General features: G+C 39.0%; 7 protein-coding genes across 14 annotated transcripts; 2 read left to right on the top strand and 5 right to left on the bottom strand.

Annotated features, from left to right (window-relative positions):
- Positions 1–20,116: 20,116 nt before the first annotated feature.
- On the bottom strand, positions 20,117–53,569 carry MTR (5-methyltetrahydrofolate-homocysteine methyltransferase). Its single transcript, XM_042891220.1, has 26 exons — positions 52,217–53,569; positions 51,516–51,616; positions 51,113–51,174; positions 50,168–50,235; positions 48,923–48,999; positions 47,509–47,621; positions 45,984–46,124; positions 45,317–45,502; positions 44,564–44,743; positions 43,579–43,695; positions 43,312–43,452; positions 42,196–42,285; positions 41,357–41,509; positions 40,720–40,827; positions 36,219–36,319; positions 34,772–34,839; positions 33,793–33,913; positions 30,809–30,890; positions 29,927–30,025; positions 28,872–28,947; positions 27,390–27,545; positions 26,466–26,662; positions 23,883–24,083; positions 22,446–22,638; positions 21,584–21,696; positions 20,117–21,452 (listed from the first exon to the last, which is right to left on the bottom strand). The coding sequence occupies exons 1-26, from the start codon at positions 52,219–52,221 to the stop codon at positions 21,366–21,368; spliced, it is 3,036 nt and encodes a 1,011-aa protein (XP_042747154.1). The 5' UTR covers positions 52,222–53,569; the 3' UTR covers positions 20,117–21,365.
- Positions 53,570–76,468: 22,899 nt separating this feature from the next.
- ACTN2 (actinin alpha 2) lies at positions 76,469–140,360 on the bottom strand. The gene is made up of 21 exons (XM_042875905.1): positions 139,917–140,360; positions 117,803–117,917; positions 117,058–117,177; positions 111,007–111,093; positions 110,814–110,901; positions 108,939–109,017; positions 105,602–105,683; positions 101,206–101,291; positions 99,708–99,800; positions 98,347–98,577; positions 97,137–97,284; positions 95,401–95,551; positions 90,377–90,485; positions 89,893–90,033; positions 89,331–89,513; positions 87,512–87,646; positions 86,863–87,042; positions 85,751–85,897; positions 80,198–80,263; positions 79,236–79,394; positions 76,469–77,895 (listed from the first exon to the last, which is right to left on the bottom strand). The coding sequence occupies exons 1-21, from the start codon at positions 140,049–140,051 to the stop codon at positions 77,737–77,739; spliced, it is 2,694 nt and encodes an 897-aa protein (XP_042731839.1). The 5' UTR covers positions 140,052–140,360; the 3' UTR covers positions 76,469–77,736.
- Positions 140,361–151,968: 11,608 nt separating this feature from the next.
- On the top strand, positions 151,969–186,218 carry HEATR1 (HEAT repeat containing 1). Of its 2 annotated transcripts, none has more exons than XM_042888551.1 (45): positions 151,969–152,027; positions 152,390–152,569; positions 154,428–154,644; positions 155,579–155,720; positions 156,255–156,356; positions 156,864–157,004; positions 157,370–157,581; positions 158,130–158,263; positions 159,131–159,239; positions 159,602–159,712; positions 160,130–160,247; positions 161,434–161,541; positions 161,947–162,051; positions 163,128–163,216; positions 163,549–163,760; positions 164,028–164,149; positions 165,125–165,322; positions 166,344–166,527; positions 166,605–166,753; positions 168,264–168,456; positions 168,856–169,028; positions 169,561–169,728; positions 170,611–170,853; positions 171,589–171,720; positions 172,319–172,425; positions 173,215–173,358; positions 174,172–174,290; positions 174,563–174,684; positions 175,477–175,605; positions 175,748–175,978; positions 176,649–176,775; positions 177,501–177,667; positions 178,241–178,287; positions 179,075–179,198; positions 180,029–180,169; positions 180,374–180,663; positions 181,170–181,320; positions 181,842–182,000; positions 182,561–182,695; positions 182,908–183,012; positions 183,102–183,270; positions 183,949–184,103; positions 184,487–184,645; positions 185,465–185,573; positions 185,997–186,218. In XM_042888551.1, exons 2-45 carry the CDS (start codon positions 152,428–152,430, stop codon positions 186,083–186,085), a joined length of 6,483 nt encoding a protein of 2,160 aa, XP_042744485.1. In that variant the 5' UTR covers positions 151,969–152,027; positions 152,390–152,427; the 3' UTR covers positions 186,086–186,218. The 2 variants fall into 2 exon arrangements, with proteins under 2 accessions (XP_042744485.1, XP_042744477.1); XM_042888543.1 differs by having other exon boundaries at positions 182,558–182,695.
- Positions 186,219–186,887: 669 nt separating this feature from the next.
- On the bottom strand, positions 186,888–200,303 carry LGALS8 (galectin 8). Of its 3 annotated transcripts, XM_042893539.1 has the most exons (11): positions 200,239–200,253; positions 199,889–199,979; positions 198,092–198,228; positions 195,116–195,204; positions 194,540–194,750; positions 193,807–193,923; positions 191,776–191,832; positions 191,670–191,696; positions 190,521–190,609; positions 188,500–188,665; positions 186,888–188,106 (listed from the first exon to the last, which is right to left on the bottom strand). In XM_042893539.1, exons 3-11 carry the CDS (start codon positions 198,131–198,133, stop codon positions 187,957–187,959), a joined length of 948 nt encoding a protein of 315 aa, XP_042749473.1. In that variant the 5' UTR covers positions 198,134–198,228; positions 199,889–199,979; positions 200,239–200,253; the 3' UTR covers positions 186,888–187,956. The 3 variants fall into 3 exon arrangements, with proteins under 3 accessions (XP_042749473.1, XP_042749464.1, XP_042749480.1); XM_042893530.1 differs by lacking the exon at positions 199,889–199,979 and having other exon boundaries at positions 200,239–200,303; XM_042893546.1 differs by lacking the exons at positions 191,776–191,832; positions 199,889–199,979 and having other exon boundaries at positions 200,239–200,303.
- Positions 200,304–204,858: 4,555 nt separating this feature from the next.
- EDARADD (EDAR associated death domain) lies at positions 204,859–222,996 on the bottom strand. Of its 3 annotated transcripts, none has more exons than XM_042884554.1 (6): positions 222,928–222,996; positions 219,074–219,135; positions 216,103–216,142; positions 213,218–213,306; positions 210,390–210,435; positions 204,859–207,929 (listed from the first exon to the last, which is right to left on the bottom strand). In XM_042884554.1, exons 1-6 carry the CDS (start codon positions 222,956–222,958, stop codon positions 207,553–207,555), a joined length of 645 nt encoding a protein of 214 aa, XP_042740488.1. In that variant the 5' UTR covers positions 222,959–222,996; the 3' UTR covers positions 204,859–207,552. The 3 variants fall into 3 exon arrangements, with proteins under 3 accessions (XP_042740488.1, XP_042740496.1, XP_042740504.1); XM_042884562.1 differs by having other exon boundaries at positions 219,074–219,132; positions 222,928–222,995; XM_042884570.1 differs by lacking the exon at positions 222,928–222,996 and adding an exon at positions 222,696–222,774 and having other exon boundaries at positions 219,074–219,132.
- An 8,477-nt stretch (positions 222,997–231,473) lies between these two features.
- On the top strand, positions 231,474–257,403 carry ERO1B (endoplasmic reticulum oxidoreductase 1 beta). Of its 2 annotated transcripts, none has more exons than XM_042876561.1 (16): positions 231,474–231,584; positions 236,466–236,585; positions 238,878–238,961; positions 240,094–240,135; positions 243,379–243,461; positions 245,320–245,393; positions 248,161–248,281; positions 248,370–248,416; positions 249,461–249,472; positions 250,691–250,717; positions 252,113–252,205; positions 252,490–252,613; positions 253,397–253,466; positions 254,399–254,485; positions 255,773–255,906; positions 256,778–257,403. In XM_042876561.1, the coding sequence occupies exons 1-16, from the start codon at positions 231,489–231,491 to the stop codon at positions 256,836–256,838; spliced, it is 1,275 nt and encodes a 424-aa protein (XP_042732495.1). In that variant the 5' UTR covers positions 231,474–231,488; the 3' UTR covers positions 256,839–257,403. The 2 variants fall into 2 exon arrangements, with proteins under 2 accessions (XP_042732495.1, XP_042732486.1); XM_042876552.1 differs by having other exon boundaries at positions 252,367–252,613.
- Positions 257,404–261,801: 4,398 nt separating this feature from the next.
- GPR137B (G protein-coupled receptor 137B) lies at positions 261,802–286,964 on the bottom strand. 2 transcript variants are annotated; one of them, XM_042876575.1, is made up of 7 exons: positions 286,466–286,961; positions 278,128–278,177; positions 272,666–272,888; positions 268,831–268,980; positions 266,873–267,001; positions 264,318–264,442; positions 261,802–262,947 (listed from the first exon to the last, which is right to left on the bottom strand). In XM_042876575.1, the coding sequence occupies exons 1-7, from the start codon at positions 286,832–286,834 to the stop codon at positions 262,836–262,838; spliced, it is 1,158 nt and encodes a 385-aa protein (XP_042732509.1). In that variant the 5' UTR covers positions 286,835–286,961; the 3' UTR covers positions 261,802–262,835. The 2 variants fall into 2 exon arrangements, with proteins under 2 accessions (XP_042732509.1, XP_042732518.1); XM_042876584.1 differs by having other exon boundaries at positions 262,780–262,936; positions 286,466–286,964.
- Between the last annotated feature and the right edge of the window lie 1,394 nt (positions 286,965–288,358).

Genomic DNA, 288,358 nt, shown 5'->3' with positions numbered 1-288,358 from the left:
ACACTGCTTTTAGCTGCCCTTTTAGTCATGGGTTCACTGCAATGAAACAAGACATGCCACAGTCTTAAACAGTTAAGTCACACCTCCTAGGAAAACACAGACACACAGAGGTCAGAAAAAGACCTCAAGAAAGAAAGAAGGAAGGAAAATCAACATGAGATAGGAGGTGATGGTGAAAACTGGCTGTTGTGCATTATGTACATTCCAATTGATATCATGGATTTAGCTTAACTCAGAAGGATGATGATACCCTTCTTTCTGTCCTCAGTGGCATCTGTCAGGATCAGATGAGAGCAGTCCATCAGTCTCACCTGTGCTTTTCTTTAGTTTCAGTGTGTGTAGGCCCAAAGAGGCAGCAGAAGGGGGGAAAAAAAGTGTATTTACTCCCTATGTATTACTTTAAACAGAACAGTCATTTTTTTGTTTTGATTTGTTTTCATGGAATGGAATATTTAACACATTCTGCTTCTCCATTATTAGAAAGAAAAAGGTTGGTTCTATTCAAACAAGGGAAAAGCAAGCAGATCATTGGAGTCATACTAGAGGAAATGTTTCAGCACAAGTAGAGATATTTTTTCAACCATATAATTTCCTTAAATCTTGCAAGTCACTGCTTGCATTTCTTCAGAGAGGTAGAAAAGCCTATTTTCCTGTTTTCTTAGACTATCAGATTTGCTCAGTAGCATAAAGAACAGCTGCTAGTTAAAAGTCCAATAGGATTTACCCTTGATTCATTCTTGATTGTACTGAATCTTGACATACTGAAGATTAAATCTAGAGATAGCAAAGATTTCTACCCAATCCAATGTTACTGTCAGTTGCCGTTTCTGCGCTATTTTGTTGAGGTTTATTTGTATCCATACACTTCCTTCAGAGTATTACTTCATCACACAGAAACTAATCATCTATCTTGCAAATTTTTAAAACTAGTTATCAAGCTGAAATGAGTTTGCTTTATTAATTTCATTCTTTGTTAATTCTTCTTAATATGAAGATAATAATTCTCCTTGTAAGTATGCATTATTCAAGATATTATTACCAAGGATTTGGCAGAATGCATATTAGAATTTTGTTTTCATACAGAGGGCCTGCTCCTGCAACTCTTACTCTTCTGAATGCTTTTGAGTAGTGTGTAACTTCTGCAGAATGAGAAACAAAAATTTTCCTCTGCAACTTTTTGACTGCCATGCAACAGACAAAATATATAAGGATCAACAGATGTGCACAGACCATGGCCCAGCAACTGGATGGCCTCACTGAATACATTTTTATTTTCATTTTTAAATCTGTTTACACAGATAAGCTCCATCTTTTTACCATAGTGTGAATCACAGGAGCTACATACTTGTGAAAAAGCCCTATTTCACTACTCAAAATAGATTTTTCAGGAAGATTACACTAGAATCTATAGTGATGTTAGCAGAAAAAAATACCGCTTTCTGTGCTTGTTGCCTGTTTTCTAAATTGACACAAAACTCAGTGCAGCTCAGGAAAAGAAAAGCATGACAGAATAAAAAAGCAATGCCACAGCTACCTGCATGGATGGAGCAGAAAGTCACATCTATGGGGTGAAACGAGTTGATCCACAGGGAAATTTAGCAATTAGCCCTGCACTGGTCCCCTAGGACCAGTGTTCACCAGGTTTATACCTCCTGGAGGGTGCAGCATAGCAGCAATAATTTCATGTAGCAGTGCTTACACACAAGGTCTTGTGTACAGAGAAAAAGTCTGGTATAGGAAAAGTAGTACTGGCTGTGAAAATACCCCCCCACACACTAACCCTGTTGCATAACCTTAAGGGCTCTTTTAGGCTTCTAGTGCAAGATAAGAATTTCAGGCATTGTACTATCATAGGAGAGAAGAGCCAAGAGTCACGAGGGAATATCAGCACTTCAGACTTTCAAGAACAGTAAAAAATAAACATCCCGGTCTCCTTACCAGTCAAGACCTGAGAAAGTGAAAATTTCCTTTCAGTATCAATTCAAACTGCATCTCTCTCATTTATCTAGCAACATAATAATGACACAGATGAAGGAAAGTCCAGAACCAAAGAAAAGGGGAGAGAGGGATTTATTTTCCTGGTTAGAGAAAGAAACCATCAGCACAACATCTAGCAGCGAATATCTAGAAGGTACAAATCCCTAGGTTGGTATTCATTTCCAGTGGGGAGAGAGATCTCCATTCCTTGGGAGCAAGATCAAACACATCCATAGGCATAATTCTGATACAGTAGAAATCTGAGATGCCTCAGTGAAAAATATCTTCCCCATAGTAAGATAGCAATACTTTCCATCATTATTATTTGATGTGGAGCAAACTGCTTATTCTGGCCAATCAACTGGCATCTCACTTCCACTTTCAGTTTAATCTACCTTTAGTTTTCTTTAGAGTGTAGAAAGAATCACAAACTTTCCATTTTTTCTGTTTTGCATTAAAAAAAACCACACAAATATGTTTGTTTCTAAAGGTTTGCATTACTGTTTGCATTACAGGTTATGATTTACTGTTCAGCTTACAGCTTCTAGAGTGTATCTACGCCCTGGAATATAAACAGTAAATCCCTTTGGTGTCAACCATTGCTTTCTCTCATTCCCTAATTTGCCAGAAAAGAAAAATATCTTTTAACTACCTTAGCTTTGTGTATCATAGAATCTATAAGGCCTCATCCTAGAAGGCTATCCCCTGCAATGTTTAGATATGTGAGTGTTGCCGTACAAATTCTGAGCAATCCCTTTTACATAATATTTCCCCTCAACACTGTAGTATCCCAGCATCTGTAAGATGGGTAATAAGCTGTTGATTAATATCTGCAACACTTAGTTCACTTGAGACAGTTAATACTACCTGCTGGAAAAATTGCATGTGCAATTATTCTGAATAAATTTGACATTTTGAAAATAGCACTGAATTAAGAGAGTGAGTGTGCCATGGACTTGGGCTGAGAAATTGCAGCCTTTGTATCAGCTCCTGCCTCCTGGAAAAGTTGGAAGATAAGTGTGACACCCAGATCATCAAAGTGTCTGGAAACAACACAGCTCAGTCAAGATGATAGCCTAGAAAAAAAAAAATCACTGCAAAGAACAAAATATTTTAATGAGTTAACTAAGTAATAGCTTCATTTGATAAGATTTGGAAAGATGAAAAAAAAAGAAAAGGAGAAGAGAAAAACCATAGCAGTTTAACAAACAAGCAAGGAGGAAGTTCCTTGCCACCAACAAACTCTCACATTCTCAGCGTTTGCATCAAAGAAAGCAACACTGAAACTTGATGCTTCAGATATCCTTGAAGCAAAGGACATTTGACAAGCAGGAAGGTGTGATACTGTGCCATGTGACACACTGTGTCCTACATATAACACGTATCAAAACACATACAGAGAAAATAATTTTAAAAAAATAGGAAAAAGAAAAATGCATGGAAGAAGGTTAGATAGTATCAGTAAGCAAAGAAATCCCTGAGATCTGAACCTACATTTTGCTTGCAGAATGGGTCTCATTATTCATGTGCTTACTACTTTTGTGTCTCAAGGACTGTACTTGTTTACCATGCATGATGGTTTCTGCTCTAAATGTTTTGTTTCTGTAGTACCCTCATAGGTAGCTCACTTTTCTTGAAGGTGCATTTTGAGATATTTGAGTTTACCTAGCCCTGTCACAGGTACAGAAACTACAAACAAATTGCAGCTCTTAGCTGTGCTCTGGCCCTCCCCCTAGCTCTGATTAGGTAAGGAGTTATAAAATTTCTTTTAGACTTACCAGAAAGTTTGTATATTTTATGTGCCTCCTAACTCATAATATTTTCCAGATACTCATGCACATACTTAGGGGTAGCCGTAAACATAACACTCATGAGATGAAAGCTACAAGTCTGCTATGCTAACTGGTGGAAAGTTTTCTTCTTGGTCTGAGTCTGTTGGCTTCTCTTTCCATTTCTGTGTTACATAAAACAGCCTTATAGGTCTGATTCCATTTAGTTGTCAGTTAGAGTGGATATTTTTAGTCCATAATTTTCAACACTATCTTGAAACAGCATTAAGCTAAGGACAGCCAAAGATATGAGTGAGTGTAACTTGACCCTGTTTTCTAAACAATGTAGATACTGATACTGTTAATTTCTCATCCTGCACCTAAGGTACCTAACTGAAACTTCGAAGCTGAAAATGATTCTGTAACCACTGTCTTGGAGTAATTACTAGAAACCAGAATCTACTGTAAAGAAAATAAAAGATTTCTTAGACATTTTGAAGAAATACAGACTTGGAAACCACTTATATTAAGCTGTGTCCAGCTCTAGTGCTACTTCTGTCTTTGTCTCAAGTACAATTCTTTTTTCTCAAGTTAGCTTGTGATCATTTAACTTTAATTAAAATAAATACATTATTTCACATCAATTATACAACAATGGAAAAATACATTTGCAAGAACCACAATAAATATGTTATTGGGATATTAAAGTTATTGAGACTTAAGGTTATTTTTATTAAAATGCTTTAACATGGGTGGCAGCTACATTCTGTGTAACAGTGCTATCTACGCAAACACCTGAACTTGTGAAAACATTGAAGTCATGTAAAAAAAGCAAACTTAATTCTGCATCACTTGGAAAACTGGTGCAGTCTACCTGGATTTCTGCGAGGCCTTTAACACGATGCCACACCACATCCTTATCTCTAAACTGGAGAGAGATGGAGTTGAAGGGTAGACTATTTGATGAATAAAGAATTGACTGTCCTGTTTATTTCCTTTTTGGTTTTCTTAATAGTCCCACAATATCTCAGTTCTTCTATCTAGTTAATAAGAGCATTTGAGATCCATTTTCAAAATATACTTCTTAGGGCTGCCACGTTGAAATTCCATATACCTGAATGCAATTCCTGCTTAAAAATGTTTAGTGTTTTACGCCAGTTACTGTTTCAGGTGGCCTACTTTGCTCTCCCACTCAATTTCATCACTGATTTCAGTTTAAATTTTACCAGCAAAGTTTATTGTTAGCTTTTTCCATCTTAAATTTTATTTTCTAGTGGTCAGCCATACGCATTACTGAATACTGGAAAATCCATTGTTGTACTTTGCTTATACTAAGAATTGCTTTTAGTTAGTAGGATATTTTTAGGGACTGGTTTAATGGATTCAAAGTCACATTGGAATAATTTTACTATTAGTAGTCACTCATAATATACTGAATCAACAACCACAACAACCTTCTCTAAAATTGAGAAAGTGTCTATACTCCCAGCTTTCAGAGTACAATTCCTCTAGTTAGCCTTCGTAACCATTTTTCTGTGTTTTTCAAGCAGCTTAGAAGGTGATATTTGGTCAATTTAATAAATCTAATTTGAAGAGATGTGCCAGGGTTTGCAGACAGTGTCTGAATTAAAAATAAAAATAAAAATCAACAACCACCACCAAAAAATGAAGAAAAACCCACTAAACTCAGAAACATCTTGTTGGAACACAAGGAAGTCTCTAATATCCAAATTTTCCAAAACAGCCTGATAGTAGCAATTCTTCAGACTAATAAAAATTTGAAAGAATATGAGAACTTTATTCTGTTCTGGCATACAAAAACAAACTCTAGTAAATTTTACAGGATTATTTTTTTCTACAAAGGAGAGATGGCCAAAGTGAGGACTTAGTGTCACATACACTGTTGTTTGGATTAAATATATAGTACTATAGTGCTCAAGTTTGTATTTAAAAATGCCTGGCCTTCACTATTTACTAAAGAGAACAAATTAATGAAACATATTCACCAAGAATGAACTCTAGATTTGCTTGGACTTCATACCACATCTGTACCTTCCCAACTACTGAATGCTCACAGTGGAAAGCCACTGCAAATGTAAATTCTTATAGAAAAACCTGATTACATCAGTTCCAAAGAATTAATTTCAGAACTTGGAATATGAAGTTTCGTTATATCTGCTTTTTTTTCCTTCTAATATCTTTATAAATCTAATTATTCAGTGGTCTCAGAATGACCCTGAACAGGTTTTGATGACTGAGAAAGTTAATGAGTCACTAGTGTTACTTGCTGGTTCTGCCTTGCTTTCAGAGAACAACTTATAGAAAATAAATTGCAGAAATGGATTGCAAGATTCAGGAAGAGAAAATGTTTAGCTGCAGATTTCAATTGTTTCTCTACCTGCAAGAACAGAAAATCATACTATCTAACTCTCTGTATTCCAGAAAAAAATTATGCACCAACTGAAGACGTATTTTAATCCTATAGCCTACATGACTTTTTAAGAAAGACGTAACTCGAGGAGGAGGTAAAGGTATTATGCAGAAACAACTGATAAGATTCTATAGCCTATAGAAGAGATTAGAGCAGATGGTGATTTTAAGTCTTTTTTCAGCTTAAAAACCATGAAAGCCTTGCTTTTTTTTTTTTTTTTTTTCTCTTCTGAAGTCAATTATCAAGACTGCAGTGCCTTTTGCCTTTTTTGAACAAGGCCAAAGCAAATTCAGAAAGAAGATACATGATTTTTTTTTTTTTAAACGGAACATTTGCTAAAAAATCTGGAAAAAAAAGTGGCCTCATAGTAAGTTTAGGAAAAGGGATGTGTATTTTACCAAGATTTTTCATGCACATAGGCTTGTCTGTTATTTTAGCACTAACTCTTAATGTGCCCATCATGCTGGCACTGCTCACCTAAACATGTTTTGCAGCAGCTTGGTCTTTATCTGATCCTTACAGCTTGAGGGACTGAGAGTGCTTCTCTATTTATTTCTCTGCTACAGAACCACCCTGTCTCTTCCAGCATATAGAAACTATTAAAAAGATGAATTATCCATTCCCTTTGCTCCCTGATATAACCTCTTCAGTTACTCATATGACTAAATATTAGTTGTCATCTAACATTCGTAAGTATTTTACTGTGGCTTAAAGTGGCAAAGCAGCAGCACATAAATCAAAAGCTTTAATTTTCCATTCCATACACCACAGCCTATTAAAAGATTCAAAATAGACTAAAGAAGCTGTAAAGAAACACAGATCTTACAGCTCTGCGCAAATGTAGGTATTTACCAGGCTGCTTAATGCTGTAAAGACCTTTTATAACAATTATTTGAGGTTTGAACTGTGTCATTTTTATTATGCTGAATAGAAGAACAGTTCAGCTGCCACTTTGAATCTCTCTAAGGAAGGTTTTTCTCTCCACAGACAACACAGAGATCCTTACACAGCTATGTTCCTAATTTAGACACCCAAACTTACACGATGTGACTGCTCTCGTGCATATGCTAGCACACATTTACACCCACAGCCAGAACAACCTTTTTGACATTTGAAGCAAATAGAGTGCACTTTCCCAGAGAGTCTTGCTTCACGCACTGACAGTGTTCTGCCTTCAGCTGAAACCTGTGTGAACAACATGGATCTGACAGAAAGAGTTGTGCAGTTATTACCTTACATGGCTGGCTGGGAGGCCAAAAAGTCACACAGGTTCAGAACAGAGTACATCTGGGTTATATCCAGAAGTCAGTGATCTAGACTTGCATAAAGTTTAGTTATTTAAAATTTATTATTTTCTTTCTACTATTTATGTCTCTCTCCCTTCCCTGCTACTCGGCAATTATTTCAATGCCAACTGATGTACAGCCTGCTGCAGGCCAGGCCTTGTTCTGCAAGAGGGCCAGGAGGAGGTGGGCTCCTCACTGACATGGGAGACAAATCCCTGAGCAAAGGCATAGCTGCATCATCATGTGGCACTTGTAGTGTACAGAGCAGTTCCACTATGCTGCTGTGCAAAGCAGAGCCCTCCAGAGCTGAGCAGCAAGGCAGGTGGTTGATAGCTCATAGGAACATGGTGCAGCAGATTAAGACCCGGGCTGTGGAGTGTTGTGCTGAATTCTAAAAGGATGGTTGTTAACTGTCATCATTGAAATCTAACTGGTGTTAACATCCCTGCTGTTGTGAAAATCACTATACTTGTGGAGTCTTCCACATTTTGGTGGGGCTTTGCCTTAGATCTTACCAGAAAATTTTTCTTCTGTGGATTCTAAAGAGTCCTTTCTGCATTTCCTCTTTTAAACAGTTCAACAATTCTGAAGCCTCTAGTTTCCAGTGCTTGGACTAAGCAGATTGTGATAAAGATCTGAGAACCTAAAATACTTGTTTATGCAGTATTTCACAGAATCACACAGGACTGCAGAATTGCAGGGGTTGGAAGGACCTCAAGAAATTATCATGTACAACCACCCTGCTAAGGCAGGTACCCTACAATAGGTCACACTGGTAACATCCAGATGGGTCTTGAATATCTCCACAGCAGACTCCATAACCTCATCTTCCACAGATATTTTTACCGTGCGTTTTAATTCACTGTGATGCCATAACTGGAAGCACAGTCCTTGGATGTCTATATTCAGTACTGAATAAACATCCTCGAGTGATAGTAATTGGTTTAAGTCAAATACACTTTTAGCAAAAAAAAAAAAAAAAAAGTCAGCATTTAAACTGTGGACTTCTCAGCTGGATCTCATAACCACACATTTCAATCAAGCATTTCTAAATAATTTAAAATATCACCAGCAAACAAGGAATACAAACATCTACAAGGAACTTAGGTGTCCTTTCAGTAATGTTCTACCTTCAAGCTTAAAAGACAACTGCTTCTTTACCCATCTCCCTTCTTATCTGTTGTGGAGCCACAACTACCAGTTAGAACCTACCTGAGCTACAAATTAATGTGTATTAAAGCTGACACTCCTACCAAATAAAAACAGTCTTCACACCTACCTACCTTTCTCTCTGCATGCTTAATTCATAGTAAGCAGCCACGTAGTAAAACAAGACAAGGTTGTTTTTCAGCTGCTCTGGCTTCCCAAGCAAGGTGGGCAGATGGTCAGCTTTGCAGTGCTGGGGCACCTTCCATCAGCCACAAGCACTGGTGGCAGTATGAATCAGAGCTGAGGCTGGGGACAGAGCCAAGGAATAAGCACAAGCTTCCAGGCACAAGCAGCACCAATAGGTCACTAGCAAGATTCTGCTTTGCACAACCTACTGTGTATTGGCATAGCCTAAATAAGCATTTGGCAAGTCTCACATCATCTCATGCAAAGCATCTCCCTCCTCAAAGTCATTAATTTTGTGCTAAGCACTTCTCATTTCAAGCAGGAAACAATAAAGAATGCAAAATTCCGGAGGCAATGGTGCAGAGGAGACTTGGGATCTGTGTTGCCAGTGTTTGTACAGTCCTTACCCAATCTATTCTAATGCTTTTATAATTAGTTTATCACCACACAGGGGAAATGAGAAGAATGGGGTTAGAAGTAACCAAAATTAAAAATTTGAACACGACCAGAGCCCACTCAGTACCGTGTTAGGTAATAGAAATCAATTAATTGATTTTGTAGCTCCTATAATTTCTCTTCACTACTGAACAGTAAAACTATAGGACGATATTTCACGTGACTTTGCAGTAAGCTATGGTGGTGCAGCAGACACGTGCACTCTGTTTTAAGAAACTTAAAAAATAAAAGCAGCTTTAAAGTGCAAGATCTTTAGAAATTTCTTATGGTAATAGTACACATAGAAGTTAAATTATGCAATCTCTGTTTCTAAGCATACCTCAAAATGAGAAAGTTTGGCAACACAGAACTCAAAGTGTATTTTTCTGAAATAACCACTATAAAATCTGAAGGTAAAGCTGAGCAGAAAATATTTCATAAGGTACCAATGGAAGAGGGCAATATTAACATTTTCTCAATAGATACATAATAGAAACCTTTGTTTCTAGTCAAATAGAAAAAAAATTCAAACTGTTTATCTGATTACTCATGCAACATTACCTTTGTCTGTTTACCCTCTGATGCCAAGCGATTTCTTAAATGTGTACCTGACTACCCAATATATATTTGCAGTACTTCTTGCAACATCAGGGATGATAAATTAAACAAGAATTGGGGTTTCTATCAATGGAAACTGAGTCTTTTTGGTTGATAGATGGTAGGAATTCTTCTAAGGACCTTGATAATTAAAATGTCAACCAAGTTAGACTGTTCTTTCTCTATGAATGACATCTCTTGTCAATTACCTATTCTTTCGGTGGCACTTGGATTTTTCAGACAACCAAACATTTAAGTTCTTGCTCAGTAAAAAAATAAATATCCTTCATTAACATTTGTTTCAAGAGAGGCTGGTGCTCTATTTCACAAACAACAAAGGATGATTCCCCCGCCCTTCCCCAAAGCATCTGAAAACTTACAAACCATGATTAACTATTCTCTGAGGGCACAGCATATAGAAGTTGTAAACTTTCAAGCTAAATACAGAATTCTCATTCTTTCTAAAGAATGCTCACACTGATCAGCACAAGCATTGATGATTAATTACTCTGTACTCCTCTAGCCCTCCCTTGTGGAGCATAAGGGAGTGCCTTCCTACAGGCACAGCTCCTAAATACATATTTATGAAATAAAATCCAATCTGGTTGTCCAGGTTAAGCAGAAAGGTATTGCTTAAATGATGTTGACAACACTAAGGAGCTGTAATATTTCTGAACCACAAGGCTGCTTTTCTCCAAAGCTGACAGTCCAAAAGCAACTGTTTCCTATGCAGCCTACTCTTTTCACATTGTGCAAACACCGTACTTACCTCATTTGCTCATATAAATGCCTGTCCAATTATCTTTTTGACAGCAGGAAAGATTTTATGCTTACCTATCATTTTTCCATCAGGATGTCACTTCCTAAATTATCACGTCTCTGGAAATATAACACGTTTGGTTGTGCTTTATGTCTGGTAATCTAACATCCTTGGTTCATGAATTTTAGGATTAAAGAACACACAGCAGATTTCAAATTTGGGGTTCAGTATTAATTCTTCTGGACTACAGGACAGTGTATCTGGCTAAAGCAGAGTAATTGAGTGCCTGTCTTAAGCAATGTTTCATCTACTATGAAAGGCCAGCATGGTTACTCTACCAGCAGAATACGTCATAAAGCCAGGTCAATTGTAGTCTAAACCAGATCACATTTTTATCACAAATTAGAGTTCAGCCACTTTTTGGGCTTCAATTAATGAACGAAAAACATTACACAGACTATATTCCCCATGAATGTTTAATGAATGAACTGTATTTATTAGTTTAAAAGGGCTCACCTGGGTGCTCAGGTTGGAACAAAAAATTGGTGGCTGGCAAGATATCTCAAGAGCCCTGGCATGTGGTTATACAGCTGCTGGGTCCCCACTCCTTTTGCTGGTGGTGTTTCTCTACAAACCATACAACACTAGTTGCTTCAGCACACAAAACTTGCACCCTTGCTGTAGTCTGGTAGCAGCCAGTCAGGAATCCTAAAAATCAAGAATTAAAATCATGCAAACTATTAGAAGGAAATCTGCTTCTGTACTGACAGTTTAGGATTCACAGCAAATCAGAAGATAGGTCAATATGGGAACTGGATTTCACTGATTTCTGGCTGTCAGACAGGGGCAGTCTATATTATACATCTGTGCAAAGTTGGCTTTCCACTCCGTAGTCAGGCATACTGCCATAGCAAGTCCGAATGGATAAGGATTTTTTTGCCCTGCAATTGACATTTAGCACATGCTCCCCTGTAGCAGCACCATGAGGCAAACATACAGCAATTCAGTCATGTGTGATATGTAGCTGCAGGTGAAGACCAAAACAGTTCATTAAAATGTTACTTAGACTTAACTATCACAGGCTAGCCTGGAATCTACTATTTAAAGTTATAGGCTCTTTTAAACTCAAGGTTTATAACTTTAAATAAGTAGAAGCATAAAACCTAATGAATTCAGTTTTCCCCAGAATAATTGGAACTCTCCATCACATTGAATTAGAACTGAATCCAGAAGTATTGTGGCTGTGAGGATTCCACTTGAAAGATGGAAATGTATCTGCCACTCACTAATCCAGTTGCAGATTACCATTCTTAATTAGAAATATTTCCATGCTTACAGGGATGTTTCCAGGGTCTGGCGAAGCAGATTACTGACTAGAGAACTAGGAAGACCCAGAATACACAAATCACCAAAATAAACCTGTTTGAATGAAGTGTATGGAAGTTTATTGGCAGTTTTTGGACTATTAATAGTAGTTAATATCAGAGCTGCCTGAAGATGCTGGAATAAACGGGCCTTCCTGCTTTGCTTAGAGCAAATGTAGGGGTGAGAGCTGAGAAAATTCTGCCCCCTGAAGCATCCTCTAGGGAAACAACAGCAAAGGCATGCTGCTTGTCACTAAGGGAAGGGAGTGAGCAAGAAAACAATGAGTATGCAGCAGTCCCTTGACAGCTGTAATTCTAGTATTCACATAGAAATAACCAACATCATTAAATACTGGCTTCTACATAATACCTATCAAGCAATATGCATATACTTTATAGCAAAAAAAAAAAAAAAAAAAAAAAAATTAAAAAGATTGTGATGGCTGCAACAGAAACAGATGCGCAAAGGGCTTAAGTTTCTTCTTCAGAGGAATGGTCATGATGCTGATCCACAAACCATCCTATGTAAGACTTGTTTCCAGGAGAAAAACAAAAGAACATGTGTTTCTTCTTAATAGTTTTGGTTTCTGCATGGCTTCTCAGACTTAATATTGATAAGGGCTGTGTTTAAATTGTATAGCAGTCTCAGATTAGATTTCCTCCAATCCAATTATTATTAGCTTTCTAGTAAAGAACTCTTACATCAGAAAGGGATAGAAAAGCAGTCCAAGCATTTCTAGCAGTCAGTGAACACAATCACTACAAGCTTTTGGAAAAAGGGTCTCTGTAACTCAGTGGAATAAAAGTTTGTATCGTTCATGCACTTTGTCTCCTTTGTTTTTCAGCACCTCCAACTCCTCAGGCAGGGAACGGAGAAGAGGACACCAGCTCTGTATGTAAAGGTCACTTTCCCAGCTGCTTCAGCAAGAGCTCCCTGAGTGCTGCTGCTTCTTGAACAACTGTTCTTCCCAGCGCTTGAACTGCCAAGGCTGCCTTACAATTACCTGGGATGGAGAGGTGTTGTTTTTTATTGTTTGTAGATCTGCACTTGAATTCTGAAAGGAAGCTGTAGGCAGAGAAAGGAAATCCTTTTACCATCCTTTACCGTGGTGCTTCAAGAAGGAAATTAGCAGCTAATAAAGGCCAAGATGTGCAGTAGGTGGATGGATTAGAAAGATTCCCATGAACAATAAAGCCTGAGTGAAAAGTGTGTCCATTTCACAACTGGCAGCATTTCCAACAGAAGCTATCAGGATAACGTCTGACTTCCACTCTACTCAGCAAATGAGCAAGGGTAGCAAAGAAGACTGGTAACAGCCTGGAACCTGAATAAAAACTCTAGTGGCAAGAATAGAATTAGCAGCAGCAAGAAATGAGTAGTGACCTATTTCCAAAGAAGTATATAGCCATTAAAAGTACCATGGGAGAATGAAGGAACTAAGACTCTGCTTATAAGTAAGGCATATTTTACTAATACATGAACAGATAAAATGATATTTCACATGTTGCCAAGAACTTCACATCATTACAGACATCATTTGAGCTACAAAAGCAAGACACTTCATATATTTCATGCAGAGCTTTCTGGAAATAAACTATAGCACATTTCTCAAATTTATTCAGATTGATTAGCAATAGCTATAATGGCAGTTTTTGCCTTGCCATTGCTCAGCATCCTGAAGACATAGATAGCATGAAAAATATGATAGTACTGTGATTTTCTTGATATTTGCAGAATTACATAATATGAAATACACAAGGACAGCTTTGAAAATACGTTGGAAAATAGTTTTGTAGCTGAGAATTTGCTCTATCAAATAGTGCCACAGTGCACTTTGTAGCTGTTGTAGTTTTCATGGAAATAAATAGGAGACATTACTTTCAGAACAACCTACATATACTTAAGGAGGAAATTTAACAAAGATGAGCTCTTTTTCAAAAAACACCAAATGATCTCCAACAGCATCTAGAAAGAACAAGATACTTTTCACGTAAGCATCAAGGACTATGAAGCTCAAAATCTCATTCAACAGTATTAGCTTTAAAATCACAGGAGATTTGTCATCATGAAAATATTTTTGGAGCAAAATGCTAGCTGCCTGCATCTACCAATCTTTGCTGAATCAGGGCACTTCTGCACCTTCAATCAATCAGATTGCAGAACAGAATCAATACCCATGCTGTTGGTTTTGTTCAGCAATCTCCATCAGACGTTCCTGAGATGGATGGTTACAATTGATCATACTGGACCCACAGCTGAAAAGCTTATCTGATCTTGGCCTGACAGGGGACCATTTTCTGTCAGACAAGCATTCCAGAATGAAAGTAAAAATTACTGTCATAGTCCCAGCCATCTATTTCTACTAAAGGAGGATTAAAAGCACATCCTGTTGATCACCTCAAGTGTTTTTGACATGACTTGAACAGTGAATTTTCTTTCCAGATTATTGCATCAGGACTGATCAAAGTTATGTTTGAGATAAGTAGCAATTTTTCCATGGACTTCAGTAGCAGCCGGATCAGACACTAGAACTGCTTCTAAGAGGTGCTCATTTCAGCTCCTAGGCAGCAATTATGACAGCAGACATACGCTAATCAAGAACTGAAAGTAAAACACTACCATGAAAACTCCTTTCTCTATTTACTCCCTCCTCCAACCTACTTGGACATAGAAAGAAATGCAGATTTTGTTCACTAAGTAGTAAAAATGTCAGTGACTGAAGACTTCTGAGGAAGTACAAATATTTTAAAGTTCAAGAACTTGAAATATTCATCTTCAGCATGGCACTATAAAACCTTTCAGAAAAAATAATCCTGAAATTGCACATCAAAATCTTCAACAAAATCCATGTCAAACACTTCTCGTGGAATAACCAGGGATTTGGATACAGCAGCAGGATTCTGTTGTGGAAGAAACTGACAAAAGGTTGAAGCAAAGCATGTAGTAATGCCTAAAATGGCATGAAATGCTGCTGATCCTGTCACCGTAAGCCTAAAATCTTGTTAGCCTTAGCTGACTGCTGCCTCCAGTTTTACAGATTCTTTGCCTAATATTTATCTGAAGAACAAGATACTGTTCAAGTAAGTTTGTGGAATGTGGAACACTTTTACATCATACTAAGTTTTAAGTTTTCTTGTCTCAGTGCTTTTCAACTTGTTTGTATAGACAGTATTGTAACACTGAATTAAGGCTTTTGTTCCTTCAGCTGCCCTGCAATTTGAGGAATAGCATCTGGAATTTAAAATAATAAAATTGCATGCTTACATTTATTTCCTAAGTAAGGTGTGTAAAGATGGTCGCGTTTTCATAAGCAGCAAACTTCTTGACTAATGAGACTGGCCTGCAAACACTTGGCCATGAATAAAATTGTTCAATCAGATATTGATAATCAACTCCCATCTTGTGGGCCTTAGAGAAGCAATGTAATTGCTATATAACAATATTCTAAAGAAAGCAATCTATTTAATTACAAAAGGTTTATAAAAGCCCAAAACACGGCAGCAGTTAGTGAGAAGCCATTCATTATAAACGCCTGATTAAATGAAGAGAACCTTGTGAAGTATTTAGCAAAGCTTGAGGTTTCACAATTACTGATTTCCAGAAATAAAGCAGCTGAGCACAGACAAGATTAAGACAGCAATTGAAAAATGTACCCTGATCAATGACAACAGTTACAGTACACACCAGTTTGCTAAATAAGTCTTCACCATTCAGTGCAGCTTTTTCTTACTTTCTCTATCACAGCTGCCCCAACATGAAAAGATATGAATGTATTTGTTCTCACGAGGTCATAACAGGAACAAAAGTACAGAAAGATCCACCAACCACAGAGAGCTGACACCTTTTTAGACCCTCCGTACTTCACTTGTGAAGCTCAACCTAGATTCCCAAATGATGGCTGGATTAAAAGGGAAAACAGTTATCCATTTTCTGGGAAGAGAACCTTTCTGAAATTTAACAACAAAAAAGTAATATACATTTTCTATTGTTTCAAAAAAATCATATACAGAGACAACACGTGGCACTTGCGGATCATTAGTAGAGCTGAGTTACATCTTCACACCTATATTACGGGAGAGGAAAAGGGCAAAATGATATAGACTAAGTACAGGAAAGTACTAAAGAATAAAACATTCAGTGAAGTTGCACTCTTGCACACATTAAAAAATGACATTTAAAACACCTTGAGTAAGGAAAACAACAACAAAAATTGGATGATCTTTGATCTGAGCTGGGTAGGTAACGTCTCTGCGCAGATACAGAGCTGATGCAAAAGTTTTAACATCTTTGAAAGTCCTGGAAAAAGAAGGATGATTTATTTTTATATAACACAATACTGTCAGACTCAGAACACAAGCATTCTGTCAAGAACTTTCATGTACATAATGATTCCAGCAACTCCCAAGAGGTGGTTTTTGTTGGTAGTGGTGTTGTTTTGTTGGGTTTGTTGTTACTTTTTTCCAACAGCTTGCATGTTTCCCCTAGCAGTAAGCTGGCTACAAGTTAAGTATCGATTCTTCCTTTCTCTCTCCCACATACTAATATGACTATAACTCATTAATGACATCCATAGATTACATAAATGAAAACTCCCTAAGACTTGTTTTCAAATTATATTTCCAATATTTTGATGGTAGACAGAAGATATGGGCTATAGTCTTTATTTTCACTTACTATAAGACAAATCCTCAGAATACCTCTATTTTAAGAAATGCACTTGCTACAACTCTTGCAGTCTTCTATCCCCTATCTACACTCTACTGAAATTAAATTACTTTCTGCGAATCCCACACCTCTAGCTTCCTTTACTACATGTACACATCCTACCAGCATGGAAATTTCCTGAAGATATTGCAAGGCCCCTAAGGGTAGGGCTATTGACTCCAATTGACATTAATGTCTTCCCAGCAAAAAATCCTCTTTCTAGGTCAGATAACTGTTTCGCACTTTGAAATAGACATTTAAAAAACATTTTAAGGTTCAAGTTTGACAGAGTCTACGAAGGGTCCTGAGGAAACTGACATTCAGGTTAAGGGGGCTGCTTGAAGGAATATGGAAAAACAGAAGAGGTTAGCTGGTTTGATAAAAAGGTAGAAAAGATGATGAGCTAAAAACTAAGATGAAGTATATCTGAACTTCTATGTTCCATCCACTTATTTCATGCTCTTTTTGTAGGAAGGAACAGCAGACATTGCCCTAGCATGAGATCAGGATTTTTAGGCAAAGGCCATACTGGTGATACGGCAGTCAGGCAAAAACTCCTGAAAACAAGGTCTTTAACTTCTCAGCCATCATGGCAGATTAGGGCCACACAGGATAATTTCTAGCTTACTTTTAGACATCCCCATTCAAGTTGGATCAAAAATCCAAAACACCAAGTTTGGTAATCTCAGTTGAGCTCTATTTGCACAGCTATTTATATCAGGCATGTTGGCATGGTCAAAAATCTCAAGATATTAAACCACGGTGGTATTAATAGAACAAAAGAACATGGAGGCTTACTGCATTGGTTTTTCAGTTCTGTTTCACTGGACAGTACACAAATTAAGGGGGAAAGTGGGATAAACATATTCCTATTCTGTTCACAGTATATTTTAATTTTCAAAGAGGCACCTACAAAGGCCTGACAATCAAATCAAATGACTTTGTAGGGGATTAGGCCTGACAAACAAATCGAATGACTTTGTAGGGGGCTGAACAGGCTTTGCCATGCCAAGGATATGATAACTGAAAACAAAAGAATAATTTCTCCAGTGACTGAGAACACATACTGCTGCTTCTGTATGGAACTAGTGTGCTGAACTATAAAGCTACTTTTTTTTTGTTCCTCCAGTGCTCCAACAACATAACACCCCGTTTTTTTTCAAGACACGTTCAGGTAAATCAGCCAACATTTGAATCATTTTTTCATGAAACTCAGTCACAGTTATTAGTAAACTAGACTCTTTCTGAAAAACAGAACTTCTAACAATTAATATTCTCGAAGTCACCCTTCTCCCTGTTACTGTTTCTGGACACCACCTGTGTTTCAGAAAAGAAATTAACTGAAAGGGTGAACAAAGATTCATATTGCTTAACAAAGATGCAAATAATTCTCATATTTCATCAGCAAGCAGTGAGATATTTTCAAATACACAATAAATCAGGGAGGTGTGTAGGGAGAAATAGTATCATCTCACCATCAGTATCACTCCCACACAAAATAAACTGATCTACGATCTTCCCAGGAGTAACAGCAGCACTGAAATAGATCTCATAATGAGGATGCAAGTTTAGAGACAGTATTCCTCTCTTCCGTGGAAGCATTCAAGGCGAGGCTGGATGGGGTTTGCAGCAACCTGATCTACTGGGATGTGTCCTTTCCTATAGCAAGGGGGGTTGGAACTGGATGATCTTAAACCCAAACCATTCTATAATTCTATGATTCTCTCTTGATAGTCACCTCCATCATGCTCCATCAAGTTCATTTACTTCAACGAGGTAAAATCTTACTGTAGCTTTTCAGTATAGGTTGATATAAGTGAACATCTCAATTGGTAAAACAATGAGACCACTTTCCTTTATAATTTACCTTCTCTTTGGAAAGAAGAACAAAGATATTCCTTACTCAAGGTAACAACAAACAGTTTGAAACTGTCCCAGCTAAAAACATTTGTATAACAACAAGGGATAACTCTTCCAAACATGTTCTCACAATGACAAGTTTTGCAGGCTAAGATGAAGATCTTTCTCAATGTACGGATAAAGTAAGTGGGATAGCATTTGAAAGCCACTGCTTATAACACAAGGTAACATCTCCATTGGGTTACACAGAAGTAGACCTACTTACTCTGTCAGTATGAATTCACTAAAGCTGTACTCACTCAATGATCTGCTATTGATTTCAGGAAAATAAATAAACTAACAAATTCATACCATTCAAGTCAAACTCTGGCCACATTTTCATGTTCCCAATACGAATTTCAGACTAATAAGACACTCTCCTTCAAACGCTGGAGATACAGAGTGGTAGAGTGGAAACATCCCAAACATTAACTGAGGCAAAGGTGCACGTGTGAACAAGAAACCAAAACAGATTTCAATTCTTATAGGCTACTTCAAGGCCAAATTTTCATTAGTATTGTGACTTTTTTTCCCCCCCAGTATTTTGGCAGTATAAAAGAGCATTCTAGTAAAGTACCACTCCAGCAACAAGAATCGGCTGATCAACGAGGATATTTCTTATGCCTCTTGATACACAAAGAAAGCAAGATATTATTTTTATGAATAATTAAAGGGTGATACATTCCAAAGCATTCAGTTAAGAACACATTTAGTGTTGTGGTTTAACCCTGGCAGCAGCTCAGCATCACAGAACTGTTCGCTCACTCTCCCCAGGTGAGAAAGAGAAGGATTGTAAAGGCTCGTGGGTTGAGATAATAAAGACAGTTTACCAGGTAAAGCAAAAATCACACATGCAAGCAAGAAAAAATAAGGAATTAATTCAATGCTTCGCATGAGCAGGCAGATGAAATGTTCAGACACTCCCAGGAAAGCTGGGCTCAGCACATGCAGTGACTCCTTGGGAATACAATAGCCATCACTCCAAATGTCCCCTCTTCCTCCTCCTCCTTTACCCCAGTTTTTATTGCTGAGCATGAGGCCGTATGACACGGAATGTCCTTTTGGCCAATTCTGGTCAGCTGTCCTGAGTGTGCCTTCTCCCAACTCCTCATGCACCCCAAGCTCCTTGCTGGCAGGGCAATATCAGAAATACAAAGGACCTTGACAGTATGCACAGCTCAGCAACAACTAATATCATCACTGCTATCACCACTATTTTCACCCAATATCCAAATCCCAGCATTAGACAAGCCTCTTCAAAGAAAATTTGCTCTATCCCAGCCAAAACCACGACCCTCAACTTCTTTAAGAACCCAATAGCAGCATTTATTCTTTTAGGTTAATAATACAATGTGTATACTAACTTTGAAATCATTTACTCACATTACAGCAATATTTACTGCCATTGAAAGAATTCTAAAATGATAACAGCATTGACAGCTTAACCTTTATTAAACTGTTAAAGATTATTCTTTTAACATAAAGTCAAACATAAATATTTCAAAAACTGTAACTTAAAAGATCACAGATTGACTACTTAAAAGTAAATTTTCTTCATAAAATGTGTCTTTTCTTTACAGTTAGAGATCAGAAAAATGAGACTTCCCTGCCATAATATTTTATGACATTCACTTTTGAATAATAATTGAGGCACTTTAGGGGATTATTAAGAGCTATGAACAATTAGCTCACTTAACATTAAATCTGAAGAATAATCCTATGGTATTAACTGTTACTTATGATAGTGTTGCTGTTATTTGCTTCTTAAATCAAAGTGCCAGAAGCTTATAAGTTTGTATAACACTGGTCAACTCCAAGATTTCAGAATATGTGATAATAGTAATAATTATGCTTCTCATACTTTTCCACAAACAAAAGATTGTTTGCATATGAATTAATCCTCAGAATCTAACCGTGAGATAGGAAGACAGGAAAGTATCATTACACTTTATACAGAGTAGAAACAGACTGTGGTCAGCTGAAATCAAGCATGAGACAACTGAACAGGCTCAGTCATCTCATTTAATGTTTTATCATAATACTGCATCTCTGATATTGTTCCAGCACATTATATTCTTTTGAAAGTTTTAACTACAGTTGTCATCACAAAGTATTTTTAAAACCTGAGTTAGTATTTAGACAATAAAAAAAAACCTAACCAACAGTACACACAAGACCTAAATTTGGAGCAGATAGATTTGAGAAAAGGAGATCTGTTTGTATGCCAGTTGTTCTTAGTAACTCAGTTTAAAACCTTTGCTGACTTCATAGAAAAAAAAAAATAAAATCACATCATATTTCTGTATGACATTGACCTAATACACATTCAGATAACAGAAATCAAATCCTTTTGAGCATCAGTGCACAGTCAGTGAGACAAATACGTGGCCCTCATTTCAAAGCCTTCCTAAGGACAAGAGGGGAATTAAACTTCCACATACCACCCTGCAACTAGCTGCACACTGCTATGACTAAGATCGCAATACCTTCATGGTCCCATATACCTGGCACATCTGAAATATGAGTTCCTTGATCAAAAATTAGGAAAAATAAGACCAAATACTGAGCTGGATGGAAGGGAACTTCTCAATAGGAAGGATTTTCTTCTCGTATTTGCATTTAAATTCATTTGGTTTGTCAGGGTAGTTGTGGTTCTGGGCTTTTTTTGGACCAGAACAGTGACAAAAACAACAAAACACTTCCAGTGAATACTAAGGGAAGTGATGAAAGAGAATAGATGCCACTTTATTTTTCCTTCTGGCAAATGGACCATCAGAAAGAAATGCCTGCCCACATATCTATCACGGTTACTCCGTATCATATCCCAGAATGGGGCCTAGCCATTTCTCCACTTCTGCCACAGACAATTTTTTTCTTAGTGCATAATCTTCAACCTGCAAAGGGAACACAAAACACAATGAAAACTTGGGAACTCTGGCTTTTTGTGTTGACAAAAACTTTTGAAGCATCTGGACAAAAGCTGTTTTTGAATGCTGTAACAACGCCTCAACAGACTGCAAGTTACCTGATCTTTACATATCTTGCCAACAGCAAAATATTTTGATTTGGGGCTGGAAAAGTAGAGGCCAGAAACTGCAGAAGCAGGTGTCATTGCTAATGATTCAGTTAAACCAATTCCTGAAAAAGAGAATGGAAACATACTTGTTCTCCAGATAATAAGGGTAAGTTCAGAATCTTTTTCTGTCAGACAGCTTCAAGCAAATTCACAATCAAGAAGCTTTCCAATGAGTTAAAAAGATAAAACTACTATCTATTTGTCCATTCCAAAGAAAATACATAAAACTTTAAATACATTGCAGACTTTCATTACAGCATTACTATAGAGTAACTGAATTGTTTGCAGGAAAAAAAAAAAAAGGATATTTTTGAAAATGAAATGGCTAACTAGAGCTTTTGAAACATATGAAGGTATTTTGGAAGTGAATTAACAGTGAAACGTTCAATATGTAAAATATAAGAGGAAAACAAATAGAATTTCTTTTTTTAAATGTTACCATCTCAAGGTTACTGTGGACTAGGAAACACAATGCAGAATTAGCTCTTATTTTGTCTGTACATGGAACGTCTTCTTGTAGCCATAAGGATGCTAGAAATTTTCTCTCTGTATAGCGAAGTCCTTTTTGCACATAATTTACTAATTAAGGACAAAACTCCTTTAGCAAAACCATGGGAAGTATTTTGTATTTTTTTCCTTGCATGAGGAAAATAAAAGCAACAATGGAAGAGGAAATGCAGCCATTTCCAGAACCATGTCAGTTCCATTTTTACATGCAGTTCTTCACACTCTAATTCTTTGTTTTGTTGACATTTCATTCTCTCATTAAACAAAAACATCTGAAAAGTCTTAGTAAGGTTGATGTAGTTACCTGTTGTTTCCTCAATGTTAGCAAGCTTCCACATGGTGAGTTTTTCTGTATGGTCAGGCTGGCTTGGATAACCAGGAGCAGGCCGAATTCCCGCGTATTTAATTTTGCGTAGGTCAGAAAGATCTAGCTGCTCATCACTACAGTAAGCCCAGAATTCCCTTCTAACTCTTTCATGGAGTTCCTCGGCAAATGCCTTGAAATATAGTGAAAAAAAATATATGTAGGTTCCACAAAAAATATATATATATTTTTTTTTTTGTGGAAACAAATGCAGTAGTTATTTGATGAAGGCGTACAATGATAAAGACTTTCTCTTTGTTTCCACTTTGATTTTTTAGGAGAAAGATCTTATAACAGGTGAAAACTTTGATCACAGTAAAAGTCCCATACCATGCTTATTTTTCTAGTTCAGACCTTTTCATTTTTTCTCTTATTGGTAAATAACATGGTTGGGTTTTTTTGTTACCATGCCTTAAAATGCTACACGGTTAAATAAGCATCTAAAGTGGTCACTAAAGAAGATGAAGTTCAGTAGGTAATGGCAGTATTACATCATTATAACACTGAAGACAATAGGTCTATTTTGGATATCTCCTCCTGTGGAATGGCATTCTGGCCATACTGGTTTCAGATGTAAATACTGATTACTGCTCTTTTTCAGCATCGGATCTTTCTTCTGATTGAAAGTGAGTGGCAGTTGTTTTGTATCTGCTCTTACAGATTATACTACTTAGCCAGCATTGGCTGCATTCAGGAGAAATTTCCACTTTGGTAAACATCCTTCAATGGCATCAAATACTGGTTTCTAAAACTCCCTTATAGTTTAAAGTACACAACTACAGCCAATTCTACTTGCCCTGAAGCTCCTATAAATTTTACACTGATTACTCAGGTATAAGCATGAAGACAGAGGTAGAGTTGGAGAGAAGGGCTAGAACTTTCTAAACCACTTCAGTTACAGCTTTAAGAGCATGCCTAAGTCTAAGGTACATTAAGTCAAAAGACTTGTGCCCTGACACATCTCCATAGTTACCATTAAAGCTGAAAGCACATCAGTGCAATGTCAAGCAACTCAAGAATATTGGGGGTTCAATCTGGGTCTGAACACACATTCTCTTGTAAGCAAAGCAATATTTAAAGACAGTTTTGTTTAAGCAGCCTTGTTTAAAAAACGTAGTAAATTCTACCAACTATCAAAACTCTCAAAAAGAACTTGGAGGAGTTTTTGCAGCTGGGAAGTATGGATAGCAGACTCCCTTCTGGCTCAGAAGACTATCTCTCTTAAGAGAAGCTCAAGGGAATCGGTTCACTTCCAGATTCAATACTGGGCATGCACTAACACAACAGTCTGAGTCTATGCTAAAACTTGAAACAGCAGTTTGTCAAATCTAGAACACAGAAAATTTGCACGGAAACATGATAAAACTTTCTTTATACCTCAGCCAGTCGATCTCCAAGTGCCTTTACCATTATGATATTGTACTCATCATCCTGTCTTCTGAAGTCATTGCATAACTCATCCACACCAAAGCAGGCTACAGCAAAAAGGCCTAAGTAGTCACAAATGCCAGAATCCATTGGTGCTATGAAGTCAGAGAGACAGTAATATGGATCTGTACAGGCAGAATCTTTTTCAGCCTAAAGTAAAATAAACAAACAAACAAGCCACAAGATTAAAAGAATATATTATTAGTGCATTATTGATCCAAACACCAGGATTATTAAGACTAAAGGGCTTGGAGAATTTCTGAAAAATACCTAACTAGTCTTTGAGCCACAACAACTTTCCTCCCCTTGAATTAGATGAAAAGCACTTCTACTCTTCTGAGGGTGTTTAGATCATTAAAAAACAAAATGTCAAAGGAAGGAGATGCTGTACTGAACAGGCACAGAGAGATGTTCTGGTTCTATTTACAGCTGGTAAGATTTAACAGCTTATTCTGCAGACAAAGTATTACAAAATAGCAAACACTCTTGTGCCAACCACTGGGGATGAAGAGGAATTTTCCATCTGTAACACTCAGACTCCACATTTGTCAACAAAATGGACAGTTGATAGTTTGCACCTCAGCTATGCAAACTGCAGATTTCTTCAGCAGCTCCCACTATGGAATGCCTGTGAGAGTCTATAAACACTCCTTGTTTCTTATGCCACAAACCACATGCTCAGTAGCATATTAAAAAAACAGTACTCCGGGAATTACATTTGCATGATCCACATACAAACTGAAACAAAATTTGTCTATCACTACTGAAAAGTTGAACCCCAAACAAGGTTCAAGGGGGTTTACACAAAAAAGAAAGACCCACTCACCACATCCTTTCCCAAAAATGGAGAAAAGGGAATAGAAACAGGTGACTGAATGCTGGCAACAGCATTTAACAAGAAGCTGAGGATGAAATCAGTATTTATTGTAGGAACATAACTGCTGTTTAAAAAAAAAAGAAAAAGTGGGACAACTCCTGTATATCTGTGCAACTTACAAAGAAATGAAGTTAATTCATGGTTATCACTTTACTGAAGAGTCCTCTCCAAGTTTTCTTATTCTATAGTATTCCAGTGTTTAATGATGCTTTCAACCCAATCCCAAATTTAGTTTGAAAAACATAAAAAACACCATCACCTCTCACAGTCAAAGATAAATGCTGTGTAAATCCTATATACTACTAAGTTATAACAAGTACCATAAAACAGAAGAATTTTTTGTTTTCCTTCATTTGATCCCTATTTAAATTTAAGGTTCTTTTGTTTTGATCATAGTTACAAGAAAATACTAAACATCTCCTGCTTTTAGATTTCCATCTCACGCTTAATGATGACAACATCATAGAGAGAACTCTGTGTACTGAGAGGAAGATTCTATATACAAAACAGAAGACAATTATTCCTTTCTATTTTACTCTGGTGAAGCCTCTGCTGGATCACTACATACACTAGATTGAAATACGTTCAGCTAAAATGGGTGAGATTCCAGAATAATGGTACCCACAATAATGTAGTTTCATGCTCCTAACCTCTCAGACATCCTCAATAAATTGCAAACGCATGAGATAAAAAGAACAGGAAAAGAAAATGCAGTAAACTTGATTTGGCTATCAAAATGTTTAACTAGGTAGTTAGGCCCTGGAACAGCATCCCCTGAATGTTTCTGAGAACAGTTTACATAAACATCTGCCAAGGACTTGAAGATACACTAAGATCAGTCTCCATGCAACAGATTACCTGTTCCAGGGGTTGGTAGACAAACTTTAAGCTATGTTCTTCTCAGTGCAATTTTGCAATACTGGCACAGAGTAAGAATAATGTATTTCAGAAATTGAAGTTATTTGTAAGATTTGTTTCTGCCATATTTGATGACAAAATATATGAACTATCAAGAAGCCAAAGTGAAATGCAGGGAAGGAAAAGAAGCAGAATATCTTGAAAATGTACAAGTTACAAAAATAAATGCAAATGCCAGTATGATTCGAGCATAAATACTTAAAATAATGATTCTCACAACTGGAATTAGCAGCAAACTAATTATAAACTGTCTCTTAATATAAGAAATTTTATATAAAAAAAAATTAAGATTATCAGAAACATTCACCTCCACTGAGCTTTAGTTTCCAGATATTAATTAAAAATATTTTTCATCTTTAACATACCCAAACAGAAATTTAAGGTAGAATCCAGGGATATTATTAGGTTCTAACTTAGCACATAAGAGTGACATGATGAATATATTCAGCGCAGTGCTTTAGAATGGTTTAAATAATAAAAGGAAGACAAAACAGAGATTTGAAGCTGCCAAGTCTATGAAGCATTCTGTACAACTATTACAATGCAAATTACTACAAATGCTACAATTAGAAATACTTGGGTCATTATTAGCAAGATCTTGTTATTACTGAAAGAAATGGCAAGACAAGCACAGACAGATAATGACAATTATTTACTGCATAGATTTTTATTACAGCATTTCTGCTCTACTCCTACAACTCAGAAAAAAAAAAAATCACTTTATTCTGTTACTTTACCTGTTGCCTCAGGCCACAAAATTTTGCTATTGGTTCTGAAGATCCCACTGCCTCTTCAACAGCATACAAATAGATATCATCTTGAACACTTTGAGCTGGCCAGAACCCAAGCACACCCCTTGCTTGTAATTTCTTTTGATTAATCAATATTTTCAGAAGATTTTGAGCATCGTTAAAAACTTTCTGTGCTTCTTCGCCTATTAAAAAAAAAAAAAGAGAAAACCTTTTGAAAAGACAAGCATTCACAACCAGTTGAACAAGCCCAAAAACTGCTTAAGACTGATTCATTTTCCACGAAATTCTCTACTGCAGCAATCTGTCAGCCAGAGCAAGCAGTGAGCATAGCAGTGTGATAATGTCTGTACAGCTGTAACAGCATGCATCTCAAAACAGATGTTATAGACATCACCATCCTAATTGGGGCAGAGGACTCAGAATGAAGTGAGCAATACGGAAAGCATGCATGCGTCTACATTACCACAATGCAGTAGAATCCTAAACATTTTCTTCAACTTCATCACGTATTCCAAAGCCTACTGAGTAGTATCAAAAAGAGGAAGAGCCCTCTTGACATCTTAGCCCTTAACAGGGACATGTGCTAATTGCTCTGTTGCCATTTTCTGTCGTTAAAATAGCAGCCCATGTTTTAGCAGTGAATTCTAAATGACTAAGCACCTTCCTGCCTCATGTGTCAACATCAGTAAATGTTGTTTTACACAAATTACTTCAGTTAACATTTAAGTGCCAATGAATCATAGAATAGCTTGGGTTGGAAAAGGACCTCAAGGTTCATCAAGCTCCAGTCCCCCTGCCATTGGCAAGGTCACCGGCCTCCAGAATGCAATTTATCATTTCTGTCTATTTCAAAATATTCACAATCTGAATGCTGCACGCACACAAAGTAAATGCAATTTCATTACTTACCTACTGTTTTATCATTAAATACTTTAGGAAAACTCCGGTTGGGATATTTTCCTCTAAGTTGCCAGACATCAAAGAAAGGCTTCCAGTCAATGTACTCTACTAGCCTCTTCAGGTCATAATCTTCAAAGACTTTTGTACCAATGAATTTTGGTTTCACTGTAGGAATTAGAAGTACAATCTGACATGAAGACAATTATTTAATATTGCCCTAATATGCACAGCATAATTGATGCTTCCCAGCCTCCACCACTGCAAATGAACTCTTCTAAAGTAATTTCAAATTCTCACTGCCGCATCCTGCCCAAGTTATACCATACTCTGGGTTTAAAAAAATAATTTAAAAAAAATCATAAAAAGTCAAAATAGAAAATGTAAGGTCTTCTGTAATTTCCTGTAAATCAACTCTTACTTGATGCTTGAATTCTCTACTTATTTCATGGGATAAAATATTCAACCTAAGACCAAAATCGACCTATCCATACCCAAAACATTTCATAGGCCTGCGTCATACGTAATTACAAATGCCACTTTCTATATACAGACATAATGAGCTATGGTATTGTAAAATAGTTCTGACAATTAATATGAATCTTGTAAGAGTTTTTGCTACCATCACACACTGTTGTGTGTATGCATCAGAAGTGAAAGAGAGATACGGACCTTCGATATGATGCAGCCACAAGCTTTGTACTTTTTTAATCTCTGCTGTTCACTACTTTATAACACACAGCTTTTATTAATATGAGCAAGTGAAAATGAGCATTTTCTTGAGACTCTATTTTATCCTTCAGATTCTATTCCCCATCCCACTGGGGTGGTAGTGAATGAGCAGCTTTGTGGAGCTCTGCTGCCTAACAGGAGCTAACTTGCACAGTCTTGTAAATGAAGTGACAAAGCAGTCACCTGTTAATACCACTACAGGAGGCACCTTCTTGTGGAAGGTTGTTTATACTTCTGGTGTTTGGTATTAAAACAACAAAAATGGTACAGAGAGGTAGAAAAAATATCTACCTCTTTCTCCATTAAATTGTAAGGAAGAATTTGAGAAAATGGTGTGTCACAACTACTGTTGCCTAAAAGCAGTTCATAAGCTTTGCAGTATGAACAAGTTCAATATTATTTTGGAAAGGCTGCATTACTCTGATTTTTGATTATAGGGGCATTATGGGTGACTCTGGTTTAGATTTTTTTTCCCCCCGATTTCTTACTAATTTTTGTTTTGAGATGTTTTGCTTTTTTTTTCTTTTAATTACTGTGAAAAATTATAAAGTTGAAACAGATCAGCAAGATGGAACTTAAGCAATAAAAAACAGTCTGCTCATACAGACCTGAGTTTATTCAAGTTGTTACCCTATTTCTAACACAATGCTACTATATCTTGAAGTTTAATGAAGCATCATCCAATTAATTAAGCCAACAGATAAAATGAAACAAAGACACAATAAAATCACCACCTCTACAACCAACAACATATAAACTGACCGGGTTTGTGGTCTGACAACCAGTCATTATGGAAACCTTTTCTTCTAGCTTGCTGTAGAGACAAGTATCTTCTTTCCTGTACGGACACAAAGGTTACTCTTATGAAAACACACATCTTTCTAACAAACTCTAACCATCGCAGTGGTCATACAATTCTAGTCAAAACCTCTTACAGGACAATTGTGAAAAAAAAAAACTAATTTCAATTCCAAAAACTCCTAACTGAATTCACTACAATATTCTCTTTAAATGACTACAATATTCTCTTTAAATGACTACAATATTCTCTTTAAATGACTACAATATTCTCTTTAAATGACAGCCCTGCACTTGGTCATCTCAGTCTGTGGACTGATCTTAAAAAGGATAGTCTTAAACTCGGCTGGATTCATCTTCTGAGTAGGAGGCCTCAACCTTTACCTATGTCTATCAAAAGACCATTCAAGAGTCAGATCACTTTCGGTTTGCTTCTGCTTTTCTCTACAAAAATGATAGAAAAGCCAAACAGATAAACAAAGTCTAGATACACTCTGCCACTCCGCACCTTTTATTTCTCTCTGCTTTCCTTTCACTCTCCTAAAATTGCAGTACAAGTTCTCTACTTTGAAGCTTTGAAGCTGTTCAGATCCCTAACCAAGACAACACAAAGACAACAGGAAAATGCGGTAGCATGAAGGACACAATAGAACACAGTACAGGATCAGCAAAAACAACTGGTGTCATTTTAGTTACCTCAGTGCATTTCCCTGTTTTCAGCTACTGCCATGCGAGAGCACTGACTTCCTGAAGAGTGGTTAAGCTGACATGACTGCCAGCCTCATAGAGCTATCCTAGGTATCAGTGAGTTTTCATTTCAGACAATCAAGACTTTGCCAGCAGTATGTTAGACTCATGTAGAATTACCCCCCACAGGCTAGAATTTTATTTATTTATTTTGTCAAAATCAGCACAAGTATAAATCAAGGTCTTCATAAAGAGCTGAAACTCAGTGTTAGTAATTATATAAGTACCTACCACTTCAAACAAGAGAAAAACTAGATTATTTACATTTGTACCTTAAGAGACTCATAGTGCTCTTGTCTAATTTCTTCATATTCCTCTAATATTTCTTCAAAAAAATCATCCTTTACGCTTTCATCTAAGAGCTGGGAACACTGCAAAAAGGAAAGAACACACTATGAGAACGCAGTATGAATTTCAGACTAAGCTATCTTTCAGACGTTACTTTCAGTGAACTTTATCCAATTACATCTGACAATACTAACTTAAGCCTTACCACTAAATAGCAAACTATATTCAAAACATATTTAAACATAGGATGAGTGAGAATATTGCCCTTCTACACAGGTAATATTAGCAGAGTTCCATCTTGCTCTCAAAAGACCCAAAGAGGGATACTCTATGACTCTAGAGGCTGAATACTCAAACAACAGGCAGCTACTTCTTTCTCTCTCTCTCTTTTTTTTTTTTTTTTTTGCTAAGACGACCTATTTGTCTAACAGAATGAGCTCCTATTCCAAAAATCTTCACTCAGCCACTTCATAGTACTGTTTTCCTGTTGCCGTATCTCTAATCTCACAAATATACTCGAAAGGGAGAACAGCAGATCACACATAATCACATTGCTCCTCATTTTTAAACATCTCAGAACTACAGTCAAGGATTCAGAGTGAATCATGTCACCACCGTTAGATAATTAGACAAACTGACATGTAAATATAGGTATCCAATGACAGTAAGTCAAATTAGCTCAATGAGAAAACTAAGTGGCTATAAAAAAAACTGCTGAAGCAACACTAGTTTAGGAAGTGGTCTCTGTAGTATCTCTTCCATTTTTTTGTGATAATATTAAATCTTAGACAAAAAGATGAGAGGCATAAGAAAGAAAAGCAGGGCATATATATTTGCATAAATGAGAAATTATAGTTAGAACTTACAACCACAACGCTCTTGGATGCATCCAGGACATGAATTACAGGTGCACTATAGCGGGGGGCAATTTTAACAGCTGTGTGTGTTCTTAAATGAAAAAGAAAGTGAGCATTTCAGAACTGAAACAAAGCAGGAAAACAAACAATAGTCCCTGCAAAATACAAAGTACATCCTGACAGTGCACAGACCAGAATTTCAAAACAAGAAACCACTGATGAGTAGCAGATTTTTAATAATAGCTACATAAAAACTTTACTTCAAAGAGTATCAGAATGCTTCATAAGTAATGAGACAGCTTATATTTCCTCAGTGTCTTATCAGCTGACTGAAAGTCAGCAATTCGTTAGTTTAATTCTCAGAAATTTCAGGTTTAGTTTGGAACTTTCTCACTTACAAAAAAAAAAAAAAGAAAAAAATAAGGTAAAATCTTGTTTGCTCATCTTACAGCTTTCCCTCCCACATGTTATCTTCTGGGTGTGTGGATTAATATTAACGTATTCCGGTGATGGTTATTTCAATTTCTATAATGCTCTACTTCAGAGGCAGAAGCTTTCCCTTTACCTGAAAAAGGATTTCTGCCAATGGCAATAAAACAGAACAGACCTGCATCTGCTGTGTCAGCCAAGTCACTAAATTAAGAACTCCCAGTTTATTTAATATATACTCTATTCCAATCAAACACAAGCAGCAGGCCTAACCTCACTTTTCTTCAGGTTCTATCAAAAAGTAAAAACACTTGAACATAAGGTTAATGATGACTGTGCAACAGTTCAGTAACCAGTTGTCTAAGAACGCCTTAATTTGATTCTAGGTGATGCATGTTGATATTAGCAGCTCAGTTTATTAGAAAGAAAGATACTTTATCATCCATTTTGATAGAAACAGACAAAGTAAACAAACAGAGCATAATCCTACAGTGGCACTGTATCATCAGGTACAGGTATTTTTTTAAACAAACATTACCACAATAAAACCACCACCATTAATTTTCAACATCTGAATTTCACAAAGCAGCATAGCAAATAACACAAACATTGCTGCAAGCTGAAGTGAAATTTCATTATGTAGATTCTGTAGTCAGAATCTTGTCTCTCTCTTTCAAACTAACCTCATTTTCTGCCTTTCCAAGTACACATGGTCTACCCATTACAAATCATGATGTCTACCTATTTCAGAGAATAAACGCAGACAGTTCTTCATTAGCAAGCTCTAACGTATACACAACTTTTCAGAGTACATGAGGTTAAACTTAAAGCTGTGCAAGTGAAATTAAATACATACTACTAATCTAATTTCCCATAAAACATACCTTCATCTGACACATTTTAAATAAACTGTGTCTGGTCATATGCAGAATTATATTTATATAGAGTTCATGTGAGTACAATTGTTTACGAATACAAAGCATATTTTACATGTTATTCAATTATTTCTACATTTAAGGACAAAATTCATGCTGCCCATCTGCATTCATCTCTACCTATAAATTTTAGAGATCTGTTTGATGCTGCTTATTTTACATCCATTATAATGCCACAGTGCTCTACAGACACTAAAAAGACAAAAAAAAAAAAAAAAAAAAAAAAAAAAAAAAAAAAGGCAATAAAAGGCTCTTTTTTTAGAAATGCCCTACCCTTTTTTTTTGTTTGTTTGTTTAGGAATAAACTCCTTGTTTGTTCTCAGTGCAGAAGTCATAGCTGAAGAGACTTGTGAAAAAGAAGAAAAAGAATGTAATGAACCATGCATTATAACCATAGGACCAATAAAGATGGGTAGTGATCCTCCTATTTCCTGTTTGCTAAGGCCAGTAATACCAAATACATGGAGCTAATGGTTCTGATGGACTATGTGCTGCTCTGCTAAAGGAAGTAATACTGCTGACAGCTTTTAGTTATGCAAGAAATGACCTCTGCAACCTTCTTAGCTGTCACCTACTGAAGGATACTGTACATAAACCACTTAGCAAAGTATGACAAGGCCACTATGCAATGCCCAAAACACATCTGTGGTAATGCTCATACTAGATGTCAGCAAACTGTCAACACTTTACTTCAGGATATCATAGCAGCTGCATTATTTCATTTGAATGGATCAGAAAGAACAAGGTATCAACAAAAAAAGAAAGTTCAGCCTAACAAATACAAAATGGTAACTACTTAAAGGCAAGCTGTTAGAATGTATCATCTATCACCCTGCTTGAACAGGTTTGGAGGTTAGACCTCCAGCACAGTGTTCAGCACAGTGCTGAACAATGATGCTGGAAACTTCCTGAAAGATAATAGCACCCTGATGTCTGTATGACCATCCCTAGTCTCAAAATCATTCACAATGGGGAATCATTCTGGGGAATCAACTTTTTACAAGGGTAGACAGTAAGAAGACAAGGGGGAATGGTTTTAAGCTCAAGGAGGGGAAGTTTAGATTGGATGTCAGGGGGAAATTCTTCACAGAGAGAGCAGTGAGATCCTGCAACAGGCTGTCCAGAGAGGTTGTGGACACCCCATTCTTGGAAGTGATTGAGATCAGATTGGATGGGGCCATGGGCAGCCTGGTCTTGTACCAGATCTGGAGGTTGATGGCCCTGGCTGTTCCATGCAGGTTGGAATTTGATTATCCTGGGGACCCCTTTCAACCCAAGCCATTCTATGATTTTGTGATATTCCGATTCCCATTCTACCCTTTAGAATAACATAACTGTATTCATATGAATACACATATTAATTTTTAGAAGTTACCACAATAGTATTTCCACATACAAAATACATTTGCAAAAACAAAAAGTTGTCTGCTATTTGTTCTATTCCAAATACATCTTAGTACTGTATTTCAGCACTTGATAAAAGAAATAATAGTCTTAAGTAAATAAATATGAAGCACGTGCGTCTGGAGAAAATAAGGAAAAAGGGAGACAGAAATGGCTACAGAGATTTTCCCCTGGTTGACACTACTATCACACACATTCCCCAACTTCCCAAAGAAGATATCTTACTTAGAAGTAGTTGCTCCTCCAATCAGCAAAGGAATCTTTATTGCCAATCTCTCCATTTCTTTGGCGACAAATATCATTTCATCCAAAGATGGGGTGATGAGACCAGACAGACCAATAATATCTATTTAAAATTTACAAACACATACATATAAAAGGTTTAGGAAATCCCGTAAAAATTCATGCATCATTTTAGAATGGAAGTCTTTAATTCCTAGCTTCATGCATCAGATAGAAAACACTGAGATAGAAACCATGGTAATGTCTTCTACATTAGACAGGTTTACCGAAATCAGAAAGCTTTCCAAGAATGAAAGTGATTCTGAATCCTCAGTTTAAGAGATTTCTCAGTCTTCACAGCTGCTGAATACCCACTGCTCCAGCTTCACAATAAACATACAATACTTCTGATTAGCAAACTTCAAGCCTCAGAGCCTGAGTACTCTGCTCTTAGAAACAGCAAATGCCTTCCAATTTCACCACCTGTGTTCCATGCAAATCATCTTTTACAAGACTGTTTCACAACTGCAACTCAGTTCAGAAAACTCAATTTTTTTTCCTAGAATAATTCATTCTATTCCTTTGCTTTGGGAAGGCCAAATTCTTATACTGATTTAAAACCCAACATAAAGTTAGTCAGCCTTTCCAAATTTCCATTTATCCACGTGTAAAACAAATACTAAACAACAAATACTAAAGCATCTCTACAAGTAGAGTTGTCTTTTTAATGCAGGTTTTCAGTTCCTTGGGCTAAGTTTCATGGAAGAGCCAAATACTAAATAGTTATTACTGTTAACGGAAAAGTTTTGATTTACCTGAAGGTAGTCTGATAAAATAATAGACAGCACAGAAATGCAATGAGCAGGAAAAAAAAAAAAAAAAAAAAAAAAAAAAAAAAAAACAATAACAAAAAACCTGAAAAAAGCAGAGAGCAAGGTTTGAAATTAAATAATTCAGGAGTACTAATGAAATCTCTCTATACCTGCTTTGTTCTCAACAGCAGCTCTCAATATCTTATCACATGGAGTCATGACTCCTAAATCAATAACTCTGTGAAAAGAAGTAAGATGACAAGATTCTTTTAAAGAGTTCTGTTAAAGGTCAAACACATTGCTCTTACTGTGAACAGCTTATTGGAGTTAAAATAAAGATTAATTTGTTTGTTTCTCTCCACACAACTGCTGGGAGTTCTAATATAGAAACACCTATGAGTCTGGAAAAAAATTCAATACACTAAATTTACTAATGACACAGAAGACAGAAACATTGTGGGGTTTTTTGGCGATTAATTTTTTTTATTTGAGGTCATTCAGGCAGTACTAAGCATTTTTGTGGTATCACACCTTATGTCAGGAATATAAACTGACTTACTTTGTTGTTGTTTTTTTGTCATGCATTTTACGAAGTGAGACACTGCTGTTTGTTTGCTAGCACTCTATTCCTATTAGCCCAAGCCATTGTCAAAGTTTCTACCTATTTCCCACTCCCCTGCTTCAAGTGAGCCACACAAGCCCGCTGGCTTCATTCAGTCTCACTCATATTCACGATGACAGAAAACACCACTCCTTTAAGTTTAAAAAATAAAAAAAATAATAAAAAAAAAAAATCAACAAAGTTGGAAAAGAAAAAACGATTTCAAGAAGTAATGAAACAGGGTACATTGCATATACACAATGCTGTTACTTCCCTCAGTGCTTTGTGTTTTAAAATGATGAAATTATCTTTGCTCTCTTTCAAAGAACAAGTCAAAAACAAAACAAAATGAATGAATGACAAGACTGAGTTGCAGAGCATTCAGGTCCGCACAACAATCGACAGAGGGCCCTGACAGAAATATGACCGTTCGTTCCAACACCGCTGTCAACCCTGCTGTATGCACACAGGCTTTGAAAGTACTGACTCTTCTTGAAGTTTCATTTTTTTGAAGCTCAGAATTAAAATCTCATCTCCTATGTAACAAGATATACCACAGTTAGTTTTTAAAACCTTGTAGTTGACAAACAACTTGAAAACCATACCAAGATTTCCTTTTATCCCAGCACACCACAAAACACACAAGCAGTCTCGCCTACTGGAATTGTCCTGCCTGGTTTCTTCAGATAATACACTTCTATGTTTAAGGCTTTATACATACATTTAAATAATATTACATGCAACACTTAATTCTCCCACTTACTTTTCAGTTTAATATTAAACTGTATTCATCTCGGATGGCAATTTTTTAGGAAAAAGGAATTACAGAAAGATGCCCTCTTGCCTCCAGATTTGTAGTAACTGGTACAATCTATGTTCCCTGTCACAGCTATGGGAAGGAAGAACAGTTCCTAATATATGCCCATCTCTAACTATTATCTCCACAGCCTCAGTAGGCCTAGTATACTAACTATTTAGCTTTTTACAGTTATGCTACACAGTTTTAGTCTCTTTACCTGAAGTTGTTGCAGCCCAGAACAACTCCCACAATGTTCTTGCCAATATCATGTACATCACCTTTCACAGTTGCTAGTACTATTGTACCATTATAAGGATCCTGAAAGTTGAACAAATGGCACAAGAATTCAATTACTCATAAGCTTCAGTATTCTCTTATCAGCAGAAGTGACATAATCAATATTAACAACTCCTTCATAAGATGCAGGTAATAAAAACTTGCACAAGACACGTTCATGCAAATTGACTGCATGTTTTTCAAAACTGTTAAGAAAAGTAACACAATGCCACTCACAAGAAAATCAGACTTGGATAGCATTCTGTGTAGTGCAATAACTGGAATCCTATAAAGTACTTCTGTTTCAAGTGAAAAAACTCACCAATAAATATTTTAAATATTTAAAATAATAGGGCATGCAGGTTCATAATCATACATCTGCTCATGCATCAAGGGCAATCTTTCTTCAATGCAATGGTGAGCAGAATGAAAGAAATTCCATGAGAGGAATCAGGAAAAGCAGAAAAGACTCCTGAGCAAGGAGGTCCTCAAGTTCTGGGCACATATCCAAAATGCTTCTTTTTTAAAACTTGATAGAGATCCACAGCCACAGCTATTTATCCTCAAATGTAGCTATCAACTTTTTACGCAACATAAGCAGCAAGAGACATTTCAGTGCAGTGATCAGGCTACTTCAAACTGCCCAGTTTGAACAAAGACTTTGGAAAAAGAATCTCCTTGAAGAAGGGAATGTGCACTGTCAGACTGAGCCTAAGTTAGGTGGCACTCAGCCCTGACAAAGGGTCCTGCCAGAAGTGTAGTAGTGGAATTCCTCTACAATCCTCCAGTAAGACATGAGTCTTTGTGATACATTTTTAGAGGTCTAATTCATATTGTCGTTTGGAGCAGCTCCAGCCATGTTTGCATTGATGCAGGATGAAATGCCAGTAGCAGACTACCTGATTTGCACAGAATTTAAATCAAGTGGAAACCTGAGCACGTTGAATTTGAAAATACCTACCAGCCCAGCCAGAACGTCACCTCCTTTGCAGAGGGCCAAAGCATATTCAATTCCTTGACACTATAAATTAGTTTCATTTTCTGGGGGTTGGGTGGCTTTATATAGAGATAATAGCATTTACCATTTCCCATGGTCCTAACACAATTAGTTGGGACATTGGGAATCCTTATCAATGCTGCTGCTTACTAAAAATCTACCATCTCCTCAGTGCTCCCATTTTACAGAAGAACACAGAACTACAAATGCAAAATGAAGGCAAGTCAGCCATCTCTATACAAAAATGCAAATTTCGCAGCTGAAAATAAGTTGCTGGAATGTAAGAGAAAGGTTGGGAAATAAATTAACCAAACATTGGGAGATCAAAAAATGTTGCTCCCAGGAACTGCTGATGATTTAACTAGTGACTGATATGCAAGTAAAAACATTGCCTATGAGAAGAATGAATACGTGAGCTGAGCAACAAACAACCTGGGCCAGAGCACACAGTATTTCAGCACTTTGAATAAACCCTACTTAGGGCACATTGTGGTTTCAATTGTCTCAAACAAGGAGGTCCTCAAGTTCTGGGCACATATCCAGAATGCTTCTTTTTTAAATCTTGATAGAGATCCACAGCCACAGCTATTTATCCTCAAATGTAGCTATCAACACAATGCATTTCCCGGCAGTGTGAGACTAAAACCATCCTGGAGGTTACAGTAACCTGGGTAACATTAGACAGATCAGCTACCAGAGCCTGTAACTCATTTTTATCCCAGTCCAAATCTAAATTTGGGGATAAATGCAGCTGGTTTTTCTCTCTCCAGTGACAAAAATACTCACAAAGATTAAACCCTCGCCCAGCAGAATGTGGAAGAAGCAAAACGACAGGGGCTCTATATTTTCCCTTCTGTTCCCCCTCAAGCACATACAGTGACTCACAATCTTTTGTGGTATTTTTAAAGGACTTCCTAGATTCCACTTATCACATTTTAGTCAGAGAATTAAGTGCCAGTAGGTCCTAGTCCAGTGCTCAGGGAGGAATACAGTAACAAATTTCACTGATTTCAAATAGCACCAGAACAAACCAGAAGGTACCAAATACCAGCATTGTTATCTGCATTAAATTAAGAAACAGCAGAAGCAGGAAAAAGATGACAAACAGAAAGGTGACTCATGACAAGAGAACAGATCTGCTTGAGACATTAGAGAGAAGACACTGTCTTTACATGCAGAAAAGACTATGGTTCCATTGAGATTAGTGGGATTTGATTTTCAGGTTGTTCTTCTTTCTAAAATATTAGTTGGACTCTTTAGACTTATCACTCAACAGATTCACAGCAAATGGAAAGATATACAGTAAGAACATTCGAGGGGAGGAATTAGAAACCACTCAAAAACCCAGAGAAAAAATGCCAAAGAAAACACACAAATATCACCTTTTCTCTAGACTCAGGCCATTCTTCTTTCTTATTTGTGTCAAACACCAGATTATGATAAAAACTATTGCCTCTAAGAACGCACGAAGACAATGTAATGTTCCACAGGACAAAAGAAAAGTTTCTGCACAACATATAAATTTGACAGTCAAAGGCAAGAGTAGAAGAAAAGTATTTAAATCAATAAAACTGCACCTATAATTAAAGTACAGTAGACATGAGTATTATAAGACTTTGTCTATTTCTTCTGAACTTTTCTGCTGCACAGAATCTTGCTAGTACCGAGAAAGAACAGATGTCCTATGTCCTCATTTTCCAGTGCTCCCATAACACACTCCATTAATCAAATTTGAAAGAAGGTACTTGTAGCATATGCTCAGATAATTAATAAAACTTTTCTCAGAGAGTAATCATCAGTTGTTACCTGTCAAATAGGAAGATGCTATAAAGGAAAGGCCTACAAGAATCAGAAAATAATTTGGTAACCTACATTACCAAAGTTACCAAAATAACTAAGATGATAGATCAAATGCAAGAACAACATTAGGGAGGACGTAAAAGGACAGGAGTAGGATTCAGGATCAACTTGATACACTGAATAAGCTTTCTAAAATCAATAAGATAAAATTCAGTAACAGTACTACAAACATGACACATAGGGTTAAAATAAAAAAGGATAGAAAGAAAATCTAAAACAGACAACAGCTTGCAAAAAATTTAAACATGATACATATTAGAGGGCAAAATTGGTATTCAAAGTCAATACAAGACTACAAAGCCCACTGCCAGATATTTTGTTTGGCACTGGCAAAGCCTCAGGCAAACGCAGAGCTGATTGGGTGTCCTACTAAAGCCTCTCCACATCATAAGTCACATAAGAATAAAAGCTCTTAACTTCTACAGGCAATATACTGTATTGCTTTAGCATCACTAAGGCATTTTGCTCCCTCCACAGACTAACTTAAATATCTTTCCACTGAAATTTAAGATCCATTTACTCTCGGTAGGACACAGAAACTTTATTTCTTTAGTCTCTACAAGTATGTCTAACATGTCAAGACTGCACGGTATTTTGTTGCCTTCAGACTTCATAACAGGTCAATGCCTCCAAACTTTCACTGAAGGTTTCACCGTCTGCATTTCAGAATCATTCTTATTGGTCTCTTTTGAAATGTTTTTACTGGTTAACATATTTTCCTTGAGTACCATCTTGAAAACTTGACGCTGTCCTTGTCCTACCAATGAGCTGAGTAGAGCAGAAAATTCTGTACATTTCACTTTGCTAGTTTTTTTTTGTTTGTTTCCTAGTCATATGAAAATGCTGATTTACCTGCTATTTGTAACAACCACAATCCTTTCTCTGGGAACTCACTACCTACTCAGTTACTACTTATCTTTTATTTGTGTCAGTTGAGTATTTCTGCTTCCATATTATTACTTTGTATATTTGCTGTATTATATTACAAGTAGCCTTCAGAAAGCAGGAGCAGTGATCACATGAAAAGACAACTAACTTTTCATAGAGCACTTGTCACCCACAGCTTGGTCATAGCAACACATACAGTGAGTATACTATTCTATCATAGCAAAAGGTCTTATGTCATATCTTAAAAAAAAAAAAAAAAAAAAAAAAAAAAAAAATGCAGTTTGGTTAGTTTACCTGAGAATGGTCAGAGGGAAGTTCTGAGTAAAGGGAAACATGGGCATGAGCAGTAAAAGCCATTGGAAAAATTTGCCACAATCAATGCTAAAAATAGATGATATAAATAATACTAGAATTAAATGTCTACACAAATGCAAAAAGAAACAACAGAATTAAGGGCCTATAAAAGCTTGTGGCATCCTCCAATACACTCTGACAACAGATTAGGCAAGTACCAAGTAGAGCTTCAGAAAATCTGCACCTCGTGAACTTCAGACCAACTTAAAATTAAGCCAAGATTGTCAGTTTTCATATGGTTGGATCAATTCTACAGCATAAAAACAAATGTTAACAAAAAATAATTTCAGTTTTTGACACTGCGTACTACAAAAGAGTTACTAAACAAAGGACTGTGTCTTGCCTCTTCCTCTGAGCTGCCTTGTTTGGCTCTCCTTTCTTCTCTTTCTTTTTCCATGTAAGGAATAAGGTGGCTAACTGCTTTCTTCATAACTCGAGCAGACTTTATCACCTGCACAGATAAATGGAAGAAAAAAAAAAAAAAAGAGGGAGAAAATTCAATAGCAAAGATGAAATACAGGAATACCCTAAAATCCATTCAGACAACAAAACTTTTTCGCAAACCTAGATTCCATCTTGGCAGAGCATTGTTTGGTAATAGGCTGCTAGCTGTGAAATCTCTTTGATCGCTCACAACAGAATGAGAAGCTACAAACAAGTTCAGATTTAGGTACTAAGCGTGGCAGCCTGCTTGTAATCAAATGATATTTTACTTGGATCTTTTTTCCCCTTTTGCTCTTTATCATGGGCCCAGATTTAAGACTACACTTTAAATAAAGCAAAAAGCCTCAGAGAGAAAGGGAAGAAAAATGCAAAGATATATAAAAAAAAAATCAACTTCCAAAGTACAAAAGAAACAGGGCCACTTTCTGGCAGTATCTGCATTTTCACAATTCAAGTACTATGTCTGAAAAAAGAAACAGCATAGAATGTTTAGTTTTTGCCAAATTTGAAAACACGTTAAATAACATTCTCCTTACCTGAGGCAGAAACATCTTCCCAGCACCAAAAAGATCACCAACAATTTTCATGCCATTCATCAAAGGCCCTTCAATTACATTTAGAGGTCTAGGGTATTTTTCCTGATTTAATCTTGCTTCTTCTGTATCTGCAGTGACATACTTCTCTATGCCCTGAGTAAGAAAAGAAAAGCTTTTATCATTCTAAAATAAAAAACCAAACTTATATTTAGCTGCCATCATACAAAAAAAAAAAAAAAAACAACCACCACCACAAAACCCAAAACAAAACAACCCCACAATGAACACACAAAAAAATAACCTTAGGTATTTCTAGACTTTAAGAGCAACTCAAATGTGTAACTACAGTAAGTTTCCTTACCAAGCAAAAGACTATAGTTCTGGGGAACAAGTTATTCCAAGTAATCATATCCAGCATTAGTGGGTTTAGTTTTCTAAATCATATCGTAACAGAACCATGCATTTACATGAAAAGCTCCCTCAGCACAAGTGCAACTCAGTGCAGTTTTGTTAAACCACACACTCAAAAAAACCTCTACCAGAAACAAACAACAACTAAAAAAAAACAACACCAAACCACCCAAAGCATGTTCTAACACCAGCCAGAATAAGACTTTAAAAGTCATGGGCATCAAGTTCTGAAGTTTAAAGAAAAATCACAGTAATTCTTTGTTCATTACTTTATTTAATTGGTATTTATTCTTAATAATTTTTAAAACAGCAGCAGCTGGGAAGTTTTTAAGACAAGAGTAGTCCTTATAGAATATGAGCTGAAATTATATATCTCTAAAAGCCATGGACCATTCACTTGGGTAGGACAACCTTCTGCACATACTCACTTTTACAAGAGCATATTCCAGTCTTTCCTCCACAGTGCTGTTCCGCCATTCATCAGTTTGTATCACTTTTTTTCCTCCTTGGGCATGATTCTGAACAGAAAAAAAGATTTCCACAGGAGCTTATCAGCACAAAAACTACATTTATGGATTTCACTTTTAAAGAAATAGAGATAACTAAGCATTGACCCACAAAATAATTTCAGATTATTCTAAAATGTTTCTTGTTCATATATACATGCAAACCACACTGCAAACACACATGATGTATTACAAACACTTCGTAGGTTTATATCCCAGAGAGTACTGACCTCAGCAAAGATGTAAACAAAGTGGAAGTGAAGGTGTGGAAAAGGAAGAGTTCTAATAACTTTCACACTCCTAAAAAATGATGGAATTATTAATCCTTTGGGTTTTAATTCTGGGAATGTAATTTACATTGATTTCTGACCCACACATGACACTTCATGTTAAAAACCTAATTAATTTGGCACAATTCAGTTACTGCTGCAATAGGTTATGTTACTCCATATCACAGATACGTTTTTCAATCTGAAGATCTACAAGAACTACTGTTTGTCATCCACATACATAGGTGGGCTCCAATCCTCACATACTCTTTGCCTCATAATCCAGTGGCTTATAAACTGGAAATCTTCATGTCTTTTATTAACATTACCATGACAGGATCTCAAAATTAGCTAACAGCTGATCCTCACTGACATGAGTAACTTGAACTGGAAAGCCAGGATATTGACCTTTTACATATACTCCAAGCAAGCTATCACCACTAGTGAGATAGGTTTACTCTCTGCCTCTCACAGCATGCTTTCCAATTATGCTCCAGCTCCACAATTTGATTTGGCTGTGGGTTGGGCATTCCCGATTTTATTTTCTTGGATCTTTTATGGCAACTTTAAAATCTGATGGGCTCAATCTGTTACAAAGTTTACATTTTATTCTATACTAATAATGCAACTACTTGTAGCAGCAGCAGGAACTTCTAATACTTACCTTTGGATTGACAGACATGTATTTCAAAGGCTCATTTAGCTATCGCCAGCATTAAAGCCCAGGTGTTAAGCTAAAAGCTATCCAAAATTTAAAATTTGAAGTTACCTGAGCATAATGTAGAAGCTTCTCTGTCGCATCGGGATCTTTGTTCCAGATTAGATTCTCACATAGCTGTAGCAATTCCTTGTGGATGTCATCATACACCGGCAGATTCCCAGCATTCACAATTCCCATATCCATGCCATACTAAAAAAAACAAAACAAAACAAAAAAAAACCCCACCATCATACAGGAATTCCCCCCAAACAGAGCTGTCAGATGCAGCATTGCATTTGCCAAGCACAAACATATGGAAGCCAACACATATCATACCCGAATTGCATGGTATAGGAACACCCCATGCATTGCTTCTCGAATGGCATCCATTCCTCGAAAGGAGAAAGACAGATTGGAAAGACCCCCACTTATTCTGACACCTGGCAGTGTTTCCTGTGGGAATTGCACACAGTGTTTTAGAAAAAAGCTTTCCAAAAAAGAAACTTAAGCACAGCATTCAGTCATAAAAGAGCTGGGCACCTCAGTGATGATGCACTGGCTATGCACCCTTTTCCCTGTTCCAGATCCTTCTAATTATTCGAAGTCAAAGAAAGAAGTTAAAATATCTGCAGGAAAAGCTACAAACAAAAAGGAAAGATCTACTCCAGCTACATGTAAATAACTGCCATCATTCTCATTGGTACTATTCTAAATACACAGGTTGTCCCTCAGGAGCATTCCAGATGTCCCCCTTGCTGAATTACTGTGGCTCTCCCATTCCCCTGACAGGACTCTCCTCTTGAAACAGGAGGGGTGACAAAATATCCTGTGAAGGTGTTCAAACCCTAGACTGCTACTGACAGAGCATCTCCAGACTGATCTAGTTGGGTGCTTAGCTGTATTCAGGTGATTTTCTTCATTATTGGTCTTTCTTACACAAATTTTAGCTAAATAAAAGGTCAGGTAATGGCACAAAACTGCACCAGTAACTGAAATTACGTTAAAAGGACAACCTTTGCAAGCCTTCAAAGAAAACCTTTGGCTAGAACAATGACTGCAATTATTACTTTCTTTAATTAATATAGCATATTTACATTAAAGTTTGCAGATTGAAAAATATTAATCAAAGTATTTAAAACTGTTCTGGAAATACAGCAATACTGGGAACTGGCTCCACTCCAGGTGAATAGGCCCCTTGGTACTTTAAAATGGCTGTTATTTGCAGTGATGATTTTTGTTGGTGGTGCTGGTAGTCTTTGGTTGCTTTCCTTTTAAATAACCCCAATAAAATACTTTGAGTTAAAATAAGCTTAAAACTCACTTTTATGGTTTTAGTAGCATTGATAAAATTAATGGCATATAGGTTATGTTCTTCCATTCCAGTCCCTATGGTCAAAATATTAGGGTCAAATATTATATCATTTGGATTGAAGTGTACTTTTTCCACAAGGAGGTGGTATGCTCTGGAGCAGATTGCAATCTTGGTTTCTGTTTCTGTTGCCTGGTGAAGAAAAAGAATTCTGATGTGAGAGTTACACACAGCACAAAATATAAAGCCTGCCAGAAATCATTTACAATTAAACTGGCTCAAGAATACAGAATCCCAGTCTCAATATCATAAGCATTAGAAAACATATACAAGATTTTAATTATTTTTTTTTTTAACTAAAGACATCACTAACACCCCACCTTCATTAGAGTTTTGATTGAACTTACTGAAAATAATTTTGCTCCTATTTCACCATCTGATGTGAAGTTTAATATGCGTTTTTTAAAATGACTAAATGAATCCAGAGATTCCATTCATATTCAAAACTCAGTTTCTGAACTAAAAGAAATATTATCTGAAGGAAGGAAGCGTAGTGGAAGAGCAAGAGACACATCTGTGCTAGCAGAACTACCTCTGAAGCAGAACGAAGTTCCTCAAACATGCAGTCAGTAAAAGAAACACCTACTAAGACTACATATAAATCTCTTTATATCACCAGTGCCAATGAAACAAAACAACCTTGTCTTGCAGAGTAAGGAAGACTTACACTCCAAAAAAAAAAAAAAGCCTTCCTGTAACACTCACCTGACCAACTTCATCAAAAGCCATGACAACCACAGCTGCCCCATACAATTTAATTTTCTTTGCTTTCTCTAGAAAGTCTTCTTCACCTTCCTTCAGACTGATGCTGTTTACAATGCATTTTCCTTGGCAGCATTTCAAGCCAGCTTCAATCACTGAAAAATTTGAAGAATCAATGCATAGTGGCACCTATAAAGAACAGAAAGATGAACAACGGGATACATACAAGTTATGAGTCTAGTGTTTCATATCTTGTTTGCTTTATTTGGACATAAAAACGCACACACATTTACCAGCATTTATGAACAACAAATTTTCAGACGGTGTTTGTAGATACCCTTTTTTTAAACACAAAACTCAGAGCAAGTTTAACTCAAGAATTTCTATGACAATTTCTTTATACTCATAACTGCTGCAAGAGCAACCTATGCTAAGTTGCTCTAACTAATGAAAAAGAATGGCATATACCTAGCTGAAAGTGGATACAGATTGTTAAAATCTCAATTCCCTTCAGACGCCTTCCCTACTAAGATACCTTCCTGACACTGGGTAACATCTGTATCTGAGTGTTAAGCATCTAAACTGGATAATAAACGAAAATTTTCTGAAAGCAAATTCCAACTCAAAGTGATCTCTACTCTAGTGTGCTTTGGAGTGACTCCATTACAACCTTTGCAATATCAGGTTCTGAAGAAATCAAGTTACAAAATCTAGTCATTGCAGAAGGTCCATCCAGCATCCCATCATCCATATTGATGTCAAGAATCTGGGCTCCCATCTCAACTTGGGATTTGGCTACAGTCAGGGCTTCCTAAAGAAGAGATTTTAAACCAAAAAGCAGTCAGCAGAATACAGCCTACTCATTCTCACCATCACATTTAACTTCTCCAAAATAAATGTATAGATCTACAAATTATCAAAATAAAAAAAATAGGAGTTTATAGGACAGTCCAAAAAATAATAAGGAAGTGACTTGTTATATACAGCAGTGTAACAAAAGTTGCTAGCACAGCACAACTGATAACTACTTTGTTCACAAAAACATGACAACGTAAATTTAATGTGGCATTGATTTTAGACAGCTGGTCATACACATAATTGAAAGAGCTAAGATTTGCATGGTAACAAGGACTTCTGATTGCACATGATTACAGGAAAACAGACTCTGTGATAGTATCGAATAAGGGTCTTCGGCATCACAAGCTACACTCTTTTATAACACAGAGTAGTTTATTTTTGGAGGTTGTTTAGCATTTTTTTCCATCTGCAGAATCATCACCAAGCATTGAGAAACTAAAACTTTCCCTTCAGACCAAATATCCAGGACTCTCAGCTTCCTTTCTCTTTTTTTTGTCACTATAACAGGCAAGAAAAAAAAAGTTTTACAGCTGTTCATGGACCCTGACAACCTGTGTTTGAAGTTTTCCATATTAAATAGGTCAAACCTGCTTCATGACTTCTAAGAGCTTAAGAGTCAGACTTTCTAACAAGCAAACTAAGGCTTTAGTTTTGATTGCATCAAGAGCAAAGCATACTTCAGGGCAGAATCTCAGCTGCCAAGAAATGTTACTCTACTGCTTGTTTGAATGTAACAGCAACAACTGACACACTTAAAGAATGAGCCCTCTGGTCTTCACATTCCTGCCCTTCCACTGTTTCAAGATACCAATTACTGTCTAAACATCTTTTTCTGTAACAACTCTCATTTAGCATGGTGGATCAAAGTATATACACATCAGATGCAAACAAAATGCTGACCAGATCGGAGATTAGATGGAAATAAAGAGGGCTGCACAGTACTGCAAACTATTCCAAATCAGACATACTGCACAGGTTGGAGGTAAGAACGATTTCCTCTCCTCTGCAAATCTGCTCCTAGATACAGCACCGTATATCGTGTAGACTGGTCTGCTGAACAATTTAATTCAAAATATAAAGTCATGTTTACTGTAACACTTGTCAAAGCAAACAAACAAAAAAAAGCTTGTAAGGCTGCTCTTGCACAATTAATTAGGAGCCAGTAAGCTCAGAAGCAAAGGATAGTAAGAAAATTCATTCTCCTTATTTTCTTACTTTTGTAGAATGGCACTTTTTGCCAGGAAAACAAACTACTAATAACACAATACAGTGGAATAACGAAAAAGCATAAATAAATTGAGAACAACATCTATTAAAATTATTGTTAAAATTTATACTTCATAGTTGCCTGCCATGATGAGTGTAGCAAACTTCCGTGATCCTGCAACATTGCAGCGTTCGCCAATATTAACAAAGTTGGTGTATGGCCCAATCCTGAATGGCTCCAGACCTTGAAAAGATATTTTTGAACATATTTGTAAAAATATAAAAGAAAACACTGCACGAAAAACAATAGCATTCATCTATGCCATAAATCAGAAGTTTCTATTACTTTAATAGTGATTTCTCAGCACACCAGGGCATGCACAGGTCTACTGAACAACTGGCAATGAGATACAACAAAGCAACTTCCAGCAAACACCAAATGTTTCTGTTCTTCCTCAATGATTCATCCAATCAACAAGACATACGAGGACAAGTGGAAATAGTTTCAAACCAGAACAGGGAAGATTTAGATTAGATATAAGGAAGACATTTAATACAATAAGAGTGGTGAGGCACTGGTACCAGTTACTGGTAGAGGTTGATGCCCTGTCCTTAGAGACACCCAAAATCAGGCTGGATGGGACTCTGAGCACCCAATCTAGCTGTAGATGACCCTATTCATTGCAGGGGAGTTGGACTAGATGGTCTTTAAAGGTCCCTTCCAACTCACAATTCTACGATAATCTGTCCAAAATAAATGTCACAAAGCAATGATTCTCTGGGCTTCTGTGCATATGCAGATACACACACAACTTGTCTCAGTTTCTTACTACATTATCTCATGATAACATGACCAGAGAAAGAGCCCACTGAACTGGCAGAGAAACAAGGACATCTCTTATCCAAAAACCTAAGTTCAGAATAAACCAGCCAAGGAGGAACTTTGCATAGCAGGTAACTCAGAGACAAGCAAACTTTATGGCAGAACAGAGTAGGCTACTAGATGAAATCATGAGCTAATCGTGATTTAATTTATAACAAAGTAATTTACCTATATGGAAGGAACTGTTTAAATTGAAGACTTCAGAGAAAGGCTTATTAACATATAGACTCAGCTCTACCTAAAACAAAAGATGTTCTAGAGCTGTGTTACTGCAACGCTAACAAGTGTCCCCACACCTGAGGCAAAAAAGGGCAGCTGCCTCACAGCAGATGAACAAGGATCTCTTCCCAACTCTCTCACCAGCTACAGTCAGATTACCTGATTTCTCTCAGCTTATCTTTAGTTCGCAGTGCAGGAGAGTTAAAGATACTCAACACTACAAAATATTTGAGATTTTCTGAGTAAAATTTGTTGGCTTGATTATATTATACAATAAATATAAGTTACAATAATGCAATAAGTACGATTTAGATAAACTTGTACATTGTAAGCTTGCTGGATTCGGTTAGAATCAGAAACTCATAGTGCCATTCCGATCAGGAGAAAACAGTTAAATGTATAAAGTAAGGCTGCATGAGTTATAAAGCCACATCCTATTTTACCTGACAGCAGCATATATCCTTGAGAGAGAGAAGGTGGAACACGAGGCTTACATAATTTTACAGCTTCAGCAATTTTCCTGCATTAGAGAGTGGAAAATAAATAGGAAAGTTTTTGATTAAAATTGAACACTAACCAATACTCAACCATAACATGCTAGACATATAATAGCCTGTAGCACACAAGACTACTCAGCATGTTTCACTTTGTGCAGCTAAAGTCAAAAACATACTATTAGAAGATCCTATTACCACTATATGCAAGGAACCTACAAAAATAAAGATCTATCAAATACGGAATGCAAAATATTATGCCAGTGGGAAAATTTATGTAATACCACACCAGCCCTCACTTCAATCATGCTGACTTACTGTATTCCTAATTTACCAAAGCCACATAATTGCCAAGAGAAACAAAGAAAAAACAAGTGGTAAACATTGTTCTTAGCTGAGATTTTTTTCTTGGATGCTGGAATGACTCATGATGATCATGAGTTACCATCTTTCTCTTTGCTCCAGGCAGAAGTGACACACGCTGTCCTCTACATGCCTCTCAGTTTGTTATCAGAATAAAAATAAACCATAAGAGCCCCTTCTCTTTTAAGCCTAGGTGAAAAAAGGGAAGTTTTTCCACTGACCTACTTACAGTAAGAAAGATGAGAAACGATCTTTCTGAGGGGCCAGGACAATCAACAGAGCTGTTATTCAACATTCCCATTCCACATTCCAAGTTCATAAAAACTGCTCAGCTTTCTGAACGATTTCCCAACAGAAAAGTAGCAACGTAGAAGCACAAATGAATAACAAACACAGATGAACAACATTCCCAGGTCTCTTGTTCATACACTCCCCCAGCACCGCTATAATTTCTTCAACTATCAAAGGAAACCTGAAGTTTTATTATGAGTAAGAGTGCCAGAAAGCACTCAAAGGAAGAACACACAGAGTAATGAAGAAAAGATAGGAAGTCTATTCTATCAAATGGTGAACAAGGAAGAATAATTATAGAACAACAATTTCAAGACAATAAAACAGCACAGGTATAATCTCCGTTTGAACCATGTCTCTACTTATTCTTCATGAGACATTACTATGAAAGCCAGGTTCTGCTCCATGTATTGCTTTTTTTTTTTTTTTTAATAGTCATCCATCTTCTCAGAAAACTGTAAGAAGCCGTGGTATATTGCTCCTCAGAAGCAGCATTTAATTTAATTTCTAGTGCACCTTAAGTCACAGCTCATTAGATACCTGATATGTGCTGGTGTAGTACCACAGCAACCTCCAACTATGTTGACCAAACCATCCAATGCAAAATTCTGCAAAAAGGAGGAAAACAGAGAATTTAATTTTAAGTTAATATAGGCATCTTATAAAAATATATACATATTTACATATATATACATATATACATATATATATGTATATGCACACACACACATACACACATATACTGATATATGCTTTTCTTCTTCCCCCTAAACGTTAAGCAATTCTGGGGACCACAAGACAAAAAAAAAAAAAAAAAAAATAGTTGAAGAAACAAACATTATTTCTGCTCTTTAGAATTTGTTCTGAAATGTGGACACCCAGAGCTACCCAGAAATTCCAACACCTAATTTTAGGAAACTAGATCTGAAACTGATCTATTTTATAGTGAAGCCCCAGGTAAAAACTGACATGAATATCAAAGACCACACGTACTACAGCATAAAAGGGAATTAACATGCAACAGATACTGTGTTTTTCCAACACTAGCCACATAGTTCTGTCCTGCACTTATCAAGTAGCACTTGAAAAGACACTTTGCACTGGAACGCCTCAAGCATCAGGTATTCTACCCAAACAACTCTGTAAAACTTCACCAAGTTTATAAAAACTACTCAGCTTTTTGAATGACTCCAAAACAGGAAAGTAACCATGTAGAAGCACAGATGAGTAATATCCACAGATAAAGCTGCAAGAAGGCTACTCAAATCAAAGAGAAAACAGTTTTCAGTTTCTTAAGTAGCTTGTCCGAACCCGGTATCCTGAATGCACTATCATTCAATAAACTGTCTATAAAGAATCAAACTGACATTCAGGGCCAAATGAGGAAAAGAAACAGTACTGTAACAAATAAGCATCCAATATAAGCAAAGAACTGTTGTCTACAAGCAGATTAATTATGACACTTTCACAAGAAATACTGTATACCTTTATGTGCTTTGCAGTCACTTCTGGAGTTTCATCATAACCACCAAAAGTATTCGGAAGACCTTGAAAAATAATTTTCTTTGCATTACAACTTGTTAAATCCCCCAAGAACAGAACTATATTCCATTAAAGACATACTTTAAAAAGCTACACTTATATGAAGACTAGAATTCCTCATCACACTTGGAATCTTACTCACAGGCTATTAATCACACGAGAGAGCATTCTAGATTCACTGTCACAGAACCAACAATAGCTATTTTAAGCAGTTTAGAAAATTGTTAAACTCTTCTTAATGGCAGGAACAGTAATTTCTCAAGGTAGTTCAGCTCTTATATACCATGAGATGCAATTGTTACAGTTCTTCCCCCTCTAAGTATAGCAGCATGCACAAATAACACACCTGCATTGGGGTAACAGATGACATATGCTGCTGTACATTTTCCAATTGTTTCAATGAATGGTCTCATTTCAACCGCTCCTAAAGCACAATTTAAGCCAATGCTGAAAGATAAAATTTTAAATACTGTTGGTTTTTTTTTTTTTTTTAATTAAAATGTCAGATAAAATTACACACAAGATAAATGAATGTTAGTAGTGAAACAACTGATTCACACAGCCATCTTCAAGAAAACCAGTCTGATCTCCCCTTTCTTTAATTAATTTAATTTCCATCTATAAAACAAACCTGTGCAAAAGAAGAATCATAAGAAACAAGAAAAGGGCAAAGGGGAAGGAGACAAGTCTGAATTGAACTGGGAATAGTATATCAAAATTCTGTTTAACAATCAAGGAGTAAAGAGACAACATCCTGAAAGCAACTGCATAGAATGATAGAAGGCTTGAGTTGGAAAGGACCTCAAGTATGGAGTTCTAACAGCTACATCAAATACTACATTAGATTTCCCAGGGCCCTATCCAACCTGCCTTAAATATCTCCAGGGACAGCATATCCACAATCTTTCTGGGAAACCTGTTCCATCACCTCACCACTCTCTCGGTAAAAAAATTTCCCCCGACTTCTAATCTAAAGCTTCCCTCTTTTAGTTTAAAACCACTCTGCCTCATCCTATAAGTATCTACCTGGGTAAAAAGTTGATTTACCTCATGTTTATAAACTTCCTTTAGATATTGGAAGGCCATGATGAGGTCTCCCTGCAGCTTTCTCTTTTTCAGGCTGAACAACTCCAGTTCATTCAGCCTGTCTTTGCAGAAGTGATCCAGTCCCTAGATCATCTTCGTGACCCTCTTCTGGACCCTCTTCAAAATCTCCACACCTTTTCTGTGTTAGGAGCACCAGACTTGGATGCAGTATGCCAGCTGGGGCTTCACAAGGGCAGAGTAGAGAGAGACAATCAACTCCCTACTGGCCATCTCTCTTCTAATGGAACTCAAGGTACCACTGGCCTTCTGGGCTGCTGACTTATATTTAGTTTTTCACTCACAAGGACCTCTAAGTTATATTCAGTAGGGCTACTCTTGAGTTCTTCTCCCAGTCTTCATACATATCTGGGATTATCTTGACCCAAGTGCAAATCCTTGCACTTTGCTTTGTTGAACCTCATTAGGTTCACAAGAGCCCACCTTTTGAATTTATCAAGGTCCCTCTGGATGGCATCTCTTCCTTCTGCTTTATAAACTGTACAGCTCAGCTTAGTGCCACCATTAAACTTGCTGAAAGTGCACTCAATCCCGCCATCTATGTCATTGATAAAGATGTTAAAGGGTAGTGATCCCAAGATGGACCCCTGGGGGACACCGCTCATTAATGGCCTCCACCTGGACACAAATCCACTGACCACAGCCCTCTGATGGCAGCCTTGCAATCCATTCCTTCTCCATCAAATAGCATACCCTTCAAATTCTCCAATTCAGAGGTAAGGATGTGGTGGGGGAACATGTTAAAGGCTTTGTAAAAGTCCTGGTAGATTACATGAGTTGTCTTCTCTTTGTCCACCAGTATTGTCACTCCGCCACAGAAGGCCATCAGATTGGTCCTTCCCTGACCTTCCCTCAGTGAAGCCATGCTGGCTGTCTTGGATCACCCACTTGTTCCTCATGCCTTAACATGTTTTCCAGGAGCGTCTGCTCCATGATCTTCCTGGGCACAGAAGTGAGGCTCACCAGCCTGTAGTTCTCCAGGTCCTCCTTCCTCTCCTTCCTGTAAATGGGAGTGATGCTTTCTTTTTTTCAGTCCCCTGGGACTTTTCAAACATGATGGCAAGTGGCTTGGCAACCACATAAGCCAGCTCCTTTAGGACCCTGGGATGCATGTCATCCAGCTCCATGGAATTGTGCACATCCAGTCTCATGAGTTGGTCACAATCCTTACAGTGGGGAGGTGTTTGCTGCCCCACTTCCCACCTACATGTTCAGGAATGTGGGATTCCTGGCTCCCAGTGAAGACTGAGGCAAATAACTCATTGAGTACCTCAGCCTTATCCGTATCTGTTACAGCCAGTTCTCCTTTCTCATTTAGCAGAGAAGGTATGCTCTCTTTGGCCTGTCTCTTCTGACATATTTACCCGAAGAGTCCCTTCTTATTTTTAACATCCTTTACCAAGTTCAGTTCAAACTGCAGCAACATACCTATTTTCTAAATGCAAAAGAGAACATGTGTAATGAGAACAACAGACTGAAAAAGAGCCTTGTTCTAAGGAATAAAAAAAAAGGTTGGAAGAGCAAGAATTGCTTCAAGCCACGAACTCAATAATTCTGCTTAGAAATTATACATAAATTATGTCAACTTTGGAAGACACTGAGTGCATCCCCCAGGACACCTCAAAGCAGCACTAAGTTTGGGCAACTGAATCTGCTCAGCACATTATTTTACATCTTAGTGACGCAGACAGAACTACAGCTTCTGCTGTAGTCTGCGTGACTAAAGCTCTCACAATTCTACTGACATAAGTGGAACAATCATGTTTTCCTTCATTCAGCCACACATACAAAAATGCAGTTTTTACTCAAAATGTCTGTATTGATATTAGAAGCGAAAATTTATATTTCAGAAAGTACATAAGAGATCTTTTTCATTGTGATCCTGGTTTCTAGAAACCATCCTAAAAGCACAATAAAACCTGAAAGATGTTTACAGTGCTGCTGAAAGGAGTAATAATCATCACAACATCATCCTGAATTTTATCTCCCTTCCTTGCTCATTGCTTCATATAAGTGATACATCAGCTTCTGTGAAAGCTAAGACTGCAGAGTGCCCTTGGGACCAGAACAAACACCACATGAGAGTCCTGAACTCAGGATATATCTTAACAGTAACATAGTAGGAATAACACAAACAAAACTCATTCCACACCTGAGCTTCCTTTGCAGCAAGCATCTGGCAACACATCCTTCAGCACTTATAGTAACAGTTCACGCATTTCTCAGCCGCTATCTTGTCAACTAAACAGAGGACACATGTTTTAGGCAGACCCCAAACCAAACTGACTGAAGGACAACGCATCACCCTGAACAAGAAATACAAAACCAAAAAGGAAATATGTGAACAGGTCCCTACAAACATGAACATGATCCCTAGGATACTATGTCTGATCAGCTTTTTCCTAAACCCTGAAGACACTCAATCTCAATCTGCCAAGATGAACTGTTTAATGCAATCTGCTCCCACAACTAAGAACCTTCTGCCACAGTGCTGTGTAGCAGCCTTTGCACAAATGGGAAACAAGCCCTAAGCATTCAGACATATAAGATAGCTTTATTTAACAAAATTATTTAACAAATCCTTAATTTCTGCTCCAGTGCCCTTCTCTGCCCTTCAGAGAGAAGACAGTTATGAGCAATCTTATCTGAGATAGACATATGCCAAATACATATCACTAAACTGTGATGCTGAGCAAAAGAGTCAACTACTACTCTGTTCCAAGAGGCTCCATATGTTACTTCTGGAGCACCATCTGGTCTGGGAAAGTGAAGCCTCAAGGGCAGTCAGTAAAACTGTGAATGCAGTCTTCTGCTTTTGTATCACTGAGATGACAGATTGTGCATTTTCACTGGAATTTTGTTGTAAAAACAAACAATGGCTCATCACAACGTGCATAGTATGCACTGCTAATACCGAATTACATATTTTAAGTAAAATAACTTAGGAAAAAATATATATGTTTTCTTCATAAATTTGTGTGAGAAGAACCAACCTGAAAGAAAAAGTAGAAAAAAGTAGAAAAGTAGAAAAAGAATAGAAACACAGAATAGAGAAATAGGAAATAGTATTCAAATTAACATGCAAGACCTTGTACAATGACCAAAATCTGCTACAGTATGCATCTTCATAAGTCTTAATCTCATACTTTTTTTTTTTTTTTTTTTTTTTTTTCCTTCTGGCCTCAACAGATAAGAACAGGAGTTAAGTGGTGGAGTCAGGAGCTCTCAAAACCAACATGCACATCTTAGAGAAAAACACAATTTTGTAAAAATTCAGTAAAAATAACACTGGAATGAAATCTCACTATTTTGTCTTGCAATCCATCCTGAGATATTTTGAGCTGACACTGCTTCCCTCTAAGAAGATGCATGTTCTGCCCACCAGGGATTAGCTTCTTGCACAATCTGAGATAGTAAGAGATGCCAGAAATTTTTTTTTTTTTTTAAATGCTTCGACCTACTTGTGATTTCCAGGTTGTTACAAACACAGCACACCAAATTATTTACAGCAATGTTTTAAAGTTCCATGTTCTTTGGAAACATAACTTCTGCTGAGGGAACCATAGCAGAACTAAACAGCAATACGCGCGATAAAATTGAAAACTGTTAGTGTAACTTCCATTTCACTATGAACAAGGGGTCAAAATAAGAAAGAATCACATTCTACAAACTACTTACTAAGCAAGAGATACATTTCCTTACCAAAGTGGCTTACTGTGTGAAACACTAATGACGAATGCCTCTCCTGTCTGGCCCGAGAGGGTGCGTCCACTCTTATCTACGATGGTTCCAGAAACCTAATTACCAAGTGAACAGAGAGAAGAATTAAATCAATAAAAGCAAGAATTTAAAAGGCTGAAATGCTGAAAATCAAAACAGATGAACCTATAGTCCACTCAAAGTGATGAGACAACCAAAGTAGGGTTAGGCTTATTTTAATTAGTTGAACACAGCTAAGACTAATTTGATAAAGCCCTGCACATTAAAGTTTCTCCATTCACAGTCACAAAAATGTACTTTTCCAAGACACTGATTTCGTTCAATTCCAGACAGATTTCAGAAGGGTTTACTGAACTACCATCTAGTTCACAAATCTAGCTTATATATACGTAAAATATTAAGTACTATACAAATTACTTACAAATATGGGTCGAGGAGTGTATTCTTCCTCAAACAACTTGTGGAGTGCAAAAAGAGCTGCCTAGAGAAGAATAAATTGCAAAACTATTATCGGGTTTTAGGGGTGGTTCTTCTGTTTGTTGGGATTTTTTGTTTGTTCAGGTAAGCTTTTGTTTTCATTAATATTTTTAGTTATTTTTACAGCTGTTCATGCAACTTGCAACCCCAGTACTGCCTGTAATCTCACCACAATCAAGAGGCTTTCTCCTTATCTCTAATATCTTCTAGATTTTCAAACACATTTTGGTAACAGGTATAAAACAAGTATTGTGGGATAACCAAATGACAACCAGATGCTTCTGAACTCCAAATCACATCAGCACATAGTTCTCCCTCCAGTCTGCAGCACAACCCTTGCCCCAAACACAAGTTATATGTACTACTTTTTGTACACATTCACTGCTCTTGAATCTATCTAGACATACAGTTTGCAAAGAACTTTGACCAACACAAATTTTAACAGTAAAGACTGACATGACCCCTTCAAGTTCCTGAAAATTGCTTGCCTACTTAGGATAAGAACGTTGCACGTGAATATGAACTTCCTTCAGCACAGTGTTAAAACTATGGAGTCCTAGCCAAAACTCCACGATGACTGGTCAAATCTGTAAAGGATGAGTCATAACACTGCATGTTAATCAGCCCGTGGCAGAAGCCTGAAGAAATGCTGTTTGCTTATCCAGTCTGACTTTTCTATATAGAATTGCAAGTTTTAAGCCCCATAGCAAGTCTATTACTACACTGAATAATTTTAAGAAATATTTTATCCTCCCTATCCTCCTAATCCTCTACTCCTAATTTTTGTTTTTTTAAATTTGAAGGCAGTATCAAATTCCCTCAAAAACAAACAAACAAAAAAAAAACCATTGCAAGCTTTTCCACTCCCCCAGTCACATACACTGGACAGCCCCTCTCCAATGTGCACCACAAATATACCAGATTTGCTTACACTGAAGAATAAAAATATCAAATGCATTTGGAGATGTTTTGCAATAGAGCACAGCTCCTGGGAATAAGAGAACAGCTGGTACAAACAGCTAGGAAGATATTAACAGCACATATTGAGAGAAATATTCTGGAAAAGGCTGTTTTATCATTAAAAAAATATTTCCTTTCTTCGTGTTAGCTAACAAATGAAGTCCTGACACATATTTAATAAGCAGTTGCTGATTGCTCTTTCAAGTACCATATTGAATTTCCTTAGGTAGTACACTAAGTATTTATATAACCAATTTATATTTTTTTCCCCACAAGCCTCACCTTGGCATTGGCTGTATCAAATATGGTTTCTATTAAGATGATATCTACTCCTCCATCCAAAAGTCCTTTGGCTTGTTCTGTATAGGCTTCAACCAGTTCATCAAAAGCTATAAAACAGGAATTATGTTTACTTCACCTGGAGGTATCTGTTTCAACCTATCACCCAAATCAAGTAATTTAATGGTTATAAATACTTACTTATGTTCCTGTAATCTGGTCTCTCCACAGATGGTGACACAGAAAGTGTCCTATTTGTTGGACCCATTGATCCAGCAACATATCTCTTAACTCCTAAACCAACATGCAGAAGAAGAAAAATAAAATACAGTACCTCTAGTTCTACAGTGATAGCCTTCTCAAAGCAAAAAAAAAGATCAAGAACTATCAAACTGTTCTTAAACCAGGCCTTTGGTTAACACACAAGATCACCCAGTAGAGACAACTTTTTCTGTTTTAATTCTCTCCAAGATGTTCAATCTACATATATAAGACAGAAGAATGTCTGTGCAAAAGACAATCATAAGCTATTGGCTCAATTTGTTTTTCTTTTAGTATCACTTTTCTTTGATATACGAAGCCTCACTCAACTACCTATGCACAGCATAGAACTATCCTGGTATTTTTTGTTAGATAACATGACCTGAATGGTCTGGCATGCGTTCATAAAATTTTAAAAGTGTCTTTTTAAAAGTTTCTTTTTCTTTTCTTTTTTTTTTTTTTTAAAGCATATTTCAAATCTTACTTTTTTTACTGCATAGGATGAATTAAAACAGTAAGATTTTCATCTGCAACAGCACATTAGTTTGAAATAGAATTTGATGCCAGAATACAAGACAAAATTCCTTGTCCTTGAAACACAGAAGTAGAAATGAGTCATAATCTTCTCACACAAAGCCCTGAAAGTAGAAGACTGCACATTTACAGGTGATGGTCAGACATTAAGCAGATTCCAGTATCTGCTGGGTAGAGTCAAACCAGGAGATTTGCACCAGAAGTAATTGGTAGGCCACGTTCACATATAATCAGCTATCCTAATTCTGTAAGAATTAAACCTTTCAAACTTACATAACTTATAAGCTGTTCAGTCTGTCTTCTCTAAAACACATCTAGCACATATGCATTGCCTGCAGTCTAAAACAGCCAAGCTCAAGATAGCTTTACTGTAGATCACATTAAGTATCAGATCCTGTAAACATACTGAAACCCCTGTGCTATGAATTATGATACAAAACAGTTGCTATCGCTAAAATGAAGTTTTCATGTCTGCAGACTGTATTCCTCCTCTGGTTAGTAACATCTCAGAGATTGTGGCAAGGCAGGTCAAAACAACAAATGAATAAGAACTTAAGTACAGTTTACCTGTCTGAGCAGTTACATCATCTGCTGCTTTTCTGGCCACTTGTGCAGAGGTTCTGTTTAATCTATATGCCTAGAACAGTGACAGTTATAAACAAACCCTGAGCTCAAAACAGTGTAATACACCCTGAAAAAAATACAACTCCTCCATTCTGAAGCTTGCAATACACTCTAAAGACTGCTTATAACAAATTAAACACACAAGTTCCTTTCAAGGCTACGTGACAGAACAGCTTTATACATCTCAGCAAGATAGATGGCTGATCTCATCCCACGTGTCAGCCTACAGCTGCTTATCAGAACATTTAATTTTGTAAGGTAATAATTAAATCCTTCTGAGTCAACAAAAGCTAAAGAACAGAACTTTAAGGATAAAATTAACCTACTTTTAAACTCACTTTTTATTCAAGTAGCATACTTTCAACTATTTTCTTTTGCAAATCCCTTTGATTTTCATAACACATACCACAGAGTAGGTATGATATACACAAGATTGAAAGCAATTCCACATTAACACCAACACAACCTGTCTGCAACAGACCTCCAGGTCAGAGAGTCAACTATGCAGACAACACCCAGGAAAAAACACATTTCCATTGTGGCACTTGATACTTCAAAAGCACTGAAGCCTACCAATCACATTCACAGAACTGAGAACTACTGCTCAAACAAAATCTAGGACAGACCATTATTCCCTGTGCTTCCATTAGCAAGAGGCACACCACAACTGTCACACATAGAGAATATAACCGTCCTCCTATTTTTGCAGAAATGAGCTGCAACCCTACCACCTGGCCCAACAGACAGCATGCAGTCAATAAACAGTCTTGACAGACCTTGCAAATAAATTAATTCTGGCTGCTAAGACCAAAATATTGAAAAACATTTAAACATATAATTAATTTAGAGTTCTTACCAAATGCTCAAGGCCGTAGTCAGCTTGTGCAACTCGAGTGCTGCTGAAAGTGTTAGTTTCAATGATGTCAGCACCTGCAAGCAAGTATTCCTGAAAAACATGAGAAAGTAAAAACGTCTCCAAAATTTTCAGAACAGAGCTGGAACAAAGGCAACCTATCTATTTTGTCTCAACCTGTTGAAAAAACAAAGTCACAAATCACCGCCGATCAAGTTCTCAAGGCAGTTACTTAGTTCAAGGCATGGGGCCAAAGCAACAGAAGTGTTCCATATAATCACCTTCCAGAATTCTAGTGTCAATCACACATTCTATTGACATTTAATGAACCACCCCAGCTATTAATTTCAGCACCTGAAGAACATTTTGGATTTTTACACAGGGACGCAGCAGGGAGTTATCCAGTCATCATCAGCTACCAAGGGCTGCTGTGAGCAGACCTGGGAAAGGCAGCAGTGAAACAACAGCAAACGATTAGAAAATTTATACGTTATGAAGGGAACTTTACAGCACAAGGCAGCATTGTGACAGAATATAAGCTCAGGAGAATTACATTTTGTGCAGATCACATTTAAAGTTTAACTAATGACCCATATTCATGAAATAATTAAGTGTTCAGCTGCTGTTTGGCTGACTAATTACAAGTGAAGTAAACTGAAATCAATGCAAACTGAAATACCTTTTTATATTCTGCCCTTTGTTTTGATAACCTCTCTCAATTGCTTTCCTCCTTTCCTTTCTCATCAGGGTGACATCCGTAACTCTTATCTGATTATCCAACTTTACATTTGGTTTGACCTAAAATACTCAATCTCAAGCTACATCTCTAACACTCTAATAACTCTGTGGAATTCAACTGTTAAACCAGCTTTTCTGATTAACAGTACAAGCCCAGCCGCCTACAGAAATTCCAAAGTTCACAATTACCGCTCAGTTGACAGTCTTGGGACTGAACTCAACCTACAAATATTTATTCCTAAAATTTTGATCAAAGATTCTTTTCAACTCGTCTTTCTTAAAATTCAAAGACTGACAGAATGTAAACACAAAAATACAGAATAAATACTAAGATTTGCAAACACATACCAATTATGATTCTAAACAATGACATACAAATTTTTATAATAAACGTCTGGAAAAAAAAGTAAGGCCTCAACTGAATAACAATTAGTTGCAGTACTTTTCAATTGTTCAAATTATTGCAGAAGGACCTAGAAATATCTGCAACTCAAGAAATACAAGACTTAAGAAGGTTTTATTGTTGTTTTTAAGTCTGGTTTTTTTGGGGCTTTTTTTGGTTTTTTGGGTTTTTTTTTTTTTTTTAAGTCTAACTGAAGATATGGAAATAATAAAATCTGATTGCAAATTCTTAATGAACACATATAAACTGTTTCATTCTCTGTGCCACACATTAATATTCCAGGAAAAAAAGAACATGGAAGCACACATACTCATTAGAAAGCCATTTGTTCCCTATGGAGAGGTCTGCTTCAGGCAGCCACATTTAACAGCCCTTTAATACAATTACAGAAACATGCACCTAGAATTCAAATTTGTCCTACTTAGATGCATTTTCACTACTATCTGAGGAGGAGAAAAGGAAAAAATATCTACAATTAACAGAAATGCAGCAGCAACACAAGACAAAAAGGAATATTAAAACAATGCTAAGTGACATTAGAAACAAAGACACAAATGCTATGGTCATGTAACCAGAAAAGTCAAATCTGTTCATTCTTTTTCACTTGGCTACCTAGCACTCACTTCCCTAATCCCTAAAGAGACAGGAGAGCCAGAAGCTTATGGAGAGCACAGAGACCAAATTCTGCTTCCTTCTGCTGTCAAGAGACAGAACTACCTACCTTGTGTATGTCACAGATTATATCAGGCTGAGTTATGCTCAGAAGGTCATTATTGCCTTTCAGAGGCTTGGAATGATCTTTAAATTCATGCCCTCGGAAATCTCCTTCTGACAGAGCATGCTGCTGGATCATGGTACCCATGCCTCCATCCAAAATCATTATGCGCTCCTTCAGAACTGAATCAATTTCATCTTCCACACTTTCCTGGTTATATGCTGCAAGAAAAGAAATCCAGTATTTAAGCAACTTTGAAATTCCTAATCTATACACTTGAATAACCTGAGTTCTTCCCATTTAAGAAAGAGAATAAAATAACTAATCCTACACTGAAATCAAACACTATTTGGTTCATTCCACCTGGAGCTCCAATCACATCATCAGCTGCATCTATCTACATAGAATTAGACTCAATGGGTCTTTCACCTCAGTACAGTCATCTGCATAGAGTTGGCCACAGAAATATCAGTATGAGCAGTACACAAGGGCATACACATCAAGCTCTCATATAAACTAGTTTCCGACACTGAGAAGCACAATAACTTCAACTAGAGTGACAACAACGCAGAACTGCCTCTTGGTACCAAACACCATACTGTAAGTAACACACAAGTGCCAACCAGAAGGCAGGACCAAGGAAAAGCAATTCTTCAACTGAGTCCAAAATTCACAAAAAGCTACAGGACCTCTTTCTTGCATTAGAATAGTAAATAATGATTTTGCACTTGTGTTAGTGAACAGATGCTACAATACACAAACAGATAAGAGCCAGATAATATTCTGCACAACCACAAGATCTCTGCAGCAATGACAGAATAAAACTAATCTGGCTAACCATGTGCTGATTATAAGATGTTGGATTGGGAAATTTTTGTTCAGTGTTTTCTCATTGTTATCACTGATGTAGAAAACAACTGAAGTTTTAGAATAATTATTAGAGATGAAGATACAGTATTCTAATGCTTTATGATCTAAATGAAAGCCCAGCCCAAATATAATGCAGAAATTCAAAACCATAAATAAAACCACAATAAAAAACTATATCTTGCCCATGATAACACAAAATCAAGTAATCCAACTCCTGCTCTTAGACTCCTCCTATTTTTCTACAAGCATGTTGATAAGTGAAGCACAATTGTTCATCCTCTTTCATTCAGCTTGTTTGCTTACTCTAAGCAAACACCTGTTTTGCATTTTTTGATAACATGTTACATTATCATCAAAACACTTGCAAAAAACATCATTTCTGAAACACAAATATGTCCTTACATCTCATCACAACTCACAGGTGGGAGTACTTAATAATCATTGTACCTACTAATGACTTTGAATCTTTCCTTCTGAATTCTTGTAGTGCAACTTCTGTTTTGACACCAGTATTACTCAAAATAAATAATGCTACAGAGAAGATGAGGCCCAGGGTCAAGTATTACAAGGTTATATTTATACAAAAACCAAGGAAGACCTGCTCTAAATCAGCTCTCCCAAAAAGAGAAGCCAAATAAAATTTTCAAGTGAACATATTTGTTATAACAAGTATGAAGCAACTGAAGGGAAGATAAAAGTACCAAAAGGAAAAAACTCCTCACCCTCAAGTAGAAATTTTGAACACCAAACAGGCAGGCTCAGCAGCTTCCTACACAAAAGCTTAAACCTATTCATATTAAACTATCAAATTATTCATGAAAATAAAGTCAATCTTCAACCTAAAGGCTTTCAAAAGCAAGACCCAAATACTGCATATCAGAAAGCGTGCCTGTACTGCAGACTCATATGAAATGTAACTCTTTCACATCAAGAGAGCTGCAACCCAATGAGACACACGTGAGAGCTTGCTTTCACTTTAAAGTGGTCCCAAGGTCAGTGATACAACATGGAGACCACTACAGCCTCACCAGCTGTGCCATGCATGCAGTCTCCCCCTCCTCCATACCATAGGCCTTTGCCCCTCGTACCCTTTGCTTCTCTCTCACACACTGGGAAGCACACAGACATTCAGCCATCTCTTTGGTTTTGAACCCTGCATCTCACGCAGCCCACTTTGCTTTCTCTACAGCTTGCTTGGCTGAAGATACACCTCTTTAGTGTCCTGTTTTCTACCCATAGCAGCAGTTTTCTGCTTAATCTCTGCTCCCAAGGCTGAAAAGAGCCTTACTCTGAGAAGCTTGTAAAACCTGTACCTCTTCAGGAGTATCTTAAAGAGGCTGCAGAAAACAGAGTGGGAATCACGATGGTGGCTGCCACTGCCAGACAGACTTCGTGCTACAAATGCATGGCACAACTTCAAGTTCTTTAAAATCCATTTAACCTATCCTTGCTAAGGGTCAACCCTTCATCCATTAGGAAACCCACACTGCTTTGAGACATGCTCTGGCACACAGACAATGCAATTTTCAAGTCAGAAATAAACTCTACTGACAAATCCAAGGAGAGCCCAGAAATCAGGCAGGATCAATTCATAAAAATGCTAGAAAGTGCTGAACTCTATCCCTGGGAGAAAAGCGAGGCTGGCAGTCAGCTCTACTAAACCAAGAACCATCCTCCTCATTCAACATTCAACTCTCATAATTCCCCTCTCAAAAAGAGTCAGGATGCAAGAGTCGGCTAAAGAATAAATGAAAAAAATGCTTGGAGATATTCCTAAGCAAAGGAAATCAGTCTGTTCTTGCTATTTCCTTTTTATTACTTTCTTTTATTTACAAGCCCTATTGCTACCTCAAATTGCTCAGCCAGAAGTTGGGGGGGAAAAAAAGCATTTTATGAAGATCACTGGGGAGCCTTAGAAAATTGGTTCCCTCTTTATTCAGATGTGTCATATGAACAAGGGAATCGCTAGTCTGGAAAGAAAATGAAACCAGCTAAAGCAACTTTTATCACTTCTAGACGTTACCAAGTAATTTTGCCCAACACTTAAGATGTCTCCCCAGTACAGCTGTCTACTTTTACTGTTGTTCTGTGACTAAAAGATATAAGCTTTGCCCATTTGTAACCTAACATTTCCAAATGCAGCAGCTCAACAGCCCCAGGGATGAAACAAGACATTCCTTCAATTTGCCTAAAAACACTTTTTTTTTTTTCTGATGCCTGCTACGATTTTCAAAAGGCACTTTTTATTATTTATGCACTTATGTTATAAATCTATTAGCATAAAGCCATTTGGCAACAAGTCCCTGGGAAGAAATAAAGGATTACAATTTGCTTCCAATGTTTTAAATACCCAACCAAGTTGTGAAAATAGACATTTCATCACTTCATCGTGAAACAATATGAATTAAGGAATTACAAGGAGATTTAGACACTTAAAACACCATTCACTAGTTTGACCAGGTTCTGACCTAATCAGCAGAGCAGCTGCAAATTGTTTATTTTAACTCAACGAACTAACGCTGACTCACAAAGGTCTCAGCAAGCTTTCTCCACCATTCAAACAGTATATTAAAAAGCATGCAGAAAAACACCAACCATAGACAACAGCAGCTAGAAAGACCGCTCCTGCTATTAGCCTGCCAAAAACAACTGATGACAATTTTGTAATCACTCGCTGTTTGATTAATTAAATCTTCCTCAGCTGGATGCCCTGTGGCAGCACTGAGTTTCACGAACCATAGCAAGAGTCAGCAGACAGGTTCTCAGCAGTAACCTATTGTTAACCTATTTGTTACCCCTCCTACCCAAGCAGGGTCTCACTGCATGGCATGCCCTGCTGCTGAAGAGACAGGGAGAACACGCATCCTTTGCTGCACTGCCAAATATACTCATCATCAACTACTGCCTTATGACTGCGCAGTGTGGATCCACAAACATTCCCACAGGCAGTTTTTGTTTCCATCTGAAACAGGACTTTCCTCCAACAGCCATTGTTCTCAAACATTAGAAAATCACCAAACTATAGAATCATTAGGGTTGGAAAAGACCTCTGAGACCACTCAGTTTGACAGCCCACCGCCACCACAGCCACTAACCACATCCCTCAGTGCCACACCTCCACGTTTCCTGAATACCTCCAGGGATAGCGACTTCACCACTGCCCAGGGCAGACCATTTCATTTTCTCACCACTCTTTCTAAGAAGAAACGTTTCCCAGTATCCAATATCTGAACTTCCCTTAGCACAACTTGAGACCATTACCTCTTGTCCTGTTGCTGTCACACAGCCTCCTTTCATGCAGTTGTAGGGAGCAATCAGGTCTCACCTGTGCCTCCTCCAGACTAAACACTCCCAGCTTCCTAAGCTCCTCATAAGACTTGTGCTCCAGATCCTTCACCAGCTCTGATGCCCTTCTCTGGATACACTTGGGGCATCAGTGTCTTTCTTGTTGCGAGGGGCCCAAAACTGAATACAACGTGCAAGATGTGGCCTCACCAGAGCTGTGTGCAGGGGGGACGGTCACCTCCCTGCTGCTTCTGGATGCATTATTTCTGATACAAACCAGGATGCCCTGGGCTTTCTCGACCACCTGGGCGCACTGCTGGCTCACGTTCAACTGAGTGTAAACCAACACCCCCGGATCCTTTTCCTCCATGCAGCCTTCCAGCCATTCTGCCCCAATCCTGTAGCATTGCCTGGGATTGTTGCGACCAAAGCACACGACCCAGCACTTGCTCTTGGATACACAGCTGTATACGATACATACTGATATGATACTCATCTCACGGCTGCTGAAAAACCCCTTCCCATTTTCCGTTTCAGCCACGCGTAGGTTCTGCAGCGGCAGGACAGCGATGCTGTGACAGCACCCAGCACGTGGCAAAGCTGTAAGCAGAGGAACCCGGGCAGCCGGCGAGCAGAAGGGCGGCATGCCTGCTCAGCACCACCCAGAGCACGGCAGGGGCTGCACAGCCGATTCCCTGAGAAGGATTATAAGGGAGAGAGCCCGGCATCCCTGCACAGAGCAGAAAGCGGTGGCAGGCAGAACTGCCCATTTAAAAATACTCCAACGCCAAAAGGGGCTGATTTTACTTCCCCTCCGCTTTTAATATCTTCCTTAACCCAGGAAACGCGACTTGTGGCTTAGAACCAAGGAACAGCTGCGAGCACGCCCAGGCTTCGCTACAAAGCGGCAGCCTCAGAAGGCGGGCTCTGTTTTCCATCACTTTTATTCTGTTCCCGACCGAACTCCCTCCGGCGGCACGGGACAAGTCTGGGCGCAGCCCCTCCGAGACACCGGCACGCACGGAAGCGACCGACAGCTTTCCGGAACGAGCGCCCTCACCAGCTCCATCCCCGCTCCGCTCGCGGCCGGGCTGAGCGCTCAGAGCAGCCGCACGTACCCGGCCCGCTCGGAGCGGCACGAGTACGCCAGCGGCGGCCCCCAGGCTGCCGCCGCGCCCCCTGGCGGGCGAAGCAGCTGCACGTGCCCGGCTCCGCAACCCGGCCCCCCGCGGCCCCCCGCCGTCGCCGCTCCCCGCCCCGCACAGCGCACGCGCCCGTTACCCGGCGGGTCCGCGCCTACGCGCGCCATGCTGCCGGCACGACGCAGCCCGTCGGGCGAGCACGAGCCGCGGGGCCGCCGCGCCACCCCCTGACGCGCGAGCCCCGCCCCGAGCAGGGCGGCCGCTGCAACCGTTAGCGCGGCCGTTAGCCGCTTCGCGCGCCCGCAGTCTCTCGCTTTTCGGGGGTCAGGCGGAGGTCTGCCACGGGAATGAGGCAACGGCCGCCGCTGTTGCAGCAAACGGGCTAAAAGCCAGGCTGAGGGATTGGCTTGCTTCCACTCTGCGGCTCTGCTCGGGGCTGGATGGGGAAAACGTCCCCCCCTCCCATCCGGCTTTCCTCGTAGCGTTACGTGCCGACGATAAGGCCTGCCCCCTGCTGGGGAAAGCTGGGAAAAGCACCTCTGGAACATGGCGAGAGCGCTTGTATCGCCCCTAGCGACCTTCTGCAGCGCTAAGGAAGCAAACCCATCCCACGTTACGAGATGTCTTTGTCCTGCGTGTTGTGTATCACCAATTTGTACGAAACGCGCAACTTAAAGCACGGTTTCCTTTACAGGTGAACAAAGCAAATAAAGCGTGTTTAATTTTGTCTTAAGAGTTCCACTTTTTTTCTGCTGTGTCAGTACCGCCTTCAGCCTGTTATCTGAAGACTCACATTGTGAAGGAAAGAAGCAGGTCTGTTCTTGCTGCACATCAGCCTCTCAGAAGTCACACTGAGGAGAACCACTGCTCAAGTTTGCCAAAAGCTGGAATAACTGAAGGGAATAACCACTGCACTCAGAACAAATGTCAGTAGCTCAGATGCCAGTAGTAACTATGAACAGCATTGGCATTTTAACCAGCTCCATCTTCAAAACAAGAAAAGAAAATGGAAGAATGTAAAATAGACTGCTGAGCAGCCTGTCCTGCTTTCCTCGGTTCAGTAGCTTCAGCAAACAAAGAAAAATCTGTACTGTCCATGAAGATATAGAGGCCACAGATTCTGTGTAACAGGACAGAACAGAATTTGTTTCCTTCCTGTAGGTGTCTGAGCTTTAGTTGTGTGTGATAGTTGGGAAGAAATCTCCGAGTGGTTGAGGTTGTGGGAGCCATTTGGGGTCATCTAGTCCACCTCCTGCTTCAGGTCCGGTCACCTAGAGCACATTGCCCAGGATCACATCCAGATGGGTTTTGAATATCTCCACAGGAGACTCCACAGCATCTCTGAGCAGCGTGCTCCAGTGCTCAGTCACCCTCACAGCCTGGCCCCATCCTGTTGATACTCTCCCTTAAGTAACTTGTACATATTAAAAGTATCCCTCTCAGTTTTCTCCTGCAGGTTAAGCATGCCCAGCTCTCTCATCCTTTCCTCACAGGAGAGACATTCCAGACCCTTGGTCATCTTTGCAGCCCTTCACTGTACTTGCTGTAGGAACTCCATGTCTTTCTTATACCGTAGCGCCCAGAACTGGACGCAGTGCTCCAGATGTGGCCTCACCAGGGCAGAGTAGAGGGGAAGGATAACCTCCCCTCAGCCTACTGGCAGCACTCTTCCAAATGCAGTCCAGGATACCGTTGGCCTTCTCAGCCACAAGGGCACACTGCTGGCTCATGGACAACCTACATGGTTGGTTGGTTTAATCCTACAGGCTAAATATTTACACTCAAATTCTGAGAGTAAATTTTTAAGACATAAAACCAGTTGGTTACAAACCCTTTGAATTTAATGTGATCTAGAAACTTAAATCAACTCTCACTTCAATCAATGGTGATGCAAGTACATGTAGAAATGTAGCTTTAGGATTAAATAATATATGTCTAATTCAGCTTCATAAGAAATACAGTCACGCCTAAAAATCAACTGGGCATAGTTGAACTTGTATTGTAGAGACCATGCTCTGGTTTTGAATGATGACATTTGCAACAGAGCGGACCTGACCTCTGGGCAAACCAGTCCAGTGATCAGCCCAAACTCTCACTGCAAAATTGTGCCCTGAAATTCCAGTGTAAGTTGCTGATTGTCTGGAAAATCATTATTTTAAAAGTGTAACACGGGAGGTGGAATAATGTACAAAAATCAGTTACTTCTATAGACTGGTTAATTTTACCACTTTCACACAGAATTTTCACACATTATTGGAGATAAGCAACACTTTAAGCACCATTCTATCAGGTGATTTCAGGGGAGTGTATTGCCTTGTTTGACTTTCTACAATTGCCAGCTTTTTTGTCATGCCATGCAACACTATGGGATTTTTCTCTGACAGCAGTTCAGGCTAACAAGCTCAGTCTCCACAGTTGCTTTGTGGCGGCAGATCTTTGCACCACAGATCAGCACGTCCATGCGTGCGCTGATGCGGTTGTTTGTGTAACTGCTGCAAAGTAGGTCAGTAGGAAAAAAAAAAAAAAAAAGCAAGAAAAAAAAGCTGGAAGTTTGAAGGTGCTCCTGAAAAGGATCATTTCGCATAGTCCTGTTTACTCCGCAGTCGCACAACCAGTTTGAGCCAGTTTGACAATGCACCACTGCAAATAGACAGTCCTAAATTCTACCCTGCTCCATTCTCGTGTTCTCATGCCTGTCTCCGTGCAGGTTGTAGCCTTCACAAGGCACTTCCTTAAACGTCAATTTTCAGTGAGAACGGTTCTCCAATCCGATTCGTCTGCAGCTGTACAGTCTCCAGAGCTAGTAAAGGACAGTAGCAGGAAGAGAAGGCAGCAGCACCTCACTCTCAGTTTCTGCTTAATCTGTGTGCTTTATGGACAACTGAGTGAGTGCAACCAACGCAAGATACTCTCCAGAGACTCAGCAGAAGAGCACTGACTGGCTGAGGGCAGTGATTATCAAGCCAGACCATCCAACAAGGGAGCAGTTAGAAGAAACATTACCTTTAATATGATTTGTGGTGCTTATTGGAAGATTCTGAGTCCTTAATCTTGACTTATTTTTATTTTATTTTTTTAATTATTTATTTATTACCATACTCAGCAGTGCTAAGAGCCGTATGTGTGTCACTGTCCTTATACTGCTGCAGGGTTTGTTTGCAGGAAACCTTCAAGAACTTGCAGTGAGAATGCCCTTACACTTGAAAAGTGCTTTTCCTTTGTCTTTTGGAGTGCTGTTATCATTTTGCTAAATTACACTGTCTAAGCACTTTTCCCTGTTTGATATTTAAAGTAACACCAGATGCAGATTAGAATTGCCAGAGCAATTCTATGGGGGCAAATGATAGTAGAATTTATAATGGGGCAAAGGATAGTAGAATATAAAGATGCCATCATCTGAGAAAATCTTGCATCCTACTCCAGCACACCCGTTGGGATGGTGAGTTAGGAGCATTATGGGTGGTCAAATTAAACTTTAATTTGGCATCATTCTTGGAATTTATTTAGTATTTAGAGGTAACCTATATAGTGGTCTTGGAAGCTGCTTGTTCCCCATACGCAACCTAATAAATGCAATGGCTGTTAAGTATTCTGGACCTCATTTTAACAAACTTAAAGGTAGCAAAAAATAAATGTGACACTAAATATTCCTTTTGTAGAAGTGCTGAAGTTCTCAAATACCTTGTCAGTTCTGCACCAGAGCTCTAGTTTATCTGATTTATTGGGTTGAACTGTAAGCATATAAATAAAGAAAAAGGAGGAGTATGTCTCCAAAAATAAAGGTAGTGTACTATTGTCAAAAGAAGGTGGGAGCAACTCCTTTGGATAGACTGTAGACTAATGATGTTTTCTGATGTTTTCACGTGGGGAAAACATCGTCATATTATGATTACGAAGAGTTGTGATGCAAAGCTGTCTTTATGCATTTTCACAAAAATTGCTTCCAACGTCAGCTTGAGACTAACAACAGAACCAAATGTAATGCTGCCAAGTTAGCCCTATTTAAACATCTGTTGCACACACTCTCACGCATGCAAACATCTGTTGTCATGCTGAGCACCGTGGTTTCTGAAGATGGTAGGAATACTTCAGTGCAGCTAACACTGCAACAGGATTTAACTCTGAATCAAAATAGATATCTTTATCTAAATAAATGTTCAAGTCAGATCACATTTTGGCATTTCAACTATATTTGGAGGTGTTTTCAAGCTACTTCTTTCCCCGCCTTCTGCACACAGCTAAACTTACTGGTTTTTTTGAAAACAGGGAGTGTTTCAAGCAAAGCAGTCTTTGTATTTTGATATCTGGTTCAGCAGTTTTTCTACTTAGACACCCATGTTTTCACATTGCACGCTTGTGTAGGTAGGACCAAACACTGACCATTAGGATGCTCTTTTAGCATTTGACTGTGTGTTTTAAATACCTCTGTAGTATTCATTACTGAACAATGGATTTTATTCTTGTATTTACCTGCCTCTGTTCTTACAGCCAACAGACCCAATGGGCTATTCACATAAATAAAGAATAGTGGGATTATTCTTGTCAACAAAGAACAGTCACGCTTCGCAGGATTATATCCAAGTGAAGCATTCAATTTCCATTCAATAATTAATTTTCTAGACCCCATCACTTAAAGAGTGATCTTAATGGCCAAAATACAAGTGACTTCCTGTGTTTACGTCAAACTAACATTTTCTATTGCAGTATCCAAATATTACCAGTAGCCAAAAGAAAGCTGATGGCTGCAAGATGAGTTCTGTGCAAACTTCAGTTAAACCTATTAAAGCCTATTAAGCCTATGCATTTTAGAGGAATATCAACTAGTTACCACAGAACACATTTTGTACATCACTATTTTAAGAAGAACTTGAAGTCTCCAACACTTAGCATATTAAAGTGAACTGAATTTATTTTTTTACAATTCATTACGGAATCTGAGTTGATCAAAAAGTGCATAAATGCCTAAAGTTGCTGAAATGCAAGCACAAAGAGGAGTAGGAATTCATACGGGGGTGTAGTTTTACAACTTACCTATACTGCTGCACAAGGCTGTGTTGACTGCTTTTAGTTTGCTACAGGTTTCATATGATCATAACATTTCGTAGCAGTCTTTAGGCATCTACATCAAGTCAATAAAAGAGAGAGGAAGAAGCAGGCTTGCCAGCTACCCCAAGAATAGCATAAAAAATGAGGAATAGGGCCAGTGTGTATTTCAGGACACACACACAGCTGGACATGTGCCCCAGGAAAAGCTGGTGAACATTGAGCTCAGAGGTGTTGTGGAGCAGAAGGCAAGCAGGAGCAGTGACTTCACAGGCAAGGACACAGTTCTGCAGTAGACAAGCAAAAATAGCAATTCCAATGATCCTAGGAGGTTCAGCCAATGGTCCAGTGCACACTACGCTGACAATCTGTAGTCATGGGATGGGACCAAGGCCAAGTCTCAGACTATACAAGACAGCATATGCACAACATAGCATAAACAAGGAGTGAGGATTCTCAGGGCAGTTGAAGACTACTGGAGTATTTAGGGCCTTAACCATAAACAGACTCACTCAGAAGTGCAGACACAAGCAGTTGAGGGAGCTGTCAAAGTACAAGGCCTAGGCAGCAGGAGCATGAGTGCACTAGAAATGGCACCGCACTCAACCTGCCAAGTACATCAGTTTGTATTCAACACAGCTTGAGATCCATGAAAAGAGAGGAGTACTGTAGGGAGGTCTGGCCACGTAATAAAAAAGGAAAACACGAGAAGTGCAGACAAAGGTACGTACTGCAACTGTGTGTATTCTGCACTGATAGGGAAGACAGAGCATAACAGACAAGAAAAAATGGATACCTGAAGGCTGTACAACATGATTAGCTTTAGGGAGCTTCAAGAACTACTCCCAACTCTCAGCCAAGGCTCCATTCCAGTGAGGGCACAACCTCTATTAATGTAGTTTTCTCTCATTGAACATCAAACCTTTAGAGATTTTCTGAAAGGGCAGAGGGAATTCTTGTGTGTAAAACACCTTGAAAGACCAATGTCCTACTTAGCTTTGTCTGACTTGCACAGAAAAACAGTCCTGCATGTTATCAACTGTTAGAAAAGTGTGTTTATAGACAATCCTCTTTCCTTTAAAGGACTTTGAAACTGCACAATTCATCAGTTTGGTTTAAAGTCTAACTTGCTAGATTTAATCATTTTATCCCTTTGTGAAAACTGCATAGGATCACAGTCATAGCCGTGACATTTGCTTTACCCTTTTTTACAGGAGGCCACAATATCCTCTTTCACCAAAGTAGTTTGAGGCATTGCTATCCCTTCTCATCTAATGCATTCAATTCATTTCAGGTAGGAGAATAGAGAGGAGAGCAGAATGCTGAAAATCTTCCAGATCTTGAGATATGAAGAAATACTCACAGGTGGTGTTGATTCTAAATCTCACCCAGCATTGTAAGGAAGCCTCTTGCATCTGCAGGCAGTAACCACAGCATGAACAGGAGACACTGACAGGGACTCTTGCTCTAGCACAAGTTCTTCTTTTGTTATTTGATCTAATATGAATTTACTCATATGTTAAAACAGGTGTCAGGGAACGGCCAAGTGAGTGTACTTTGTCACTCTAAAGGCTTAATATTTACAGCTTATGATTACTTACAACAGTCAGGTCATATTTTCTGCTTAGTTTTCAATGTCAATGTAAATAGCTTCTTCTGTAGCCTATGATGTACAATATTTCCCTTTGACTTGTGCTGGGTGGTTTTTGTTTTTTGGCATCTCCTTTTGTCCTGTAAAACTAAAAGTGGGCTTTTACACTTGTACAGTTTGCAATGTATTAAGCAGTCTAAGATCTGACAATTCCTCAGAAATGTCAACGAGAATTGCTGTGTCCCATCTGTTCTTTAGATTGTCTTAGCACACTGTACCGTACCACACATAATAAGAGTCTTTGCTGATGATCTGAGCTCCTAGGTGCCTTCAGAGGACTATAAGAGAAAGCATTTGAGACTGCCCACAGTCTCTCTGAGTCTCTCTGAGCACATGAAAATATCCTGTATTTCCCTCTCCCTCTTGCCTCTTTAATTTGTACTTCTACATGCATGAAAGCAAATAGATCAGGGTAAAGCCATCTGGAGGGTAAGAGAAGTGTAGAGCTGGCAGATAGTGTTAATCAGGCTCCATTCTCTTCTCCCCTCTTTGCTGCAAAGAGTTGAACTACCCACAAGCACTGGATTTCAGTGCCAGAAGTGCTGGTAGTCTCTGGTTATACCTTCATTTTGCACACAGTGCACTAATGCCTTTCCATGTACAGCGGCATACTACCAGTTCTGCCCATCAAGGGATCTAATTTAGAGAGTGCTCCAAGCACAGCAGGTTAGTCTAAGGATACTATGTAAGACCAAAGGGAACAATACTTCGTTTATTGCCTCTGTATAAAACAAGAGTAACTTATTTCTGATCAAGTAGAAATAAAGTGCCCCCCATCAAAATCAGATTCAAGGGAACCTTGAGATCACTAAACTGGATTTAAGTCAGCATCCTCAGTCAGGAAAATGTAAACTCTAAAGGACAGCTGTTAGAAGTGGGAGAAGACCATCTTAGAAAGGAGCTGGTGTCTGAGAAAGAAAGGAGTAATCTATGAAGAAACAGGAAAGTTGCATGAAGAGCTATGCCTCTTCAGAAAAGGCAAATGATCAGCCTCTGCCAAAGCAAATTCTGTCTGTGGAGTAACACTTAAGTTAAATGCCACCATCATCAAAAGGGGTAACTACTCTCAGCTAGGCGTTGAGACAAGAAGCTATTCCAAAAGGACTTTGACAGACTATTTGTTCTGCTATAGCTGTTCTTATCAACTGTTCAGTTCAAATAAGGACAACTGGGCAACCTGTGCCCTTGGCCTGGCTTGAAGAAGCAATATCTTAATGAAAAATCAGCCTGAGTTCCCAGAAAAGAGAGAAGTGAAGAATGGTCAAATGGGGTCAGTCATAAATGAATGCTTTTAGGTTTTTTTTTCCTGAAAAATATTTACTCCAATTATTTACTCGGAAATATCTGTACTCCAAATATTGAATTTGGAGAGTTCACAGTCTTCTTAAGGCTGAGTGGATCAGAAATGCAGGTGGGTAGTATCTCAGCAATTTAATGTCTGACAGCATTATGTCTGCCATATCTATTCATCACATTCACTCAGGCATCCACAAGACACTACTGGTTTTCAGCTAGATAATCAAGATTACTAAAGAGTTTATTAAAACTCTTCATTAAAACTCGACTGGGTTTTGCTGCTGGTTTTTTTGTTTGTTTGTTTGTTTTTTCAATTCACAGCAGGAAGGATTTCCTCTGTCTTGGATTGCCTAAGGAAAATGAAATTAGAAATTCTGTCAGGTTAAAGATAAAGAGATAATAATTGAAAACAAAAGCCTCAAGGATCAGTTTGCAAAAGATGAAAGAAAAAACAGCAAACTTTTTTTCCTGTTTTTTTAAACATATTCAATAGCATGCAGGAGAATTTATGGGAATGGTAGATCCTAGTGAGAGAAAATAAAAAGCTCTCAGACACACTGCAACAGGAGGAGGACAGAATAAATCTTTGGCATCAGTATGCACTGTCCCACTAGTTGCATTAAACTGTGACAATTAGAGATAGACAGATTTATTTTTTTAATAGGACTTGGCCTACCCAAAAGCCATTTGGCTGGAAATGTCATTGCTCTAAAGTGGAGCTTTCCAAACTTTGCTTGTACGGGCACTGTCATCACAAGAAGAGAACAATGCTGCACCATGTCAGTAGCAGCAGTGGAGGTGGTAGCTTCTGGCAGCATGCAGCGCTGCACTTGCATTGGTGGAGATGTGATTGATTGTAGCCTTGATTTTCCCTCTGAAGCCATCTGCTAGCCTCTCCACACAAGGTGGTAAAGGAAGAGTGACTTGGTCATTGTCTTCCTCTGGGATTAGTTTAAAATTGCTCACATCACAGTCACCTTACCTGCAGAATGTTTATTTTAGGAGTGAAATAATACAGAGAGTGATTATTTTTAATGCTTCCCACTCAAAGATATCAAGGCAAGACCCAACTAAAGCGCTGTGTAAAGCACAATGGCTTTTTTATGCATGAGGAAAAAGAGATGCACAGAAGTGTTAATGCCAACATCTTCAGTGGTAACACTACCCCATTCATTCTTAGATCCATGTCACCTCATGGGGCCTCAAATGTATCTTCAGCAGTGTAAAGAAATGCATAGCATTTTTTTGAACTCTTACTTTCAACAGACAAACTTCTTTTAATTTTCAGATATATATCAAGTCCTTAGGGGAAAATACTAGATGATTCCAATGACAGAAGTCTCATAAGGTTTTGAAAAGCAGACTTTATTTAATAGGCACATCATTGCTTTAATAGCACTGGGCTGCACAACTCATTTCACCATTTGTAAATGGTTTCGTTAGATTACATTGCATTTCCTCAGTGACAGTAGGATTCAAGTAAAAAAGTTACTGCTTTTTTTTAATAATTTCTCAAGATGGAAAAAAAAAAAACAGTAGAATTACTAGTGCACAGGAACATAATACAGACTGAACTGCCTGTGAACCAGCAGAAGTCAAGACAATAATACAGACTGAACTGCCTGTGAACCAGTAGAAATCAAGACAAACTGTAAGTTGAGCAATGAACAGTTAAAGCTGTAAGACAACCACAATACATTTGCTAAGATGGGATTTTGCATTATGCAGAATGGAGATGAATGTTGCCCACTAACACAACATGGGACTGGCTTTCTTATACCAAGAAACAAAGACTGTCCAACACAGACAAGAATGAGGGTTTCAAAACAAAACAACTTACATAAAATTAGGTTCCCTATTATTTCTGATTATAAAAGTACTCTCTCAGCTTGTAAAAGTTAAAGGCTTAAGAGAAAAGCACTGCTTACATAACTCTAAACCTGCAATTTTAATCAGCTTTTCAGGCCTTTTTTTTTTTACCTATTTTACAATTATTTGTGAGAATATGAAACTGTCTTTAGGAGACAGAAACATAGCATTCTTAATTGTTTCAGTAACTAAGTAGTTACTTGTTTGATATATTTCTCCCCTGAAAAACTTCATTTTACCATTTTACTAAATTTCACCAGCAGAAGCATGTAAAATCAGAAAACATGAGAGGAAAATAACATTGCTTCATGAAAGTAAAATGCGTGATTTTAACACAGTTTTATGAACGTTGTTAAAGGAAGCATATGTGGCATTGAAACATTTTGAAAAATGGATAAATATTTTGTGAATCTTAACAATCAATAGTTTCAACGTTCTTAGGACTTGCATTTTATTTTCATAATAGATATTTCCAAAGTTAATAACTTGCATTTTTTTTTTTTCTTTAAATATTTTCTGGCATTGTATAGGACAGACAACCTAAAACCAACATTGCAGAAATCTAGCGTGCTGCACACATTAACATACACTAGTTACTTTAGTAATAGAACTTTACAATGAAGGTACCTACTGCATTTGTAAAACTCCTTTTTTTAATCAGCTTGTCAAACCTTTTGAGAAGCAATCTGGGCAATCAGGTGTTTTATTTGTTGTGTCTACTGTGAACATAGCCAATTATAGAATTAGAGATCGCTCTCTCCATACAGTGCTGATGAAAAAGAGGTGTAATCCAGAGCTCCAGGAACAGAACCTGGGCCCGTGTACTGTGGCATTCTCTTGATGCAGTACTGAGCCTGCTCAGGAGGCAGCTCTCGACGCAACTCATCTGCCAGGATATAAGGCTGTGAAGGGGGAAATGATGGACAAATTTAGTATGTATTCTTCAGAGACATCAAATATATTTATTATGTGACTAATAAGCTCAGATGTTCTGCCTACTTTCCTGAAACCATGTGTTTTTCTTGGTCAACTCTACCTTTAATGATGAGTTGAAGGAGACAATCCTACCAACAAACCGATTAGGTCAAAATCCAGCCTCAGGCTGGAATGTGTGCAACTGTGTGTGTTAGCCAGTGAGTACTATGCAGCCATGGATAGCCTCCTACTAATGCAGGAGCTCATTCCTAGAGTGCCTCACTGCTGCTTCTGCAGTGATAGGACCAACATGTTTTCAGTTAGACCCTGTTAGTTTCAACAGCCTAATGCACTCATTATGAAAGATGCACTATTGCTCTTAATGATTTGCATTTATGATATGAAGGATGCACTCATATCAACTGATAGCAGAATCAGCATTGTTTAAAATAACAACATAATGAAAACTGTATTTTTGTGAGACATCAACATTCATCCTCCATATGAATTCTTATTGAGAACACATCTGGAAATCGAAACGTGTTCCACAGTAAACGTGCTGAGAACATGTCCTGAATTTAGAATGTGGTCCATAACTGAGGTCACAGAATCAGTAGAAACTGCCAGAATGAGAAAATCAGTAGAGTGAGCCTGGGCAAATAGATGTGTACTGCTCTGATCTCTCATTTCTCAATAGCACAGGATAGGTTCTCTGGCAGCAGGAGCCCTCTGTCCTCCAGAGGCTACTGTGTTGCCACTCAGCTGTAGGTCTAGCTGTCAAGAGGAAAGCAGGCTATATTCAGGATCTTCCTCCATGTACCCTAATGGAAGCGTTCTCCTCCTCCTAGGATGGGACAATGCCACATTGCATCACCCTGCTGACCCTGTCAGGTCACAGTCTGGCTCACAATTAGGTGAAGTCTTGTGCAATTGACTCAGGCTATGTTCCAGGGCCAAACTACACTGAAACACCCAGACAACGTCATGTAACGCAGAATGAGTTCCCTTCTAATTAAGGCTGCTGTAGGGAAATAGGCTCGTTGTGCAATATATCAGTTATACCAAAATTGTTTAAGTATTGTCTAAGAAGTCTGATTTTGTCAGCTCTTTGTGATGTGAGGGGATACAGATCAATCCTTGAATTCAGTACACATTTCATCTAAGAGAGTTGGTACCAAATAAGAAGAAAGGTAAATGCTTTCTCTGAACTATTACAAGTTGAAAACAAAGCTCTACTATTACTAAAAACCTCGTACAAGGCTTTCTGCAAGTAAAGGCTGAAAGGAAGAGCTACTGAGTTCTTACAGCCAGCAGCTAGATGACTGACCTTATCTGAAGCCAGGATTCTGAAGGAAGCTATCACTTGCTCAGCCGTGTCCGTATCTGCTGTTTCTCTGGTCATGAAGTCAATGAAGGACTGGAAAGTGACGGTTCCTTGTCCATTGGGGTCAACCAGAGACATGATTCTAGCAAACTCAGCTTCGCCCTTTCAGAGAATCCAAAACAAACAAAAAAACACACACAAAAAAACAAAAAACAAAAAAAAACAGAAGGTCACCGTAATATCAATCTCTGACAGCCCATACCTCTCACGAACCAATAAGGAGCAGTGGCTACAAACACTCTAAAGCATCTTACTGACTTAAGAACATAAACGTCACAGTTAGTGAAATCTGGGATCTTAAGTGACTACTCATCCTTTGTAAAATGGCCCTGGTGCTTTTGAAAAAAATATTATTTGTCCCAAATACATAGCATTTACCTTCAATTAACTTTTTCAACTTCTCCTCTTTCCCATTCTAATAATTGTTAAACTTGTTTTAACACTTCATTTCTCATCCCCCTTCTAAAATCAGTAATGTTCCCATTGTAATTAAGGTATTGAACAAGGAGGTGAAAAAATATCCCAGGAAGCCACAAGCAGCTTCATTGAACTGAGAACTAAGAAAAAAATACCAGACAGTTCAACTTACTCAGATCTTTCTGCTACAAAGAACAAACTGGTATGAGTGGAGGAATTATAAAATAAATAAATGAAAGAAATGAAATGCAATGCCCAAAGGTAGTTTGTAAGAATTAAAAGAATTAAAAGAATTTTGTACTGTCTAGTATTACATTTAACTTCCTTTTTAACCATTTGAAGGTGGAGGGAAAAAAAAACAACCAAGGAACTAGTATCTCTAGTGTAAATTGTATTATTAGTATTCTGTCAACCTAAATAAGCTTTAGTGTTGCTTTGGTTAATTTCACAAACTGTAAGCAATTGCCATTGTTTCTTAAAATTCATACCAAATCATAACCCATTGAAATCAAGCAAGCTCTGAAATCATCATGGTCCATCAGTCCATTCTTCCTCTATTGACCAAAATAACATAAGGAATATGGATGGGAAGGTTTGAAGCATCCACGGTCATTTTCAGAGATGAGGTTAGGCCATTGGGAAATTGGATCCAGTGTAAACAGTATTCATTGACATTGCCCAAGCAGGTCATCAGAATTATCATCAGTTTTAGAGAAGGAAGAAGTAACTAACATATCACACACAGGAAACAGACATTTTGAACACAAGAAGTAACATCACGAAAAGTCAGGGGAGAGATCAGGGAGAACATAGGAATACACAGAGCACAACCAGAGAAGACAAAGAGAAAGGCAAGGAGAAAAATTTGTTACTAAACTAGTCAAAATCAGGAGATGCACAAACTGCCTCCCTGATATGCAGTGTCTTTTGAAGGTTCTGCAAGTGATAGTGTAGTGAATATAAGTGTAGCTAAAAACAGTCTGAAATGTATCATTGACTAACATACTCCACTCCAAGGCTAGGAAATGTACATGATAAAAGCTGTCTGCTGATATATGAGAAATAAATACAGAGATTTTCCTTTTTCTGACTACAGGCTACCAAGACCTGCACTATAACAAAGAAATGAACATACTGGCTTAAAGGGTGAAGCTTATAAGACTTACGAGGAGGTAACTGAAAGACTCGAAGTAAAAGGAGATTGCTAATTTCAAAGGCGGTAACTCACGTGCAGCATTCCTGACTTATAAATTGTATGACAGTAATAAGGTAAATAAACATCTCCTCTGTTTTGCAGTGTAATACAGTGGTTTAGAAAGAAATGTATCATCCTAAATAAGGAGAAAACAGTAGAGCACTTGTTTTGAGTCTGAGGAAAGGAAAATGGACAGAAGTCTGAGTGCCAAAAGTTCTCCACAGCTGTCTCTTATCAATTAAAAGAAGCAGCCTGGAAAATGTTAGAAATGCAGTCAGAGAAACGTGGCTCCAACGTATGCTAAAAGAGAGCTCATCTAACTCAGTTGCCTTCCCAGGCACAGGATCTTCTCAAAGCATTGTGCTGTATACATTGGTGCTTAAATTCATAATAGAAAATTATTGTATTGACCTATCTGAAAACAGAATAACATCAGTTTCGTCTACCTGCAGGTCATTTCCAACCTGTCCTAGACTGATGAGGCAGGCTTTAAATTCATCAGAATGTAGATTGTCAGATTCATCCTAGCATCCCATAACACGTCATGCATTTGGAAGGTAAAAGAAAAGAAGGAAAAAAAAAAATCACAGACCAGGTTAGTTGGTTAGTAAAGAACATTCTACACTTTTATTAATAACCATATGCTTATAAACTTAATGGAAACATAATGTTAACTTACTGCAATTAATTTCCTAAAACATGTGAAACTTTTGTAGTTTTGTGCTTTAGTTTTTTCCTTAGTGGAAGAGGAGCTTGACTTCAATTACAATGTTAAAATCATGCCTCTTCTATTTTTTTAACACTTTGGCTTAAAAGGCAATTTTTATTCTGCTGAACTACCATTTGCTGCTTGCATTTTTTATTGCCATACAGTGTATCTGAGATGCAGTAAACAGATCACTGAGTCTGTTCCACTCTTTTTCCACACTCAATCACTGTTACTTCTCTCTTGATCTGATATTACTTAGAAACTGAATGTGCATATGTCAAATAAAAGAACAACTGACTTATTGCCTAGATTCAAAAGAAATTTATACCTGACAACTTATTTTCAGTTTGTTAATGATCTATAAATTTTGCTTTGAAAACTGATTTTAAAGAGTCCCTATTAAATTCTAGGTTAAGTGGTCCCTAAAATCCTTTAATGGATTACTCATTGGAAAATGGTTTTTCCATTGTTTAGAAACCAACATTAAGTACTGAAATTATCATTGTAAAGCATTTAAATAATTGACTCATTTATATTTTCTTGTCAATACAAACTAAAACACTGAAATCTCACTTTGTTTTGTTATTAGTCCCCAGAGAACCTTTCCTTCTCCTGTGTTTATTACATGTGGCCTGATATAAAAAAGTGGGATTTTAAGTGAAAGAAATACATCTTCCACATGTGCTTCATTTTCATGAATATTAATTGACCTGTATAGGCTTGATCATGTGGTTCTTTTAATGGCAAGTTGTTTTTTCTGTTAGTAAAATAAAGGGTGGCAGGATGCTCTTGTTCTGCATGCAGGACTCCTACTTAAAATCTGCAGTTTGCCAAAAATAGATAGTAGAATATATCAACAGCTGGTAGGATACTGCATGCAAAGCAGTTGCAGACATTTTATCCAATTTTTCTTAGAAACTACTATATATCCTGAATCCGAAAAAGGATTCTACTTGAAAGACTTGAAAATCAGTGACTGATAATATAACTATTTCAATGTCCCAATTTGTCTGCATACCATTATTCAGCTATGCACCATTTTGAACACTTCTAAACTGCTGGGATTTAGCCATTGTGTTCCACTTTCTTTTTTTTCCTCTAAGCAAACACATTAAGAGAAGAAATATACCAGCATCAGTAAAGATTTATATTTACACCTCCACCTAGACTGTGCCTTCAGGCATAGCCTCCAGCAAGGAGTTACCTTGCAGCAACACCCCCAGGAATAACTTCTGGGGCGTCAGCCTTCAAACGAAAAGAGAAGATCCTAGAGTGCTGCCTCCTTACCTTGAGGGAGATGATGGACTCACCATCTGACTTTAACAAGATGACTTTTAATGGCTTTTTGTACTAGCATAGCTGTGCTGGTGGATATACTGAAGGAAACAGAAGCTCTTTCTGCCCTTATTATTCTTCAATGCATGGTGCCTCCTCTCTCAGTGTACTTCAGGGGTCAGGGGCATGTAGCCCCAAACAAGAACTTGCAAAATATTCAAGATGTAAAAGCCATTTAAAAAAATAACTCAGTTATCTTTCAAAGAACTAACAAGTACAGAAATAAGCCCCATGATTTATTAACAACTAAAAAAAACCACACATACATGTTATTCGCTTGCTTTCCTGGAGAGGAAGAAAGGGCGTCCTTCCTCAGATTTATAATTTATAACTAAAGCAAGTTGTCTTTAGAAATACTCCATAAAAAATTGTTAGGTTTATGTGTACTAATATGGCTTCTTTACAATGGAGAAGGGAGCTTCTCTGCACAGTAGTATTTTGCTGACATCCTCAACACACATTAAGACTGGAGAAATGCCACCATAGAAGTCAGAGCTATAGCATGCATAAAATGACTCTGTTCTGCTTATGTATTTAAAGCCTCCTGGTCAAGGACAGCATTAGTTTTTAAATTTTTTTCTGGCTATCCATCAATATGAACTGCAGACTAATTCTCTCAGTGTATTTGTTAAACGTCAGGTATACATAAATGCTTCTACGAGCAACAGAATTATTACATATACTGCTAAATGATTGCTTTTTTTTTTTTTTTTGTCTTACAGGGAGAAGTCAGTACTGTCATGTTAGTGCTTATGTTCAGCTTCATTCCTCTGAGGTGATAAAGACCAAAAAAAAAAAAAAAAAAAAAAAAAAAAAAAAAAAAAAAATCAATTCCTGCCCTCTCTATCCAATTTCTGAGTTTAGAGTCTTCATTATTTTGTGCACTCTGAAGTATCCCTGAAGCATTCCAGGTTTTCTTAATTCACTGACAATAAATTTTCAAGTGTGCAATGGAACAAGGAGGATACAAAAATGAAAAACAAGCCTGCTCCTCTCAGACATCTTTGCTCAGTGTCTCTTTCTAGCCTGTGCAGATCACGTCATATCTGCCCTTTAAATTACAGTGCAATTTAATAAGTATAAGCTTCTCTTTTTTTAGTGTTTCTGTTGTCTGTCCTTTACAGAAAGCTTGAAGGCCGAGTGGTTTTAGACCTTATTTTTTTCCTTTCTTAAACTTACTTTTAAACTTCCTTTTAAGAATGTAGTTGTTCTACTATGACAGCACAGAAGTCCTCCTGGACTAATTTCTAATCTCTGTAGGGAGAAGCATACTAGGGGGAACATATGCAAAGCATCCTTCTCTTAATGTGTACCTTATTTTTAAGGCCTTTGGATTATGTCTGACATGAGGGCAGGTGAGGTGTGCAGCTAAACTTACAGTTCAGGCCCAGGTTGCTGAGGTTGTAGAATACACTGGGGAATCTGACCCATGTGTTCAGGCTTCTTGTGACAGAAGAAAGAGCAGAGGGCACATGCACGAAGCTATGTCCTCTCTTATAAAGAGGAGAAGGGCACAGATGCAGGTAGGTAAGAATCTAGGAGCTGAGAAGCACTTCTGCATTGTACGCTATTGTCATGGCCCATCTCCAGCCTGCCTATCACTCTGTGACATAAGCACCTTCTCTGAGGCAATACAGCCCTTCATAAGACTTTGCTCTGTTGCACTCTTTGGTATCTCAAATTCTTTCTATTTCTGCAAAGCATTAAGATGCCTAATAGGGCTGGTTGCTGTAGGAGTTAGCATCTTCCTTCAGGACCTTCTGAGGTACCGAAAGATGCCAACAGTAACTGCTCAGTGACTGAACTAGCCTTGCTGCCAGCATGGCAGAGAATTTATCTATGAACTGCAAAGATATAGGTATCTATGAACTTACAGAGACATAGGGATGCTAAAAATGGCTATTTAGTAAAACCTATTTTAGGATTTAGTCACCTTGCTTCCTTATCTTTAGGAAGCTGTCAAACCTTCATGCAAAGTTTCCCTTAACAGGGTATCTTAAATACTAATATGTAATTTATCCAGACCTGGTACTCTGCTTTTAATCACTCCAATTTCTCAGTCATCTGCTCCAGTGCATTGGGGAAACCATTTAATATATTTCTTTCCACCCAAGAAAGCTACTTTTGCTTCTGTAATGGTATCTTCAGCTTCCTCAGCTTATACAAAAAGGAATTATGCTGCACTACAATCACATTAAGATTTTCCATAAAATCCATCCCCAATTCCTCTGTGGCTAACCTTTTCTATAGTTGTGTGTTTCATCAAAAAAGCAGAGTCGTGAGAACGGTTAAGAATATTCTAAAATATACTTAAATGATCACTGTCAGTGTCCAACACACATCAAGTATGGGTAACCATTCTGGATAGAGCTGGACAAGATATTGGTGGGAAAAAAAAAAACAACAGCATTTTCTACATCCGGAAATAATTTGAAGGAGCTGACTCATGATAACAATGCAAGTTAGGGGTTAATCACAGTCTGATAAGTACAGGAATCTATACTGAAATAAAGAGAGCAGCCCAGTGTTGGATTATGGTAATCTTTTCTCAGCATCTGAAATGTGGACTGAGTTTTGAAGGTGGTGTTCCTGTGAGTGCAGAGCTAGCAGATCTAACTTATGTAAAAATGTTGTAAATGTTGTAAGGTTGTAAATACTTTGTTAATTGATCTTTATAACCATTTTTTAAATAGCCCATTGTTACTGCACTAGCAGATTTTTAAGATTATATATGGAATGGAAAAAGGCTTGCTTTTAGGAACAATGAATACTGCTAGATGAGAAAAAGTAGGAGTACTGTACCCTGTCAAAGTGATTGAACGATGCTCTGAAATCATTCATTTGCTCCTGGGTGATACCCTTGGCATCTCTTGTGAGGATCTGAGTCTCAACCTCATTGATAGTTCGAGCAATGGTAGTAAGTAGGAGCTCCCATCCAACACGGATATGCTGTGAGAGAGAAAAGACTGATTCATTAAATAGTCAAATACATTTTTCTAAAACTATGAAAAATACAGTCAGCAAAAACCCGCTCCAAATACTTATGTGATACCTTATCCATACCACTAACTATACATTATAACTCAGGTCATTAAAAAGTCTTCAGGAAAATATGGAACTGGTTTCTAAATGGGTACTTTTTTCTTTTTTTTTTTTTTTTTTTTTTTTTTTTTTTTTACTATAAGCAAGTGTTCCCTGAGTTTATTCTGGATGACAAGACTTGGACTTGAGTGCTGTTACTTTCTATCATCTCACTTTAGTTAGAGGCTGTATTCAAACAACACTGTTTCCTACATTACCAATTTCAGACATTTTCCAACATTCTGTAACTAATCTCACAAGTTATTTTGCAAACATGGAAAGCATTCTTTAGAACAGAGAAGCCATCTCCCATGAGTGTGTATAACAACTGTCCTCCTACACATCAGCAGCACTGGGACCTTCACTGGTAAACTGTAAATTCTCATAGCAAATTAGTAAAGATGAAACATTGCTTTGTCACAGAAAACAAACAAACAAACAAAAAAAAGTAAAAAAAAAATCCACTACTGTACTACTGTTTATCTGAAGGAAAACAAGTCATGATGAGCTATATTTTCATTTGAACTTTTTGTTTGCAGCGAACCAGAGGAGAAATCAAGCCAATTACATTCCACTAACAAGCACTTAACTCCTGTTCCACCTTTACCAGTCCCAGGAAGGTCTCTTAAAAATATCTTATGTCTCAGTTTTGCATTAGGCCATTCTCATCAGCATGCGTGACAATAAAATGCATGACAAAAAAGTTTCACAGTATTACCAGAAAGTCTGCCAAATCTCATCCTTCATAGCCATGTCTTCAGATCAGGGAATGCTGTTGTAAGGAAGAAGATGGCAAAACGAGCTAACAAGTACAAAATGGAGGAAATGCTTACCTCCATAGTATAGTTGGTGTGTTTGTTGTCAAACACCAAGGCTTCTTGTATAAGCTGATGATCTCCTTCCAGTTTATCAATGTTGTGTTTATAGTTAATGATATTTTGCTCATATTGCTTCAGCTGATTCATCTGGTCCTCCAAAGGCCCTGTCATTTCAATAGAGCTGCGGGCAATTTCCTACAAAGAGACACCCCCCCACCATGCAAAATGTAAGCTTCAGATTTTCTAATTTCACTTGCATTCACAAAAATATTTAATATTTTCAGACTAAGAAGCAAAAGTAATAAAATCTTCATACAGAGATGACAAACTTTACTGTAGAAAACTCATTTAAAAAAAAAAAAAAAGTGACTCGTTTATTTCTGGAATTAATATTGAGTTGCTGGTGATCCCAATATTCTTCTGTAAAGAGCAGAGGCAAAATAGCTGTTTAGTCATATTTTTTTCAAAGCTACATATCCTACTAACCATCAAGGGTGCCACTCATACAATGTTACAGTTCTAAGAATCAACAGGTACTGAATTCTTTGCGATTAAACAGCCGGCAAACTATCACGGACATTGCTGATGCCTTGTACATATCACAAAGATAACAAATGATAAAACACTTTATTCATCAGCTTCTGCATGAGTGTCTGATACTCACTTCCATCTTGGTCTGGATCCATGGCCCAATGACGTTGGCCTGAGCAGCAAACTGGCGACGCAGGCGCTCATTGGCATGCTGGCGGGCTAGTTCTTCCTGCAAGGATTGATCCCTCTGAGGTACCAGCTGTTTCACCTGTTACAATGAGAAAGCATTAAGTGTGAGCATTCATGACTGAATACTTCTAAAACAAGTAGAACAAATAAGCCCTACAGTTATTAATTTTTCTTATTGACCTGAAGATTAACATCAGAGCAAGCCAGAAAAACTATCACTGTTATATTTACCTCTGTGCTAACATAAGAAATTGCTCCCATGGTCTTGGGCATCCTGACTAGAGAGACTCAATTTCTCACCTCTGCCAAGACTCAACTTCAGGAGGATTGTTTAATTTGAACTGCTGCTAGAGCAGATATTTTGCTTTTCTGTGGAAGCACAGAAAAAATTTGATCTCTAAGGAACAGTTCCAAGAATAAACAGTGGAAAATATTTCATTCAATCAGAGCCATTAAGATAGGATAATGAGGCACCCTCTACCCCTCACGTGTACCTGAAGATGTCTCATATGTTGCAAATACTTTTTTGACTTACCCTTTTAGACTTCCCTGGGACATTCTGAATTTAGTCCTTATTGCATGATATTTATAACCCACAAAGATCACGTCTTTGTCCGCATAAGTTTAGATATTTTGTAAATTCATATATTCTACAAAATCATTTACCTATAGCAAATGATCTGCCTTGGTAAGGCAGATAAGGAAATGAAGTTTCTCTTTAATCCCTCTCCTGTAATTTTTTAAGGTAACAGCCCATTTCAGTTTTACTGGACAAAACATTAATGGTCTCAAAGATGCTAGATTTTTACAGCTTTTGTGAAAAGCAGAAACTGGGTAGAAGAGACACGTGAACTACTGCTTATACTGAGAAAAAGAATTCAGCCATTTTCTGTTGTTTTGGCAAGCACCATTGACCTACCCACTGCCCAAACATCTTCTCTGTACTAGCACCAACACATTTTTCTTGCCTCATCAAGAAGCCAAAAGAAGTCATAAGTAATACTGAGTGACAGGAGCAGGAAACATTATGAAGTGAGCCCAGCAAACAAATGGGGAGCATACTGTAGGAAGTTCCAAGTAATTTAGGAGTGGAATAGTAAGAAATACTACAAGGAAACTGTAAAGGAATATACAGAATACCAACAGTACGAGTAGCATGAGTGGAGTTGGAGTGAGGTACAGGACAAATTACAGAAAGACAGCTTATTTAACGCTACTGATCACAGAGTTCATTTAGATGCAGATGAAACCTGTTAAAGTTTTGTTGTTGACAGCAATAGAAACAGTCTCTACAATTGGGTTCTTGTTCTCAATGTAACTACAAATATGATTGAAGAAAACTGTAGACTACAGAACCAGAAATCTATGTATGAAATTACTGAAATATTTCAAAATATATTATGAAAGCTAACATCTTTTTACTACTTCTTTCATCCCAACATCAGCTTCTCATACAATCTATTACTTTCAATTTACTTTATGGATGCAAATTCTGTTTAATTGCATTTAATATGCCTCTAGTGTAATAAGTGATAACTTATCATGCTGCAACCTCTTTCCACTGTCCACATTAGTAAACATATTTAAGAGGAAATAGTTAATTTGTTCCAGTTCCACCAGTTTTAAAACAGAAATTGGTTCATTTTGGCATCTGATGATCTAGAAAAATTGACAGATTTATTGTTAAGTTCTCTGAATAGTCTCAGATTCCTAAACCAAAATACTATGTTACATCATTCTTTTATGCATTTAGCATACATTACCTTTTCCCACTTGGTACGAATCTCTTCCACAGTAACAGTGCTGTAAGGATTGCTTGCACTTATTCTCATGCTGTAACTCTGAATAACTTTTTCAACTTCATTCTGGATTGACAATATGGCCTGTCTTTCACCATCTGCCTCTGGCAAAGTAGCTTTAAATTGATCATGTGCAGAGATTAAACTCTAAAATCAGAAACAGAAAGGGAGAGCATGAAAACTCTAATTTTCCTTCCAGCATCTGAAAGGTCTGCTGTAAAGAAGCACAGCTCCTTCCCTCAGACTCCCAGACATCCTGTCTACATGTATCTGTATGTACATGAAATAATACATGTAGATATATTTATGAAAAACCCACCATTAACTTTATCAAGACTACTGGTTCTTCTACAATTTTAGAACACTTTCATGCCCATCAAGAAATAACTTTATTTATTATAGATATCATCTATCACAATGCAAATGTCAGGATAGAATATCCTGCCTATGTTGTACTCTCCAAGAAAGAAAAATTTCATTTCTTGTCTTTCTTATGACTAAGCCAAAAGAAAAGACTACCATTTACCTGAATTTCCTCTATGCTGTGAACAATAAACATGTCCTGTAGGTCTTCCATAGCACCTTCCATCCAGTTGTTGAAAGGAGCAGCTCGTTTGGCAAACTCCAGGTGAAGCTGATCAATCGTTTCAAGCAATTTCTCCGTCCTCTGTATAGGTTGGAAAAGGTAAATTCCTTTTTATTAAAGGCAAGAATTAATTCTACGCTAATATTCATTCCTATGAACAAAGTCATGCTTCATTTTTTTCAAAAGCAAATGATTATATAATTGAGTGATTTCACCACATGCTTTATGGCAATAGTACTAAAGATACTTTCGTATCAGTCATTAAAAGGGATGTGTACCTTTCAAGGCTAGCAGATGAAATGACTTGTTTTTGATATTGTAATCTATCTGCAAATCAATTTAAATCTGCTAATCTTGCTTTAGTCATTTCTTTTAAGTATAAATTCATCCTCTTAGCTAAACTTATCATTGTTATATTGTTTACCTCCAGTGCCTCTCTCCTTTTTTGAGTAAGTGTTCCCAAGCTGTCCCATTGGTCACATATCTTTTGGCATCGATCATTGACACTTGCAGCATCGTGATAGTCCAGTTCACTAAGAGAAAGTGAAGACAAAAGTCTGAGCAGCTTTCTGAGACACAGGAACAGTTATGCATGCTATTCCACTGCCCCTCAGTAATTCTTCTCCTCTATTTTTATGCAGTATTTCTCCTCCAGGTAAGCAAATGTTGCATGTAGACAAGTACAATTTAAACACGTTACATTTCAAGAAGCACAGCACAGAAACAGAATCAACCTCTCCTTCAGTCTGAGGCTTTATCAAGTTCCTGTAGATTGGTAGTGTTAAACTAAATGGCCTGAAATATATTAGCTTTATTTTAAATAATCCAGTGATTCTTTCCAGACTAACACATTGTGTAGCTATAAGGGCTGCTCCAAAAGCAATGCCTTCTATTTTATTCTGTTGGTCCACAATGTCAGTAGCAGTTGGGGGTAGGCAGTAGAAATTGAATCTTCCTGCCAACATTCCATTACATGTTGTTGCTGTGTAACAGATGGCACCGGAGGGGCAGTCTGACAGAACGGTGTCTGACATGGAAGTGGGTATGAAGCAAAGGTGTGGAATTGAATTCCTCAATGCGGAAAAAAAAGTTGCACCCATTGACATTCACTGATACTTGCTGAGTATTGATAGAGACCAAACAGTGGATGTGAGCAATGAGGCAGTGGGTGATGCATTTCAGGTATGGTAATAGCAACAGTGGGTCACCTCCACTGGTGCAGATTTTTACAAGTGTGTTGTACAGACTCTTATTCATCACTGGTGAAAATGCACAGCTAACGATGGTGATTACGTTGAAAAATAGTGTTCTGTAGCCGAGAATTTGCTCTATTATATAGTGTTATTATGCTCTTTGTACCTGTTGTAGTTTTCATGGGAATAAATAGGAGGCATTACTTTCAGAGCGACCTATGCATTTAACAGAGAAACAGATCTCAGCTTGTGTTCAAGGCATAATCCACCTTAAACAGGGGCTGCCCAGCTCTGGAGCGCAGGAAACAATTTTCATCTTTCTCTCACACACTAGAACTGTTTAGGTACAGGAATCTCCAGAGTCAGGTTTGCTGCCAGTGCAAATTAGTCCACCCAAAAGTCATGTAGCAGTTAGCACTGCTTTTTCAACTACTTAATACGCTTTTATTATTCTGACAGAAAACTACTTACTATGCCGCCTGCAATAACTTTTGAGCTCTGTCAGGAGATTCTACACCATTTCAAACAGAATTTTGGGTCTCAGTGACAGATAATCCGCATGGTTCTGCTGTAGCCATCATGACCATAATAAAATATGCATTAGGCACTTTAGAAGCTCATTTTTATTAGTGTGTCATCATCCACTGAGTTTAGCTCTTGGCTGCTCCTTGAGGACCTTTTGCACAGTACTAAGCATTGCAGAGATTGTGATTAAGTGACCATATGGCAATGTGAAGCTAAGATTTACTCTAAGGCTTGAACAGGATGTTAAATGCAGATATAATTTGTTCTATCCTTTTGAATGTCCTTCTCTAGGCAAGTGGCAAGAGGAGTGTTCAGATCGCTTCCTCCACTAACTTAGAGAATCACAGAGACAGTTTTCCTCTGTGAAGGTACACCATAGGCCAGGGACAGTGCTTATCTTTTTCCCTTTAAGTTTGGTAGGAACAATATGGTTAGGGATAAAGCTGAGAAATATCTGGATCATTTTGTCTAAAAGAGGCTTCAGACATGCTGAAATCAATTAATCTTTGAAAGCAAGAAATGATCAAAACAAGTGAAAATAGAATACCACAGCAACTAAAAAAACCTCAAAACTGCAAAAAAATCCCATTATCTATATGGAGAGAGCTCCCCACAAGGACTAAACACACTACACAAGGACTCCTTAAGTTAAATACTTGCTTCCTTCTCTGGAGCAAGTCTTTCTGTTAGCATTCCAGGAATGCAATACAAACCATGTATTTGTTAAGAAATTTTAAGTCAGGAGCTTGGACATTTGCATAAAACAGGCTATGACATTTTATTGCTAGAACTTTTTAAGATGGAAGTTATTTTTCACATTTTAGCATATTGAGGCCGTTAGGTGATGATCCTGTGTGAGCTGTGAGCTCACTAAGTGGATGGGATGTGGAGATTTGTGCATTGAAGCTGTGAAGACACTGAATTTCTTACTTATTACCATTTTTTTTTCTTATCAAGTATAAACAAAGCACTTATGCACATGTGCTACAGCACTTCCAAGAGAACAGCCTATTTAATCATTTGAGATCTACAGCCTTCGGAATTTAAAAATCTTGAAACTATTTTTATATCAATCTTACCTTTAACAAATTAAAAATTTAGTCAGATTTTGTCCAGATTCAGAGAAGCATTTAAGTATGAGCTCATTTTACGAATCATGATAGTGTCACAAAAATAACCTGCTGAGCACCATGCTTTAGCACTGCTTCATAACCAGGCTCATGTTATAATATCATGCGCATAAGCACAATTTGAGCCCAGGTTTCCAGAAGCAAAAAGACTCTTCAAAACAACTACAGATAGTTGTCTTTGTGGCTGAAAATAAGTTGCTACAATACAAGTGGTGGATATTCTAAAAATTATCTTGATTATTGAAAACATTGAAACGAGCACACAAGACCATAGGTGAATTCAGCATTTCATATTATGACTCACTCTAGCTCTGTTTAGCATTTGCAATGTCACTAATGGCAAGTCCCATTTTAAAAACCCCTATCTCTTTTTTTCCAGCCTTGTATACAGTGCCAACCAAGTCTTTCCATACTTCACCGACAAGGATTTCCAATTCTATACAGGCTAGAACACACAATAATCCTATAGCAGCATCGTGGCTGCAATTACCTGCTTCACACACACACACACACACCAATCAACAAACTTTTAGCAACTTTATCTCACGGTTGACTTAACTGCTGCATAAAATAAAATAAAATAAAGATAAAAAAATGCTGTAAGTAACTGCTGTGGTTCAAGGTCACACAGCAATTATTCAGTTTCAAATAGTAACATTAGGCAGACAAGAGATGGCTAAAGCAAAACACTGAGGTGTACTGACTTGTAATTTAGACTCAGATGATGATTCCTGTAAGGGTCTGATCCAGTGACCAAAAAAAAATAAAAAAAAAAACAAGAATAAGATGCTGACTTCATTAGGCTTTGGATAAGGTGCCAATGCATATTCCTTTAGCATTCAATTATTGCTCAACATTTCAATGAAAAAAATATGACTGGAAAAAGAAATTAGTTTTTCTCCATAATTTCAATGGCTCTCTGAAGAACTGTGCTGTGGATAAATAATTTAAATCAACATTTAAACAGAAGCTGCTCATTTGCTTGCAGCCAATAATAAAACTTGACATTTATAACCTTTCATACAGTATGCTCCATAAGCAATAAGTCTTACTGAGCTACAAAGTCTCAGGGAGTAACCAGTGCTGAATATTGAAAATACTGTACTGATAGCTGTATTGTATGGATTAGAGAAGACATCAAAGTAGAGCATCTTAAAAGCAGTAGGTTTCCAGCACCTTTGGCGCCAAGGGCACAGATATCTTGTTTAACTTCATACAGCAAATTACTGAAACAACTGAGAAGAGACAACCCTAAAATAGACAGGATACAGTGTTCACTGGCCTCAGCAAAGGTAAAGGACACAGGGTTCAAAATGCTGGTAAGCAAATGCTGTGCTACGTATACTACATTCACAAAATTTTTATCATTTGCAAAGCTAATGCTTAATTAACAATGATTAGGTGTTTCAGAAACATTCGCTAGCATAAAAGGAACAAATAACTTTAGAGCACAGCTGAGTACTAGCTGTTTTGTCTATTCAAGGAATCAAGAAACTGAAACTTGGAGGCTTGAAGCCACGAGGAGGAGTCTGGGAATTTTATGCTGGTTCCTCTTTCAACCACTAACACACATTTGTTCCTGTTGACTTTGCAGATTTGTTCTGTGGGTGAGCAATGAATTTAATTGTGTGCCAGATGTTAAGATCAGGAGTACTGCTACTGATTCACAGTACAAGACCTCTGCCGTTAACTATGTAAGATTACAAAATCAAATGTCCTTAGCTTGGTGCACAAATGAAAATGACTTTACCAGAATGGAGACATCATTATCTAACACTACATTCGTGCCAGTGTGGGCAGAGCTTTGCTGACAAAATTGTGCTGCCCCTGTGAATTAACAGCTTTTCTGCAAACAAAAACAGGCTTACCGATAAAGACAGAATCTAGCTACAGTAACTGCACCAACACTCAAGGCTTCTCTTGCCACAAAGTATCTATCAGGCGCTGGCCTTGGCTTTTCACACCCCTGAACAACCTAGCTGACGTCAATATAGCTAAATACTTTGTGGAATTGTTCTCAGCTTTGTTCTCTGGACATAGAATGCTGAGTGAGGAGGAAAGGCTGTGTGTTTGCTTGCCTTGGAGTATACAAGAGACACTTAAATCTTCAGAGATGTCATTGCATGACCCAAGACCGATACAGAAAGGATATCAAGTCTTTTCAAAGGACCAATATACCCGTGGGAAAATACCAGATATTAAATTGAAGATGCTTGTTCTGTAATTTGTCTAACTGCTATTATTTTCTAAGTTTACAATTTATAAGCAGTACCTCTCTCAGCAGACCATACGAACTAAGAAACAGACACCTCCAGCATTCCCATGAACACACAATGGTCTCATTAGTAGAAAGAAAAGATTATCTTCAAATTGAATTTGAAAATGCTTGTTTTCAAATATTTTTGGTCAGTTGCACGTCTATATTTGGTTGGGAGTAGAGGGGAGATGAGGGAAAGGTCTCAGTGACCAGCTCAGATAATATACTTACGAAGCTATCTCTGGAATTCTTACGTTGGTACCTATGACACTATCAAATTCATTGGAAAGAGTTTATCACAAAGTTAAATGTCAGCAGCTGCAAGCCTTTAAATGGAACATACTTCAGCTCCTGGGCAATGGCAGCGATCTGTTCCACCCTGTCCTGGTGAGCAGCCAAATCGCTCTCAAAAGCCTCATGTTTCCTTAACATGGCACGGACTTCTGTCAGAGATGCAGATTCATAATCCTTCTGAAGTAAGATCTGCTCTTTGCCTGAAACAGGAAATTAAATTATTGGTCTGTTTTTACTAATTCATTGGTTAGAACAACAGTAAATTCAGTCAACTTCTTTTAGCTGAGGCATGGTCAAAAGCACATGTATAAGATGAGTGGCAATTTGTCAGCCTAACAGTATTAATTAGGAAAGTAAAATATTTTTAAGATCTCTCAGTAATCCCTTGATTCTTGCACAAGATGATTATATGTCTAAAATAGCTAGCATTGCATTACTTGAGAAACTGGCATAAAGTGGTATATTAGCAAAAACTAAGGATCTAAACTATTCTGACAAATCTTTTAGAGTGTATCACTGATTTTCAAAATCAGAAATCACACTGCTACACTCAGCTTCATTCCTACTAAGGAACTGTTACTCTTTTTCATGTTCTGCTTTTCAATTCATTATTAATTTCAGCACTTTCCTGCCAAAATTAGATTAGAGACACATGGCTCCATCTTGTATCAATTACTGAATTTTAAGTGGAAAATGCCAACATAGCTGCAAGAGAAGCATACATGAAATCAGAAACTGAAATATTGCTCCTCAGTAACTCCTGTGTTGGACAATAATCTATACAGACAGCCTGTACAACTGCATCTCACCATATGACATTACATAGCTCTGCAGATTCTAGAGCCAGAAGGGAGTATTGTTTCACTTGCTATGCACAAGCTTATTTGAATTTTTCCCTGTATAGTAGCCATACCACATCAACAAGAGTAGAACATCCTCAGAAAATAGGCTCACAGGGCTGATAAACACCGTGGTTTCTTTTCTAGTATCTGTTTGGTAACTTTTTACTATTATGCATGCTTCTAACAATTGTGTCATTGGATAGCCTCAGTTTAACTTTCACAGTGTGAATAGACTGTAGCTGGAAAAAGCCAAACGTGTGGCAGAAACAGGAAAATGGTTGTCAGGGCCAAAAAAAAAAAAAAAAAAGGATGATAGAGTGTCGCTATTGTCACTATGCTTAATGGCATTATGTTGGTGTTGTAAAATACATGGTCCTGTAGCCGTTACAACTACATCTAAGGTTAGCCTATCTTTAAAAAAGAAAGTCACACATGGGATATAATCCAGGGTATGGAGCAAAGCAACAGTGAGTCCATTATTATGTAGTTTACGTGAACTATTAAAAATCAAGATGGCCAAATTATTACCAACCAGAAGAGCTGTTAGCAATTCCACATTTAGATCCCGGTTTATTTCTGAGTTTAAAATGGAGAACTGAATTTCTGTACTCACTGCACTCCTGGCTGGATCACTGGTGTACAAATACATTGGAGTGCATTACCAGTATGAGCCCTTATTCATTTCTTGGATAGTCTTATTAGGTTTGACTCACTCCCTTAGTAGAAAAGAGTATGATTTTCACAGTTATATTTCACTAGCAACATGCCTACGAATGACCATGACTGTAAGAAAGAGAACCTCCAATTTTATCTGTTAGCATTTTACTTTTCTAAAGCTGTCCAAGCTAATTTCTAGAGTGCCCCTGGCTGGCAAACATCCATCGCTGACAGTTCAACCTTGAAGGTTAAAATGAGAAAAATGTTAGAAGCCATCTCTGCTTACCATATGCCCACTGCTCGTGAGTGGAAGCCTTCTGTCTAAATTTCTCAGCCAAATGCTCAAGTCTTTCCAGTCTTCGTATTTCATTCAGCAGCCACTCTTCATAGCCTTTCTCAGCTTGTTCAAGTCTCTGCCAAGCGCCAGCAATATCCTGTTAAGAGAATATATGAGAAAGAGTGAATTAAACTACACTCTCTTTTTTATCCAAATTTGCAGATTTCTGACTCGCTCACAGTTTTCCTCCAAAAAGAGAAGTCAGGATGTCCAGATTTTGCCAAATACCAGAATCATAGAAAATGTCAGTCGTCAGGCAGCTCTGGAGATCAGATAGTCCAAACAACTGCACCTGACAAAAGCATTCTAACCAAGTGAGTTCAGGATCATGAAAGAATCCTCTACACAAATGGTTTTCAAGCAAAATTGTTTGTTCAGTGCCCTCATGATACATTAGTTTTACCTCTCATGTTCCAAGTACATGTTCTTTTATGATGTAGTTGTCTGTTGTCAGAATTAATGTGCTGTGCTCTCAGAAGCAGACAATAACAAAACAATTAGTATCAAGAAGATTTGATCCTTATTTTATCTGGAATACAAATTAATTTCATTTTCTGTGGTGTACAAAGTTTTGTGATTTTCCTTAGAAGCTCAAAGGCATGAGAAGAAAACTGAAGTGAGACACCCCTTATTTTCTGAGTATGCAGCATGGCAGCCACCCTTTGCAAGTAATGCAACCATCTGTTTGTAAAATCTAAGCAACAAAAGTACAGTGCTAAAACAGAGTATAGATACAGGTTTGCTTTATTCCTTTATCCCACAAGAAATGTTCTGACCCACAGTAAGACTATTATTATCTTCGGAAAAAAAACCAGAAGCATTTTTTGAGCCATAGCTGTTTCTCTGTGTCTGATGAGCAAAAGTTTTGCTTAAATTAAAAAAAAAAAAGTAGTTAAGTAAACTGACATGCCCAAAGATAGCTCTGTCTCAAGACAGTTTGCTATTGAGGAAAGTTTCCAAAGAGCGAGGAGCATATGTAAGGGAAAGAAAGATTTTAGAATGAAAGGGGATGTTTAAGAGAGCGGTTTGATATTGACAGAGCACAGCAAACCAAAGTTCCTGAGGATGGCTCAAAATGGTACTTCAGTCCTTCATACTGAAATTTCTGTGAGAATGTCGGTAGAAAGGAGAATGGAATATTGATGCCTCCTTTACTTACTGAAACCATTTTTCCCTCCGATGGCATGAAAGCTGGTCGATTGCTGATTCTCAGTTTTGTCTGCAGGGTGTTAAAATTGATCTCCAGCTGACATTTCTCTTGAACTTTGGGAGGTTTGTGTTTGCGGCGGTAGTCCCGGAAATCCTCTAATTTCTTCTGCATGGCCTGCATTGTTTTTTCTGGGGTCCTGTTTTCCAGCCAAGGAATTGTCCTGCGAATCCATTCTAAAAGCTTTCAAATCAACACAAACAGCTGAAATTAAAGCAATGGAAGAGCAACCAAAAAAAAACAGATGATATTGAATGCATAAATTTCAATCATGTTTGCTCCATCTTCCTATTGTTAACTTCAGCTGTAGTCAGGGCCCTAATGGCAAGTAAGAACAACATTTTCTCAACAGAACAATAACCCTAACTTTCTCAGATATTCTAGATACTTCTGGAAATACTTTTACTTCAGGATCTGTACATGGACACGCATGTAAGGCGACTTCAGTTAATTAAAACACAAGTTACCTAGTATCTCTAGCTGCTTCCCAAAGTATTGGTATTGATGTATTGAAGTAGTTATACTTCATAAATCAGAATGGAAATCAATCAAGTAACTCAAGACATGTAAATATTTTTATGCAGACTGACCCAGCACTACTCTCTTTGTATCTATCATCTCTGTATGTTTTTGAAGGTTGCACATTATAAAGACAAAGGAGCTCTCATTTGTGCATTATATATCTGCAGTCCTGAGACAATAAATTTGCCATATACCAAGAACAGAGAAGAGGAACTGATTCATAAAGTCTGCAGTATATACTTCGTGAAGAAAATTTATATTACCTGTATTTTGAAAAAAAGCAATCTTCTGGTAATAATCAGAAACAATGCAAGCAGTGTGCCTTGATCATTCATTGGCTGCCTGTGTTCACAGATGTTTTGTGAACACCCTGAGACCCTGTCTGGGTGCAGCTAGCAGTACATAAAGCCAAGGGGCATGCTTGGAGTAAAAGAATACTGTATGTTCCATGTATAGTGAAGGAGAAGCTATCATTGGATGTTACAGAGACACCAAGCGTAGCCCTAAAGCAGCCTGACGACAGTCCCCAAAACACCCTTTTTTGGCACAAAAAAAAAAAAAAAAAAAAAAAACAAGACTGAATGACTAGCTGGAGGTCACATAGGAAATCTGTGGCAAAGGAATGACCTGATATTTGACATTTTGGGGATACTGAACTTTGAATCCTATAACTATGAGATTCACCTTCATGATATTTTCACTTTCAGTCTTGCAGACAGTGTGTGAATCTTTCAGTTTTTGGTATTTCATCAATGTAATTATCACCATGTTACAGAAAAGGCTGTCGTTACCTCACTTGCAAGTCTCTCATACTCTTCCATCAACCTCTCATTTTCTTGATTCACAGCAAGCACCTTACAGATCCGGTTTGCTGCAGTCTCAGCCTATAAAATATAGCAAATAAACAGGACATACTTGTAAACATTCTGAGACAGGTACAGGCTTGGAGAAAGAAAGAGAACATGGCAGCTACAAATAAAAATCATATTGGTTTATATAGTTGTTGATTTATGCTTCTAGGTATAGAAGCTCCTTCTGTACTGACAGACTCTGGTGGTCTTAAATGAGGCATAGAAGTCACTGAGTCATACAATGAAGTCTTACTATACAAGGAGGTATTTCACACTGTCATTATAGTTGTTTAATAAATACTTTACTTTCAAAAGCAACTTAGGGCATTCTTAAAGTTACCTTATTAGGTTAATTTTTTAAAGCACGCTAAAAAGACACTTTGTTTGTTAGCTACACAGGAAACACTGGATGCAAGTCAGGGGACCCACATGCACATACATCCTTGAAAGCAGATACAACTTAACTACTGACAACAAATCTTTTCTTGGCTTCTGCCAAATTTATTTCTGAAAGCACTGTAGCTCTGCCATATTTAAAACTGACATAATAGTTCCACATCACAAATTTATACGAATATTTATATGAATCTGAAGTATATCCAGTCAACTAAGAATAGTATTTGGAAGCTTTCTTTTCTATTAATAGCAAAACCTGCACAACCCAGATGGAAGAGTGCACAACAGCACTGGTGCAGGAAGCCTACCAGATAGGAAGGGAAATTCAGCCCAGAGGAAGAAGGAAAAATACCAACTACTTTAAGGCATTTTTTTCTCTATGTAAGTTGAATTGTGTTCATTTGTAGTCTAGAAACGTAAGAAATAGAGCAGTCAGAAATGCAACATTTGTTATAGTATCATCCCGTATGATAGATCTCCTGTTGATGTTCTTGTTTCTTATACCAACACTTTGGTCTACAAATAATTGTACTGGCTTCAGTAGGAGCCAGGTGCAAATACTGCTGTGGACAACTTCCGTGCCTCTCCACATCTCCAGGTAGCCCTAAGTTACTACTTAGCATGAGTAAGTAAGTCCAAGAATACTCTGTCTCCAAAAGTCAAACATGCTTTTATGCAGCAAAAGCATAAGATGTTGATGTAGCAACAAACCATTCCATTTCACAGTAACTTCAAATACTTTTTCTGAAACAGTCTTTACAATCACTGAACAAAGACACTCAACATTAAAAATCACAAATTTCTATCAGAATAAAGTGGTTGAACTTGCTGCACGACATTTAAAACACATTCAGAGTTTGTTAAAAACAAATATTAGTGCTCAAGTAATACTTGCAATTGTTAATTAAAACAACAAAATACAAAATTAGTGAGTTTGGGTTTTTTGAGGGCGGGTTGTTTTTTTTTTTTGTTATAAATATAAACCAGTGGAAAAGTTGAACAAGCAAGAACACAGCAACCTGAAGGAACAATCTATTAATACCTGCTCTGCTCCAGCAAAAGCATGGTAGAAGCAGGACACATATGTCATGATAGCTCTCTCATCAGGTTTGGGAGTGTTCACAATATCTATATTATGGGGGAGAAATGAAAACAAAAACAAAAAAAAAAGGTACATGGAGTAGAAGATAGGGAGAATAAATAAAAGCACAAAATAGTTGTCACTGTTAATGTTTTCTTGAGCATAGAGTACATAGATGTACTGTGGAAAATATACAAAGCTGAAATAAATGAGCATAGACAGAAAAAAAAATCCATACTCTAGAAATTCAACACAAATTCTTACCAAAAATGTGGAATTTTTGATCCTGCAGTATTGTCACAGAGGAAACTACCTTAATTTTAGAAAGACTATCTGCATAATAATTGGTATGAACACTTCATTGACTAACACAGAGAAAAGACAAGCTAGAATTTGATCTGGGGAGATCTCCTCTGGAAGCTACATATGGGATCAGTTTTAACTTTAACATTATGTGTCAGTACTCCTTATATTACTGATGCCTAAAATACATCCAATTCTCTGATTTGCCTTGCCTTTTCTACTTGTACTTCTTCTCATTAAAACATGATTCCAGCTCTTCTGAGATGTCTGTATATTTCCCTGTTTTGTATAGTAGTGATGTTTTATGCCGCTGATTGATTGCACTTACCATTGAGTATTTAATATTTTAAAAAACAATCCTGAAAGCATAAGAAAAGGATTCATTTTCTGAGCATCAGTTATGAAGATTTTGACATATGCAACAAGAATAATATCCAGCAGGCAAAAAAAGATGCAATTCTGCTATTGGAATAGCTTTATCACTATGATCTTATTTTCTTCTAACATTTTAAAGTGCTTCTAATCAAAGCACAAAAGTTCAATCAAAGGACATTGAATAATGTCCTACCAACTCCAGTGATCAGATGCCAAAAACCTACTGGATATTATCAGTTAATATATGGGAAGAAGAAAGAGGAAAGTTTGTATCTACAGAACAAATGGATAGACTACCACTGGCTCTACAGAGACAGTGTCCCACAGAGAAAAGCAGGCAACAGGAAATGAGCTTGGATCTAAGATGCTGTCCTAAGAACTAGTGAAGGAAAGATCAAAAGAGGGAAAACAAAAATTGCTGAAAGAAACGACAAAGAAGGTTGAGGGTGAGATCTGATCTATCTACAACCTCACCTTCTGAGCACCAGCAAATGCATGGTAGTAACAGGAAACATAAGTCATAATGGTTCTTTCATCAGGTCTGGCAGTGTTTACTACATCTGTGTAGAGAGAAAAGGGTTTACTGCTCAGAAACTCTTACGAGGTACCTCCATTAGATTATGCTGATGATGCCAGCTCAGTGCTACAAGGATTAAAAATATCATCCTTCATCCTGACTCAGTTTACTGATTTCATTGTGAAGATACCTAAGCTTTAGGAATCAAAAATGGAAAACATATTAGGCTCTTTGAAATGGTATAGCATCTGAAGATGGAGACTATTCAGAAAGGTATTGCTAGTACCTGTTTTGGGGAAACTTCTAGAGATGGCATAGCTCATAGATCTACTTGATTCAGTTTCGCTGCCACTCCAGAGCAACTTCATCTAAATCAAAACAGTAATTCTACTACGAGAAATACAGCCATCGACAGTCACAAAGTAAGAGTATGCACTATATCAGCAAAGGATCCTTGTGACTGACAAAGTACTGGAAACCTGCAGAATTCTTGCAGTTCAGAAATACATTTTGTGCTGAGAAAAGCTTGGATAGTAAACATGCTTCTATTCCTGAGCCAGTCTGTCTCTTTTGTTAACAGTATAAATCACATAAGAGTTTGGCTTGGTTGACTGATAGCTTTATCCCTATCAGAGCAGGGAAGATTAAAAGCATAGACTGTGACTGAGGCATGAATGCATTAGTAAAAAATGACATTTTTGATTACTTGACAAAGTCAGAAAAAGGTGGTTTTACAATTATAGTTGAATGATGCTTATGCAAACTGCAGATTTCTGCCACTGTAGAAGTGAGAAGATAGTAGTGTGTCAAGATCCATACATGAGATGACAATTTTAATAATAACAAGAGATTTTCTAACTTCAGGACCAATCTGTTTACTGGTTTGAATCACTCTCACATGGTTCAGAAGAAAACATATTTACATTGAAAATACAACAGTAAAAATTGATGACATATACTCATAAGTGTGCTAGAAGAAGCATGATTTAATTCCCCCCCAAATAACTATCAAGAATAAAACAATGGGCTAGAATATATAGGAATTCTGATGGCTGTGAGGGTGGGGAAAAGAGGGGCAGGAATTTTTCCTGCATCTGACATCAAGAGAAAAATGAGTGAAAGGAGAATGACAGTAGATATTCAATAGTAAGGAGTTAAGTCCATTTATTCTTTGCACAGTGTTTCAGAATAAAATAATTAAGTGGAGCTTCAAAGCAGAACTGCAATCAAAAACCAATTGTGCAGGTGACAGTAAGAAAAATATTCAATTACTATGTTACAAACTGGGACTTCAAACTCATCTTACATTGGCATAACTTTCCTGCCAATGACTTTAAGGGAAGCCAACAAGATGAGTTTGTGTGTTTTGCATAATTGCCATGTTATCACTACTCTACTGTCAAGTCACCAGAAGCAGTCTCTTGGAGAAGAATGCTTTGAACTAGTGTAAGCAAATTCCAGTATTGTTGCACTATTTTTTGCCAGGAGTACAAAAGGCTGGTTATCTTGAAGAAATTCAGGAAACATTAATATGTATCTTCTTGTTATTTGTAGACAGATTGAAAGATTATTGGAAAAAACAAATAATGAAGCTATTCATTAAAAGTGATTCCTTCAAAAAGTTTATATTTAAATAAACGTCCAAATGTCAAGTCCAAAAATGGACTTGATGGATGGACCACTGACTTGATAAGGAACTAGCTGGATGGTTGCACTCAGAGAGCTGCGGTCAATGGCACAATGTCTAATTTGGAGATCAGTGATGAGTGGCATTCCTCAGGGATTGGTGCTGGGACCAGTGTTATTTAACATGTTAGTAGGTGACACAGGCAGTGGGATTGAGTGCACCCTCAGCAAATTTGCAGGTGACACTAAGCTGAATGGTGCAGTTGACACTCTAGAGGGAAGCAGTGCTATCCAGAGGGACCTGGACAGGCATAAGAGGTGGGCCCATGCCAACCTCATGAAGTTCAACAAAGCCAAGTGCAAGGCCCTGCATCTGGGTGGGGGCAATCCCAAGCACAGATACAGGTTGGGTAGAGAACGGCCTGAGAGCAGCCCTGAGGAGAAGGATTTGGGAGTGCCAGTTGATGAAAAACTCAACATGAGCTGCAAGTATGCAGCCCAGAAGGCCAACTGTATCCTGGGCTGCATCAAGACAAGAGTGAGACCCCACATGGAGATCTGGGGCATCCAGAACTGGTGCTCCCAACACAAGAAGGACATGGAGCTGTTGAAGCAGATCCAGAGGAGGGCCACAAAAATGATCAGAGGGCTGGAGCACCTCCCCTACAAGGACAGGCTGAGAGAGTTGGGGCTCTTCAGCCTGGAGAAGAGAAGGCTCCAAGGAGACCTTATAGCAGTCTTCCGCTACCTTCAGGAAAGCTGGGGAGGGACTTTTTATAAGGGAAGGAGGAAACAGGATGAGAGGAAATGGTTTTGAAATGGAAGAGAGTAGATTTAGACTAGATATTAGGTAGAAATTCTTTACTGTAAGGGTTGTGAGACACTGGAACAGGTTGCCCGGAGAGGTTTGTGGATGCTCTCTTCCTGGAAGCATTCAAAGCCAGGCTGGATGGGGTTTTGATCAACTTGGTCTAGAGAGAGGCGTCTCTGCCTATAGTAGGAGGTTGGGAACTGGATGATCTTAAAGGTCCCTTCCAACCCAAACCATTATATGACTCTAAATATGAAGAAAATAAGCTTGCCTCAACCAAGCTCTTTCACAGAAGTGATGTTATCAGTAGTAAATTTTCGAAGGTACTTCTGTTTCTTCCTGGTCTTCTCATTTGGAAATGTAAATATGCTTTAAGCTGCTAACAGTTGTATTATCTTTATTAATCATAGATTATACTTTCTTATAGGCAAGGGTTATCTTTTCATTCTATATTTGAACCTCATTTGTCAGTGGAACCACATGCTGAACTTTTGGTCCAAAGTGCTATAATAAGTACAAACACAGCAGAAGAAAAAGACATTATGAAAAAGTGCACGGAGCTATCCAGTATATGTAGAACAAGAAGGAAAAGACTTTGAAAGCAAAGCAGAAAAGTTTCTCTATGACCATTTATGCGGGAAAGACTGTTGAAAATTTACTAGATACAAAACAACATAACTTTTATGATCTCTTATAAGTAATGCAAACTTCACTATAGCTCTCACCTTCTGCATCCAACATCTTAGGGATATCCAAATGTTTTTCAGCAATTTCCATTGCAAGGTTGATATTTCCTATGGGGTCATCCTATATGGAAAAAGAAAACACAACAAGTCAAAAATACAGGTTTTTCTTTGAAGCAAGTCTACTGCAGTAGGTGCACTAAAACTTACTCTGTTTTTCCCAATTGTTAATGGGAATCACAGCTACTCTTCTACAAAAAGCAGAGTATGGGTTTATGGCCCTTTGATCTATCTATTACTGTTCCTTCAAAGGTGAATATTAATAAGACACTAGAACTCTCTAATTCTATATACATTCCAATACATTTTGAAGGGAAACGTAGATAATGTATGCAATGTATAGTCATAAAGAGCTAATTCTGAATGAAGCATTGCAGTAAAACATACAGTCAAGGTCTCTGCTCCAGTAGGGTATACTAGACTGTTCATCAGAAAATTAGTTCATCACACTTTGACGCTTAGTAAACACTGTATTACAGTGATAAAAATTCTATTGAGATAACAATTTCTCTGCTGATCCAGTGTATGCTTGGAAAAAGGGAACCACAAACAGAACAACTACCCAAAAAGAGCAAAATCTCCTAGTTTTGACTTGGATAACCAAATTTGAAAGTAACATGTGTAAGCTGAATCTTAGAGCTGTTGAAAATCAAGAGTTTTCTCTTGTTTAGAGATTTTGATTTTGTTTTTTGAAAGAAAAAGAAAGGAAGCAGTGAGGAAAATTCAGTCAAACAGCACATATTTCATTTCTTACACTACAGACAACAATTGCTGACAACAGAAGACCATGTCAGATGAGGGATGCTATTAAGTCAAGCTTCTAATATCAGCTTGGAGCAAAAATATCCTATGTGAAATCACAGTTCATGACATTAATGCTATTATTATTTTCAAGTATTCAAAAACTGCTAAATGATCACAGCTACTATGAACAATGTCAACGTCTACAGAGATAGTTCAGAAAGACAGGGCAGAGAAACAAAATTGAAGAAGCTGGAGGGGACTGGAAAAAAGTTAACAAGTTTGCTGCAGTGAACTTACAGGGCTTCTGTTTGAATACAAACATTCCCTGTAAAAGGATCTACACTCAAGCATGCTTCTTCTGTTACTTTGAAATGATCTTATTAAGATTAGTTATAACGCAATGGGAGTAATTATTAGATTTCACGTATATGTGCCAGATACCATAAGTAATAATGCCCTCACAATTTGGTTATAGTGGAACACAGACTCTAATCGTAAGTTCTCACTTCATCATCATTTAGCAGTTTTGAGCATCACTGACATAAGAAGAAATCTGGACAATATTTTAAACCCATTAACTTATTTCTGCTGTTACACCAGACACTACGTGTAATACAACATTTACTAAATGTGTGTACAAAAATTCTTACTGAAATTAAATGGGAAGAAATACACTAAATCTGAGACCTACTAACTTTATTAAGACACTTTGCTTATGGATGGGTGATGGGCACCTCCTATTGTGCCTGGTACTACATCCATGAGTAAATGCTGCTCCATAAAGAAATAATTTTATTTAATATCAGCAGATTCTGAAGATTCCAATCACCCATACTTTTAAACAAAACTATAAGCCACAGTAACTAAAAGTCTCTGCTACAACTAGAGAAATACCTTATCTAACTTGTCATAGTCAAGAAGATCGGGCCTGTGTCTATGAATAAGGGCGTTGAAAGCAAGGCCATCTTTCCAGCTATAAATTCACACAAAGCACATTGGTGAGAAAAATAAAAGACAGCATGCAAGAGATAAGAAACCAAGAAACAGGGCACCAAGACAGCTGTTAATGTAACCAAAAGGAGTAGTCAGTCAAATGCAGCCAGGTCAGAAAAGCAGAATCTATTTTAGGATTTTTCTGCATGTGCTTTACGTGCCAGAGCTCAGCCTCAATTTGAAACCTGACCTGTTCTTATTTTGGAAGCCTCTAAAAGGGAAATATTAATGCTGAAGCAGATCTCCTTATGCGCTATTCCCTTTTCTTAGCACTCATATGTAGACAAGTTTTACCAAGAAGTTTTTGTACTGTGTTCCATTTTTCTTAGCACAAACGCGATCAGACTGACCTGTTTGTGCCATGCTTGAGCACACATACAGAGACAGGTAGCTTAGCTATTCCATGCATCTGTCCATCCACACGAAAGTATGCATATAGAATTAGAGAATAATCTGGTACTGACAGTTTATTGTTTGTCCTTTCGTTCAGGTCTGCAGTTGTCTTAACAACTGCCTAAATTAAACACTGTGTGTTTAGTTAATTTTCACTAAAATTTGAGGATCCCAGATAAATTTAACATATAATAAAGCAGACAAAGTTTTCAAGTTGTCTTACTTCTTTCTGTCATCTTTTGCCTCACAAAAGGCTTTCTCATAAGAGCTGATTCCACTAGTAAAAAGAACCTATCATAGAGGGGTACAGAATGAAAGATATTATCTATGGTTTACCAATTTCACCAACTAGAAGTGGCACTCAACAAATTAAATCCATGATTAAGTTTTCTGTTTCACTGTTATTTACAAAAGAATCCAAAATACGTTCATTTTGGAGGAAGAAAAACATATGAATTTATTGAGATCTAACACGAAATGTCAACACTGTCTTTTCAATTTTTATTCTTAGGAATACCCAGAAATGACCCAGAAATTCCAAGATGATTACTTGATTTTCATTATTCAGTCTTAAACCAAAGTAGTTTGTATCTTTTAGAACAGATACATTTTTCCACGTAACAAAATGGGTCTGTAATCCCCATGTGATGCTACCTAAATATGTTATGGTATCTAACTCTTCTGCACTTTCTGGATGGGTAGTTAGAAGTATAATGAAATATTAAGTAAGAACTGGTGGACATTTCCTATGTAATCCTAACAATTGTATATTCCTAGGGTAGAGTTTGTTCTGATCAATCTTACAATTAATTATCTTGTCCTTGATTGCTCTGCAATCTACACAGTTATTTACTGTGGACACATAGCAGAATGGCCTGTACTATGCATCAAATGTGAATTGAGAATTCCGGTGTATTTGATTAAACATCCTTACAGCATGCCATAAAAGACAAACTACCTGGCTGCTGAGAAATGGATTTTCTGCAATTAGTACTGAAGTAATTGTAATGGAAAAGAAAGAAAGATCAAGAGACTGTCATAGCCTCCTTTCCTCCAAATAATATTTTTTGGAGCAAGTATAGAAAATTAGTTAGAATTAGTATGCTTGTCATTTAGAAAACATAGCGAGCAAACCAGAAATGAGCCAAATCACTGCAGGACAACATGCTCTACCATCCAGACTGTTGACCTTATTTAGCTTGGAGTAGTCAATAAGATCAGGTCGGTGTCTGTGGATAAGTGCACATAATCCAAGGCCATCTTTCCAGCTTTACAACAGAAAAAAAAATAGAATGGAAGAAAAGTAATGAATAGTCATAGCACTTCACAGTTTCATCCTTGCTCAAGGCTTAAAATCAAGCAGGAATCCCCCTCTTGAATCCTGACAATTATGTTCTGTCAACTCCCATTCCTCTGAGCTTTCGTCACTGTACACTTTCTCCCAGAGCACATGATTTATTCTGTTGTCTATACACACTTAGCGATTCCATAACACTTTCTAGGCAGTATACGTTATATACAACAGACCCCGATTTTAATTGCTTTAATTAAGCAACTTTCCAAGATAGCTCAAAGTATACATTCAAGAAAGCGCAGTCACCCATTACACTTACAGCACGTGTGTGCAAAAATAAGAGGGGAACAAACCTTCAATTTACTTGAATTTGTTTAAGTAATTGACTTTTTCTATGTCAGTTATTGCAGATAATTTTAATGACACAACTACGCTATGCTCCTAAAAAGTATGGAGTAAAAAATTATCTTAGTTTATTTAAAACATTTTACAGACATGACAGGTCAGGCCTGAGGTCTGACACTTCATTGTGACTTCATGTCCACTACCTTTCAAGGAAAGAATAGGAAATGCATAGTGCTGTGAATAACATCTATGTGGAAAGATTATGAGAGGTTCCTTTCAGCTAGAAGCAATTACTCTGAAAGATACTTTTTACTGTAAAGCACTTGTATTAGAGAAAAAAACAAACAAATATCAATCAAGGTACTTCTATTCGACATTACTTCACCACAACATGTGTCAGAACCAGCACATGTATTGATAAAAACTAAGATTCTAGTACTGTAATTTATACTACTCCCTGCATCCACATAAAGCTTTACTAAAATATACTGCTATCCTTTCAAGGAAAATAACACATTGCAAATTTGAGATTTCTCAAGGCAATATAGGGATTGTACATCAAATTCTTTCATCTGCAGATGCATGTGTGAACTGTATCTTCTCTTCCAGTATATGTGCTCTTGGAGCTTCACAAGAAGAATGAATTCTAAAAACACAAATTGTTGTGATACAGAGCCCTTGTGAGTACTCCAGAGGTTTCAGGGAACGTAAAATCCCATGGTTAAATAGTGCAAATGGCAAATCACATCTTTTTATTAGGTAGATCACCAACACACCTACAGGAACCAGCTGAATGAAATCCCAAAAGCAAGTAGCCTATGAATGGTCTGGAGATCCCCTTGCAGGCCATACTAAACGTGCAGAACCACAGGCCAGAGCTTTTGCAGCTTACGTAATGATCCTGATGATAAAAATGAACATATTTAAAGTGCTACTCCTGGGTAGTTACCAACTTCCTTGGCTCCTTATTTATTATTGTTTTAAAAAATAATGAATTCATCAAAATAAAATATCTGTGTGCTCAACACATTTTTGCCAAGACCAGTCTTACCTAGCAGTGGCTCTCTTGAAAGTAATCATTTGTCAAACCATTATGCAGTGGTACTTAGATATTCTCATATGCAATGAACTCTAATAGCATTAGTCTAATAGCATTGTATGCTCATTCTGTGTGGAGTAGGGACTTTTTTTTTTTTAAATAAACATAACCAGGGCATATATTAATAAACATAAACCAGGGTAAATAACACAGAAGGCTAACCAAAATAAGACTCTGAATACAGATCATAAGAATTTGAAGGAAAGCCACGTTAACAGTGAAGAGTGAAATTCTGCTGTCAAATATCCCTACACAACTGTGGAGAAAAAAACCTGACTTAATACATGTAAGATTGCTTCTAACCTCTTGAAATAATGAAAATTTACCTGAGATGGAAGTTCTGAATGTTCACATTTCTGTAAGGAGCAGTTTTTCTTTGACACCACAGCAGCAGCCCTTCTTTGGCAGAGGTCTCTGTAACAGACACCAGAGTATAAGAAGATGTAAAAAGTGCTCAAGTAATTCTTTTCTTCTCAAAACAAACAAATTTCCTGTTTAACATAGTAGCATTACACTTACCTTCCACTGAAATATCTTGAATGGCAAAACGAAGGATGATGGTCCAGATCATACCCAGTGTCATTTTCACATTGCCGTCAACAATTTCTAAGGTGGAAAAGAAAAAATATTATTTTTAAATGAATTTTTTTTTCTCTTAAACATATGTATCTAATAAATATATTTCCACCATAATTTATTGCCTACACAGAGTTCACCTGGATTCATTTTTCAACAGACTCGTGTTTCTGCTACCCTGACAGTAGGACTGAAGATTACTCAGGTTATGGTCCCTTTATCTCTCCCCTGCTGTAAGCCGGTTCTCCAGCAATATCTCAGAAAGTTACCTTTCAGATTGACTTCTACAGATATTGCCTAAGGGGAAATATATATTTAAAGCTTAGATACTATCAGTCTTGCTGTTTTCACATATGAAAGAACTGGGAAAAAGAAATGCTTTTACACCAAATTGTAACTATAGAATATTAGCAATTTGGAGTAGAAAACAAGAATTTGTCAGAGAGACAGAAATTTTTTAACGACTTAAAAATCTATAACTCAGATTACCTCTTCAATAAATAAATAAAATGATATTCACAAGTCCACCAATATTGCTTTGGCCCTTTTGAAAATTCTACCCCTTGGTACCAGCACAGGCTAGATATGAAGAACAGTTCAATGGACACAGCACCTCCAGAGACTAAGATATATGGCTTCCTGCCAAGCAGTTAAGAAACATATCCATGAGACTGTAGATGTCTTACAACACTGATGTCTATTCATGTTTAATATCTTAAATATAAAATGAGATTTTTTTAACCTCTTTTTCTAACAGCAGCAGGGTTGAGTGCATCCTCAGCAAGATGACATTAAGCTGAATGGTGCAGTTGACATGCTAGAGGGAAGCAATGATATCCAGAGGGACCTGGACAGGCATAAGAGGTGGGCCCATGCCAACCTCATGAAGTTCAACAAAGCCAAGTGCAAAGTCCTGCATCTGGGTTGAGGCAATCTCAAGCGCAGACACAGGTTGGGTGGAGAATGGCTTGAGAGCAGCCCCAAGGAGGATTTGGGAGTGCTGGTAGATGAAAGACTCAACATGAGTTGGCAACGAGCATTTGCAGCCCAGGAGGCCAACTGTATCCTGGGCTGCATCAAGTGAAGCATAACCAGGGACTTGAGGGAGATGATTCTTCCTATAGCAGGGGGATTGGAACCAGATGATCTTAAAGGTACCTTCCAACCCAAACATTCTATGATTCTATTTCTTTTGGGTTTTCAACTAGTTTCAAGACTGCTAGAGTATACGGGGCGCTAGCAATATATTTTTTCCAACCCTTCTCACAGATACAGGGGCATCCCTTCAGCCAATCAGAATCCAGTGCTCCCACATTGTCTGTAATGCTAATAGCAAAACCACTTCAGTTTTTCAACCTCAAAAATTACACCACCAAAACACTTAAGTGTGTTGATAACATGAAATCAGTCTGCAAACTTGAAAGAACACAGTGGACTATAAGGAGAGTCCAGCACTAGAAGGGAAGGAGGTAGGAGGATGGCAGAGAGGAGCTGCAGGCTGTCTTTCCAGTCACATCAAATGAGCAGTGGGGCAGGGAAGGCACCAGCTGCTCCCTTGCCTGAAAGCCACCTCCAGGCCTGCACAAGAAGTAGAGCAGCTGTGGCTGCCTTTGGGCCCACTGATGTTCTCCTGAGGAGGGAACAGAAAGAATTTCCTCAGTCTAACATGGAATGTCAAAAGAGGTGCCAGAAGGAACTGAACTCACTTTGCTACTTTAAAGTTGCCTGAATCCAGGGACAACTTTCACAGAACAAAACAGCTGGTGGCCCTAGGACTTGAGATACACACTAATTTGTACTAGTATGCAACAGAAGCTGTCATTTGAACCTATGGAATTAACAAATGTGATGGGAGACATCTTACCCATCACATTTATGCTTTGTTAGTGTGATAACTCGACTTTATAAATGAATGGCTAGTTTTTTCTGTTTTCCTCTTAGGGTTCTACATTCATTTTCCAGAATTCTAAGCTGACTTTGCCTGTCTTCCATGCACTATTACTATCTCATTTGCTTTGAAAGACCTCAAGAGTCTTCAAATCTCAAAACATAATTAGGGCTCATAGCTACCTCTTTATCTCCCTCAACCTTGTGGTCAGCTTAATCTTTTTTGGGGGGCCAATTTTAAATGCCAGTTGGTCCTCTTGGGTCTATGTTCTCTCCACCCAGTATTTCATATAATAAAACTTGATCTGCAGCAGGTTTAGATATAAAACTTTCATGCTCTGGAGATTAAAAAGTATGCCAGATATCCATGTAACTCAGAGAATGCCAAAACTGATGGGTGTACACAAGCCCACATGGCTCATGCCATATTGATGGGCAGTATGTTAAGAGGTTGAGATGTTCATAACAATACACACTGCTCAAAAATCTGCATTCTGCCTCTTTACTGGCATTACTTTCCACCCTCATACTATAGTGAGTGTCCAGCCAATAATGCTGAAAAAACTAACAAAATAAAAAAGAGGTGGAATGTGTTTTAAATCCAGATCAGGTTACTGATCCAATCCCCAGGACAGCCACAAAAACAGTTGTCAGCCCAAGTGCTAGGGTAGGGCAGAGAAGTGTGGGAGCAAGAATGCAAGACAAAGGGGAGTAGGGACTATTTAAACAGGTACTGGTGCCAGAGGTCCTACACCATGAAACTATATCCAGTCAAATGCAAGACTAGATTGCTGCATCAGCACAGCACTGTGCTTTGGAGGACTTTAGCAGAAAGGATGCGATAAACTTAATAGGGCACTAAGCCTGTCTTGGCCAAAGCTAGCTTTGTGTTCAGTCTGTTTAGAGTAGGAGGGGAAGGCACACGAATCTATCTGCTCCTGCCCACACAGATGTAATCTAATGTGCATTAGTAGCCATACTTGAGATAGTGCAATGTCTTACAATGACAGGTTTCTCTTTACTTGTAAGCTGTACAACAGTAACACTGTATTTTTCTCCTGTGCTTCCATGCAAGGTTTTAAAATAGTTTTAAAATATTAATGAATGAAGCTTTACTTGTAATCCTCTCTTGTTACGGATTGAGAATTCCACAAACAGGTAATAAGAGCCTGCAGCGCATCCATGAATATCCCCTTAATCTTTCCCCTTATAGTAGCAGCAAGAAATATTAAAGAATGGATGGACACCACTTTACAGAGTATCTGTAATGGGTTACTGCTGCTTGTCACTTCTCCATTCCAGAGAGAGAATTACCTATTTCGACAGTCTAAATTCACACCAGATGTTTCAGCAGGATTAGCTTAAACTTTTTTAATGGCTGATCTGGGAAAACACAGGTGCTTTGTTTTCAGATAATGCAGGAAGCACTCACGTGCCGCCCTCTATTTTGAGCACCTCGCCAAAAGCAATAATTAAGCAAAATGATGGATATAGGAGAGCAGAGGGTCTGCCTGCTACACTCAGCAACAGATATGAGTTGATGCATCTCAGTTTATATGCTACAACTTTGCCTGAAGAATTCAGGAGTGAAAACACTACCTTACTGGGCAAACTGTGATCAGAGAAGGACCACAAGGTCCCCTTCTGTTACACTCTTGTTTTATGTCAGAAAGAGCTGGAGTCCCAGCACAACAAGACAGAAACTACCATTCTTTTGCTCTATACTCTGTACTCTCAGTATTTCCACACTGACTAGACAAGCTCCTGTATGTTTGATTTTCATTTCTATACATAAACTCTCTCTTCAGTACCTTCTGCTTAATGCTGTGTCATTCTTAAAACACCCCTTACCACAGAGAGTCAGGGGAGAGGCAATTTTTTCCACTTCATTTAACTGAGCTGCCCCTGGCTACCTGTACAATTGATGGAGGGGGACAAGGACTTCTGAAATTCTTTAGAGCTCTTCTGAGATCTGAAATGATTTTGGGAATTACCTTTCTTTTCCCACTGTACTATTTTTATTAGGATAGAGTTAATTTTCTTTATAGTATCTTGAATGGTACTTTTTGTTTTAGATTTGTAATGAAAATTGTATTGATAACATAAGCCATAGAATGATTTGGGCTGGAAGGGACCTTAAAGATTCCCACAGAGTCAAGGTCTTTTCTGTTTCTCACACTCCTCTGCCATCAAGGAGGCTGAAGGTGCACAAAAAGTTGGCAGAGAACACAAGGGACACAGCCAGGACAGCTAATCCCAGCATGCCATATGGTGGCATGTTCAAACAATAAAAGTTACAGGGAAAGGAGCAGTAAGCAGGGACATTCAGACATTATGGCATTTGCCTTCCCAAGTAACTATTATGCTCTGCTTTCCTGGAAATAGCTAAACATTTGCTTACCAATGGAAAGTAGTGAACAAATTTCTTATTTTGCTCTGCTTGCATATGCAGCTTTTACTTTGTCTGTTAAACAGTCGTCATCACAACCCACCGAGTTTTCTCACATTTGTCTTGTTGATTCTCTTCCCCATCTTATTGGTTGGAGCAAGAGAGTGGGTGCATGGAGCTTGGCTGACCACTATGAATTTAAACTACAACACCCACTAATGATATAGTCCCAAAAATGTTCCTGTTATGTGTCTGAAAATAGATGGCATGGTTTTGGACTCAGATGGCTCACACGCTTCAGACACCAACGAATTAAGGGTGAGTCCAGACAGTCCAAATGCTCTGCCCTGAGAAACTCCATTTCTTTCGGAGTTTGGAGCACTGGATCCAAAGCCATAACATATTTACAGAGGGCTAGGTAAATCTGTTGTAGAATCATCAAATGCTAGTAGATTCTTCCATTGCTTTTACAGATGCATGGACCAGATAATTCTACAGCCATAAAGAACACAGCCAGCAGCCCGACAGGTGATCTTCCCTATCTTCACGAGGCCACATTTGGATTCCTGTGTCCAATTCTGGGTTCCCCAGTTCAAAGAAGACAGGGATCTCCCAGAAGGAGACCAACAGAGGGCCACAAAGGTGATAAAAGGCCTGGAGCACCTCCCATATGAGGAAAGGGGAAAAAAAAGAATGAGGGGGGACCTAATTAATGTTTAGAAATATCTAAAGGGAGGTGGGAGGCAAACAGATGAGGCCAGACTCTTCTTGGTGGTACACAGTGATAGAACAAGGAGTAACAGCTTAAAACTTGAAAATAGGAAGTTCTGTACTAACATGAGAAAGAATTTCCTTAAGGTAAGGGTGACGGAGCACTGGCAAAGAGTGGTGATGGGTTCTCCTATGGAGACACTGAAGACCCACCTGGACGCCTATCAGAGTGACCTACTGTAAAGCACCTCCTTTAGCAGGGAGTTGGACTCAATCTCTTGAGGTCCCTTCCAATCCCCGCAATTCTGTGCTTTGTATTTTTTTATATCATTTGAATCTCATGGAAGGCCTAGGTTCACTTGCAGTCAGAGCCTGTCTTCCTTTGCTCAGTTTACATTTACCAGAATTCAGCTAGCTACATGTTTTTATTTTAATACTTGCACAGCAGAACATCAACGAAGTAACAACTTTATTTAACAAATTCCACCCCACTTTCTTCTTATGTTCAGTCTTTCAGGATGCTAGAATTTCTTTTGATCACTCCCTTAACTCTACATTTGAATCTTAGAAGCATACCTCCCATGCACACAATGAAATGGAAATAAGTCCCAGCTCCTAATGGTAAAAAAAGATCTTAGATTCAATAAAGCATACTCCAGAATCCAACCTTCTCTTTCTAACATTTATTTTTAATAACATATAGGTAAAAAGTAAAGCTCCAAATGAACAAACTGTCATTTAAGTACCCACTGAAACAATTACAGACAAGTCAATTTAACTTCAAAGAGAAACAAATCTTAGAGCACAATCATGCCCCTACTCTCCTCAAGTATCCACACATTTCCATCTCTTGTTCTTTCAGAGATATAAGCCAGCCATCAGTACTAAGGTCTGTTTGAGTCACACACAGATAGCTAGCACAATTTGAACCAGGGTCTCTATCGAGACTTCTGCAATGTGAGTGCTTAAAACCTAAGTTAGGCCCACCGTCAAGCTCTATTACATACCTTCTGCACCAATTGACACAAGTTTCACTCCTTTGCTGGCGATGTAATCCAGAGCTTTGTTGACATTAGCAATTTTATGGAAGCGCATTTTCCCTCTGTCTGGTTTCGGTAGCCTTTCCCCTACAGGATAACAAAATGAATGTGCTTTTTGTTATACACACTTGGCTACAGACACTCAAGTGAGTGGAACTCAAGAACAAGTGTGATTTGAACACTGAAAACATCTGGAAAGCATGCAAGTGATTACTGTGTCTAGAACTCTATTTCAGTGTTACCATCTACTTTACAGTACTTCATCAATCAGAGGGAAGGATATTCTCACCACCATTACTTGCCTAACTGTAAAGAAAACCTGGACTCTATCCAGAGTAGCCATAGCATCCTCTCAAATGTGACCAAGATTGATAGCTTTTAACTAATTAACTTAACTGCCATGAATCCTTATTCAGGGCAAAAGATCAGCCAATTTCAGAATATAAATTGACATGCTTGGTTGAATTTACATTCTTAGATGACCATGAAAACCAATTATTTTAGAAAATATGACTCTCCATTTCACAAAAAACAATCATTTTAAAACCTTCTCCACCAAAATCTCATAAAAAAAAAACTTGTTTCCCTTCTTCACTCTCATTGTGTGCCTAGAACACGAGCTATTCCCATCCCATTCAGAAGCATTTTCAGTGTACCTTGGTGACTGCATCTCTGAACAATGGAGAAGCAAATGTGGCAAACTTAAACCAACCTGAAATAACTTCCAAGAGCAGCATCAGTTTGAGGCCATTTCTGAAGTCCTCCTCAATGTTCTCAATCTGTGTGCCTGCTTTCCTGAGGTGGGAATTGCACCAAGCTGTAAACGTCTGTAAAAGTAAATAAAACCAAATAAATAATTAAAACCTTATTGACATCACATTTTCCAAAACAATTGCTAAGCCATTTGAGTAAATAATGAACAGAAACTTCCATAGCTGTCTAAGAAATCTGGATGTACAACACCCAATCATTTTATACGTCACTGAGTTCAAAATTCTTATCAGATTTTCATAGAATTACCAAGGTTGGAAAAGACCTCCAAGATCATCTAGTTCAACCATACACCTACCACCAATATTTCCCTACTGAATCACATTCCTTAGTACAACACTTCAAGAGACAGTGACTCAGCCACCTCCCTGGTCAATCCATTCCAGCACCTGACCACTCTTTCAGAAAATACATTTTTCCTAACATCCAATCTGAATCTCCCCTGGCACAACTTGAGGCCATTCCCTCTAGTCCTATTGCTACTTACATGGGAGAAAAGGACAACTCCCATTTCATTACAACTTCCATTTTCAGGGAGTCATAGAGAGTGATAAAGGTCTCCCCTAACCATACCAAACAATCCCAGTTCCCTCAGCCACACTTGGTAAGACTTGTGCTCTAGTTCCTACATCAGCTTTCTCGCCCTTCTCTGGACAAGCTCCAGGGCCTCAGTGTCTTTCTTGCAGTGAGATGCCGCAAACTGAACACACTACTCAAGGTACAGTGTCACCAGAGCTACAGGGGGATGATCACTTTCCTGCTCTTGCTGGCTGCACTGTTTCTAACACAAGCCAGGATGCCATGTGATCTCACCCAAGATGATCTGTTCTATAAGCTTCCCTGGCACCTCGGTCAGGCTAATAGGCCTGTAGTTTCCTGCATTCTCCTTATGATCCTTCCTGTAGATTTTCATGAAGATGCAAATAATTGCTTAATTAAAAGAAGCAATATTGCACTGCATTTTGTTTGCAAATTTAAGAACTTCTAATGCAATTACTTTAAAAATTAAAAGATAACCTAAATCTCCATTTTCACTGCAAAATTTTGTTTGGCCTCCTTTCTTCTCACCTGCTGATGAGACTATTTAATTTTTGATCCCAGAAACAGAACAGGAAAGAGCAATAAACAAACACAAAAACCTTCCTTGAAACTAAATCATGATACAGTGGTCAGATTTCGTACTTACTATGGTATTTACGATACACAAAGAATATTCAAAACTGGTCTACTCTTAAAAGTGCAACATTCTATCTATAACATTTTCATTGTTGTTTTCTTTGATTCAGTGTAGACAGAGGATTCTTGCAGCTTGCTGGATGCTTGTCTCAGAGCTCCCACAGTGATACAGAACAGTTTGCAGGACACATGCATTGTTCTGGTACCTGAAGCTTCATCTTTGCATTTTTTTTTCTTCAGGTTCCTAATCTTTATTCCACTTAAAGGATCAGCTGGATACCTACCAAGTGACCAAAATACAATATTTTCCCCCAGCGTGACGGGAACTGTGGTCATTTCGTGAAGTAATGACATTTTACAGGCAAAATGCAGGATGTAATGAATATACTGGGGATATAGGCAGTCAAAAAGGAGGATAGGCTGCAGAGTGCCAATTTCAAATAATCCCAGTAAGCCTTTTGAGATCACCATGACAGAAAGAATGAGCACAACTTCACACCCAACAGCAGAATAGAAAATTTGCTCATCATATTTAGTGCAGAAAAATAGGAGCATTGAGTCACAGAAGCTCACTGAATCTTGGTGGAAAAATTAAAAATTTACACTGGATGTTCCAGCACTCAGTGGAATCTCTAGGTCACAAGACAATCACCGGACAGCATTTCTTCTCTCCTGATCTGCACATTCCACACTTTTTCCTCAATACTGACCATTTTATGAAGACACCCAGCATTGCTACGATATAAACAGAGATGCTACCACTGCTCAGTCAAGCTGCTTTCAATAAACAATTTTATATCAGTCCCTTTTTTTTTTTTTTTTTTGGCTGCCATTTTACATCTGTACGCTATTTACATTTGTTTTTAGCAACACTGGGGTTTATCATTCAACCTGTAGCATTCTGAATGATGAACTTGGAGTTACCTACTATGCCCCCATTCACGAGACAAATCAACTTCTGCTGAAGCACTCTACACAAGTTCTTTATTTAGACTACCTGTATTTATTAGTCTAGATTTATTTTCTTTATCTACAATAAGAGATTTAGATCTTTTATCTACACTGCAGTTCTTCATCGTTTGCCCAGTGCACTCCTACCTCTGAAATGCTGCTATCCCTTCGTGTCTCATGGAAAGTGTAAAGCAGAACATTACAGCACTCTTCTGTGTATGGCTTCAGAGCCTGGTACCTTCCATGTCGGCTCACTCTCTTTACTTAAAGATAGTTATAGGAATATTACTTAAGGAAACATTTACCATTTGTTTCAGTGACGCAATCAGTTGACTTAAGTATTAAAGCTACCGCTAAATTTCACTCGCAAATTTTAACACTTTCCACAATTCACATTTCATTTAACACCTCTCATCCTTCCCTTCTCATCGTGACACCACTTGTTCCAAACCTGAATTCTCACCACTTTGATTTTAACAGTTCTATTAATAGTTATTAAGAAGCAATTCAAAGCACGTTTAAGTTCTGAAGATCAAGATACAGCCAGCATACAGGATCCTTCAACTTTGTAATCCATTGGGATTTAAAAGCTATTAAATGACTTACACAAAGCAAATTCCTTTTTCTGTTGGACGCATCTCAGAGTATCAGGTTGCTCAGAGAAAGAAGGCAGGACTGGAGGCACCAAGTTGAATACCAGAAACCGTAAGTAATTAGAAAGCTAGATATCTAGATATTTCTTTTTAGAATTTATTTACCATGAATGACTCTACAAAAGACAAACAAACAAATCCCTCCTTTCTACATCTATTACTACCAGAGAAACTTAGCTGACATTACTGGATAAGAGACTACAGAGGAGGGGATGTAAGTCAGGAAGCCAAAAAATTTGAAGACCCTCAAATTTCCTCTTAGTGCATTAAAACTCCATTGCCGTCACAGAAACATTTTGGAAGAGCTAACTAGAAGAGGGAGCATAGTTTATGTTCTATGCCAACTATATTCTCACTGTAAAGACTGCCAGCATTTGGACCTGTGACTGTGAAGAAAATACCAGAGAAAAAAAATATATCTGTCAATTTACTCAGGCCACTTAATTTTACAAGCACTTTAAAAGAAGAATTGCAATCAAAGGACAGAAAAAGAAGATAACCCCGATTAACTATCAGTCAATTGCAGCTAATGCCAAGAAATAACAGGGTATGCCTGCTCCATGGTACAAACACTGCTGTACAAGCACAATGAAGGATGTGCTTTAACAGAAAAAGTGATACCTCTGAGAGCTCAACTGTCCTACACTCCTGAGAAAGTCCACACATGCATTCTCATGTGGTGTAATGACAACTTATGTTTGAAAATGCTTCAGAGCAGGAAAAGCAGAAAGACACTATACTAAGAAGCTTCACATGTGTCTGTGATAACAGGGATAAAGAGAATTGAGACAGCACCAGTTGCCACCCTCTCCAATACAGTTATCCTGTATCATGAGATCATGAGACAATTTGTTGTACGTGCTGAAGATACACAGTACATTTCTAGTTGGACACTGACAACCAGTCAAAAATGTACATCACCAAAATAACCACATAACTTTCATGGGGACATGCACAGAAAATAATTCCCACAACTTCAGAAAGATTTGATTTACTCATTTGCACTCAAAAGTGGATCTGGCCCAAAAAAGTGTTAGAGACACATGACCTTCATAGTATATGTAGCTCATAACAAAGGTTAGCACAACTTTTCACACTTCCCAACTCCAACGAATTTGTCTGCGACAATAAGTTTTAAAAATCACATTGACTCAAATATGCATATTCCTGCTTATTTGCCCTTGCACCAGAAAGACAACTGGTCTGAGTAAGACATTTGTTTGTTTGTTTGTTTGTTTTGTCTAGCCTTTCTGCAATCTTTACATAAGAAAACACAAGAAAAAAAAAAATCCAATTTTAATGTAGGAAATTTATGAAAAAGATTGCATTAGTAGGAAGCTTAATAATTTCTGTATCTGTTAAGAAAAGAAGAGTATAACTCATTTTAAGTAGATTTTAAATTCTAAATCCCAGAGAAGGAAACCACACCTGTAGACAATTTGTTTCAGTTATAAGCATTCAACATGTTTGTGCGCATGTATAAATATATTTATATATACACACACGCTGTCTCTAATTATCTCAGCCTAATAGAGTTGTTTCTTAAGACAGTGCTTTACGGCCCTTCTCCTAAAGTAATTTTCCTCTCTGCTTGTGCTAGCTGGGGAGTTTCATTACTTCCAGCCTAAATGGGATGCAGTGATTCATTCTGTAGTTATATGGAACATTACTGTGCTCACAGCACATGGTAAGAGCATTAGGGAGAGCTCTGCCAGAACATTCCCACAGGCAAGACTGAGGTTTCCCCCTTGAAGAGCTGCCCATCTGTCTGCTATGCATGTTTTAAAAAACAAGTCATGATCCTGCAACATGACCTCCTATCTCTTGTGTCCACACAGCACTGTAATGACTTCAGGATCAGGGTTTCTTACTGGGCTTGAGATACAGTCTGTGTTGGCCCTCATTCTCTTAAATATTTAATTCTGCTCTCTCCCACAAAAAAGAGCACAAAGGTGCAAAACAGCAGAAGATCATTCAGCCTTGATAAACTAGTTTGATGTAAACCAGTGACTACATATGGCATTGATTATATTTCTGCAGTTCTACCTTTTGCTCATTCAGTGCAGAACTATATTTCCCTGAACTGAGAACAACTAAGATGTTACATCTTACTGGTTTGAATCATTAACTGTCCCCTTGTTTCCCACTGCAATAGATGGTACATGTTTGTAATATGTTACATGTTACTAACACGGGACAACTAGAGTAACTGTAAGAGGGGAGGTAGTTCACCATGTACAGTTCAATTGCACTAAAATAGACTCAAGCACAGTAACAATCCAAATGAAGCACAGTGAAAGTATTGGTGAAGAATGCCAGAAGTCTAAGGTGAAGGAAATGCTTAGCATGTTCCAAAAAAGCCATTAAAAAGAAAACGTCAATCCACAGGCAGTATCTCAAAGCCAGATTCCTAGGAACAACAGAAAGCGTCTCATTAAACCATCTCAAAAGGAAAGTTAGTAGAAGCTTTACCACAAGATCCCCAAATCTCAAGTTGAGTAAAGCCCTCCCTGCTCCAGCACCTCCCTCCATATAGCTGAACAGTGTCAGAGATGACATGATGTGCTTTCCACTACCAGCAGATCAGCTCCTAAAGGGATATTGTCCCAGTTCCTTAAGTTTATTTTCCATTAGTGACATCATCTAAGGGATGCATTCATCACACAGAATACAGTACAAGTCATGCTAGCGTTCTTCTGTGTTCTGTTTGCATGGAACGGCCTTGGGAAACCTCAATCCTTAAAAAGCAGGTGGTCTAATCCTATGTAAGTCTAGGGTTTCCTGGAAAAGGTGTGACCATCTCCTAGCACTGAATGATTGCACGTCTGTTTTACAGCGCTTGCTATTAAAAAAACAAACAAAACCAAACAGAGCATGTAAATATCCCTTCAAGAATAATCCAGCAAGACTGAACCTTGTGAAATGTTAAGATTATTGAGCCATTAATTACAAAGTGATCATAGACTTTTCTCCATTGTCTCCTCTGAAAGAAAAGTTACATCATCCTGCGGTATAAAACAGAAAACTCACGAGATACCAAGATGAAAGGGAAACTCTGCATGGGTTTCTGCACGCGCTGTCCTCAAGAAAGATGAAAGGAATGAAGATGAGGTTTCATAAGGCCTTTAGAAGGGGGTAAAATAGTTACGATATTGCTTTACTAGGAACAGGCAGACAATATCTTTATCAGATCACCTAAGATGTCTGGAAAAGACAGAGATGTTGAGGCATGAAAGCCTTAATGTGTGAAACAGAATAATCAGTTCTGAGCATGAAAATTTAGATAAGCCTTCGTGGAATTCAGGACTTCAATGGATCACTGGTATAATGCTTCTCCTGCTCTGTTTCCTGCAGGAAGCTCCTTCCTTTTTCATTACTATTGATGATATCATTTATGAAAGTTTTACAGCAGCAGGTGCCTAAATGATTCAAGAATGTGACTTTTCAAAATATGAGCAATGCCATAGAGTTGTCTACTCATGTATTTTTTTAATTGGTTGTAGATAATTCTGCTTATTTCAAATGTATTTTCAATCAGAAACAGTGACATTAAGAATAGGAGTACATGTAATGTTTAAAATCCCATTTGAAACCAAAAACTGTTCAGGACCAATCTGTAGGGCAATTATGGTCCAAATCTATTTTCTATGTTGGAAATTTCAGGTCACTCAAATAAGAAAACCTCACCCAAGAAAGTGATATAGAAATAAAAGGGACAAGAATCTAATAAAAATCTTTAATCAATAGTTCAAAATAAGACTAAGTCTTGTCTCAACCATTTAAGAAGTCACAACAGAGAAGAGAATAAATCAGTTCTCTGCATTCAAGCTAGCGAAGAGTCATGAGCATGAGAAAGCATGAGAAAGATTTATATCACTTTTTAACTCTATAAGCAGAGTAGTGAAAGAGATCAGTTGGGTAAATGTAGAAGCTTTCTTCTTGGAGGTTATCAAGAACAAGTTGGTTAAATATGTCAAGAACAGTATACTTGTTTCTGCCTGAAAGCAGAGGAATAGGCTAAGTGCCTGCCTGGATTCACCCAGTCATATTTCCTACAATATTCATGGAAGATTCCAATCCTAATTGACAACTACACTGCAGCCTTAAAACAGGAGAAAAACCAAAACTTGTTTTCCTTCCAGGTTCTCTGATAGAGGGGCCCTAAGACTGCAAAATAAGAAATCATTTAGCAGATGATAATTACCATTTAGTAATTCAAGTACTTGGCATGTAACAGATAGCTGTAAACCTATGCTGTCAGGGTGTTTTTTTCTGCAGTGATCCTCCCTTCCCTCTCCTATTTTATGACCCCATAATTTCCCTTAGGAAAAAATATACAGTACTGGGGGAAATCCGGCAGAGAAATTGAAGAAAAGGAAGTGGAAGGGCAAAGATAGAAAAATCAAGAAAGAAAGCTGAGGAAATGCAACAGAATAAAGACGAATCAAAGTCAGTAGACAGGAGAGTGATCACAGAAAGTTAAACACAAAGCAAATTAAAATGAAAGCAGATGTAATGACATGTTCCTTGTGTACATACAGTGCCCAAAGTCTGTATTATGATCCTGCAGAAGAAACTATGATGCTTATATCGCCTTCCTAACTTTATCACACCATACATGAATTAACATATATATACATAAAAGCTGAGCATTTTATGACCCATGATTTCTTACACGGGACCATAAACCACTTAACAACAATAGGAGCAGATGTTAGACATAGTTGAGTACTTTTAAGTGTCTCCTGTCTGAAGGATAATGAGAATCATAAACTCTTCATATCCCACAGCACTACTGCAGTGAAAATTCACCATAGCTTTTAAGGTGCCCAAATGCTACCCTGAAAAAAATCCCAATAAAGAAAGAATTATAAGAAAGATTAAAACAAATTGATAGAGCTATGTCATGTAAATAAAAGATTGCCACATCTTCAGTATCTGTTCTCAGTCAAAGTTAATTTTACATTCAAAAAAATCAAAGTCGGATGTTTAGCACAAACCCATTACCTACTACTGTAAATCTAGTTACATGCCAGTTATCTTTCCTTCCTTGAAGAGTTCCTGAATTATAAAATGTGCCAGCCATTTGGGTACGGAGAAAAAAAAAAATCACTCAGGGAACTGTTAAGAATAGCAATGACTGTGAATAACCCCACAGATGCAATTTGAGAGCACATTTTTACAAATAGAAATTGTTTGAGCTTTCACCTCCAGAATGAAAAGTCACTGCCCCAACCTCTCTCTAATAAGACCAGTTTTGGGCATCTCCAATGAAGCTGCCATTTCTGGTCATTTAAGTGATGGGGACACCTGTGCCCTCGAGAGCTAAACTGGGACTACAACTCATCTCATAGACACTATGCATGTGTTAGCAACCTTGTCAGTTATTCACCTGGCCTGGTTTCAAAAGAGGGACCTAAAAGTGAAAGGTTCCCCCAGCCATACAACCTAACCCTATAAATTATAAGTGCAACTTCAGTACAAAGCTATTTTTTAACATGAGTTGGGATACAGGAGCTACCAGAATATTGTAACTAGACAGGTTTGCAAGACTGGAAAACTTTTAATTAATGTTTTCACCACCTTCCTAAGCAGTGCCAGGGGGCAGAATTTTGCAAGGCAGTTTTTTCTTGGAAGTTTAGTTTCTTTATTCAAATATGCAGGAATTCTTGAAAAAAGCTGGTCACAAGCAGCATCCAAGTAACACTCTCTTTGATAAGCTTTTCATCCAAGAGCAACAAGTTGCTGTCCTATAGTAGCTATAGATAATTTACTCTAGCTAGAATGAGTAATAAGGAGCAAATCCTTTGCTGTTTGCAATGATTTTACCTCTCCATCTTCCCTCCTACTTCAGTAAAAATATGTATCACATAATTTACAGTTATACTTTTCTGATAACTCTATTTTCTGTGCCTTCTATGTAAAGAAAGAGTATGTTACTGACTCCTGTTATAACAGAATTTATATCTCCGATTTTTTTTAATTATCTACCATAATTCAATGCATTAAAATATTCCAGGTACAAGATTAGCACTATAGAATGATAAATAAACGGTATCCTCTGTGAAGTTCTGAAAATTACTAACAGATTCCTGAGTTGCACTGCCTTCGTATTAAATTGTTTTCTGTAATGAGGGTAAGACAGTGAGTAAAGACACTGAAGAATTCAGAGAATCCTTACATATCCACAGCTTTCTTGAACAACTTCTTTTAAAGAAGTCAAATCTCTTTACACCTCCATCCAAAATCCTTACCCCACAGTAGAGGTGAAATACAAGCATCCCTGTGGACTGAGAGTTCCAAATACATTATTAGGAGGGCCCAATTTCACCTCTAAAATCGAGTGACTATGCAGTGTGTTACAGCTTCATCTACATTTTGCAAATTTAAGATACTGGCTAGCAAAAGAACTTTTACTTTTCAAATTAAAAAAAAAAAAGCTGAAAAATAAACCTATCTGTGAACCAAGCATATTCTGACCTTCTGCTGTCAAACAGAAGCTGATAAAAGAAAAAAAAAAAAGACTAATGGAGCAGTACAAATTGAAAGTTTTTAATACTCTACTTTTGGTCAGTGGCTTTTATTTTCAGACGTAGACACTGTATTTACAACACGAAAAGCTGAATCCAGCAAATGAATGTTCTACTAAAAAAGCTGTAGCGGACTCTCTTATCATCCATGCAATAAACACTGCAACTTTGAATCAATACATGCTCGCAAAGCATCACTCTTTCATGCACTCACTCTCTTGTTCTCGACAAGTTTTCATAGACAGACCTCAGATGAACAAAACAATCAAGGTAACTCCAACACTCTTGAAAACAGTCACAGTTAATGGAGTAGTGAGCTATTTGCATTCTGGTGCTTTCTGTACCACTTTTGAACAAAGTAATATTTTGCAGGTTTAAAGGTAAATACTAGTTAGAAACAACAGCTACAGTAGGGAACACCTTCTGGATCTAACTGTTCAGAAGTTCAGAAGCAGAAGGAAAGAATGTATTTAGCGCATCAAAGGACCAAAATATCAAAGTACAAGTTGAAAGTTTACAGAATTTCAAAAGAAATTCATTCACTTCTACATGTTTCAGAAATAGTTAATTCTGGAGCACTGAGTTCTATGCTCTGTATTACAAGAGTATCCAATAAGTGTTGAGCAAGTAATGCACAGTAAAAATGCCAGTGGATCTGAAGGGAACTTTTTCAGCAATGTAAGAACTTCTAGGACAGCCAATTTTCTGTTTGCTTGTTTGTTTTTTCTCTCCCTCTGTTCTCCTTTTCCAGCTTTAAGAATGGTCAATTCCTTACTAATTAGGAAACAAAAATACAATCTCTTATTATTACCACTCCCTGGTGAGATTTAAGAATGGAACATAGGTAATCCAAAAAATATCAAGACTACTGTGGTGGATCTACAATGACAAATCTGCAGGTGTGCTTTCAAGGTGAGGTGTATGTCCTTTATCTTGCTTGAGGCTTTCTCTTAAGCATATTAAGCAATGAACATGTATTACTACTGCAATATCAGTGCCAAATTAGCCTTCTTATGGCCTGTACTTCCCATTCTCCATTTAAGATTCCATTCCTTCTCTCACCAACTATGCCCCAGAGTCCTCATCCTGGTTTCCTACAAGTTCCTGAACTATCACAGGTAGTAATGGTTAACATTTTTGTTTCAGCAAATGCACATTTAAATGACTACATCAATTTAGGATGAGACGAACAAAACATTCACACAGCCATGTAGTGTGGAAGGAACTGAAGATATGCCCTCTGGAAATAGAAGGATTAATTAAAGTAGGCTAATCTAGGATTTAGTTGACTGGATTTTCAAATGTCTTTCCCTTGCTTTTCTGTTGATTTACTTCACCATGCTATCTTTACCCACTAATTATATACCACATTGCCAGGTAAGTAAATCCATTATAAACTGGCCAATATCACCAATCCAAGTGGGATATAAATATGTTCATTTTTAAAACACTTCCATAAGTATAAAAATACATCTTTCATATTTTTGTTAAAATCAAAAGGTTTCAAAAACTTTTGAATTGCACCAGCAATTCACCAATACAATACCAATACACCAGCAAATACATCTTTGTATTGCTCTGACATCACCACATGATGGAGAAAAGATGTCACAGTCAGATCCTGAGATATTTACACAGTAAATAGTGTCTTTGCACTGTTATGTAGTAGATGCCTAGTTTCACAAATCTAGTTTCGCTTGTAATCTACACAAAAATTTCAGTACATAATGACCAGGAAATAACACTCTTCAGTTTTGATTTTTGTTTAAGAACACATTTTTTAAAAGACTGCTGTTAAAGGTACTACTTAAGTACACTGGGCTTATGTTTTAAACTCGAATGTTTTTACGAGCTATACAGTAACATTTCCTAAAACATTCAAAATATCCTGTAAACCAGATGAGTTCCTGAAAAATTTCAGAGCTCCCAAATTATTTTTACTGATATTGTCATACAAACAGATCAAATTCCAAAACACTACTCAGGTTCTTTAGATAACTTGATTCTAAATGGATACAGAATTTAACTAACATGTTCTCAATGGCTTAGCTAAGAATAGATGTGTAAATAACAAACAATTGAAGTTGTAAATTGCTGAAAGCATAAACTGGTTTAGACAGATAATTTTGTGATAAGTGAGATGCTTTGTCAATTAAGAACACAGTCCTTTGTTTACAGCATGTCTGTCCTTAAAGGAGTCGCGTTCATACCTGTGCTTGGGTATGGAATTGAAGACCATAGGAAAAAGAAAAGCAAGAAATCTTCAGCCTCGACTGTGGCATTTTGTTTGCCTTCTAATAATGATGCCAAGTGGATGATACGTGCATTATACATAATGCATATACATGTACAGCTAGAATTGCTTGTCATGTTGCATTACAAACTGCATTACTGATTTAGCATTAAAAAGTGGTAACTAGGTGAATAGAATTACTGCTTTTTTTTTTTTTTCTTTCAATAATTTCAACATCACCCTCCACAAGGCAGAGAGTTGGAACTAAATACTCTTTAAGTCTCTTTCAACCCAAGCCATTCTATTATTAGATATGGTCTGCAGACTAAAATCACTGTAACAGAAAACAAAAGGGATTGTAAATTTACAAAAAAGAGTAGAGTCAAGGGTGGACAGCTGCTCCATTGAAGAAAATGTGTGGTAGAACTACATCCTGGAATACAGCTGGAAATCAATTTTGATTACACATATTTTCCATAGGCTAAAGAAACTGTCTAGGTAAAATAATTCCAGAACTGCACAACTATTTATTTAATTTTTTTATTTGCATTTAATACAGCTGGGTACCCATTTTCTTCTAGCCTCATAGGCCAGAATGCGATATCTTAAGTCTCACAGCAGTGAAAAGTTACACTGCTGTCAAGATTAAACATAAAACTGAGTTTAAAAAAAGAAATCACTTAATGCTAGATGGTTAGGCCTTTCTGTGAGTACCAAAATAGCAGGCTGATTTTCAGAGGTTCCTCTTGATGTCATTGGAAATGCCTGAGTGTTCAACACCTATAAAAATACGAGCATTTCCTTAGACGCTTAAGGAATAAACACAGATGCTAATTTTAGCCTAGGGTAGCCACTTCCCACAGGCTCCTGCTATGGTAGTAGTGAGGAACAAGCTTTTATAGGAGGCAGCTCAGAGTAGAACCAATGTACTCTACATTAGGTTCAGTTGTTATCGAAGTAAGGGGTGGCCAGATTGATCTGGTATTGAATTGCAAGTTGAAGAGATTCTGACAGTTAAGAGTTGACAGTTGGGAGAAAGCTTTTGACATGAACAGAGCATCTTATTCACACCAAGTAAAAGAAACACTTAGCACTTTTCATCCGCAAAAACCAGCACACAGCACAACCGCTATTTTGGAGCATGAATGGACATTTAAGGTCCAAATACAAAACATTATTAGCCACTATTAACTAGCAGTTCCTGCTGCCACCCTCTGAAGAACCAAGTGCATTTCCACAAATTAGAGTTACTACTTCAGTTAAGTTACTACTTCAATTAAGTACTTCCAGTGAAATGGAACACTATTTCAAATTCTTCTGCCTTTATCTCTGCAGAAGCTCTGCTCCAGTATTTACAATAACAGAGGAAAACCATTACTTCTATAACAACTAACCTGTAACCCTCTCACATCAGTAGTTTGAGGATTACTGGGATCATGTTATCCCAATTTGTACTAAAGAAGTACTTGTACCACCAGGGCAAAGAGCTACAACAGATTATGTATGGAAACAGTAACAGAGAGTGGCCATTACATTGTATTTGTTGGTTAAATGACGTGGAAAGAGGTAACTCCTATCTTCAAATAGATGTCTCATTGTATTAGGTGGAAAAAAAAAAGCACTGTATAGCACCTGTACAGATTTACTATCAGCTTTATGCTTCAGCCTTTCACCACGAGGCATACCCAACAAATCCAGTAATATTATAAGAACAAATGTTACATGTTTTTAACAAAGCTTAGGATGAAATGAAGTACTAGATGTGAATACATTTTTCTTCTGGTACTAGCTGAGATAAATAACGCAGACATAAAAGATTTACTTTGAGTCAGCAACATTTCACTACGCACTCAAGAGGAATACCATGTTGGTTACACATTGTTCATCCAGAAAATTAGGACTCGAGGAAAAAAAATTGTACTTGGCAGTAAAACAATCCAAAATGACTCTGTTTTGCCAGCTGTATAAAACATTTTCATATTTTCCTACTTGCAACGATACAAAATAATATGCAGGAGAGACTTCTTTTCACTTGGGACAAAGCTCAGCAGCACTAACTTCTATCTGATTGTATTCCACTTTCACAAGTGAAATTTCACTGATCCACCTGCATTTCAGATCCATAACCCAATGCATCCTCCTGTAAGCAGGCTCTGCAGTACAATTTCTAAAATACTACCTATATAAAGCATAGTACTTATATACCACTTAATGAAAAGTAAATACCATCTATATAGAATTTACTTGTACAGTATTTATTGCTTACATAATCACTTTTCATAATTAAAGAAAATTCAGTTGCTATGCCTCATTTAAACTAAACATCATTGAATGTGTCTGAATTTGTGCAACAGTGACTAAATTTATATTAGGCATTCAGTATCTGACTTTTTCCATCACAGTGTTGAATCCCTTTTTGTCTTACTTGTAAGAGGATGAACACACTTTGGTGAAAGATTTTGAACTGTGTCGTCCCACTGACAAAAGCAGTCAACATTCAGCCCGCAGAGCTATCTTAGTTTGATTTGGGAACTGGTGATGTAATCAGGATATTTTCTTATTGGGATTCACTAATTTACAGAACATATATAAGTCCCATTTTTCTTAAACAGGGCTAAAAATTTTACAAGTCTGGACTCCTTTAATGCATTCTCAGAGCTGAGGACCTTTAGTGCTCTTCCAAGCAAACTTCCCATACCTATCCACTCAGCTCTTAGCTCTTCAATGACCCAGAGCAAAGGATGCAGACCCAGAGCAAAGGATGCAGACCTTCTCTCAAGAGATTATAGTAAAGCCCATTGCTTAAAACACAGCTTTCCTCTAGCTCTTAAGCACCTGCGTCGCAGCTTACGGAAACCCACTTAGATCCATACTTTCTTCCAATCCTTATTGTCTTACTAATTGGATTGGTGTATCTGCAGACATTTTGCAATATGAGTTTCAGAGAAAGCTGCACTGCCTATCTGTGAGCACAGGCAGGATGGCAGTAGCCTTTGTTTCTGGGTACAAAACGGTTCCTGAGAGATTTAAGGTTGTTCAGCATAGAGAAGGCTCTGGGGAGACCTTAATAGTGGCCTTCAAGTTTTTAAAAGGGACCTATAGAAAAGATAGGGAGAGATTCTTTATCAGTGTATAGCAATACGATAAGCAGCAATGAAGGTGGCAGATTTAGATTACACATTATGAAGAAATTCTTCACACCGAGGTTGGTAAGGCTTACTGTTTTGTTACAGGCAGATCTTTGAAGGCTGGTAGAAATCAATAGCTGAGCTGCAACTGTAGGAATTACCCATCTGATAACAGTAACAAAAGCATACAGAGATTACAATGGGGAATGTAACATGGAAGGAGGATGTTGAGCTTAAACAGGAAAAAAAAAAAAAAAAAAAGTTGATGAATCAATTTGTCACATTTGCCACTGATAAAGAAAATCTTCATTCAACCTCCATAATCATTTCTCGTTAAGTGAATTTCATAATAGCTTTGCTTGAATTTTCCTTCATATACAAGCACCACAGCACTCAGAGTTCTCCCAGTTGAACACCTCATTGATACTTTCCAAGACTGGTTACGAGGCACATTGACAAAATATGATCATTCTACTATCCTTTCAGCACGTTCTTCTCAAACACCATTCCTGGCAAATAACATCAGCAACAGGAACTTAACATGTTACTATTTTAACAAGTGCTAATCTCGAGGAGGCCAATCATACAGGGTAAGCCTTAAACACATCCCATATTTCTCTACAGAGTCCAGCTACCAACAGGACAACTCTCCACAGAACCAGAGACACTGCAACTTCACATTCTTCTGTTTCATCAGCATCTAATATAATCACAGTGTATGCTGAAAAATCAGGACAAACTGGTAGCAAAAATGGAATCCGTCCATTGACTATCAAGTTCTATGGCCTCCTATATGGGGTCAGCTACCACCAAGAAGGTCACTTAAGGAGCACCCAGGGCTTAAAAGGAAACAATGTATGCTTTACGCATGTGCATTCTTAAAGTTGGAGCTTTTAGCAATTGCTGTTTTAGAAACAAATTCTTTATGAACCTGGAGAAGCGTTTGGCTTTGGAGTGCTAAAACTTAATGTTACCAAAAGGCACAATCTCTGCACCTATGGAATCATATTGCACTTCTACAGAAGGCAGGTACAATGCTGAACGATTACTAAGAAAAAATAAAATGTGTTTTTAAAAGGCTGCCCAGGGAGGTTGTGGAGTCTCCTTCTCTGGAGATGTTCAAGACCTGCCTGGATGCCTACCTGTGTGACCTGGTGTAGGGAACCTGCTTTGGCAGGGGGGTTGGACTCGATGATCTCTGGAGGTCCTTTCCAATCCCTACAATTCTGTGATTCTGTGAAATAGTTTGCTTTCCTAACTGCTATTAGCAATACAAAACCCTGTACTTAACCTGCAGAAATTCCAAGACATTTATGTGAAACTATTTGGATAAAAGGTAAAGCACACAAAGAATTGCAGTACTGGACTCAGTGTTTCATGATTTCTCCACATAGTGTCATTCTGCTTTTAATACTGGTACAAGGTAGACTTGCTTCCTTACAAATGAAACCCCTTTCTGAAATTATTTCTGGAGCTATACAACCCAGAGCACCAATCTTCCTAAGAAATGGCCAATTAATAACAGAAAGCAGTAGGAACGAGTAATAAGAGGCTGGTACTTTGTTAGAACGGAGTGCACCATTTCCCTCCCTCACAATCCTACATTCACTTCTGGTTGTCATAGATCCTTCTCCATAAGAAATGTCACCTCACTGAAAAACCTCAAGAGATAAAAAGAGATGGACTCTTTGTGTGCTGTGAGATCTTAACTCCAAGGCTTCTAGTTCAAGGAAATAATTTTCCAGTCTGAGAAAAACAATGAGAACACTCCACAACTGATTATTTCCATAGAACATCACAAAAAAGCAGGATCCAGGTTGGAATGCACTGTACACACTGCAGATAGAGCCATATTCCTCATAATAACTATTTCAGAGCCTGTAAATCCACAGATTCTACAGCACTGAATATTCCTGGTGGCATCCAGCCTCTCCTGCCAACACTTTTCTGCTTTACATTTCTTTTTCACTCATTCAAGCATGGCCATTTCTCTCCTGTTCCTGGTTTGAGGAATGTAGCTGTTTGCTTCTACAAGTTTATCTGTCTTTTCATTCACAGGCAGACTTTTTCCAAGAAAAGGTTTCTGATAAGACACTGATTTAGATTCCATCCACAGAAGACCACACAGACTTCAGAGTGAATCCAGGACGTTGACTGTAACCCTATTTATAGACACTGAAGTCAGACCGAACACAAGGTCAATCTCTCTTTCAGGCCGCAATCAACATCTTTAATCTGCTCAACATTATTAAGTTCCACCAACACAAGTAAAAGAAGCGTTTTGTCCGTAATACACAGTTCTGGTAGCACCTTCCAAAGAATCTGCTACAGTTGTTGCTTTATTTACTTATTCATTCCTTTGACATACAAGGACAACAGGAGCTGTATTATCAGTGAAATAAGGTAATGCAGATAAGTCCTTAAGGTCATGCTAAAAATGAAATCTAACTGGAAAGTCAACTTCTACTCTAGAGAAACTTTCCTGAAGTCATCACTCATGCACAGCTCTCAGTGTCATCAAGATTTGCATCCACTGAGCGCAATAGCAAGCTAAATAAATACTCCAAGTTGTCTTTATTCTATTCCATCACAAAAGATCATCACACTCACAGAATAGCTGATGTTGGAAATCACTCAGTCCAATCCCCTGTCTTCAGCCAGGGTCATCTTAGATCACATAACACAGGATCATTCTAAGGCCATCTGGGTATATCTCCAGAGAAGGAAACTCCACAACTTCTCTGTCACTCTCACAGTAATAAAGTTTTTTCATCATTTTCAGGTGGAACTTCCTGTGTTTTAGTTTAGACCTGCTGTCTTTTGTTGCTGGGCACCACTGAAGTGTGTGGCCCCATACTCTTAACATTTAAGATATTTGAATGCATTGGTAAGATCGTCTCTCAGTGTTTTTGTCTCCAGCTCTCTCAACCTTCTCTCTTAACAGAGATGTTCCAGTCCCCTAATCATCTTCATAGCCCTCCACTAGCATATATTTTGTGCTGTGGAGCCCAAAACGGGACACAGCACTGCAGATGTGGTCTCACCAGGGCTGGGAAGAGAAGAGAAGGAGAATCACCTCCCTCAACCCGCTGGCAACACTTTTCCTAATGCACACCACAATACCACCGGCCTTCATGATGCTGACACCTACAATCAAACTCTTCTGCATCAACAAGGTGATGGTATCAGGACCATAAAGCAAACTGGAACATAAAAGCTCCTCTATAATAATATCAGTAAGGTCAGGAACATGTTTTCAGTTCTTTCTTTACATACATTAGTGCAATAGTGTCAAAGACATGCACAAACATCTGGAGGAAACATGAGATACCAGTGTGGAGTCAGCTAAGTCCTTTACAACACAACCGTCCTGAAGACAGAATCACACCTGTTCATAATTCTTCAGATCTTTTCTCTGTCCTGAAGATTTAAGACTTCTTTAAAAAAAAAAAAAAATGATGTCAAAGTTTAAAGAAGTACACTCCTATAATAAATTATTTATAACAACAGTTGTCTAAAAATAAAATGTATCAGTAAACAACTTTTACTGCCTGTTACTTATGGCACAGTGATGTTTCCATTTAGTAGGAGTATAAACTTCATCGCGGGTGTCTGCATGGAACCTCCTAAGTCAAGAAAGTTTTCTCTTTATGAGCTTACAGTTGTTTCTAGATGTTCTTCAAAAGCACCCCTTTCCTTTCTTAGGCTTGTCAGGTATTCTCTTAAGCTCAACACTGTCAGAACATTCATTTGGTCTCTGTTCTGTAATCCTGTACTTCTTTTTGCATACCGTGATACAATGGTACTCTGTACCATCTTAACTCTTTTTCTTGCATTAATAAGAGGGAAAAGAAGAAGCACTGTTTAACACACAGCTCACTAAGCAATCTTGGGAGTTCAAACATGCTGTGAACAACACAGCATATCTTCATTTTAAGTAGAGTTGTCCTAGGTTTCCTAAGTTAAGGTGAATCGCAATTTTCCATGTTCCTTCAAAAAATATTGAGATAAAGACTGGAGAGACTAAAAGAATTGCAGAATCTGTTGAATGTTTTCTTTTTTAGAAAGTTGAGAAATTTAATAGAGAGAAGAGATATCAGATTTTAAGTTTTTCTCTATGAGCTATAGCATGATTTTTAATTCCATTCCAGTACAGCATAGCTGTGATTGAAACAGGGCTAATGACTAGTCTAACATACCATAAAATGAACTACAACTATCTTTTGGTTACAAATAATCATTTTTGTCCTCTTTTTAGCCAGCAGGAAAACTGAAGTCTAAGGAGGTAAACTGACCCTGATTAAGGTAAGAGAGTCAAGAAGAATATCGCAGTGCCTCTGGTCAGCCAGACTCTGCTTTCTGATTTCTACATAGTACTGAAGAAGCAAATGGCCACTGTCACAGATCTTTCAACTGCTATTTAAACACACATGGTCAATCAAACTGTACTGGGAAAAGCAGCAAAATTCAGAAGTTTCTAATCTATCATTTCTTTCTGCATGTTTAAAAGACACCAAGACTGTAGTTCTCTAGTTCCTGCTGAAGACAGCATGTGTGTCCCAAATATAACGAAGACAAACCGACCTGTTGTTCTGTCTTTGCTTAAAGCTGCCGTTTGAAGTTTCCGACTATATGATCCTGTTTAAGTTCCTACCAGTAGCAGCTAACACAGCAGCCAAATTGCTGTACTTTCTTGATTTGACACAAGCCAAATATTACCCTAACCAAAGCACTTAAATTGGTGTTCATCTTCAGAGAGTCACAGCTAAGCTACTACCGAGACTCCCTTCATACAACATACTTTATATTTATTCCGACACCTGCAGCCACCAAGGAGACTGGATAACAGCAGACCATAATACTCTGTGAACCATGGTTATAATTAGGCGTCACGGCCATTGTAATCCTATGGACGTCATCATGTGTTACCAGCATCTGTTGACAGATCTCATACCAGGCATATCACTGAAATGGCAAGTCTGGAGAGGGCAGCCCACAATAGAAACAATGGTATTTATTTCTGGTTTGTTCCAAGACTGTCTAACAGAAAATATATGCTGCCAACTGCCAGGGCTCCACTGAGATCATTTTTCTATATTATATTACCAGTTTGAACAAAGATTTGTGCCCATGTATCTGCAATCTTTTCCTAATAAATAAGGAAAGTGAGAATGCACTTTCTGCAACCATCTTAGTGCTATTTAGAATACAGAAGCCCTGAAATTGTAAAAAGTTTCAGACCCTTTGTGTGAAATTACTTACTTTCTTGTCATAATAAATTCAGACTCTTTTCCAAGGCAAGGAATGAGGATCACCCTCTTAAATTTTATTTTAATGTGATATCATTTAAATATTAAAAACAAGTACTGGGAATAGACAACACGAAGTAGCAAAGGTACTATCTCTCTACATTGTGGAAGTAAGCTTTCATCTGTGAATGTAGAAACCAGGTTTTCTGCTGAAGCATTATTACTTTGGAGGAATGGAAACAAAGAATTTGCTGTGGTGCCTCATATTAACTGTTCTCTGTTCTTCTGGAATAGTCCAGAGATTTACTGCGAACATAAGAAAGCCCACAGAACCCAAATCCTTTTTATTACTTATTTGTACTCTAGGAAAATTGCAGTAGAGTGATGCTTGCCTAGTAACCAGCCCATTATTTCTTTATTTTGAAAATACAGGATTCCATGAAATGCCGGGCAATTGAATCTTTATCAGATGTAACCACAGCCTGTTACAGCTGAGCAGTTTCTAATCATTAACATTGAAATCACTGTCATTCTCACTGCAAAACATAAAAGAATATTTCACCATATAAAGAGCATCAAACTAAAATGAGCATCACTGTTGTATAGAATTGGATAGGAGTTGCAGCTGCTGAACTTCTCACACTATCCTTGTATAACAGGATCTATCAATGCAGGAAAATGAGCAAAATCATGTAAAACTCACAGTAAGCAGAAAGCTACAAGTGAAAACAAGAGGAAAATATCAGCTCTACCAATTGCTATGGAAAAGCAAACACATCAGCCCTAGCAGTTCTAATGGCTCTTAGTTTGACAGTCACATAGAAGCCATGACTATAACAGCAGGTCAGACACTGACTTCAGATAAAGTGCTTGCAACTCTTTTTTCTTGATTTGACACAGGCTAAAAATTATCCTAATCAAACTTCCTGAAGTTCCCCACCTGTAGCAAAAAGCATATACAGCCCTATAGTTTAATGTTCCTTTCTCCTCTCTCCTTTTTTCCTTCCAGTAACCAGTAGATAACCTTGTAATCCTAGATCTGTCAGCTGCAATTTCAACATCACTTTCAACATTAAGAAGTAACAAACCCTTTGCAATATTTCTCATCCATCTCTTCCTTAGGTTGCTTAAAACTCAGTGTTCTGAAATCAGATATTTCTTCTCTCATATTTTAAAGGCATCATAGGAGCAGCAATTACTAAAGTACCGAACTGCTAACAAGGCTGTCGGTAGGGTTGCAACTACTAAGAAATCACAGAATCATTACAGTTGGAAAAGATCACAAGGATCATCCAGTCCAAACACCAACCCATCCCCACCACGCCCACTGACTGTGTTCTTCAGTGCCACATTCACACAGTTCTTTAATGAACAAGAGCCTACAACCTATGCCTATGTTCAAAAATTGAGTATAGGCAGTACTTGGTGACACAATTGCTTTCCTAAACCTAGAAGGTGAGGAATGTTTCCTCTACAATACCATATTCCAAGGAGTTTACAGACTTGTTTTTTCACCCAGACACAGAATGGCACATGGGAATTTAACTCATTCAATAGTTTTCCAAACCTATGCTAAATAGATTTCAAGGCAACATCATCTTTCTAAAATTATTCAGTCCATCTTGAGAGTAAATTCTACTAAAACTCAGAAATACTGCATGTAAATTTTGATGGGTTTTCGGCACAGTTTTGAACCACTTCATGCAACGCCCAGGTTATAACTGTGATGTACTGCTTTAGAGAAGCCATCAGGCACATACAACATTTCAGAAACTACTTTGTGAAAGGAAGACCTATGAAGTGAAGTTAAAAAAAAGAAAAAACAAACAACAAAACAAAACACTGGAATCGCTATGAACAACACACAAATGTAGAGCTACTGACAGAACATTCCTAGTAAAATATAAAAACACACTCCTGACTCTCATTAATTACTACCATCTTACATAGATGAATACAAAAAGCGAGTGTTTTTCCCTTAAAATACTGCATAATATGTACCTTATATCTACATCCTCTTCTAAAACAAGAAGACTTTACTGCATAGCCCCAGCAATTCCAGAGGCAGCACAGCTACAAGGCCAGAATTCCACAAAGAAGCACATACACAGACACACATTACTTTATTTCCAGACCTTCCTTTGCTGTTTCTCCCATGCTGGGTCCAGGAGCAGGTCCCTGTCCCATTCTTCCTCTTGGGTCATGTACTCATCTTCTTCATAGTTGTAGGTGTACTGCATGTTTGTTTCTATCTGGTTCATGCTGTTCATTCTACCCAGGGATCAGCTTCAACCGCTTTGCCTATTAACAGTTAAATATGTATATATATTTAAGCTCAGTATGGTTGCTGATGGGTTGAAGATAGCAACGTGTGTTTTTGTTTTTTTTTTTTTTCTTTCTTTCCCAAGGAGACAGGATGTTAATATCGATGAGCTGACGAGAGCGGAGGCTTTAACTGTCAGGTAGTGGCGGACGGCTGGTGATCCTCCTTCCTCCTCTCGCTCTCCCTCTGTCTCACCCGCTCTCTTTGCTGCTGCTGCAGGTCCTTGTGGCTGACCCTCCGGAGAAGCCCAGCGCCGCTCATTGCGGCCGCTTATTATCCCCGCCGGGCCGTCACGTGGCTGCCGGCGGCTGCCCAGCGCCGCTCCGAGAGGCGGCCGCAGGAGCCCGCGCTTGCACCGCCCCCCCTCCCCGGGGCAGACGCCCAGAGGCGCCCAGCAGCGCCGCTGGTCCGCGCTGGGGCCGGGGAACCCACCGCCGTGCTGCTGCTGTCCGGAGCACGGACTGTCACGGCAAGAGGGGGAGGCTGACCAGGGGGATTCGCCTCTCGTAAGCAGTCTGACAAAAACACACTGCCTAATCATCTGCCTTTCTAATTATTGTTATTATTTTTTTTAAATCTACTGTCACGTACTGCTGCTCAAGACTCATGTATGACTTGCCGATGTCCTACAACATTATTTATCATCAACCTGAAGTCTGTGGCCAGCCGCTTTTCAGATTAAAGCTCAGCAGAGCCAGCGCAGAAAGGAACACTCAGAAGATAAAACACACCAGAGATTGGGTGTGGAGTTAGAGCACAAGTATGCAAGCACAACTTAGAAGAGCAATGCACACCTTTTCATCTAGGAAAGACGCTCCTTGCATCCCAAATATAGACACCAAAAAGAGCACAAAAACATCTGTGGAACCATTAACTTCAAAAATTTGTGACAGCAACCAACTATCTGTGTTTTCCACAAGGTAAAATCTGAGAAGACAGCACTGAGATCAAACATACTGGCAAACTTATTTCCTCTTCCTCTCCTCCCCCTTCTTCCCCTGGTGACAACCGAATGTTTCTTTGGGTACTGGCAAGTTCACTACATTGCATCCTGCACCATCAGCCAAGGTCATCCTTTCCAGAAGTGTCTGTGCTGGATACAGTTTGAATCTTACAAAGGAAAAAAGCTCACCAAAGCTGAGCTTTTAGAAGCCCTGAAAGACAAAGCCAGATACAAGAGGAGAAGTATGTTCAGTAAAGGCAACCAGAGATGTCTAAACCAATACGAATAAGTAACAGCTAGACAGCATACGTCTTGCACTTTGTTTTACTAGGTAAAGCTCTGCTTCCTGCCAAGTTGCCTTCCATCCTGTAAGCCCATGCAATATAGATGATCATACATACACATATACACAGCTAACAACCACCCATCAGCTCAAAAAACTTGACAGATGCAGCACTAAGGTTGCAAATTTGAATTCAGAAGAAGACTGCAACACAACTGTTTCATGACATCAACTCAAGCTTAACTTCCTAAGTTTGGTGTACTTACCATGCAATAAGCAGTTTAAAAATAAAATTCAGGGTCAGAAATGCATGCTTTTCACCTGCTCAATATAAATATTCTCAGATTTGCTATAGTATTTCCCTCTAAAATGAAGCAAATGTTGATGAATGCTGAGTGTAGGCTTTTGTTTACATGCAGATGATTTACCTCTTAGGAAACTCTCAGCCCATGTCTAATAGCTATTATAAGCAGAATGTTCACACACACACACACACATATATATATATATATATATACACACACACACATTCTGCCTATGCTGATGTAATTTGTACAGCCTATGGATGAGATCTGTGCTTTGTGAGGCATGCTCCTGTTGCCTAAAGGACTGTTAAAGCCTCTGAAGTGAGCAAAACCATTCCTTCTTATTCACTGTGCACAGCACAGGAGAAACTTCTGGAGGAAAAGTAAGAATTAAAAAAAAAAAAAAAGAAGTAATGGAAGAATACATACTATGATGCTCCAGCCCAGAGCTATCTCCTGTGCTGACAAGACCTGTGACCTTTTAATGCGTTAGTGCATTAGAGGTGAGCCTTTCCTTGGTGCTCTTTTGTCTGAGAATCAAAGTAGATGATATCAAATGGTTCTGCACCACCTCCCTGTGCAGTACTGGTGAGCCCTGCAGTCACTGATGGCTTCGTACAAAGCGGAACCACAGTTCATCTTCTGGTTCTCATCATTTAACATGGGCTGGAGTGCCTGTGTCATGAAATACAAATGGAGATATGATGACAATGAGTATCCCATCATCTGTGGATTAGCACTAGACTTCTGGATATCAAAGGGAAATCTATTCTTAATTCCTAGAATTCTGGAAGAGGGATACATGTATATTAATAACTGAATTTTTCTCAGAATACTGCTAGCCACTGCTGCAAAGGTATGACCTATTTTCTTGTTTACTCTGTACTTAGGTAACTGCATCACTTTAATAACAAAACCAACAAAAGATAATCATCGTACGAAGCAACTGACACCCAGAACCACAAAATCTCTCAGGTAGTCTGAGAGTACCAAAAGTTCAAGATCATACATTTTATGTAAGGGAGAAATACTCAAAATCCACATCAGGCAGGTTACGTTAGTATGCTCTCAATGAAAAAAAATATATATTTCAGAGTTTTTGTTGTAGAAAACCATCGAACCATAGAACGGCTTGGGTCGGAAGGGACTTCAAAGATCATCTAGCTCCAAGCCCTTGCTATGGACAGGGTTGCATAATTAATTTTTTTTTCTCCTTTCTGAAAGTTTCTAGTATTAAATGGGGAGGTTGGTGCCCCTGCCTTTGGCAGGAGCGGTTGGAGATTCATGATCCTTTATGTTCCTTCCAACCCGGGTCATTCTGTGATGCTGTGTGAAAACATCAAAAGAAGGAGCTTCAGCTTTAACGATACGCATTTTTAGACAGACAAACTTGAAACAGGCAGCTAAATGCAATATTCTGATTTTAAAAGAACAACCTACTTCAATGGAATCTGGTCTGTCTTAGGTTCTCTAAATAACTACTTACTACCCTTTAATCAGACAACATGAGTAGGCAGAGAAGATATTTATAGACAGAGCATTAGGAGGAGTATCTGGTATTTTGTTTACTACTTTAATTTAATTTCATAAATGAACTGTGCAGATGGTAATGAGAAGCATATGAATGAAGGTCCACTGTGGAAAGAGAGCCAAAATGGAATTATGAGGCCAAATTCAAAGTGGAAAGGGAGTTGCCCATTCCAGATCACCTAGAGAAAGGAAAGCTGAGCCCAGCAAAGTAGTACAAATTAAGCAGACATGGACAGGCAGTAATGCTCTCAGTCAGCTTATCCCCACATACAGGTAGGTTAAGACTACCTCCACTAAAGCTGGCAGAGTTGCACAGCTAGAAATTGCATGTCTCCAAGGAAAAAGAAAACAGAAATAAGCAAAAAAAAGGAACACGGTGACCGACATAAGCATCTTAAACTTAGACATTTTGAGATCCAGATAGATTTGAGGTACAAATAACACAGACATGGTAAGATAAAAAGGAATATTCATGTTTTTCAAAGAGATTAATATAAATAAGATGGCTCTAGGTGATCAGCAATGGAGACAGCAGTGCTGAATTGTCAACTATTCTTACTTTTTGTTTCACATACAGTAGTAGCTCACGTCAACATCAATTTTCATCAGGTCTTACCCCAGAGAACACCAGGGTGATAAGGTATGATTTGTGCTTTCCATGTATGAGGAGAGCACAAAGCCAGAGCTTTCCAAACAGGAGCAACAGGTCTGTGGGAACTCACTCAGTATTCCTTATCACAGCTCCAACTTAGCAAGGCAAAAGTCTCCTGGCACAAGTTGCATTAAGCTCCTTGAGAATCCAAGGGCTTTTCTAACTAATCAAAGCATGGCTTTCACCTCCTGTGTCGGCCTTTCACACTTTTTTTAAATGAAGAAGAAATCGTTTCACAGTTTATTTTTAACTTCCATTTGCTGTCAGAAAATTCTTTCAAGAAATCGCTCTCCTGTATCCCCAGTGTTCATCAGACTTTCAATCCCTTTGGCCTATTTCTTATTCTTCCCTCTCACAAACTCTCAGAAGATAAAACCTCAACTTTTAAATAAAAACTTCAAAAATGCTGAAAATTTCAACAATGTTTCTCCACATCATTCTTCTATTTGAACCGAGTGAGCTTTAGAAACAAGCCAGATTTCTCTGCCTAAATAATCATCTGCGGAACCATCAGCTCATGTGAAAGTGATCACCATTAGTTGCCAGTTTTAATGTTTCTCTGCAAAAAAAACAATAACCCACACCTGCCAAAATTATCTCACACGTGCCACAGGATGGTAAAAGACCTTATGAGTGCTCTATAAATCAGAAGTAGTTATGTAATTACCTATCTAGAGACACAGCCTATTTCTCTGTTAAAAAAGAAAAAACACAAACCCAATAGGATGACTTTCCAAAAGAGGCAACAATGAAAAATTAAAAAATAAAATCAGAGCGCTCTCCTACATAATCTGCTAATAGAAGCTTAAACGGATTGTAAAGCACTGTTGTTTTCAAAGCACGTCATATCTATTTTTTAAGATGTCCTTTTACATACAGCAAGTGAAAAGAACATCTGCAGAAGGAGGAAAGAGCAAAGAGAAGCATATATGAGGGAACCAAACTTCTGATTCTGCCTGAGCTCAGCCAGAGCAGCACTGTGGACACAGAATGTAGCCCTGCCACACATAGCACCAAAAGACACAGGTTTTCACTCTGAAAAATCGTTCCCCTACTCATGCATGGTAATATTAATTATATAGAAGCTAAGTGTGCACTATATATTTCTTTTCTAACTATTGGAAATACAAATGGAGAAAGAACTGAAAAAATGCATTGCTGACTTCAAAAGATCTCAAAGTGCTTCGCCATCTATATATAGGAACAACTTACTCTGCCCCTGAAATGCAGCCGTGGATAAAGTGTAGCAAGAAACATTTATAGGAAGGACAGATACTACTAAAGCACAAGGGCTCCAGGAGTATGGAGAAAATGCTGACTGTACTGGGACCACTGACTGCTGCCAAGTCTTTGTGTGGAAGGAAAGTCACGAGGCTGACACACTGTGTGATCTACCCCAGTTTAAAATGTTCTACATCACGTTGAGCAAATCACTTCCAGTAATTTTTTCCCCAAAAGCTAAGACTTGGCCCTTCAGCCTGATCCCACCAACTGAAAAAGAAACAAGCTTGATGTGCTGCACTTTCCCATCTCTAAAACAGTCAGTGATGCTCGCTTTGGTTCTTCATGTCTACCTTAATCACAAATTCTTTGGAGCAGAGGCTTTCTATCTCAAAAAGCCCTGATGAGCCTACCAAACAAGTCTAATTGCCGTGTGCTTCATCTACCTCATCTCCATTTTTGTCTCAGAGGTCTGTGTTTAGCCTGCACCCAAATATGCCTGAGGGGAAGCTAGTATGTCAGGCTTCATCAGGCATTCAGGGTCCCTTACACGCTGGAGAGGATGTCCCTACAATTCCTAGAGTTACATTTCCAGTCTTGTAGTCGGTACAGCAGATAGTTCTGGCTCCCAGAAATGCTACAAGACAAATATCAGTAGGAACATTCAAAATCTGGCCTCTGTCAGTAGTATGTGAGACATAATAATCACAAACTCCAAAGTCAGCGTTGAAAGATAAGGCACAGCAGAGGACAAATCCTCTAGTGACGACTACTGCCAGGCAGCACTACATAAAATCATACCTTTCAGGGATGAGGAGAGCCCTCATTAAGCCTTAGCCCTTATCTTCTCTATTAAATATTCCACACACACACAAAACCCATGATACCTGAACTGCCTTATCTTTTGAGCCTCTGTTGTGTAATGGATCCTGTATGGACAGGTGCAACTCAAAAAAGCAGACTAGATAATGAGCAAAAAAAAACAAAAACAAAAAAAAAAAAACACAAGCTTTCATAGATATTTTGCATAGATTAAAAAAAATGTAACACCAAACAAAAAACTGGGAAATATGGTAATTTATTTGCAGTGCTGCAAGTCAGTCTGTTAGCAGATGGAATTTGTAGAGCAATACGCAGACGGTTACCACGTAATACTCAGGGTGACAGGTGGGGAAACTACAAATAGTGCTGGCATAGGATTGGAAAAAATGGCGAGGCAGAGCCAGGATTTTAAAAATGGCTCAGTGATGAGAATATAAGAGCAGGTCTAGGAGGGTAGCACGGCCTATTACAAACCTCCAGAAAAACCATCATGTTCCCAGAATCCTGCCTGCATTCCTATTTTACATTGGCTTAGCCTCAGGACACAAAGATACTAAGCAAGGGAGAAATCAGGAGACTTGGGCTATGCAGCTGACTACAGAGTTTGCACTTCATTAATATTATCAGCACAAAAAAATCCCTCAGTGAGCCAACCTTTGACCCATAACTGATTTGAGAATTATTTTTTTTAAAGCATGACATTATTCAGCATTAGTTTTAATCACACTGGGGATAAAAAGCACTTGGATGTACGTGTGAGATAAGGGATAGACACACAACATGCCTTTATTTATCTAGAAAGAAAGGCTGTCAACAAAGTCAGAGTTTCCAGACAACAATTATCATGGAGGCACAGAGGACACCTGGCAGGTTTTAAATGGTTGAGGTATGAAGTAGAGATGATGGTCACAGGATATGGGCACTCAATATCAGACACTGCTGTGCTCTAATCTCAGCATTGGTACAGATTCACCAAATGACCTCAGACAAGTTGCAGTAACTGTGCCCTCATTTCTCCTGCCAGATACATCAGTGCAATTTCACTCACATCAGTGAAATCACGCACACCAGACAACAATGTGTTTGAATGAATTGCTAGTTGGTAAAAATGAATACTAACTCCTTACTGCACAAACATGGGGGCAAATTCAAGTCCTGTATAAGGCAGCATCGAGTTCAACACGAATTACTGCCAAACATGGGTAACGTGTTCCTCCTGCAACACGTAAAACACAAGTTTTCCTTTCCCAGAATCCGTCCTTACATCCAGCCCAACAAAGCTTTACTCTGGCTCTTCGCATTCAGAAGAAAGCTTGTCTTGCAGAACAAATGCACAGATTCAAGTATACCTTGGACTCCTCTAGGGGAGACCACTGAGTTATGAATGAGCATCTGCAACACCAAGGCACTCCTTCATTCATTCCCCATGGCTCAACAATCCCCATTATATGCATCACTCTTGTGATCTTAATGATTTTTTAAGCCATCTGCTCTGTAACCGATTATAAATTCATTATAAATTGAGAAAATAATTACAAATAAATCCTGAATTGGAAGAAAGCTCAGACAACATCTTAAGGAAAGCAGAAAATGTTTCCAGTGCAGCTGAATATTAATATAAGCACTGCGGCTTCTACTCAAGAAACTCAAGCAGTTTCTCTGCAGAGAACTCTCTTCAAGCACTGGCATACACAAAACACACAGAATGCCAGAGAATAAGAAATGCATTGGAGAAAGTACTGAGAAAAAGCTTATGTAACTAAATTATTAGCCGTTACCAAGTTTATTTCTACTTCTCAAGTCATGAAAAGCAGCACTGAGTCTTTACATCCACTCAAGACAAAAGGGTCACTATTTGAACCGTAAAACCATGGTACCTTTAGCCAATCAACAGATTGAGAGATCTGAGCTTATCAGTAACACTCAGTTGCATGCTCTTGGCACTCAAAACAAACATAATATTTCTTTTAACAACAGTTTCTCCCTGCCAGAAATTCCCAAAGCATATAATATCATCAACAGCTTCCAAGGCACAAGGAATGCAAATACAAAACCCAAAGATTTTTAAAACTGTATGAAACACAAAGCAAGTTTGGGGGCATTTCTGTAATTGCAGATACTTACATATTTTTTTCCAATAATTTCTAGATATTCTAATATTAATTTCTCTCACACATATGTAAATACGCATACATATATTTAAAAAAAAATGTTCAATTGTTGTCAGTGTTCACAGCGGCCCTGTGTTAGGCATGTAATTCATTCCTGCACAAAGATGCATCAAATAAACAAAGCTTACAAAGTGGATAACTAAATATATACATTAAGGAAGGTATGTCATCCAGAGAGACCTAGACAGGCTTGAAACGTGGAAGCACATAAACCTAACAAGGTTCAACAAGGCCAAGTGCAAGATGTTGCACTTGGTTTGGGGCAATCCCAGATACATGTACAGACTGGGAGGAGAACTCCTGGAGAGTAGCCCTAGAGAGAACAACCTGAGGGGACCCAATGGACAAAATGCTGGACATGAGCCAGCAGCATGCACTTGCTGCCCAGAAGCCCAGCAATATCCTGGGATGCATCAGAAGAGGGGTGGCCAGCACAGAGAGGGATGTGATTGCCCCTCTGCTCTGTCCTTGTGAGACCTCACCTGGAGTACTGCATCCAGGCTTGGAGTTCCAGCACAGTAAACGTATGGAGATGATCAGAGCACCTGTCCCAAGGTGGGAGAGCAGCTGGGCCTTTTCAGCTTGAAGAAGAGAAGTCTCCAGGGAGACCTCACTGCAGTCCTCCAGTACTTGAAGGGACCTTATTAACAGGAAGGAGACCGACTTTTTACACAATCTGACAGTGATAGAACAAGGGGGAATGGCTTTAATCTGTGCAAGGGGAGACTTAGGCTAGATGTTAGGAGGAAAATTTTAACTCAGAGGGTGCTGAGGCACTGGCATAAGGTTACTCAGAGAAGCTGTGGGTGCCCCATCCCGGGAAGCATTCAAGACCAGGTTGCATGGGGTCTTGAGCAGCCTGAGCTGGTGGGTGGCAGCCCTACCCATGACAGAGGTTTTGGAACTAGGTGATCTTCAAGGTTCCTTTAAAACCAAGCCATCCTGTGATTCTACAATGTAGAGTACTGAATATAATCAAGCAGCAAAAACAACACGTATGCTTTCTGCCCTCTGCTACTGAACATGGATCCTACTGTTTTCAGATATTATCATGTAAAGTTGCAAGCTCATTCTAGATTAAACAATATGTTCATCAGATATGGAAACGGTGTGTAGGCTGGAAGTGACTGGGGCAAATGAAGGAGTGAAAGTGGCAATGGCTTCAAAAGCTGGCCTGGGGAAAGGCTGAAATTTCTATTTAATGTGGGTAATAATTAAACTGTTTCTTCTTCAGGGAAAAAGACGTGATTCATCTCACCGTATAAAAAAAATTAAAAATGAAATCACACAACCAAAAAAAACAGCAACTGGCTGGGCTGGCAAGTAAATAGAGATTTGAACAGCTGCAGGTCAGGAATGGCTTGTTGCACCATACAAGATCTGCTGTTATTCCAACACTTGCCACTTGCTTAAATAACAGAGGCAATTGAGAGTGGTAACAGCAAGCCAGTATTCTGCAGTAAGAAAAGCATAATGCATTCAAAAGCAGGTTTCTTAGTAATCACTTTTACCTTCTACCAACCTTCCATTTCTTTTCTATAATTCATAGCCCTGCTACATGTCTGGTACACAACAGTCTCCTTGTTGCTTACTACATCCAAGACCCAAATGGCCACACTGCCACACTCTGATTTCCAAGTTCTCCCAATGCATTAAACAACAGAATTCAGAACTATTACATTGCAGATATACAACATCTTCTCCCTCAGTAGTACCTGGCACATATTTTTTTTCTAGCAGTAGGTAGCTAACATACAAAAACATAACATTTTTTTTCAGCCTGATAAATGTAAAATCCTGACAACAAACTACCATAATCACAGCAACCACGAGATATCTCCTGTTTTGTCTGACAATTGTGCAGACATGAAAATCCAACTTTCTAGCTGATTTTTACAACAATACACACAACACACATCAAAAACACCACGATTTGTCAGCAGCTCAGCAATGAAAGAACAGCTTATTTTCTTCAATTTTTAAAAACTCTACTCTCCCTGATGTTTTTGAGACAGGGTAGACCTACCTCAGCTAAATAAATTTGGAAACACAGAGGTGGCCCTTGCCTACTGCTTTCAAACCTACGTCTTCTTTGCGTGTGCCTAGGTGAAGCACTTCTAGAGCAAACATGCTAAAGCCTCCTCTACAATAATTTTGATTAGAAGCCTTTAGTTGGTAGTACCATATCACAAAGCTGTTAACATAGTAAAATCCCCAAAATAGCTTCTCTCTGCCCATCCAGAGGGTTTCTATTTATTTTTAGATCTGGAATGCAGCTACACATGAGAATTTATGGCTGGGGGAAGCTGCAGTACATTTTCCAAGAAAAGACAAGGAAACACGATACCGCCTGCCACAGTGGTCAGTAAGTCGATGATACGCCTGATATCATGCCTAGCAAGCAAATTTCTCCCAGCCGTTCAAGTCCAACTGAAAAATTATTTTCACTTCAATCCTGTTCCAGCAACAAGAACCTCAACCAAAACTGAATCACACTTGGTTGTTTCTGCCTCCAGTTACATCAGGTGCACAGTTGCACAACTCCACTGACATCACAACAGTTACTCCTGAGTTTTACAAGCTAAAGTATTAAAAAAAAAAAACCTAACCCTATAGCTGAAAAGATGGAGTAAGCAAATCTTAACTCTCTAGTTTGATATATTCACATTCACACATAATACAGTGACTCCAATCTCCTTGCTCCTAATGAAGGCCAAGGGATCAGGGGCCTCAAGGCCCTACCAATGTACATGCTGCCGAAGGGCACTGTCTGATCATTTCACAATGCAGTCCAAATGCAAAGAGCAACTGCTACGTCATTACAGAAGGCAGAAAGAGAACAACAAACGGATAACATCAAGCATGTAAACAGTGTTTTGCAAAGCTGAATTTATACTTATATATATTATTTCTTCTGCGTGCTAAATTATTGCCACATAGGGCAGCTTTATCATTTGTTATTTCTGACATTGGCGTACAGTTTCTCAACAATATTTGGAATAATTCTGCACACTCAGTGCTGGAATTGTTATATTTGGCAAAATTTTTTAAAACTGCTCACATCAAAAATTTTCCAGGCTTTTCCTGGACTGTAACTACACACATTCTCTTTCTGGCTTTCATTTCAAGGCGCAAACACTGCAGCCTGAAATACTGAATACAAACTGATAGGGGACAACATTTCCCATTGGTTTTTTTGTTTTGTTTTTGTTTTTTAAATGTTAGGAGCATGTTTGTAACCTGAGGATAACCAAACCTTAAATGAGAGGCTGAAGGAAGCTCTGGAATTTCCATCCTCAAGGTGCTCCAAACACAAGCGGACTAGCTTTGAGCAACATGCTGCAAACTGGCCTTGTCTCGGGGATAATGACTTCTCCAGCACTCTTCCAACCCATATTACTTCATGGTTTTGCAGCTGGAATCTCATCCACAGCAGCTGCAGTAGCTTTTAAGTTTCTTTTCTTAGAATTCTTAGATTTTCCCCAGTATGAATCACTTCAGACCTGCAGAGACCCTGATGTGGGACAACAGAAGCGCTGCACGCCCTGCCTGGTGATACATGCCAGCCCTGACTAGCAGATCTCTACGAGGCTGTGCTCTCAGAGGTCGTGCTGGGCTCAGCAGAACAACAGCAGCACTCCACGACAAGAAGACTTCGTCAAGACCTCTCACTCGCTCGCACTTAGTCTTCGCACCGCCACCCACAGCCTGACTCACCTCCGGGCCCCCGCCCCCCCCCCCACGCACCCTCACACGCGGGCGACCAACGGCCGTCAACAGCAACAAATGGCCGCCCCCACCACGCGCCCTCCCCGCACCAAACAAGCTGCTGACCCCCGCGCATGCTCTGTGCAGCCCACGCCCACGCACCGAAAACGGGAGAGGAAAGGGGCGTGGCCTCGCACAGGGGGCGGAGCTTCCTGTGGTGCTGCAGCGGCTGTTTCCGGGTTAGCGGCGCGCGCAGCGCACGTGGGGAGCGGCGCGGTGCGCGGCCCGGTGGGTACCGAGGTTGAGTGAGGGGGGGGGGATCGGGCTGCGTCACCGCCTGCTGCTGCCCCTCCCGCACTTCTCCTGGTCTGGCTCCGGTTAGCTCCCACCTGGGTGCGCCTTTAAGTGGCAGCTGGCTGCGAGGCCTCGGCCGCAGTGGAAGGGGGCGAAAGGAAGGGGGTGGGGTGTCCGTGTCCGTGTCCGTGTCCGTGTCCGTGTCCGTGTCCGTGTCCGTGTCCGTGTCCGTGTCCCTAAGGCTGCTGCGGCCACAAGCCGCTCATGGTGGGACTCGGGTGAGGGTGGGCTTCAGGAGCTACTTCGTGGGAGAGAAGTGTGGGATGCTGGCTTTATCTGTGGGTTTCTTCGTGCAGGGTTTCCTTTGAGGTGTGTGTCCTCGAAAGGTGAAGCTATGACGTCCCTCGCGGAGCAGCTGAAGCGGCTCGCCCTTCCCCAGAGCGATCCCAGCCTCCTGAACCGCTCTGAGGCAGCCTCGCTGCTGTTCGATTGCAAGGAAGCCGCTGCTATTGACAGGGACACGTTTTTTGCTATTGGTAAGTTTGGCTCTTCACATGTCAGGGATTCTAAAAATCATCTAAAAAAACAGCTGGAGAAGATTAAATAGTAAAGGTGAACTTGATTCAAAAGAGGCCAAAACAGGAATTCAGTGTAATATGGCCTAGTGAGCATCACTCCAATCAGTGTGTTCCAATCATGGAACAGGCTGTGATGAAGCACATTTCTGGACACGTGGAAAGTAAGGTAATTGGGAACAGTCAGCATGGATTTGTTGTGTGTAAATCATGCTTCTGGGAGAGGGGAGACCATACTTTGTATTCTTCCTAAGAACCTTGGTTCTATGAGCAGAAGCCCGTTGGCATGTCCTTCCATCAATACAAAAAGTACATAAAACTTTTAGACAGTGTCCAGAGGAGGGTTGTGACAGTAGACGGCAAAGCGTGTGAGGAGCAGCTGAAGTGCCTGGGTTTTTCAGCCCAGTGAAGTGGAGACTGGGGAGGAGGAGGCCTGATGGCAGTTGCAGCTCCTGACAGAGAGCGGAGGGGCAGCGCTGAGCTCTGCTCTGTGTGACAGCGGCAGGGCCCGAGGGAACGGCATGGAGCTGCGTCAGGGGAGGGGCTGTGGGGTTGGGGACAGGTGCTGCACCACAGGGTGGTGGGCACGGCCCCGAGTGCTGGAGCTCAGGGAGCCTCTGGACTTCACTCTCAGACATAGGGTTTGGATTTTGGGTGGTCTTGTGTGGAACTTGGAGTTGGGTCTCTTCTAATCTAGGATATTCTATGATTCTTTGCATGCCTGCTGTGGATGCCTGCTGGAATAGTGTTAACTGTAGGCTTGCAGCAAGGAGGGAGCAGCTCATGTTGTATGTTTTGAGGGTTTTTTTGTTGTTTTTTTTTTTTGGACTGTCTTCCGTAACATTTTTGTGTCAATGCTGTGACATTTCATTCAATTCAGAAGATGGACAGATGGAAAAAAACCTAGTTGGAATCTCAGATGCAATTGTAGTTAACAGGAGTTTCACAATCTCTGATCTGATACTAGGCCTCTGGTCTGTGTTTGACCATCCTCAAGTTAAATAAATAAATATATCCATATTTTAACTTGGAATTTCCTGTGTTCCAGGTTACATGTTTCTATCCCATCCAAATTTCTTTACCAGGAGGCTTGTTAGGCACATGAACAAGCTCCCTAGAGAAGTGGTCAATGCTCTGTGCCCATCTGTGTTTTTAACGCATTTGGATAAAGTTCTAAATGGTGTTTTAACTTTGAGTTAGCACCAAAGTAGTCAGATAGTTGGACTCAATGATCTTTGTACACCCAACTGGAATTGTTCTATCCTATCTTTCCATGTACATCTCTGTGAAGAGTCTGGCTCCATCTTCTTGATAACCTATGCTACTCCATTAAGGAGTTGCAGACAGTAGTAAGATAGTAAGATTTCCTTTTGGTGATGTCTTTGCAAGGCTGAGCAAACACAGTACTTGTCATTTGCTTTGCACGTCATTTTTCAGACTCAGACATCTTAGTGGTCCTTTACTGGGCTTGTATACGGTTGTCAACATTTTGCTCATTTGCTCAACATTGTAGCTACTCCAGATGCAGTGTCACAAAAGTGAAATGGAAGGGGAAGTTCAGCTCCCATAGAGCATTGGCTACACTCTTGCACACACAGCCCAGGATGCTGTGGGCCTCCACTGTTTGACGAGTACACTACCAAATGAAAATTTTCTTCATCAGGAAGTCCCTCAAGTGTAGCAAAAGTTTTGGTCTTATTATTTGATTTGCCTTGTTTTGTATACACCACCATAGTAAAGAGGTTGGATACAATAGTGTGATGAGGGACTGTGGTTACAGATGTTGCATTTAAACCATTCTTCCATTGTTTTTCCACAGGATGCACTGGCTTAGAGGAGTTGATGGTGATCGATCCTTCCTTTGAAGTGTTCCAGTCCAACTTGTTTAGTTCCATGTCCAAAGGCTTGGAACGCAGCGTTCAGACTAAATCAGTAAATCAGCAGCTCAATGAGAATATTTCATTGTTCCTGATTCACCTGTCCCCTTACTTTATGCTGAAGCCTGCGCAGAAGTGCCTGGAATGGCTCATTCACAGGTAATCCACTGAAAACCCTACGTGGCAGTAGATCAGATTTTCAGAAATGTAAGATTTTTTTTCCTCATAAGAATAATTTTGAATAATTATAACTTAGTTTTCTGGAAGTACAAGTTGAAATGTTATTTGTATTTATATATATAAAAATATATATATACCTTTGAGTTTAGTCTGTGTGGAGCCAGATGTTATTCGTTGCCAGTTAGATTTGTGTCACCTGATAAATTTCTGTAGAAGTTCTGATACGCCATGATAATCTGTATAAAATGTAATTACTTATTTGTCTGGCAATCAACCAAATTGCACAACTCTAATCCTCTTATAGAGGACCTGGAGAGATGTTTATGTGAAATACTTCGAGATAACGAGCTGTGTAACGTAGCAAATTTTCAGTTTAAACTGTGAACTGTGAATGATATTACATGTATTGTATTATAACAAGAAGTCATCTTATTTCAGGGTTATTTAAGAAGGTGTGAAGAAAAAGTGAGCCAAGTACTTTTATGAGGTGTTGTCCTTATTTATACAAATTGACCTATCAAGTTGCAAAGTGTAATGTCTCGTATCATGAAAGAGTGGGTGGTTGCTGTTGGCATAAGCTTGAATCACAATTAAATGTATGTACATATATAGTGCTGAAATTTGTGCTATATTATTGTAACTTGACTTAATACTAATATTAATACAGAAGAAACTTAGGGACTTAAAATCATCATATGAAGTACTTTCCTTAATGTCTTCCTACATGTATGGACTGTGTGTCTTTTGGGTTCTTGACTGTAGGCAGATCGGATGCCTGAGCCAGTGTGACAGTTGCCTCTGGTCTTGCATAAAAGCAAGTAACCAGATGTTCTGAGAAGTACATGGCTGGGCCTTTGTTTTGGACTTCCAGTTATTTTTTAACTGTTTATGTATGTGTTTGTTTCTATCTTAGATTTCACATCCACCTCTACAATCAAGATAGTTTGATTGGTTGTGTTCTGCCATATCACGAGACCAAACTATTTGTGAGAGTTATTCAGCTTTTAAACATAAAAAGCCCAACTCATAAATGGCACTGGCTGGATCCAATAAGGGTAAAGTACTTAACAGATGTGTGGTGGGAGAAGTGTGAACAACTTAACTCATAATATGCTGACTCATTTCTAGATTTAAGAATATGGTCCACGTGATCATATATTAGTTGTAGGACTGTACAGAAAGATTTAATTGTAGGAATGGAGCCTGAATGCCTACTTGTTTGTTGCTTTTCTTCAAGTGCAGTTACAGAACACTTCAATCATAATTACTTTTTCTTTGACAAAGTTCAAGTATGCTTTTAATGTGTAGGTATTTGCAACTGCTAGGAAGGTATGCAGTTACTAAAATATGTGTTTATTTGAATATATACTATACGTAATGGTGAATTTGTAATAATGATATACATATAGTGTATATATAATTCATAGTCTCTCTTAAGGTAGATATGAAAAAAAAATCCAGGGATGTGCAATTTAAGTGATGTTAACTCATCTATAGGATTAATTTAATAGGGTTATATTCATTATTTACTTTGGGCATTTCACTTTACCTTGGAGTGTTCTAACTTTTATTTTTTTCACCCTGGAAAGAAACCTGGTGTCCCACTGGCAAGAGGTACTCTCATTACACACTGCTACAAAGACCTGGATTTCATGGATTTCATCTGCAGACTGGTGGCAAAATCTGTGAAGGTTGTTCCTTTATTCTTGAGCAGTACTTGTGTGTTGTCACTTGATTTTTTCCATCTTCATGTTAGTATTATGATGTTTATTAACATTTGGTGTATCGAATATTTTAAAAAACTCATTTGCAATATGAAAAATTATCATTGTCTTTATAGATTACACTTTATAGAAATTCTTATGAGGAATTGGCTGAGAATCAGTCATTCATGGCAGCATCTTGGCTGTCCAGTTCACAGTCATGAGCACTACACAAAGTAAATGGTCTAGGTTACCTTTTTATGATCAAATATAATAGCTGAAGAAAAGCATCCATATCTTTCTGCCTTCTCTGCAACAGGGAGCAGTTACCTCTGGCCAGATTTACTGCTAGGGAGAGATGATGCCTTCAGTTGTTGCAGCAGGAGCTGTTAGAATTTATGTGCTGAAGCTCTGAGATCTTGGGCATTTTTGGGAAGCTGTATGCGTCTTTCCACTTCTCTTGGTGTCTCAATAACTAATTCTTCTATGGTCCAGGTCTTTTCAGAATATGCTAGCAACTCTGCTCAGCTGAGAGTTCTTCTTGCATTTTATGCCTCCACCATTGTATCAGCTCTTGGAGCTGCAGAGAAGATAACAGACCGTATAATCTCCATGCTTCTCCCCTACATCCAAAAGGTACCCAAAATTTTGTTTTCCTTTCAGTGTGATGAAGTGTACTGTGTTCTGCTAATTTTTCTGCTGCTAATATTCAAGATGGTTTGAAACATTAGGTAGGTGAAGTTCCTAGTCTAATCATGCTTTCTCACAGCCCGGATAAGCACTTCTAAGGACTCTTATATATCTCTCTTCCTTTATGTTTAGACCTTGCACAGCACCTTTTTTGTCTTGAAAGTTATGTTTATAGTTACTTAAAACACGTGGAGAAAAAGGTAGTGTAGTTCCATAGATGTAAGGATGGAAAGGAATTGTACGTTAATGTACTTTCTTTAAACAAATGTGCATGTCAGACATAATACATCTTCATTTTTCTCTTTTCCAAGGGCTTGAAGTCCTCTGTACAGGATTATAGGGCTGCAACATATATGATAATATGCCAGATGACAGTAAAAGTGACAGTGGATTCCTCCTTGGTGCATTCCTTGATGTTACAGATAAGCAAGACATTATCTAAAGTGCCCTCATTAGCCAGGGAAGGGATTGCTTGCCTGAACCTACTTCTGCAAACTCAGAAAGGAGACGGTCTTGGGAAAAAGTAAGTCTACATCAATTGAAATTCTCCATTTAAAAGCTGAGGTTGCACTTCAGCTTTTCATCTTACTCATTAAAGGGGTGCTTCCATGTCAGAGATGTTAGTAGTTGATGTGTGCAAAGGTTTGGAGGTATATTTGGTTCTTCAAAAATGTTTATGGTCACTACAGCTGAAGAGTCTTAGTGGTCCAAGTCCATCATTGTTTGGTCTCTCTCCTGACACTTCCAGAATTGCTGTTAGTGTGCAAAATTTAAGCCTGTCAGTAAGGTTTTCATTAAAGTGGGAATCGTGGAAGTGATGGTAGCATAATAACGTCAGCACAAGTTTGGGGCTATTTAAAGAAAAAAGAAATCCTGTCCGTTCTGTGGAAGGTATTTGCTTCACGTGCAAGGGCTGCTCTGAAAGTGAAACCCTTACAATCTTTTCAGCATTTATTTACAAAGATGCTGTTACTTGATTCTAAGAACCGAATCCTCAGGAGTGGTTTGAAGGTTATGGCAAGCCAGATAACCATGCATTTGTTTCCTCCCATCTCCCATTCTGTTGTGCAGGCCATTTAATTATCTCTGCAAGAATCCAGAACTGGTGACACTTCTGCAAGGCCTTTCAGAAGGCTATGATATCTCTCCTCTTCTGCGTTACTTGTTGCCTCACTTTATCTGCAGCATCATGAAAAGTGATGCAGGTAAGTTAGCATGTGCATTTACAGTTCTCTGAGTCTCACAAACAGATAAATAGCTGTTCTAAATGTTGTAGCTACATCATTTTCCTTTTGTTTCTGCTTCTAAAACTGCACCAGTGCATGTGAAGGTGTTGCTGAGCTTGTATGTGTGGGTGTTGCCTGTTTTTCTGTAAGACCTGGATAAACAGGTCTTACAGTAGATGCTGTTTTAGGTATTGTTCTATCTGTGTCACTTTGATTTAAATGTTGATTTTCAGTATTCAGCAGTAACTTAATTTTGATGTTCTGAACTTCTGACTGTTAGAGGTAGTGTAGTGTCACAAATCTGTGTTTTGAATCCTCTGCATAGGTTGTTTTTGATAGATTACAAGTGCTCTGTATGTAATTCAAATGATGGAGTTGTTTGTTTGCCCAGTAAATTAAATGTGCCTGGAAGTGTTCCTGGACAATGAAGCTGATTAGTGTGCTGTAGCCTGTGTCTGTACTAGTAAGTCTACTTGTTTTGTTAACTGTTGTAACTGCCAAATTGTGTTTGGAAGGGCTTTTTAGTTGAAAAGCACTACACTTTAGTTCATGACAGGGAAGGCTTGAACAAGTTGATGGTATCGATTGCTGTAACAGCTGAAATGCTCCATAGCATACCTGAGCGTATTGGTAGCAACGGAGCTGTTGGCGTTTGAGTGAAATTGGTGGAAAGTGTTGCTAGTAGCTCACAGAGAGTTAGTGCAAGTAATCAGTGGACATTGTGGTTTTAAATTGTGTGCTTGGTTCACCAGGTGATATTGCCTATACAAGTGATTTGTTTTAGTCAGTATGAGAAGGTTGCATTCAAACTGTTGTTCATCATCAATGATTACTCATTGTTCTTAGAGGACCAAGAAGATTCTGAGGACAGAGAAGATCATATTTATATCAAACATCTTGAAGGTATTCTTCAGAGTATACCACTGGAAAAGGATTTGGATCACCTTTTGGCTTCGTAAGTTAACTTAGATTGATTTTTTTATTTTTATTTTTTTCCCTGGAGTACTACAGTCATTTCTGGTTTAATAACAACTCTCTTTTAGAGTCATGCTTTTCTACTTGCACGTTTAACTCCAAGCTTAGATTTCGAAACTGATAATCTGAATGATACCTGGATAATAGTAATCCAAACGATCCATGTTTTTACCATGCTTTTAGCACTTGTGGGAATATAGAACAGAGTGAAACTTTAGTCCAGGAGCAAATCTGTATTTCCATATGTAATGCATATTAATTGTTACCTGTTTAACACTGTGTTTTTAGTGAAAACTGCCATGTCTTGAAAATAATGGCTTTTTCTTTTATTTGTTATTTTAGCAAGTTTCTTGAAGAGTTTGTCTCCTATGGTACCGAGATTGAATCTAATCCCACCAAAATGGCTACAATCAGTCAAAAGCTGCTTCCTCTTATCAGACTTCTTGAGAGAAAGTAAGTTCAATTTTCCTATGACAGACCTACAGGCTGTAGACTGGTGATGTCAACTACAATCTTAGCTTACTGGGTGTTGTAAACACTATATTCTTGCCTAAAAAAAATGTGGTAAAAACAACAGACATTTGATCATTGTCTAAATTTTATTTTACTGATCTGTCCTTACATGTTTTATCATCAGTGCCATACCTACTGGCTCATTATTTTTATTTCTGATCATTATCTACTCTAAGTGGGCTGCATATCATCTATCTAAGTTATGACACAGTGGTTGATTGCCTTCACAAAGTTTCCTAAATGGTTTGGAAAAGTGCATGTGCATTCATTTTCCTTGCATTTCCACGCATGTCTATAAAAAATACATGCTCTTCTGCAATGCCCTGTGGAAAACATTTGGGATTTTGTCTTTGGCAGGTATCCCAAAGCTTTAGACTCTGTGTTGGAGGAGCATCTGGAAAGTGCTATGGATCAGGCCAACCAAAATATTTTTCACCAGTTTATTTCTCTTTCATTAAGCTGTGGCAAATACAAGGTAGGTAGAAGCATAATTCTTCATCCTACCTCTTACTTTGTTATACTGTCAGAACAGTGATATTGTGGCAAAGTTCTAATCTCTCTTCCTCTTTTTGAACTCTATCTCTGCCATTCCCACAAAAGCCCATGACCTTACTTAAGTGGGGAAGGTGGTTGATTAAAAAATGTGATAAAACCAAAAGCTGTTGGATTTTTTTTTTCAGTCCATGTTCATTATGAACAGTCATGAGTATTGGCTTTTTTCATGTTTAAAATTTATATATTTCCACCTACCTATTATAATTAACTTTTTTTCCTTATGAACATAGCCACTACGTACAGTGTTTTTGCTGATGCTGATAATATGGCTGTGCCCAGCAAGGTCTCATCATTCTGAAAGATTTTGTCAATGTCATCTATGACTTTCTGAGGGAGGGTGACAACTTCACCGCATGTCAGAAAAGGTGGCTGGACCCATTTGTTGCATTGATTTTTATGAATGCTTGTATTAAGTAACAAGAAAGAATAAAGTATCTACAGAACGCTTCCTGTGCCATTCTGGAGAGTAATTGAAACTCAGACTGACAGAGAATTAGCTACGGTTGCAACAGTTTTGTTTAAGTAATTTGAGTTATTTTGTATCACTAAGATATGGTTAGCATCCTGAACCTTGTTTCTAATGATTGAAAGAGTGAAGTCACTTTGGAAAAGAAGTGCTTAGTATATTTTTTTTTTATGCTGATTTTCTGAACTCACAGTTTATGTCACGGAGTACCACTTGGATTAAGCAAAAAAACAAGGCACACAGAATGAAGGCATATGACTCTCTTGAGGCCTTTAAGCTTTGTGAGATAAGGGCAGGCAATTATACTGGCAGGGATGCCTTTTTTGACAGTTTCTATCTGTGGTCTGTCACACTGACATTGTCGTTAGAGCTTTCTCAGAATCCTTAGATAAGAGTAACGTTTTTCTAGGACAAAATGGTATATCTGATTTACTGTACTATTCAGGTTGCATTCTGAAAAATGTCTTCCAAAGTGAGGAAGACCAAATTTGAAGCAGTTACACGACATCGTTGTTCTGCAGTTTTTTGTTCAGGTTCTCTTCTTTTCCAAAAAATTGCAGAAAGACTCTCCTCCATTATCCTGACATACACTGTAAGTATTTTTGACATCTGGTGAGTGACTCTGAAATCTGTGTTTCAGTTTCTGGAAGACTCTGACACTTCGCTTCTGCTTAGTTTGAATCATCCTCAGCCAGCTGTGCGAGTCCTGGCTCTTCAGCATTTGAAAGATGTTATTGAAACATCAAAGGTTTGTGTCACGATTCTCTCACTTAGAGAACTTATTTAACATATAAAATGTAACATCTAAAAGCTCTTTGCCAGAAGTACTGGTTAAAGACCAGTGATATGTTAGACCATTCAAGTGTTATTCTGACATGATATTTTCAGAAGGCTTCTGGCAGCTTTTTCCTTTGTTCTGGAGTCTGTATGTAGTTCTCGTTTATTAAGCTGCTTGAAGACTGAGATAAAATCTAAGTCAACATTACTTTTATTTTTCTTCTTTTTGTTGAAATTTAGTCTCTCAGTTATGTGTGATTTAATCTAAATGTTACTGCTTCTCTTGTTCTACAGTTCCAGTATTTCATTAAAAGCCAATTCCAATAATTCATTAAATTGTGCTAACATATTTTTTTCTTGGCTCTTCTTTCTTTAGTTTCTTCAGGAAGGCTTTGATCAGTCATTCATAGAAGAAGCAATTTTTGGGCGCCTCAAGGATGACAACAGAGATGTTGTCATGTCTGCTTTCAGTGCTTTGGAGGTGTGTGTATTTCTTTTGATAAGTTAGGTGATATTTTAGCAGCTTCCGAATATGTGTCTGGATTGTATTCTTTGTAATTGTCCTTCTACTTGTCTTTTTGGTATATGGCTTTTGTCTTTCATTGCTCTTCTTCTACTCCTGTCTTTGGTGTATGGCGTTTTTAGCAAGATGAAACAGCACAGACTTGGGAGGCTATAGTTTACTTTGTCACACATACTCCTCTGCCGCAGTTTTCTGCATTCTCATCTTTCTCAAAGTTTGTAGTTAGCTTGGATTTATATGTTTCCTTATATAGCTGTTAAAGCATATTTGAATCGTTAATTATGAAGTGTGCCTCCTGCTTGTCCGGTCTGTATGTCTATAAAAATGCAAGCCATGTCAAGTGACTTTCGTATGGAAAATGACGCAATGAGAACTCATTACGTTAGTGAGAAATATTCAGCTGAGTTTTTCCATATGGGAGTCATTTGGTCAGTTGGTATTAGCTAAGTACTGAGCACCAGCTCAGGTTCGCTGGATAGGACTCTGGTATGCATTGTAGTGATTGTTTCCAACAAGGGTAACGGTCTGTCTTTGTTGCTTCTACTAGAAGTAGTGGGACGTATTATTAGCAGTAGTATAATTGGCCTTTTGTGTTCATTCATCCTTACTAAAACATGGGAACAGAAGTGAGTGACTATGTTTAAACTTGAATATCTTTTATTAATGCATCTTATATTTTTGTCATAAAGATAAGTGTTGCATTGCCTCCTACGGTACTGACCTAAAACCAGGCCAGGACCAAAGTAAAAGCAGGTCTTATCGAGAGTGCTTTGCTTGTCTCTTTGTTTATCAGTTTCATCTAACATTTCTGCATTTAATAAATTCTCCATTCTTTATCATATCCATAGGCCACACCGGGCAGCCTTATAACATTACCCCGATTATATTTTTATTACACTGTCATCAATAGGAGATTCGTTAGAGCTGTTTGATCTGTGTTTGTGCTTTGTATAGCAGTTATGTCATCCATTGTGAACAGTAAACTATCTTTCATTTTATTATACTTACATTTCTTTTTCTTGATTATCTTCCAGATTTTCAGGAAAGAAGTAAATCCAGAAGTAGTGGTTTCAAGCCTTCTGAGCATCTTCCAGAGAGCTGATCTTTCAAAGGATGGAAAGTGGTACATTTGTGTCTTTTTTCAGGCTATTCTCTTTCTGTATAAATTAAATAGAAAAGTAATTTCAAAGAATGCTTAAAATAATTTCCACTTTAAATACTTTTTCTTATGCTTTATCTATGCTGAATTATAGGATAATTTTTCAGTTGTATACTGTTTCCATTGTGCTCCTTGTTTATTCTCACTGCTAATTGCATTCTGAAGGAAAAAAAAAAAAAAAAAAAAAAAAAGAAAAAGAAAAACAACATCAGAAACATTGTGGAAAATGGTGAATAAAACAAAGTGTAGTAGACATGCTAGAAAAATGGCTTATCAACATCACTTTTTTCTCTTAGGTATAAGGTTCTGGAGAGAGCAATACAGATTTTAGTCAAAGAGGAGATTTTAAAAGAGAAGAAAGAACTGCTGGATGAAGCAGTAATGCAGTTGTTGCCCTTTATGGTGATCACTAATTCAAATTCAAAATCTTCAGAATGGAAAATGGCCATTTGTTTATCAGAATCTGATCTCTGCTCCTTACACCCTTTGCTGAAAGACTGGCCGGAAGGTAATGTATTCAATGTAACTAATCTGATGAAAAAAGAATTGTGACAATTTAGGACTCGGTACTTACTGAACCTGAATGCTTATTGAAGGAGATTGGCTGTTTTTAACAGGCTGTCATACTAGGAGTGTGATTAGAGTTCTTAAAAAGCTCGTTTTAAAAATGAAGTTGTATAGTATTTTTCTGACTAATTCTTATTATTGAGCTATCAATGTTTTGATATCTGATTTGTATACCTGTGTCCTCTGATTTGTTTTTCTTATGGAGTAGTTCTTCAGGAGGCAATTAAATCTAGCAAGTCTGCAGAACTGGTTGGAATGATCAACAAGAAGATGATTCTGCTGTTTTCTAAAAACATGACTTCAGGGGACTCTTCCTTACTATTGCAAATGGTATGTGTACCATGTTTTTCTAACCTGAATTTCTAGATGGTCACTATAGTAGAACAGATGTGGCGTAGAAGAATTTTCAAGCTTCTAGGGAGATACACATATATTGCATAGCAAACTCAAGTACACTCTAGATAAAACACATTTCTGTCTTAACATAAGGAAAAGAAGAAATGAAGCTATTATCTATTTGGACAAATTATTTTTCTAATTAAACTTGGTTTAATTTTTGTTTCCTAGAAAAAAATATCTAGATAATTAACAAGTTTACCTGTGGGTAGAAGTACACACAAATGCATGTACATTCCCAGGTTCCAAAGAATACCATTACAGCAGACAATAATTTGTAGCCTCAACTTATTTAGGCTTGCAAATGAAACAAGCCATAAAGTTGTTGCAACCCTGCACCTCAGGGAAGCCAACTTTGACCTCTTCAAGGACCTGCTTGCAGGTATCCCATGAGCTAGAGGGTCAGAAAGTAAGGGAGCCCAAGAGAGTTGATTGACATTCAAGCACCGCTCCTTCCAAGGTGCTTTCAAGGCTGGCGCATCCCTAAGAGTAAGAAATCATGCAAAGGTGGAGGTACATGGATGAGCAAGGAGCTCATCAAAAAGCTCAAATGAAAGAAGCAAGTCTAAGGAATGTGGAAAAGGGATCTGGTCACTTAGGAGGAATATAGGAACATTGTCAGGGCATGAAGGGATGTGATGAGGAAGACTAAGGCCCAGTTGGAATTAAATCTGGCAAGGGAGGTCAGTGACAAGAAAGGTTTCTTAAAGTATGTCAGTAGTAAAAGGAAGGCCAGGGAAAATGTGGGTGCGCTGCTGTATGAGGTGGGTGCCTCAGTAATGGAGAGCACACAAGGGAACCTCCTTTAGGTCCTTTCCAACCCCTGTGATTCTGTGATTCTGTGAAAGTCATAGTGAAGTCATGCTATCTTACAGACTCATTGTTTTTTCCTCCCCTCCTATTTCCAAGGTTGATGATCTAATACTTGTTGCTGAAATGGAATCTGACAGTGTGAGACAGAAAGTAACTGCACATGTAATTGGTTCCATGCTTGTTCAATGCTGCTGCAATTTACCAATGAAGGAGAACTATTTTTCAGTGGCTCTCAGGGTCTTTCATTTCTTGGATGAAAAGATACGAAACCTCAGAGCTTGTCACCCTGAAGAGGTAAGATGCAAGCAGTTTGGAGAAAGCATTTTCTTAGTAGCAGAGGAAATGTATTAGATCCTAAGAGCATAAAATTCAGAAACCTTGAAGAGGACTGAAAGTCTTGCCTTCATTTATTTTCAAAGCAAAATCTTTCACTTGGCAGCAGTAATAGAAGCTACCATTAAGAATTGCTGTTACGTTGTACCACTCCAGTGAGTCCTTGTTCAAAAAGAATATATATACGTGAAGAGCTCTTGCCTTAGGCTCCACCAAATGATTCAGTGTATCAGTGCTGTCAGCTCAGCACCACGTCAGGACCGTTTTTTCCAGCTACTTTGTGGTATTACATGGTATCATTATTCAGCTTAGGAATGCAAGTTTTTTTTAGTTGCTGAGTACAGGGTTTGGTGTCTTGACGTGGGAAGGAAGGAAATACAGCAAAATATGAAAAAGAGCTTATATTAATTACAGCTTCATGCACATCCTTGGAGAAACAGTATTTCTGCATCTTTCACCTGTCTTTGTTTCTATTAATATTTCCCAGCAGGTTTATTGCTGATGTTGTTTATTTATTTTAATATTGAAACAGTTTGTTCTTTTTTGGTCTGTATAAGAAACCCACTTGAGCAGGGTCATGTTTCTTAGTGTACACCTCCCCTGCATCCATCATGTAGCAATACATGGTAATTAGCTTTTCTTACCTCAAATGATTCCCAAGCAGATGTAGACGTAAGAATGAAACTGGGTGTCCACAGAATGCTGTAACTCCCAGCATCTTTGAAGAGATATTTTGTGGAGAGTTGTATTTTCACCCTTTTGTTATCTTGCTTGTGTACACTCTTAGTCATGGTAGTAAGAGCAGATACAGGTTTTAAAACTGCAGATGCAAATTTAAGTCTAAAATCAGAAATGTAATTCAGTTATTACAAATATCCATTTTGAAGTTAGAAGTGAAATATTGCTGGACATTAGTGCTAAATTCTATTTTCTGTTGGATGAGAGTGTGACAGTGTCCATTTAAATAAATTTTCTTTCACAGGAAACTCCCTCAAATTGGTCTGTTGAAACAGTACAGGAAAGTTTGGTGCCAGTGGGCTTATTAACTACGTATATAGAAAAGCTCAATAGTGACCGAAGTATTGATGCAGAGGAGTCAGCTATATTTGTGTTTCTATTGAGAAGCTTCATTAATGACCTAAAACCTCCTCCATCCTTTCCAAAAGGTAAGCATTAAGGTTTTGACACTCAGCCACTTGACTTTTACAGCCACTGTAACAGAGTTATAACCTATGTTTTTTAGAAGAAACTTGGTGGAATCCTGAATCTCTAAATCAAGATTGCAAGGACTACCTGCACCTCCTTCTGGGGCTATTTGACCTACTTGTTTGCGGAGCTAGTGAGGGGAGCGATGCTGTTCAGTACCGAGCATTGATGAATCTCTTATTCAAGGTATTATTTTTAGATCTATTTCCTTAGTTATTCTTCTGAGTTATTATGCAGAGTATTTTGTAAATATTACACAGAAACAGATATTTTTAAAGAAAAGTGAGAAAATGGAGAATTGATCGTGCAGTGTTGCTTGTGGCATGCTAGTGCTGTGAGCAAATTACAATCCTAAGCTTCAGGATTGAATGTACTAAAAAACTGGAGTGAAAAAACAATGGACGAGCTGAGGCAAAGGTGAATGCATAATAATTATTTGCTTCAGTGCTAACTTAAGTTTGAGTTAGAGCTTCTGGTCCTGCCAAGCAGTTGTTCTTTCAGCTTTGATAGCTTTTAAAACACAAAAATTAAAAGGAGGACTTTTAGAAGTTTTTGAAGAAGAGAGATGAGTAAAGAAGATGGGAGAGGAGACTCCACAGAATTTAAGGAATGGATTTAGTAATGTCCTTGGAGCGTAATGAAGGCAACAGCAGCAGTAATAATTTGCTTCTTTCACTTCTGGAGTAGTGCTGACCTCTGATTTTGAGAGTGTTTAAAGGTCAAGAAAATTATTTTTTCCTGCTGCAGTGTAGTTTCTGTAAGTAGAAGCTAGATTTTGGTGGAATCCTGGGAAAGACAATAGGGAAGAGTATGTCAAAGGCTTTATTGCTTTGTTCCAGTAAGCTCTGTTCAGTCTGCTGGATGCTGAGTGGGCTCTCCTGTTCAATGAATGGAGACCTGTGAGGAGTCCAGAGGCAGTCTGCAGACAGGAGGAGGAGTATTAGCTGTTGTCAGACTACATAGTAAACGAGAACCGTAAATTCACTTGGGAGACTGCTTCAAAATCAGAAGTTATCCTCAGTGAGCTTTGACAGGATGGTCCTAAAGTGGAGCTGAAATAATTGGATGTGGATGTGTGAAAAACTGAATCAAATCTTCTGGAGCAGCTACCTACTGAAGGGGGAAGGAGGCAGGTGTGCTCTGACTTGTGTCTGAGAAGGTCAGCAATACATGTATGATTCAGGGTTTACTTTGGCTCTATAAAAACACATGGAAAACCCACAAAAAAATTCTAAGAGTAACATTTAGTGTGAATATTCAATAGAGACAACTGTGCCACACAAGGAAGATAAACTGTCAGTCCTTAAATACTGGCTTATGGATTTCTGAAAATCATTTTATATGACAGATGAAAAAGCCAGGAGCTCCTTCCTCAGAGCACTTGCAATATAAATGTTTCTGCTGTTCTAAAGAGGAGATCAGAAGTTCTTAATTTTGGTTTATTTTTCACACAAAAAAATCTCCCTTAGTTAACACATTTATACAAATATTCTTGTGGATGTGGTTTTAGTCTGCAATGAGAAGGAAAAATATACTATATTTACATACCTGACTCTTTAATTTTATTTCTTTGTACTCCTTTGATTTAGGTGGTTTACTGGATGTTTTGAATAATATTTGGCCAAATAAATTCAAGCTTTCAAACAAATGCTCTTCTTTTTTTCTCTTTTTTTTTTTTATTCCCATTACATTTAAGGTGCATCTAAAAGATTCAGAGGTTCTCTTCAAATTCCTTTCCGTTTTATGGACTTACAGCTTTAGCCTTTCAAATCACCTGAATTATGAAGTCAATGCAATGCTGCAGACTCGAGCTCTGTATATTGGCTATGCAGTGCTTGTATCTCAGACTTACCAAAAGAAGAAACAGCTGTTATCGCTATCATCTCCAGGTAAGTAAAATGGTGTACCTATCTCAAGTCTTAATCACAGTACTTTTAAATTTCATGTCATTTTCCTGTGTTCTATACCATGAAGGGTATTTTTAAATCTTTAAGGTGTTAAAGACACAAGATCATATGCTGAAGAAGTCAGTTACAGCACCTTACTTTCTGTTTAGAAAAAGGATGTCACAGTCAATAGCAATATATGAATTCTGTGAGCTTAAACTCGGATGTAAGAGGTGTGGTGAAGGAGTTCAGAGCTGTGCTGTCTTGTAGTCTGGAGGTTTATAGTGAAAAGACAACTCTTTTAATTCCAAAGTAATATCAGTGCCTCTTCAGAGACAGCTAAATAAAATTCTGATCGTGCAATTCTCCTAGCTTTTCCTCCTTTCTTCTCTCTTTTTGCAGTGGTGATATCTCTGCTAATTAATTTGGGTAGTCCTGTGAGTGAAGTTCGAAGGGCTGCTCTCAATTGCTTCCATTCCTTGAGCAGTATGAAAGAGTCTCTGTTTCACCCTGTTCTTCAGCATCTGGGGCAAAAGACGGAGGAGATCATATCTGACCCTACGTACATAACACAGGTATTTTTGCTAATAAGGTGTGCATTGGTACAAGTTTGGTCTGTGGCTGTGAGCTTCTGTTTTTTTCCAGAGGAATCAAGTTAACTGGAAATGTTCATTGTTTCTGTCAAGTTGCCAGCTTTGAAGGAATGTGATTCTTACAGATGGTTTAGATGGTGGGCTATCAAGAGAAATGGAAAAAGACTGTATGTCAACCAAATTTGCTTATGAAGGAAAAACAAAAAGCAGTGGATTTCACTTGAATACCTGATGAGAATTGATATAGCCACTAGCACTGCAAAAAAGGAAATGTAGCAAGAGCTTTGACATGCTTCTTATTTGTTTACCTTAAAGGACTGTAAGAATATTCAAATAATGTGTCACATACAGAATTGAGAATATCAGTCAAGAGATGATAGCCTGTGGTTTATTTACAGATGAATAATTCAGCTTGTATCTGAATTGTGTTATTACAAAAGCATTGAATAAATGTTGTTTTAAGGCATTTTTATGGCAGGGAGATTACTTAATTTTCACTTTGTTACTGAACTAGATTATGGCAATCCTATTTGAGGAACTTCAGACACAACCAAAGCAGAAATCCCAGAAGAAAAAACTGTCTGAAGCCTTGGAAAGCATAGTCGATTGTGTACAAAACCCTACTGCCCCATCATATGTTGCAAAAAACTTAATGAAAATTCTTCATGAAGTCCATGGTGAGGTGAGTGCAGCCTTGATAGTTCCACACTTCTTCTGTCATTATTGTATCTAACCGAAACACAGAACAATCATTTAATTTAATTCAAATTTCATGTAATAGCAATGCTGTTAAATAACTTCATAATTTGTAGATTATTAGGCATTAAATTGGCACTCTGATAATAGGCAGTAGTGCTGCAAAGTATGATTTAATAAACAAGATATTTTCATGCTCTATCCAGGAATGCATGGGATGCAGTATTTTGTGTTGGAGTTGTTAAGGAAGCTCCTTTGAAGTTACTGAAAACAACTGTTTCAGAACAAGGTTGTTTCAGAAGGAATTGATTACTTTGGTTAGGTATCAGTGGATGTAGAGTTTTCTGTACAGAATTGTAACATAGGAAGTACTATTTATTTAATTTTATTAGTACGTATTAACTTAATTATATCCCAAGTATATTCAGAATTCCTCCTTTCTAAATGATGGAAAATATGAGTTTACTGTTCAAGAAAATGAATGGAATTATGAATTTTTACATTCTATTCAGTTGTCTGTTTCTTGAAGGGATTGTACACTGCATAGAGATGAGTATTCCTCCCCCAGCTCTGAGTTTACAGGAGACATTAGTCATAAACTACGTTTAAAAATGCCCTCAGTTCTTCAAAAGCATGAAATATCCTTTGCAGATGTAACAGCAAAGGAGCGATTGAGGGAATATTCCTGGTAACCTGACCACAAGACGTATTGTTCCTCTTTAATAGCTGTTGAATAAAATAGAATATGTAATGTCACACCAGACAGGGAGCAGATGTTGCAGTAAAATGAAGCTGTGCTATTGGAAGTTTGTTAAAAGAAGAATGCATTAAAAGCCAAACTATTGTAACAAGTCTCCTCTGTTGGCAGATGATTCTCACTCGTCTTCTGCCTGCCCTAGACCGGTTGCTTGAGAAGGTCTTGAAGGAACCTGAGACAATGTTGAAAGATGAAGTTGTTCTCCTGCATCTCATACTTGGAAAGTTCAATGAACACTCAGCAGCCCTCTTGTGCAAGAATCGGCAGAGTCTGGATTTATTTATCAAAAGTCTACATGCTGCCACAAAAATCTATGAAGAAGTTCCACCTTTCCAGATCACAGCACTTGGGCAGGTCTGGCTTTCTGAAAGACTTTTAATCTATTTTTGTGCTTAAGGAAAAAAGTAATGTTTAGAATTGGATTTTACAAGAACACTGTGTTAAGGAGTCCGTAGCTTTTGACCTGTCTTTGTTTCATTACAAGTTTACAAAGTGTCTGTCGTGTCTTTGAAGCAGCTAAAGAGGCTGCAAAGCTTTCAAATTTTCTGGAAGGAGATGTTGCTGCTGGCTTCATTTGTGTACTTGGACAAGTACAGAGTGTTGAAATATTATTGTATTTGCACGCATGTGAATGCCTGTATGATTCCCTGCAGATGCTGGTGTTCGTGTTCCTTAGGCTACTTTTTGTCAGTGGTATAGGAAATTCCTGCTTTTTTTCCTGATTTAAAAAAAAAAAAATGTCAAGAGAAAATGTAATAGTTTAAAAAGTCTTATTTGAAGGACATCTATAGAGTCAGACCTTCTGTCTGTAGTACTACCCTGTATTTTAAGAAATAAATGCCAGGCAACAGCAGTTTACTCCCTCCATCAGCAAAAGCATTTAAGAAAATTTTAGGAACAAATATATTTTGCTATTTCAGAAACATGTTTTAATTTAAGGATTTTTTTATGTATACAAATACGTAGATAATAAGTAAATCTGTTTGTATGATAGGTGCGCCATAATCTAGTGTGCCCAAGTTTCATTGCTTTTTATTTTGTTGCCTTCTTACAGTAAACCTTTCTGTCTTTTCATTTCTTCCTTTGTAGATTACTAAGCCATTCTTTGCAGCTCTCTCAGATGGGAGGGTGCAACAAAAGCTGCTGAAAGTATTGTTTGACTTACTGTTAAACTGTAAGAACCCACTTTGTGCCCAGACGATTAGCAGTGTGTTTAAAGGGGTAAGTGGTAAATTCCAGTACACAGAATTTTGTTTGAATGTATGGCAGTGGTTCCCTGTTGCAACACTGAATGCCCATTGTTTATATCATTTATAGCACTAACGGAATCAGAACTGCTTGTTATATAATTGTGTTAGTGGCATAAAAATTTAAATAGTTACTTTTAGAAGGTATTTCTGTAGAAATAATGCATCAGTCATTCATTACATTATGTGAATGAATGACTTCAGTAGAAGTCACTTCTTTCTGTTGCACTGATGATCATTTTCTGGGTAAAATGTTTTTTTGTTGTTGTTGTTTTTTGTTTTTTTTTATGGTTACTAGAAGACTTTTCCCAAAATGCATTAATTGTAGCTTTCACATAGTAATTTATTGTATTACTTGCACTTGAAATCACTCACTTTCTATGCTACAAGAATTAAAAGAAGGAGAGACATTCAGATATTACGGTGATCCAACTTAAATGTATGAATATGTGGGTTATATACCCATATGTGCATGAAAAGGACACATTTAAAAAGAGAAAGGAGGGGCCATAGGTGCATGGTATGGTACGACACATTGCTCGTGTGCAATTACATTATTGTTTTTGTTTCAGATTTCTGTGTGTGCTGAGCAGATCGTTACAGAAATTGAGCCTCCTGAGAAAACCAAAAGTCTGGCCACTGTTCAGCAAACTAGAAGGCAGAAAATGCAGCAACAAAAGTAAAATAACTAGAAATAGAAATACGTTTTGAAAAAGTTTGAAAATGTGGCTAATTTAATTATATTTCACCGCTTGTATTGAAAGCATGAATATCTTTTTCTTCATTTCCCCTGTTCAGTAAAATAACTCTGAGCTACTTTCAGCAGCATAAAACCAACCAGTGTTGCTGTTATAAAGCAGATAAAACTGTAGTCCTAATTTAATTAAATTTAAAAAAAAAAAATCCCTCTAACTGAAATTTTAATGTTGGCATTTGCCCTTGGTTTTGTTGGTATTAAACTTCCTTCGTATTAAAGTTGTATGGACAGACTCCTGTACAAGTGGCTGGAGCTTAATAGTGTTCATCAAAATGTTGGTTAGTGAATGAAAGACAGCACTTTCTTTTAGTTAAAATGGAAGTATAATCATTAATTTTTAGACAGCTTCATCTATTATGTTCTCTCCGTTCTCATAAAGAAGCAGCTATATAAGCACTCTAAGTGTTGGCTGTTGGCTGCTGTTAGAACAGGATGTTGTGTTGGTTTTCTTGGTTTGGCTGGAACGGCTGTTCTTATCTTCTTTATCTCAGTTGGCCTTATTTAACAAACATCACTTATTAGAATGATCTATGTCAGAGTTTTAGTACAAATATTGTCACCTTTCCAGAAGAAAAAGTAAAGGATATTACTAATTTTGTGAAAGAAAATGTATATACATCTATATTTTTTTAGCTTATGTCTCTATTTTCTGAAACATTGTACTATCTTCTTTGGAATTCTATATCCTGATTGTTTGTCTTCTCTTTTTAGAAAGCCTCCGGATGCAGAATTGGCACCAGAAACAAGCAACTTCAGCTGGCAGAGGGTTATGCTTATTCTAGAGTTACTACAGCACAAGAAAAAACTTAAACGTCCACAGGCACTGGTACCTGCTCTTTTTAACCTGCTGAGCCGGTAATTTTGTCTCTATAAAACATTCTCTTCTGCAGCAGACTTTGTAAAGCATTAAAGTATGAGGTACTTTTCCCTAGTGTGTTGCCAGGTTCTGTAGTTTGCCTTTTTACATAAAATTTCTTCTAGGTACATGGAATAGGTAAATCCCTCCTGCTGTAAGTGAAGATCAGGTTTGAACATCCACATGTCAGTGGGTCCTGATGAGATGCATCCCAGAGCCTTGAGGGAGCTGGCTGATGTAGTTGCCAAGCCACTCTCGATATTTGAAAATACATGGCTGTCAGGTGAAGTCCCTGGAAGAAAGGCAACATCGCATTCATTTTGAAGAAAGGTAGAAAGGATGACCCAGGATGACTACATGTCAACCTCACCTCTGTGTGAGGGATGATGAAATAGGTCCTCCTAGAAGCTAAGGCATGTGGAAGAGGAGGAGATGATATGAGACAACCAGCAGGGCTTCACTAAGGGCAGGTCCTACCTGATCAACCTAGTGGCCTTGTTTGATGGCCTAACTGGGTCAGTGGACAAGGAAGCTACTGATGTCATCTATCTGGACTTCATTAAGGACTTGTACACAGTCACTCATAACATCTTTCTTTCCAAATTGAAAAAATATGGATTTGATGTGTAGACTGTTTAATGGATGAGAAACTGGTTGCAACAATGTACCCAGTGGCCACTTTCTAGAAGCCTCAGTTTAAAACTTCCGTAGAATAAAGATTGCAGTTTCTCATTCGCATTTTAATATGTTATTTGATCACTTATTTTCCTATCTCCTCTTTTCAATTTGTGAATTTGTTCTTGAATGCATAGATGTCTGGAACCTCTGGCATCAGAAGAAGAAAATATGGAATATACAAAGCAGTTGATCCTCAGCTGCCTGTTAAACATCTGCCAGAAACTGTCACCAGATGGCAGCAAGATCCCCGCAGGTAAAAATTGCCAAATATACCAAATATATTCATTGGTACCATCAACAGTACAGCTTTTAAATAACGGCTTCTACATTTTTTATTCTTGGAGTCTACAGTGTTGTCAAGGGACCTGCATTGTTTTTTGTGTGTTTTTTTTGTTTGGTTACTTGGTTTTGTGTTTTTGTAGATTCTGTAGGTACGGTCTGCAGTTCGAAACCATTGCTTGTACTCATGTTTATTCTAGCATGGTTGACCATTAGAGCTTATATTAATGAATTATTTGCTCACAGATATCCTTGACAAAGAAAAATTCAACGTGGAACTGATAGTTCAGTGCATCAGAATATCTAAAATGCCCCAGACACATCACCATGCACTGCTTCTCCTTGGTGCTGTTGCTGGCATGTTTCCTGTAAGTAGTACCTGAAGAGATAGAGCTTTTTTATTGGAAGAATTTTGGGTTTCACTTTGAGTTTGCCTTTTTTATTTTTGGAGTTACTTTTCTTTGTCACCATCTTACTACTATTACCTGCTATAAAGCTGAGCTTGTCTTATGCATTAATATTGACTCTGACAGGATTTCCAAGTTCAGAATAAGAACAAATATTTTGCATCAATCTTACCTTTCTTTTTAAATCTAAAACACTTTCAGCTCACAAAACCCAAAAGAGAAATGTTGCCACACCTTCTTGCTCTAAGTTGAGATAAAGTGTAGGAATCTAATTCTTGAGCAAAGTGACAGAACCACTCCAGCTCACTTATTGAAGTTATATTGTGATTGCAGTGTAGCTAAAAAGAGCCAACATTCAAATTGAGCTTTCTGTTGTATCACTGTAGGTGTTTCAGAAGTATAAAAAGGGCAGAGAGGAGGTCTCTGCAGGTCTCCTCATAGCTGATTTTGCTTGTCATGCTACCATAAGACTGAGTTCAGTAGTAAAGATAATTTTATGAAACTGAACTTAATTTCTACTCTTAAATGATTTGCTTGGAAGTGTGTCTTGGTCTCTAAATAGCATTAAGAACTGAATAGTCCCGTATTATACATTTAAAATCAGTTAATTGCCAATTTTGGGAAGATAGCAGTGATTCTTATTTTATTTTATAGAAATCAAGTGACATCTTTAGGAGCAAGAGATACCTTATGGTATAACATATGGAGCAGCACTTCAAAGAAACTAATCTCATCTTTTTTTTTTTTTTCCAGGATAAAGTTCTCCATAACATCATGCCCATTTTTACATTCATGGGAGCAAATGTCTTGCGTCTGGATGACACGTACACATTCCAAGTAATAAATAAGACAGTGCAGATGGTTATTCCTGCTCTTATACAGGTATTTATACAGTAAATTTGTCCTCCTCATGGAAAGGACTTGGAAAAAAGTGAACTGTATGTGCTTTCTCTTACCTGCTGAATTTACAAGAGAGAACTTGTGTTTGGTAATCTGCTTGAACTGCCCTACTGTTTGTCAATAGGCTGAAGACAGTGATTTGTCAGAGTCCCCGAGAGGTGTGGAAGAGGTGGTGATAAAAATCATCCGTGTGTTTGTGGATGCCTTGCCCCATGTGCCAGAGCACCGGCGCCTGCCCATCCTGGCCCAGCTGATCACTACAGTGGGAGGAGACAGATTCCTCTGGGTTCTCCTGGTGCTGCTATTTGAGCAGTATGTGACCAAAACTGTGACTGTGACAGCAAGCACAGACAAGGTTAGAAGACCACTGGGGTCAACTTCTTCCTCTAAGACAGATCTCTTCCTTCCTGTTCACTTTTGCAAGATAAGAGCCTAGTTTTCACTAAAATAATTAGTGAGCTCTGAGCTTGTGCTTTAACAGAAACTGATGGTGAAGCACCCTATTACTATCATCTTATTTGTTGAGCTTTGGTTGTGACACTACTGAGATACGTCAGTCCTTGCTGTCGTGTAGGATATCTTGAGTTGTTCACTGAAAATTGCCTAGAGAAGATTAAGTTTTGTCTAGTTTACACTTGATTAAAATAGTGAGGAAATACAACTTTTCTCTCTCTAAGTAATTTTTCAGCCAGGGCATAAAGTGACTGGAGACATCTTTGATAAAACATGCATTATTTTAACATTAGTCACCAGCTGGGGTTTAGGACAAGGAACTTGTGCCAGGAGATGAGGTGTGATCCTCTATGGGCAAGCTGATACTGCCATGCAGATGGAAGGAGCTGATGCTTTCTCCCTGCTCTCTGAAGCTAGGTTCTCCAGCAACTTGCTGCTGTTACCCCTTGCACCAGCCCTCACAGTGTGTAGCTCATCATGGCATGTTCACAAACTGACTGAAGAGCGTGGGGTCTTTTTAGCTTTTATAAATTATTGAAATAATCACTTTTATCTTTTTAAACTGTAAACAGGATGCTGTGCTGGAAGCAGACACTGAATTTTGGATTTCCATCTGTTGTGAATTCAGCGTACGCTGTCAGTTCCAAAGCATGATGAAAATAATCCAGTACTTGACAGAGCTACCAGAGAATAAAGAAGGTAACCACAGAACAGCCAGCAGATGCATATGAACCTCCTTTTACTCTTCTAGATAGAAAACTGGGCAACACAGAATTGCTCTGATTTCTTCCTTTTTTTTTTTTTTTTTTTTTTTTTTTCCAATGGTTATGATATGGGTTGTTTTGGTTTGGTTTGTTTAATCATAGATTCATATGAGGGCTTAAAATCAAATGGTACTCAGTTAGAAGGTACAGTAAATCATTCAGCTGAAATAAGCTGTTATTTATAGCAGACATGATCATGATTGTGGGCTGATTGGTCTGTTGTGGTTTTTTGCTTTTTATTTTGCTTAAGCATTAAAGAAGGAGGTGAAGATTGGTTGCTTTTTTTTTTTTAAGGAAGGATTTGGTATTTTTGTTGTTTGAGTATGTTTTACTAGCCAGGAAGGATCTGCTAATGACAGTGGAAGCAATTTTTACAAATATGTTACATTGTGCATTTGTCTTCCTTCCTCAGAAGCCTCTCTTGTTTGTGGTCAGTGTGCTGTAGCTTTAGCTTAGTTAATGTAAGATCAGTTAATGTAAAATGATCAGATGGCACTGCTGCTCTCAGAACATCTTTTTTGGAACTTGACCATGATTTTGGGTGGTGCAGAATAACTGTCCTTGATTGCCACTTGGTTGTTATTTTCCTTTGTTTCTGTAATCAGAAATCAGACGTCCGTTTTTCCTGTCTGTAATTTGTTTTGGGAATGTTTTCAATAGATGATCCTGGGCCAAAAAAATCAAGAACATGCAAGACAAAGCTAAAAAACCAGGATGGGCAGCTTTTTAATGTAGAGTCTCACTCGGACAAACAACTTCGACATTTCAAATACTTGTCAGTCTCCTTCATGTCACAACTTCTAACTTCTCAGAGTTTGGTGAAAAAGGTAATACTGGCAGACTGCTTTTAAACTGATCACATTAAGTAACTGTGCCATGCTGTAATTGATGAGATTTAATTTGCTTTTTAGTATGATTTTGTATTCAGAGGTGGAAAAAATATACTGTTCAGTGTATATTGCTGACACCTTAATTTACACAGCTCTGAAACATCTCAGTAATTTTCATTATTTCTTAATAGGGCCTTTGCAGAATAGACTCGGTTTGTGCAATTGATAAAAAAAGAGTTGTGTAGGTAAAAAAGAAGGGACCCAGTGAATTCCCACTGGCTTTATGGAGTCTGAAGTTTCACTCACAGTCTGTGTAATTCCAGGTTTAGTCTGGGACTCACACTATGAACTCCAAAAAGACAAAATTAATGTTAAGAATTAGTCTGTGGATCTAGCTGGAAGTGGTTCCCACTATTTCAACTGAGTGTTAGTCACCAACGTGAAACATAGGTTTACTTCTATGACTAAATTGCCTGCAGTTCTCTGATTTTCTTCTAGAACAGTCTGAACTGCAAATGTGGAGAACTCAGTTTTCATAGTTAACATTTTCATTCTTCCTTTTTAAACAAGGTGGTTGAATGTGAAGAAACAGAAGAGCTACAGAAGATGGAACAGAGGTATGCTTTACATCTTCTCCACTCCTGCTGTTCTTATCCTTTCCTGCAATATTTTTTCAATGTATTATTTCTTTCCCAAATATTTTTTGAGGGTACTTTTAATACTGCACTCAGCAAGCAGTATTTATTACATAAAGATTACATTTTTAATTTTTTTTACGTGGCGTATTTTCTTCTTAGAAGAAAGATACTATCTCTGTATTTCTGATTGTGCTTATTTACACACTTGGCTACAAATGTTTTGTTGTTGATGATGAAGAATTTGAGATGTTTCAGAAAGATGTGTTGCTTCATTTCTTAAAAAAAAAAAAATAAAATTAATGAATGTCCCTGCGTTGGTGTAAAAAAAAAAATTAAAATTACTAGTAAATGCAGATTACAATTGTAGTCATTGGATTATAACAGCCAATGATACAAAATTGAGGGTTTCTTTTGAGGAGCCTGACATTTTATGTTTATTCTAAGTGAAAAGGGATGTAGGATGCATTTGAAATGCTTCTTTTTAAACATGGTATATTCCCAGCTTATTTTTGTTTTCATATTCTCAAATAGAACTACTGTTGTAGGTAGATGCTAATTTGGTAGATTTGTTTAACATGCATGTATAATTTTCCTTATTGCCATAGGTTTTTTGTCAATATGTATATGTGATCTGCCAGTCTCCAGTGGATGTTTCATTTTCCTTTATTGTTGCTGTTTTGTTTGTGAAATTTTATGCTTTCCAGGAACAAAGTTGATTCCCTAAGTGTCCTTGTTATTTACTGAAAGATTGTTCCTTTCTGTCTAGGCTGTTAGAAGATGTACTTCACTATATAAACACAGTGGCATCCTCAGTGGAAGGAAACGCAGACAAACCAACAGCTAAATTTTGGAGGGTTCTGCTTAGCAAGTCCTATGATATGCTGGATAAAGTATGTCTTGTCGGCCTTTGTTAGCAGTAGGACATTCCTGCTTTTATTTAACACAGTTATAACTATCACAGGAATATTTTTGCTGTATTAGTAATAATCTTCATTGTATGATGTATCGTCGTTTGAATTCATCTAAGAGCTTTAACAGCTACCTATGACAGCTTAGGCAGAACAAGCAGAAAATGAAATCAGGAATGCCTATTTCATCTAGTTTGTATTCTGCTGGCTGGAAGCAGTCATTTTAGTGCCTGTCTGGTAGAGAACAGTGGCCTTTTGGCAGTATTTCTCACTGTTAACTCATAAAGTGATTTTAACTAATGCTTAAAGAATTGCTGTACATTTCCACATGGAATTTAAATGGAGAAACATTCAGTATGCTTTTCTTTCTCATCTTTTTCTGATAGGAGGTGTAGTTGTAGAATTGGACTGACTGTCCAGTAGCATTAACAGTGCTGTGAAGAAATGTTTCAGTCTTCCTATGAACAGATTGGATTATTTAGCTTACCTGTGAAGTATGTAGAGTTTTCATGAGGTATATTCACAGGGCATCACTGAAAGTATTTAAAGGGAAGGAAGGATAAATGTCCAGGATAGATATAAGAACAAAGGAATTGCTGAGAAAATGTTGAAGCTCTTGGGTATTGGCTAGTTAGCAACCAGTAAAAGCATGTTTAAGTGCTGTAACTGGAACCTCCTTTGTTTTTTTGCTTGTCTTAGATACAGCATTGCTGGCCTATCCTCTTTTTTCATTCTGAAACCCATGTAGAAAGTTGAGAGTTTGTCTGCCTTACTTGAATGCATAGCATCGTTCTGTTTGTGTTCTCCTACAGGTCAATGCCTTATTACCAACAGAAACCTTCATCCCTGTAATTAGGGGACTAATGACAAATCAGCTCCCATCTGTGAGACGTAAGGCAATGGACCTTTTGAACAACAAGGTGCAGCAGCGCACAAAGTGGCAGAAGAGCCAGGTGAGATGAAGGGATTAAATCAGTTCCTTCTGCAGAAAAACAGAGAGATTGTTGTAGAATGGTTTGTATTGTGTAACATCAAGTACCAAGGCAGCCATTGAGAGAGGCAGTGAGATGCAAGCTACCTGCCCATAATTAATTACTACCTTACAGGATCTGAGTTCTAACTGCATGTTTGAAGTGTGTTTTCTCTTGTGGTCTCAGGTCCGGCAGCTTTTGGAACTAGTTCCTGAGCTCATTGCTATTGTGCAGTGTAAAAGAAAGGAAGAGGAGGAGGAGCAAGTCATCAACAGGCAGACTGCTCTATTCAGCCTCAAGCTGCTCTGCAAAGGTTTTGGCACAGAAAATCCATTGCCATTTGTACCTGTTCTGAAAACTGCCATTGATCTGGTTTCTTCAGAGAAGGAGGAAAAGAACGTGATGGGAAGTGCTTTGCTCTGTATAGCTGAGGTCACCTGTACACTGAAGGCCCAAGCAATCCCTCAGCTTCCAAGGTATTGTTGGGTTCTTTTGAACAGCAGCAGTCTGCCCATGCGTGTTTTGTGTAGATAAAAGCAAAGGCATTTGTAGTGCTTGAAGCACATCCTACCCATGGAACTAAGTTAGCAGGCAAATTGTAGGAGACTTTTACAATAGCTGTTAGGGATTCTGTTACCCTACTGGAATTGCTTATATTTAAAAACACGAGAACCAGTACCATTGAAAACACTGCATGTTATTATTTTGTTCTGCCTGCTCAAGAGGAATTCAAGCATCTAACCTGCTGTTCTTGAGACAAATAGAAATTTCTTAAATGTCATTAAATCATTCAGTAAATCTAACACCTTCACTATCTGTGGAAAAAGAACAGTACAGAATTTTGGTTTTTTCCCGATTGCACATGTAAAAATGGATGTGAAAGTTGTCCCTAATGGCTTGAAGGTTGTCTTTTGAGATATTAAATGTGCCTCCAAATGGTCAGTGGTTTCACTGTTCTGGATTTACACTTGGTTTTTCACAGGCTTATGCCAGCACTGTTGAAGACTTTAAAAAATAAGAAGGAGCTGATCTCCAATGAGATTTACTTGCTGAGTGCCGTGACTGCTCTGCTGAAGGTTGCAGAAACATTACCACACTTCCTCAGTCCTTACCTCACAGATTGTTTGCTGCAGGTGAGCCATCTGACTTGTGCAGATATATACGGCTCCTACAGAATTGTTCCAGTTCCTAGAAGCTGAAGAGATTATTATTTTTTTTCTCCCTTTGAAACTAAAGTAGGAGTCCGTGCCATCCATTTAAGTGGCAGTTCATTACCTGTTACTTTTTCCACTCATGTTCATACCCACATCACTAAGATACTGAATATGAGTCTGCTCTTCCCTCTCATAGGTTGTAGTTTGCCTCTTTGGGAGCAGAGCTGAATCCTGAAGGATCATTTTGTTGTGTCCATTATTTCATCAATGCATCTGATTCTCTAGTTGAAGCGATTCTGACCCTCTGCCACTGACACATGCATTTTTTCAGTCTGTCTTCTGAAAACAAGACTGCACACAGATATCCCACTGTAATGTGCTCCAGGTGATACAGGCAGCAATTCCAAAATGCTTACCCTTGTAAAATTTGTAAAAATAAGTTGTTACATAAATTCTTTCAGTTGTCTTAGTTGCCTGACTTCTGCTGGATCTCCTGACAGGTTGTCCGCTTGGAAAGGATTGCAGTTGAGTTTGGTCCTTCTTCCCAGCTAAGCTTACGTGTAACATCATTGAAAACTATCCTAGCTACAAAGCTTGCTCCCAGAATACTCCTGCCTGCAGTTACTAAGTGTTACAGTGAAGTGGCGAATACCAGGAAGGTGAGAATTTTTTCATTATTTCACATTGCAACTAACTGTAACTTGCTCACCTTTGCCTATGGTGGGGGTGGGGAAGAGAACTGGCAGAGCAAAAGAGTGGGGGAAAAAATGGGTTGATTTAAAGACAGTTTAACTAGTGTAAAAGAAACAAGCGGTGCAAAAGCAGTCATTTGCACAGGCAAGATGGATGTCCAGGCAGTCCCAAGAAATGGCTTCCTTTTGAAAAACTCTCTTGTTAAATGATTAATGCATCAGAGATAATCCCATTTGTAAATGCCTTGAACATGAATTAGGAGTCGCTTTCATTTAAGCTTTGCTGCTGTTTCTGTAGGTGCAACCCTTTCAAACTTGACTGGTGTATCTCCAGGGAGGGAGTAGGGAGAGCAGATTCTCTTCAGAAGTATTACTAATTTAACTGCTCCCCCAAAACAGTACAGTAAACAACGATTTTATTGTTAGTATTCTCATGAGTAAACACAAGCAGTGCAAAATCGGATCACCTTATTTTTGTTTCTTGTGTCAGTGTGACATTTGTCTTTGCCTTGCTTTTGTTTCAGCAGAACTGCCTGGGTCCTCTTATGAATGTTCTGAAGGAGCACATCATTGTGATGGAGAAGGAGCACCTAATATCCCATCAGACAGAGCTGACAGCATTTTTCATGAAAGCCCTGGATTACCGAACAGATCATGCCCAGGTAGCTTGGTTAGGGAAATGAACAGAGGCAGCTCAGCTTATATGTGCCAATTCTGTTGGGTTTTTTTTTTTTTTAGAGCTGTAAATACTGTGTTCTGAAATTATTCTTGAGGGTAGAGAGTGTGTGTAGGTATTTTGCCTGAGTTGAAAAATGTTTTGGAAGCTCTCATTCTCAAATTTCAGACTTGGAATTGTGCTTTCTAATTTTTCTAGGATGATTTGGATGAAGTTGGTAGAACAGAGATGTACATTATTGATTGTCTAATAAGTATGGTTATGAAACTTTCTGAGGCATCTTTTAGACCCCTTTTCTTCAAGGTAAGGAGCTTAAATATGGTCAGTATCAGCACCTTTGTATTCTCCAGCACACAAATACAGGAATGAGCTAACCTGCCATTCACTTTCAGCTTTTTGACTGGTCCAAAACTGAAAGTGCCCTAAAGGACAGACTGCTGACATTCCACCGGTTAGCAGACTGCATTGCAGACAAGCTCAAGGGTCTCTTTACCCTGTTTGCTGGTCACTTAGTGAAGCCATTTGCTGAGACGCTGAACCAGCTCAATGTTTCTAAAACTGGTAAGTCTTCAGTTACTGTCTACAGAGAAGCACCGACAGACAACTGTTGAAATTAACTTCACAGCACTTACCTTTCACTTATTTTCTCTTTCTCTCATAAATGAAGCATCTTTTGTATTGTGACAGCCTCTGGGCTGCCAGTTACAAAGTTGAAACACAGGAAAACTTTCAGTGTCAGTCCCAGTGAGTTCCATGAGAATGAAACTGAGTAGAAAGAGGGTGACTTGCTTCTGGCACTTGCCCTTCCTTCTGTTTGTTTGTTTTTTCCATTTGTTCACTTGATGTGCCAGCCTACTGTTACTTGTTGCACCTAGACTCTTCTACCTACTAGCAGAAATCGATACCACACTTTTTTTTGGTATGGGGAACTGTTTCCTTATCCTGTTGGTAGTAACCTACATAAATTCTCCATAGTTACAGGTACAGCCATGAAGTTTTCCTGTAGCCTCTGAGTATTTCCTTTTATCAACCAGCTGGTTGTGCATTGCAAAACAGACCTACTAGGGAATTAACTAAAGGCCAGATAATATACTGCATCCACTTTCATTACTGTAAGTGGGGACTACATAATTGCTATATTGTACAACATTTAGCTGTGTTTACAACTCACAGTATTTCTAGCTTATACATTTCTCCTTTTTGTGACTTTTCTTTTTCTGCTCCTCTGTTGATACACAGATGAAGCTTTCTTTGACTCCGAAAACAGCACTGAGAAGAGCTGTTTGCTGCTACAGTTCACCCTGGACTGTCTGCATAAGCTGTTCTTGTTTGATACTCAGAAGTTCCTGAGTAAGGAAAGAGCAGAAACCTTGATGATGCCTCTCGTTGATCAGGTATTTACAAACTCAGAAGAGCAATTTGTTTTCTGTCTGAAGGATTTAAAAAAAAAAAAAAACCATAAAACCAACAGCCACCTCTCAGGCTTCAATTCTCCCCCTTCACACAAAAGAAGTTTTCTGACACAGCAGTGTCAGAAAACATTCATTGCCTTTCAGCTACTGCTGATATTGTTACACTTAAAGCTTTGGATTACTAATTCTTTTATCCCCTTTCTGAACTTTTTCAGTCCTCAAAGTTTATGCATGTTGTTCAGCACATTCCTACTGCTGTACACTCTTTGACCCATCCCTTCAGTACTTGAAAGCCTATGCTAGAAGTACTTTGAGCTAGATTTATCTGAGCCTGGAGCTCTATGACAAACATCTTACTTCCACAGCTGGAGAACATGCTTGGAGGAGATGAGGAGTTCCAGGAAAGAGTGACAGCACACCTGGTACCCTGCATAGCTCAGTTCTCAGTAGCAATGGCAGATGATTCTCTTTGGAAACCACTGAATTACCACATCCTGCTGAAAATGAGGCACGCTTCTTCTAAGGTTGGGAGCTATCAGAAAGTATTTTTCTCTGTTGCATTACAAAATGTTAAGTGTCCCCCAAAAACAAGTGGGTTAGCCAAATCACTACTATGCTACCACCAAATTCCAGAGATGTACACAACTTAGGCTTCTACTCTTAGTCTTATTGAAGATCTTCAGTATAGTTGGCTTGTGTGGGTAGGAGAGTGTTGTTCATTTTACTTGGTAGCTGTTTGAATAAGAACTAACCTCATTACTTGGATCATTCCCTCTCTCCTAGGCAGCTTCAGGTAGGGGGGAGCAGGCAAGTACTAAACCAAGCAGTGCAACTTGTAATTAAGCCTCTGCTGCGTTTACATGTTTCTTAATTCGTCGTCTTTTCAATGGCTGTATTTTAAAACATTTTTTTCCATTTTCCATCTATAAGGAAAAAAAGGTACTTCAGAGGGGAAAATGGAAGATAGTTATTTAAGTAACATCAGAGCTGTTTTCTTTTTTATAAAGGTTTGGCATGACCTGCCTGTTTGACTGGTTATATCATGGGGAATGACTAAAAACAAGGTTTTTAACCTTGTGCTAAGTTAAGACATTGTGAAACAGTGGAAAATTGTGAAAAAGTGGCATTGTAAAGGGAAGTTGAAGACTTTTGTCAGCTAAGAAGCATAGCTGCCTCTTGCACCATTTTCCTTGTATAATACTTTAATCCAGTTGCTGAGATTTAAGTTAGCTTAGAATAGTTTCCTTCAGTTGGGAAAAGTTTATTTAAAAGCTAGGTATGCTTTCAGAAGATGGAAAGAAGTCAGAGATGTTTGTTTCCTCACACAGATTGTTTTGTTTTAGGTCCGATTTGCTGCTCTGCTTGCTTTGCTCGAACTTGCAGAAAAACTGAAGGAGAACTACCTGGTCCTGCTACCAGAATCTATTCCATTTTTAGCTGAGCTTATGGAAGGTAATATTTTAAAATGACCTTAGTGAAGGCAGGCAACTGGCCTGTGACCAAAACAAATACAGTCCATATAATTCAAAGATTCAGACAAGATAACTGCTGTAGTTGCTGTAAGTTACATGCATTAGTATACTGTCACTTCAACTATGCAGGTTGCAAACTGGAATGGGTCATATCCACCCCCTTCCTAAATTTCAGTTAGCTAAATTACTGTCACTTCCTCAGTTAGAGCCTCCCAGGTTGCATATTTTAGATCACTGTTACAGTACAAATGAATTGCCTACCTCCTGAGGTAATGACAAAATACTTCTGAACAATTTCAGACCTGGTGTTTGAAGACTGTTTCAAACCTTGAGGGATGAGTTCTTCCTAGGGTAGCTTTGTAATCACTCTTCCATTTATTCCCTGCCTTATTTCTTTTTCTAGATGAATGTGAAGAAGTTGAACAGCAGTGTCAGAAAACAATTCAGCAATTGGAAGTCATTTTGGGAGAACCGCTCCAAAGCTACTTCTAAATTTATCCCTCTTGTTTTTATACTTTGTCTGAATTGTGTTAACTTCACATGTGCCCTGTGTTACAGACAAGTTGTTGTAGTGATTTTTATCTGATCTAAGATCTTAACTTTTTAATAAAAAATATCATAAGAACATGGCTTTATCACTTCTGGATGATCTAGGGTTCACTTTTTTGTCATCAGATGACTTCCCTTAACATTAGGAAACCAGAGTAAGCTATAGACAGATACCATTCACTGACAGACAACATGTGGGACTGTCTGTGAATATCCTGTGGCTGGGATCTGCACTTGCTGTATGTCAGGGCCATCCTGCTACATCAGTAATCACTGAACACATACCCTGCAATTCTGATAATGTACATTTGTGTTATTTTTACAAAGTAAAAAATGAACCCACTGAAGATTCTGAACAAAAAGCTACAAGAAAGTCCTGAAAGAAAGCAATTCTACTCATGCCGATGTTCACATGAGAACATTTCACAACTTTTAGAAAGATAAAGACAAAAATGTACAGGTGGTATAGCAGCCCTTACCAAGTGGGAGCTGCCTACAGGCTTCTCTGTTCCAGTCAGCCAGCTCAGTTTATCCTTAGAGGACAGCACACATGAAGGCCAGGCCACGTGTGGCACAGCTAAGATGCAGGCCTACTCACAGTGACTGCTCTGCAGATCTGTAACTCGGAGTGGAAATGGGCCTCAAGTCAGGGCCCCCTTGGAGAAAAGGATAAGTCAGTAAGCAAAATGACACAAAACAAGCCAAAGAGGGATTGTAACTATTTAACTACATTTGGAGAAAAGGATAGTTCACAAATGTTATTTTTATTTATGCTTTTTGTACACTTAATGTAGTAGTTTAACAGCTTTTCAGGTACATTTTATTCTCAAAATTTTCACTCCTTCAGTAGCTGTTAAAATAAATAGAAACAACCCTCAGGCAAGCACTGACAGCCAGCAGCAACTTACTTATTTTTAGAAATAAGCATATATAAAAATTAAGACTGACAGTAAGGAAAACTCATTGAGTAGGAACTGCTTTTTTTAACTAGCGTTTTAATGCAAGACTCCAAAAGGATTTGTTCTCTGTTCTACTGATGAGAATCTGAGTCTCAACTCAGGGTATGTAGGTTCATACATTTTACAGTGAAAAACAGACACATCTACTTTAGTCCCTGAGCAATCTCAGCACAGCTGGGAGCCATTTCTGATCAAACAAGCATTCCAAAGTCCATACATTAGAACCAGCTAAATTATTTTCATTTGTTTCACTTTGGAAAACTGTAAGCTAGAAATGCTGATCTGCATTTGATTTAAGCCACTTACAAGCAGGAGATGACATACTGAGGAGTCAGAGAAGGTACTATTGCAGCAGCAGGCTAAGAAGTTGATCACATACCTCCTTGCCTTCCATGAGAGCTGATGAGTCAGCTTCTTTTAAAACCAGTCATGGCAAAAAAGTTATAATCACTAATATAAATCAAGCAGGATATATTTTATAATCACCCTTTCAGGATAGGCATATCTTCATATTCTATTTCAGTCTAATTTCTACTTCACTTTGAATGCACACTGTTAAGGAATGACTAGTCATAGTTAATCATACTGAGCACAATTGTTAAGACACAGTACGATGCACCATTTCATATTGCTAGGTTCAGTAATGCAGGTGATTTATCTGAGCAGACATTTATCTTGCCAGGATACTGGAAACTAGTGGAGGATTTAATCTCACAGCAGTTCTGTACTCGCCTAACTCAGACTGACACAGAAGCCTGGATAAAGGCAGGCTCAGCATGAGTTGGTTTGTTTGTATCTGACAGAAGAACTGTTGTAAGAATGGGGTTTAATTCATTTAGTACTGACTGAAATGAACTACCAGCTCCTCACATCTAATAACTGAACATCTCCTATGACTTCCAGTAGGTTGATCTTTTCAAGTTGTTTAAAACGATGCTTGTACTCCAGGGTGTGAACACCATTGACAGCAACTTTGAACTGGTGGGCATCACAGAAAATGATCAGCTGAAAAGAAAGAACAGTTCAGTTAAGACATAAAAAACTAGCTGACACTCTACCGTGGAGTTGGGCAAGTCCTGCTTCTGATATAAATTCTGATATATTACTTTCGTGCAAAAGAAACAAAAAGTGAAACATGAATAACATTAAATTAAAACTTCATCCTGAGCATGCACTGAATTCTTGCAATTATATAGAAGAAAACACAAGGAAATGGCTGTCATTAAAACAAACTCAAATCTTTGCTTCCCACAATCCTATTAAATCCTAACATTAAGGCATCTGAAATGCAAGAATAGCAGTTTCATTCCAATCTGCATTAGCATGGCATTTATACACCAGTGCTACTGTTCTTTTAGCAAAATTACAACTCTAACACTGCATTTCAGTTAACCTTACCTCAAAGTACATCCCTGGACTGAAAGGGAAATTAGCAATTTCCTTTTCTTCTTCTCCCCAACTGTCATGAAGGTAAGAATTTCTTACAAAGATTTTATTCTTCAGTCGGGGATTCAGATGTAATGCAATGTCTTTTGAGTCACTTGATTTCAGGTTTATTGTAAAGCTGGAAGGCATTTTTAAAAATAAGTTTATTAGACCAAGAATTAATAAACATGAAGCAGTCCTTGCTATTTACCAAGCCCTTAGGCAATACTCAGGTCTGCTCTGGAGCCAGGGCTGCAATCCACCTAAGAACCAACCAGGTTGTCTTTGGCACAACCTTTGCTAAAGAAACAGATATAGGACCATAGCTCTGCTCCATCTGCTTCATCGCTCACAGCTTTCTGCTCATCTCTCAGCAAAGAGATTCTGAGCCAAGTGCTGTCCCTACAGCACTAGGCAGAAACACACTGTGCCACTTGTTCCACTATCTCTCCTCCATATACTTGTGCAATGGAGAGTGGGAGGCTTTCTTTTACCTAAAGACATTCTACTTGTACTTCCAACAAACTGGATGGACTCTAAGAAAAAGTTTGAGGACTCTCTGCATGTGCAACATCAGTGGGACAGCATGCATACAAAGCATTACTCTGTAGACAGAGTAGCTCTGCCCAGGCTGACCAAAACATCCTGCAATCTGACATGATTTCCACAGCAAAAGGCTCCTTGTGAGGATAGCTCAGGAGAGGAGGGGCCAGGGGGAAAAAAACAACCAATATGTCAAAGAAATGCTTCAACATGCTGCATTGACTTCACTGCATTTGAAGAATATTCCTCTCACCAAATTAACTCCAACAGTCAGGTCATTTTCCTCCTTTTGGAAAGCCTTGAGCCACTTAGTATAGATATGAAACGTAGCAACTGCCACACTTTGGAGCTATCAAGTCCTCTCTTTCACAGAGAACAAGGAATGCTTACGGTTGTGTGACTTGAGTGAAAGGCATTAAATAGCTTAAAAATACTGTAAAAATCTACACATCTAAAGCATGAATGCAAAGAGCAGACAACCCAACAATACTTTAACTCCCAACAGCCTCTTTACACATATAAGACAGCATTTAAAATGTGCCAATAAGCTTTTCAAGCCAAAAGAAGAACAAATGCTTCTATGTCAGTATCTATTCTCCTATTCAATTCCAAGTCCATTCAGACTTGCAGATGAGATCTCTAGATCTTGTGTCCCAGTAATAAGGTAAACTGCTAGGGCCATACAGCTGCAGGAAAGGTGACAGATGTTCTGAGGAAGCAGAAGTGGGATGCATACACAAAGCAAAAAAGCATATTCCTTGTCATTTGCACTTAGTGCTTCATTTTTAGGCATGTTTCTACAGAGCCCAAACCACCTTTAAAGTGAAAGTCCATGCTTCAGTGTGCCATTTCCTCACCTTTATTTTGACCACATTGCGCTCCCTTTTCTTTCTTTGAATTACATGGGAAAGTAACATCTTTGCAATCTGTTGTTTCTCATTTCCTATCAAAATGATAACTCATACTTCCCTATCAGCTTTTACAATGAATTGTTGTCAGCTAGGCACCTTCCATCTCTCATCCCCAAGGTCAACAAAAAGTATTCAGAGAAATCTTATAACGTGCACGTTAGCAACTCATTTCAGTCATTCAATTTTTGTCCAATTTTGACACTCTCCCCACTCTCAGATCTCTGAAGAATAAAAGCTGTCTTTGTACTGCATGTGTGCTCACATGCCTTGTACAATGGAAAATTAGAACAGACACAGAACCTCATAAATGATGCAAGTTGAGCAGGAAAGACAATCAGATTTTACCTACACTTTTCCTCAGTGGAGCTGTTAAGTCTTTTCTAAAGCAGCATCCTGCAGGTTCCTGAGAAAACTGCACTGTAGTTTCAAATGATTTCAGATGCAAAATGGCAAGTCAATAAGGATATACAAAGGCAATAGAAAAGCTTATTCCTTCTCAAGAGCAGGTCAGTTAACAACAGAAAAATCACTAAGATTTACCTCTTGGGGTTTTTATTCACTTCTCCTTTAATAGCAACTGTGCATCCTGGATGAAGCGCAGAAACAAGTTTCCCAACATAAGGAACTCCCTGGAAATAGAGCACCAGTGAAAATAAGACTTTTTTAACATACATGCTGAGTTTTACTCAGGAGGAAAAAGTCCAGCCTACAGTTTCACATCTGTGCTCACAGCTAAAGCTACTCCCATTGATACATTCCAGGATATTAACACTACAGCAATGAAGTTACGCAAAGACAAACAAAACAATGCTCACTCCCCCCCTTCCAACTTTTCCACTGTGCTATAAGAGGGAAAAGGAATGAACGGCAAAAATAAAATAAGTACTTGGTGTTTTTCTTCTTTCAAGTCCACCACTTGCAAATAACAACATTGCCTAGAATTTGGTTTAAGAATACTAAGGAAGGCACTGTTAATCAACAAAGCAACTAAAGCACTGCCTGCAAATCTACTTTCTCCATAATTCTATTTGTATCTATCGCTGACTTCCAATCCCTTTTCATTTTGAATGTGGTTTTTACTCTAGCCTGCATGCTATCCTCCTGTACAATTGTTTGCAAAAAGATGAGCACTCACTCTGCCTATGCTCCTTGCCAGCTGGGTGCTAGCTAAAACCAACCCTAAGCTGCAATGCTTACCATCCAGCCACCTGAGGCATATCCAGGGTAAGCACAGATCAGTCACTAGGAGGGATATGTAACAAGAGAAGTCCTGAGATGCACATATTAACGTAAGTTCATCTGACTTGGTAGGACTGCAAAATATTTTTAAACACAAGTTGTTCTGCAGTAATCACTAATGTGAAGAAACTAAGCATGTTTATTTGAACAAAGGTTTTGGTATGACTTGATCCTTTCTTTAAAAGTTTAAGGCACTCTACAGTTTATTCCTCTACTTAGGGCTACGAATACCATGTTTGGTATGGTTGTTCTTTGGGTTTTCTGCATGGTTTACCAAATAGCTTCGTATTTACTAGTACTAACAAAGTGAATTGCTCTAAAACCTCACTGATGAGCATTTCCCAGGTGATTCTCAATCCCTTGTTCTGTGATTTTTTTTTTCCCCTTGAACAATCAAGGGTTTTGTTCATTTTTACTCCTCACATGCCTAAGTCTACATGAGATACTTACAAATTGCAAACCATCTGGCATTTCCCCCTACAAAACAAAACAGAAAACGTTAAGTAACTTATCAGACAACAGGGAGACTCATTCATTCTTTTACAAACATACGTACATTTTCTGTGTTTATCTTTGTTACTCCTACAGATGATGGCTGAGAGCCTTGTACAGACTGCAGAAAGAGAGATATTTACATGTCATTGCTAACACCATAGAACATAAAGGTGTTTTAGAAACATAATGGCACTGTGTTGCTTTGAAGGTTGAATTGTTAATGTAGAAATTAGGGGTTATGGAACAAAAAGACTGCCAAGCCTCCAGAAATGCTCCCCCCCACAAAGGAAAAGTCTTAAAAAAAAAAAAAACCAATTGCTGATGCCAAATCAAGACATTCAAAGATGCCCTGGATTCAGCTGGGCAAAGCTGATTTTTCTTTCTTAGTATGATGCTACATTTTGGCTTCAGAAGAAAAACAATGTTGATAACACAGCGTTTCTAGTTTTTGCTGAGCAGCACTGCACAGAGCCAAGGACATTTCAGTTTCCCAGCTTCTCCTATTACCTGTGAGGGACTGGAAGTGCACAAGGTGCTGAGAGGGGACAGAACTGAGACAGGTGACCTAAGCTGGCCAAAGAGACATCCCATACTATATAATATCACAAAAAAAAAAAAAAAAAAAAAGCAAAACCAACCAACCAAAAAAACCTTACAAAATGACCAAGAAGTTGACTGGGCAGGCAACAGCTGATTAGGGTACGGCTGAGGGCATTGGTGGGTAACTGGTAAGCAATTGCTTCTGCATCTTCTTTTGTATAAAATACATAGCATCACTATTATATTTTTTTCTTCTTCCTGTTCTGTCTTACTGAACAGGTTTTATGTCAACCAGAGTTCTAATTAGTTTTTTGTTTTGCTGTTTTTTTTTTTTTGTTTGTTTGGTTTTTTTTGTTGTTTGTTTTTTCCAATTCTCTCTTCCACCCCATTGAGGGACAAGAGGACTGTGTGATGTTTAGCTGCTTGCTGGGTTGAACCACAACAAAAGACTACCCCTTTACAGTTTGAATCCTTATTTAACAGTCAGAGCACTCCTAACCCATTAGTATCTGAGGATACCTACTCAGCTTCCCTGGCTGGTGTAGGAGTAACAGCAGGGCAGATACACAGACAGATGGTATGGGGAGTGGAAGGGTGGGAGTGTATTTGGAACTCCTGTCCACTTCCCATATCTCTGCCCCTTTCCACTGTGTAATTGTATAAACAATATATATCTTGTTTATACAATATAGGCACGCACAGATAAAATTCCAGCTTATCCACAGCATATTGCATACAGTTTATTTCAGGATAAGCACTTACTCTTCCTCCTCAGAAAAGCACACACTAGAAGCAAAGACAGAAAGGAAATAATCATCTTTGTTCCCTCCTCTCTTCCTCAAAGGATATAGAATCAGTACCACAGACTAAAGAAACTCTTTGTTTTGTGCTTAGGACAGAAATGAACGTACTGCACCTGCTTGTCCCCAGGCTCTTCTTAGAACTGACCCTCCAAGACTGGGCCTCAGAGACAGCTTTGATGCATCATTTCTCTAGCAACATACCCGAGGCCAAGTGGCAGGGCTCATAAAAAAGTCTGTACATATGCTTTACAAATGGTCAGCGAATAGACTTATCCTTAAAGCTCAGGCTCTGCTTTGGCCAGGCCCAAATCTTCACTTTCCTTTAGAGGAGGTTATTAGTCTGGTGACCTGAAATAGACCCGGTGTTTGGCAGCAGGAGACTCAAACTTTGCCCTAATGCAGTGAAGGCAGGGCAGAACAGACCAAGCGTATTATATAGAAATATAGGCTGCCTCAATGAGCAGCTAGAAGGAAGGGAAGGCATTGTCTTCTTTACCTCCCTGGTATTTACAACCTCCCCTTTCTGCTCTCTCATCCTTCCAGATCAAAGAATCACTCGCTCTTTCTGCACTTCTTCTCTGTTGGTTTACTTTCTCCAATAGAGATAGCAGTTGAGAGGCAGGGACCTTCCTTACTACAGAAGATATACTAAGTAGCTGCTTTTTTATTATCTTTTCACCATAAATCCTACTCTAAAGTTTAGCGAGACAGAAACGGAATCTTAAAAGTCAGCTGTTTATAAAACTTACGTTAGAAACAAACTCTATACTTCTGATCTGCACTTTGCCATATATTCCAAGCGTATCTATCCTTTCAAGTCTAATTCTGTGATTGTAGAGCAGCAAGTGCTTCTTGTTTACAGACACCTAAGGAGACAAAGAAAAAGAATAGGAAAAGTCACATTAAACAGCTTGTGAATCAAATTATACTCACATATCTCTATTTTCAGTGCTTTGGTACAGAAGCAGAGAGCATCCTGGAAATTTCAAACCAACTAAGTTCAGCTCAGCCACAATTCAGTTTCTCTTTCCATTACTGTGAGGGATATTTGATTTATTTGCATTTCATACCTTTAGCTTTCATTGCTTGATCACTTATGACTGTGGTCATAATATGTGGTCACCATAGCCTAATTGCTCTGCTAGCAGTCTAACAAAGCAAGAAAATGCACCGCATATCTCCATCAAGAGGACTGTCCTATGCTACTCACAAAATAGGTTTATTGTATGATCTGCCTTTTACGGACAAGAACAGAAAAGTGGAAAAAATCATTAGACACGGCAGAAAGTTACTTGCCTACTCATGCAACTTTGAAGGGAACTGGCCAAAATGAGGTGTGATTTACTTAGCATCTCTTCAAAGAAAAACTCCTGAACTTTCCTATAATTAGACCACACTAGGTAACAAAGAAACCAACGCTTCCAATCATATGCCTCTCTTTTACTGATCTGACAACTGGAACAAAAATCAACCCAAACTCACCTGGAATTTATCCTTCAAAATCATGATGACAATCTCAAATGGTTTCCCTTTTTGAAAAGGCATCTCATAAGTGATTTCCTCCCAGCCCCATTTTTCTCTCTCCAGGGTGTTGCAAACAACACAGCCAGACCATTTGAAGCGGGGGTTAAAATGAAAGGCCACATCAGCTCGAGGCTTTATGCTACTGCCACACTGCAAATCCACCTGGAACCTAAACATAAAAATAAGACAAACCATGTTTAACTCAGTGTGTCAAGAAATCATGTACAAGTTCAACTGATAACCTCTTCAGAGAAGTATACACATGTCACGTGGAATGACATGACAGAAATAATGTCAAAGCAGACAAAGCAAAACCAGAGAAGAGAGGATCAATGGAAAACAAAAGTCACTTTATCCTGCAATTTTCATCACAAAACTTTCATAAATGGCTTAAGCTTGTATTCTGTGACACTACCACTTCAACTAAAGATGAAGTCATCGTCTGCCATCCCACATAGAACATCTAGAAACATTTTATTCATTACAGGTTTGTTCACCTGATGATAATTCACAAAGTGATACTGTAGTTACTACCTGTCTGCATCATCAGGAACACTCCCATGTATCACAATCAGCTCTCCAGGAACAAGGCCACCATGAATTGTCCCAACATAGGGAATGACCTAGAGGGAGGGAAAAAAGACAGAAATAACAGTTTGTCATGGAGGCAAAATACATAGTTTTTTAAACAATATTTTAAAATTTAAATATTTAAGAAAATTTTAATTTTAAATTGAAGTGATGCTCTAGCACATTAAAAGGAAGACAACTAGTATTCCATTTAAATGAAACACTAGTAAAGCATTAAATATCTGCCACAAACAGACGGAAAAACCAAGACTTTCATCACTGAAGATCAGCCTTCCCAGATAAATTAAAGCTAAACATTTACAGCCTTCACACCTAGCTCTCAAAAGAATAACAGCAATATTTTACTACCTCACTTTTGATAAAGAAAATTCCTCTTCAAATTAGGTCATTGTCAAAGACTAACTATTGTCCTTTGCTGCTTGAAGGAGTTATCTCACACAAGTTTGGTTTTAAAAAAAAAAACAAAAAACAGAAAACAAAACACTAGACTACAGCTGCTGCCTTTTTGCTTGTTCTTTCTTGAAAAACAGAGATTGGAAAGAAAACGACTCTGGCAAAGAACAGAGTGGGAATGACAGCAAAAAATCTCTGAAATCCAAACTGTTGCTCATTTCCACCTTCTGTCTCTCTCTTTCCCTTCTCTGCTACCCACATGTTGCACAAAACCTCTCTTTGCAGTCATCTTCTACATTAGAGATATCACAGACTTGCTTCACAAGTATTATAAGCTTGCAACTGACCAAATTGTTAAAAAGTCTGGTGGATTTTACTGGCTTAGCTGGCTCCAGTAGAGGAAGAGGAAAACATAGAATTAGATGCTACAAGTGAAAGAACAAACAGACATGGAATTCATTTGTTCTCTTGCAGCAGTGTAGTAGCTTAGTTCCTTATTCTACAAGTTGTACAAAGAATCACAGAATTGTAGGGGTTGGAAGGGACCTCCAGAGATTGAGACCAACCCCCCTGCCAAAGCAGGTTCCCTACACCAGGTCGCACAGGTAGGCGTCCAGGTGAGACTTGAATATCTCCAGAGAAGGAGACTCCACATCCCCCCCGGGCAGCCTGTTCCAGTGCTCCGTCACCTCACTGTAAAGAAGTTCTTGCGCACATTTGTGCGGAACTTCCTATGCTGCAGCTTATGTCTGTTTCCCCTTGTCCTGTCTCCACGTACCACTGAAAAGAGACTGGCCTCACCACTATGGCCCCCACACCTCAGATATTTATCAACCCAGATTAGATCCCCTCACAGTCATCTTTTCTCAAGGCTAAATAGACCCAGTTCACTTAGCCTTTCTTCATAGGGAAGATGCTCCAGGCCCTTCACCATCTTTGTGGCCCTCTTTCCAAGAGGTCCCTGTCTTTCTTGTACTGGGGAGCCCAGAACTGGACACAGTACTCCAGATGAGGCCTTACCAACGCAGAGTATAGGGGGAGGATCACCTCCCTCCACCTGCTGGACACACTCTTTTTAACACACCCCAGAAAGATGCTCAATTTTATCCAAATAAATAAATACATTTTGTGTATTTTCTGTGCGTAACGCAGTTTAAACACACTGTTCCTGAGAGGGACAGTAGCTTTGAGAATCACAACAGGGTGTAAGTTACTGGTTCAGTCTCCAAAGATGAACCAATAAGAAACATGCAGACACAGCCCAGGGATGCTGGAATTTGAATACTCCAGTGGGTCAAAATTATTTTTACTTGGAGGCGACATTGCAGCAGAAAACTCTCTTACATCCAGAAGGATACATTTAATAGAAAAAGGTTAGCCATCTTTTGTCTGGGAATTTGCATAGCACTAATAGAGCATTTCCTGGGCATAATACTACAGACTTAACGAGGTTCCATCATTACAGAGCATGCCTGTCATTTCCTCACTTCTTGAGAAGTGTGCTAATTTTAAATCACCATTGAGAATATAACGCTCGTTACACTACTTGATTTTTCTTCATCCCAACTCTTATAAGCCTCCAGAAGTTCCCCACAAAGCCACCTAGCCAACACTCAGTTTAAAAGGCCTCAAAAGATCAATTTGCAGACTTTGTCTGGAGGCTGTCCTGAGTTTATCGGAACACCCTTTCACACCTCTGTTTCTATTTTCCAATCCCAAATAATTCTTATTCCCTCGCTAGGCTCTTGATACCTAAGCCCCAGTTTTACCTCTTTATGTTCTCCAGCTTGGTCTTGTCACCCACCATACTGATCATCTCCCTTACAGCCATCCAGTTTTGCTGAACTCTTCCTCTTCTCCTTACATAGCGAACTCCACCTGTACATTTACTAATCTTCCTCTTCACATCTCCTCTCCTTCTCCATCAAAATCAGGCTCCAAAACCCCTATCTTCGTCCCTCCTTTTTGCAATTCAGTCCTTGCAGCTCTAGTTCCATCTCCACACAGCCTTACTTCTTCTCCCAGATGGATTCTTGTGAAGAAAACCAAAGCCATTTCCCCATCACCCACTTCTATCCACTTCACAAGCAATGAACAAGCAGTGGAATTGAACAGTCAGTTGCATGTGAGGGCAATGAACTGTATCAATGCAGAACTAGAAAAGATAAGCAAGTCCTATACAGGTGTGTGACACCAGACATTTCACAGAGATTCTATATAGACCCAGTGTTTCTTAACATTCTGTGCTAGAACTATGACAAATATCTATTCCCTGAAGGCTTAAAAGAATTGTTTTTAAAGAGAAAATGAAAAGTACAGCTCCAGCCCATCGCTCATGCCATTGCAAGGCCATTGCTGCAGAGCACAACTAAAGAAATACCAGAACCTATTAGGACCTTCTTCGAACACCCGAGCAACACCAAGAGCTCTCAGTAACACTCCCAACCATAGGAATGCTCTGCTAACCACTGACATTAGAGAGCAGAGTTCCACTTCCGGGGGAGGAGTTGTTGACATAAGAGTTACCGGGTTACTGATTTTCTTCTGCGGTCCATCCAAGGACATCATCTTCCCTCCTCCAGTTCAAGTCTGTCAGTCCTGTGTGACCTCTCTCAGAGCGTATTCAGAGGTTCACTGATCTGGCTGCACCAAGGCGTGGATCCCTTTAAAAAGCCAAAAGTTTTAATCAGAAAAACAAAAATGGCACTACATGAAGTTAAATTCTCCAAAGTATATTTTTAAATGTCTTTCCAATAAGTTTGGTCAAGTTTTGAAACATCAAAACTAAAGGCTTCGTTAAAGAAGTAACATGCCATCCTAGCAAGGGACAACGCACACAGGTACACAGTTTCATCAGCTGCTTCCTGAGATTATGTATACTGAGACAGAATCCTGTATAAAAATCAGTATTGCACAGGGCAACATGGATAACCCTCAGATAGGTCTTCACTACTCTCCAGCTGACCCCTACTTGCAGCCTAGGAAAAGATCCACAGTACAAATGTGTTTTCCCAAAATAAACAGCTATTTTTTATTCGCTTTTGGTGCCGTTACCCTTGAGTAACCTGGCAATAAGTGCTAGGGGATGAACTTCTTTTTTTCAGCTTTATCTTACATGAAGCTAAGGGATACCGGCCAAAGACACAGCAGGAAGTAAAGGGCATTTCTTCTCCCAACACACACAGTTCCTAAACTCTACAAATAACTACAGAACTCTGCAAAACATGCATTAAATATAAAGAACTAATAAGAAAAGAAAAAATAGCTTGTAAGAATATCCAGCTACATTATCATTTCTTTAGCACATCTTCTAAGAAAGCAATCAAAGCTCACAAGCCAACCTCAAAACCACTAGGTTGTTCTTCCACGCACATTCTGGAGAAACACCTTAAGTTAACAAGCAAACTGTGTGGTGAAGAGTGGCAGGCAAGGAAAAAGAGAAAGGAAAAAGTTTTGTGTGAAACTGCTAGGCACTAAATAGTCTGTGACCTTCTGCAATGACTCATCAGTGGCATGACCCATTGCAACATGTGGCTTATCTTGGGGGAAATTTGGGCCAGAAGGGCATTATCTCTCCTACTCAGGACCAGCGTCTAAAACACATTTTAGGGAACATCAGAGTTGTATGTCTGGCCTACCCTGTGCACCTGTTTTGCCCCTTTAATCTTCTCAGAGGATATCACTACAAATTCACAACAGGAACGTGATAAAGCAGGAAAATCCCACTATTTTTGCTTTTAAAGTAAGGTACTTGAGGCAGCACAAGAAGTAGTTCCGAGTATAACACTGTCAAGCCCAACAGCAAATCAAAGAAACAACTCCCAGATCTAAAGCCTGCTGCACAACAGCCTGCTCGCTATGCTTTCCTTGGCACGCAAATAGGTCTCCCTAACAAGAGCAAAGAACAGAACCACAGCCACAATTTAGTGCCATACAGCTGAACTGATTGATTGAAACCTGAACAGGATTGATGAAGACATCAATCCTGGCACGCTAGGTGGCAATATGGCCAAGTGACTGGTTTGGCAGTTTTATGGGAAAGGTGACAGCAAGGAGGGGAAGCCACAAGTCAGGCTCCATGTAGCTAAACAGGAGATGGGCACAGAACTGCCAGGTCCTGTGTCATCTTCCATCACAGAACTGCTGCCTGGAAATGCGACAGCAAATTCTGAGCCTACAATGCTAAGACAAGGTTACTGCCTACGTGTCTAGAATTGATGCAGATGTGCGTGCTGGGCTGTTATCTCACGGACTGCAAAGCAGTTAAAGCCCGTTCAGTGAGAAACAAGGAGTCAGAAAGGCCAATGGCTATGGCACCGGCACCTTATGGCACACACAAAACGTCTTTCAGGAGGACAAGCCAGGCTCGGGGCAGTAACTGCAGCAGGATTTTACACTGGGGCACAGGGGGATTCTGAGAAAAAAGAAAAAAAAGAAAAGTAAAAAGCAAAGAAAAACAAAAGCAAGATACTTCAACCAGGGCCACTATCCCCAACCAGCTAAAAACCCGGCAGGACAACAAGCTAATCGACATCAGAGCCACGGAGCAACCGGGACCGGCTTCATCACTAGTGGAAACCTTAAACCTCGACCGCTCTCCCCACAGCCCCCACACACGGACAGACGCGGGCTTATCGCCCCCTTCCCCCCCCCCAGGACCGCCTGACACTCACCTCAGCGCCCAGCCGCCTCCCGACACCGCGGGGCCCAGCCCGCCCCGCGCACACATCGCCCCGCCCTGACGCGTCACCGCCGCAGCTGCGAGCCGTTCTCCGGCCGCTGCCAACGTCCGCCCGTGACGTCAGCGCGCCGCTGCAGTCGGCGGAGAGGCTGAGGGCGGGTGGGGTGTGGCGCGGCGGCGGCAGGTCCGGAGTCGCGGAATACCCCGAGTTGGAAGGGATCGTCGAGTCCAAATCCCGGCACCACGCAGCAACACCGAAATCCCACGTCCGATAGCGACGCCCAAACGTTCCCTGAACTCCACACTCGGGTCTGTGCCCATCCCCAACCCCACAGCCCCTCCCCTGACGCAGCTCCATGCCGTTCCCTCGGGACCTGCCGCTGCCACACAGAGCAGAGCTCAGCGCTGCCCCTCCGCTCCCTGCGAGGAGCTGCAGCCGCCATCGGGCCTCCCCTCAGCTCCTCTGCTATAAGCACACCCAGGAGCCCTCAGCTGCTTCTCACACCTCCTGCCCTCCAAAGCCTTCACTATCTTCTCCCTCCTTCCCCGTTCTGAGCACTGCCCTGTGCCCCACACAATGCGCACGTGTCACAGCAAGTAATAACAGCAAAGTTTTCCGTATTCCACATTTAACTAGCATGTCAGGAGAGAAGCAGAAAATACATTGCACACCATACGTAATAGCTGTAGGATAGCTGCTTCAAGGATACATCAGCTCACCTGCATCAAAGGATTCATTTGCAGAAAGGTATGACAAGGACATTTCTTCTGTGCAGAATCACAGATAACAAAGATGAAAGAGTAGCAAAGCCAATGGCTTGGGGAAAGGTGCTTCATTTAGGATCACAGAGGGCTTCAAGACAAGACCAGTAACTGTTGTCTGTAAATAGACAGTAGCAGAAAGCTGCTATGAGATGTTCTACATAACTCCAGTGCAGCTGAAGGAGAATGAAGACTCAGAGCCTAAACTAGCACTGACCTTCCATTTGAAGCTATTATTCCAAGACACTCCAGTTTGAAGAGCTCAAAGTTTCGACAACCCAGACTAACACAAGCTTGTGGAAACCCCCTCACTTCTCCATATTTTAAAGCAATCTCAAAGTAGATTTGAAACTCCATCTCAGAGACAGTGGAGACACTTGAGGGTTGCAGTGAAAACAGCGATATGGGAAAGGGGCAGTAAGCTGAGGTATTTCTAGAAAACCCACAAAATAAAATTCTGCTCCCACTTCTGACCCAGGGTTCTTCTCCATTGAGAAGAAGCAATCCAAAGGAAATAAACGGATTTGAAGTATGTACCAGTTCTCTATTGAAGCAGAACAGTTCAATTAATGTGCTGATCATTTCTTTGAAGGCTAAGTCAGAAGCAGTTCCTAGAATTTGCAGAAAAATCCTTTTTCAGCTCTCAGACCTAATATGCCTTTGACAGTGAGACACTTGGGGTTCAGCTGGAGCAACCCTGCACTGCAGTACAACTGTCTAGTTCATAGACTGCTATTTCTCTGCTGATTCCCTCTGATCACTGCTTTTATCACCACTTACTGCTGGCGGTTGTGATGGCAAATCACAAGATCTTCCTTCATATTCACAGTTGGAGTCCTAATTCAAACATTTGCCTTCAAAACTACAATTCCTCTGAATTCCCAAGCACACAACCATTGCTGGGACTGTGTTACTAGCACACAGCTAGCACAGTCTGTCTTCACATACTCCAGCAGATTTTTGCTTGCCGGAGAAACAGACGTACTTTCTCAAGACTATTTCAGCTAAGGCAAATTTAACAGCTGTCCCTGGCCAAGAGTTACCATCTGAAGGAAGACTCAAGTATCCCTACAAACTCCGTCTTTCCACATATTTAGCTTTCATTTACAATGTATTCTTTTTCCTTTTCCACTTTGGAGAAGAGATTGATGTAACACTTCAACAGCATTGTCAGAATACAATCCAATAATTAGAACAGAGCTTTTGGAAGTACGTAGTTCAATCTAATAGTGACAAAAAATTCTTAGTTCAGATAAACACAATGCTCACCAACTACAAGTCTGTTAGCAGCTAAACTGGATTCTTTGGTACAATCACAACCTGCCTGATAGTAACAAGCTTTTACATGAGCTTCTGATACATAATCAGGATAATTATCTTTCTCACCGCAATGGATAGTACAGCAAACCCATACCTATGCCTGTTCTGTCTGCTCTTCCCAACAGGTGATTGTACTAAGGTCTACAAAAACATAACGCCTCAATTCCTACCCTAGGCAGGTGACAAATATCATACATCTGTGCAAAGCAGAGAACTTTTGTTATATTCACCAAACCAGAGCATGATCAAACCCAAGATCCCCAGGGCTACACCATCATCCTCACTGCAGTTACCTTTGGATCTCCCCACTGAGTCTTCACAGCTGCAAGTGTGCTCATTTCCACTGTATTGCTCCATTTTTAAGATAAATGAAGCATCTGCAGTACCACCTCTGACCGCGAGATGGTAGGTACTTTCTAATGATTAGAGAAGAAGCAATTACAGATGTACTTACTGAGCCGATGGACTCCTCAGCTTCAGAGAATTAGGATCTAAACCAAAATCTATTGAACTATTCACAGGATCGAGAACGATCTGAATTTTGAGCAGAGAGGGGGATGCTCACATATATTAGGCATGAAACATGAAAGAAAAAACTCACAGCTATTGTAAAGATTTAGGTGACCATTTTTTTCTTATCCCTGCTCTTCCTGTTAAGAATCTTATAGCTGTGATTTGTGACTATGTCAAAAATATGAACATCTGATTATCTGCAGAGGACAAAAAGCATTCTCAAACTAAGTATTGCATAATTTTGAAACAAACTCTTCAAAAAAAGAAGCACCTTTATGTAGATGCATAAAGTTGCATACCTATCTCACGCAGTACTACATTCTTCTCAAGAAGTTGAAAGATGCAGCCGAAAGGAACTAAATTTTTTATCCCAATTATTTCTCTTTGAAATCAGGAATCATTATTTTATGAAGGTAAAATACAGAGATCCAACCAACTAGCAAGTCTGCCTGGCTCTTTGATTTCCTTCCCACCACCATCAGATGATATAAAGGAGCTTTTTCATGTCTATCAGCCTCTGCTTGCATCAGTTCTTTATAAAACAGAGACAATCCCACACCATTGGCCAATATGCATGCTTACAAAGTGAAGTCTACCTTACCCAAATAAATTATTCTCATTGCTCCTTACATTCAGCCTACTTGCCCAGTAGATGCATACCCTTCCCACCCAGCTAAAGCCGTAACTCACTGTAGCCAGGCAAACAGGACTAGCTGAGCCAAGAAATACGGTACTGTCACAAGAAGAAACAAGCCCAAGTCCTCATTTCATAGTGTTCTGACCCACCGTCCAACACTGACCCAAAACTTAAGACTTACAAAATGTGTTAAAATTAGTTATGAATAACAAATCACTTCTTCGTGGATGGGAGAACATAATATGCTGCAAAAACTACAGAAGCAGACTGATCTTTAAGTTACTATAAATGCCATGCACTCTCTCTGACCTTGCTTAAACAATTCTGCTGTGCCTGATAATTTTCAGCTGTGTGGCCACATGTCAACAGTGTTACCACAATTTACACTACCATAAGGCAGAATTTACATTTTTTCCACTTGCTCACAGCTTAACTTGCAAGTGTGGGAGGCAGTCAGCTTGAAACTGAAAAATGAGGTTCCTTGAACCAGATACTGCATTGACTTAAGTTGCAGCTCTGCAGTATACCACAGTAGTTCAGGAAGAAGAGAATTTGAGCATTTCTGCACAACTGCTTCCAAGCAAACACCTGGGGCCATGCTGACTACCCTGTTCTTTACAATAGTCTTCCAAAGGACAGCTCAAAACTTCATTTTGCACTCTCATCCGAAGATCACAGGGAAGTGCATGTAGTGAGTAAGGCAACTGGATTCTGTCACTCTTTTTGGTGATACCCCGCAGCTGGCCTCACAGGAAAACTAAAGGCTCCTGGAGCACTGTACCTTTGCTGCAGTTAGTGTGCACACAGTTAATGCTGTAGGAATGAAAAGAACGCAGAAGTTTGGACATCTTCCTGAACCTAAAGTGGGTGGAAAGAGCCATATCTATACACCATACATCCTGCAGGTATAGGTGGCAGGAAAAAAAAAAAAAAAAAAAAAAAATCACAAAATGAAGGGAGAGCAGGTCTAGTGTGGGAATATGAGAAAGGTATAATGGAATAAAATTAAAAGTCTAGCAGAATCTTTACAGTGTACATGCAATTATCCAGCTTTTGCTATCAGTTTAATTATTAATTCAGAGAGAGTTCACCCAGTGTAGGCGCCATACCTCTCTTTGGTAACCACTGCAAGTTTTCTAGATAAGCAGCCTTATTCAACATCTTATCACAACATACTCTTTTTCTCTTTCCTTTATGAAAATATATCTTCCTTGGCAGTATCTGTTCCAAACATAAGTGCTCTAAAAAGCTATGGATTCTGCATATTACAATGCTTTTACTTAGCACTACTAATTGATAGTTCAGTAGTTCCAAGGTGACCGATGAGAAAGAACACAGCTGTTTTCCTAGCTGTAAGAAATAAAAACAAATACAATAAAGTTACTGATAAACTATATTTTTTCTAAACATAGTATACATTATAACAAAAGATACAAGAATGCTTAAAGTGAACACTCAGACTCAGTATCTTGTAAATAGATACAAAACTAAAAAAAAATTGTGTACACCTCAATTCATGCCATACAAAGATGAAAAAATATTTCAAGTATACAAATGAGTTACCCAGTGTGTGATGAAGTTAAATGCTAACGCTTTCAGCCTTCAGTGCTGAACTCACACAGAACCCTCATATAAACTCTCAAAAGCAGCTTTATTTTCAATATGAATCCTTGCAGCTGACATTGATTTTTCAAGAGTTCCAGAGGATCAAAATTAGCTTCCACCAGGCAACAGTGTTTGTTCAAAAGCTTACAAACTGTAGCCAGAAAACGGGAAAAAGAGTAGATTTCAGTTGGACTTCCTGATTCAGAAATGATACTGCATCAGTGCGTGTTCCCATTTGTGAGCCATCATATAAGGGCTTCAGCTAGATTCCTTAATGGACTGCATCCACAGCAAAGCATACTGCACTACCATGTGCATATAACTGTACTAGGTTACAGGAGAAAAAAAGCTGTGGGTAGACATGCCAGTCCTCATCACTCATAAGAGCTTCTTAAGACACAGACACATGATCATAAATCATGCATGCGGTGGGCCCAAGGTACAGGGATTATGTTGGACAAGCTGCATATGGGCAATTTGCATGTACACAGTGGATACCTCTGTACAAATTGAAACTAGCAGAGAACCTAGCCACAGTAGCAATCCTTAAAGCTGATTCCAGAACCCCTAACTAAAGGCAGAAGATGAGCAGCAAGAGTTCACACATCTATCAGAAGACTCCATCGGAAGACAACGAAAGTGAAGCATTGGAACTGCAGCCCCTTCAAAACAGAGCAAAAAATCTTCCACTTTAAAAATATGGCTAGAAAACATACTGTTCTGAAGAGTAGCAGCTTTTCTGAGGAATGATTAAAGTTATATACAAATAGTTGTCAAAACTCCAGTTTCCCACAATCTTTAAAAAAAAAATAAAAACTCAAACATCAACTGTAGGTCACTCCTCTTACCTTGCAACTAGATCTTCAGTTTCTTGAGGACACTGCAGAAAAGCTAATTTAGATCATCCCCAGAACTAACTGGTGCTTGAAACCAAAAGTTAGTCTTTACATTTAACTCCTCAGTAACCTTTTGTGCCAGTACCTATAAGAAACTCAGAATGCAACCTGACAGACTTTCCTCAGCTGTGCCATTAATTCCTACTTGGGTGAAGTGAACAGTACATCATCCATGCCCCACTCTACTTTTGCCCAGCATCTTGACATACTGTTCACCACTGCTACATTACATACATCTATGTACATATTAGTATCATCTGAGATGTTATAGTAAGGGTGACAGCTAGAAATATTTAAGTAACAACATTGGTGTAAGTGGCATTTCAGCAATAAGTACTTTATACAGCCTATTATACAATGGATTTTTCAGTTTTCAGTATTTTTTTTAAACCATTAGAATACCAAAGAATGGTAACAAAATTCTAGAAATATCTTCATTGTAAACAGTGTATTTCAGTATATCAACAGTCTTTGATACATATCAGTCTAAACCAACAGAGGTGCTTTAATGGCCATCCACTTAGATCCGTAGGCAAATCCACCTGCGGATTTCCCACTACAGTGGCTTTAATCAATACATAAACTTGGTCTACTTTCATGGAAGCGTACAACCACTTTGGTATAGGACAGAAAGTAGATCAGACAACTGGAAAGCTGTCAAGAAAACCACAGTTTATGAACAAGGAAGTTACACTTGTTCTGATACTAAGGATGCACTGTGGGTGAGACATTCCCTATCGCCTCATACTGCAAAATTAGAGGCATTTGAGCAAAATATCAAGGAATGCTCAGAGTGAACAGTTTATTCCAAACTATGGAAACTAATTTTAACTATAAAGCATTTTAATTGTGGTGGGGTTTTCTGAATTAGTTTATTTGGGTGAAGGGCATTTATGGGCTGGAAAGTATTTCTGAACTAGATGATTTCTTCATAGGAAATATACCCTATGATGTAGAAACATGCAATTATTTTAACATCTAGTCCTGTTTGTAAAAAGAAACTCAATTTAATTTTGCCTGAATGCGATGTTCAAACATTTAGTTAATTCAAACATGGAAATCCAAACTGCTGCTTGGACAATCAAGTCGTGTCTGTGCCAAATACAGTGTCACAAAGCCTAAAAATTAGAAAGAAAAGAAATATCCTCTTGTCTTCTAGCAGGAAGAACACAAAAACTGTGGAAAGGCTATCAGAAAAGCTAAGAGACTTGCCTTCTAATTGCAGCTTTCCCAGCAGCAACACCACACAACTGACTGACATGGCTCACAACTGCTGCAATTATACCAGTGGTCTGGCTTTTTCAATCTTCTGCTTATGAAGCCTACAAACAGCAGCGAAGAAAATAAGCATTTGTAGACTCAAAAACACAACCTGCATTATTCTACCCACTTTTGAAAGGTTACCTTTACAACCCTGAGGGCACAGACCATACATATGTGTATACAGTACAAAAGCTTACACAGTATACAGACTGCCAGCACAGACCGTCTCTCTGTCACAAGAGAAACTTCCCATCTACTAGTTGCAGCTAGTTCCAACATATAACAAGCAGGAACTAACACTTTCTTTGACCTACAAGTCGTTCTGGTAACTTCTTTTTCCTCTCTTGGGCCATTCCTCCTCCACCCACTTCAGTAGCACTTTCACAACATCAATTCTCTTATAAAATTTACAGAGCTCAATCAGCTGCTCCACAGTCCTGTCACTATTTCGTAGCAAAAACTCCAAGGTGGGACTCTGAGGCTTCTGTTCAAGGAAACACAATTCATCGTAAGTCATCCCCCACTTGCTTGCTAAATTCCTCCAGTTTTTCACTGTTGGGTGGCAGGGATCCAGCTTTAGCCTCACTGTGTACAACAAGTCCTCGTCATTGAGCATGTCACTGATGGTCGGTGCATGGAATAAGCACAAGGAGCAGGTACTATTTTCTTTGCAGGCTTTCTTGAGATCTGTAGTTAAAACCATCATATAGAGAGAAGTTAGGATCTACTGCTGTGGTTTAATTGGAAGAAATTCAAAAGCACAAAAGTTTGAAGAGTATTATAATCCCATGAATCATTTCTGAAGAAGTCAGAATACTGACATGCAGCTGCTTTTCCTCATGAAGTACTCATGAAGTTAATTTCCTAACACGTTTTTTTTGTTAATAATGGGTAATAATCAAAAGGACAGTACTTCTGAGTCACATTTCTCCCTTTTCTATAAACACTGTGCAATTTATTTAAGTGTGGGTACTCCCCCCCTTTCTTTTTTTTTTTTTTGCTAGCTACATTCCATCCTTTAGTCTGCCATGACCCCCACATATGTCACTAACAAGAATACATGCAGATTATGCACATCCTGTATAGATATGTTGCAGGACAACGGAAAAAAGTTTCATATTTCTGAACTGCTGCTTTTATAACACCACTAAATATTTGTGCCAGGAGAATCTTAACACAGCAGCAAGATAGAAATATGTTCCTTTGTTTGGTAAGAGCTCTTACAATAACATTGCCTCTGCTCTACTAAGCAAGCCTATTCTGAGTGTACATTACAGAAAGAAATAGAGCACATACTCCTCCACGTGTGAGAAAAATAAGAATACCAAGATACTGGAAGTAGGTGGTGATATGTTCCAAAATCTGCATCAAATGAAGAACTGCCATTTAGAGGTCTCCCACACACAACAGCGTCTGCCTAGCACTGAGAACAATGCAGTCCTATCAGATCTGTATATTATATATTACATATTACTAACCTGTAAATGAAATATATATATAAACATTTCTAATCATGCTTCTAGTTAAATACTAAGATCTCTAGTACTGCAGTAGTCTAAGGCATTGTTTCAGCACTCTGACTGTAGATATGACCTTAACGAGCTCCTTTTTGAATGCAGGGAGAATTTGGTACATCCAAAGAGCAGCAGGTAATGAATGCAGCCTAGAAGTACTTCCTAAAAGTCCTGGCCTCCCTCATCGTGCAGCCTGAAATGGCAAAGTAATTAGTCCTACTTGGGATGAAACCCTTTGAAAAAAGAATGCAGCAACAAGAAAACTGATATAAACAAACAGATTAAGAACAACAATGACAGTGTTTCAGTGTCAAATGACAATGGAAACAGTGACACTGATCTGTAAGTCCTGGATTAGTGCTGGTCTGAGAGACTTCAACAATATCTCTGGAAAAGAGCAAATCTGGCCGTCAGTACCACCTAACCTAACAGGTAACAGCATCAGTTAATTTTTTTTGCTCCATTTGCATTAACTGTAAAATTGTGCAAAATTTCCAGAAAGACCTTCAAAAGGTCACTTTTTATGCTGAATATTAGTGCTGATTAAAGCAACTAAGGTGAACGGAGCATCTGTAAACATTTTTTTTTCCCCCCCTAAGAGAAGAACAGGCTATTGTTATTTTTGTAATGCTGCTCGTAAGCCTTCTTTTTAAGCAGGCTAAAGACAGCTTCTGATGTTTTCAGCAAGTTCAGACGTGCAGCAAGAACACTGTTGGAGACAAATAACTTCATACAAATGCTCAGATTCCCTTTTAAAGGGAAAAATGTTCTGGCAACATCTTTGCTCCCAGGTTTTCCACAGCCCTCACAGCTGTTCTAAGAAATTTTTAATATCGGCAATTCTGCTCTTCTTGTGCATCTTAAGCACTCACTGAAGTGAGACAAAATTTATTGGACTCACTCATACTAGGATTTACTTACACAAACAAGGCAAAATGAATGTAACCCAGTAAAAGTTCTGGCTGAGCTCAAAGGGCAGGAGAGCGCCCTATCTGAATTTCATCTTACTTGCTTTGCAAGGATGCCAGAGTATGTTTTATCCTCCCACAGAAATAGGGAAGAAGGGGTAAAGAAAGCAAAGGGCACAATTAAAGGTAAACAAAACTGAACCAACCTGCTGCTTGTGCTGTACCAGATTGTCAGAAGTGTTACAGAGAATCCTGCTTTCCAAGGATGTCTTGTATCAGAGCACATGACCTACCTACCAGCACAATCCTAACATTATATGACAAGTTTTTTTTTCTTCTTGTTTTACAGAAAGTTAATTTTCAGTTGTTCACTGTTATATCAACAGGGCTGTGTATCAGCCACCAACTCCCAGCCAAGCTGAAAACACTACGCGATAAACCCCCACCTCTGCTCTCTCAATAGCTGCTTTCAGATTTCCTTTGAAGGTGGCTGCACTAGGTGCATTTGGTCAGAGTAACTTACTCATTTTGTATGGTCTGTGTTATTGATTGCCTCCCCTTCTAGAACAAAGGGGTAGCTATAAAAGGCAGTGGTAATGAAATGAGTGCCACAAGCATTGATTACCCAGGTACTTCTAGGTTATGACACGTAGCAGTTTTTAATAAAGTCCTTTCAAAGAAAATGTAGGAATAAAATACGTAGAACAGTAAAGCTGACATATTACCTGAAAGCGATTTGTCAGAATGGTTTTGAGTGTCTTTGTCTTCTGGCTACAAAGCAAAGAACAAACGTAAATCAAAATACTGCACTTGAACACCAGAATAACTATTTGGCTCATTTTTAAGTGTCAGGAGATTACATAGAAGAATCCACAGAAGAATCCCCAAGCTACTTGATAAAGTCAGATAGAGTACTTACCTAGTATAAGAAATTACTAATAATGTGTAGCCATTTTAGATAGCATTTTTTATGATTTTACCTCACAAAGCAACACTCACATTTTTATCTATTGAACAATGTCATCCTTTTTGATCATATACTATGGGGTTACACCTTTTGAATAATTTGCTCTTAATCCCTTTCTTCCTGTCCTGTTTTTCATTCTTGCTTAATTTCCTACATTTGACTGATGATCAACTCAAAACCAATTACAGCCCTCACCATTTGATAGTCTGGGCATTTACCAACAATTATGAAATGACCTCCCTGTATACAGTCGTGAAAAGTTGCTAACATTGTACACAAAAAAGTACCTTTTTAAGTGATGTGGACAAAGATGCCCAACAACTCATAGTTTGCTTAAGAAGATTTAAATGCTTTGTAATAAAAAAAATTTGAGATCTTTACTTGGAACATAAAACAGGAAGGGAATGTTCCACTGGTCTACTGAAACTGGAGGAGCTTTCTTATAAACTCCTTGACATTCATAGGAAACTTTCCTACTTTTCTAGACAGCAGGTGGTCTTGAAGATTTCTGCCAGCTCACATCTAACCACTGTCCTGTTTGAAGCAAACACCACTCTACTTAAATACAGTGACAATATTTAGCAGCTTGAGACTGCACCACAGGTATCAACTTCAATTCTATAACTCACAAAGCAACATATAAAAACTGAAAGGACAGCAGCTTGATCCTAGACTATAGGAAACTGCAGCTGCGCTTACTTTAACTATGCGGGTGTGGAACCAGATGAAATAGCTTTCTTCTACTGAGGATTTAAAGATGAAAGCAGGAGGGGATTTTCCCCTCAGATAACTGCAATAAAGCAATGTTGATTTTCATATTGCATCATTCTTCCTAACTATCACAGCAAGCTTCTTAGCATTTTGCAGGCTGTGCATGCAAACACAAGTCAACTGTGTAACATTGAAGTGTAATAAGTACTCTATATTCCTACCTAATAAACCTTCAGTACTAAGAAATCCCCTAAAAATAGAGCACAGGAACTTTCAGTTCATCTGTTGGATACATATACACACACAGTCCAATTACAAAGAAAGTAAACTATCTCCAAATCATTTGAAGATCTGGTTAGAAAAGGACAAAAAAATGGATCTGAAAATGATGATTATAATCACTGTTTCAATTTCCTCAAATTCCTCTAGAAGCAGAAAAGTATTGAGTCATGAGGAACAAATCCCCCAAAGAGTAATTTATTTGGAGAAGAGTTTATTTGGAGAGTTACCCATCACAGATCAACCTCTGTTTGAAGAGGAATAAAGAAACAAACAAAACCAAAGGGGGGGGGGAGGGAGGTGGATGGGGGGAAAAAAAGGAAAAATGGATATTTCTCAAATAGTTTGCTAAGTGCTATTCTGAGCTTCAATGAACTTTCCCAGACACTGTGAGCTCATGAGCATTCAAAATGTATGGTGGAAGCTAATACCTAAAGACCTAACAACCTTCAAGAGATGTCACTATACTCACATCTTACCAAAAAAAGATAACAGGAGCAGCTAGTACTGCAAGAAGTACAAAAATATACATGATGTTTACTTCTGTCATTCATTCCCCAAATTGGTATTTTTACTGATCAGTTATTACACACTTGTTAAATTGTATGCCCTCAGGATTATTGAAGATTGCATTCTTGTAATGTAATTGAAATAAGACAATGTATTGTCACTGCCCATAAAGTTAGGCATATTAGGCATGACTAATTTTTTTTTTTGCCTACAGCCAAAATCCCACCAACTTTTACACATTTAATCAAAGCTATAAACCTATGCACAGTCTGTAGATGAGCAGAAAGTTTTCCAGCTCGGTAGAACTATTAACAGCCTAGTATGATGAAATATATTTACGGTGACTGTATATGGGCAACAGAAGCTCTCTTCTTGATGATGGAAGTTAGACAGTTACCTCCATCATCCGTGAAATGCATACCAAACTCATGGTTGTTTGATGAAAGTCAGCTGGGACTCTGGCATGAGGAGCTCCTTTTAGCTCCTTTTTTTGCTGAACAATGCTCATTCATTTATCTCCTCCAAGTCTTCAACCCAAAGAGAATCAATTTGAAATTCAGCAAATAACAGTCATCTGAAAGATGCCTACACTACAGAGCACCATGGTAGGGACTGCTCAACATTGCCCACTGTTCAGCAGCTTAAGACTTCACAATCAGTGGAGAGTTTTCAGTACAGATCAAGCAATGTCCCAAAGTCAAAGCAGAACAACCAAGTGCCTCCCTAGGGCAAAACACAGGATTCTCCCTCCTTATTCTCTGTCCTGGCTCTATCTTCATCAGGGAAGAGGGAGAACACGCATGACAAAGCCTAAACTCTGTGTTGGCTCTCCTCAAGAGCATCTATACACTAATCAAAACCTACTTACAAAACAAAGTAAACGTTAATTATTACATATGCTTTTGTTGCTTTTACCCACAAAAGCTCACTTCATTGAACACTGGAAAAGAGAGCTGATTTCTGGTCTTTTACTGAGTAATTCTGCACTTTCCACATACAGTCTGAAAATATATTTGTTAAGATATGTATTTAATTAACAGCAATAACTTAACAAAAACTTCACATTCAGTACAATTTTTTTCTTACCTGCTGGACTAGGCCAGAATCTGACGTAAGACTCCTGATGTTCACAGATGCAATTTCCAATGTAACTTGATCTGTTTGGTATTCCTCATCTAAGACAAAGATTGTAAAACACTGGTCTTCCACACTCAGATACAGATACGTGTTAAGACTATCAATCATATATTACAGATGCCCAGCATGCAAAATTTAACTCCACATTCTGCTCAGTCACTGGGAAAGGCAGGATTAAAAAGCCCCAAACAATAAATTGGCAGTAGCTGCAACAGTCATGAATACATGTGTTAAGAAAAATAATGCCTGTGGAGATCAAGTACTAGTGTATCGGTGTTTTAAAAACAACCAGCACATTATTTTTGTGGCCAAAATTAAGTTCTTTCAGGAAGCTGACCAGGAGCAGTACCAATAGAATATTAACCAAGCCAACACATCAAGGCAGGCTGAAGAAGGCTGTTACAAACCAATATAATCCTTTCTGCTTTGCTCTTCAGATCACATTTATAATAATCACCATTGAAGTATGTACTACACAAATGTTTGCCTTCTGCTCCTTTGTGAATTAGGCTCATCCTACTTAACTCTACTACACAGCAATTTCCTGAAGCACTGAAATGCCTCAAAAACATCTTTATCATTTGCCTTGGGAGTCCATTGAAAAGCACATCTGCCACCATGACCCAGATTTTGATCACTTTAAAGCTTCACTTCAGCCCTCAAAATGTGGTATAAGGGATGCACAAGCTTTGTGAACCTCACATAAACAGACAAATTTCTCTGTACACACTTAGTAAGGTTCTCATCAAGAAACCATTTGCACAAATCCCATAGGTGAGGTGCTTACTAACCATTAACAAGAGCTTATAAAAGGTTATATTCTAGACCTGTCATAGACACCTTAACACTCCACAGCTGAGACATTATTTTTAGCATTTTGCTGTTTGTCAAGTGGTAAGATCTCACAGAAGAACAGCTATTATCTCTGGAGTGTCAGGTAACAGAAAGAAGAACATACTTCCTTATCTCACTCAAGAATATGATCTGAATCAAAGAATTCAACCTTACACTTGAGGAGGGAAGAAAATGAAATCACAGTTTTCTTCTTTTTCATCTTTTATGTTGAAACTTAAAGCAAATAACATTCCCCTGCCAGCTGGGAAACCTTTAATAAGGATCATCTTCTCTCTTTTCAACTGTAGATCCAGAGATAAAAAGAAATCCCCCAAAAAAGTGACTATAGGCATCAAAATCCAATTCATTTGTGTGAAAACATTATCTGTCAAATTTGTTCAACATCTGAGCAGAAGCAGAATTATAGTCAAAATATGACACAAACATTAAGCCTAATTTTCCAAGATGAAAATCTGACACAACCCACCTTTAATTCATCATCAGTAGAGGGTGCTAAGACCTTTGGTAAGCTAGATCCCAAAATGGTTTGTAAATTAACTGACCAAAAAAGGAACAAACTACTACCACCTCAGGTCAGCGAAGCATATATTCAAACATTAAATCTGAAGCAAACCATTTTCTGTTTTTATGAATCAGGTCTGCACATCTGCGACACTTTTTAATTCACAGGCTTATATTTCTCAGCCTGTATTCTTAAAGAAATAGTTTTGAGAATTCATTCTTATTGAGCAAACTGAAAAAAGCACCACCTAAGGAGCCATCTGGTACTGATATCAAAACCTACAGCACTGAAAACATTTTGAAAAATAAAAAAAAAATACAACCTGAAATTCCAGAAACAAACAGAAGAGGTATTTTTATCACCTCCTACTCTAAAGAGGAAATGCTGTATTGATACTTGCCCTCTATACATTTGACAAGAAGAAGCAGAATATAAAATAAAAAATATACCAAGCCTATTTCATTCCCACAAAAAGCACTGAGATTTCTACTTCCTTTCACAGCTTTCATTTTTAAATTAAATATATTTAAAATATACAATACTGAATTTCAAACAAATTTGACGATATTGGAATTGTAGGAATTTATCTATTTAATTCTGAGGGGGACTAAATGTCATGGATGGAACTAAAAAGTGTAATATTTCTTGTGTCCAGAGAAGTTTGTTAGTAAACAGCTTTGAAGTAACAAACCACCTGACTGCAAATAAGCAGGAAGCAGTTTACGATTTCAAATTAGCCTTCACATTCTACTGCTCCACTGAACACTTGCTGACAAGATTCTCCTTTTCTCTGGCTGGCTGATTTAAGCAGCCCAGCATAACATGCTAACTTCTCTTTAACCCTAATGCTGTATGTCCCACACTTCTCAGCAAGTGTCTCTAGAGTGCTCCTTTACCAAGACCTTGACAGAATAATCCCTGGAGAAAAGCCAATGGTAAAACTGGGATGACAAAAAAAAAAACAACCACACACCAAACAAGCAAACACCCACATGTAAAAGCAGCCATAATGGAGATGGTGACACTACCTAAGCCAAGCAACTGAATTCAGTGCAATACAGAACCTGCAAAGAAATGTGCTAGGTTTCTAAGCAGATGGTATTAATACCAGCATGAAGAGTTAACTGGTGATAGGGCTGGGAATGTCAAAGGCAGGAGAACGGGGAGGTATTATCAAATTGTATTTTTGATAATCTGAAGGCAGCAATCTCTTCAAAGCCACCTTTTAAAGATCTCTATCCTTTGAACACTGTTCTATTGACAGCACCATTGTATTTTTCTTCCAGGCTGAGAACCTATACCTTCTGATGAGAGCTGTGACTAAACTTTGGCAGAAAAACAAAAATTTGTGTGTATATGCACACATGTTCAACTGACCTAAAATACAGAAGGTGACACTACATTCAAAATATAAACATCTAGGAAAAAAAAAGGATCTGTGACACATAACCTAAAAGACAGAATTCATAGTATTTACCTTTAGGTACTCCGGTGTCTTGGACAGGATATTTTTCAGTCTGTCATAAAAAAAAAAAAGCAAGAGACACAGATGTTTGTTATCTTAAGTGTAATTCTGCTGGACAATGTAAGAACTGCATAATTATACTTAACCTCTAAAGTTACTACTAGGTGATCTGCCTACAATCAGATACAGTAATGCCTTTCTTAGGCAGAAATACTACTAACTACACTGATCTTAGCACATGCTAAAGTAATAGGGATTCCTGATTCACTACAGTGTTAATCAATACAGACATTTACAGAGATGAGAAAAGAAGTTTTCATTTAAGTGGAATGATACCAATGCAGAAAACAATGCATCATCATAGAATCACAGATTCACTAAGGTTGGAAAAGATCTATAAGATCATTCAGTCCAACCATCCACTCATTACCAATAGTGATCACTAAACCAAATTCCTCAACACAACGTCCAAACTCTCCTTGAACACCTCCAGGGTCAGTGACTCCACCTCCTTCCCAGGCAGCCCATTCCACTCTTTGGAAAAAGTAGTATTTCCTGGTGTCCAGTCTGAACCTTCACTGACGCAACTTGAGGCCATTCCCTCTGGTCCTATCACCAGTCACATGAGAGAAGAGGCCAACCTCCAGCTCACTACAATCTCCATTCAGGTAGTTATAGAGAGCAATAAGGTTTCCCCTACCCCTCCTCTTCTCTAGACTGAACAATCCCAGTTCCCTCAACCACTCGTCATAAAGCCTGTGCTCCAGATCTCTCACCAGTTTCATTGCCTTTCTCTGGGCACACTCCAGGGCCTCAGTGCCTTTCCTGCACTGAGGGGCCCAAAATAGAACACAGTACTCAAGGTGCAGCCTTACCAGAGCTGAATACAGGGGGACAATTACTTCCCTGTTCCTGCTAGTAGATCCATTTCTGATACAAGCCAGGATGCCATTGGCCTTCTTGGCCACACTGCTGGCTCACATTCAGAAGAGCATCAACCGACACCCCCAACACAGTCTTCCAGTCACTGCCCCAAGCCTGTAGCATTACCTGGAATTGCTGTGGCCAAAGTCAAACTCAGCACTTGGTCTTGTTGAACCTTGTCCCATCAACACATTTCAACACCTCTTTCAATGGACACCAACAGCAAACTTATTACTGAGCTTAATGAGACAGCTACTCATTTCCAGGCATTTTTTTTATAACCTGCTAGTAGACCTAACATCCACCTCCTTCACTATGACCCCTGCCTTTATGCAATAGGGAGTGAACTGCCTGTAGTAAAGCTTCAAAATGGGAAGAAAACACCAAGGAAAAACAGTCACCTACTAAATTACTACTCATAAAACAAATCAGAGCATTTTAATCTGCTAGACTAGAAAAGTGTTCTCTGGGCTATGCAGCACCGCTGTTTTTCCCCAGAGGAAGCAATCCATTGCAACATTAAAAAGAACTCTTAGAAAACTGCACCAAATTACATATTCCTGGGACAGTCTATGTCTCAGCATAATATTGGCATGTTTAATATATCAGAACTTTGTAATAAATTGTGTTACTCAGCGGGGATGCACCACAGAGCACTTGTCAGGTCTCTCCTAGGTTTTACCACGTCTGCTGCAAGGCACTGGTATCATTACTGATCATGCCTTTCCATCTCCTTAACTCATCAGACGAAATAGGTACAGGAAAGAGTAATAAGTCAATACAATTTATATTTTAAGCCTTAATTGGATTTTCTTACCCTTTCAACCCATACAGACAAAAGAATGTCAGCAAAAATCTTTTTTCTAAAAATGAAAAAAAGTGCTGTTACCGGCCCTCTGTGACTATTAGCTAACTACTGGGCTGCTCACTGGTGCTGCCCAATTCAGCACAGAATTATAGAATGGTTTGGATTGGAAGGGACTTTAAGATCATCTAGTTCCAACCCACTGTCGCAGGCAGGGACATCCCCCACAAGATCAGGTTGCCCAAATTCCCAGCTTGTCCTTGAACACCTCTGAGGCAGGAGGGGGGAACATTCACAACCTTGTTGGTCAACCTGTTCCAGTGTCTCACCACCATCACAGTAGAGAATTTCTTCCTAATATCTAGCCTAAATCTACTCTCTTCCAGTTTAAGGCCATTTCCTATCATCCTGTACCACATGCCCTTATAAAAAGGCCCTCCCCAGCTTTCCTGTAGGCTCCCTTCAGGTACTAGAAAGCTGCTATAATGTCCCCCCAGAGCCTTCTCTTCTCCAGGTTGAAAAGCCCCAAGCTCTTTCAGCCTGTCCTTGTAGGAGAGGTGCTCCAGCCCTCTGGACCCACTCCAACAGCTCCATGTCCTTCCTTCTTGCGTTGGGGGCCCCAGAACTGGACACAGTACTCTGGGTGGGGGCTCACAAGAACAGAGCAGAGGGGCAGAATCACCTCCCTTGACCTGCTTATCACTCTTAATGCAATGCAGGATATAGCTGGCCTTCTGGACTGCAAGTGCACACTTGCAGCTCACGTTGAGTCTTTAATCAACCCACATCCCCAAATCCTTCTCCTCAAAGCTGCTCTCAAGCCACTCTCCACCAAACTTGTATCTGTGCTTGGGATTGCCCCAACCCAGATGGCAAGACCTTGCAGTTGGTCTTATTGAACTTCCTGAGGTTGGCATGGGCCTACCTCTTACATCTGTCCAGGTTTCTCTGGATAGCATCTGTTCCTTCCACTGTGTCAACTGCACCATTCAGATTGGTGTCATCCACAAACTCACTGAGGGTGCTTTCAATCCCACTGCCCATGTTCCTTACAATGATAAATAGCACCAGTGCCAGCACCAATCCTTGATTTATAATAGCTTATGAATCTATTACTATTTTTATTTTAATTACACAGGGTTACCCTAAATACACACACATGATTTGAGTTTCTTAAATATTTCAATCACATCTGCATAACATAACTGTAGAGAGGTCTAATGATTTTAAATTTGTTAGAACAGAAATACATACCATTGTTAAGGAAAGAGTGCTGGGATCTGTATCCTCTACTGGCTCTTTTGTTGCATGATCTGCTGGAAACAAGATGACTTTATTACTGCACAATCCTCAAAATTCTCCTGTCTGAAAATTCATGAATTGCTTATTTATCTGATCAAGGCAAAGCACAGCTAGACAGCCATTATATGCACTGTGTCAAATTTACACAACAACACAACAAACTAGAAAACATCAGAAACACTAGCACACAGATGAAACAGAAATGCAACTCAAAGCTAACAAAAGATAGAGTTAAATGAAAACTACATTAATTTTAGAAAAAATAAATCATTCACAAAGCAGTTCAGTAGTGAAGAGTAGAACCCAGAAAATCTGCTACAAGCTAAGTTCTGTTCTCCAAGTAGCCATACTCAGTTGTTCCCCTTAAAGCCATAATTCAAGCAGAAAACAAGCCCACCGCAACAAAATATACTGTAATGTACATCAAATACACATGGTAGATTATAGTACAAAGCCTAATAATTAATGCTTACCTCAAATGTTTTATATTTGTATACTACTGAATAATGAACTTCAATTATATTAACATCAACAGGATACAAACATAAATCCTCAAAGCATTTGCAAGTGAATCATGAAAAGTCAATCCCCTGCATCCACAGTGAAATTTACAAACAATTGCCAAGTACTGATCAAGAGTGCTCAAGCCAAGATGCACAATACCATGCCTTCACTTTAACATCTTCATCACATTTCCTCACAGAAGAGCTCTTCAGCTGGTAACTATAATGTTTTTGAAAACTATGAAAAGCATTTTAAATTATCTAATAGGATCTTCATTCCTGTCACTCTCAACCTGAAAGTCTCTACACTCATTACAAGAGCACATCAGAAAGTTTTCAGCCTCAAGCAGCTACAAAAACAACCTAAGACAAGAGAAGACAGTACAACAGACAGGCCCAAAAATAAAAAGGTGGCAGCAGAGAAGCAGACAAGGCACCAGGATAGAGCCATTCTCCCTTCAGCCTCTTGGATGCAGCCTCCTAAGCTGGGTTTCCAGGTGCGGGCCCAGCCCCCCTCTGCACATTTCAGAGCTCTGTGCTCGCAGGAAGGCTACATGTTCCCTGAGCAAGGGACTCACAGCTACAGGGGTCAGCCCTGCACGGCTGGAGCACATCCTCTGCACGCAGGATGCATTGAACATCTGTAAAGGCCTTTCTGTGAGGGATGAAATCCCTGCTCCAGAACCATGGGATCAGCAAACGCTGTGGCAAAGCCTGCTCTGACAGCAAGGGATAACACAAACTGCCTGACTTGAATGCAGAAGGGGCACAAGTCACACTGGGACAGCAGAAATGACAATAAGCTGGAGCAAGGTGCTGCAGGAGAGTAGGGCCCAAAGCAGAAGAGTTAGGTAGGATCTGTGGTAGCAGGGAACTGTGGAGGAAGCAGGAGCAGAGAGGGAAGATTGAGGAACCCAATCTGCAAAGGAAAGCTGACAAATCAGGAAGTGCAGGAGCCAAGGGAAGCCAAGAACTTCCCTAGTCTCACTGCTTCCTGTACTGCCAGCAAAGACTCCTTCCTGGAAAGCAGCGGCAAAGCATGCTTGTTCTAATCAGTTTACTCTGGAGGCCTTACAGCTCCGCCTATGAATCTTTGGCTGCAATTAACGACAACAAAAAAACACAAACTTGCTTTCAGCCTTGTAATTTAAGGTAGATGGAAGTAGTCCTCCCCCTCCCACAGTAAGTTCCGTACCCTGGTGAACCTTTGTGGCTCCTGTAGTTTCTCTCCTACCTGCCCTTACAAACTCTAAAAGACAGCAAAGTCCATTACAACACTGGTATTTCTTTCACTTCCACAATTCAGAGTGAAGCACTGAACAAATGGGAGCAGCTCTGAGAATATGGAGATTTGGAATGAGGACTTGGCAGACTCCAGGGTTACCCTACAAGGGGCAACAAAGCAGTACTCCTCATTGACTGCTGCCTTCTAGATCTCACAAACACAGTAACTGAAAATCAGTGGCTTTGCATCCTCCTTGATTAATATACATCCTGAAAAAAAAAAATACTAAAAAACCATATTGTGTTTCCTATACTTACATCCATTTCCTCTTGTTTTCAAGTTCTTCATTTCCCTGGGTTTTTTTTTTTTAGACTGCTGAGTACTACCAAGTTCCAGCATTCTCTACAGGTGGCATGTATGCATGTGAACATTTGTACTCGAGAATAAATACTCCATGTACTGCCTGCAGTGAGTAACCACAGTTCTGTTGATCACTGATAGGATAACCATAGAATCGTTTGAGTTGGAAGAGGTCATCTAGATAATGAGAACCACAGACTTAAAATTCAATTGTGAATAAAGCAATTAAAATGCTGTGTCCCCCTGTCTTTCCCCACTGTATTTCCCAGCAGGCTGCAGCTCAATTCACAGAGTTGGATACAGGTGCATGAAACAGCATGGAGGAAAGTTCTCTATTTATCTCAAATGTGAAACACCCTCAGTTTTGCATGTTGAAAAGCTGACAGGAAATAGATCTATCACCTGACTGACTACCCAAATGCAGACCATGTAAATACACTTACCTCAGCAGAGAGCTTGCTAACAACATTTTCTAGGATTTGTCAACAAATCACTATTACTGACAGCATACAGCCACTGGCCCACATTTGCTTCCACACCATTCTCTGAAATTGCCCCAGGTGGCTGTTCCCAAAGATCCTTTCTGCTCCCAGCACCTCCAGATCAGCCACTCAATACTCTTCACAGCTTCTCTGCCTGAGCCTGTCCAGCATAACCAGTTTCCAACAGCAGCAGCCAACTTATGCCCATCAGCACAGCTTCTCCCTACTCAATACCGCTGCTGACTAATGGGGATATGGCACAGGCACTTACCAGTGTTAACAGTACCTCAGTTTACACAAACTTACATGTGTGTGTTTGCACACACTTTCCAATTTCCCAGCCTGTAACTGCCCTTCATCCTTGTGTGGCAAGGAAGCCTGAAGGGTGGGTTTGGGAGGCCTCACAGTTTTGACCTTTCAGAAGGAGGAGGTTCACAAACCACAGCGTATGTCAGGCCTACCTTCAGCATGTCAATCAGCCACATGCCTATACAGCTTCTCCCATGCACACATTAACAGTACAGCCCAAAGTGATTCCCCTTATACTAGGTTTGATCAGAGAGACGAACCCTTCAATTAAACACAACACTTTCGGCATGGAGCACACGAACTTCAGATTTGAATAAAAGAGGTACAGAAAATTACATTAGAATACCCAGGTCCCTGAAAAACCTAACACTGGGTCAATCAGCACTTGTACACAGTTGTTTACTGTTAATTACTCATAACTCTGATGCTGCATGAGCAGACAGGTAAGGAACAGCAGTCAGGCAGGCACACTTCACAGAAGGCATTCAGAAGTCATAAGTGCCACAAGTAGGACAGGTTGAAAAGCACTGGCTTACAGACCACCCGCAGCCTGGGATTAGTATTTTTAAAGTAGCTAAGAGAAAAGGGAAAAAAAAAAAAAGACTTTAAGATGCTAACTAATACACTAAACACCGGAGTAGGCTTGACAAGACAAGTTGCTCTAAATCACATCACAACATATGATAAATTATTACCGTGTGCGTGACGGGGGGGAGGGAAGCTGAGGAGGCAGTCACTAGCACCACTCTTTTAGGGAAAATAATAAAGAAGCCGTGGCCGCGCTCCCCAGCTCGGCTCCCAAGATCCACGATTCCCCCGGACCCGGCAGGGCTCCACGGACCGCCCGCGAGCAGCGTCCGTCGCTCACCCGGAGGAGCTGAGAGCCGCCGCCGCCCCTCCCTCCTGGCTCCCCGCTGCAGTTCTCACCTGGGGGCAGCGGGCCCTGCGGAGCGGCCATCGGGTCGCAGCACGAGGAACGCGCGTCGACCGCAGACGTGCCCGGAACCGCCGCGCGCCACCGCCCCGCCGCGCGCCGCCCCCTTCCTGCCGCGGCCCGGCACGGCAGGTAGCGCCGGGCGGGGCGGGGCCTCCCGGGGCGTAACGGCCCTGCTGCGGGCGGGTCGCGCTTCGCTGTGTGAAAACTCTTGTTTCGTTAACAGAACGAAAAAGATAAAGACGGCACGTATTGTGACCCATCAAGCAGTGTGACCGTCTGCACGTAACCGATAGGAAATCGGTTGTTCTCTCCTGAGCTCATACTCTCACAGCCAGCTAACTACCTGCAGACAAAGGTGGTTTCCATTAGGGTTTCACCTATATCTGCACATGGCAAGAACAGAGTTTATAAACAGGAGTACTGCACAGCAACAGTCGTACACTGCACTGGTTTTGACAGATAAATCAAGTTCATTCTCTTACACTACAGGCATTTCCAGCACAACAGAATCACAGAATATCCCGAGTTGGAAGAGACCTCCATGGATCATCGGGCCCAACTCTGGGCTCCACACGGCACCGCCCCGAATCCAAACCCTCTGTCTGAGAGCGATGTCCAAACGTTCCCTGAACTCCAGCACTCGGGGCCGTGCCCACCGCCCTGTGGTGCAACACCTGTCCCCAACCCCACAGCCCCTCCCCTGACGCAGCTCCATGCCGTTCCCTTGGGCCCCGCCGCTGTCACACAGAGCAGAGCTCAGCGCTGCCCCTCCGCTCCCTGCGAGGAGCTACAGCTGCCATCGGGCCTCTCCTCAGCTCCTCTGCTATGAGCACACCCAGGGGCCTCAGCTGCTCCTCACACCTCTTGACCTTCAGAGCCTTCACCACCTGCAGAGCCCTAATGACACAAACATCATGATTATGTCAAATCCTTTTATATAATTGCTTTAGGCCAGCACTGCTGTCTCTGACACATTCTTTCACTTACAGTTTCACTATGCTTAAAGTAATTGCAGATTCCTCAAATGAGGCCCATGCATGAAATTGATTTCTAAATAAGAAATATCAAATGTTACTTATTGTACAATACAAAAGAAACCAATGCAACAATGTTGTTAGCTTGCTATCATGCAGGTCACACATTTATGTTAGCTACCTTTATCTTTTGTTAGGGAGGTTGTGACTTCACAGACAAATTCTCCTCCACTGGACTGGGAGAGCCTCAGATCAGTCAGCCTACTAACACTGGAGAACCAGAAGAGGACTGGTCCATAAAGCATTAACAACCAAGTGCTTTTGCACAGTTTATTTCCATCTAATGCATTATACAAATCTAAAAAAAAAAAAAAAAAAAATTGTGGTGAGGATTAAGCTCCTCTTACATGCAGAATTTAGATTAAATACAACAGCTCATGCTGCTATCTGGCTTTTTGCTATCATCTAAAATTTTTCAATATCTAGAATTTTAGTGGTTTGCCATGATTACTGTAGTGAATTCATGAGTCCTCAGAATTGAGGAAGGCTTTGCAAGGATAGCTTTTACAGCTTTTTAATCATCCTACTAATGACAACGGTGGCACAGCGTTCAGAAGATTAAGCAGCATTGCCCTTGTTTCACCTAATACAAGCAGAGGCTTTGCCACTGAGCTTTACACACACATACAGATCTTTCACTCTGTATATTAATCTCCAAGGCAAAGCTAACAGATCACTAATATTTCTGCTATTCATGACAGGTAAAAGCAATGGAAAAGCATGGCTTTGTTTGTTTGGGGCTTTTTTTGTTTGTTTGTTTTGGTATAGCATTTGAGTCTAGCTCTTCACTATATGGACTGACTGCTTCCATGTTAGTACCAAAACTCATTTCCAAAGAAGGGAGAATTTCTTAATGTGAAAGAGCAACCCTGAGCCTAATTAGAAACAAAACTGCTGATTCCATGTTTCCCTCAAGGATTTCCTTGAAGAGGCAATGGTTTTGGTGATAATCAGGCAGAGACTTAGAGTGAAGAGAAAATGTGTTCCCACCAACACAGATCTGCACCAATACTGCCATAACAATTGGAGCCTCCCCTGTAAGTGTAAGCAACAACAAAGAAGAATTTTCTGGGCTTTCACCTTACTAAATGTATGCCTTATCTGCCCTGAAGACCTGCATACATTCATCACCTCTGTGTGCTGTTTGAAGACTAAGACTCTTAAAGCCAAAAGTAGACAAGGTCAGTAACAAGAACATCATATAAATGTATATATGCTAGAACAAAATGTATCCATCCGTCAAAATATCCAAGGGAATATTAGATAGGCAGCTGTAAAACACAAACATTAATGGTGTTCGGAGCTAAGCCACCATTGGTACGGCATTTACAACCTGAGATCTTCCTGTATCAGTATTCAGAAATTATTTTAGTAAATAACATCATAATAATTTAATATAACAACACTTATACCAACAGCCAAACTGGTTAATGCTGTTAAAAATCATGTGTTTTTAAGTGCATCTGTAAACCATATTAGCTTTTCAATTTGAAACAATTTCTTTATTAACAAATTTGTAAAGTGCTCTTCAAAATAATGGAATTTTATAATGGAGGTCAATAGTCTAGACAGCAGTACTGCCTCAAAACTTGGGTAGCCATCATAATTTAACTTTTTTTCCTAGTACTTAAAGAAGACACTGTAATTATATGTAAATATCTCTAATGCACTGTCAACAGTACAGATTAATTAGATTGTTACATGCCTGTTCTTGCATCATACTTAACAAAATGAGATACTGTTACTTAACTAGATGACCAGTCAAGACAGACAGAAAGTATTTTGGCAAAAAAAATACAGTTGTATCATAAAAATTAATAAACAGAATAACTTTAAGCCATGGCATACTCTAAATCAGTGGATTAGCTCTCTAACTAAATGTCTGAACTTAAGTACAACCTATAGCTTACCTTGCTGCAACTCTGTAAACTGCTAACCTCAGTGTAACTAACAATAACATAAAGAAGCTTTCTAAGTTCATACTCAAACAGAATGAATATTCTCAAACTGCATTTTTACAAACCAAAGCTACATCTGCTTCTTCTCCATTCCTCAGTGCTATCAAAAACAAAAAAAAAAACCAACAACAAAACCAAATAACCAACAAAAAAAACCAAAAATCCCACCCTTGATTAGACTTATCCCAAACATGTTCAAATCCGGTAATAAATAGCAAGTTATTTTTGTGTTTGAAATAATAACCTGCAGTCACAAAGGTGGTTTTTTTTGTGTCTTCTGAGCTCAAGGCTGCAGATGAAGCCTTTTCCAACCCATAGAGAATATATTCCTGTCCAGTGAAGCACTGCTAATAATGATGGTTGCTATAGACTTGTCTGTAACATGTGGAAACTGTTTATCCTTCATTTGTTTGCTTTGTGTATTTCAGGCATCTTTCAGTAAATTCTTATTCAACAGATTATTTCTGTTTCAACATAAACTCTTCATTCCTAACTTACTTCAGTAGTCAGGAAATATACCTGGTGTTTTCTTTCCCAGGTATCCTTCTGTAGATCACAGCTGTCAGAAGCTTCAATATGTTGCTAGACCAGTTCCTTAAAACTCTGCGACTGTTTAGGAGTAGGAATCATTAACCAGTAGCTAAAAAGCTAAAATTACTTTCTCTGCCAATTATTACACTGGTTTGTTCTTCTACAGTTGCACAAAAATGTTGCAATTTAAACATTTGCAACAACACTATATAAAGAAAATGACACATACACAGGCCATCTTATGTGAAGTCTGTGGCTAACCTGTTTGCCTTTAGTCTGACATGATATGGGAGTGTTTTCACCACTCCAGGGGTTGTGCAGTGTCCAAGTCAAACACAAGCCACACAAACAGTGAAACTTCATTTTCTCTAGATCAGCATATTGACCCTGACCACTATATGGCTGGTCTCAGGCTGTAACTTACCCCTGTGAAGGGCATTAGCAGGTTCTCCCTGCCTGGCTGCTTGTTTTCATGAAACGTAATAATTTGAGACCTCCACCTCACCGTCAGATTTACTGGCCAATAAGCACACGCACAGAGGGCAGGTGCATAAATTCTAGAGTTTGGTTATGGGTTTTTTTGAAACCAGATTACCTATGTCTGTGCTCACCTGCAATATTCAGAAGATTGGCAGTCACTATACTCATTTCTTTGTTATGTTCCTTCTCCAAAATAGGATAGGTGTTACAAGGATGACAGTAAGACATCAAAGAGTTCTTCTGTATTCTTGACTGAAGTGTTGCAGTCATACCCTACACAGGTAGTCTAAAGCATAGGAATCAGGATACAAGTGTACAGCTAAGATATGTAGTTAGTTTTTCCATCACCTACAAAAAATTTTTTTCCTAAATTGTTCTCTTCGTACTTTGCAATTCTTTATTTTTACTGAACTCTATTTTCATTTTTTAATATACTAATTGCAAAGACACTGCTGTATGTAAAATTTCATGTATGAAATTTCCCTTTTAATTACTGTATTAAATTTGACCTACTGCTTATTTCATTTAGTCCATAGCCTTCACATTACTCTCGTTTAGCTTGATAACTTTGGGTACTTTTTAAAGTAATTCATAGCAGGCTTCAACAGTTGAGAGCAGGATAGCAGGCAAGTATGACTTACAAGGAAATATAAAAAACTTGCTGCAAGTCTAATGATACAGTTTGGAGAAAAAAAAACACACACAAAACCCAGGGCTTAGAATGTACCAGTTCTTTAGATACAGTGGGCCTAACAGGCCAGAGAACTCACGTGTCCCACATTGCCTGCTTTTTCTACATCTATCAGGTGGTTCACCAAAGGTTGTTACCTTTCTACATCTTCAAATATTCACAATTAAGCTACTGCAAGATACTCCATTGCCCAACAGGCTGTGCTCTCACATTTACTGTTTGCCAGGCATGAAGAACTTGTGACATACCGATTCCTCATTTATTCTGTTAATTTTAGAAATCAGTCACTCAAGTGTTAATTCAGAAAAATAAATAAGGCAAAATTTCAAGGGCAAAAAGTTTCCAGAAATCCACATCTCAGGTTACTGAAATCTAGCTCACGAACTTGGCAAAGCAGCTGTGATTTACTCTGCTTCTAATAACACAAGATGTGAATCTGCCCCATTTTGCCTGTTTACTCAATTCAATTGATTCTGTAATAATTTCTAAGACACATTTTTACATAAGAGATCACCACACATGAATTTTTTGTACAACTACAGCACATGATCTCAGCTGAAACAAATAAGAACTAACCAAAAGACAACAATTGAACCAGCAATAGAAAAGTGGCAGGACTTTATCAATTACAGTTCCTTCTGTGACCTTCCCATGAGCTAAAAGCAAGTTTGGCCAGAGAGCCTGCATAACTGCACAGCTGCTGTATCCACACGTAGCAACTGTGCAGATCAATACAACAGGAAAGGTATCATGCAACAAAGGTGCAGTGACAAATGGAGAAGCACAATAGAGGTACTATAAAAAAAAGAAGAAGATTACTCACCCTTATCAGGAGATCCCAGGTTCACAGGGAAAAACTTCACCAAAGAAAAATCTCCAGAAAGAGATCCTTCCCAGTGGCAGTCAGCCCTTAAATGAGGTCTAAGAGAGGTGCAGCCAGGCTCCACCCCTCTGGTCACACAGCTGAATTGCCTTCACCTGTGCTGCCAGGGCTGACCGGGTTCTTTCCCCAGGTGCTCAATCAGTGGTTCAGGCCCTGACTCAGTAGTTCCCTAGACCACTATAAGGCCATCTGCTGCTCCCTATGCCCCCCAATCTCTCTTTGCTCTAGGCAACAACTACATTACAATGAGAAAGCGGTGATTCTGATGTGCATTATTTAAGTCTTTATCACAGTATGCAAAGAAAACCGTCAACGTTTTTAACAGCAACGTGTGTTGTGAAATTGTGGAAGACACTTGTTTGTATGCTAAGCGATGCTTTTTAAAGCAGTTGAAAAATAATACCTGCCAGATTCTTTTCATGAACCCAGCTTACAGTAACCATCTGGATAAAAAACTTGCTTAATGCTCTACCCAGCAAAGACTTGTTCTCAGTCCCTGCAAAAACATTATAACCTCACAGCAAATTTCTTTAAAAGAAACACAATTAGTAAACACTCCTTGTTTTGTAACATTCTGGTAGGTTTTCTTTGGGATCATAGTTCTGTTTCTCTTATAGCTATTTTCTGAAAATAATTACTCAAAAAAATTCTATGTTGGGATTTTTTTTTTCACATTTAATTTCTCTACCAAAGTATCATTCAAATGTTGAAATCAACACTAAAAAATAAAATGAAATAAGATTGGATATGCTCTAGAGTGTAGAAAACCGTGTCAAGCATAATTCAGCTCTAGTAAATACTTATGAATATAAATAATTTTTTTGCCTCTTAGAATTATTATTTATAAACATCTACAGACAATGCCTTATGCTGCTAATACTAGAATCATAGCCAAACTGTTACTTTCACTAGAAGCAAGATTAGACTGCTGGAGCTGAAGAAATAAGCACTTTCTGTAACTCATGTAAATATTTAAAGTAACAACTGAATGAACACTATGAAAATAGAGATAGTTTACATCTAATCTGTATAGTCCTATACGAAGTGTATGCATGTCACAGTGCTGACAATTGGTATTTCTAAGGTGTTTTGTTTGTTTTTAATTATTATTAAAACGTGCTCCAAAATTAAACCTACAAAATGAAAACAAATACAGTGAATTCATCCAGATTTGCCAAACAGAAATAATGCCTTACTGCCTATGCAGTAGCAACAGTGTGAGCCAGCCACAGCAAGGTAAACATTACCATTAGCTCTTCTGCCTTTTATTCTCAAATACCTAGCAAACATATTGGTCCACTGTTGCTGGAAGTAGGCATAAATTCTAATTCAATCCTTCCCAAATGATATGCCTACGGCCCTTACTACAGAGAGAAAAGGAAAGCGCAGACATCTTCTTTCAGAGAGCAAACTATACAACTTCTGCCTCCTACTACAACCTATAAAACTACTGCCCTCAGGCCCTGGAACAGGCTGACCAGGGCAGTAGGCATGGCCCCAGTCAGCTAGAGTTCAATTAACATTTGGACATTGTCTTCAGACATAGAGTTTGATTCTGGGTGGTGCTGCGTGGAGCCAGGAGTTAGGCTCAGTGACCTTCATGGACCCCTTCCACCACAGGATTATCACAGAATCACAGAATGGCCTGGGTTGAAAAGGACCACAGTGGTCATCTAGTTTCAACCCCACTGTTACGTGCAGGGTCACCAACCACTAAAACATATTCTATGATTCTATTCATTTCAGGGTCTCCGTGATTCATAGCTATCCTTCCTTCAAGTCATTTTCAAAAATGCAAAAATATGTGGCATATTGGCAAGTAAGAACACGGCCATGGCCAGTTTAAAAAAACTTTTAAGCTCACAGAAACAGTTCCCTGATCTTAATGCTCATCTCCATAGTCCAGAAAACGAGCGTTCTCCTTTAACAGAGAGAATATGAAAACAATCTGGGCATGGATGGAAAGCAGAATCCAAATTCCAGCAACCCTGCACATGAAATCAGTGCAGCACTCACAGTTTCCCAATAAAATACCAACTTTTGCAAAAGTCTGGAAGTGAATTACAGCCATGGACTTAACTGCTAGGAACACAACACTGTTTCTAAGGTTTTTTTTAAGCATTTCAAAAGGAGCCGAAAAGCAGCAGTGGCAATGTGTCTCAGACTAGTCTTACTGATTGACAAAGCAAAGCTTTAGAAATGCAATTCATGTAAAACTTTCAACCTCTGGGCTGCCAACAGATCTGCCCTGAAGGACCAGTAAAACTTCAACAAACAGTAAAATGGAATTAGATATTGCTAAGCGGATATAGCAGTAATTGGACCGGGGGTGGCCCTACACTCTCTCCTTCCTCTGAGGGTACGTGCCTCGACCCCTGGATCAGCAGGAGCGCTGGGGCAGCCGTGAGGTGAGTCAGCTCGGCTGGCTGCTGTGTAGAGCGCTACCCAGGAAAATAAACGAGGTGGCTCAGGTAGCTCAGGCACCGTGCAGCTTTGGGCTGCCAGCCCAGGCGCGTGGAGGGGGAAACCCGGAAACTAAGGGAGAACGGGATACGAGACCAAAAGACAAAAACCGCTCCTGAGCTTCCCCTCACCACCGCCTCCCGCCTAGCGCAAGCGCACAGCAGCCCTTCGCTCACCGCTTGTTTTGGAAGCCCGCGTGGTCCTCTCCTATTGGGCGCCGTCCCAAGTCCTCGCCCAGCCCAGCCGCCGAGGGGCGGGATAGACTACAGCCCCCGGCATGCCGCGCGGCGGGCTGCGGCGGCTATCGAGGCGTGGGGGTTGGTGCGTGCGCTAGCCGGGGCTGTGGTGTCGGCAGCGCGGGCGGGCTGAGGGGGGAGCGCGGCGCCCCCGCCGGCCGCGCCGGGAGGAATTGTTGCGGCCGGCCTTCGTTTCGCCCGCCCGCTTCCTGTGGCAGTGGAGAGCGGGGCTGCCCTCCCCCGTCAGCCGCGGCGGGCGGAGCGGCCGGAGCAGCATGAGCGGCGGCGGCGGCCGGAGCACAGTGGCGCCGGCACGGTGGGCGACGCGGCTGTTGGCGGTCCTGGGCTCTATCCTGGCCGCGGAAGCCCAGGTAGGGAGATGCGGCGGGAGTGGAGAGCGGAGCGGGGACGCGGTGCCGGCTGATGGCCGGCGGGCTGCAAAAGCCGGGCCTCAATCCGTAGCCCGCGTCCTCCTAGCTGGCGCCGTGCTGCAGCCCGGGCCCGGCGGCGGGCGCCTCTGGAGCGTGGGGCCGCTCTCAGGCGGTCGCTGCGGGGCCCGGCAGCGGCACTCATGTGTAACGGTCCGCCGGGCACGGAGCTCGCCGCGGCCGTGGGCGGTGTGCAGAGCCCGTAGCACTGGGGCGACAACGCGGGAATGCTGGTGGAGTCGGTGAGCGGCCGTGTGGCGTGTCGGTGCCCGCGCTCGGTTTGTATTTGTGTCAGCCCGCGGAAGGATGAGCGTCCCCTCTCTCTGTAAGCTGCGTGCCGAAAGGTCGGCGTTGGCGCGCGGAGTTCCGTCGTTCATCGGTGCGGCTGCGGCTGAGTAATATCTGGTGTCGAGTAGCGGAGGGCATCAGCTTGGCCAAACGTATTGCCCTGTGCTCGTATGGAGCTCCTGCGAGTAGTGAGCGCGTGGAGCAGCGTGTCTCTTCTGTCCTTGATTATTATTGTTATTATTTTCTAAATTTTTGTGTGATGTGCTGTATTGTGAGTGGCCACCCGAGGCAGTGACTAGTCTAGCACTCAGTCTAGCTTTGACTGCAGTTTTTCTGTGTGCAGAATCATAGAATATTCTGAGTTGAAAGAGACCTATAAGATTGTCTAATCCAATTTCTGGCTCCTCACAGCACCCAGAAAATCAGACCATGTGTCAGAGCGGGATGTAAGAATGTTCCCTGAACTCCAGCACTCGGGGCTGTGCCCACTGCCCCCGGCAGCCTGTTCTATGCCCACAGCCCTCTGATGCAGAACCTGTCCCCAACCTCACTGCCCCTCCTCTGTTTTTCTGCTTGTTGCGTGTTGATGTTTTCTAAGATTAAAATGAAGCCTTTATTTAGTACTTATCTTAGTGTGACTAGATACTAATGTAATTGTGATTCTTAATGAAGGCATTAACAAAATGTCATGACTTTATTGTACTTGGCAGAGAGATTAGCTTTTGTTATTTTGCAGAACTGTTAGCTTATTGTACTCAGTTTAAACAGCAAGAGTTTGACCTGCACCGAGGAAAGATAAGCCAGCCTTTAGCTCTTGGAGTCATGTTACCCATAGCCTTTCTCTTGCTCTGTAGCTATGGCAAATAAAATATTAAGAAAGAAAACAGAGTGTCCCAAGTGGGCTTCTATTTGTTGAAGCAATTAAAGTACAGCAACCTGATAACGCTAATAAGGTTATTTGTAGGAAAATGCTGCTTGTTAGTATTTGCATTTGTTCATTTTTTCCGTTGTGTTGATGTGCCAAATACTACTTGCTTTACAGATTTCTTAAGGCAAAATTGATGCCAGGTTGGACATTGACCTTTTCTTGTGAAAGGCTGATTTATCTTGAATAAACTTGACATTTCCAATGCAGCTCTGATATCTCTACAAAAACTAAAATAGCTTTAACAATGTGTGGAAATACTTTGATAAGAGTGTTGGAAAGAAAGGAATAGAATCCCATCTGTCTGACTTCTCTCACATATTCTATTAAGCTACCACTTCTAGAGTTTATCACAGAGTTCAAAGTAATCAACAGTTTAAATGTAAGCTTGATGCTTGGCCGTGGTAATAAACACTGTGGTAACTTAACTGACCTCAGTTTTGCTGTGTTTTTGTGGGGCAAGTTAACTGGTTTAGTTTAAAAAGGCAAAATGCCAGCTGTGTGAATAGTGGAGTAGGCTGTATCTTATGTAGGCTTAACTGTGTAATATGTTGCTCTTATTTCCATACCTTCACTTTGAACGAGAGCTCGCTGGGAGATACAGGTGCTAAGAGGAATGAAACCATTTTCTCCATTTCCTTAGTGTTCTGTCATTAAGCAAGTACAGCTGTGCTAATAAAAAAGCCCAGACTGGGGCAATTGAAGTCTGCGTTGCTGCTGTGTTAGCATGCAAATGAGCTGACTCCACTGATGCGTAGTGTTGGCTTTTCACACGTGCTGTCAAATGACTTCATAAATTCTGTTTTGCTACAAATGTAGCATAGTGTAATTTCAGAGCGCTCCTTCCAAGGAAACATTGATTTTCCTGTTTTATGTATGCAGGAAGCCAACAGTTTAAAAAAAAAAAAAAAGTTATGAGAAACTGAGAGTTTCACTTGCTTGTTCTCGGTACTTTGAATTAATTTTTCTCTGAAAAATTTCTTGGAACTGTTCTAGATGAGGGACCTGATTATTTGTGGCACTTCATAATCTTCTGAGTAACCTGCTGCATTTTAAAAGGTGTTCTTAGAATCAAAATGTTATCAGAGGTATCTGGCAAAGGCGTAACTTCACTTAGATTGCCATCTTACTTAAATAAAAGGACTGTGGCTTTTATTTCCGTTTGTGTTTGACACTGTCTGTAAGGCCACGGGTTTATTTGGAGCACTTGCACCTGAAAAAACACTGAGTTTTGCATAGATGATATAAATATTTTCATAAGCAATGAAGCAGTGAGAGGTGGTCACCGAAATAATTTCCAGCTCTACATCTTTCAAGTCGAAAGAAAATTTCTCAGCTTATCCTCACTCTGCTTTCATCTTAATAAATGATTGTTCTCCATGTTTCCTGTTAGTATAGTTGTATCATGTTTGAGTAAAATGTTCAGTTGTCTTTGGCTTTTTTACTCTAGTAAAGTGCACTGCTGTTTGTTTTGTAGTAAGGACGTGTAAAGATAGCATATCTATTTTATGCGTGTGTGACCAATATGAAAAATGTTTCTGTAATGCAATTGTAAATTGAAATACATGGAGGTTTGATTTCTATAAGGATCAATAATAGTTTTTGCCTTCCTAGTCAGTAGTCATGTGGGCTGTGAGGTTTTTTGAAAATCATGTGAGTAAATGCAGTCTTTCCAATCTGTTTGCCCAGGCTTGAAATTCAGTAATATTAAGGAAGGCAGGAATAAGATTTTGGGTAAAGTTGCTTCTTTTAAATGACTGTTACTACAACACTGTAAGTGGTGGCCAGAGGGCTGGAGCACTCCTTTGAAGACAGGTGAGGAGGCTCTGCTTCTTCAGCGTGGAGAAGAGAAGGCTCTGCGGAGACTTAGCTGTGGCCTTCCAGTACCTGAAGGGAGCATGTAAACAGGGAGGAGACTGATTTGTTACATGGCCTGTTAGTGATAGGGCAAGGGGGAATTGCTTTAGACTGAAAGAGGGAAGATCTAGATTAGACATCAGGAAGAAATTATTTACTCATGATGTGGTGAGGTCCTGGCACAGCTGCCCGGAAAAGTGGTGCTGCATCCCCGAAGTGCCCAAGGCTGGGTTGGATGGGGCCCTGGGCAGCTGAGCTGCTGGGTGGCAGCCCTGCTCACAGCGGGGAGTTGGATGGGCTTTAAGGCCCTCTCCAACCCAAGCTGTTGTGTGGTTCTACAAGTTCTGCAGAACTGTGACAGTCTGTTTAGTGTGTCAGGAAGTAAGAGTGCAGAAGGTGAATTATCTACTAAAATGCTTTATTGCCATAGCATTACTTCAGTGTCTCTGCGTGGTGGGGAATCCACTTTCCAGGCCTTCTTTATGCATCATAAGAGCAGAAGCATGCAATGTAGTTTCTAGTGACTTTTCTTCTATCAAGCCTGGTTATATAACAGCATCTTTGTTGTAGAGTAGCAGAGTGATTTACCATGCATGAAATAGATACTTTCATAACTTAGCTGTGAAATCTATGGAGAAAAAAATTCTCCATCTATACGTAACCTGTTCTTAGTCAGACGGTCTAAGCCCATGTAAAATATGAAATGTGCCAGGTTTACCTGTTTTAGTTCCTTTGTGAGCTTTACGTTGTCAATATACGTTGATGAATTCCATGTATGGCTGAATTGTAGTTAGCAGTGCTTGATTCCATTTGTTTATTTATACGCTGAAGCCTTCAAACATAAGTTTGAAAGTCTTTTCAAGAATGTTTATATTTGTTTGAGAAGCTGTGCTTAGAAGCGTTTTGGTTTGGATATAAGGAAGCTTGTTATACAAATATACATAGAATCACATTTTCACTGTTTGTCTTTTGGTTAGGACACTGTTGGTGTCTTAGGAAAATTGTTGCGGTAGCTTAAAGCCAAACAACTTTGTAGATTATCTGCCCTGTGCTGGCAGTGCTGACTCTGCACTGTGTGCAGCTCTTACCACAAAGACAGTCTTAGGCTAATTCAGCACCTTCCTGTTCTAGCACAAGAAGAGTGATGTGTCCTGGGAAATTGAGATTTAATTTCACAATAGGTTTACAGCCATACAGTGTAGGTGACTGTACCTCGTTTTCCTAATATTTGTACAATTTAGTTGAGGTTACTAACTTCTTGGGCACAAAAGTACTTATTCTCTCCCCTCTTTACCCATACCGTTAAAGAAACTGAATATTTTTTGTACTTAAAAGCTAATTACGCACTGTTGTTTTTTCATTATTTTTTTTTTTTTTTCAGGAAATCCAATGAATAAATGTTTAAGAGGAAAATATTTGATATGAGGCTCTGATGTGCTAGTATAATGTGCATTCATAGCTTGCTCATTACATAGAAGGTTCTATGTGTTGAAACTAAGAATGAATTTCAGTTCTGAAAAACGTTAGTCTGACAGACACTGATTCAGCTTTGCATTTGGAAGTGGGCTTAAACTAAAAAGTTATTTGTTATTTCACTCAAAACTGTGAAATGTTATATATTGTTTCAATAATGAGAGAGTATTTGCTGTGGAACTGCATTTCACTAGTATGTTTTGACTGCCATATTTTTAGTTGTTTTTCTGTAGTTAACATTTCTTGATTAAAAAAATCAATCACGTGTGTTCTTTTAATAGCTCACAGGTGTCCTGGATGATTGTTTGTGTGACATAGAAAGCATTGATGACTTCAATACTTTCAAGATCTTCCCCAAAATACAGAAACTACAAGAACGTGATTACTTCAGATATTACAAGGTATGATTAGAATGAACTTTTTTCCTGAACAATTTGAATAAAATCTATAAAATATAGGGAGGACTACAGGTCCAGATTAGTTGTATTATGTCGTCTTTTAGAAACCCACAGATCTTTAATTTGGTTGTAGCAGGTTGTCAGCTATGCTTGTAGGAGGTCTTAGGTGTCAGCTGTATTACTCCTGGAGTCAGTGATAGTAGATGATGTCATTCTTTCATTCAGTCAATAAGTGGTGTTTTTGAAGATAATATCTTTGTGCTGCTGCGTGTGAAAGAGGATTGTTTGTTAGCATTGTACAGCACTTGCCTTCTAAGTAATGTGGATAATTTAAAGTTGAAACATTGCAACAATTTCCTTTTCTTAATCAGCTGCCATCCTACTTCTGATTTTAGTGTTTGCCAGCTAGGAAGACTTTATTTCTTTGGGGGAAAAAAAAAACCTACAAATATTAATTTTCAAGTAGAGTGGTAGCACTCTCCTATGTCTTTAAGCACTGGTTTTGGTCACTGTTAGAACTGGATGAGCAGCATAAGATTTTGAAGAGTGATACTCTCAGTTTCTGGTTTGCTGAGCTTAAAAATGAAGTTAGATTTTTTTACTGAGCTAATCGCATGGTTGCCAACCACTGGCAAAAGGAGGTTCCAGTCCTTTAGCCCTGGCTAGGCCATCCCTGCTCCTTCCTTGCTTTTGGATCTTGGCCTTGTCCTACAGCGTGTTACACCAGTGGTTCTCTTTAACCTGGTAGATTCTTCAGAATGTTGTTTTGTCTGCTTGTTTTTCAGTATGTAGCAAGTTGTTGATCTAGAATCAGGCAGGAGTTGAATGTAAGATGGGGTTCTGAGCGTGAGGAAAGGAGAAGTTCTAGGATCTTCCCTTTGTAATCGGAGTAAGCAATAAAGTGTAGCTTCACCTGGAATTTCTTACTGCTATGTGATACAGCTTTCAGGGGAAATAAGATATTTGCAACTTCAGTGAAAATAGCATCTCTTAGTGGAAGTGGTAATTAGGTTCTCCAAAGGCAAGAGGAAGATAGAAACCAAAATATTTGAAGATGAGCCCTAACATGTCCACAAGACTGTATAAAACTCAGCAACAGTAATTTCATCTTGCAAATGCAGGGCTTACTTTAATTTCAGCAGTTCTGCAGATCATACTTCCTGTGTGTGTAATACCACCTCATCTTTCATATAGTTTTGATGTTGTAAGCAGTACCGTTTGTAAACTCAAGTGTATAGTCATTAATGCCTACAATTTTCTGCTGAAGGAAAACAAAAACAATATTATTTTTTTTTTTACTTTGAAAGTTGTAGAGCTCATTTTATTTTTGCCCAAAAGATAGTGATAGCTACTTCATTTTATTTGTAATTTTAGTTTTCCAAGGTGGTGTAGTTCTGCAATGTTTGTAGTTCATGATGCATGAAATCTTGTAGTCTCTGGTGTGGGAGTGGTGATGTTGAAGTGTTCCATCACTATGCTTACTGATCTGTATAATGCTAATGCAGAAGAATACTGATTTTTTTTTTTTTTTTTTTACCTTTAATTGACTTCCCTACTGACAATCCAGTTGAAATGTTGTAGCAAGTGTTTGAGCATCTTGTTGCGTAGCAGAGACAAATACTTGTGGTGCTCTGACTTCATTGTGCCATTTGTTGAAAAATCAGAGCATTGATGAGAAAACATGACAAGTTTTGCTGGTAATGTTTCTGAAGTGGTTTCTCTTCATTATTTACCCTTAAGCAACATCAGCTTTTTGATTTGAGACTGTTAGTATTTTGATACTCATTCTTCCTTGACAATTATGAAGTGTGGTAATGAATCTGTTTTTACTGCTTGAAATCTGAAATCATCCAAACACTTAATTTGTACCAGTAAACGTCTGGCTGCCTTCCATGAGATGTATTTCCTTGATCTGTTAGTGCTAATACAACTGATTATGACTATTTTATAGCTGTATTTCTGATTTCTTTTCCGTTTAGTAGTTATTTACTGTTCTGGTATAATACTAATGGTGAGAGATTTAATTGGAACTTCTATATAATATTTTTTTTAACCTGTTGAGACTATTACCATTAAAAACTTCAGTGTGTAGTGAGCTTGAGCTTGTGTACTAATAGATTGCTTAAATACATACGTGTGTGTATACACACATACACACCATATGCTTTGAAGTAATAAATTTAACCCTCTCCTTTTTATCCTCTTATTTAATTTGAAATGATTTCCTGATACTGGGAGTTTTTTTTACATTACCTTAACAGTATTGATTATAACCTTTTGTTTTTGTATGTTTAGGTGAATCTAAAGAGACCATGCCCATTCTGGGCTGATGATGGCCATTGTTCTATCAAAGACTGTCATGTAGAGCCTTGTCCTGAGGTATGCATCAGATAATATACAGTAGGGAAAGGTTTGACTGAACAGCTTGTTTAATTTCACTAAGTCTATCCATTGTACTTTTCCACTCTAGTAAAAATGAAGTCTGTTGTAATATCTTGCTTTTTTAGCTTCAATAAGTTGAAATGACTTTTTTTTTTTTTTTTTTCAAATCTCATATCTAGTTATGCCATATCATTTTCTCAAGTAAATGGTTATATAATGTAAAATAATAGTATGATAGTATATGGGAACTGCTGAATCATGGCCTCAACCTCTGATTGATCACCTGAGGCAAGCAGTGAGTCAGCCCTGGGAGCACAGGTGAAGGCAATTCTCCTGTGCTACTGGAAGGGGTGGGGCCTGGCTCCACCTCTCCTAGACCCCATTTAAGAGCTGACTGCGACTGGGGAAGGATCTCTTCTGGAGATCGCTCCTCTTGGAGTCTTCTCAGTGAGCCCAGGATAAGGGTAAGCTTTCCATCCATTCTTCTTTAGCATGATAACCTGTTTAGCCTAACTTTCCTGTATGTTTCTTAATTATAACATCTATATATTCATTGATTACACAGTTACAGAAATAACTTTAAAAAAAATCCCTTAACTTCCACTAATTTAATATATTTTTCTGTGTTTTAATCTTCTGCTAAAATGTACCTTTATGTACTAAAAAGCAGAAGAATAGGAAAATCAAATTTTAAAAAATGGTTTAAAACTTCTTTGCTCTTGATTTTTGATATTGGAAAGATGTTCTGTACACTTAGGCTAAGCAAGCATTAATCTAAGTCTAAATCTGAAGGTTTCTGATATAATTTTGTGAGTAGGGGACAGGGAGAATGAGCACTTAATTTTAGTTTCTATTAATGAACTTAAGTTTAAACAAAAAGGTGACATAAATACTTTGTTTCGAAAGAAAAAATGTAATCAGTAGTTGAAGTTCTTAGAGTTATTTATATTACTGGTACAAATAATTAGGTCTAAGATGTAGCACTTTTAAATATAATGTGTTGGGAAAGCAAAGAAGCTAGCTAATCATTCTGTGTAGAATGATATTTAGTTGCTAGACTTTAATCAAGTATATTAATGTCTGTGTGTAGTGTTTAAAAAAAAAAAAACGAATTTTTTTGTCTTTTTAGAGCAAAATACCTGTTGGAATTAAAGCTGGGAGCTCTAATAAAGTAAGTAGTCAGTTATTTTCTAAGCTTCTTCTGACTTGTAATCTTAACATTACAGTAGATGTATGGCTTTTTATTGTGGATCTTTAGTCTCAGCAGTGATGCAGTTGTTAACATCAATTCCTGTATGCTGCTTTGTACTTCTGTGAATTAGAGCTCCTGATGTAGCTGGTAGCATTGCATCATTCTGAGACTTCAATAGCTTGACAGTTGGTACAGACTGAATCATGAATGACCAGAGACATTGGAACACCACCACAAAATGCCTGATGTAAAGTTCTTTGTACCTTGAGTACAGGTCACCTTCTATAAAGCTTAGGCTGAGATGAGTAGTGGTGCTTATAAACACAACCTAGTAGTGGGTTATATATTATTCAAAAAAAAAAAAAAAAAACCAACAGTTATGTGTGGTTTTGACTTGTCTAATCTTGAGTTCGTTGACCACTTAAGTGGTCAATTTGTGCTGTTGGCTTTTGCTTGCTTGTGTCTGAGCCAACCTTCTTAGATCGCTAAGTGATCTTAGTAAAGCCAGGAAGGTAAGGTGTAATATGCCTAGAAAAGAGGTGAGAGCAGGATGACGAATAACTCTTCTCCATGCTCAAATCCCTAACGCGGTGCCCAAGAACAAGGGTTTTAGCAATCAATTGGGTAACAGTATCCACAGGGCCCAAATGAGAGCTCTTACTGTTGAGTGCCATGGCTGTGTGTAAATTCACACTTACTCCTATCTTTATCTACATCTTCCCCAGCAATTTCTATCTCCCTTATGGCCATAGTTACTACTTATCTCACCTGAGCATACCTTGTAAACTTCTCGCCTTATTCAGGGCTTTTTTTGTTTGTTTTTGTTGATTAATTGCACAAAGAACAGCTTTGCCTTTGGAAGGTCATCTAGCCATGAAGGCCGGTTTCCCACAGAGAGAAGCACAGTTAGCAGTAGATGGCATCTTTAAAATTCTTGGCACCAATATAAGCTTATTGAAATGGTGCTAGAGAGGCACAAAAATAGCTTCAGTTTCTGCAAGCTTGTCTGATTGGAGTAGTGGAAACGTCTTGGACTATGTGCCTTAATACTGGTAGGTAGCTGAGTACTGTGCTGCTGTCATGCTCCTTCTCCTCAGAAGGCCTGGAGGAGATAATATTAAGGAAAAAAAATGAAACCCATGAGTTTAGATAAGTACAGAAAAAATTATTCACCAGCCAATTACCATTAGTGGTGAAACTGTATTTTGGGAAGGTTAGGTTATTGACAGTGGTAACAGAGTCAAGCAGTGAATAACAGAAGCAAATTTTCCTTCCCCCTAGCTTCTACTTCCTCCACCTCAATCCATGTATGGGAAGGAGGAATGGGGCAGTTGGTAAATACATTGTCATTACCACTCCTTCCTGCTCACTCCTTTTCCCTGTTCCAGCATGAGATTCCTCCTATGGGATGCTGTCCTTCATGAAGAGATCCAACACAGACTTCCCATGGGCTGCAGTTCTTCAAGAACTGCTCTAGCATGGGTCTCATCCTGCAATGTGCCATCCTTCAGGAATGGGCTGCAGCTCCATTCTGGGGCTTACTCCTGTAGGGGCTCTCCATGGGCTTACTGTTTCCTTCAGGCCACATCCACCTGCTCACTGTGGGCTACTCCACAGGTTGTCCTCAGGAGATCTGCTCTGCATGATGCCCATGGGCTGCAGGGGACCGCCTGCTCCATTCATTGTCAGTCTCTCCTGGGCTGCACAGAACTTCTGCTCAGTTCCTGGAGCACCTCCTACCTTCCTGCACTGACTTTAGTGGCTGCAGGAACGTTACTCTTGCATTTTCCCAGTTTTCTCTCCCAGCTGCTGTTGTGCAGATCTTTTTCCCCATTTTCTTAAATCTGCTCTCCCAGGGGCATACTACACACCGTGTGTCACTCGTGATTCAGCTCTGGTCAGTTGCAGGTCCCTTTTGGAGACATCTGGAGCTGGCTCTGATCTGAATGGGGCAGCTGCTGGGCTCTGCTCATAAGGGGCACCCCTGCAGCCCTTCCACTACTTACACCTTGTCATGTGAGCTCAATGCATAAACACTGGAGAACTCATGACAGTCAGTGTATTAAACTTTGAAGCAAGGATGTAGCACCTCAAGGCTATAGTGCGTAACTTCAGTTTTTGCTTTCTGCCCACTTCTATTTCCTTTCAGAAACTTTTCTTTTTACAAGAACCTGCTTTGTCAAAAACAAGTATTTTATCCAGATCTAGTCAGAGGTCAAATAAACGGTCTTGCATAGCTGTTGTTAAACACCGGAGAACAGCAAAGCCTGGAAGGATGGCTTGGACTTGAATGTTCATTCTGTTTGGGAACTTACATTTAGTATCATTATCTTGGCAGTAATATTTTTCTCTTCAGGGTAGGGATAGGTTTGCAACTCTAGACATGTAGAATGTTTACCTCAGCATCTCAGTATTTTATTTCATCAGCAGAATCTGTTTAATTCTAGGACATGCATTCCTTGTTTGCATTTTTCCATTTAACATCCGTATGAATGATATGAAGAGAAGCCCCCACACCTAGCAAATTTGAGGAAATTGAGCAAGAAGTTCTTTCTGGAGTAATGATTGGTTGTTTGGGATTTTCTTCTAGTGACCTCTAAATTACTTCTTAATCTCTTTCACTGCTTTGAAGTTCGGTAGGTTTTGCTGCTAATAATTAATTTTATAGCAGTACATATGGTACTGTATTTTGGATTCCTGACTCAAACTACGTGGGTAACATACCAGTAATATAGCTGTTGCTGACCAGTGCTTGCAGGGCAGAAAGGCCTCTTTTATTTCATTCTGGCCTCTTCCCTGTTCCAGCAGCGAGCAGGCTAGGGATGGCCAAGGGGCTGAGTTGGCTGATCTGATCAAACCAAAGACTCCATGCGGTATCACACCATGCTCAGCATGAAATAGTTGGAGTAGACAGACTTTCTGAAGTATTTGCTACTCAGAAAATACTGGATGTTGGACTGTTTCTGGTGGGTGGCAAATGACTGCCTTTAGGCATGTTTAGCTGCATCTATGGCAGTTAAATGTACAGGGTAAAATTGACCTGATAAAATTAAGTGAAGAAAATTAAAATAAGTATTCCAAAGTACTACTTGCCACTTCTAGAATTCAAGGCTTTTTCCCTGATACTAACTAGTTTAATGCTAGAGTTAGAAATGTTTCACGTCATGTTTTGAGTGAATTTTAGGTAACTTATTTGTATATTAAATATGACCTTCCTTACAGTATTCAAAAGCTGCAAATAATTCCAAAGAATTGGAAGACTGTGAGCAAGCTAACAAACTGGGAGCAGTCAACAGTACCTTAAGGTATGTTGAGATTTATAGCAATTAAAAAATTATATATATATATATATAAGTAGCAAGGGAACAGCATTTCTTTTTGTCTGTCTTGGTTTTGCAATGTGCTGGTTTTTGCTCTTCATTCTTTCCATAGACCATTAAAAAGTAAATATGAAATGGTGCAGAAATTCCTGAAGGTATAATGTGAGAAGTAGGTACTTGCCTTGTCTTAAAAATGCTCCTAGTTTGTTTTTTTTTAAGTATACTTATTTATTTGAAATAAATCTTACAGCAGTGGGAGATAAAGCAAACAAAAACACTATTTTCCAGTTTTTACCAGTATCAGCCTTCTTTTTCTTGATGACTGTGGTGAATTAAGGGGTTCTGACCAGGTCTCTCTGTTACAGTGATGTGCCTGTTTGTGATCACTTGGTGAACCAGGTCAGGGAGCTTGTGAATTATTTTTGTTGTTGGCAAAGTTATTTTTTGCTTGGATCAGTTCCCTGGTCTTGCCTACTGAAATGGCACAGCCAAGGTTGGATGGTACAGATTCTGCAGGATGGTGTTGTTCTTGACTAGGAAAGAGCAGAGCAGTTTAGGAAAGCTTGCATTCTACTGGCCTCACTGCTTTGAAAAAGCAGAAATAGAAAAACAAAAAGTAAGTTTATCACTAGCAGAGAGGTCTGTTGCCTTTGGCCATAGATTTCAGCAGTCCTACCTGATTAAAAAATGCTGTCCTGGCTCATTATAAAAAGCAACTATAGTTTAAAAAAAAATAAAAAGGTAACATGCTATTTTCTGTAGCATTTTAAAGCAATCTGGGCAGAGCCTTACTCAAGTGTTAAGGGAACTGCGAAGCCATTAGCACTCTTCTGTTTCTGTAGATTAAAAAGTAATGTAATTTAGCACATGTACAGAGGGCTAAAGAGGCTTTTGCAAAATTGCAAGTTGATAAAAGTTGGGAGAATTGCAAAATCCTTTTGGTTTGGGGCTGTTTTCCATTATCATCTATGTTGATTGTGACTATAAAATCTTGCATGCTAGTAATTAGTGGGGGAGGTACATTAGGAAAGTTTGTAAGGCTCACTGAATGTTAAGTGTAGTCTTCATTGGTAGATTAACAATGTATCCTGTTTAAGAATTGCAGATGTCAAACTGAGCTAGTACTGCTCTGATCAAATGAAATGGGTTGTTTTTGGTATTTTAGGGGAATTTACTGCACCCTGGAGTGGAGTTCCCAATCTTCACTTATACCACGCTACTGACAGCAAAACATAAATAGTTCTCTTTCTCACATCTGCATTGAAGAAAGCATTTAGCTAATAGCACTACTTGTGTTTTGTAGTATGGGAACTTCAAAGTACTTGTTTCTCTGGTACAGTGCACCTTTGAAATTGCAAGACTGAGTAGAGTTAACATTATTACTTAAAAGACTCAAGTCATATTCATAGAGTAATTTAGCTTAGAAAAACCTTTAGAGATCCAGCCTCCCATGCGAAAGCAAGGCTAAGTATTGTAGATTTCTTTGAAAGCACAGGTTAAGGAATACAAGGACTTTCTTTGCTGTGGTGACAGCTGTCAAAGTAGTGCTGAAAAGTGTGCTATGGAATTCTTTTACTGAAGGAAGAAAAGTCACTACCAGTGCAGAGTTTGCTGAAGATGGTGAAATCTTTCTTGCTGTGTATCACTGAACTGACTTCAGAAAGTACCACAGTTAGTGCTTGCTTGTATCTCTGCCCCAACTCCATATATTCTAGTATGCCAGATATAATAGTTCAGAATTAAGATCTCAGTTAATTATTGTATATGGGTTGTGTTGTTGAGTAGCTCTTACTGACACTGTTTATTTGAAAGTTTAAAATCAAATGTATTTTCTTCCCCTCAGTAACCAAAGTAAGGAGGCTTTCATTGACTGGGCAAGATACGATGATTCACAGGATCATTTTTGTGAACTCGATGGTAAAACGCTTAAGCTTCTTCAGTGTTTGCTTTATTACTTTCTCATTACTTTATTACCGTCTCATAAAAACAAGATTGTAGCTACTCTGCAAGGAACTGTTTTAAGTTTTGATTTTGTGCTACATTGACATGTGACAGTTCATGTTATCTTACATGCAAAGAAAGCATTTTAGACATCTGAATGTTCCTTGTTCAAAAAACAAACAAACCCAATATATATTCACTGTTACCTCAACAGGAGACTTCTACAGAAATAAAGAGAAAGCAAATGGGAGGGTTTTAGCATTTTTTCTTTAAAGCTGCTTCTCACAAAAGACTTGTATCCAGCAGTATTTATTTATACCTAATTTTTTCTTACTACTGTATTATTTTTGCTGCTGTTCTGTTCTTTATGCTTGGGCTGGTTACATTCTTGTAGTCTAGTTTCAGACAATCTCTACTGGCCCTTATCTGTAAAGACTTCTGATTGTTTAAACATTAGGCTGATAGTTTGTCTTCCCTCTGCTCTGTGTGTGAGCCCTTCTATTTTGCATATAACATTTAGTGGTTAAAGGAGAGTTTCAGATAAACATGAGCACTGCCAAGTTCAAGGAAGGCTGCAAAAATCATTTTCGTTAAGTACCTTACAAAGCTGTGCATGCTAGGAAGACTTGGCTCTGTGCAAGATGTTTTAATCTACCTTTAGGTTAATATTTGATGTCACCTGAGAAAGTAGCAGCTGTTATGTATTTAATAACTGCTGTTCTCTTCCAGTGCTTCTGCTGTGTTTTGTCTGTGAAAATTTTGTCTGAACTGTTTCTCTAATACGTACTCGCTGAGCATTACTGTAGATCTGAACTGTTCAGTGCAGTAAGTTGTGTTGTCCATCTTCAAGTTGCCTATTCCTATTTTTAATGGACTCAGATGGGAAAAGTATAATTTAAGAGCATTTTCTTGCAGAAGTAATACTAGCTTAAGTAGATCCTGATTCCACCTCCATCTCTTTCCAACATTGTGCCCTACTGAAAAGGGATTACTGCCTGTGCCCAGCTGTGTGCTTACACTGTTCTTTTTGCTCTGGCTTTGGCATGCCTGTCACTGCGTGGTGAGCTAATCTCAATTTGAGTACCTGGAAGATTGATGTCTCCTTTCTATTTCACAGACTGTTTGGGTTGAAATGGCTTATTAGGTGAGTTCCTGAGCTGATGCAGAGGAACATGAGAGAGTGACTTTACTGGGAGTGATAGGGAGAAGGGAGAAACTGTTTTTTCCTCTTCCTCACCTCTCTTTCTGGTAGGGTCAAAGCTCTTGATTCACTTAACTGTAGCTCAAATTTAGATCTTCAGTTTTACTTTTTACTGGCTTTTTTGTTGGGCTCAATGATAAACTCGATAAGGGAATTGATCCAGCTGGAAAAAATACCATATCAACTTAGGTCAGTTTTCCATCCTTCTGCTGTGCTGCCCCTCAGATGCGTTTGTAAGTGGATAGAGAACAAAAATTGGAGAGCTGAAATGACCAGAAAGTGTAGGAACTGGTTTAGTTGCTGTGCTCCATCTGACTTTCACTTTGTTCTTGTGTGTCTTGTCAGTCTCTCTTTGTTTTTCCTACTGTTGCTGAAGTGATGCTTAGCAGCTTGTGCAGGATCACTTCTTTTTAGAGCAGTTTTCACTCTTCATCTCTTCAACATCTGAGGAAATGCTCAGTTGTGCTGCTTGGCCCATTCCTTCGATTAAGTATGGACTACTGGCTTGTACTGTACAAGGGTCTCTTTAGCATCATTTGCTCTTGACCTAGAATTTCAGAGAGGAAAGGGAGAGGGAATTATTCCCGCTTTCTACTTGTTGTAACATAAAACTTAACTTTCTATTCGTACAGAGTATGAATCAGACAGTGATTTAATGTGGATGTTTTGCCTGAATTTGAAGTCAGCTTTAGGGATGAGGATATAACTTGTTGAATATTGCTTCAGTAATGTTTTGTTCCATAACCAACAGCTTGTCCTGGAATATAGAATCATAAAATTGCTCAGGTTGAAAAAGACCTTAAAGTTCATCAAGTCCAGCCACAAACCAAAAACATTGTAAATAAACTGTAATCCAGTAAATAACTTATAATTCACTGCTCCAACAAAAGCACTGGAATTAATGATCCAATTGTATCCTAATATCTTGAATAGTACATCCCAGCAGTTCATCACTAGAGCAGGGCTGCAGTATTCTGTGCTTCTGCTACACAGAAAGCTTGTTCAGTTAACAACGGGGTCCGTGCTTTATGCAACCGTACAAGGTTATCTTGGAAATAAAAGTGATGCAGCTAATAAAGATTGTTCCACTGCCAAGATGTGCTTCTTTGTGTTTGCTGAGGAGCCATATTTGCATTGTACCCATTTCTAAAAAAGCAGTTCTCTTACTCTTTTCTGTTCTTCACACCAAACTCCGTGGTCAACTAAGCCCTGAGTTTGAAGCCCACTTAAAATAAAACTCTTCATATCTTTGCAAAAGGTGTAAAAGCACACGGCACATAGAGTGTTCACAGTGAAGTTGAAGAAGCCACATAGGAAATGGTAAGAAATTGCAGAAGTGATGGCAGCATAAGAGACTGTGAAAGAGATATTCTTTGCCTTTCTGTTTAGAGTGTATATTGCTTTGTTTCTATGTACAAGGTATGTGTAATACCACTGGAGAAATAAGAGTATTATACGAGACTTTTTATTTGTATGTAATTTTGTGACTTTTAAAGTCTTTTTTAAACAATCAGAGTACATAACGAAACATTTCTTATTTAGATGAGAGATCTCCAGATGCGCAGTACGTGGATTTGCTGCTGAATCCAGAGCGTTACACAGGATACAAAGGGCCCTCTGCTTGGAGAGTGTGGAACAGCATCTATGAAGAAAACTGTTTCAAGTAATTGGGTGGGAGAGGAAGGCTGCTTTTATACTTGCACTTCAATTTAGCTTAGAACTGATTTTACATTTTCTAACTTATTTTCTAGGCCTCGATCTGTCTATCGTCCTTTAAATCCACTGGCACCTAGTAGGGGTGGGTTTTGTCTATTTTATTTTTTTTATGCAATTCTTTTAACATAGTGACTTCAGTACAAATGATACAAATAATATTCTTTAGTTTCTTTGCGTGCTCTCTGCTTTTAAAATGTCCTGTGTTGAAGCAACTATCCATTGCCAATATTTACAGTTTGTGATGTTGGATTATAAACATGCTTGATTTTATGTGCGTGAGTATGCTTAGTAATGTCAGGGGAGCCTCCTGAAAATTAAATGATATCTGAAACTATTCAGTGGGCAAGTGTCACAGTAATTTTATCTTGTGGCTGGGAAGGAGTTAAAATTCAATGAATCCAGCAGTTTTTTTCTTGCCTTGTCTTTTTTTCTGGACAATTTTATTTAAACCTTTTAGTGCATAGTCATCATACTATAATGTAGCTGTACATTTTCTGTAAACAATGGTTAGTTCATTGAAAGTGTAGAAATAAAATTATTTTAAGAAAAAATGAATACTTAGGGAGGCTCAGTTATTCATTTAAAACAAACAAGCATAATGACTTGAACTTTAGATTTTCAATTTAAATTCAGAACTGTCTGTTCAAAGTTAATTGGTGTTGCTATGCCAGTGTGTGTCTCTTGTGAAATGCAATTTAACCAACAGGTAGTTAGAAAACATCACCAGATGTTAGAAACTCAGTATAGCTTTTGCTCATAATAACTACTGCTGACAGATACAGTAAAAATAGTTGCAAGAGTAGCTTATCTCAGATTAGAATTTCAGAAAGGAGCATTGGTCAGATTGTTGAATAATGTGAACTGGAGTTCATGTCTTTCTGAAGCTAATACATGGCTTTCAAGAAGCTGTACTAGGATTTTAAATTCTTAGTGACTTCCATTATTATGTGTTTATTCTCAGGCTGTCTTGAGGAGGAAAAATAGGATGGAAAGTAGACTGTATTTTTGGTAGTGTGAATAAGGTTTCTTGTACTTGTTCGGTTTTTACAGTAAAGCTTGTATTTCATTACTGCTTTGATTTTAATGCTCATGGATTTTTATTTTCTCCTTTGCTGCAACTTCCTAGGAGGAGATGATGGTAAGTCATCTTATTCTGCTTTTCTGCATGTGTTTTATGCCTGGATTGTCAGTGATCCCCTGTGGCCTCTTGAGCTGAAGAAGCTGTTCTGGATGTAAATGCATAATGCTTATAGAAAAGATGCTATACTGGTTAGGATTAGAAGAAGCAGGCAGGATTTCTTCTCATCTTGCAAAGATGTGAATTAATTACTTATTGCGTGTAATTGAGGAAGAACTTCAAGAAGTCATTTTGCAACAGTCACCTATAGGTTTTTCCTCTTCTGCTTTGAATTTAGTTGAGTTGACTTCCAAAGGTAGTATAGAGGTAGTAGTGGATAACCTTTACTTTTTTGGGTAGAATGAATTGTGTTCATTTCATACATAAGCAAAGCTAATACTGCTTTAAAGCGCTATCTTGATGTTTATGATCAATTAGCGTAGAGTTGCTTTCTGTGCTGATCACTTAAATTTTTTAGCTGTTTTTCCTCAGCAGATCTTTAAATTGAGAGATTTTAGGGCTTGTGCAGTTACTAACAAAGTTAACCAGAAATTGATTGGATGGATTTCTGTATTAGAAGGCATTCCTTTGTCTTCAGTATTTCTTTGTTTGGATCTGAGTACAGGAATTCACTTTTTTTGGTTGCTGATTGTGTGAAACACTGTGCAGTGCAGAATGGGTACCCACGTGAAACTTAGTATAAGCATGAAGTATTTGTGAGTTTGGAATCTAAGAGCACATCCAGTAAAGAACTGATGTACCTGGGCAGTGTTTAGTTTAGAATCCTGGGTCATTCTTCAAACCTGAAGTTTGCTGTTAGAATTGAGGATGCAGTAGTTTATTTGCTTTTGAAAACAGTTGTTACACAAGCGATTGCTGTGAAATGTAACAGTGATGGTTGCAGGAAATGTACATGAAATGTCTTTCCACAGATACGCCTCTTTTCTCGGTTATTCTTTTCCTATCACGCTGTAGCCACTAGTGCATTTAATCAAGTGTACTCATAAACTTTGCTAGTAGCTTAGCCATGTTTATTCTTGTATTTGTCCTGTTCTGACCTCAACAGATTTTAACTGTTTTCAAAGTTCAACCATGTCAGTGCCTGTTCTTGCTTCAGTAGCTAAGTTGTTTAGTTTTACGTCCAGATGGCAGCTAATGTTAGTGCACGCAGTAATATAAAGGTGCTTAAGTGATGAAAATGAATGTTCTTTATTTTAATAGTGTTTTCTAACATTACAGGAGAATCTTTCTACACATGGCTAGAAGGTAAGTCCTTTCAGATGGATTAATATAATTGAAATTCACTAGTAAGAAATTCACTTTTTCTTCTCTCCAAATGTTTTTCATAGGTTAAACTTACTAATAAATTGTGCAGAACTTGAGTGTTATTCAGATAACGTTTTTCTTCCTTGAGGGTATTTAAAAAGTTTCTCTTCATTTAGCTAATGAATTCCTTAAGCTCTTTAACATTTAATCTTTTACAAAGAAGTTCACTTTACAAGTTACTGAGTTTTCAGCTCTTTTAGACAAAAATGCATCCTTGCACATGCTAATAATGTTGTAAGTTGTATTTTAAAACTGCTTTTAAAAGTGTTAAAGCTTTTAATGGTTCTATGGCTAATACATATGCATAAGAGATCTTCTCAGAACGTATAACAATTTGTTTATATTTAAATGAAATTATTACAGTAGTAGAAATCAAAATCCTGTTTTGTAGGCTGTGGAAAAAAAAGTAAATGAATTGGATGTATTCGTTTGCAACTTAGTTCATTATACCTTTCAGGAATCTTCTATTACTGGAAAGCTTTCATCGGTTCTATTGTAGAAAAGCACATGTTCACATGCTTGTTAAAATATGCTGGCTGTAAATGAGGCTGTATCTCAGTCTCACAGGCTTCCCCATCAGCTCTTCCTTCTTCTGTTTGTAGAAACTGGAGTGGCAGGGGAATCACCCAAACATATATTTATGAAGGAGGCAAACCCCTAAATTCTAAATGTAGTCTCTCTCTCTTGGTAAGCTGTATTTCAAAGCAGTTTCTACATACAAATTATATTTTGGCCACCCATTTCCACTACATTTCTTTTTATGCTGTGAAAGCCTTTATTCATCAAAGTCATGTTTTTAGGGCTTTGCTCAGTGTGCTTAAATCTTCAGTGAATTTAAAGTACAGCTGGGAAGAAGCATTTTTGGCTGTTTTCCAGTGCCATAGGGCTTTCTGGATTTTTGATGTTTTTGTAAGAACACTACTCTAAAATAATGATAGCTTTAATTATAACTAGGATAGGTCACACTCGAGTTCTGGTTTCCAGATAGTCAAAATTCAAGACTATTTTAAGTCCGTTGCGTAAACAATTTTACTTTTGTGTAGCAATTTGTTAGATGCTTATTGGACTGTATTTATTAAAACACTGAAAAACCAACTAAGAAATGTCAAACTTTATTCTTGGTGATACTTCATGTAAAAAATAAGAGTATATTTTATTTTTACTATGAATATAATAGCTTCCAAAACATATTGCTGAAATTAATGATGAGGTACTGTAATTGTAACAGTTAAATGGTGCAGACTTGTATCGGTGAAATGTCAAGGTTAATTTTAATGCATTGTGTCAAGTACCTAGGCTGAGGTTTGCTTGTCTCTTTTCTGTTTTCCTCAACAGGTCTTTGCCTTGAGAAAAGGGTGTTTTATAAACTTATTTCCGGTCTTCATGCTAGCATTAATTTACACCTGTGTGCCAATTATCTTCTTGAAGGTAATTTGAGTTGAGGTAAAACTGCTGAACGAAACACTATATTATCTGAAATGCATATTTGTGGGTTTTTTTTCCTAAGTTTTGTTTGGTTCTTACCTAAAAAGCTTTTTCCCAAATACATGCTTGTAACCTCCTCCCCCTCCACTTTATTTCTTGTGTAGAAACCTGGGGGAAACCTCGCTGGGGACCAAATGTGAAAGAGTTCACTCGTCGTTTTGATCCCATTGAAACGAAGGGAGAAGGACCAAGAAGGCTGAAAAACTTGTATTTCCTTTATTTGATAGAGCTGCGGGCTTTGTCAAAGGTTGCACCATACTTTGAGCGTTCCGTTGTGGACCTTTACACTGGAAATGGCCATGAGGATGCTGAATCTAAAGCTCTCTTACTAGAAATCTTCAGGGATACAAAGTAAGGCGTAAAGGTGTTAGGGGTTTTTTGTTGTTGTTTTCAATAGTTTGAAACTCTCAGTTATATTCTCAAGTGAGAATGAGAGTAAATTCATTTTTGAGTAGGAGAGGGAGGAGTAGCATGAGGAAGTAAAGTAATGAAAGAAAAAATATTTCCTAGGCTTGAATACTTATATTTTTAAATAAAAACAAAAAAAAAGAGGAAAAAAAAAAATAACACCCCAGGCTTTACACCCCAGTGTAAAATACATGATCTTTTTTGAATAAGAAAATAGTACGTATGTTATTTTAATTAATGATCCAGTGAGTAATCCAGCTTTTATCATAGACTTAACAGAAGAAAGCATGTTTGCTCTGTAAGGCTTTTCAGTCCAATTCCTACACTCATCTTTTTTTGCAATCAGTTGCATGCTTCATGCGTGGCTTCAGTCACGCTAGGTGTTTAGGATGTGTTCAGATGTCAAATATGAAGTTTACACAACTGGAAGGCCAAATATTAAGGCATTCCTGATGTATATTTAAAAAGTCTTGATCAATGGAAATGAAAAGAATTCTCAGCAAAACTGTAACAGGTTTCAGGATATAGTGATTGAATAGCAAAACATCTGATAACAGTATGCTTTTGAAGAACAGTGATTTGAAACTTAGGAGAAATTTTTGATCTGAAGCAACTAGCAAGTCAGAGTGTTTACTCTGTAACAGCTGCTGTGCAAGCTTGAGCTATGCTGTAGTTCATGCCACGTTTGTGTTTTTTGTTTTTTTTTTTCCATTCTGTCTTTTTTAGGTCCTTCCATATGCACTTTGATGAGAAGTCCATGTTTGCTGGAGATAAAAAAGGAGCCAAGTCATTGAAGGTGAAGCTACTTTTCTGATTAACATCTAAAATATTCACTTCCACATAGGACACTCCCCACCCCTCCAGGAACAGGCATTTGCTTAAAGTACCCATGACACATATAAAGCACAATTCAATGAAATAGAATATGAATTTAACATTAGGAAGGCATTGTTCTGGGGTGCAAGATCCTACTGTGAATGCTGTTACTGTGTAGTAACAGCCAGTGCTACTAGACTGTTGTTCAGATTGGTGTGCACTACATTCATTACACAACTGGTCTGTGCTTCATTGCAGTAAATATGTTTGAATACTTACTGATACCTACTACTATTGAAATCAGTATTATACAGAATTTCATCCACACTAGTAAGAACGCTATTTGAAAGGTGCCAGTAATTTATCAGCCCAGCCAGTGTTTCTTTTCTGATCTGAAATATTTTATTTGGATAATCTGAATTAGATAATTAGATAATTAATTAATCATTAATCAATTCTGTATTGTATTTGCTTTCACTCTGAAACTGCAAAGCAGCTGTCTGCCCATAGTTTTGGTTGGGAAATGTCTTTTGTGAATCGGCACTTGTTTGGCTGCTTTGTTGGGTATGTAGGTTGGTTCAAAAAGGATTTGAACAACTGAATTAAAATTACATAGAGGAACAGGTAAGTAGTTGAAGCTCAAAATTTTGAACAAGTTTCTGGAAACTGTATAACACAAGTGTTATTCTGCATGTCCTGCTTTTCAAGTCATCAAGAATTAGCAACGGCTTGGAAACAAGATTCTGGGTTTATGTGAATCTGTATTATAGTCTGACCCCAGATGGTAGTGGTTTCATTCAATTTGATTAAAAGGAAATTGATATTCTAGTGGTACTAAGTGAATTTTGCTAAAGCTAAGAGGCAATTTAAGCTAAACGTTTTTTTTTGTTGTTGTTTGTTTCTAATTGCTAGGAAGAATTCAGATTGCATTTCAAAAACATATCCCGCATAATGGATTGTGTTGGATGTGATAAATGCAGGCTGTGGGGCAAACTGCAGGTATTGTTTTGTCTTTGATATCCTTACGTATGTATTAAAAATAGACTTATGTTTAGTTTGCTTTTTAACAGTTAAACTGGTATGCTTTGTTTAATTTTGTTCACTCAGTGGTGGTTCTTTTTACTAGAAGACGTAGCTTATATTCTTTGGGGAAGAAAGTGTTTAGAGCAGATAACCCCAAGACCAAGTCTTATTTCCAGTTAGTATTTTGAGTATTCAGTTAGCAGATGAGTCTTGTGGAATCAGCAGTGGGAAGCCTTTCTGGAAATAGTGCACTTTTGCTTAATGAGATTTAGCTCCACAAATCGAAGCATAAGTGGAAAAAATGAAGTGATTCAGATTTTTACAATTATAAAATGCTGCAAGAGGCGTGCAGTAAAGCCAAGAGTTGAAAAATAGTCTTGGGTTCTGGAGAATTTATTGAGAGCAAGATTTTGACCCTTAATGCTAACATTAAATCCAGACTGACAACAGCATTAAGCTTATCAGAGTTAAAATTTTGAATAAATTCATAGCAGCAAAAATGTAGTAGCCTCTGCTGAATTTATGGAGTTCTGCCTACTCTGTACTCATTCATACTTCTGATCTATTATTGCCTTTTCTTATGCTAAATGAACTAGGGCCAGTTTTCCTGACCTATAAAATTGTCTTGCACCCAGCTTGAACCAGTATATCAAAATCCAGTGGTTGCTTCCCCATCTTGATTAAAACGGGGAATAAGAATAGCTTTTTCTGGTCTATTTCTGTATACAAAATAGGGGTTGAAACTGAAACTGCAATGTCTTCCACTGGGACTGGAGATGGAGAAAGCAGAAGTGTTGTGACACCTCATACTAAAAATGTAGTTTGACTTGGTAGGGGGAGGAGAGAAGGAAAGCAGGGATCTGATCCACAGCTCCTGAGGCATCTGTACTGTAGCAGGGAGGGAGCTGGAGGTGTTGGAACAGTCATGCTTTCATATGTATCTGGTCTGGCTGAGAAGAAAAAGAAATGGGAAAGGAAGAGATAAAAAACATGAGGGTTTAGAGTAAGTATACCTGAGGAAACATATTCTTAAGTGAACTAACTTGGTGAACTGATGGCATGTGTTTGCATTATCGTCTTGGTTTGTGTGCAGTTACTTGGGTTGAAGGAGTATCGGCTTCTAAATCAGTACTACAGTTTGCATGGGTTAGTATTTTTATGTTTATTTTGCTTAAAGCTTTTCTGTTTGTTTCCTGAGAGTTAGAAGAAGTGACCTTACCCACTGACTTTATTGACACTAAAATATTGAGTTTTTTCTCGTAGACGCAAGGCTTAGGAACTGCTCTGAAGATTTTATTTTCTGAGAAAGAAATACAGAACCTTCCTGAGAATAGCCCATCAAAAGGTTTTCAACTAACACGTCAAGAAATAGTTGCTCTAGTAAATGCCTTTGGAAGGTAAGATTTTCGTAATTTGTGTAGAGCAAAAAAAAAAAAACCAACCAGATAAAAAATACACACCAGTAAAACTTCAGTGTCAGCACTCACGGTCTGTGGAAAAGACTTGTGCATGCAACTATGACTTTTAAAAGCTAAACAGCTTATCACTAATAACTCTGTGCCATCAAATGGAGTTTGTGAGGCACTGATTATTAGCCTTGGTCATCATTCTGTGTTGTGTGTAATTCATCTCTATCTCAAATCTCATTTATTCTATAAATCTCTTAAATGGCTTTAAGCATTAAATTTTGGATACATCTCCTGCTTCTTATATTCTAACTACAGAAGAACAGTTTGTATTTCTCTTTTAAATATGCATATGTAAGAAGGAAGAAAAACACATGATTTTTTTCAGTGCTATCATTTAGCCCTTAGGCTTTTGGATTTGGAGTTTGATGTAGGTGTTTTTACTAAAACTTCCATTCTGATTAATTCATGATATAGCAAACATTGTGTGTTTGAGTTACAATATATAACTTCCTAATGGCTTTAAAAGATTCATAAAGCTTGTGTCTTTCATCATGCTGGTGCTTCTGATCTTGAATGTAATGATCAGTTATTGTTTAAAATAGGATAAACATTATTACACGTGATTAGATATTTAACATATATAGCATGTAAATTTTAATCCCTGCAATATGAATGTTGATGGAGCCAGATAGTAATCTTCTGTGAGAAAGTAGTAACAAGTATTAAAAAGCACAACTGTCTTCCAGAGTTGATTTTTGTTGTTTTAAATTAGAAAAAACAAGTCCCCATGAAAGGTCAAAATTTGCACTTCTCTTTGCACGGTTTACTTACTACCACTTTGGGGGTTTTTGTTTTGCAGGCTTTCCACAAGTATAAAAGAGCTGCAGAATTTTAAAATTTTACTACAGCAAACAAGGTAATGAAGGCCTTTGTGCAGCCTCTTAGTGAAGACCATTTATGTGACTGCATTGAGCAGAAGGAACTGATCCTTACAGGACTCTCATGAACTGATTAAAAAGGAAAATCAAATACCAACTTGAATATTTATGTTTAAACTACGAATGGTTATTAATTAGAAGAGATATTTATGAATGAAGTATATAGTTTTTAAATGTGTAAATTATGCTGATCTGTTTTATCTTAAGTTCTCTGCTCACAGTTCTATCATACTGATACAACATAAGTTTTCTTCATCTTCTTGTCTTTCTGAGAAAGTTGTTTTATATGAAAACATATGTACCTCAATCCTGACTTGGCTTGTCCTGCAAGAGATGGTTCACCCCTCACCTCACCCAAGTGCTGAGCATCAGTATGTTCTGAGGACTGGGTATGCCAATTCTAGCTATCTAGAAGTAAACCAGAAAAAGAAATAAGGCTCTTGCTGAGTCCTGTTTTCTTACAATAATATGAAACTTAATTTTACCAAGCAGAAAATTTTACTTTGTACCAATTCCTTTACATCATGCTGAAATCAAAGTTTTTTGTTGTTTTTTTTTTCCCTTACATGCTGCTTTTCAGAAGTTCTTACTTCCTTTAAAATAACCACCTTCTCTCTTACACAGTACAGTTGTGACTCTTCTGCAGCCCTTTGGCAGCCTGCATTTGCTTCAGGGATCAGGGCTAGGGAATGGGGAGAAGAGAATTAGTGGAGCATTGCTAGCTGGGAAGTTTTTTCAATCAAATTTGTGTCTAGCCCATTTTATTTTCTGGTTTGTTCCAGTTCAGTTTCCAAGGTTGTCCTTTTTAATGTGTAAGATACTGAAGCAGCACATTTTGCTCTCTGAGCACGGATAATGGATTTGCTTGTAATGGGTTATATTTTAATGATGTTAGGAGATCAAAAAGGAGGAACTTGTTTTTTATAGTCACTTTAAGAAAAAAATTGCTTTTTAGAATTCGTAATCACACTGGCATTAATACTGCATACTGTACCTATGCAATCCCTAACTGTACCTTCTTTAAAGGATATTCAGCATAATAAAACGGGTATGTTAATAATGTGAGTTTCATAAAATGAGAAATTACTTGTGTATCATTGTCCACAAATGTCAATGGCAATTTATCATTGTCCAAAACAGAATTCAGAACAGCACTACTGATGATTAGCAACTAAATGTTTAAATTTAAAATGAATTTTTTAAAACAGTTGTGCTAAAGAATGAAGTTAGGAATTCTGAATGTAGGAAGTGCTGGTATTGTGTTGATAAATCTCTTCTTTTGAATCTTCTTGAAACAAAGTGCTCTTAAACATTTTTGACCCTACTGGATATTTAGTGACCTGTTGATATTACTTAATGTAGTGATACTGGCTTCTGTAACATAATCCTTTACAGAAGAAATATTCCTGAAAGCTGGAATATGCTCTGTCTTTGTTTCCAGACTAGACTCTAACTTGTGTCATCTGGAAATGTTGGAGATCTGTTGACATTCCTTGTTAGGGAGGTATTGCTTCCTGAGAAACAAAGCCCTTTTGAGTCAAACTGGGGAAAGCTAAGTGAAATAATTTAAAAAAATAAAAAAATTGGTGATAGCTGCACAAATTGACAATTGGTTTCCAGTCCTTATTTCCTGTTTAAGCCAGTAAATAAATTAACGTGGTGTTAGAGAATGCTAATGCTAACTCAACAGCCTCTTTTGCTTGTGAGCACCTGTCTGAGCAAGTCACCACAGGCTCCCTTTCTGGTTAGTGGAGGAGAGCAGGTGATGTCAAGGTGGACTCACCTGGCCTTTTCCAAGGTTGGTTTGACATACTCTGGGATTCAATAACTTGCACCTCAGAGTTTGCTTTCTCCATTAACTTAAAAATTCGGATAACCATCTCAAATGTGTATAGCTGTGTTTGATCAAGTAAGTTATATGCTGAGTATTCAAGTCTTTTTATTGTGTATGTTGTTTTTTCTTCAGTTGGTCGTTAATTCCTCCCCTTTTGGATTGACCAGCAAGGGCTGGAAACCTGCAGGTTCACTCAAGTGAAAAATCTTGTATAGCTAAGATTAAACTGCTGTTATATACTGCAGTGTCTAAAGAACTTTAGGTGGGATTATCTGATGGAAAAACAAATTGTTGTCTGTGTTGCCCCAAAATTGTTTCTTCCTTTTTTTTTTCCCCTACTTTGCTTTTTGGGGAAAGCGAATTGCTTCCAACCTTCTAGGGATTCAACTTCTTGTTTTTGTTCTTCCATCTGTGCCTGGCCAAAATCAGTGGACACTGAAGCAGCACCAGTCTGGCATCATGTAATTCCTTACGGGACAGGTGAGAGATTCAGATGTACAGATCTTGCATACCTGCTCCTTAAGCTGTCTTATAACTCTGATGTATCCCAGAGTAATTTGTTACTGTGGTTATAGTCACCTATAATTCCATTTTCTGTATGTAAGTATACCGCAGTGTAAGGATTGAGCTCTTGGTACAATCCAGGCAGGGTCCTTAGGGTAAGGACATAAGGTCTCTTTTTTTCTTTTGTGTCATGAGAACATGAGTGCAGCTGAACAAGGTAATTCTATGTATAGGGAGATTTGGTTGCATTTGAAGGTTTAATGCAGTTCAAACCATTTTCCTGTCATTTTTTTTTTTTTACCGTATTTGATGTCAAGTCTTTGACTATGCTGCCTATGAGGTTTTGCTCTGTGAGTTGGATGACAAAGTTCTTTATACGTGAACTTAAATTTTAGAAATTTACAGATCTGTTTTTATACAAAAAACCAAGGTTAGATACACTGTCCACGAGCTGTGAACTATTTTGAATTCTAGCTCCTTATTGGAGATCAGCTTGTCAACGTTGTCTGCCATTCATTTCAGATTAAAATTACATTTCCCTGTACAAATGACAAAATGATTGTAATCATGTAGGTAGCAAGAAGACAAAGCCATGAAGACTTAAGCGAAATGTTAAAAGACTTGATGCAAACAGCATAGCTAAAATGTTTGTCACTGAACAAACTTGCTCCTAAGTGCCAGAGGAAGAAGGTGAGAATACAGAGTTTGAAAAGTAAAATATACAGACTTAAGCTGGAATAATGTTCTCCTACTTCAGCTGGTGATTTGTTATGTCATTGTATATGCATGAAATGCTGTGCCACACTTTGAGTTGTGTTTTGATGATTGGTCTTTATCTGACCTTGCTCTGTGCTTTTCTGGGAAATGATCTGTATTATGTTGTAAATAATCTAGATGCTTATGTTTATAAATTAGCAATCAGCAACTCATCACTTCACAATCTCTCCATTTATCTTGCCTATTAAAATGTAATATTTATTGAAATCAATGTTAGAACTGCTTACTGAGATCTGAACACTTCTTTGCTACATTTGAATCTATGAGATACAAATTAAAGTATTTTCTGCTATAACCTCTTGAATTTAGTTGGTTTATTTTCGTGTAGGTTTCAACTGTGCTTTAGAAATCATGCAGCTTAAATTATCTACATGTCAGTCACTCTGTGATTTAAGCTTAAAATGACAGGCAAGAGTTCCAAAAATAAATGGCAGTTTTGGATTTTTCATAGACATGCTGCTGCATATCAGTTGCTGTTTCCATGTTCCAGCACATCCGTCAGTCTGTGTGGCATAATTAAAATGCTTCTGTATTAAGATGGACAAATACAGCCACTGGCTAGGTCCCATTGTGTGAGGGGAAGAGGCAAAAAGCTTACAGTGACCTGTTCTGTCCCTTTCTTAACATAGTTTATTAAAACAATTTAGGAATTGTTTTTCTTCTGATTGGTGAAATTATTTCCTCTAAGGGGCTTCAACTTTTTTCATTTGGTATCCCTGTTTAACATATCTCGATATGTATTTGATTATTGATGTGTATGTTTCACCCTCACTTTACCTGCACACAAGTGCAGATGATGCACAGATGATAACAATGTAATTTAAAGTTACTTTCCTCTAAAGCTGTCTTATGACTCTGATGTATCCAAGAGTAATTTGTTACTGTGGCTATAGTCACTTAATTCCACTTTCTGTATGTACCTGTACAGCAGTGTAAGGATTAAGCTTGTTCAAAGTGCAGAATTCTCCTAATTAAATTTTTGCAGTGCAGCTTTATCTACTGTGAAAAAATTGTAAATCCTGCAGATTTTCTTGCATGAAGTTGTTTTGTTCAGACGTAGCAGAACTCGAAGGACTCCCATTCCAACCTGGAAGAACATTCACCTCCAGAGAAACCCAGGTTTTTAATGCATCTTAAATAACCAGGAGTGCTTCTGATTCACAGAGAAAGAGAGAACATCCTCGCTAAATGGCAGGAGGCACTGCAGCAGGAAGCAGCACCTGCCTGTCCACCACCAAAACAATTTGCAGCTTGTCTCTCAGATGCCTGCTCTCTCTCTGCAGCAACAGCATAATACCCTTACAAACAACTGTCTTTTAATATACTTAGTATTATTAATTCATCAACAGTAGCAGTAGTTCAGAGGTGGTGGTTTTGTTACATGTTTGAGACTTGACTTCAGGTGTCCAGAGACGCAAGGCATGGGGGCAGGTGTGGCAGAACAGCCCTGCAGAAGTCTGGAATTGTTTTCCCCCCACTGAATCAAGGAACCTTATGTATCCATCCCTCTGGTCACTGACTTGCCATTTTAATTACTCTTCTATAGGAAATACCTAGAAGTCATTCACAGAATTATATAATTTTTATTATTTCAAGCTTACAGGTTTTCAGCCTGTTTTGCTGTTCAAGCCAGAGCAGGTGACCATCTCTTCTGCTTTAAGATTGTCCCTATGGCTGCTGAGTAGATAGTTTTCTTATTTTTAGAGGAACGCAGCGTGTTTTGAGATGGTAGCTAGTGCATAGTAGGTGTGTGAACCTCCAACTATCTTGCTGTGCTGTGTCATCAGCAACAATCCACAGGAGATTGTGCTTCAAGACTGTAGCAGTAACTTGGAAAGACGATATTCAATGGTCTTGGCATTTTTTCCTTACAGGCTGTTACGTGCACGTAAGAATCTCTTACTGTCATGCATTCAGGTAACATTGTCATGTATTTACAGTACACTCATAATCATCTATTTCTAACCTAATACACAGTGTAAAAATAAAAATACTTAGAAAACAATTGCCATTTTACTTCACAGAATTTGCTCTTTTAAAATGAGCGTAAAGTGATTAAATTATACCTTCTCAAAACTCTGTTCAAAGCCAAAAATGCCATGGCTTAAAACAAGGCTGTATGAGGGCTGCTCCAAAAATAATGCCTCCTATTTTTATTGTGTTGGCCCATGGTGTCAGAGTTGGATGGTGGTGGTATGGCAGTAGAGGTTGAACTTTCCCAGCAATATTCTGTCACACTTTGTTGCTGTGCGAGAAATGGCAGCGGAGGGGCAATCTGACAAAATGGTGTCTGACTTAGAAGTGCGCATGAAGCAAAGGCGTGTTGCTGAATTCCTCCATGTGGAAAAAGTTGCATCCATTGACATTCACAGATGATTGCTGAATATTTCTGGAGACAAAACTGTAGATGTGAGCGCAGTAAGGCAGTGGGTGGTGCGTTGTAGCAGTGGTGACAGCTGGTCACTTCTGCTCATGCAGATTTTGTGTGGCATGCAGGCCCTTGTACATCAGCGGTGAAAATGCATAAGTAATGTTGGTGACTGTGCTGAAAAATACTGTTTTGCAGCTGTGAATTTGCTCTATCGAATAGTGTTGTTGTGTTCTGTGTTAGCTGTAGTAGTTTCCATGGAAATAAAGAGGAGGCATTGCTTTTGGAATGACATATATAATTAGAACAGTCTTTAAAGTTTAAATCATTAGCTTATGCTTTTCCTTAAACTATGAAAAGCTTGTGGCAAAGACAAGTTCTTCATTTATCTGTGCATAGGAACACTTCTAAAAACCACAGAGTGAATAAATTTGCTAAGCTTCGTTTTTCAGAACAATTGTTTTAATATTGGAATGTCCTAGGTAGTTGATTGAAGTCATATAGGGCTTGGCCTGTCTGTGTCCAATGTTGGATCTTGCTGGAGGGATCCTATGTAAGCCATGAAGCTGTTGTTCTGATGGCCCCAGTCATAGTAATCTGGAGAGAAACTTGAGAGGAAAGCAGAATTAGTGAGTGGCAGGTTGATTCTATACACAGCTGGTTAGTTACTGTGGGCAAAATGCAATTGCATAGTTGTGGTTCTCATACTGAGATGAATCATTACTTGTTTCCTGATTCTTTTAGTTCACTAAAGACTTTTCCCTCTCTGCTTTGCTGATCCAGGAGGTGGTTGAACATCTGAGTGCTAAAGAGTTGGTGTTTCTAATCCATGCCTATCCTGAGACAGCAATGGACTGTCAGTGACAGATCTGAACCTCCCTACATCTGTATAGAAGGGACGTGGATCTGGTGAGCATCTCTGGTGTACTGCCTCTGCTCTCATAATCAGTCGGTTTAATTTATACTGGGAGCTGTGCTAATGTGGCTCATTCCTTCACACCTTTGCAAGGAAGAGCATCTCTAGCTGTAGGCTGGGTAGTGGCTGGAGTGCACCATCTGCAGCATCTTCAATGGGATGAGTTACTACATGGAAATCTATTGCAGGAATAGGGTGATAACTCTAAGTAGTGACTTTATAATTAGAGGAACTGGCTAGTGACTGTCTAAGTAAAGGAACTAGATCTGGGAACGTTAGCTGCTGTTAGCGAATCTTATTTTCGGATAACTTATAATGATCTAACACCAGCGTGTTGTAGATTCAAGAATAGAAGATAAGTAACACACAGTAACTTCCTCTCAGGACAGGATGATGCACTGCCTTTCCTTCTCTGAGTGAGGTGCTGTTCTTATTGTGAACTCCACTTTCCTGGAAGGATGAGCTAATCCTTATAAACCTCATGGTTGCACAGAAGAACAAAAAAAAAAAAAAAAAAAAAAAGCCTCTTATGACGGTTCTGAGTTATGTGGGATCTCAAAAGTTAAGCAGAATTGCATCCACTTTGAGCAAATGGATAAGCAAATATCCCTTTTACTTCAGGTGAGCTGCCCTGAGGTGTTTAACCATGTTACAGGACAGGCTTTGTCACTACCACCATGGCAAGTTGCCTGCCTGCAGTCTCAAGCTTTACCCCTCTTCTCAAAGCTGGGAAAGCAGCTACTCTGTAGGGTGCTTTGCTGACACATTGAACTATTAAATGACATGTCTTGCTCTGCTCTTGGAAGAAGTAGAGGGTGAAATGCAATCCAAAGATCTGTCCTGACTTTTTCAAAGATAGTTCTTAAATGATGTAACCATTTTCATTCTTGTGTCCTTGTAGTTTCTATGAGTCCGTTCATGTGCTGCCACATTAGCTTCCTCCCCACCCTTTATCATTTAGGCAGCAACTGAATCTAAACAGTTTTCATTGCTCTTATGCAGTGTGTACCTTCCCTCTCCTCCAGCTGTTTCTGTTATGGGAAGTAAGCTCTTGTATCTTACCTGCCCTGTGCTCCTTGGGGTGCAATATTCCATGCCAGATCATCATCACTGTCATATCTGCGAGGGTTGTCAAAGAAATAAGATCTGGGATTGAAGCCATGGCTCGGGACCATTCCTGCATTGGCCTGAGAGAAGGTTAAACTTGAGTTAGTACTTGCAGCAGATAAATTGCTTAGTGTGTGGCTTCCAAAATAAGTCACTGCATACTTATATCCTGGCTTCCAAAACAAAACAGGCTATTTTAGGTATTCTGTAGACAACTAAAATTTTTCTATTTTTTTTCTTCTACTGACATAGAGATGTTCTCATATCTTAACAGTTTTTCCTCATGTAACACCTTCATTTATACAGAGCATTTTATTTCATAGGATTTAAAATGGAGAGTAGACACGATTCAGAAAACCCATTTGAGTCTGGACACAGTGCTCAGAGACATCTGGGAACCAGCTGAGCTCCTTTGACTCAGTCAATGCTTATATGTAGGGATGGGATTCCCAGTGCATGTGGATAAGGCAGGATGGCAGCATCTCCTTGGCCTTAGGTAGGAGAGCACTTAAACCTCTCGTTATCTCTTCAGATATTAAATAACTTTAGCAACGATGAACTAAAAATACACCCTTTTCTGTCCCCGTTTCAAACATTTGTCTTGTTGAAGCTACAGCAAAGCAAAGGTCCAAGTGCTGCAGTTGCTCTCTGTCAGCACCAAAGCATGCGGTTGCTTGTTTCAGGTGGTATCAACTGCCACGTGGAGCTTTACCTCTGGACTGTGCTGCATGTAGGCTGTCTCTACTCAAACTTTCTCATTCTGAAGTCCTGAATGAAATGTGAAGCCAAAGGGTTACTATTTCCTGGAATTTTTCCCTATAGCAAATGAAGAATATCTGGATTTTTAATACATGAGAGTTAAGTTTTTTTTTTAACTAAAGAAGAGTTTGTTTTAATTCCAATCCCATGCTTCATGGGTATTTTCTATAGGTAGACTATTTTCTACTTTTCAACTGTTTTAAGTCTGCTGAACATATTGTGGCCCTTAGTCTCCCTCTTGTGGCATGTTTGCACTGAAGTTCAGTTTTGCCTTACTACAGTTGCCTTTCTAACATCCTTGTTTCCAATTTTCCAATTACAGCAAGTGTTTGGCATAAATATCTTGTGCAGGAAAAAATCATGTCTGATTGATTCACTATGACAGATAACGTCTATCCATAGAAAGTTCCCCATGAAAGTAGTGATAACACCAATGACTCCTCAACTGTTATCTTTCAGTTTGAGACTGGAGGCTTTCTGAAAGTCACAATGCAAAAGCATAATGTTGTGTGTGTTAACGTAGCGTGTTCTGACTTGCAAGAGAATGCTGCCTGCCTGACCCTCATTTGAGTAAGATTCCAAGTGTTTATGTGATCAGTTTTGTAAAGCAGAGGTTAGATCACAACTCTTACTTCCATTTTCTGTGAATCTAACACCATGAATTTAAAAGCATGGCTGGCTGTACTAAAATCGCCTCAAGTAAAATGAGATCTTTCTGTAGCTGCTTCTAAGAAGAACAGCATCGCCAGACTGTTGTTTAAAAACATTTAATTTCTCCTCTTTACAGTTATCCTGGCTACTTCCTAAGCAGGAGTAGGGCTGAGATCTTATTTTAATGCATTAATTTTGATAGACATTGGTAGGTTTCCTAGTGTGATATCAGGTATCACAGGTGAACTGTAAGAAGGACTTCATGTAACTGGTGTCTGTTACTTCCTTACAAGTTTGACTTTCTCGCTGCCTTTGAAAATGTGTGTACGAGAACAAAAGTTGTGGTCTTCTCTAGAAGTGTGTTCTGTGAATTGCTTCTCTTGTGAATTTACTGTTTACATTTTCCTAGGGGGAATATTAGCTTTAATTGAGTTTGACCCACAGATTACCTAGGTAATCCTTATGCCAGGCTGATAAACCTATGTGCTGTCAACCAGCACACCCTAGCCTGGAAGTGCTGCTTACAGTCATTAAAAAATTCGTGTCCATCTATTAACTGCCTTGTATTAAGGATATATAGTATTTTTGTTACAACTCCCACTTTAATCTGTGCTCTGCTATTTCAGCAAGCAAAAATGTCAGGTAGTGCTTATTATAGCTATTAGCTTTTGGCACTGAAACAATTCAATGGACACAAAGCTAGAAGAATTAAAGCTAATTCATATATGCCATGGAACAGTTAGCACATCATCATTTTGCTGCTCTCTATGTTATGAACAATACTGTGATTGAGCAAACTGACTCCTTTTCCACTGACTACAGTACAGTGCCATATTAACCCACGAGGAACATGTCCCTAAATTTAAGGTTACTGATTCTTAAGATAATTGCCTGAGAAACACACTGTCTTTCTTCTGGGTAAATATGATGAGTTTCTTTCATAAGTACTTAACATAACAAGGCCATTGACTTGGGTTTTATTCTGCTGAGGGCACGTTGAAAAAGATAGTATGTAAAGAAGCAAAAGCTCCCCTGCATGCTGAGCCCTTCAGACCTGCCGCAACATCCCATGAACAAATATACTAGCAGATTTCACTCACTAGATCTTTGGTAGGATTTCGAACACGGAAGAAATACACAACCAAGGAAGTAGGCAAGAGCTCCCAGACGAAAAGGATCACTCCAAACACTATGTACCCTGCATCTCCTAGCTGGCATTTCAGATCCGCCTGTTGAAAAGTCAGAAAGAAAAATATTTACAAACAAAAATGGCATTTTCTTTTCTTGGTGCAAGAGCCAACATGTCTTCTTACGAAGCGCTATACTTAATTGGCTGGAGCTTGACAACATGTCCGGAAACTCCAGTGAAGTTGGATTAACCTGGCTAATGATTAAAGGCATACAAAAAAAAAAAATGTTCTATGTTGTTGAGTGTATGACTTCTCTTTCCTTCTGCCCTTTCTCCTCCTCCTTTCTCATCCTCTGTCTTCAGCAAAATCAAAGTTTGCTGGATGCTTGCCAGGCTCTTAGGCTGGGAAGAATGTGATAAAATGGACTTAGAGAGAAGCTACCTTTCTGGTCCTTTCTCAGATGGGAATAATACATGAAAGAGCAGTCAGTGCCCAGGTCTTCAAGGTTATTGCTACAGTCTTTAAAAATTAAGGTTTGGGACTCTTCAAATGGTTGCACTTTGTTATCTGGAATAACCACACTGTTTCTCTAGCGTTAGCTTTGAACTAACTTCTCTCCAGATTTCCCCTCTGCTGTTTGCCATATCTACAGAGGGCAGTCCTGTCTTTTGATGTGTTTTGTGTGGAATCAAAAAGGGAAATGTTTCTGAAGAATGACCTGAGGCAGTTCACTGGAAAGACACAGCAGGTCCTAAAGCATTCCAGTCAGCCCCCCTTATGAATAACCATGGCCTCCAGGTGGGAAACTGGATCAAATATTCTGGCCATAAATTTCTAGTATCTGCAAGGGACCATCAGCAGCCACCAACACACCAGGCTTCAACAGGAGGAGGGAAGGTGTTGGATTCAGGAGATGAATCACAGTGCACTGCTCTTCCACCTAAAATCTGTGTCTTCTAATTGCACAGTGGTATCACCTAGCTGTACTCCTACCCACACTGCAGCGGGGGGACTAGAGGTCCTTAACGTACTGTTCTCCAACAACTCTTAACGAGATCCTCTGGACAGTCTTATCCTGCTGATTACCTGCCTACTACCTTCTAGTTTTATTTGCTGCTCAACAGAGAATGGCTCCAGGTTTGCTTTGCCTGCCTGGCATTACAAGGCACTTGCCTGGCCAGCTAGGAACTCTGCTTTTGTTCTGCAAGTGCTTGCTTGGTGGTGAGGAGGCATCATGTATCTGGGATTTTGAGCCCCAAAAATATTTACTCATGCTCTAAATACCTGCCATTTTTCCAAGCCTTGATTGAGCTTGAAAACTACTGGGACCTGTGTGTTTCAAAGCAGAGAAAGGAGCTGGATGCCCAAATTTCATAAAATTCAAGAAAGATTTACCTGCTTATTTCCCTTAGCGTTTCTAATACTGCTAGTTCTCAATATCTGAATTGTAACTTGCAATGAAAAGTTGTGAAGAATCACAGTCTGATCCTAAAACTAGGGAAGATACGCTACTGACAGAATTAAGGTACATAACTCCTCTGCACTAAGTGCCAATGGGAGACTTGATGATGACTTCAGAACTTGGAACTTTGCATTTCAGGGGCATCAAGAACTGTTTTTCTGCTCTCCAGCTACGGTACATTCTTACCAATGAACCTGTCTTTTTGAATGTTGTTTTTACCAGTAAAATAAAAATGAATTAAATGTTAACTAAAAGATTGATATTTTAAAATTGTTTAATTGGCAGTTATGTTTTTCTTTTAGTGTTTTTTTTTTCTCCCCCTTTCTGCTTTCCATTCTGCTGTTATTGCAAGAAATTTGTATTCCTAGAGCAAATCAATAAGCTAATGCCTCTTGTCATAATGTTTAGGAAATCAGCTGTCACATGAGAATGAGTTTTTCTCGTTAGCAAATATTTTCATACTTGCCTGATCTGATACGTTGTACCAATCATAATCAAAAGAATTGACTTTCTTGGTTTGGGAAAATGATAAGATGAACAAGTTGTAACAGGCGCGTGAGGTATAAAGTAGTATAACAGTCACTCCTATGCTTGTCACCTGACACACTGATGATCCCTGGAAAAGATTTGAACACAGGTTATTAGTCACATGGGAAGTTGACAAGAATATTTCTTTGCATGCAGTCTGTGGGGTTGTTATGGTGCTTTGACTAATGTTACTGACTGATGTTTTCCTTCTTTGATCAGTATATCCTGCACTCTTTTGTATTGCACAGTGGTTACCAGGGAATGGCAGTGGTTCCAACCCTTACCAAGATGGGCTGCTGTTAATGCCTGTCACTGCTGCACAAGTGCCATTTTCACAGCAATGAAAGCACCTGAGAACACCTGGTATTGGATAGAGCTAGAGAATTCAGCTGCATGCCAGCTATTGAACATCCTATCTCAGACTCTCGCTACTGGCATGATGCAAACTTGCATCTTTTTATAACTGCTTGCTGTGCACCTATTTCCTAAGTAAGGAGCAGATCACAACAGTCAGCAGTTAAACACAGTGCAGACTGGAACAGAACATCCTGCCTCACCTAAAAGTCAACACAGAGAAGACGAAGCGGAGGCACAGCCTATGGGCAAAGTTATCATGGCCGGGTAGTCTGCAAGTGGGACCTTCAGCACCAGGGCAGGAATGACACTGCAAAGCATGAAGTCATGACAGTTCCTAGGGTTCAGAGAAGAAAAGGGACAGAGCAGGGGAGAGCCTCAACTAGCGTGAGGAACAAGGGCAGCTCCTGACCACTGCTTGTTGGAATCAGGGGACTGAGGCATCAGCACAGGAGTTATGGCAGCAGAGGAGTCCAGGAGGCATGGCTATGGGGATCAGTGAGTCTGATCCATGAATCAGGTCATGGTGGCAGGCCTGCATACAAAACGAGGCTTGCTCTGAAGGAAGAAACTCAAATGCTGTGCAGTTCACTCTGGAATGGTATTTATCACGTCCAAAGGAGGAATGCACTGAGGAACCATGCTTTAGGCTAGCACAGTACAGCCATTTGCTTCACTAGCCCTGCCCTCCTTCTCCAGGCAGAGACCTACACAATGCAGATGGGTTCTTTTCATCTAGCTGATACAGACAAGCCAAGAGGGAAGCTGCTCCCCCTCACGGGACCTTTTATACCCAGGCAGGAGACAGCAAGGTCTGCACATCTCCCCACACTCAGGTACTCAGCTAGCAGGTTGGCAGCCCGAGGCACAAACAGGCAGAACACAAATACAAAATGGGTCAGGGCGAGCCACCAGGTCACCACATCCAGAAGCCCTGCATAACCCTAGCCCTAGCCCTAAAGCCTTGGCTTAAGGAGCCCACCAGGCTTCTCTGCTGCCCACGCCTGCTGGTGGCTGTTGTCCTGTTGCTTTGCCAAGCAAACACCTCACACCGTGCGTTCCATGGCTAGAGGCAATAAGGAGTGACTCGTCAAAAAGGCCACCAGGAAACTATAGCTCGCCTACATTCCTGCAAAAAATAACATTGCTTCAGAGAACAGCCTGAATACTCGGGAGTATTATGAAACCCTCAGTGCCGTCAGTCTCTGCCTGATGACCTGCTCACAGCGCTGCCGCAGACACTGCCTCCAGCCAGGCCCAACCTGAGCCGGGGGGCTGCCATGTGGGAACTGGAACAGACACCCAGCGCACAGCAGTGAGAGCAGCAAGCAGGAAGTGCCAAAAAGGGGAAACATCCACTCAACACTTCCCCATTCTCCTTTTGTAGGAGCAGCGGGGCTGCCATGGAAACCCAGGGGAGCGAGCAGGGAGAAGCTGCTAATGATCACACACCATGTCCCACTTCAGCTGCATTTAAAAACAGAAGCGAGGAGCAGCGCACAGTCAGTGCTGCCCCACGCCAGTTTCCCCATAAGGCTTTAATAGTTCAATACACTGCAGCTTTAACAAACTCTATTGCCACCAAATACAAAAAAAAAAAAAAAAAAAAGGGACTGAACTTGTTCTGTTTTCACTGCCAGTCAAATCTAGTCAGGTGACCTGGGGAAAGCAGAGTGCAGCTCGACAAGCTTGGAAGGATCCCCTCTTCAGTCACAGGCCCATAGAAAAGAGAGGAGCCCTAAGTAGGTAGCAGGACCAAATGCATGACGTTTCTGGCCCAACACTCATGGGTGGGCTCTGCACCTCCCTGGTGCTGCCTGGGCCACGGCTCAGGATCAGGTCCGGCCCCGCACCAGATCCTGCAGGTGATGCTGTGTCTGCCAGCACTTTCATGTGTGGCCACAGAGTATGTGCCATGAGATGGGAGATACAAATAAAAGGCTGCCAGCACTGGTCCCCATCTCCAAGCAACACAGAATGCACATTTTGTCCAATGCTGCTTCTGTTGTATCACTGCAAAGACCGAACTTTAGCTCTTTAGCTATTTTTTTCAGCACAGCAGTGGCAGATTAAACCAGGATGTTATTTCACTGCTGGCTCCAGCCTTCTGTATCCCTAAGTATGTACAGCCAAATCCTATTGGAAGTCCCCGGAGGGACTCTATTTCAGGTCAGCAGAAAGAAGTACAGTGCTCTTTAATTCTCGTTTACACATTCAAATTTTCATTAGCGCCATGCCCTGTCTTTTCCTCTCTGCCATAACACTCAAATTTCTTTGTTTTTCATGAAATAGCTTGAAGTGAAGGAGATAAGGTTTCCTGCAGGAGGAAACAGAACGAAGTAATCCACCAAAGCCTCATGTAGGTTAACACTGCTTTGTCACAGAGATTTACACTTCTGTGACTTGCAGCAGTAGATAAACTTTTCTCAACAGTAAAAATAATCCATTGCCCGTGCCCTTTGGTCAGCAAATGACAGAGTGGAAAGAAGCAAAACAAACTAAGCTGTGTTTTTAAATCTTCTGTTCAGCCATGAACTTTTAGTTGTTGTGCAGTACAGCCAGATTTGATTAAACAGGAAAAGTATTCCTTTCATCTGATTAACCAAATGGAAGGAGGGATTTTATTATAAGATTTTCAAAATGGAAGTTAAAACTTAGATTTTTGGAATGCTTGTTGTGATAATGGTAATGTGCTACTGGTTGAATTAATCGTTTGCTTTAAGCTCTAACCATGTACTGTGAATACAAAGACCTTTGAAAACTTTGTTTCATTTTGTATAGATACAAAACATTTTGACTTATGACAAACACAGCTAGCTTTTATGACACCTTTTGCAGACCCAGCTCTTCCAGCAAAGCTGTGAAGCAAACATTTCTTGAAAGAATATTTTGTAGATTAATAGGAGAGACCTTTTCCCCCTTCTCTCTGTTTGGATGAATTCATAATACATTAAGTCTTTCAAAAAAACTATTATATTATCTATAGGACACTATGCAAATTTATAAAGGATATTCATATTCCTTTTTCTGGTTTACCTTCAGCACACTGCTACCTTAAACATTTAGAATAATCAGCCAATAATTTGACAAACTGAAGGATCTCAAAGTAAAAACCACCTCTCTGAAGCAGTACTGAAATGTAGTTGGGTGGCACCCAGCTTAAAAACAGCTGTGAGGAACTCCAGCCAGAAGTTCTGTAAACTCTGTCCTAAATATGTATTCTGGGGTCTGTGGGGTTAGACAAAAGCACCCCTTCTACTCCTCAGTATTTATTTATTGAGCAGGATGTACAACCAAGTGCAAGCTGTGAAGTCTAAGGCCTCTAAGCTCTCGGGGGATCTGAAGAACCATGTGCCTCTGCCTTGCACAACCCATGTCTCTCAGAAGGTACTTTAAAAGGAACTGAAAATGTACCTTACCTTGGATTCCAAGTAAATGTTGGCTAAAGACATCTTGGAAATCTTATACAGGCAGATGGAGAGTGAAACAGCGCAGAGCACAAACAATGTGTCATTAATCGCCACCCGGACAGAGACAATGACTTTTCTCTCTGAATTCTGTGTCCTCACCAATACTGCACATGTTAAGTTCACCAAGAGGAAGAGGAGACTTATGAAAAGAGAGGCCAGGTAGAGGGGCAACCTGGGAGAGTGAGGAGAAAACAGTTTTAGCGACATTGTTCAGCAAGTGTCAGTCACGACGTGGAAGCTGCAGCTCTGAATAATGGAAGCTGCACATGTTGGGCTGCCACAGCTGACCAGTGACCCACAGCCAAATCTAAGCACTCTGGATTGCTGGAGAGATGAACAGAGCTAGTTTTAGACCTTTTTTTACAGTCACAGAATAAGCAGTAAGTAAAAAAAACTAATGTCAGGCAATAAAATTTGGAAGAGTGCAGCAGAGATACAACAGCCCAGTTCTTACAAATCATTTAAAATACACACGTACTTTCTTAAAACATGCATTTCATGTATGGCACAAACCATCCGACTATTTGCTGACAGGATAAACCTTGCAAAAGGTTGAGCTGGTTGGAAAGGACTGTTGTTGATCCTGGTTTTACTGCCATGAAAAGCGTCACTGACTACCAGTGTTTGCAATCAGATTTCATATTAAATTAGGGAAGAGCCTAAGCATAGGAAAATTACTGGCTCCCCAGCATCGTTCTCTGTCCCTTTTCTTAAAAATTTTTGTCACGGGCAACCTCTTAAAAGAACCATCAAGAAATGTAAATATGCACATTGATTCTGGGTTGGCATTTTGCCATCTATGCCAGATAAAGGGTTTGTTTGCACAACCACAGGAGCAGAGCTGGAACAGAAATGTGACAGAAGCCCAGGAGCTGGACTGGTTTGTTTTCCCACCCACCCAGAAGTGATACCTGCAACGTAAGTAAGCCATACACCCAAGGAAGGCTGCTTCTCTTTACTCCTACACACAGCTGCAGAGGTTTCCATGAACAAACAAACAAACAAATAAAAAGAAACATATTTACATTTCAAGTGTTTGCTTATTTCTTTATCTCTGTTGTCCAAGACAATTCCTGATAGGGTTTATAATCTGCAGCCACAGAGCAAGTGGTTTTGGCCCTAGTCCTTCATGTTTGATGTGAATTTTGAATTTGACGGTCTCTGAGGAATCAAATTTGGATTGTTTAAAAATACTTTTACCTCATGGTGATAGATTTCTTGCATGTGTTTAACCCAGCTACAAAACAGAAGAGTAATTGTCTTCTTTTCAGAGGGCAGGGAAGGAAGAGGTACACCTTTGAGAACATTTAGATGCATAACGAGGAGAACTGAAAGCCTCAAAGTGCCCGCTTGCATCAACAAATCAATGCCCTTCTTTCCAGCTATATCTGGCAGCAAACAAGACTGCTGTCTTTTCCTTGCTGGTCATGGAAATTCCCTCTCGGGGAAGATTGCGCTCATTCTTATTCTTCCAGGGCAGGGCTCTGTCCTTAGAATGAGCAGTTAGAGGCAGCTCCTTTCAACCTCACAGCCTAATGCCAGAAGCACTGCAGTCCTGGAGCTCCTCTTTCACACATCCTCCTCTGGAGGATGCAGTTCCCACTTGTAGTGTGAATATTGTATTTACCGTTACATTCTGGGGCACCACAATATAACAAAGATATAAAACTATCAGAGAGCATCCAAAGGAAGGCTATGAACATAGCGAAGGAGCAGCTGAGGCCCCTGGGTGTGCTCATAGCAGAGGAGCTGAGGGGAGGCCCGATGGCGGCTGCAGCTCCTCACGGGGAGCGGAGGGGCAGCGCTGAGTTCTGCTCTGTGTGACAGCGGCAGGGCCCGAGGGAACGGCATGGAGCTGCGGCAGGGGAGGGGCTGTGGGGTTGGGGACAGGTGCTGCACCACAGGGCGGTGGGCACGGAACGGGATGCACGGGGCTGTGGGCACGGCTCCGAGTGCTGGAGCTCAGGGAACGTTTGGACATCGCTCTCAGACAGAGGGTTTAATTTGAGGTGGTGCTGTGTGGACTCGATGATCCCTGTGGATCCCTTTCTACTGAGGATATACTGTGATTCTATTAATATTTCAGAAGTCTTTATGTGATGGTTATGCATCTTCCTTTCCTTCCCCTCCCAAAGCCTATTTAACAGCCTCACAATATCCACAGTGCTCATATGCACCCTCACTGCAGTGTAAGTAAAATGCTCTGGAGAGTATTTTACACACTGTCTCTTGCAGGACAGTAAGTATGCACTCTCTTTTTGCTCAACTTAGTCAGAAGAAACTTCTGCTCCAGTGCAGCCTGCTTGCTCTTGATGTCGTCTCATGACCAGCCAGGCTCCTCCTTGACAGAGTTTAGCCAAAAAAAAAAAAATATATATAAAAAGCACTGTTGAGCTCTCCTGCCCACACACTCTTATGTATGCCAGTGTGAGCTGCACAAGTGATGGGCCATGACAGCTCTTCACATAACGAGCTCCCAACCCCCTTATTAACATGATGCGGCTGGGGAGGCAGCCTGCTTGCTGCCTGCTTTGACAAAAGAAGCATTGTTGTTGGAGTTCTGAATAAGCACTGATGGAGATGTGCTGTGTCTCTCATGGCAGTTTTAGGGTCTCTGCAGCTGCAGAAAGCATTGCAACCTCACTTAAAAGCAGAATGCATCCTTACATCTCACCTACACAGGCAGCTATACAGCATGAATAAACAGTTTTTGTTTGTTTGTTCCAGAAAATAGAAAGAAAGTCAGGAGAAGTGCTTCCACATTACACCAATAACTTTTCAAACAGCCTATTGTGCATAATTCCCACTTTGGGGCTAGTCCCTTAGAAGGAGCTATGTGTAACCTGCCTTGGTAGAGAAGGCATGTACCAAGGCTTTCCTTTTTTCTGTCAGGCTTAGGTGCATCTCTTTAGTAAGTTTTTCTTTGAGCTTTGTACTGAACACAATGAATTTTGCCCTGATTAATGAGAAAACACGTGAAACTACTACATTTTGTGTGTGGTTCCTCAGAAAGTATACACTGTCTGAGGCTTGTGTGCATAAACACATAGCACAGTAAGCCTCAACTGAACCCAGTGACTGTAAGAAATCCCTAAGCCCAGGGAGATATGCAGGAGGACTGTTACATATGAAGCTGGGCTGGTACAGACTTGACCATGAGCTCTTTTTGCTGCAATGACTAATATCGTGAAGACTATGCTGAGAAAAGTTTACTTAAGATTCTGACCCTGATAGGACTTTTTCCTTATTTGGTTTATGAGACCTGTGTAATACACAGACCACAGTCCTACTTCTCTGCCGATCTGTTTATGTTACCATTATCCATTCCTGCCGTGATGCAGATATGACACCAGGTAATACAGTCTCACACTTACTTAAAAACAAGAAACAAACAAAAACAGGAAAAAAAAAATCCAAACCATGAACATCTAGAAAAGAAAAATCAAATTCGTTAAGTGTAGGCCCCAAGCCCTGTATGAAGGCCCAAATCATCCATTTTTCACTAGCCTGTTACAATTAAGACACGGGACCACTGCTGCAGGTGTGCATGTATTCACATCACTTGAACTGCCCTGAAATGAGGTCAGCTTCATTTATTAGGCTCTTTCACACAGGCTAACCGCATTCATATTAATACTTTTAGACATTAAAACAAAACTCTTCTTGCGGTCCTTTACCAACAGAGCTAAATATGAAAGATAAGGCTGGACCAGACCCAAAGGTGATCAGTGTTAGAAATGCAGTAGGCAAGAGTCTAGATGAACACAGAAATGTTGAGGGCAGGGTAGTATGTGCTCACTTAGCAGATGTTAAATAAACATCACAAGCTCATGAGCTCTCTCTGCATGAAGAAAGAATGTTTCAAGCACTTTTTAAGAATAAAGCCTTGCCACAAATGCCATTAGTGTACAAGGTTCAAAGCTGCTATCTCTCACCTTTAAAGCCAACCAGAAACATGTTCATAGACTTTCCCTACATCATGATCTACTCAGGTGTTGTGCAACCTCTTTGTTCCTTTTGGCTAGTGTACCATCAGGGCAGGCACGCTCTCTCACTGGCATTGAGGGCTGGCAGGGGACCTGGTGAGTGTGTGCAGTATTTGTCTGCCAACCCACACTCCTAGATTTCCTTCCCACGGAAACCAGAGCCTAAAGGGGGATGAATGTATTTGTATGTCACAGTGTTCATCAGCGAGCATCTGGCTCTTGCTCTTTTTGGTTTGGGATGTGGCCAAAGTATGCACATAGACCAACTAACTTCAAAGCATTCCTGGGGCCACCAAAACAGATGCAGCCTCTGTTTCCATCCTTAGAATTTCTGCATTAGCTGCTTATCATCATGGAGTACCCAACCGTCACGTCTCATACCCTCACTGGTCACTGGTCCAAGCACCACTCAGCTCGCTCTCACCGTCCTGCCATTCTACCAAACACGTTTTCTCAAGCACTAGCTCCAGGTGGTTGCTGCTCCAGCTGCATCAAAACCTAGCCAGCTAGGCTAGGTTTCCACCTTCCAGGGCACAGACAATATTAGTATTCCACCTGTTGATACAGTACCAGCTTCTCCTGAATAGTCAGTAAATAAGGGGGCAGATTTCAGTTGCAAATTACTCTGCTTTCCTATCCTGATTTCAGATTATAAACTCCTTATTTGGAAATAAGACAACTCTCTCTATCTTTCTCTTGCCCTATCTAAGAAATATTTCCCCTGACCGATGGTTTTAGGCATTGCCACAGTAAAGAATAATTTATTGATCTCTTCCTCAACTTTCTGGACATCTAGGCCATTTGAGGAGTTCTCAAGTAGTTCCTGACAATCCTTCCTGCTCAAACAAGACCTTAAACAGATCTTACCACCTAAATGCAAAGCCATCATAATCTCAGCTCTAATCTCAGCTCTATGGAATCACGGTAAGTCAGCTATAAGCTCCCCAAAACACCATTGTCTTGAATCCATTCTCTCTAGCTCCTTCCCTTCATAATTCTTTTCTAAGCTCCCCAAAACCTTTTATTACTGCTTACCTCACTTCTCAGTTAAGACATACCCAGTCCCACTTTTTCCTATTGCAATGAATATGTCACCCTGCTACCTTTACTGAAGTTCTGGGCCTGAATTCACCTAGCATCCACAGGTCCTTTGTGAACATGTAGGCAAACTAGCAGGGTCAGTGCTTTCTGCTTGCATTTGAAATATTTCCCTTTGAAATACATGAATGTCTAAAAATGGTGCTTGTACTGGGAAATGACACAGACTTTGAAACATAATAGGAAGAAGCTGGCCTCAGAACCATTGTCATGAAACACTGGTATTTAAATATGAGTAGTAGAGATATGAGCATCACAAACTGTCAGCGTTTCTCAAAGTACACGGCAATTTTTCTTCACCACTCCAAAGATTTTCACAGTTCTCACCTGTATTTCAGTAGCTCTGGGGAATATTTTGATTTAGCCTTAAATATCACCTGCAAAACAGAAAAATACTGCATCAGACATAGGACACATGAGTAAAGAAAAATGCTGTGTCCACAGGAATCCTGTCTCACATGTCACATGAAATGTAGTGATACATCACCTGTATGTCTTGTCCATGGTAGGCAAGATATAAAGTATTAAAACCACTCAGCAAGAGATGATCACATACTGTTATGCAAATTGTCCGCACCACTGTTTTCACTTATATCACATACTGATGCAAGGTTTTATATTAGTATTCACAAGAGCTTGTATAATCAAGAGATAAATAATTATTAGGTTCTTATACATCCAGTAAGTACATGCCTCTCGTACAGACCAGCTCATACTGGCACGTTGGGTCTGATGCTGTACACACATGTAAAGCTTGCTGGAGTACCTCGGCCTGAAATTGGTGATGTCAGTTTGCCTCCATATTGCTTCCCAAAAGGATGCCAGTGAAATCTCTTTACTTTGAGGTTTATTTAGCTTCTACTGGCTGTCTGTTCACAAACAGAACAATATATATTTTTACAGAGAGAGCACTCAGGCACAATAGATACCAGGCTGAAAAGAAAAAAATACTGAAACACATAACGTAGGCAGGTAGTACCAGTCACAGGTGTTTAACCACCATCAGAAACTGTAAAAAAGAAATATATTAGCATAATTTGCATTTTGTTTATTAAAGATGATCTAGGGAAGTGTCACTGCTTTTTCGTAAGTTAACATTCTTATTAAACACACTCAGCTTACAAACCTTTATATATGTTTTTTTTTTAACTCAGCAGTCACTGCTGAAGCAAAGTGATTACCAGTATTACAAAATAACATGCTGTGTGGCTGTTCCCTAGGGTTGTTTCCCAATTGATTTCTTCTCAAGTCATCCCATTTTATCCATTTCGCTTAGTATCGCATGTCCTTTAGGGTAACTTCCATGACAGCTAGTATGATTATTGTGATCTGCCAAGGGAACAGGAATTACATGATCACTGTGTAGGTAATAGGCATGTATCCACCTTGTCAGCATGTTTATCTGTCCAAAAAAAGGTGACAAAAATGGTGAAGGCTCTGGAGGGCAAGACGTATGAGCAAGAGGCTGAAAGCTCTTTGGTTGTTCAGCTCAGAGGAGAGGAGACTCAAAAGAGTCTGTACCAAAATACTCAGTCAGAGACATGACCCTTCTGTCACCCTCTTGAAAATCAGTGACCCAACAGAAGTAAAGCATGCTTGAAATGCATCTGATATATGACCTCTGTGAGGAGAATCCTACAGAATGGCCCCACACATCACCTGATTTGGGAGATACTGCCCAGGCAAGTACCATGAGAAATGCCTCCGTCACGGGAACAGCCTCAGCCACAGCTCAAAGTCAAGCATGAGACACAGAACTGCAGAAAATCAGGCTTCATTTGTTCCAGCGCTCCTGGAACAACGTGTCATTTAGCTGCTATTCACCAGAAGCAGCTGCCTTGAATTGAAAATTATTTTTATGACACATCAGTCTGCTTAGTACTAGCGGAACAAGCAGAGAGCACTGAGCCTCTCAGCAGACCTTAGAAAAGTAACAGCTGAAAATAAAATGGAAACACTGAGGGTGGAAATCTCTAAAAATATTCTGCAGCCATTGACATTATTTCCCAGTAGATAACATCTCTGGCAGTATCCCTTAGAGAAGATCTTTGTGATTCATTCTCCAAATTCTCAGATCATGAATTCCCAAAGGAAATCAGGAACAAGTTTCATGTTGCTTTACCTACTTGCTACCTAGGAGGGAGGTATAAGAGGTGTGGGAACGCTGACCTCAACAGCAGTACTCACATGCTGTACCATTAATTCTGACAGCTTTCAGGAGCAGCACAGAACAGAGGTGTTCAAAGCCTGTGCAAAGAGCTCCATGAGACAATCTGCAGTGAGCAATGAGCTGTGCAGCGTCCACAAAGCCTGGGAAATTCATTTGTTCCTCAATGCCAACTCCTGTACTTCCCCTAAAAGATTGCAGCCACCCCCATAGTGTCACAGAACACTGCTTTCACATCAAACAGCCCAATGCTGCCCCACTCAGCAGAATCCCCACAGCTAATTTAGTAAGAACCACGCATGATGTTCCTGCTGCTGGTACAGCACAGGGTCACATCTCCCAGTGTGGCATTGCTGAAGCAGCTGTGTATGGGGATGTTGGGTTTGGTGGAGTTGCCCCAGCAGACAAAGGCTTCTGAATCGTGTTAGAGCAAAAATAACCATGAAGAAAGTACTGCACAGAGAAAGGACACTATGTAGAGGGACATTGCTGGTGCAACTTGTGGATACTGGTGCAAATTGACTGCCAGACAGAGACACAGGCAGCCACATTCTGCTGCCTTTGCAGCCTTATTTCATGAGTAACCTCACAGGAAGAAATGTGATTGGCATGGAATAAAGAGCCATTCAGTGGGGAGTAAGGGTGTCTGAAGCTGAGCTCAATAGCTCAATATACCTCAGCTGTGTGGGTGCAGCTCTAACTCTAAAGAGCCGTGGAAGAAAAGGTTGCCCAATGGCCCCTCCCTGCAAGAGTGTTGAGAAAGCTTCCAGTCAGTATCTGAGTCATCTCAGCAAGGCTTCCAGCAAACCAGAGCAAAGCAAAGCAGCTATTCCTAAGAATAGACCAAACAGCTCACAGAAGGCAGACCTCTTAAAAAGAGACCTTTCAGAGAAACCCAGGGGGAATAGCAACCAGGAAAACTGTGAAGTGTCTTGCTGTTTTTCTAATGGCAAAGGGTTACTTTTCCTCCTTATGTCTTCCCCCTTTCATTTTTTTTTTTCTGAAGAAGAACTATCCTGTTTTTGACTTTCTCTTTGCTGAAGGACTGGAAACCTCAAATAAGATTCTCACACTCCCTCCTCCACTCCCCTGAGGTATATGTCTGGCATATAAAAGGGCAGCAGTACAAAAGCACTCCAAAAAAGACCTAGATACAGCCAGGGAAAATTCCTGTGTTTCAGGAACTGATGTAAACAGCTGACCTTAAAGGCATTTCACCAGCCCCAGCAGAAGAGAGGTGGGGATGGAGGGCAGTGCCTCAGCAGAGAGCAGGGCAGGCAGGCAGGCAGGGCCTGGCTGCTATGACTTATGGAGGTTACAGCTGTGGTTATCAAAGTTACATCAGGAACCACCCTGTCCATGTTAGGATCAATGAAACAGGTGTCAGAGCCAAATTACATAGTCCTAGAGAAAAAACAAACAAACAAAAGAAAGAAACCTCACTGAAGTAGCTTTCAATCTAAGCTCTGACTAAGCTCTGATTTAGCTGCACTGATGTGAATTCAGGTACGAACCTCCAGGATACCTCTGTGTCAGGTGGCTCAACTCACTTTTACTGGCTGCTCAGCTCACCAAAAGCCTCAGGTATGTGTTAAGTGCTCTCATACCTGTCCAGCTGGCCCTCTGCAGAGGAATGAGGTTCGGCTTTATTTACCAGTCCCCATTTCAAAGAGCTGTATGTGGAGCACAGAGCATACTTTCCCTTCCCAGTCCTTCTCAACATTGTCCATCTCTTCTGTCACATTCCACGCAAACTTTGTGCCCTAAAAACACAACCCAGCCTCATGCAGGACCAAAGCCCCTCACCATCACCTTTCCTTTCCTGTGTATTTTCCAGTCCCAGGCCCACTTTCTCTCCTTCTTCCTTTCTTGTCCTTCGTCTTGTTCTTTCCTGTAAAATGTTCCCTCATTCCTGGATCATATTCTCCCAAGTGCCCACTTTATCCCTCTACTCCCTAAACTGTGCATTGCAAAGCCTACTGACATGGGCTGTGACCACCTGCCATACTCAGCCTTGTGCAGCTTGGCAAAAACAAAGGCTGGGACTATTGCAGGGCCAACAGCCGTGCTAAGTTTGCATATGTAGCCTTCCTGTCAAATTATTTTCCAAAGCAAATGATGTCATTTCTCATGTCAGATGCTGACAGCCAGCCAGTCTGCCATTTCAGTTTGTCTCCTACAGATCAAATACAGAGGGCAATGTTTAAAGTCAAATTTATACGCTGATGCTTTGCTGCCTGTAAGTTGGACTCCTTTGTAGTTCTATGTATGTCTGAAGCATGCTGTAAACAAACCCTCTCTATTCTCTCACTGCTAGTATTACTGTTAAAATTCTGCCCAGACTAACTAGAGGATAAGAATCTCTCAATTTCCCTCACAGATAACATGTACTCCAGCTCCACAGAGATAAATGCAGCCTCCCTGAAAGCCTGGTGCTGGTTTCTCCCCGCCCTACCAGGCACTTCCAGCATGGCCAACTCCTGTCTGACTGCCTTACTCTGCACAATTTCTCTCTCATTTGAAAGGCCCTGATTTTATCAGCCTTGCCTGGGAGGCAGGGTAAGTTCCTCAGTCTGGGTGCCAGAGAAAAAATGGAATATGGCTAGGGAGGAATAAAGAGAGGGAATCTGCCTAGCAGCTCTTCTCCACCTATACAGCCTCACAGTTCTTCAACTCAGCACCACCTTCCCCAGCTGCTGGAGGAGTTCCCAACCCTGTGGTTAAACCCACAGCACAACAAGTGGCTCACCGTGCCTGCCTGCAGAGGAGGATCGGGATTTCCAGCATCCCCAATGGCTCATGTTCTTTGGCCTTGACTTTGTTGAGCCGGTAGCCCTACATCCTAGCCTGCCTCTTCATTCCCTTGCATCCTGCTCCCCAGTGAAATGTAAAGCCTGAAACAGAACAAAACGAAGCAAACCCTTCTCTTCCCACCTCCATACCAAAAAGGGCAACATTTGATTTTATTTCCCAGAGCTTATTTAAACTTATGGGCACAGACCTGATCGTAAGGCCTGAGGCCCCTCTCCGGGATGGGAAGAGTGGGAGATTTGGGAAGTCAAGACATACATAACAGAATTCTTGACTCCTGGGGTCCTCGCTGTCTGTCTTCAGTTAAAGTGGACAACGCGTTTTTTGCTGGTGTACGGTGTTTGCTTTATTGAGCAAGAGAGATGCAGATGTATCTATGGGATTTTTTGTTTCAGTGGGTGGAAATGTACACTGCAGCTCTCTGTTGGATGGACATGAGAGCTGCCCTGGCCTGGTACAATGCAGGTATTTGCAGATATTAGGTTGAAGATAGAAAGTTAACCTGAGAGGGAAGTTACCATTCATGTTCTCCTTTAGAAGGCAGGAGATTGAATAAAGACTTTATTAAAAAAAAATACTAGGAAATTCAGCATCCCATTAGAAATAGCAGGTATTTTTTTCTAGTGTTTGATTTCTGAGAGAAGGTAACACTACCTAAGCCTTACCTACAGCACCCTTTTTATTCTGCCATCAAGACCACCCTGACCATACTTCCCCACTCAAAGAACAATTCTCAGGAACAGTTCTGACTCAAAACTATTTTGATTGTAGCTTTTCTTTTGTCCACAGGTCCTCTAGTCTAGCAATACGTCACAGTGCATCAGAGCTTCCGCTGTGTCTGCTGATGGAAATGCTCACGAATAACCCTTGCTTAGCTGACACCATTGTGGCTTATTTGCCTTGTTACACGTAAGAGAGAGTCCAAATTTATGTCCTCATTGCTTTGGGATACCAATTAAAAACAGAATAATTGTGGCTAACTTTCTGTCAAGTTCAAAGGTGCTTATTATTCTGAAAAATGCCCTCAGGCATTTGCCAAATGAATTTTTTTCTGTTGGGCCAGGAAGATCTGCAGTACTTTTGGAATCACTTTTTTTTCTCACTTCTGTGTCTAAAAGGCAGTGCCTCTTCTAGAAGTGCTGAGTGCCGGACAGAAGGTAAACACCTGCAAATTCCATGAGGTCTTCCCATCCTCTGCTCCCGTACTTTGCACAGATCACTCATTTCCCTACAGCTAAGCACCAGTTAAGTAGCGCGGTTCTCATGCAGTGAGACACAGCTGCAGATCTTTCTTTCCTTCCTTCTTTCTAGAGAAAGAAGCATAAATGTTGCTTCTGAACAGGTCTGTGAAGTTATAAGCCATTACTGAACAAAATTTTCTCTCCCCACCCCTTTCACACTAGTTCTTGCTTGCCTGCTGTGGAAAGCTAGATGCACATTAAAAATACAGACTTAAGAAGATGCTGAATTTCAAGCCAAACCACCTTTTAATGGCCAGAAGTAAATAACAGTGAATTAAAAATACATGCGCCTATTCTGTGTCTTCCCATTACATTCCTACAATGGCTCTGCTTGTATTTCTTAAGACTTCATTGTGGTTAGGGAGATGTTTGAGATGAGATTTCACTGGGAGCAACTAGCTCTAACGCAAACACCACTACTAATAATATGCCTGTCTACAGTGGCTCACAATCTTTGGAGATTATGACACACATCACAAGCTCTGAAAGTCCTGTGTAAATGTTTCAAAATCCTCATAGCAGCTCTTCAAGACAGGTAACCATGCTGCTCCTTTGAAGAGAGGCTCAGAGGAAGATCAGGAGGACTCACGGTGACAAAGCAGAAATCGTGTCAGAGGCAGAGCCAATAGCCTTACAATATTTGTGTTTCCAGCCAATGTCTTGTACTTCCTTAGTGATATCAGACAGCAGTGCCAAAAATAAGTTAAAAGGACAGATGCACACATTCTGTATACTCTCATTTTACACCTCTCTTAAATAGAGGAATCAGTTACTGATGACACAGACTCTGAGCACTAGCACAAATGCTGCAGAGTATAGGTCAACATGCGTGCTCTGTGTTCACTTCAGCCCCTACTTCTCTTGGCTATAAGCCAGGATGCTGCACTCTCCAGCCTTCCATGGCAGCCCTGATGCATGTCTGAGGGAAGAATCTCACCTAGGGGTATAGTTTATTCCCAGCTGCTGCGATGGCGATGGACTATGTGATGATGGACATCAGCCCCAGGAGAACTGCATCATTATCAAATGTCATGGGATCAAGCATAGGTGATTAAATGCCTGAGCTAGATTTGAGTAGCGTGTAGATGAAAGGCTCCTTAATCTCTAAATATGTTTCAAGTCCTGAGGAGTGGAGTGGTATGAGTTGCAGGCATTTAAGGCACTGAATCCAGAGAAGTAAACCTAAGTGCCAAACTACGTACGTGGTCCTAACACCCTCTGCAACTCAAATGATCCTCTTAGAGCTTTCATGTTTACGTGCTCTGCTTTTTCAGCTTTGGAATGGCAGCTCTCACAATCAGCCTGACCTCTCCAGCCGGGCTGTTCTGAGCTCACAGCCCTGCATAGCTACAGAGCACTGTAAGCATTGTAGGCACTATAAAAGCACCTAGAGCAAGGCACTGAGCTGGTCCCAAGCAGGACACGCAGCTACACACAGAGCATCCCGGCACTTCCCCTTGCCAGCTGTCCCTGCATTGGAAAAGCTACCTCTGGCAAGAACCATCTGAGAGCTAGGTGTCCTCCTGCATGCACTGTAGTGGGATGGAAGAGACAGCGAATTCAGTCCCTGCTCTCCTGCAAGCTTCCTGTGAGATCTCAGGCAAGCCTAGCAGCCTTTCTGTGCCTCAGCATGCTGACATCTCATCCTGCAACCTGGTACCGATAAACCCAAGCTTACCAGCAATACTTCCAAGCAAGTCTAACTGCAGCAACACAGAGCTCTGTGCGGCCTGATGCAGCTGGATTCCTAGCTGTCCACTGCACAGATATGTTCTCAAGGTGTCCTTCTGATACAGAGATGCTGCTTCCTTCATAACACAGCTGATTTACCTTTACAACACAGAGTCCTTGAATCAGAGAGCGCACCTCTGTACAGCACCTAGCATGTACTGGGGCCACACTCACTGCTGTGTGTAACACAGACCATTATAAGAACTTCTTGGGTCTGCAGCAGGACTTGATCTGCATTTTGGTTGTCGATACAGAATAGAAATCTCCCCACTGAAAACTATCTCAGCTGACTTACAAAATATCTGAGCAGGGGGATGCCTGCAAAATTATTGAGATTGAGGTCTGTTAAGCCAGGAGGCTTATAATGCCTAAGCTAAGCAGTAACAACAATAGTAAAGAATAATAACAGAACAGTATTTTGGACATCGAGCCTTCAAGCTCTCCTGTATATTTTTTCCCTCCCTTTAAATTAAATGACACCCATTTCACAGACAATAGACACTATTTGCCATTCCCGAAATGATCACTGCAGGCTCCACGTTCTCTGTAACACCGATCGCTTGCACACAGATCAAATGTTACAATTCCAAACTAAACTATCTGAAATTTGCTTTTTGCTTTGCCAAAGTACATTAGGAAATTACATCCTTCTCACAAATCTTACAAAACAATAATTTATCCTTCTGTCAGATTTAATCAAATATCTGTTGCTTACCTGTGTGAAGTAAAGATTCATCAGGGTCAGGGTGAAAAACTGGAGGCAGACGGGGAAGCAATAGAGGAGCCAGAAGATGAAGGGGCTGAGAGAATTTGCTGTGACAAAGTCTTTGAAGTAAAATGAAAAGAGCACAGTCCTAAGAGAGGCCCAAAACAAGCACAGAAACAGAAAGACAGTTTGGTAACTGAACCTCTTGTGCCTGTAGTGAAGGACCAGCCAGAGCTGGACGTAGATGAACACAAAAAGCAGTGAATAAAAAACAGTATATACAATGGTCAGGCCCAGCTTCACGTACGGAGGGACAGCTGGCGTCAGGGTCGGTGGAAGGGTGTCATTTTTCAGTGGGTCCCACTCAGGGGCCTCCATTTGATATCAGGAATCGTCAGAATTATTTATTAAGTTTGGCTGCCGCTGCTGCCTCCTCCTCCTCCTTCTCCTTTCATCTTCCTACAGCACGGGAATCAAGAAAATGAAAGAAAACAAGCTGCACTTCCTCTTTGGCAGCTCGCTGTGGGCTGGTAGCACATGATCACAATTCAGAATGATTCATTAGGACTGCCTTTGTCAGCAATTGGCAGGGAACAGCTCCGAACGCTGCCCTTCGCTGATGTTTGTGCACGGATCCCCACCATCCTTAAGAAACAAAGAAATGCAGCAGCCCTGAAATGGTTTACAGCTGCCTTTTTTTTCCCCTCTGGAAAACATTCTGGATTTTAAATTATTTAAGCCATGTTCTATTTTCTGTAAGAAGCAGGTAGGTATCTAACATTTCCCCAGTGGCAGCCACGTTGGATCTTTGTATGATTTTTTTGTCCTGTTCCACATTTAACAAGTACTTTATTTAGTTGTGCTTCAGCAGGAACAATTTTAAGCACCCTCACCTACTCACGAAATTAAAACCATTGTAATAAGCATTTCAGCTCTGCATTGCAGATACCTTTGCATTTATAACAAAATTTTGCATAACAAACCTAACACATTTACTGTCTTTTTTTTTCCTTCTAACACAAGACTTCTCACTAGAATGGAAGAAAAGGCACATTAAGGCTTCCAAATACGTTGCATGCAGGAAGAAATAATCCCCTTAAACATCCTAATTCACCAAAGCATACATGCAGCTACAGGTTCTCTTCTTCTTGGTTGCTGCTTGTGTGTGCTATCACTGTGGCAACAGCTGACCAGACACTCCTTCTTGCAAGTGTGCAGACGTGCCCCTGGGATTAAATCTATACATGAATAGGTGCTATGGCAGTCTGCTGGCTTTGACTCATGGGGGTGAGAAGCGAGAACTGAAACTTGGTGGTTTAGATATTTGCAGAACGATGGAAACACTTAATGTATCTCTAGATCACATATATCACTAAATAACAAGGTGGTTTCTTTTTTTTGAGATAGATGTTAGCTATACGATAGGAGCACTGTCATGTTCTGTTCCACCATTTATAGCAAGCTGCTTATGAGAAGTATTTCTTACCTAGAACAATCTCTGGGGAGGACCTGGCCTTTCTAGTGAGCAGTGAGAACAGATTCCTTTAGCGAGGAATTCCTCGTGCAGGAAGGACTAATACAATATTCAGCACAAAGCATGGAGATGCTGATACTGGCACAGGGCAATAACTATGATAATTACACAAATTATTAATGCCTCACCATAAAAGGAGTTCAGTAGTACTGTTTTGTTGAAAAAGACAAGTATTATAACTGTGCTTATTAATATAATTACAGTGTATATAAGTTTGGATAATGCCTTAGAAAGATCTTCCATTGAAGCTCATCCTCCCCTAAAAACATCCACACCTAACACTTAAGACTATGTCCCAAAACCCATGCTTATATACTGAAATATAAGTGGCTTGATTTTAAAGGTACCAAGCAAAGTCAGCTCCTGTT

Source organism: Lagopus leucura, unplaced genomic scaffold (genome assembly GCF_019238085.1).
Source record: "Lagopus leucura isolate 7727_CA_CO unplaced genomic scaffold, USGS_WTPT01 Super-Scaffold_73, whole genome shotgun sequence".
In the NCBI taxonomy this organism is placed as follows: Eukaryota; Metazoa; Chordata; class Aves; order Galliformes; family Phasianidae; genus Lagopus; species Lagopus leucura.
Note: the sequence above shows the minus strand (reverse complement) of the source record. Positions and strands in the feature narration are given on the sequence as shown.

Bases quoted from the DNA above. Each gene is read 5' to 3' on its own strand.
- MTR (XM_042891220.1), bottom strand. The intron at 50,236-51,112 runs GTATACAGTATT...TCCTTTTTGCAG, and splicing joins TGACTGCAAAGCACATAAAG to AATTTTGCATTGGATGGTTT. The intron at 21,697-22,445 runs GTAACTACATCA...TCTCTTTTTCAG, and splicing joins TAACATTGAGGAAACAACAG to GAATTGGTTTAACTGAATCA.
- ACTN2 (XM_042875905.1), bottom strand. From the start codon at position 140,051: ATGAACAGCATGAACCAGATAGAAACAAACATGCAGTACACCTACAAC. The intron at 109,018-110,813 runs GTAAATTTTCAT...TCTGTTGTAAAG, and splicing joins ATTCAGAACTTCCATCTCAG to CTGGAAAGATGGCCTTGGAT. The intron at 97,285-98,346 runs GTAAGTAAAGGA...TTCTCTTAACAG, and splicing joins CGGAGGGAAAAATGGTTTCA to GATATTGCTGGCGCTTGGCA.
- HEATR1 (XM_042888543.1), top strand. From the start codon at position 152,428: ATGACGTCCCTCGCGGAGCAGCTGAAGCGGCTCGCCCTTCCCCAGAGC. The intron at 163,217-163,548 runs GTACATTTGTGT...TTTTTCTCTTAG, and splicing joins CTTTCAAAGGATGGAAAGTG to GTATAAGGTTCTGGAGAGAG. The intron at 168,457-168,855 runs GTAAGTAAAATG...CTCTTTTTGCAG, and splicing joins GTTATCGCTATCATCTCCAG to TGGTGATATCTCTGCTAATT.
- LGALS8 (XM_042893530.1), bottom strand. From the start codon at position 198,133: ATGATGTCCTTGGATGGACCGCAGAAGAAAATCAGTAACCCG. The intron at 194,751-195,115 runs GTAGTAACTACA...TTTTATGTTTAG, and splicing joins GTTCCTGATGATGCAGACAG to GTTCCAGGTGGATTTGCAGT. The intron at 191,833-193,806 runs GTAAGTTTTATA...CTCTTTCTGCAG, and splicing joins GTATAGAGTTTGTTTCTAAC to TCTGTACAAGGCTCTCAGCC.
- EDARADD (XM_042884554.1), bottom strand. From the start codon at position 222,958: ATGGCCGCTCCGCAGGGCCCGCTGCCCCCAG. The intron at 219,136-222,927 runs GTGAGAACTGCA...TCTTGTTTCCAG, and splicing joins GCAGGGCCCGCTGCCCCCAG to CAGATCATGCAACAAAAGAG. The intron at 207,930-210,389 runs GTAATATGTCAG...TTTTAACTACAG, and splicing joins TTCTGACAAATCGCTTTCAG to ATCTCAAGAAAGCCTGCAAA.
- ERO1B (XM_042876552.1), top strand. From the start codon at position 231,489: ATGAGCGGCGGCGGCGGCCGGAGCACAGTGGCGCCGGCACGGTGGGCG. The intron at 252,206-252,366 runs GTAATTTGAGTT...TTTCTTGTGTAG, and splicing joins TGCCAATTATCTTCTTGAAG to AAACCTGGGGGAAACCTCGC. The intron at 252,614-253,396 runs GTAAGGCGTAAA...TGTCTTTTTTAG, and splicing joins GAAATCTTCAGGGATACAAA to GTCCTTCCATATGCACTTTG.
- GPR137B (XM_042876575.1), bottom strand. From the start codon at position 286,834: ATGGAGGCCCCTGAGTGGGACCCACTGAAAAATGACACCCTTCCACCG. The intron at 267,002-268,830 runs GCAAGTATGAAA...ACTTTTCAACAG, and splicing joins GGTACAACGTATCAGATCAG to GCGGATCTGAAATGCCAGCT. The intron at 262,948-264,317 runs GTAAGATACAAG...TTTCCTCTCAAG, and splicing joins CCCCAAGGAGCACAGGGCAG to TTTCTCTCCAGATTACTATG.